Genomic DNA, 257,494 nt, shown 5'->3' with positions numbered 1-257,494 from the left:
AGCCATCAAGAAGCCATTTGGAAAACTAACTGGCCACAAAAACCTAAGGGGCAGCAGCCCTAGATTATACAGTGCATACAGACAGAGGTTTCATTCATTCATTCAGGTTTCATTCATTTCATTCATTCATTCAATTTAGTAGTAATGTGGACTCTGAAATCAGACTGCCTGGGTTTTAATCTTTGTAACTTGGTAACATTACTAGTATGTGACCTGGTTCCAATCATTCATCTTCTCTGTGCCTCAGTTTCTTTATCTGTAAAATAGTACCTATTGCTTTATAGGGTGTTTAATATTTGTCCTTTGAACAGTGCCTGACCCATAGTAAACGTAGAAGTGCTAGTTAGATTAACTTAACATTAGTTTAACAAATATGCACCAAGCAACTATGTGGTCCAGGCATTGAGCCTGATGCTTAGGCTACAGCAGTGAATAAGAGGCACAGAATCTGCCTCCTTAACTTTGAGATGATAGAGAAAGACACAAACTTGTGATAACAGAAAATCTGAGGAGTATTTTGATAGGGGATGTAGAAGGCATTATGGGAACACAGTATGGAGGGACATCCCTAACCCATATCAAAGGGAAGTCTGGCTGTTCTTGGGAGGAACTTTTCGGGCACCACAAGGGGCAGTAGAGGCTAGTGGTTAAGTGACCCTGAGAAGCCCAGCTTTCTGGGTTTACATCATGGCTCCATCACTTACTGCTCGTGTGAACTTGAGCAACTTACTTAACCTCTCTGTACCTCAAGTTCTTCATCTATAAAATGGAAATCATAATTATATCTGCCCCTTAGAGTTATAGTGAGGAATCAATGAATTTATACATCTAAAATACTTAAATGGTACCTGGAATATTGTAAGCACTTTTTAAGTATCTTAATAATAAGTATTACTTGAGCATTAATATTACTACTTAAAAATAAGTATTATTACATCATGAAAATAGAATGACATATGGTAATACTCTTGTAGTTGATCTTGTCTAGCTCTCTTCTTTGGGGCTTCCCTGGTGGCTCAGATGGTAAAGAATCTACATTGCAGAGACCCAGGTTCAATTGCTGGGTCGGGAAGACCCCCTGGAGAAGGACATGGCAACCCACTCCAATATCCTTGCCTGAAGAATTCCACGGATAGAGGTGCTAGTAGGCTAGCTCTCTTCTTTAGCTTTACGTCTCCTTTTATGAGACAAGTGAAAATTTTAGAGCATTATGTTTTCCTTGCATCTTTTGTCTAAATCATTGGTATAACTAAAAACTTCCTCCTCACTTCCTCCCCTCTGAAGTCTAGCTTCTAAACAGGTTTTACCGAGGACTTTAAAATGATAGAAGCTGGAGTCATTGCACGCCTGGGCAATACTAAAATGCCTGCTATTGTATTTTGGCTTTCCTCTACTGGAAAGAGCACTCAACTTGCACTCAGGAGACTTAGGTTTCATGCCTGGCTCTGCCACTTTCTGGGTGGTCTTGGGCAAGTCATCTAACTTGTCTGATCTTCAGTTTTCTCATCTGTAAAATTGGAGAATAATTCCTCATTTACCAAGTTGTTATGGGGACAATTGAGATTACATATGAAGGAAGGGAGGACTTTGTAACCTGTAAAGGTCTATTCAATTAGAAATACAGCTGATCTCACTTATATGTGGAATCTAAAATAGTCAAATTCAGGGATTCCCTGGTGGCTCAGTGGTAAAGAATCTACTTGCCAATACAGGAGATACAGGTTCAATCCCTAAACCAGGAAGGTCTCACATGCAGCAGAGTGATGAAACCTGTGGGCCACAACTATTGAGCTTGTGCTCTAGAACCTGGGAGCCACAACTACTCAGCCCTCATGTCACAACTATTGAAACCCTCTTGTTCTAGAGCCCATGCTCCACAACAAGCTGCTGCTGCTAAGTCTCTTCAGTCGTGCCCGACTCTGTGCCACCTCATAGATGGCAGCCCACCAGGCTCCTCCGTCCCTGGGATTCTCCAGGCAAGAACACTGGAGTGGGTTGCCATTTCCTTCCCCAGTGCAAGAAAGTGAAAAGTGAAAGTGAAGTAGCTCTGTCATGTCCGACTCTTAGCGACCCTATGGACTGCAGCCTACCAGGCTCCTCCGTCCATGGGATTTTCCAGGCAGGAGTACTGGAGTGGGGTGCATCGCCTTCTCCAGCCACAGCAAGAGAAACCACCATAATGAGAAGCCCGTGTACAGCAGCTAGACAGATACTCACACTTGCCTCAACTAGAGAAAGGCTCACGCAGCAGCAAAGACCCTGTCCAGCTGAAAATAAATATATAAAAAATTTTAAGAAAATAGTCAAACTCATAGAAGCAGAGAGTAGAAGTGATTTCCAGGGGCTGGGGGAGGGGGAATGAGGTTGAAGGGTATGAAGTTTCAGTTATGCAAGATAATTAAGTTCTGAAGATCTTCTATACAGAATAGTACCTATAGGTAACTATTGTTTACTTTTAAAATTTGCTGAGTAACTCAAGTGCTCTTGCCACACACACACACAAATAACAACACTAATGAAGGAGGTGAGAGGAAACTTTGGGATACATTTATGGCTTTGATGATGATGGTTTCACAAGTATATACTTAACCCAAACATATCAGGCTGTGTACATGTCAATCATATCTCAACAAAGTAGAAAAAAATAGAAATATAGCCATATGCATATAACATCTGATCTAGTTTTCCACATAGCTGGTCACTCCTGTGGCCCATTCATGTTGCCCAATAAATCCTCAGCCATTTTCCCCAAAGCTTTGGCTACTTATGTCAATTCTAGATCAATCTTGGAAGCCTAACTAGGGCTTAAATTGCAAGAGGGGTGGGTTTTTGAGTATGGGAAAGAAACTAACATTGTTTTCTTTTTCACCCCATCCTCTTTCTTTTCTCTCTCCTTTACTTCCTGGAAAACTTTTGAACCACCCATTCAACAAAATAAGAGGTAAGAGGAGTTTTTCTTCCTGTTCCTTACCTGTATTGCTATGGTCCTTTATTTCCATCTGTATCGCATAGAGAGTCATGGTATATTGTGGTTATGTGTTGATGTGTGTGTTCTTCCCCTGCCACCTCTTTTTTCTTTGTTTGTTTGTTTCTCCTGGTGGGTTCTCAATAAATGTTTGTTGGATTGAATTTACCTGAATAGAATGTAACATAATTGAAGCTATTCAGAGCGTATTCCACACACTCAGATCAAGTGATTTATTCAAAAAGAGTTTCAAAGGGGTTAAAAATAGAAATCTGGATTCAGGCAGTTTTGTTCAGAGACTTTCAAGTGGGTAAAACAGCTCTGGCTGCAGGCTAGGGTCTTTGTAATGAGAAAAATGCAAATATGAAGAATTGCAAAACACCACTAGGGAAATGTCTGGGTATTTTGAACCTTTGGCAGAGATGTATTTCTGTCTGGAATATACTTCCTTCTCTTCACTCACGTCTCTAATCTCAGTCATGGCTTAACCCAGTAGCACATAATAAATAAGCAAAATTTATAGAAATCTTTTTCTAAATCCTCATCCCTTGAAATTATGACCTTGCAATTTCTTCCCCCACCAATAATTCTGAATTCAACATGGAATATAAATATGGCAACTGCATATCCTGGCTTTCCCATCACGGTTTTGATATAAAATATTATCTCAGTATCAGACTTGTTTCTGTTCTGGTTCATATTTATGGGGCTCCTATAGTAAATTGGGTAACTTCCCAGAAGGCACAGTGGTAAAGAATCTGCCTGCCAATGCAGGAGATGCAAGACATGTGCGTTCGATCCCTGGGTTGGAAAGATCCCCTGGAGGAGGAAATGGCAACCCACTCCTGTCTTCTTGCCTGGGAAATCCTGTGCGCACGGGAGCCTGGTGGGCTACAGTCCGTGGGGTCACAAAGAGTCGGACATAACTGAGCATAACATACTGTCTATGGTAAATATGTTATATGAGAAAAATGACACTTTTTAAGATCTTATGCTTCATTTAATTATGTTTTTACACATAGCATACAGAGAGTTCTTGGATTCCTAAAGCAATTTCTTTGAAGAAATTCCCAAACTTGACAAGGAATAAAAAATGTGATTTTTAAAAAATTAGATATCACTTTTTAAAAAAAAACTTCCTAGTAATAAAATTTAAAAGTTATAGTATTTAGTATTGGTGAAGGTTGGAGAATCAGGTCCATTCTATGGAAGGAATGTAATGTCTTTAAAACAATTTTGTAATATTGACACAGAGCATTTAAAAATGCTTGCTTGTTAAACTAATAATATTACTTCTAGGAAACATTTGCAAAGAATGTGGACAGAGATTCATACATAAAGATGTTCATCAAAGTATTTGAAACAATGAAAAATTAGGAGAAACCTCAATATTCAGTATTAGGAGCTCAACTACGTAAATGTAGGATTGTATGCTCATGCACAGGATTAATATTTTGGCTTTTGAGTTCTTACCACATAAATGTTCTCTGAGCAGAATGACAAAGTGGAAAACAGTGATCCTGAAGAATATTTAATGATGAAGATAAGGCTCATGATGTTCATATTGAGAATATAAGAAACAAAGTAAATATATAATGTTAATAACTTATATTAATATCAATGTGTCCAACTGGAATTAAAGCAAGATCTCTAGCTAATTTCAGTTTTTTATTCTTAGAACTATTCTGTGTTTTCTAAATGCTCTTTAATGAGCATGTGCTATTGTTATAATCAGAAAAAAATAATTTAAAATTATGAAGGTTTAACAGTGAACCTCAACAAGTAGATAAACTGTTATGTTAGAAACCAGGTGGGGTGAGTGAGGCAGTCAGGAGGGGTTTGTTAAAGAAATTCTTGCTTGGAAAAAGCATCACAGGAGACCGCTCTACAGACCCAGGGGTGAGAGTTAGGCTTTGCCTATTGCCATCCAGAGAATATTTATGTGCTAAGGACTCAGAAAGCCAAGATCATGGAAGACTTTGGTTTGAACATGCTTAGAAGAAATGAAAATCCCTCTCTCTAGCAGGAGAGAATTTCAGAGAAGAGAGTACAAAGAATTTAAGGAAAGCTAATAGCTATGAAGTTACACAGCAAGGCAGAACAGTGTCTGGGAAGGTCGGCCAGTCACCCAGACAGGTCCCCCATTTCTTCCCAGGAAGGTGGAAAATAAGTCACTAATTATTCTCTATTTATTTATTTATCTAAGATATTTATTAAGCACCTTGTAAGTATCAGACACTCTGCAAAGTCAAGGGAATATGTTGGTAAATAATACACCAGGAATGCAAGTATAGTTGAACAAGTTGAGTTTATTAACTTGTTGCTGCAAACAAGAATACACACCTCAGGGATCCATGGGGCATGTCAGTAAAAGAGTATTAGAAAGGACCTATTAGTAAAAGTGTGTTAGAAAGGATTTGGGTTTGAGTTGGGTAATTTGAGGGAGGATTCAAGGAAACAGAAGCTTGGTCTAAAGATTGAGTGCTTTCAGGAAGAAGGAATAATTCTATGGTTCATCACATCAATCTGTCTTATCTCTAGGGAGGGCAAAGGGCAACTGGAGTAAGGCTAAAACTGTAGTTGTGAAAGAAGTGACAGTCCCTCATGTTAGCTGAAGGGAGGATATTTGGTTTTCTATAACTTGGACAATGTTATCATTTTTTTCTCTTTTCAAATTGATTACAGAGTAGACTTGTTTTGGTCTTGATTCATCATGGTCACAGCATGCCTTTATCTGTCCTTGATATTGTGTGACATTGTTTATGTTCAGTGGGAACACATCAAGATCTAGTTACGAGTGCTGGGCCAACTCATAGCAGCACCAAGGCCTAACTGATTAATAATATCTAGCCAGCTTCTGGATATCAGGGGGCTGCTTCTCTCTTTATCAAAAGGAAGTAAGTAAATGTAGAACTTCAGATTACACTTGTTATATTATATTATAACAAGGAGAGATAGCCTTCCTCAGTGATCGATGCAAAGAAATAGAGGAAAACAATAGACTGGGAAAGACTAGAGATCTCTTCAACAAAATTGGAGATACCAGGGGAATATTTCATGCAAAGATGGGCACAATAAAGGACAGAAATGGTATGGACCTAACAGAAGCAGAAGATATTAAGAAGATGTGACAGGAATACACAGAAGAACTATACAAGAAAGATCTTCATGACCCAGATAACCATGATGGTATGATCACACAACTAGAGCCAGACATCCTGGAATGCAAAGTCAAATGGGCCTTAGGAAGCATCATTATAAACAAAGGTAGCGGAGGTGATGGAATTTCAGTTGAGCTATTTCAAATCCTAAAAGATGATGCTGTGAAAATGCTGCACTCAGTATGCCAGCAAATTTGAAAAACTCAGCAGTGGTCACAGGACTGGAAAAAGATCAGTTTTCATCCTAATCCCAAAGAAAGGCAATGCCAAAGAATGCTCAAACTACCGCACCATTGCACTCATCTCACATGTTAGCAAAGTAATGCTCAAAATTCTCCAAGCTAGGCTTCAACAGTACATGAACCATGAACTTCCAAATGTTCAAGCTGGATTTATAAAAGGCAGAGGAACCAAAGATCAAATTGCCAACATCCATTGGATCATCAAAAAAGCAAGAAAGTTCCAGAAAAACATCTACTTCTGCTTTATTAACTATACCAAAGCCTTTGACTATGTGGATCACAACAAACTGGAAAATTCTTCAAGAGATAGGAATACCAGACCACCTGACCTGCCTCCTGAGAAATCTGTATGCAGGTCAAGAAGCAACAGTTAGAACTGGACATGAAACAACAGAATGGTTCCAAATTAGGAAAGGAGTATGTCAAGGCTGTATATTGTTACCCTGCTTATTTAACTTATATGCAGAGTGCATCATGCGAAATGCTGGGCTGGATGAAGCATAAGCGGGCATCAAGATTTCTGAGAGAAATATCAATAACCTCAGATATGCAGATGACACCACCCTTATGGCAGAAAGTGAAGAGGAACTAAAGAGGCAAGTGAAAAAGCTGGCTTAAAACTCAACGTTCAGAAAACTGAGCTCATGGCATCTGGTCCATGGGGAAGCAATGGAAACAGTGACAGACTTTATTTTTTTGAGCTCCAAAATCACTGCAGATGGTGACTGCAGCCATGAAATAAAAAGACACTTACTCCTTGGAAGAAAAGTTATGACCAACCTAGACAGCATATTAAAAAGCAGAGACATTACTTTGCCAACACAGGTCCATCTAGTCAAAGCTATGGTTTTTCCAGTAGTCATGTATAGATTTGAGAGTTGGACCATAAAGAAAACTGAGTGCCAAAGAGGTGATGCTTTTGAACTGTGGTGTTGGAGAAGACTCTTGAGAGTCCCTTGGACTACAAGATTAAAGCAGTCAATCCTAAAGGAAATCAGTCCTGAATATTCATTGGAAGGACTAGTGTTTCAGTTTCAGAACTCCAATACTGTGGCCACCTGATGTAAAGAACTGACTCATTGGAAAAGACCATGATGCTGGGAAAGATTGAAGGCAGGAGGAGAAGGGGATGACAGAGGATGAGATGATTAGAGGGCATCACTGAGTTGATGGACATGACTTTGAGCAAGCTCTGGGACTTGGTAATGGACAGGGAAACCTGGTGTGCTGCAGTCCATGGGGTCGCAAAGAGTTGAACATGACTCAGTGACTGAACTGAACTGAACTGAACTGAATGGTAGAGAATCAAGGTTAGGGTGGGATCCATTTGCAGAGGTTGGTTAAAGAAAGCTTCCCTTAGGAAGCAATGTTCCATTCAAGATCAGAAATGCATTACACTTGCTTACATACATGTGGATCCTGGATGATGCTGTAAACATGTTTCTTTAAAACAACAAAGTGTACTCATTTATGACTGTGCTAGGTCTTCACTGCTGCTCAGGCTTTTTTCAAGTTGCAGTGAGTGGGGGCTATTTTCTAGTTATGATGAGAGCTTCTCATTGCAGTAGTTTCTCTTGTTGCAGAGCACAAACTGTAGGGCAGTTGGGCTCAGTAGTTGTGGTTCCCAGGCTCTAGACAACAGGCTCAGTTGTTGTGGCTCTTGGGCATATTTGCTCTGAGGCACAATCTTCCCAGATCAGGAATCGAACCTGTGTCTCCTGCATTGGCAGGCAGATTCTTTACCACAGAGCCACCAGGGAAGCCTGTACATATATTTCTTATTGTGGGTTGTCAAAAGGAAAAAAAGCGGGGGAGGAAACCATTGCATGATGAAGATATGAACATGAGTAAAATAAGGAAATTGGATCCAGATCATATAAATCCTTATAGGCGAGGCGTTTCTGTTTTATTTTTATTAAATTGATCAACATAAAATTGTTGATTTTCAGTTTTGACCAGTGATTTTGATGCCGAAAACTCAGCCTTCGTGCACTAGTGCCAAATCGAACCTCAGAGTTTGGGTGAAGTAGAAAAGAGTAGCTTTATTGCTTTGCCAGTTAAAGGGGGTCATAGCAGGCTTGTAAAAAGATGCTATGTAAAAAAGAAGATGTGGTATATATGTATACAATGAACAATTACTTGGCTGTAAAAAGAATGAAATACCATTTGATGCAACTAGAGATTATTGTGCTGAGTAAAGTAGTCAGAAACAGAAAGACAAACACTGTATGATATCACTTGTATGTGGAATTCTAAAAAAATGATACAAACTGTATCAAAATTGTATGTCTCAACTGGAGAAAGGTTTGATAAGGAGTTTTATAGCAAGGTTCAAGAATGGGGTTGCTGATAAGGATTAGGATGTGTGCAGGGCCTCTACTCCTTTAATCTGGTCTCAGGAAGTCTTGTTGAGCTTCTCTGGTTCCTTTAATCTGGCCTCAGGTGGTCTTCTCTGGAGTGAAGAATGCTAACATCTTCCATTTGTTGGGGGTTTTAATTCTGTTTTTGTTGTTTAGTTGCTAAGTCACTAAGTCACCTCCAACTCTTTGCGACCCCATGGACTGCAACACAGTAGGCTTCCCTATCCTTCATTATCTCCTGGAGTTTATCCAAATTCATGTCCATTGAGTCAGTGTTTCCATCCAACTGTTTCATTCTCTGTCACTCCCTTCTCCTCCTGCCCTCAATCAGGGTCTTTTCCAATTGAGTCGGCTCGTTGCATCAGATGGCCAAAGTATTGGAGTATTTAGTTATGTAAAGAGCTCAAGGTCTGTGTGTTGGTCAGTTGTGTCTGACTCTTTGTGACCCCATGGACTGTAGTCAGCCAGGCTTCTCTGTCCATGCAATTTTCCAGGCAAGAATACTGGAGTGAGTTGCCATTCTCTTCTCCAGGGAATCTTCCAGATCCAGGGATCGAACCCAGGTCTCCTGCATTGCAGGCAGATTCTTTACCATCTGAGCTGCCAAGGAGCTCCATACTGTTAAATGTATCCCTTGAGGTAGAACCAGGCTGCCCTGACCTAAGACTGCACTATTGTCTTGGCTGCTCCTCCCTTGTCTCTGCATCCTCTCGCTTTTTTGATTAGCAGCTGTTCCAAGCTGCCCTTGGGAGCTCAGGGAAAGTCACGGAGGCTGAGTCTAGTCCTGGCCTTGGGTATAAATAAGAAACAGTGGATGCAGGAAGTCTTCTCTGCCCAGGAGCTCCACAGGGTCCTGCTCAGTTCGTTTCACTTGGTTCAACTTAATGCCCTTCAACACCATTAAAACAGGGGCTGCAACGACTGGATTTATATTTTTAAAAGGTCACCCTGGCTGCTGGGTGGAGGATAGATGGCAGACAGATGAGAAGGCAGGGAAAAGATCAGTAAGGTTGTGGTTGCTTTGAAATAACCCTCTTATAATACTTATAATACTTTGGTCGACTTAGAAATCTGTTTTATTAATTACCCAGTGGAATGTGTGCAGCAAGGAGTTGCCTCATGCTAAAAAAATTCACAAGAGAGTGATAATAGTAGAATTGGGATGCCAATTTATTAATTTACAATGAGAGGTAACACTGTCAGCAACTGAATTCCTGTGTTTATTGATTAATGCCATACATGGGTAGCTAAATTCAAATCAATAGATTATTGGATAGGACTGCAAAAAAATCAGAGCAAGAGGAGTTAGGGAGAGTCATTGCCAGCAAACTTAGTTGGCATAACCCCTTGTTGGAAATACATTTTACATGGACACCTCGTTTATTTATTATTTTTTTAACTTTTAATTTTATATTGGAGTATAGCTGATTAACAATGTTGTGATAATTGTAGGCAGACAGCAAAAGGATTCAGCCATACATTACACAGGTATCCATTCCATGGAGATCTATTTACACCACACAAAATAGAGCTGAAACAAAATTTTTACAAATCAGAACATGCTCTTCTTACACGAGACACTGATATTTTGTTATATTTATTTTTTTTCAGTAAAAAAAATACTGAGGCACAGGCCCACTAAATTGATTTCAGGATCTACTAGAATCACAACTTGCAATTTCAAAATCGCTGAGTCAAATCATCTTAATGCTAGTTGGCATCACACTATGATAGTCCCATACAGGATGATGTCCAAACATCAGTAGCACCTCTAGGTTTAGGCTGAGGCTGCAGGCTGCCCTCTGCAACCACTTCCTGGCTTTCACATTTCCTGGAAATGGCCCCAGGCTCTGTCTCCTATTATCCTCCCAAACCTGCTGGGGGATTTGACTTGCTACAGTTATTACCATCTCAGTTCAGGCCCTAGGTGATGGGCAGCACCTAGCTCACCTCCCTCTGTCCTCAGCCTCACCTTGCCTTTACCCTGTTGAGCAATCAGCCTTTCTCCCTCTGGGTGAGGCAGAAGGAGGGAATGAGCCACCTACATAGCTAACGGTCTGTGCCCTGAAGCTTAACTGCACTACGTAGCTCCATATTTCAGATTCAGCAAATTAAGGTTAGCTATAAGGACACAGTTCCACTCCAGTAGAGGTCCAGGACTGACTGGACGCTTGGGTGGCAGGTGAAATGAGGACTCTGAAAATTGGAGTCATGATCCAAAACACCCAGGAGCCAGAAGGCCAGCAGCAGCCCCTGCAAGTGAGGTGTCACCCTAGAGAGTTTCTGCTCGCTACTGATACAGGTTTTCTACCTGAGCAGCGAACAGGGAAATACTTCCCAGAGCTCCATCAGGTCACCTATGAGTGAGCAGGTTAGGGGTGGGGTGATCATCTGAGATGAGTTAGAGGTCAAGAAAGCAAGAGGGCCTGTTGGGGGAGTGACCCTCTGGGGAGGCTGGGATTCAGGTATTGTCACTCAAACCTCTTTCAGTTGGCCCTAAGTAGAAATGGTGTCCTGGATAACTGTAAGTAGTACTGCCACTCACATCTGTATTCAAGAGCTGGACTGGTTCTATTTGTTGAAAAAATTTTATACTTTTCCTTTTTTTCTCCCCTTATTTTCTTTTTATTTATTTTTTTATTGAAGTATAGTTAATTTACAACGTTGTGTTATTTTCAAGTGTACAGCAACGTGATTCAGTTAAACATACCTATATACTCATTTTTCAGATTCTTTTTCATTTTAGGTTATTTAAGATATTAAGAATAGTTCCCTGTGCTATACCATAGGACCTTGTTGTTTATCTATTTTATATATAATAGTGTGTATGTGGCAGGAAGTGGGAAGGAGATTCAAGAGGGAGGGGACATATGTACACCTATGGTTAATTCATGTTGATGTATGATAGAAGTCAAGCCAATATTTTAAAGCAATCATCAACTAAAAATAAATAAATATTTTTAAAAAGAATAAAAAGGAAAAAAAATAAGTGTGTATATGTCAATCCCAAGCTCCTAATTTATCTCTCAACCCTCCCACTATCCCCTTTGGTGAGTATGTATTTGTTCTCTATTTCTGTTTTGTAAATAAGCTCATTTGTATCATCTTTTTTAGAATTCCACATATAAGTGTTATCACATAGTATTTGTCTTTCTTTCTGACTTACTTCACTTAGTATGATAATCTCTAGCTGTGTTCATGTTGCTGCAAATGGTATTATTTATTCTTTTTATGACTGAGTTCAGTTCAGTTCAGTCGCTCAGTCGTTTCTGACTCTTTGCGACCCCATGAATCGCAGCACACCAGGCCTCCCTGTCCATCACCAACTCCCGGAGTTCACTCAGACTCACATCCATTGAGTCAGTGATGCCATCCAGCCATTCATTTTATTTTATTTTTTTCAGCCATTCATTTTATACATAGGCACTACATCTTCTTTAACCAATCGTCTGTTGATGGACATTTATGTTGTTTCTATGCCTTGGCTTTTGTGAACAGTGCTGCTATGAACATAGGGGTGCATGTATCTTTTTTAATTATAGTTTTGTTGGGATATATGCCCAGGAGTGTGATTGCTTGATCACATGGTAACTCTATTTTCCGTTTTGTTTTTTTTTTTTTGAGAGATCCCGATACTGTTTTCCATAGTGGCTGTACCAATTTACATTCCCACCAACAGTGTAAGCTATTACAAAATATTAAGTGAGCCATGTTTAATTTTCATTCAGTTAAAAATATTGTCTAATTTTGTTTGTGATTTTTCCCCCCTTGGGTCCTTCTCAGTAGTTTTTTCTCTCTCAATCTCACACTGCCTTGTGCAGCAGCTTTTTTCTCCTGTATTTTTATTCATCCAGCAAATATTTGTTGATCATCTTCTGTGAAGTGCTAGGTACTGTTCTAGGTACTTGAGAAGCAGAGTGAATAAAATAAATATCCCTATCCACACAGACATGTATTTTATTGTAGGGTCAGTCACTCAGTCATGTCCAACTCTTTGTGACCCCATGGACTATACCCTGCCAGGCTCCTCTGTCCATGGGATTCTCCAGGCAAGAATACCAGAGCGGGTTGCCATTTCTTACTCCAGGGGATCTTTCCAACCTAGGGATTAAACTTGGGTCTCCTGCCTTGCAGGCAGATTCTTTACCATCTGAGCCACCAGGGAAGCCTCCTACACAGAACATGTATTTTATTAGGAGTTACTGTTTTATGATTTGGTCGGTATTTACTCCTATCAAAGGGTCACCTTCCTTTTGAAGTCTTGAGATACTATTTCCTTCTTATATCTCCATGATGACTTTACAGAACTCATTTGCAACTATGAAATGATACTGGTGACTTTTTCACTTAAAAAGTATGTACTTAGGGAGACTTCCCTGGCAGTCTAGTGTTTAATACTGTGCTTTCAGCGCAAGGAGCACAGGTTCGAGCCACGGTCAGGGAACTAAGATTCCACATGCTGTGCAGCATGGCCAAACATAAATAAATAAAATACATTAAAAATAATAAATTAAGATAAACCTCACTTTAAAAAATCAATCCTTAATGCCTCATATTTATACTTAAACAGTAGATTCAAACCTCCTGTCTATATATATTTCCTAAATTTATAATCATGTTTTTGAGACAGATGGTATTTATTGGGAGATGTGTTCGTCTCTGTCATATTTATGCCTTGTTCTGTCTGAACTCAGGAAGATGGACTGAATTTTCATAAGCATCAGCTAGCTTTAGGGTTGAATCATAACCAAGGTTTCCTAATATTGTCAACCAAAAAAAAAAATTCTGAGATCATGCTGATTTAAATTTTCTCTTTTGGACTTCTCTCATGGAGTGGTGGATAAGAATCCATCTGCCAATGCAGAGGACACGGGTTCAATCCCTGGTCCAAGAAGATTCCACGTGCCGTGGAGCAACTAAGCCCATGCACCACAGCTACCAAGCCCGTGCTCTAGGGCCTGTGACCCACAAGTACTGAGCCTGTGTGCTGCAACTATTGAAGCCCAGGCACCCCAGAGCCTACAGGCCACGACTATTAAGCTCGTGTGCTACAACTACTGAAGCCTGTGTGCCTAGAGCCTGTGCTCAGCAACAGGAGATGCCCCTGCAGTGAGAAACCTATGCTCTGCAACAGGGCATGGGGCTCTCCGCAACTGGAGAAAGCCTGAGCAGCAATGAAAACCTTACGCAGCCAAAAATAAAATAAATGTTTTCTTGTATCTTTTCATTGTTTGAAAAATCAACAAATTATGGAAACTTTCTGGTGACTTTGAATGTAATTAACAACCTTTCCTGAGCACTTGTGGGATGATCATAGATAATGCAGTAAAAAAAAATGCATATAAAATGTTGTTTTTAAAAATATTTATTTATTTGTTTGGCTGCCCCAGATCTTAGTTGCAGCATGTGGGATCTAGTTCCCTGACCAGGGATCAAACCTGGGCTCCCTGCACTGGGAGCTTGTAGTCTTAGGCACTGGACCACCAGGGAAGGCCCCTAAAAATTTTTTTTAATATATTACACATGGCAGGTGGGATCTTAGTTCCCCAACCAGTTATCAAACTCATGCCCCCTACATTGGAGGCACAGAGTCTTAACCACTGGCCCAACAGGGTATTCCCAAATGCATATAAAATGAAGCAAAAAAGTGAATAGCTGATAAGGGATTCATGTCCACAATATATAAAGAACTTTACAAGTCCAACAACAAAAATTCAAATAAAGAATGGACAAAGGACTAGAATAAGCATTTTTCCAAAGAAGATATACAAATGGCCAATAAGCATGTGAAAAGATGTTCAACATCATTCATCACTATGGAAATGCAATAAAAACTAAAGGAGATACCACTTCATATCCATTAAAATGGCTATTATTGAACAAATAACAAATATTATTAAGAATGTGGAGAAATTGGAAAGCTTGTGCACTGTTTAGTGGGAATGTAAAATGGTGAAGCTCCTATGGAAATGTTATGGAGATTCCTTGAAAATTAAACACAGGCCTTCCCTGATGCTCCAGTGATTGGGAATCTGCCTGCCAATGCAGGGGACATAGGTTTCAATCCCTGGTCCAGGAAGAGTCCACATTCTGCGGAGCAACTAAGCCTGTGTGCCACAACCACTGAGCCTGAACTCTACAGCCCACGTGCCACACCTACTAAAACCCATGTGCCTAGAGCCCATGCTCTGCAGCAAGAGAAGCCAACACAACAAGAAGCCCCCGCTCACTGCAGCCAGAGAAAACCCATGCCCAGTAAAGAAGACGTGGCACAGCCAAAAATAATCATAATAAACAAATACATTTTAAAAATTAAACAGAATTACCATATGATCCAACAGTTCCACTCTGGGTATCATTCCAGAATAACTGAATGTAGGGGCTGGAAATATTTCTACACCTATGTTAATAGCAGCATTATTCACAATAGCAGAAAGGCGGAAGCAACCTGTTCAACAGATGAATGGATAAACAAAATGTGGTCTATGTATACAATACAATGGGCTATTATTTAACCTTTAAAAAGAAGGAAATTCTGATACCTGTTACAATGTAGATGAGCCTTGACATTATGCTAAGTAAAAATAAACCAGTCACAGAAGGACAAGTATTATATGATTCCTATTACATGAGATACCCCGAGTAGTCAATTCATAGAACCAGAAAGCAGAATGGTGGTCTCCAAGGGACTGGGAAGAGGGGAAAATAGGGAGTTGTTTAACGGGTACAAAGTTTAGTGGGGAAAGATGAAGAAATTCTGGAGATATGGATGGTGGTGATGCTTTGAGAACAGCATGAATGCTCTTAACAACATAGATCCATACACCCAAAAATGGTCATAATTTTAGGTTATGTTTATCTTGTGTGTGTGTGTGTGCTCAGTTGCTCAGTCAGTCATGTCTGACTCTTTGTGGCCTCATGGACTGTAGCCCGCCAGCCTCCTCTGCTCATGGAGTTTCCAGGCAAGGATGCTAGAATGCGTTGCCATTTCCTACTGCAGGGGATTTTCCTGACTGGGGGGTCAAACCCATGTCTCTTCCATCTCCTCCACTGGTAGGTGGATTCTTTACCACTGTGGCACCGTGTTTATCTTATCACAATTTAAAAAAATGAGTCCCCAGACTTGGTCTAGGTACTGTGCAGATGTAATTTTAGAAACCAAGAAGCAACAATATTTCAATGCTAGATAGTACCTTTTTAAGAAAACCACGTTTTAAAAATGATTACCTTCTTTGGCATTGTCACACTTATGACTGAAGATTAAAATCTTAAAATCACAATATACTCAACTAAGTTTTAGCGACCACACTAATTTTCTGTCTAATTTCAAATATCCCTCGTAGCTCTGACAGTAAAGAATTTGTGTGCAGCGCGGGAGACCCAGGTTCAATCCCTTCGTCGGGAGGATTCTCTGGAGTAGGGAATGGCAACCCACTCCATTATTCTTGCCTGGAGAATCCCATGGACAGAGGAGCCTGAAGGGGTCATCCATAGGGTTGAAAAGAGTCAGACATGACTGAGGGACTAACACTTTTCACTTTCACTGCTTCTATGCTCATTAAATGGACAGCTTAAAATGTATAGGGTTGTGCAACATGGCTGAGTTAACACTACCATGGGAGCCTCATTAAAAGAGCTCACTGATGCTATACTATTATTAACACAGTCATCCCTGGGTATTCACAGGGGATTAGATCCAGGACTCCCCACCAATACCAAATTCTGAGGATGCTCAAGTCCCTTATATAAAATGGTATAGAATTTGCATATAACTATATTACATGTCCTTCCCCTCCTACCATACTTTAAATCATCTCTAAATTGCTTGTAATACCCAACACATTGTAAATACTATGTATATAATTGCCAGTACAAGGCAAACAAAAGTTTTGTGTTTTGGAACTTTCTGTAATTTTTCCTTCAAATTTCTTCCACCTCTGGTTGGTTGAATCCTCAGTTGTGGAACCCACAGATACAGAGGGCTGACTATATTAGCATAGCTTCATCAGACACTCTTATTCAATGGCTCCTTTTTTCTTTGTGTAATCCCCATATTTTACCTTCACTGTTTTCCTTCTGATCATTCTATGACCACAGCAGAATATCTTCTAAGTATTTTATGTCAAGTTCATATATTAGTTTACGATTCTTCACAGCAATTCAAGGAAAGTATTACTTCTATTTTAATGGATGAGGAAACTCAGAGAGATTGAAAAACTTGCTTACAATCACACAGTGAGTCGCTGGCAAGGTAGAAATTTAGATTCAGGGCTGCTGCTGCTGCTAAATCGCTTCAGTCGAGTCCGACTCTGTGTGACCCCATAGACGGCAGCCCACCAGGCTCCCCTGCCTCTGGGATTCTCCAGGCAAGAACACTGGAGTGGGTTGCTATTTCCTTCTCCAATGCATGAAAGTAAAAAGTGAAAGTGAAGTCATTCAGTCGTGTCCAACTCTTAGCGACCCCATGGACTGCAGCCCACCAGGTTCCTCTGTCCATGGGATCTTCCAGGCAACCTGTCTCAAAAGCTCTCAACTCCACCAGCATGCTACACCTTACATTGTTGATTGGTTCCTTCCTGAAATCTAACTCTTTCATGAAGTAGCGAGACAGAAAATGCACATGGCTGAAGAAGGATCCTAAGCCAAATGGAAGCACGGAAATGATACATATAACGGCTTTGTGGTAATCTGATATCTAAAAAATCTTTCTCTAATTTATTTATTTTTGCGCTTGTTTGCACTTGGCAATGTTTCCTATTGTCCTTTGTTTTGGAGTTTACATCATGTTTGAAATACTACGGTAGTTTATTTCAGTTAATGCTTTCTTGTTCCTGGTACATAATTTCACTTTGAGTATTCTCATAGGATGAATGTCCTGCTCTTTCATCACCCTCAGACAGAATTCTGCTTTCCTCAGTGACTCCCCATTCTCCATCACACACTGGCGTCCCAGACTGCGGCCAAGTATCCATGCTATCCCAGAGTACAGTCCAGACTCTTTTTTTTTTTTTTTTTTAGTTTAAATGTGTTTTATTTTTAGACAACCTACATGACACGTTTTCTCAAAAACAATGCCTCCGCTCCAAATAAATCAATGTTCAAAACAAATGAAGAGCTCGAGATGACATCAGTCCCATCTGTCTAAGTCCTGGTGTTGTGTGGATGAAAAGCAGTGGCCAGCCAGTTTTGAGGACAGGTGATTGATCCAAAGTAACTGCCAACTTTGTTAACATTTTTCCATCTCTAAACCATCCTTAAAGAAAATCATATATGGGGTTACACCATCCTCACGGTAGTCCAGCAGAGCAACCATGCCATCTGGATTCATGTTTTCACCAATAAAGAACTGATAGTTTTTGAAATTAGCAAGGATGTGCTTGATTTGTTCTACAGCCCCTGTCATAAAAGGTTTTACTCTTTCTGGTCTCTGTTCTTCAAGTTTCCCTTTGATTGACTTCATGTAATCTTTGATGTACTTCTTGTAGGCTTCTTTTGTGAAGCTGGTTTCCTGCAAGTGATGGTTCATGACAATGTCGACACCAGTGATTACTGTGCTTTCGGTACCTTCGCCCTCGGGGCCTTCAGCGGAGGCATTTCCACCAATGAGCGAGTCATCGATGTTACCCTCTGTCCTACTGACCATCTTCCCCTCCACCTCCAGACACAGCCCGTCCGCGACCTCCCAGATCTTGGAGATGTCGGAGAACATCTCGTCATGGCTGATGAGGTCCCGGTAGATGATCATGATGGCGACTGGAGGGAGGCGACAGCGGCGCTGGCTTAGCAGGAGCCCGGAGCTCAGAGCGAGCGCAGTGCGGCCAGAGCGGCGCTCGGGGGGAGGGGGGAGCGGGCGGAAAAGCCAGACTCTTTTTTGAGCAGATAAATTGATGTTGCCGTCAGTACATTTACACTCCTTTACCCCTGCTCATTTTCATTTTCCATGCCATGCACTGCTGTGGCGTATGCCTCCTGTCAGGACCAATGTTCCCGCCTTATCTAGATAGGAAAACCTCTGAAAGGGTTGTTGTTGTCCAGTCGCTCAGTCATGTCTGACTCTTTGCGACCCCGTGAACTGCAGCACACCAGGCTTCCCTGTCCTTCACTATCTCCCTGAGTTTGTTCAGATTCATGTCCATCGCAAGGGGATTCCGCCAGCTAGTTCCTTAGCTGGTGCCCTGGTGTGTGTCATGTAGGGGAGTATGGAGAACGCTATCCCCTTCAGTTCTGTATTGGTAATCCATGCATCAGGAAAAGAGGGACCAGCCTTCTTTTCCTGGAGTTTTCAGGCACTTACAAGAGAGATGGTGGTATATGGAGCCATTTTTCAAGGAGCCCATGGTATAGTCAGGCAATGAGTGGAAGACAGCAGCCCGACCTCTCCTGACCTTTATTCATTCAACAAATGTTTGTTGGCTCCTGGGTGCCTCTCCTTTTCTGTGTGCAGCTTTCTGTCCAGAAGGACTGACAAACCTGTGGGACATTATAGTACATTACTGGAGAGCACAGGAGGGCATATCGTCCGAGCTGAGGTAGGAGTTCCATGGGGGGAAGTGACACCTGAGGAGAGTAACTAGGTGAAGAGGCTACAGGTATTCTAGAAGAAGAAGATCATGCCAACAAGGATTCAGAGGCAAAAAGTTGTGACTCTAATTGTTGTTGTTTAGTTGTTAAGTCATGTCTGACTCTTTGCAAACCCATGGACTGCAGCCCATCAGGCCTTCCTGTCACTCATTATCTCCCTGAGTCTGTCCAAGTTCATGTCCATTGAGTTGGTAATGCCATCCAACCATTTCATCCTCTGTCGTTCCCTTCTCCTCCTGCCCTCAATCTTTGCCAGCTTCAGGGTCCTTTCCAATAAGTCGGCCCTTTGCATCAGGTGGTCAAAGTGTTGTAGTTTCAGCTTCAGCATCAGTCCTTCCAATGAGTATTTGGGATTGACTTCCTTTAGAATTGGCTGGTTTGATCTTCTTGCTATCCAAGGGACTCACAAGATTCTTCTCCAGTACCACAGTTCGAAAGCATCAAAATGCCAGAGGGAATACTCCATGAAGAAGGGACTGCTGTGTAAGCTGGAGGAGCTAAGAATCTGTATCTAAGTAACCACAGTCATCACTAAAGAGCCTTAGGGGAAGAGGTGTGAGAGTAAAGTAAAGAGGCCTGAAGGGGCCAGATCGTCAACTGTCTTGTGTTCTACTGTAAGAAGAAGCAAATCTGCCATCAAGATTGCCGGGAGAAATATCAGTAACCTCAGGTATGCAGATAACACCACCCTTATGGCAGAAAGTGAAGAAGAGCTAATGACCCTCTTGATGAGAGTGAAAGAGGAGAGTGAAAAAGTTGGCTTAAAACTCAACATTCAGAAAACTAAGATCATGGTATCTGGTCCCATCACTTCATAGGAAATAGATGGGGTAACAGTGGAAACAGTGGCAGACTTTTTATGGGGGGCTCCAAAATCACTGCAGATGGTGACTGCAGTCATGAAATTAAAACACACTTACTCCTTGGAAGAAAAGTTATGACCAACCTAGACAGCATATTAAAAAGCAGAGACATTAGTTTGTCAACAAAGGTCCATCTAGGCAAGTCTATGGTTTTTCCAATAGTCATGCATGGATGTGAGAGTTGGACTATAAAGAAAGCTGAGCGCCGAAGAATTGATGCTTTTGAACTGTGGTGTTGGAGAAGACTCTTGAGAGTCCCCTGGACTGCAAGGAGGTCCAACAAGTCCATCCTAAAGGAAATCAGTCCTGAATATTCATTGGAAGGACTGATGTTGAAGCTGAAACTCCAATACTTTGGCCACCTGATGCGAAGAGCTGACTCATTTGAAAAGACCATGATGCTGGCAAAGATTGAAGGTGGGAGGAGAAGGGGACGATAAAGGATGAGATGGCTGGATGGCAGCACTGACTTGATGGACATAAGTTTGAGTAAACTCTGGACGTTGGTGATGGACAGGGAGGCCTTGCATGCTGCAGTCCCTGGGGTCGCAAATTGTGGGACACGACTGAGAGACTGAACTGAACTACTGTAAGAAGGGCGGACTAGCCCTCAGGGCACTGACAAGAACTCGGAGGGTTTTAGGGAGAGGATGAAGTGGTCCCTCTGGTTATGGTGCAGGAGATAAAGTGGGCATGAGTGAGACTGGCAGCAGGAAGACCAATTAGGAGGCAATGGGAATAATTCTGCCTTTGAAGGGAAGCTTTTACACAGAGTCATTTGCTGCATGGTGGTTGTGACTCTCTCAGGGAAGATCTTGGGAAGATTTGTTTCCTCCTCGGCCGGTGTTCCACGGCTAATAGTTCTGCCATTGCAAACTTTCCACAGCTGGCTACTGACTGGGGTCAAACATGATGGTGAATCTATCATATCTGGAATCCTCACTGGCTGGATATGGAAAATCTCAGAACTTGAAACTCACCTCAATGTCTAAGGCCTGTCCAGAGGAATTGTTACAGATCTGTAAATATGAAAACTTGGGCTTTGTTACTGTTTCACTGATCTGTTCCCTCTCCCAGCCCCATACGCTCTCGCAACCATGTAAAATTCTAACATCTGTCATTCAAGTGCCGTTTTCTTCATGTAATTTTTCCTGGACTCCAAACAAGAGTTAACTGTCCAGAAAAGCTCTATACATCCTCATGTTCACTGCGATCTTATTTACAAAAACCTTTTATTTTTATTTTTTAAATTTTTATTTATATTTTTATTTTTATGTTTACTTTATTTTGCTTTACAATACTGTATTGGTTCTGCCATACATTGACATGAATCCACCATGGGTGTACATGAGTTCCCAATCCTGAACCCCCCTCCCACCTCCCACCCCATATCATCTCTCTGGATCATCCCCGTGCACCAGCCCAAAGCATCCTGTATCCTGTATTGAACATAGACTGACGATTCGTTTCTTACATAATAGTATACATGTTTCAATGCCATTCTCCCAAATCATCCCACCCTCTCCCTCTCCCACAGAGTCCAAAAGTCCGTTCTATATATCTGTGTCTCTTTTGCTGTCTTGCATACAGGGTTATCGTTACCATCTTTCTAAATTCCATATATATGTGTTCGTATACTGTATTGGTGTTTTTCTTTCTGGCTTACTTCACTCTGTATAATAGGCTCCAGTTTCATCCACCTCATTAGAACTGATTCAAATGTATTCTTTTTAATGGCTGAGTAATACTCCATTGTGTATATGTACCACAGCTTTCTTATCCATTCATCTGCTGATGGACATCTAGGTTGCTTCCATGTCCTGGCTATTATAAACAGTGCTGCGATGAACACTGGGGTACACGTGTCTCTTTCAATTCTGGTTTCCTCGGTGTATATGCCCAGTGGTGGGATTGCTGGGTCATAGGGCAGTTCTATTTGCAATTTTTTAAGGAATCTCCACACTGTTCTCCATAGTGGCTGTACTAGTTTGCATTCCCACTAACAGTGTAAGAGGGTTCCCTTTTCTCCACACCCTCTCCAGCATTTATTGCTTGTAGACTTTTGGGTCGCTGCCATTCTGACTGGTGTGAAATGGTACCTCATTGTGGTCTTGATTTGCATTTCTTTGATAATAAGTGATGTTGAGCATCTTTTCATGTGTTTGTTAGCCATCCGTATGTCTTCTTTGGAGAAATGTCTATTTAGCTCTTTGGCCCATTTTTTGATTGGGTTGTTTATTTTTCTGGAATTGAGGTGCATAAGTTGCTTGTATATTTTTGAGATTAGTTGTTTGTCAGTTGCTTCATTTGCTATTATTTTCTCCCATTCCGAAGGCTGTCTTTTCACCTTGCTTATAGTTTCCTTTGTTGTGCAGAAGCTTTTAATTTTAATTAGATCCCATTTGTTTATTTTTGCTTTTATTTCCAGTATTCTGGGAGGTGGATCATAGAAGATCCTGCTGTGATTTATGTTGGAGAGTGTTTTGCCTATGTTCTCCTCTAGGAGTTTTATAGTTTCTGGTCTTACATTTAGATCTTTAATCCATTTTGAGTTTATTTTTGTGTATGGTGTTAGAAAGTGATCTAGTTTCATTCTTTTACAAGTGGTTGACCAGTTTTCCCAGCACCACTTGTTAAAGAGATTGTCTTTACTCCATTGTATATTCCTGCCTCCTTTGTTGAAGATAAGGTGTCCATTTGTGTGTGGATTTATCTCCGGGCTTTCTATTTTGTTCCATTGATCTATATTTCTGTCTTTGTGTCAGTACCATACTATCTTGATGACTGTGGCTTTGTAGTTGAGCCTGAAGTCAGGCAAGTTTATTCCTCCAGTTCCATTCTTCTTTCTCAAGATTGCTTTGGCTATTCGAGGTTTTTTGTATTTCCATACAAATTGGGAAATTATTTGTTCTAGCTCTGTGAAAAATACCACTGGTAGCTTGATAGGGATTGCATTGAATCTGTAGATTGCTTTGGGTAGTATACTCATTTTCACTATATTGATTCTTCCAATCCATGAACATGGTATATTTCTCCATCATATTAGTGTCCTCTTTGATTTCTTTCATCAGTGTTTTATAATTTTCTATATATAGGTCTTTAGTTTCTTTAAGTAGATATATTCCTAAGTATTTTATTCTTTTCGTTGCAATGGTGAATGGAATTCTTTCCTTAGTTTCTTTTTCTACTTTCTCATTATTAGTGTATAGGAATGCAAGGGATTTCTGTGTGTTGCTTTTATATCCTGCCACTTTACTATATTCATTGATTAGCTCTAGTAATTTTCTGGTGGAGTCTTTAGGGTTTTCTATGTAGAGGATCATGTTATCTGCAAACAGTGAGAGTTTTACTTCTTCTTTTCCAATTTGGATTCCTTTTATAAAGATATAGGCTTCCCTGGTGGCTCAGAGGTTAAAGCGTCTGCCTGGAATGAGGGAGACCTGGGTTCAATCCCTGGGTTGGGAAGATCCCCTGGAGAAGGAAATGGCAACCCACTCCAGTACTCTTGCCTGGAGAATCCCTTGGAGGGAGGAGCCTGGTAGGCTATAGTCCATGGGGTCACAAAGAGTTGGACACGACTGAGCGACTTCACTTTATAAAGATATAGAAGCAACCGAAATGTCCATTGATGGATAAATGGAAAAAGAAAATGCTATATATTATAATATATATAATGGGATATAATTTAGCTGTTAAAAAGAAGGAAATCTTGGGACTTCCCTGGTGATCCAGTAGTTAGGACTTAGTGCTTTCACTGCCTTGAAAGCCCAGATTCAGTTCCTGGTGGAGGAACTAAGATCCTACAAACTGTGTGGCATGGTCAAAAATAACCCTCCCCTGAAACAACACAAAAAACCTCAAACCATATGAAACCAAGTTCATACATAACAAAGAAAAGATTGGTGGTTGCCAGAGGCAGAAGTTGGAGGATGAGTGGAAGTGAAGACAATCAAAAGGTACACATTTCCTAGTCATAAAATAAATAAGCCATGGGGATTGAATTATAGCCTGGCTTCCCTGGTGGCTCAGAGGTTAAAGCGTCTGCCTGCAATGCAGGAGACCTGGGTTTGATCCCTGGGTTGGGAAGATCCCCTGGAGAAGGAAATGGCAACCCACTCCAGTATTCTTGCATGGAGAATCCCATGGACAGAGGAGCCTGGTGGGCAACAGTCCATGGGGTCACAAAGAGTCAGACACCACTGAGTGATTTCACTTTCACTTTCTTAACCATAGTTAATAATACTGTATTTCATATTTGAAAGTTGTTAAAGAGAATGAATCATAAAAGCTGTCATCGCAGGGAAAAAAATCTGTAACATGGTGACCATATTATCAAGATTTATTATGAACGATCATTTTGCAGTACATACACATGTTGTAGCATTATGGTGTACACCTGAAACTAATATGGTGTATGTATAAAAAAGAATTAACCTTTCTTATTTTAAGATTTCAAAGAATTTTGTGTGTACAGTTAAAACTCAATAAATTGGAGCAAGGAAGGAAATTACAAATAACAGATCAGTTAGACTAGGACACAGTCCTACCCCTCACCCTAGATAAATCACAAATTGTTCAATGGCTGGGTGCTTTCATGTTTGTGGTGTATTCCAACAACTTGGTTAAGTTCCTCCTAAGTAGATGAGATGGCTGGATGGCTTCACCGACTCAATGGACATGAGTTTGAGTAAACTCTGGGAAGTTGGTGATGGACAGGGAGGCCTGGCGTACTGCAGTCCATGAGGTTACAAAAGAGTCAGACATGACTGAGCGACTGAACTGAACTGAAGTAGTTGACTATACCTCCACTTACACTTATTTTGCCTTAGCAAAAGTTTATTTAAAAAACACTCACATAGCACTTAAGGTCAGGCACAATCTAAGCACTTTACAAATAAGCCTCTTTTTAAAAAATATTTATTTTTATTTATTTGGCTGCATAGAGTCTTAGTTGTGGCACATGGGAACTAGTTCCCTGACCAGGGATCAAACCCAGCCCCCCTGTATCTTGAGCACAGAGTTTTAGCCACTGGACCACCGGGGAATTCCCACAAATAAGCCTCTTAAGGACTCTGCAATGTAGAAGCTCATCTTATCACCCCCATCTAGAGATGAGAAAACTAAGCCACTAAGGAGGGTTTCACAGCTAATATGTAAGAATTTGAACCCAGGAAGCCTAGCTCTAGGTTCTATACTCTCAGCCACAATTGCGTGTATGTGTCCTCTCTCCCTGCCAGTAGATCTTGGAAGCACCAGGTTCTGCAGATTGTTTTTTCCTGAGTTGTGACTGTAAGCTAGGGATGTGGCAGCAGAAGGGAATGCAAATATAAAAAGACATAGTTGTGCTCTCTGGGAGGAAATCAGTTGTTTATTGAACATAACAAACCACAAAACTGTGGCTTAAAACAGCAGCCTTTTACTTACTCATGATTCCAAAATGTGGGCTGGACTCACTTACCCGTTTGCAGTCAAGTGATGGTTCAACTAGGAGTAGAGGATACGAGATGACCTTACTCAAGTCTAGACTCTTGGCTGGTTTAGCTGGAATAGCTGGAGGCTAGTTAGACTTCTCTCCTCCTGGTCTTTCATTCTCAAGGAGGGATTTCCTTTCATGATGTCTCAGAGCAGCAAAAAAAAAAAAAAAGAAAGCAAAAGTGGAAGCAGCAAGGCCTCTCAGATGCTAAACTTGGAACTCACTCAATGTTACTTACACTGTACTTTTTTGGTCCAAGCGAGTCATCAGTGTGGCAGATGATCACATAATGCCTTGAATTTAGGGTTGTGGGTGGTGATAACTTGGTGGGTGGTCCACAGAGGACGGAGAAGGAAAGATAGACATTCTAGGCAGATAACATACTAGTTGCACAAGTACATGGTAAAAGAAAGCATGTTGTACCTGGGGAATAACAAATACTTGAGAGTGATTAGAGTAAAAAGGGCACTTGAGGAAGAAAAAGGCTAGGGAGGTTGAAGGAGAGGATGGAACCAGATCAGGACATGGCATGAGTGCCATGTTAAGAAGTTCCCAATGTTACCCTTAGGGACTAGGGCATTAAGAAGTTTTGTTTGTTTCTGAGAAATTTTGTTTAGGGCAAGCACATGATTAGGGCTTCCCTTGTGGCTCAGCTGGTAAAGAATCTGCCTGCGATGTGGGAGACCCGGGTTTGATCCCTGGGTTGGGAAGATCCCCTGGAAAAGGGAAAGGCTACCCACTCCAGTATTCTGGAGAATTCCATGGACTGTATGGTCCATTGAATCACAAAGAGTCGAACACGACTGAGTGACTTTCACTTCAAGCACCTGATGTGAGTATTTGAATATCACTTTGTGAGACCATGGGAAAGGGTGAGATGGAAATCAGGAAGACCAGTGAGAAGGCTATTGTGAAATAGCAGATATAAGATGATGAGGTCTCATGCAACAACGGCACAGGGAGCAGAGAAGAGGAAAAGGGCTTCAGAAACATTTACAAGGCAAGATGAATAGGATATGGCATTTGAAGGAAGAATATGGAATGATTCTCAAGTTTGTGACTTTGGCAACTGAGTAGATACAAGTGATTGAGTTTTATGAAAGAAAGTGCTCATTTAAGCTTTGGATCAATTAATTTTGAGATGCCTGTATGGCAATCAATAAAAGTGTGGGGTAGACTAGTTGGATATACAAATTTGAATTCTAGGAGAGAGGTCTGGGTTAAAGATATAAAATTCATCAGCAAGCAGGTGGCTGTAAGAAGCCATAGATTTCCCAGAAGTATGCAGAATGGTAGAATAGAGGCTGGTGGGGGGTGGGGTACTTCCCTGATGGTCCAGAGTCTAAGACTCTGTGCACCCAGTGCAACGGGCCGAAGTTTGATTCCTGGTCAGGGAATTAGATTCCCACATGGTGCAACTAACAGTTGGCATGCTTTAACCAAAAAAAAAAAAAAAAAAAACCCTGCATTCTGCAACTAAGATCTGGCACAGCCAAATAAGTAAGTAAATAAACCTTAAAAAAAAAAAAAAAATCCAGGCTGGGAATGATCAAAAGAGAAGAACTACATTTAATAATGAGAAGAGAAAGAGAAAGCCATAAAGGAGATTTTAAAAGAACTATTAAAAACAGAACTATAAAGACAGGAGGAAAACCAGGAGGAGTGGTACCCCACGAGTCAAGGGAGAAAAGAATTTCTATGGTATTTGGAAAAGTGCTTGTGAGATTTGACAATTAAGCACTGGTGACCATACTGAGAACAGTTTTAGGAGAGTTATAATGCCAATACCCCAATTGCTATGGATTGAGGAAACCTATGAGAGCATGCTTGTACATGAGATGATGGGCGAGGGGGAGTTGCAGGAAGTTAAAGAGTTAGAGTTCCTTCATCGAAAGTGAGTGATCTACCGAAAGGGAAATGTGTGGGCTTAAAGAGTGCGAGGAGAAGGCTCATAATAGTTGTGCTGAGAAAGAAAATCTTTGAATGCTACTTCCTGCCAAGTTTCTGCTGAAAATTCTTCTCACTTTCGTGATAAACTTCAGGAAAAATCCCTTCACCTTTTCATTTGCTCTTCCCCTTCTTGCCTTAAAATCACTTTTATTGCAATCTGGCATTTGTCTCTATTTGACAATGACTTTCAAAAAATTTATCACTGAATTTTGTGTTCCACCTAATGTACACTGTGTCATTCCATATTATTCATTCTAAAGAATGAATGTTTGCTATTCTCAACAACATACTCTCTGATTTTGTCTAAATTATTTGTTTTTTTTTTCCAACAGTGAAATGGGAATATAAATTCTAATTTCTCCCAAACTCAGTGAAATGTTGGAGGAGTCGAGAAAGTGAGGTTGTAAGGTACATAAAACATCTCTGAGATAAGTAGCTATAATTATGTTTCCCTAGTAGGATTATTTCAGGGATTAAGTGAGATAATGTAACAACAACAACATTCTTAATAAATATTTCTAATAAATATCTGGCATATTTTAAGCAAATTCTTTTTTAAATTTATTTTTTATTGAAATGTAGTTGAGTTACAATGTTGTATTAATTACTAGTAAGGTGTCATCACTCAGTCGTGTCGGACTCATGTAACCCCATGTAGCCCACCAGGCTCCTCCGTCCTTGGGATTTTCCAGGCAAGAGTACTGGAGTGGGGTGCCATTGCCTTCTTCAGGGGATCTTCCTGACCCAGGGATTGAACCCAGGTCTCCTGCACTGCAAGCAGATGCAAAGTGACTCAGTTATGCACATATATACCTACCTTCTTTTTCATATTCTTTTTTAGTATGTTTTATCACAGGATATTGAATATATTTCCCTGTGCTATACAGTAGTGCCTTGTTTGATAAATTCTTAATAAATATCTGGATGCTGCTACTGCTAAGTCACTTCAGTCGTGTTCGACTCTGCGCAACCCCATAGACGGCAGCCCACCAGGCTCCCCTGTCCTTGGGATTCTCCAGGCGAGGACACTGGAGTGAGTTGCTATTTCCTTCTTCAATGCATGAAATTGATAAGTGAAAGTGAAGTCGCTCAGTCGTGTCCGACTCTGCGACCCCATGGACTGCAGCCTTCCAGGCTCCTCTGCCCGTGGGATTTTTCCAGGCAAGAGTACTAGAGTAGGTGCCATTGCCTTCTCCGCATGGGACAGGAAATGGTAAAGACTGTATTTTAGTTTGAAAATTAGAAAACTAAAATTCAGCAAGTGAAAAAGAAGGTCCGGCTATTTGGAGGTGCGTCGGTCACGGCTGAGCGACTTCACTTTCACTTTCATGCATTGGAGAAGGAAATGGCAACCCACTCCAGTGTCCTTGCCTGGAACATCCCAGGGACGGGGGAGCCTGGCGGGCTGCCGTCTATGGGGTCGCACAGAGTCGGACAAGACTGAAGCGACTTAGCAGCAGCAGCAGGCAGGAAGATATTTGGTGTTTATGAAATGATATGTTTGGAAATTGCTTCAATATAATCTCCCATGTTGGGGGTGAGGTACAGGAATTGACCAGTTATTGAAGCTGAGCATTGATTATTCTAATTTTGTACACATCTGAAATTTTCATAAGAAAAAATTATGATTAATTGCATACAACTATATTCACACAATATGCTTGGTATATAGATGAAATGTAATGAAAATTTAGTTTGTAACCGGTCAAGTTGCTTTTTGAGGATTGTCACCGTACACCGCACTCAACTCCCCAAAGTAAGGGAGTGATGCAAGGAAGATTTAAAGTAGAATTTTTGAATTTACAGCTTTCATAATATCATAAGTGGGTGTCATTTCAATAGCTAATCTTTTTCTGTTCAGTTAACTTTTTTTGGAAACATTCTCCTTTTATTTATTTTTCCTTTTGGATGAGTTTCGTGGCACGCAGGATCTTCTTTCCCCGACTAGGGATCGAACTGAGCTCCCTACGGTGGAAGCACGGAGTCTTAATCATGGGACTCAGGGAAGTCCCTAGCTAACCTACTGGAATCATTAGAAACTGAACTACAAGTCCCAAAATGCACTGCACGATGGACGTCAACTCGAGGACCCTGCGTCTCCGAACTAGTTGCCCTCGCCTTTACTTGAATGGGAATAATCCCAGCGAAAATTGACGTCTGTGACTCAGAGCAGATTTTCGAGTATCCGTACGCCTGGGTCGGTCGAGAGTGCAGTTCGAGAGGGACAGCGTGGTACCTTCCCGATCAGGCGTCGCCCCGGGCAGCCTCACTCTCTTCTGGGGCTTTCGTGCGGCAGGAGGGCTCCGTTATTGCGCCTCCAAGATGGCGACGCTGTTGGCGGTAAATTCGGGTAGGTGCGGCCGGGGCAGAATGCAAACTGTGGGCAGGGTGCTGACCCGTCCTTTAGGGAGAGACCCAGGTAGTGAGTTTTCTCGGAGTCCAGGACCCCACTTGTGCATAAGTGCCCGCTTGTCCTTAGCTCCGGGGCTGGAGTCCCGCCCCTCCCCAGTTTGAATGGCGCGTGTCGGCACTGCGGCTCTAGCCCTAGAATTGGATCTTAAGGCTCGAGACAGGGAGGCTTGGTCCACTGGAACAGGACGGGCAGTTCTCATAACCAGGGCCTAGTCTAGTGCTTTCCACTCCCTATCCAGTATGTGTCTGCGGTCCGAATTCCTGCAGGACTTGCAAGTCTCTTTCAGTGGGGCCAGGAGACCAGAGATATTTTTCAGCCACGAGCGCAGGCTTAAAATGAAAACTCCCACCTCAAAATAGTCTCTGGGGCCCCTCTAGGTTGGGTGGGTGGATGGGTAGTTCTACAGAAAGCGAGGTCCCTTGGTTATGAAGCCTGCAATCCGGAAGGTGGTCCAGAGGGCCGTGACTCCCGGCTTGGCTTTTGTGGCCCGTGCCTGGATGTTCCTGAACCCTTGGAGCAGTAGACCGTCGGGGACGGGCAGAATCTAGAAGAGAGAGAAGAAAGGTTGAAGGACTCGGTTTGGGTTGTCTTGTCAATTCTCAGTCGGGCGCGTACCCCCCGCCACCCCACCCCCGTGTCTCCACCTGGGCGTTTGAAAGAGTGGGTGCATTCTGCTTGTCACAATTCCTGGGATGCACTGCTGGCGCCTAGCGGGCGGGCCAGGGATGCCAGAAGTGCTGTGGCGCCCGGAACGTGCCTGGTAAATGAAGAATTTCCTGCTTAGAATACCTTGATTAAGCCGTGCTGAGCTTCATGGGTAGTTAAGAGCACATCTGTGTGGTAAATGCTTGTAGGGCATTTCACTCAAGAGAACTCTTTTTCTGGGCGCCTTTTCTTTCCGTCTCTGTACCGTCTTTTCTTGTTGCTTATACATTCTTTTCATGGGCTTCCCTGGTGGCTCCGCTGGTAAAGAATCCGCCTGCAAGCAGTGTGGGTTCGATCCCTGGGTTGGGAAGATGCTCTGGAGAAGGGAACAGCTACCCACTCCAGTATTCTGGCCTGGAGAATTCCATGGACCGTATATAGTTCGTGGGGTTGCAAAGAGTGGGACACTGTTGAGCCACTTTCACTTTTCACTTACTCTTTTCACATGACTGACATTTTTGAAAACTTGTCTAAATCTGACTTTCGTAAATTAAACCCTTCCAGAACCACTATGATAAATTGTTTTGTAATAATGAATTCTGTTAATTGAGCACCTCCTTTTCCCAGGCACTAGACCTAGAGTTGTGCTTTCATGTAGTCCCTCTTATACAGCTCTGGGGTTGGTATTAAATACATCATTTTACAGATTTGGAGATAGGAGTCTTAGAGTGCTTAACTACTTGAAGGTTATACAGCTAATGATTTAAAGCCAGTCTTCCCCCCGCCCCCAACTGGAAGCCAGTCTTTGATACTTAAATTTCTACGTGAACCTACTTGTGAAAATGTTAGTCACTCAGTCATGTCTGACTCTGCAACCCCTGTGGACTGCAGCCCACCAGGCTTCTCTGTCCATGGAATTCTCCAGGCAAGAATACTGGAGTGGGTTGCCATTCCCTTCTCCAAGGAATCTTTCTGACCCAGGGATTGAATCTAGGTCTGCATTACAGCAGATGTTTTCCACGGTCTGAGCCACCAGGGAAGCCCTACTTAAGCAAAACCTAATTCATTTCATTACATAGTATTTTCATGTATTTGAATGTTAGCAGTGAAGTTGCTTTCCTAATATTGCTGTCCTGTCCTCCCACCCAGATACAAACTTAAAACAAGTCTTGCATGTTATATGTGTGGTTATATACTTTTCTTTGGAGAAGGCAATGGCAACCCACTCCAGTACTCTTGCCTGGAAAATCCCATGGATGGAGGAGCCTGGTAGGCTGCAGTCCATGGGGTCGCTAAGAGTCGGACACAACTGAGCGACTTCACTTTCACTTTTCACTTTCATGCATTGGAGAAGGAAATGGCAACCCACTCCAGTGTTCTTGCCTGGAGAATCCCAGGGACAGGGGAGCCTGGTGGGCTGCTCTCTATGGGGTTGCACAGAGTTGAACACGACTGAAGTGACTTGACTGAAGTGACTTAGTAGCATACTTTTCTTTAGTATATACTCATTGTAAGTTACTATTCTTAAACATAAATCATTGAAGGAAAATGCTGTTGCCAACAGCTGCAAAGAGTATACATTGTATAATAATGTCTTGTGGCAGAAGTGTTTAATTGACCACGTAGAAAGGAAACATTTTTAAGAGCTGAGTCAGGAGAAATTATATATATATATATATATATATATATATACTTATTTATTTATTTGACTACACTGGGTCTTAGTTGTGGCATGCGAGATCTTTAGTTGTGACATGCGTGATCTAGTTCCTGACCAGACATCAAACCCGGCCCCCTGCTTTGGGAGTGTGGAGTATTAGCCACTGAACCACCAGGGAAGTCCCAGGAGAATATTAAAAAGAAAAAAAAAGATGTCCAGGAAAGTAACCCAAATGCCCATTGACAAGTTAATGGGTAAATACTGTGGTCTGTACATCTATAATTGAATGTTATTCAGCTTTGAAAAGGAAATCTGTTCTATGCTACGACATGAATAAACCTTGAAGACTTTCTGCTAAATGAAGTAAGCCAGTAACAAAGACAAATACTGTATAATTCTACTTATGTGAGGGATTGAAAGTAGTCACACTCATGTGAGGGATTGAAAGTAGTCACACTCACAGAAGCAAAAAATGTTGGTTGCCAGAGGCTGAGGGGAGGGGGAAATGGGGGCTTGTTTAACAGGTACAAAATTTCAGTTTTGCAAGATGAAATAGTTCCGGAGATCTGTTATACAACAGTATGATTGCCCTTAATGCTACTGAACTGCATACTTAAAAACATTTAAGATGGAAAATTCTATGCTATGTGCTTTTTAATCATGGTTCAAGAAAAAACTTAAACATCTTAGAATTGTAGAAAGGGAAAAAAGTAGATTGTAGAGTTCAAAGACCTATGCTTGAGTTTCAGCTGAGTGGTTTACTAGTATTGTGACCCATGTCAGCCTGGCTGAGTAGACCTATAGGCTTGTGAGTAAGCAGCCATTAACACTGACAATCCTTGGAGGGCTCTCTGGTCACCCCTGTCCTGTTCATAGCATTGTCTATTTCAGACCTTTTCCACGCTCATCAAATCTTTAACCTCCAACTGATCCCTTAGTCTCCTAGTCACACAGAAAGAAGCCAAAAGGCATGAACTCCTTTTTCACCCTTAAACCTACAAAGGTAGGTATATCTACACCCTTGAGTCAGTTTCCCTGTTTTCCTGTCTAAGGTAGATCCTACCCTTTACAGCCTTATCCCTGTTACTCCCTCCTCTTGTCGATTTGCCTCTGTGTCTTGTTCCTTTTCTTTCCACTAAGTGCCCTCTTTCTTGATTTCATGCCGCACCCCAGTTACTGTCCTCTTGCTCCTCTTCACAGTCAGATCTTTCAAACATTCATCAGTGTTCACTGACTGTTTCCGTACCTTCTCCTCCTCCACCCACTCTAGTCTCTTGTTGCTGTTTAGTCACTAAGTTGCATGAGACTCTTTGTGACCCCATGGACTGTAGCCCGCCAGGCTCCTCTGTCCACAGGGTTTTCCAGGCAAGAATACTGCAGTGGGTTGCCATTTCCTTCTCCAGGGGATCGTCCCAATGGAGGGATTGAACCTGCATCTTGTGCCTTGGCAGGCAGATTCTTTCCTGCTGAGCCACCAGGGAAGCCTCTCTAGTCTGTTCCCATCCTCCTAAACGGCTGTCAACTCTTACATACTTTTCAGTTTCAGTAAGTCCAGCAGACATGTGAGATCTTTTTCTCACTGATCTTCAAGGGTAAGACCAAAATCCTTAGCAGGAGCTAGTCAGCCCTGCATGGTGTGCCAGTTGCCCCCCTTGCAAACCCTCTTGGTACTCTGGCTCTCTTGGCGTTTTCAGCAGTTTGAGAATGCAGCATTTCCTCTTGCCTTGGGAACCCATGTGTTGTCTTTTTTTCCTGGAGTGTTATGTCTACCACCTTCCACTCCCCCTTTTATCCTTCGCATTTCAGCCTAATAACCATCTCTTGCTCGGTGCATCCTTGCCTTCCCTGATCTCCCTGGCAAGGTCACATTCCTCTGTTGTGGGGTCTTTGCCCTGGGTGCTTCACTGTCATAGCCCTTGCTCCATATTGGAGATTGCCCTGAAGTGTGACTGTGTGGGAAATGTGCTTCCCACTACACTGCGAGCTTATGCATACCTAGTCCATGATGAATGAGTGAATAGGTGGGATTTTTGATCTGTTACTGGATGCCTTCCCATAAAAGGAGGGAAGTAGAATTTTCTCTAGAATTCACTGAACTTATTTAAGCTGTATATACTGCGAAGAATCGTTCATCAGAGGTTCTATTAAGTATTATTTTTACAGACAGTCTATTTTTGTTAGCTTTTTGTCAGATTTTAAAAATACTTGTGGTAAGGTGACTTTCACATTTGCCTACAAGTCAGTTTTCTTTTTTTTAAATTATGTATTTCTTTTAATTTGGCTGCTTTGGGTCTTAGTTGCCAAATGTGAGACTCAGTTCCCTGGCCAAGGAATGAACCTGGGCCCCCTGCCTTGGGAGCACTGAGCCGTACCCACTGAACCACTAGGAAGTTCCTACAAGTCAGTTTTGATAACTTTCCTTCATACCCTGTGCCAATCAGGAGCCAGTTCTGACTCTACCAACAGCTCTCACCTTTCTGTTTTCCTGCCCTCGTCCTGCTTAAGGTTCCGTCACCTCACGAGTAACTTACCCACCGATCATCCTTGGGTCCTGACGCTTCATATTCTAGTTAGTCTGCCCATCACACCATTGTCCAGGTTTATTTTGTCTTCTGGGGCTTCCCATGTGGCTCAGTGGTAAAGAATCTGCCTGCCAGTGCGGGAGATGCAGGTTCAGTCCCTGAGTTGGCAAGGTCCCTTGGAGAAGGAAATGGCAACCACTCCAGTGTTCTTGCCTGGAGAATACCGTGGATAGAGGGACATAGTCCACCAGGTCTCGAAGAATCAGACACGAGTGAGTGACTGAGGATGCATGCATTTTGTCATCTACTACTTGAAACTTGCCCATTTACTAATGGGAAAAGTTCCATCTTGGCCAGGAAGACAAGGCTCAAACCTGCTCTGTCCTCAGCAGCTGGAAAGAGCCAAAGAAATAATCTCTAGGGAAGTCAGGTAGCCACCATCCAGCTGGCCCCTCATAGGCAGTCACCAGGATCCAGGGTCGGGTCCTCATCTTAGCAGGCCTGGAGCTGTGATATTTGTGAGTAGTATCCAGAGTCGAGTAGATGCCAGTAATTTATTATCTCTACTCACCCTAAGACAGATATGTAAACCAGTATGCCAATTAATTGATCTTTAGTGGGAAGTACATCTGCGTGGGTCCTCATTTTATTCTGGAAAGTTTATATGACATGCTGTATTTTCCATCAGAAGATTGGCAAGTTTAGAGTCAAGATGGGAAAAGCAAAGCTGGGAGTTAGGTGATTGTTCTCTATGTAAGGTTGAGACAAGTGATCCCCATTCGCTCACATCCCCATAGCAAAGACCTGACACACAACTTCCTCCCTGCCCATCACATCAAGTTAGATGCTTCCTTTTGTATCTTCTCATAGGACTCTACTTCTTCATCATACCTTTCATTAGACTGTTAGTTGTGTTTTGAATTCTCATTTAATGCCTGTCTTTCTCATCAGTGTATAAGTTCTGTAAGCCCAGGGATCCTGTCTGTTCTGCTTGCTGTATAGTCCCTGGCACATGGAAGGTCCTCAGTACAATGAATGAATGCTCTAGCTTGACTGGTTTAGTCTGTCCTTGTCTTGCACATCGGGCTTCCCTTGTGGCTTAGCTGGTAAAGAATCCACCTGCAATGCAGAAGACCTGGGTTCAATCCCTGGGTTGGGAAGATCCCCTAGAGAAGGGAATGCTACTCACTCCAGTATTCTGGCCTGGAGAATTCCATGGACTGTATAGTCCATAGGGTCACAGAGTTGGACATGACTTTGCGACTTTTACTTTCTTGCACATCCCTTTAAAAAAGTTTGCACAGTACTTTGTTGCCTTCTGACAACACTGTTCATAAGATTGTAATGCACTTAGTTAGGTTACAGTTATCTTGCATGTCTTTCTGACTGTCCTGGTGACTTTAGTGGGATTTGTGTTTTCTTAGATATCAGTTAAACATGTTTGCAGCCCACTCTTCACGATTTGAGCTATAGTTAGTGCATCAGTTGAGTGAGTGATTGGTTTTGGTTAGTTTCCCTTTCAGAGTCTTTATTAACATATAGGGGTACTATGTCTGATTGTTTGCAAACAGAAACTTTGGGCTTCTGTGTCATTTTTTTCAAACCGTACTTAGTAGCACATAGCAAGAGCTCTGTAAGTATTACTTCTTATTCTTAGTATCTTTACAAAGAAAAATGTGATCCTTTATTAAGTGAGTTTACAGAAGAATTCTGTATTTCTGTGCTGTTTTTTAACAGCTAGTGTCCCAGCCAAAGTAAAATACTTTTTTTCAGCTTCTAAGTTTTACAGACTCTGGTTCCTCCTCCTCCCATTCCTGCTTTTCCTCTGGATGATAGAGAGGGAAGGAAAGGCAGTTACATTTATTGAGTGATTGTGATATGCCAGACACTGTGTTGTGTGTTTTACTTAGTTTATTCTTAGTCGATTCAACCGTAAGAAGCAGGTGATGTCCCTATTTTGTATATAAGGAAACTGAAATTCAGAGAGGTTAGTTTCTCACTGCATGTCACATAACTAATAAAGTGACAAAACCAGGTTCCACTAATGCTTCAGTTTAAAGTCAGGATTTACTTTATATTAAGGTGGGTAAAATGATGTTTGTGTTATTGCTTGTGAATTCTAATACTCTTTTATATTAATGTTTGGGTTGTATATATAATTCCTTATATTTAAAAGTTTCTGTGAGTGTGACTAAAATGCGTAGACAATAACTTTGCCTTCTTTTCCAAATGTATGTTCTACTTAATGCTGATTTTATTTATTTTTCCTTTAAGCCGCTAGTCTGTGGGGCCCTTACAAAGACATTTGGCAGACTGTGGGGAATGCTCTTTGGAGAAGACAACCTGAAGCAGTCCATCTCCTTGACATGATTTTGAAGAAGCACAAACCTGACTTCATCTCATTGTTCAAAAACCCTGTAGGAGATTTTCTTTTTTTGCTTCTTGAATTTGCTTTTTCCTTTCAAGATTGAAGGAGCAAGTAAATTCTTAATGCATTTAAATGCAATATGTTACTTGTTCTAGTCTGTTGATTCAAGTTTTTTCTAAAGATGGAAATTTCCTAGGAGCAATTATTCTTTCTGTTTTCCATGGAAGTTAATATAGCTTTTAATTCTAGCTAGCAGGTATCTTGATAGTATTTGAATACGATTTTGGAAGGCCTACATATTCCGGAAATAGAAGCCTTTTTGGAACTTCTAACTTGCAGTTAATCCACCTAAGCTTAGTAAGCTTGATTATTTTATTTATTTCCAGGTACACTTCAACATTTTAATTCTTTATAACATTGCGTAAGTTGTGTTAACTGAATGAGTTAATTCTTACATATCGTTAATCACTGCATCTTGACATACTTTTCAATGAGGAGTAGATTACTTCAGCGTGGGGGGTTCATATTTGGAAACTCCTTTCCCTGCTGTTTGACAGTTTTCTTTATACACTAGCAAGGCCATCTAAGAGCTATTTATGGGTTTGTCTTACCAGAAAGAGCCCTGGCCTGGGAGCCAGTTGAACTGAGTTCCAGTCTTGGCTCTCCCACTGAAGAGTTGTGTGACCATAGGCAAGCCACCTGACTTCTCTGGGCATGAGTTCTTCCCTTCTGCAAATAGAAAAGGTGGATTAAATGACTATATGGCCTTTTTCAGTGTAGAAATACCTAAGATTTTATGGCCCATCAAGTAATTCTATACTATGTTATGTGTTAAATATTTGCAGGTAAATCTTTTTGCAAATAAAGACTACATTTTAAAATAACATACTAACAAACTATCATTAATCCTCCTATTTAATTCAGCAATTCATTTCCATTTGCTGTCTTCCACTTGAAGATTCATTGCTTTTATACTTCTTAAAGATATGATTGGAAAGTTCCTTAGACACTTGAAAAGTTGGATGCTGTTTTGTGTGATTTCTCAACCTTTCCGAGTTGAGCAGAAATAGTTATTGAGAAGGTACTCAGAGTGTAAAAAGTTGAAAGGGATGTAAAATGTTACCTCATAAAGTTCTAACTGTAGATCATATGATAAGAAATACTGTTTGTCTTCTTACCAGACTGCTTTGTGAATGAACTTCTCTAGGTAACAGTTTTACACCTTGTTTCCATGTGCCATTTTCATGAAATGATCCTATTTATTTATTTTTACTCTTGTAGCCAAAAAACGTTCAACAACATGAGAAGGTTCAGAAAGCCAGCACAGAGGGAGTTGCCATTCAGGGTCAACAGGGAACCCGACTTCTTCCCGAACAGCTCATTAAAGAGGCGTTTATCCTCAGTGACCTTTTTGATATTGGAGAACTGGCAGCTGTTGAACTTCTTTTGGCTGGTGAGTTGACACTTAACCTATGGTAAGGCAGTACATACGTATAAAATTATTCACTTGTGATTTCAAATATTACACCATTTAGATTCCACAATAGTTTCTAAAGATGCAGTTTATTTCATATCACAGTATTGCCTTTTGTTTATCTTTGACTAATGGGAAGGCTTTAGTTTAGTGGTCAGAGTTGTTTAAGGAAATTTAACTGTTTTAAGATAGACTTTTTCTCTGTCATTGACTCACAAAGAATAGCTGACTGCATCTCAGACGTTTTTATAGCACAGAGCATTTCTTGTCATACAACGAGTAAGAAGGTAAGGTCACTGCTTTTTTGGCGTTTCTCTTTGAGGGGGTGATTCGGACAATGAATAGGTAAAGAATATTCATGACTGAGTGAAATTGCTCAGTCGGGTCTGACTCTTTGTGACCCCATGGACTATAGCTTGCCAGGCTCCTCCATCCATGGAATTCTCCAGGCATAATACTGGAGTGGGTTGTCATTTCCTTCCCCAGGGGATCTTCCCGACCCAGGGATTGAACCCAGGTCTACCTCACTAAAGGCAGACTCTATACCATCTGAACCACAAGGGAAGTTCCTAGGTAAAGAATAAGATAATTTCAATAATACTGAGTTCTAGGAAGGAAATAAAACAAGGCAGCGGGATAGAGATGGGGGCTGGTAGAGGGAACTGTAAGGAGTGTACTAAGGGAAGGCCTCTCTGAGACTGGAGCATTCGATCTGGAACCTATATGATGACGAGATACCAGAGTTGTTGAGGAAGGGTGTTCCAGGGATTGCAGAGCATGAGGTGAGAGCAAAGGCCTGCCAAAGGACAAAAAGACCACAGTGGCCAGAACATCATGAATTAGGGCGAGAGCGAAAGAGGGCAAGGACATCAAAGGAGTCAGATCATAGTCTTGCAGGCTGTGAAAATTGTAAGGATTTTATTCCAATTGCAGTGGGAAGTTGTTGGCAGGGGCTTTAAGCATAAGAGTTATAGAATCTGGAAAAACTGAAATTATTTGTCCTGCTGCTATATAGAGAAAAGATTGAAATTTCTGTAAAATAAGTAGTTCATTTCAATCATAGCTGGGGAGCTGTGTGAAGAAGCCAGGTGAACATTTTAATTGAAAGACAGTCTAATATGTCTGAAGATAACCATGCAGCTGCCAGAATAATATCTGGCTTTTGACCTAAGGTTGCATTAAAAGAAGTAAGATATTGAGAATGACTAAGGTCATTTTCCCATTCTGTGATGGAGATGTTAACTGGGCATGCTCCAGTTGTGAGTTTAATTCAAAACTTCATTTACCAAATATTTTTCCTGTGCATATTATGGGTCAGGCACTGTGTTAAGATTCCAGAGATATAAAGATGAATAAAACCTCAACTAGCTTATAAGTCATTATAAGTGAAGTTATTCAGTTCAGTTCAGTCTCTGATAGTCTAATAACTGAGAAAGACATAGAAACCAGTAATTGTGACCCATTAAGTGCATTCATGCAAAGTTTGGGGATGGCCCAGCAGGGAGATGTTTAAATTGACCTCAGGTTGTTGTAGAGAAGTCCACAGAAATCACGAGGCTTGCAGTGGTCGTTGAAAGTAATTAGGCGTCTGTCAGGTAGAGTAGGTGCTCACTCGGAAGACAAAGGACATCCAGACAGAAGAGGTCGCCTGTAAGAACTGTGAGGCAGTGAGATGAATTTGGGGAAGAGAAGGGTGGAGAGTGTAGGAGTGACTGGGCCAAGGGCAAAAGGAAACCATAGGAAATGAAACTGTGGGCAGGGTTGTTCAGAAAAGACAAAGCAGAATTTTCGCAGAGGGGAGTAGTGCAAAAGAGTGAGTAAAAGTTGAAACATAAGAAAAGGTTACTTAATTTACTAGGGGAAGAATCTTAAAAATATTTGAAAGATTTTATCTGAAATAAAACAATGGATAGGTGTTTGAAGTAGAGCCCCTTAAACCCTGAGGTAGGGCCCCTCCAGTTCAGTTCAGCTCAGTCATGTCCGGCTCTTCACGACCCCATGAATCGTAGCACGCCAGGCCTCCCTGTCCATCACCAACTCCCGGAGTTCACTCAGACTCAAGTCCATCGAGTCGGTGATGCCATCCAGCCATCTCATCCTCTGTCGTCCCCTTCTCCTCCTGCCCCCAATTCCTCCCAGCATCAGAGTCTTTGCCAGGGAGTCAACTCTTCGCATGAGGTGGCCAAAGTATTGGAGTTTCAGCTTCAGCATCATTCCCTCCAAAGAAATCCCAGGGCTAATCTCCTTCAGAATGGACTGGTTGGATCTCCTTACAGTCCAAGGGACTCTTAAGAGTCTTCTCCAACACCGCAGTTCAAAAGCATCAATTCTTCGGCGCTCAGCCTTTTTCATAGTCCAACTCTCACATCCATACATGACCCTGAGATTTCATAATTTCTTTTAACTGAGCATTGATATCATGATTTTTGTCGCAGCCTAAACACATACATGTTTGCTTCCTAAATTATTTCTCAACTTCCTTTTCCAGGAGAGCACCAACAGCCACATTTTCCTGGCCTCACCAGAGGATTAGTAGCTGTTCTTCTATACTGGGATGGAAAGCGGTGCATTGCAAATTCCCTGAAAGCCTTGGTACAGTCCCGACGAGGAAAGACATGGACCCTTGAACTCAGGTCTGTTTGCATTCTAGGATTTCAGGGCTTAATTAGAAATTGCTTGAAGAATTATAATTTTAGAAACAAAACTTTCTCTTTGGTATGTATAATTGAAGTAAAGTGTATAACATAAGTTGAGTAATAAACCCTTCCTTGTTGTGCCAGGAATAACACAACAGTTTAAACCTGCTTTATTTCATTTACAAATGAAATATTACTCAGTTATTTATGGTTAAACGTTTACTGAAATACAGTGATCTGAAAAGAATGAAAAGAGCTAGGTTATAACTAATCCTGGTTGTTTCCAGTTATCTAACATTATTGTCAAAAGAGTATTTGCTATATCCATGTGATGAGGAAGTTTAAACGCTATCATTCATTGTAACTTGATTTTTTATCACAGTCCGGAGCTGGTTTCTATGACCACACGGTTTACTGATGAGCTGATGGAGCAAGGATTGACTTACAAAGTTCTTACTCTGGTGTCACAGATTGATGTTAACAATGAGTTTGAGAAACTGCAGCGTGAGAGAGGTTTGGGTAGTGAAAAACATCGGAAAGAGGTAAGTGTTCGATGCGTCAGTTCATAGTTGTCTGTGTCAAATCCTGAAGGCAGAAAAGTCGTGTCAACCAGAACATTCTTCTAATACATGCGTAGGAAAATTAATAACATATTGAAGTGATGTCAGTTCATGAAACTGACTTGCACTTGTTTCAACCTCTTTCTAGTCACTATGTGCCATGCTAGCACTTTTTCTAGAATGAGGCCTTTAAGAAATTGGTTATCCTGTAGAGGAAACTGGAGTTAGGATTTGTTCAGAATTGCAGAGTTGAGATTTTAGGGTCACTTATGGACTCAGATACATTTATTTAGTTCACCTTTATAATAGATGATTGACACTTTGGAATAAGATCAGGCTTCATAGTAATTCATTTATAATGATAATCATTCACCTTCACCTTTATTTCTAGGTTTCTGATCTTATCAAGGAGTGCAGGCAGTCTCTGGCAGAAAGCCTTTTCGCCTGGGCTTGCCAGTCACCTTTAGGCAAAGATGACACTCTCCTCCTTATTGGACATTTGGAAAGAGTGACGGTTGAGGCCAATGGCTCGTTGGATGCAGTGAACCTGGGTCTTCTTATGGCGCTTTTGTACTGCTTCGATAGCAGCTTTATAGAAGAAAGCACAGAGGAACGTGATGGTAGTGAACTTTGTATCCATTAATACATTTATTTTAAAAAATCAGATTTAATTGTGGAGATGACATTTAAGAAAGGTGACAGTCTAACAACTAAAATATAAATTGTATAGTTTATTCCTTTGTGTGTAATTCATCCATATTTGAATATTTAGATATACGATCACATTGTGAAAGTAATTTCAACCCTGTTTGATGTTTCTTTTATCGTTTGGGATTTTGAAATAGAAGAGTGGCTAAAGGATTTGCAGTGTGTGTGAATTATGCATGCATAACGTGCTTGTTATTTATTCACGTTTTAAACCTTTCATTCTACAGGAGGATGACTATAATTTTTAGTAACATATCATCTTTGGTGTTGTTTTCTGTGAAGTAGGTAGAATTTCTCTTGTTAACCTTGTAAACAGGCTTCTCTGGTGGCTCAGCAGTAAAGAATCCATTTGGCAATGCAGGATATACACGTTTGATCCCTGGGTTGAGAAGATCCCCTGGAGAAGGAAATGGCAACCCACTCTAGTATTCTTGCCTGGGAAATCCCATGGAGAGAGGAGCTTGGCAGGCTGCAGTCCATGGGGTCACAAAAGAGTCAGACATGACTTAGCGACTAAACAACTTAAACAACCTTATAAACAGTTATTGCTTAGAGCTGAGGATCTTAAGAATGATTCTGACAAAGGAAGATTATTGCTATTTAATGTCATGCGTGCATGGTAAGTCGCTTCAGTCACGTCTCTTTGTGACCCTTTTGACTGCCAGGCTCCTCCACCCATGGGACTCTCTAGGCAAGAATACTGGAGTGGGTTGCCACACCCTCCAGAGGATCTTCCCAAACCAGGGATTGAACCTGCTTCTCTTATGTCTTCTGCCTTGGCAGGCAGGTTCTTTACCACTAGCGCCACCTGGGAAGCCCATTTAATGTCACAAATATTTGTAATTATTCCAACAGTTATCCCCTGTCCGCTCTTTATTGTATCATCCCAGTCTGCTTTCGTTAGGTATGTGAAGAGCACAGACAGTTCCCATTCGTCTTTGGAGGTCATCCCTAGCCGTTAGGAAAGGCTTAAGTAACACAGCTATCCCGTACCTCCAGTCAGTTGTCGGCTGATACATCATGTCACATCACAAGCAGCACCTGTGCTTCATTGTTAAGTCGCTCAGTCGCATCCGACTCTTGCGACCCCACGGACTGCAGCACGCCAGGCTTCCCTGTCCTTCACCATCTCCTGGAGCTTGTTCAGACTCATGTCCATTGACCTGTGCTACTCATAGGAATGCTGCCAGTTAATTCATTGGTCAGATTTCCTGTATTGAATGAAATGAAGCACAGAATTAAGTCTAGATGTTGGCTGTGTTAATGGGAGTTTGTAAGCTGGAACTTTGAAATGCTAAATAGAATGAATGCCTGGGAAGTTTCATAGGCTTGATATTCATTTAGGGTACTTATTTTGATTATCTCATCTTAATTACTTGTTGAAATCTTTTGTTAACGGGAGTAGTGAATTACTAATTCATGTATAATAGTAGACATAAACTTTAAAAATACAGAAAATTAAAGAAAGTGTTCTTCCTGGTTTAAGGTTGGAACCACTGAACTAGTTATTCACAGAATGACATCAAAACAAAATATAAGAAAACAATGAAGTAAAATAAAATTCATAGGTGATCAGTGATGTTTCCCACTATTTTAGATTTGGGACCTTGTGCTTTTTTGAAGTCCCTTAGTATTATTGAAAATACCTTAATTATTTGGTTGTTTCATTTTTGTTATAATCAGACTAGATGCATGTTTGCAATTGGCATGCTTTGTTTTGATTAGGGTTTTCTTTTTAATATTTTAAATTCAGGCTATTATATATCTCATAAAAGTATTGTTCTTTAATCTTTAACCTTGGTTTATATTTTGGAATTTGTGCACAGAAAAAAATGAGTGGCTGTTTAACTTTTTTCAAATTTGTTAGTAGAACACTTAAACAAACAAAAAAAACCACTGAAAGTAATGAAACTAAAATTTAGGATTATTGTCATTTCTTTCATTTTTAGTTTGTGTAAAGTTTTTCCAATAGTGTACTTATTTCAAAGATTAATGTTTAGTTAGTCTTTTTTTATAGGGATTCTCTGACTTTCTTATTCTTAGATATCATTCCTATACATCAAAAGTGGAAATTTTCTCTATTTTTTGGTATAGTGTCTATTTTTGTTTTCAGATATGATTCATCAACTTCCACTGTTGACAGAGAGACAATACATTGCAACGATTCACTCTCGCCTTCAAGACTCACAGCCTTGGAAGCTGCCAGGGCTGCAAGCCACAGTGAGACTTGCCTGGGCCCTGGCCTTGAGGGGGATATCCCAGCTGCCTGATGTGACAGGTAAACCACTTGTAGGTCATTTTCTTATGAGAAACGACGTATCTGCATTTACTATTTCAGGAAAGGTGTGACATTTGACATGTCTAAACATGAGCCGAGGGAGATACTTAGAGTTGTGGTGAATGAATCTTTTGTTTTTTTCTTGTCTCTCAAAAGAAACTATTCAAAAATTTTTTTCCCTTTCTTGTAGCTAGTGATAATTCTCTTTTAGCTTATTTTTTCCTTAAAAGTTTGAAATTTGAAAATGACAGTGTAACATACATATATGTATTTTAACTTTTTCTTCTTGGGTTTGTTCACAAACATTTTTCTCACATTGTGTCAGATTAAAAACTAACATGATTTTAAAATGCAGTGTATTAGGAGGTATTTGGTTCAGTCAGTAATGGATGTGGAATTCTGTCTTCTAACAATTTTCTACTGTAGCATATCCTCTTCTGCTGTGTATGTTCATCATACACGTGGTTTATCATCATACTAGTGGTTTACTGTAACAGGATGAGAAATAAGCTTTTGTTGTTATTTGAAGCCCCTGAAATTGTCACTTCTGTAGGTTTTTATGGTAAATTTGGAAAGGTTTTATTAAAATTTACAGTCCATGGGCTTCTCAGGTGGCACAGTGGTAAAGAATCTGCTTGTCAGTGCAGGAGACACAGGAGACATGGATTCGATCCGTGGGTTGGGAAGATCCTCTGGAGGAGGCAATGGCAACCCACTCCTGTACTCTTGCCTGGAGAATCCCAGGGACAGAGGAAGCTGGTAGGAGGGCTATAGTCCCTGGAGTCGCAAAAGTGGGAAACGAGTGAGTGACTGAGCATGTACGTCAGTTTTCTAGTTGTAGAGTGTCAGCAGATTCTGGTATCTTATCAATTGTGTGACTGCAGAACATTTTGCTCACTAGTCTCATGTTGTTCCCAGGTGGGCTGTGGAAAGCTTTTTCTGTGTTACAGATTTTTCTTTGGCTGAGTGTTTTTTATATTAAAGCTGATATAAGGCTAATTAGATGTTTACATTCATGTACAAATTCTGTTTTTTAACTTTGCCTCTTCATTTATGAGTCTTATTTCAGTACTTTTGGGGCATAAAATGACCCTATGTACCTTTAAATAGCTTTGTGATAGTTAATTAAATTCATATACTGTAAATTACTGTACCATTGCCCTAATCTTGAGAGGCACATAGAATATGCTGTACTTCATTACTGAATAGTAGATAAGAATAGTCTAGGAATGTGGACCTGGTTTCAAGCCCTAGACCTTTGGCTGCTTAATCTCTTTGGTTTTGCATGCTCATATCCTTTCATAATCTTTGAAATTAGGGACATTCTAATGTGGCCACCTCATGCGAAGAGTTGACTCATTGGAAAAGACTCTGATGCTGGGAGGGATTGGGGGCAGGAGAAGAAGGGGACGACAGAGGATGAGATGGCTGGATGGCATCACCAACTCGATGGACGTGAGTCTGAGTGAACTCCGGGAGTTGGTGATGGACAGGGAGGCCTGGCATGCTGCGATTCATGGGGTCGCAAAGAGTTGGACACGACTGAGCAACTGAACTGACTGAATGAACATTTTTTTTTTTTGAATGAACATTTTAAATACAAATTTTTTTCTGTTAATTTATATTTTAAAAATTACTAGAAAAAATGAAAACTTATCTTATATTGCAGAAATGGTGATTTCTTGAAATAATCCAGACAAGTTTTACCAAGATCTGAATTTTGAAGAATTGGTTTCTACTTTTTATTATAGACATCTGTAAATTTTATCAAATGTGTTTATTACATTATTTTATAAGTATATTTTGAGTTTTATTAAACTGTAAAATTTTTGTATACTGTTTTGAAACATTAAAACTCATTTTACATTATGATATTAGTGTACTTTATTACCTAAGTAGTCTTTAAAAAGTAGTTCTTAATTCTAGTATTTCTTAATTCTAGTATTTCTGAATTCAAGTGAAGACTTGGAACTAATTATTATTGTTATTATATATTTAATTAACCATTTCAGTAATTAGTAGTAGTAGTAATAAATAATTAGGAAACTGTTTTGTTCTCAAGGAGTTTGTATAATATGGGTAGATATACAGGCTTTATTTCAAAATGCCAAACAGTCCATAAACAAAAAAAGAAAAAAACAACCAATATCATTTCCTGTGGTTGAGAATATCCTGGTTTATATCTATTCCAAGGCATTGAAAATGTACCTTAAGTAACAGATAATATGTGGTCTCTATGACAGTGAAACAGAATAAGCTATTTAACAGTTATTTTCCAAAGCCAGATTATCACAAAATTACCAGCAGTTTTAAAGTTTGAAAGAAGTGAACAGCAATGTAGTTTCCGATGAAAGGTGCAGCATCACCCTTGATATACTTTTACTGAAAAAATGGAATGTAATTAATTAAGCTGCTTAAGATCAAACTTATCAGTTTGTAACCAGAGGAAAAGGAATATAGTAACTATACCACTGGGATGCAATGCTAAACCACATGGTGGAAAATGCTACAGTATAAGACTTAGTTTTTTTCATCAGAATAAAGGGCAAGAGAAAAATGAAAAAGATGTAAGAGGAGCCTACAGATATATCAGTTAATTGCAGTGTGTAGACCTTATTTGGATACAGATTCTAACAAACAAATTGCCCTAAAGAGAAGAAGCAGAAAGACAAAACTAAAATCTTTTATAACATTTACGGGACAGTTGTGAATTTGACCACTGACTGGAGTTTTGGTATTGAATTGTGTGGCAAAATACTAATGGCATTACATATGTGGTTAATTTTTTTTCCTTTTTTTTTTAAGTGCCATTTTGAGTTGTATACTTAGAAGTGTAGTGTTAAATTGTGTGGTATTTGCTTCAGTCTTAATTAAGTGCAGAGGAAGAATGCATGGAGATCTAAATGAGTAAAGTTAACCGTAAAGGGGTAATATTGTAGCTAGGTGTTGGGGATGTGGAGGTTCGTTATACTTGTTTTCTCTTTTTTCACTTATCTGTTTAAAGTTTTCCAAGTACAAAGCTTAAAAATGTTACAAATAGACCACTTTGTTTTTAGGTTAAGATTTATTTAGGTTTTCAGTGTTTGCTGCTTGTTTACCAGATTAATAGAGTTGCTTAAGTGGCCATGTTTTTGATTTTCACTTGTCAACTGAAGACTTTTGCTGAATGATCCAGTTCATTTCATTGAGATTAAAGCCTTGGCATCATTTAAACTTGTTAACATTTTTATAATAGCTTTCTGACTACATTTATGTTACATCATACGTCTGTTAAGTGTTTATTTTTTATTTTAATCACTCTTAATGTTACTGTGAAGAGCAGATGGTTTTTCTAATGCACATTTTTGGTAGTTCTTTGGGGTTTATTAATCAATTACAGTTACACACTGTTTTGTTTCGTGTGTAACTCAAAATATACACAAACGAAAGGTTGAGAAGAGATCTGAATTTTGAATTATCAATAGAGTATTATGAGGTATTATAATCTAGTAACTTTTCCTCCATGTGCTATTTTTCTAAATACATTTCTAGCTCTGGCTGAATTCACAGAAGCAGATGAAGCAATGGCAGAGCTCGCAATTTCTGACAACGTTTTCCTCTTCCTCACCGAATCTGTAGTGGTGTCAGAAAACTTTTATCAGGAAGAATTTTACATTCGTAGAATCCACAATCTCATTACAGATTTCTTGGCACTTATGCCAATGAAGGTAAGTGTAATAATGTAGGGTAAGAGTGGTAGAAGATAATATAAGACTCATTAACTGAGGACAAACTAAAAGAAAGTAATATTTGACATTGAGAGTGGTTTATAATGAGAAAGTAGTAAGCAAGTGAAAATGCTTCTGTGGGGAGAAAATTATTAACTCCATGCTATCCTGAGGAATCAGTGTTAAGGTTGCCTTATTTAATGCTTTTTATACATGATTTGAAACATGCATAGTGGAGAATCTCCAGTTTTATAGATAATTGTTTAAACACTTAATTATAGTGTGTAACTGGACCTCCACATAGATACAGATAATGGTTTTAAGAAACTAATGCAAAGGTTAGTTTTTCTTTTTCTTTAATTTTTTTTTTTAAATAATAGGGCCCAGGGGCCCTGCCCACCTCTAGTGTGAGATTACATATAAATAAAGTGCTGGAGCTATAGCTTTGTTCCAGAAAGGGATTCTTAGAGCCATTTCAGACAGTTCCTTCATAGTATATTTCTTTGTGCCATTTTGTGCCAAGGAAGTTGTGGCAGTAAGTAAAAGAGAGAGTCCAGTTCCAGGTCAGTCTCTAGGTCGTGTCCAACTCTTTGCGACCCCGTGAATCGCAGCATGCCAGGCCTCCCTGTCCATCACCAACCCCCGGAGTTTACTCAAACTCATGTCCATAGAGTCGGTGATGCCATCCAGCCATCTCCTCTGTAGTCCCCTTCTCTTCCTGCCCCCAATCCCTCCCCAGCATCAGGGTCTTTTCCAGTGAGTCAACTCTTTGCATGAGGTGGCCAAAGTATTGGAGTTTCAGCTTTATCATCAGTCCTTCCAATGAACACCCAGGACTGATCTTTAGAGTGGACTGGTTGGATATCCTTGCAGTCCAAGGGACTCTCAACAGTCTTCTCCAACACCACAGTTCAAAAGCATCACTTCTTCGGCGCTCAGCTTTCTTCACAGTCCAACTCTCACATCCATACATGATCACTGAAAAAACCATAGCCTTGTCTAGACGGACCTTTGTTGGCAAAGTAATGTCTCTGCTTTTGAATATGCTATCTAGGTTGGTCATAACTTTCCTTCCAAGGAGTAAGCGTCTTTTAATTTCATGGCTGCAATCACCATCTGCAGTGATTTTGGAGCCCCCCAAAATAAAATCTCACTGTTTCTACTGTTTCCCCATCTATTTGCCATGAAGTGATGGGACCAGATGCCATGATCTTCGTTTTCTGAATGTTGAGCTTTAAGCCAACTTTTTCACTCTCCTCTTTCACTTCCATCAAGAGGCTCTATAGTTCCTCTTTACTTTCTGCCATAAGGGTGGTGTCATTTGCATATCTGAGGTTAGTAAAGTCCTATAAAACTGCTCTGTATGTGTGTGTGTGTGCATGCATGCATGAGAAAACACCTGAAGTGTCTACACTTGTAATACTGATGTGGAGTTCTGGTACGATACATCTTAAAAAACACAAGTGGAAAAAATACCTGGAATGGTAGCAAACAAAGAGTTAAGTGCTTGCTGCTGCTGCTAAGTCGCTTCAGTCGTGTCCAACTCTGTGCGACCCCATAGACGGCAGCCCACCAGGCTCCCCCGTCCCTGGGTTTCTCCAGGCAAGAACACTGGGGTGGGTTGCCATTTCCTTCTCCAATGCATAAAAGTGAAAAGTGAAAGTGAAGTTGCTCAGTCGTTGGACTGCAGCCTACCAGGCTCCTCCATCCATGGGATTTTCCAGGCAAGAGTACTGGAGTGGGGTGTCAGTGCCTTCTCTAGTTCAGTGCTTACTCATGCTATAATGAATCAAGTGTTCATTGAGTTTCTCCTGTGTTCCACGTAACTATGCTAGGAATTGTGAAGAAGACAAATAAGTAGGAGACTCATTGCCTGCCAGCAAAGAATGTATATATTGTCTAGTTGGAGAAAGAAGATACACACAGAAAAATATATATAGTAATAGGAAGTAAACGAAGGTGAAGACAGTAAATTGCTGTGCCTTTTTTAGGCTAAGGGTAGCTCGCTTAGACTAGAATAGTCCAGGAGAATTTAACAGATAACTTCAGACCTCATCGGCCTTGAAGGACATGATAGACTAACATGCTAGAAATTTGGAGTAGAAAGAAGTTTTTTCATTTTATGTTTGTGGAAATGAAGCTTTAGAAAAGGTTAAGGCTTTAACTTTTTCCTAATTATTAGTCTAGACTAATATTGACTGTAGTATTGGTATTGGTAGTTACTAAGTAGTACTAGGAATGCTAAATATCCTGTAATGTTCAGAATCATTCAACCCAGTGAAGAAGTGCCCTGCCCAAAATGTCAGTAATTGAGAAACACTGTAGTTAAATTATCTATAGTGGAAATTGCATTGAGTTTTAAGATCTTAGAAATCATAGATAGTAATATTGTAATAAAATTCCTGGTATATTCATTTCCACAACTAAAGTGGAGTTGATATTTAAACAATATTTTTCTTTTATGTAATAACTTAGTTGCCTGATTTTCTGTTTCATTATTGTTAACCCATATAATAAATTTACTATGAAATGCCTGTAATAAATTTCATAGGTGAAGCAGTTGAGGAATCGGGCCGATGAAGATGCTCGAATGATTCACATGAGTATGCAGATGGGGAATGATCCCCCCATTTCGCTTAGAAGGGATCTGGAACACTTAATGCTCTTGGTAAGTTTTATTTTGGATCATCATCTCCCTTTCTCCATTACTTTTCCCCTAACTTTGGAAAATTTCAGTTTTTTCCCTACCTTTGGAAAGTTTCAGGCCTAATATCTTACACATGCAGGTGAATTCAATAAAATGCAACTTTTTATTTAAAAGTAGTTTTTGAGTTACAGACATTTTCACACAGTTTTTGTTTACACTTTGCAGATCGGTGAGCTATATAAAAAGAATCCTTTCAATTTGGAACTTGCGCTAGAATACTGGTGTCCGTCAGAGCCTCTTCAGACTTCTACTATCCTGGGTTCTTATCTTGGGGTGGCTCATCAGCGACCCCCTCAACGCCAGGTGAGCTCTTGGTTTTCCTGCTTTTTACCTTGGAAATCATAGAAACATGAAGAATGGTATTTTCCTCATGTTATTGCTGTTCATGCAAAATGAACACTTGTAACCGTTAGGCGTTTATACTTATTTAAGGAAATGGAAACTCTTAAATTGATCTGATCATTTCAAAGTTTCTACAGTCAGCCTTTTATTAGATACTAGCTATGTATTGAATCATTAGATGTAGAAAACTGTCCAGTTTCATTGTAGTCACTAAATAAGTGACTAATTAAAATTAATATTTATTAGCTTATTCTGTTCTCTATAGACATAACAATGAATATCCATCTTTCTTAGCAAGTTGGGTAAGATAGGAGAGGTACGGACACTAAATGAAAAAGGCTTAGGAGTTATAATTAATGCCAAAATGCCTATGAGTCAGTAGATAATGTAGGAAAAAGTTCATTCTCTATCCTATATTAACTTTTAAAATATGTTATGCATTAGCAAATAAGAGGGATCACTATATCTGTCTTCATCTTTTTGCAGTTTTCTATTTTAAATGGTTTCATGCCATGTACTATATTTTCATTTTTGCTAAGAGTCAAAGGTCAGGATGCCTCTTTTTAAACTGTATTTCTTATATTTATTGTTTCACTTTTTTCCTCACTATATTTCAGGGAAGGATTTATTAAAATTTTTTAGAGATTAAAGTAATTTCCATTATGAAGATTTTCAGACATATGGGAGAATAATTACAGTGAACATCCAGTATCTTAATTTAATAGCTGTTAACATCTTGCTGTGTTTACTTCTGCTCTTGTTATTTCTACTGCTTTTTTTTTTTGCTGGGTTATTTTAAAGTAAATTATGACTTTAAAATATGACTTTTTCACTTCTCACTGGCTAAGTTAATATCTCTTGAAAATAAGGATATTTTTCTATATAATCATAAGATCATTGTTAAACGCAACATATTTAACAAAAATTTCCAGAGATCTATAACATTTTTGGTTCGGGTTCCAACTAATTAGTCTAAGTAATATATTTAGTTGTTGATAATAGATTTAAGGCTTAAGCAGGAGAAAAGAGAAACCTAAGAAGTGGACTTAGAGAACAGGAGTATAGAAACATATATCGGCAAGATAAAACGGTATGTTTAGGTTACTATCAAAAATTCTTCCAGGTTCCTAGATCTTCGTACTCAGTTTTACTGGGGTTAGGAACTCTGGGTTCTAAGTATATCTTTGAATTTGCTGGTTAATTTTAGATGAGTAAATTCTTCAATTGTTTTACATATTTAGAATATGAGTAGTTGCTCTTGTTTATGGCACCTAGATGTACGTTGGGTTCACAAAGATATTCTGTAGTTGCGTTAAGTTACTAATGATAAACTTGGAAATGCAGTTTTTCATAAATAGAATTCCAGATTATTCTGCCTTGGGGGAAGTTAAATGAGAGTACTTAGTTTTGGTTCATATGTAGTCTTTATTGGCTAGTCCATGTTGGCTTAAAGTTAAGCTATGCTTTATGTAAACTGTTGGCTTTTTCGTATTTCAGGTTGTCTTGTCAAAGTTTGTTAGGCAAATGGGCGACCTGTTGCCTCCAACTATTTATATTCCTTACTTGAAGATGCTGCAAGGATTGGCCAATGGGCCCCAGTGTGCCCACTACTGTTTCAGCCTGCTCAAAGTCAATGGGAGCAGTCATGGTAAGAAAAATCCAGATGTTTTCTAAGTTTGTCATGACATTCAGTATCCTTCTACCTATTAAAGCATATTGGTTATTTGTGCTGGGTTCTACTGGACGTATACATTATATTTATAACAGAGAAGCACACTGCTGGCTTTATGTATGATGATGCTTTGATCATGGTCTCAAAGAGGGGAGAGTGTTACCATTTCCTTTATAAAATACAGTACAGTTTAAGAAATGAGGGTTAATATGCATTTTCAAGAACACATCTGGTGCTCAAAGCAAGGTGTATACCCTTCCCACATAACTTTGATTTCTTTAGTTTCTCGTCAGAAGTCCTTGTTTTCTAAATTTCTGTTCTTAGATTTTCTCTCAGTTTTCCCCCAGTTTCGTCATTTAATTTTCAGATTTGAGTCTGGTTATACCAAAAAAAGTGTGCATCCCTCATAGCTCAGTCGGTAAAGAATCTGCCTGCAGTGCAGGAGACCTGGGTTCGCTTCTTGGGTTGGGGAGATCTCCTGGAGAAGGAAATGGCAACCCAGTCCAGTATTCTTGCCTGGAGAATCCCAGGGACCGAGGAGCTGGTGGTCTCTAGCCCATGGGGTTGCAAGAGTAGGACACGACTTAGTGACTAAACCACCGACCACACCAAAGATAGTGCAAAAGGGAAGAGAAAAATATTTATTAGACATCTGTCAGGTAGATTACTTTCATTTTTACATTTGAGGAAACAGGTTTAGCAAAGTGAAGGAATTTAAGGTCACAAGGCATAGGCAAGCCATAATTGAGATCTACCTGACTCCAAGACTGGGGTTTTGACCATTTTGTTAAGGCTTCTTTGTCTTGTCTGCTAGGCCTTTACTCTCAGTGCTTAGTATGTAATAGAGTACTGTAATCTGCAAATCAAGATTGTAGTTATCTCTCTCTTTGGGAATTTAATTTAAGCTCAACATTTGGGAACTGCTCATGGGAAAAGCAGCCCTGAATAGTCAGATGACAACATGGAGAAACGTCCTGGGTTAGAAGTAGGTAACTGACATCCAGGGCTTCCTAGGTGACTCAGCAGTAAAGAATCTGCCTCCCAGTGCAAGAGGTGCAGAAAATGTGGGTTCGATCCCTGGATCAGGAAGATCCCCTAGAGGAGGAAATGGAATCCACTGTAGTATTCTTGCCTGGGACATCCCATGGACAGAGGAGCCTGGTGGGCTGCAGTCCATGCGGTTGCCGAGCGTTGGCCATGGCTGAGCACACGCAGGGCAGGGCACCTGGCGTCCAGAGTAATTTACCTTTGTACTTGCATGGGCACCACCCATGTCTTAGTCCCAGGGAAAAATTAATCCAGAGTTCTAGTTTACAGAGGGTTTCTAACAGATTTTCAACACACAACATATCTAGGATAAAGGCAAACAAAATGTGTTGTTTTACGTTTATTTTCTCCCTCCATTTCCAAGCAAGTACTTAGACAGTTTTGAAAGGAAATTCTGTGCTGTTTCTTTACAGTGGAAAATATTCAGGGAGCAGGTGGCAGTCCTGTTTCCTGGGAACATTTCTTTCACTCCCTGATGCTTTACCACGAGCACCTCCGGAAAGATCTTCCGAGTGCAGATAGTGTCCAATACCGTCACCTCCCTTCGCGTGGTATCACCCAGAAGGAGCAAGATGGGTTGATTGCTTTTCTGCAGCTGACATCTACCATCATTACTTGGGTAGGTAACCCACCCGCAGCATGTGAGTACAGGGTAATTTTATTTGTATTCTAACACAGTGGCATTTTAAGGAGCCCCCAAGTTTTCTTATAATGCTTAAAGCTTATAAGCAATAAATTTAGCATTTATATTTGGCATTCTGTTCTTCTAAGTCCTTTGTTTTTTCATCTTTAAAGGCTGTGGTATTCCCTGCTTACTGCCAGAAGCGTGTATGAAAATAATAGCCAAATTGTGTTGTTTGTATTTTTTGATGTTGAATTGTACGAACTATTTATATATTTTGGGTATTAACCCCTTACTGGTCATTTCATTTACAAATATTTTCTCCCATTCTGTATATAGGTTGTCTTCATTTTGTTAGTGGTTTACTTTGCTGTGCTAAAGCTTTTAAGTTTAATTAGGTCCCATTTGTTCTTCTGGTTGTTTCTGTTATTCGCTAGTGCAAAGCTAAGTTCCTTTGTCTGACATTCTCTCAGAAGAACAGGAATAGTGTCTTCTAACTTTATTGGTTTTTCCAGTAATGCTAAACATTATTCAAAGTCAAAACATAAAGTTTGTAATTATTTACTGTTGAATTAAATTGGAGTGATACTTGGTACTCTGTGTGTGTGTGTGTGTGTGTGTGTGTGTATTTCTATTTTTCTTCTCAGAAAAGGACAAGCTATTTTTCTCATTTATATATGACATTGTTCCAGAAAGGATTTAAGATGCCTAGGTAAGATTTATGCCCTGGAAGACTGTTTATCTCTGTTTGTATATATTGTTTTCTAGTCTTAGAGCTGTAATTCAGTAAAGGCTATTTCTTTCCTCCATTCTTTATACTAACTGAACTTGTGATCTGATTTGATCTACTGGTAGAGTTCAGGCATTCGCTCTGTTTTAGTATGTGTTAATTGAGCCTGTGAATACTCAGTGTAAGTGTTAGCAATTTAGATGATTTTACTGGTCGTTTTTCTTAGCTTTTAAACATGCGAAGCCTGTCTTGTTCTTTTTGTATTCAATTCACAGAGTGAAAATGCTCGTTTGGCACTCTGTGAGCATCCTCAGTGGACGCCCGTGGTGGTGATCCTGGGACTCCTGCAGTGCAGCATCCCTCCTGTACTAAAGGCCGAACTACTGAAGACACTTGCAGCGTTTGGAAAATCTCCTGAAATTGCTGCTTCTCTCTGGCAGTCGTTAGAATACACTCAGGTAGTACTGTGTGCTCTCTTATTTACATTACTACAGTTTGGAAGTGAGTTTTGATACTATTGAACAAGCAAGTGCATCTATTTGAAACTTAAAGTATACCGTGAACTTCCTGAATAGAAAGTTATGATTTTGGTACTAAACATAACTTCAGAAACTAACAGACTTGGATCTTTCTCTTGGATCAGTTGACAACTTCACCAGGTTACTAGAGACTGCATTTTTCTTAAGACTTTGTTATTCAGTATGTGTAAGATTAATAAATGGACAGAATTCCTCAAGTCTGTCTTTGGGTACTAGCCTGCGATAAGCCTTCAGAAGTCACCTATACTCATTAAATGTGGAGTATGCCTAGTTTTCTTTTTAACTGCTTCCTTCTGTGACCCTTCCTGTCTTATAACAGTCGAGTAAAATGTCTTATCAATTCTTATTTCTTTAGATATAAGCCCTATTGGAATTTTTATGTCAAGATGGACTTATTCTATAAATGATGGAGTAACAAAGGAAAATAAGAATGTGTTCTATAGAGATATTTCTAGGAAAATGGTTAGGTGGAACATGCATTTGTCTTCAAAATAATATGAGATAAGGGAGACTGATTCTGACACATTGGTAGAAGCTACTGTTTTGGAGCAGTATTCTAGTTGATTTCTAACATATGTGTCTTGAAGATGTTAATGATACTTTATAAAAATGAAAATGAAGAAAGTTGATATGTGCTGGGAAGCTGGGCCACTTTTCTTTTAGTATTGATACTTCATTTTTTTCATTCAGAAGCATGTGAGTACTTATTATTGTCCTAAGTGCTTCAGTTCAGTTCAGTCATTCAGTTGTGTCCGACTCTTTGTGACCTCATGGACTATAGCATGCCAGGCCTCCCTGTCCATCACCAACTCCCAGAGTTTACTCAAACTCATGTCAATGAGGAATGCTCCTAACATCGCATTCTTCTTCTTCTTTGAAGATACTGCAGACCGTTCGGGTTCCAAGCCAGAGGCAAGCTATTGGTATTGAGGTAAAAGTTTCCTTTTAGTTTAAATTCTGTAGTCATGCATTCACATGATTAAAAGACTAAGAAAAATATATTCTTACTGTATTATGTTTCTGTAGTTTTCAAATTTGATGTGTTTTCATTTGAGGGTTTTCTGTGTTGAAATGCAGATGAAACTTTATGAAAGAGATCAAAACACTTTTGGTTTCAGAGCTGGAAAAGTATGTTAGTGGCAGCCATCAAGACTGAAAGTTTGGTTTGAACTGAATTTAATTTGGCTACTTGGGTCAGCTGTGAAGTACGAATTTACTGAAGTTTCCTTTTTTCTCTCTAAGCCCCCTTCCTCTTTTTTTAAAAGAAACATTTAAGATATCTGTTTTTAACTTTTGTATCTTTACCTCTAAATAAAAAAATTGTAATGTCTTTGTGGGTCTTTGAGTGTGATATTATACCAGTAATAATGAGTTAAAGTCTGAAAAGTGGTTTGCACTTTAAAGCTAGGGGTTTTATGTTACTGAATTTCCTTCATTTTTCTTTGGAAGGTGGAACTAAATGAAATAGAATCCCGGTGTGAAGAATACCCTTTGACTCGTGCCTTTTGCCAGTTAATTAGTATCCTGGTGGAGAGCTCCTTTCCTTCTAATTTGGGTGCTGGGCTGCGGCCCCCCGGTTTTGACCCTTATTTGCAGTTCCTGCGAGATTCCGTGTTTCTCCGATTTCGTACAAGGGCTTACCGGAGAGCAGCTGAAAAGGTTATGTTCAGAGAAAAACTTTTGTTTCTTTATTTATTTTATTGCTTCTTTTTCTTTTATTAGAGGTATGAGGTGCTATAAATTCATTTTAGCTTTTGAAAGTAAAATTTATAGTCTTAAACTGACATATCCATGGTCTGCTTGGTTTAAATGTATTAAAAAATACATTCAAGCATTAAAACCAAAGTAGTGATCAGTAATTTAATTGACTTATAACAGAGAAGCACACTGCTGGCTTTATGTACAATGATGCTTTGATCATGGTCTCAAAGAGGGGAGAGTGTTACTATTTGCTTTATAAAATACAGTACAGTTTAAGAAATGGGGGTCAATATGCATTTTCAAGAACACATCTGGTGCTCAAAGCAGGATGTGTACCTTTGCCACGTAAGTTTGATTTCTTTTGTTTATCCTCAGAAGTCCTTGTTTTGTAAATTTCTGTTCTTAGTTTTTCTGTCAACTTTTCCCCAGTTTCCTCATTTAATTTTCAGATTTGAGTCTGGTTATACCAAAAAAAAACGTGTGCATCCCTCATAGCTCAGCCAGTAAAGAATCTGCCTGCAGTGCAGGAGACCCAAGCTTGGTTCTTGGGTTGGGAAGATCTCCTGAGAAGGAAATGGCAACCCAGTCCAGTATTCTTGCCTGGAGAATCCCATGGACAGAGGAGCCTGGTGGGCTACAGTCCATGGGGTTGCAAGAGTAGGACATGACTTTACTGAACCACCAACTGTCACCACCAGTTTAACTGATATGAAGTCATAGTCATTAAATCCTTAATTGAACAAATTTTGACCAAAATTGAACCAAAAATGATATACCCTTGGCAGTTGGAAACACACTATCCTTTATTGGGATGTTTAGGTTAGAGATTGAAATAAGTTTTAACTTACACACCAGTTAGTATTGGTTAGTAAGTAGCACTTCTGGGTTGTGGAGTCTTGGCTTAGTGGGAAGGCATTTTGTGGTTCATGAGATATACAAGCCTTGGAGAGAGGCCGAGGGAACACTGACGTTCACGCTCATATTTGCTCTGGTTGTAGTACACTCACAACTGGGCTTTTGTATATGTCATCTTATGTAATTATAATACTGCTGCGAGGCAGGTACTATTAATATTCCCATTTTACAGATGGAGGCTTAGCAAAGTTCAGGAACTTGCCTAAGGTCCAGGACCAGGATTTGAACCTAGGACTCTGATTCCAGATCCAAGCTCATAACCACTAAGCTATGTAAGAGACCCTTTCAGGTTCTGACGTAATTCACTTTAGTCTATAATACTGTTTATTGGTTCACAGAATACCCTCGCAGACAGAATACCTTATAGGGACATTTCTAGTTTATTTTTATAGTTTGCCGTTTTTGAACCTGTTGGGTTTATTTGTTGTATTAATGATTATAAAATAATTTAGTTCATGCTACTTTGGGAAATTAGGAAAATTAGGAAAATACAGAAAAATATGTGAAGAAATTACATCACCCATAATCTTGTTACTGAAGGAAGGGGTAACTGCTTTTATTCTTTTTCCTTTGCATATCTACTTAAATTGAGGTAATTAGTGACATTAGCTTATATCCCTTTTTGACCACTAAACATAGTATTATGAGGATTTTTTTCATGCTATTAAAGATTCTTTGAGAAGAGTCTTTTTAATAACTGCATAATCATTACTTGTGTCTCACTCACACAGCTTATTTTTCATTGCCATATTTTTGGACATAGTTTGTTTCTAATATTTAGTCCCAGATAGCTGAAGTTTATTTTTTGTCAGTTGGTCTATAAGTTTTGCTTCTCATGTGGTTAAAAATCAATACCAACAGAGGTATATGTTTTACTAAAGGCCTAGTATTACCTCTTTGGATGAAAGCATTAATAGCAGTCATGCCTTATTAATAAAAGTCATTTCAGATGGATAATGGATGCTAACAGTTGCAGTCTCTTCAACAAAATGTTCTGATACTTTTTGGCATTTCTTTTAAATATCTTACTTGCTTTTTCTTTAAAAGGTCAGTATGACCTAAGGGTTTAGAGCTTTAGTCAGCTACTCTTTTTCTGTGCTTATTATTTTTCCCCCATGCATTTTTATATTTCTAGCACTGCTGCTCTTCCAGCTACCAATGATTTCCTAGCATATTACCCTAAGAAAATTTCCCTCAATTTTGTGAATATATTTCACTAGAAAGTCTTTTTTAGGTTTAATTTATATTGTATTTTAGAACACTAGCTTGTCACAAAAACAGTGCTTCGGTTTAAGATAAATAAATATAAGCAGTGTTTGAGGCAGCATATATATTTAGTAATCCTAAAGTCCAATATCATGTGGTGATAAACATTTTTTATTTAAATAAATTATTTTGAAAAATTTAGAAAATAGAGAAAAATGAGTAATTAAAATAATTTAAAATTAAGATTGTCGTAGTCCTAGTTTTAAAGATCAGCTTTGATAAAATTATATTCATTGGAAATAATGACTAAAGTAATCATTTTAAAAACCACCATCTACAGTCACTAGACTCAGCCTTATTAAAATTTTATGTAGTAGATATTTTTGAACAGTTTAATTTTACTGTCTGTACAGTTATGTCTGTACAGTGTATTTTCTCTTTGGCATAAATATTTTTCCTTGGTGTTACATAGCTTTTAAAAGCATTTTAAACAAAGAGGTAAAGATGAGGTCATTTGGAGGAAGCCTACCAGTGATTCTTAACTTTGGCTAGAGCCGTGAACACTGCTCTGGGAATTAGAAGTGTGGGGCTGGGCCTCCAGCACGTTGGTTGCCAAGCTTTATGGTCTCGGGAAATCAGTCAGTGCTCTGAGCTTCACTTGCTTCACCTGCAAAATAAGAGTTGATGAGATGTTTTCTCAGATCTTGCCCAGCTGAGATCCTTAGAGAAACTGAATGTTTGATGCTTTTGGAGAAGTGTTCAAATGTGATGGTTTTCATTATAAGTTGAACTAGATTTATGAACTAAATTTATTTATAAATTTTAATTTATAAATGGAATCCTGTATGGATAGATATTGGGTGCTTTAGATTTGTTGACAAAGCTCAAATATCTGCTGTAGAAATGTTTCTTTTTTAGAAATGTTTCTTTTACTAATTCTTTTATACCTGTTTTACCTTGAAAAACTAGCCAGTCCACTGTCCTTTAGCAAAACAAAGCAGAATGAATTGGGCTTTCTGTATTGCTTCGAATAAACAAAGTAGAAAAGGGGCTTCACACATTTTCTGGAAGAAAGTGAGAGAGATGAAAAACTTACCCAGTCTGTCACCTTGAGCTGTTATTGTTACTGAAATATTTGTGTCTTTCTGTAGTGGGAAGTTGCTGAGGTTGTTTTGGAGGTGTTTTATAAATTGCTCAGAGATTATGAACCTCAACTTGAAGATTTTGTGGATCAGTTTGTGGAACTACAAGGTAATTTAATTCTGTCACTTTCAAACAAAGTGTCAGCTGTTTATACACCTGTTTATAATTTATAAATTACTATACATAAGATGTAAATTGCTTCTGGTTATAAACTAAATTATAATTTTATATGTTTTGTTACATTGTTTTAGTCATTTTGATTGTTCTAAGCAAGAGAAAATAAAGTAAAATTTCACTGAATGTAAGAGTAAGGACATTGCCTACAGATTAATGAGTTACATATCAGTGTACCGTGTGAACCAACTACTATGTGCAGATCAGCCCTTTTGGAAATAACCATTGTATATAGTTTGTGTTACTGTCTCTAAATTGAAGCTTGCTTCATTTGTTTAGATACTATTTAATTTACAAATCTCATGTATCATAAAAAAGGGTGTGGCAAAAACACTAATTCACCATCTCTTGGACTATGTTATGTTCTATTTAGGAGAAGAAATAATAGCCTATAAGCCGCCAGGATTTAGTCTGATGTATCACCTTCTGAATGAGTCACCGATGTTGGAGCTTGCCCTTAGTTTACTGGAGGAAGGTGTTAAACAGCTTGATACCTATGCTCCTTTCCCTGGTATGTGCCTGAATGTCTTTATAGCTTGAAAACAGTTTTGCTGTTTTTGTCGTGTGTAAATTGAAGCTTTGAAGTAGATGACCTCTGAACTTCTTTTCACCATAAGATTTTTTCTGTATCTACAGTGTTGTTTTAGTGAGTCATACCATGAAAGTAAATTAAAAGTGAGAGCAGACTCTCATTATAACTGTCTTATTGCAGGGTCTTTGATAGGTAATCATAGTTCTCTTCTACAACTGTAACATCTCTAAATTAACAGTACTTTTTGTTTTGTTTTCTCCATTGTATTTGTAAAAGCACTTACTATAGGCGTGGTATATGATCAATAAATTTCATTTACTATTACTATGTTATTATTTATTTAAGTGCTTACTATGCACTTGGCAATTTTAAAAGCTCATTACATGTATTAATATATTTAACCTGTATGAAAGGCCTGTGTGGTAGATGATATTATTTCCATTTAATGAATAAGGAAATTGATGCATGAAGGGGTTTCACATCTTTCTCCAGGGTCAAGGCTATGATTTGAGCTTAGGTGATTTGACTCCAGAGCCCATGAGTTGTAAGTTGAGAGGTGGCACTATATGTAGCCCTTGTTTATATTTTTTGCCTCTTTATTGTCCAAATTTTCCACGGTGGTTATGTATTATTCTAAATCAGCTTCTCAGCCTCAGCACCACCGGCATTTTTGGCAGAATAATTCTTTGACGTGGAGGCTGTCCTGTGTGTTGTAGACCTCTACCCACTAGATGCCTATACTACATCCCTTGCTGTGATAATCAAACGTCTCCAGATATTGCCAGATGTCCTCTGGGGCCAGACTCACTCCCATCTGAGAACTCTGCTCTAAATAATTAAGGAAAGAATGCAGGAAAAATTACTGAGAAACCATTGCATTAAACTAATCTGAGTCACAAAAGTTATAGTGACTTGTCTGAGTGAGCAGTTCTATGATGTTAACTGCTAAAGGTTTGAAAACTAGAGGACTTTTTGAATCTGGAACTTACCCTTTTTCTTGTTTTCCTGAGAATTGATTCTGAGTTTCTAAGATTCATGTAGAACTCCCTAACTTTGATTTTGCTCTGTAGGGAAGAAGCACCTCGAGAAAGCAGTGCAGCATTGCCTTGCACTTCTCAATCTTACTCTGCAGAAGGAAAACCTCTTCATGGATCTGCTAAGAGAGAGTCAGCTGGCTCTGATCGTCTCTCCTTTAGAACAGCTATTGCAAGGAATCAATCCCAGAACCAAGAAGGCGGATAACGTGGTGAACATCGCCAGGTGAGTTCCGTGTGTAGGTAGAGAAATGGTGATGTGAATCAGATGGCATTCTAACTTTGATGTCCAAATCTGATCAGATCCGTAAGGCATCACGTAAGCATTTTTTTGGTCTCATTTTATTATTGTCTTCTTTTGTGTCTCTGATTTTAATGACTCTGAACCTTGTAATTTCTTTTTTCTTCTGATTTATTTTGTGCCCTAAATATTTCCAAATATAAAATGACATCTTAATATTGTCTCCTGTAGGGAAGTTGGATGTTTGGGGATTATAGGGCTGGGGAGCAAACTTTTCCTTGTGTGTGTTTGAGCCTCTGGTCGTTTGCTGGCAATGCAGTGTTCTGTAAATGGTGGGCACATCATCCCAGTCTCTGCCTTCAGCTTTACATCATGGCATTCTCCCTGTGTGTGTGGCTGTGTCTACTTGTCCCTTTTTTATAAGGCTATCAGTCGTTGAATTAGGGCTCTCCTCAATGGTCTCATCTTTACTTGGTTAATTATATCTTCAAAGATTCTGTTTCCAAATAAGATCATTTTGGGTTTGGCTATCAACATGTGAATTTTGGGGAAACATGATTCAATCCATAACAAGGTTGCTCAGTCACTTCAGTCATGTCTGACCCTTTGTGACTCTGAACTGTAGCCTGCGAGGCTCCTCTGTCCATGGGATTCTCCAGGCAAGAATATTGAAGTGGGCTGCCATGCCCTCCTCCAGGGGTTCTTCCCAACCCAGGGACTGAATCCAGGTCTCCTGTGTCTCCTGCATTGCAGGCAGATTCTTTGCCACTGAGCCACCAGTGAAGCCCCCATAACAGGTTACATCTAGTTATTGATAGAAGGGGAAACCTTTGTCTGACTTACCAAAAGTGCAGTATGGGTAGGAGAGCCCTGGTTGTGAATGTTCTGTATTGAGTATGTATATAGTAAGAAGCAAAAATTTCATCACATTGTTCCTCAAATGTTTTCTTGTTTTAAAGATACCTGTATCATGGCAATACTAATCCAGAATTGGCTTTTGAAAGTGCCAAGATCCTCTGCTGTATCTCTTGCAATTCCAATATTCAGATAAAATTGGTTGGAGATTTCACACATGACCAGGTAACTGATTTTGTTATTGCTTTTCTTATTATTTTTTTGGTACATCCAGAATACATCTTATTCTTGTATGTGGGAAGATTCTGAGAGTAAGTATATTTGTATATGATGGATGAAAGCCTACCCATGTACTGGGCTGTGATTTGTGTTTGGCGATGATACCATTCCCAGGGATACTCTTAATATGTATACTGTAGTGTGCAGTTATACTCTTTATTATAGTGTGTAACTGTATGGCCTAATGAGACCGTTTAATGAGCTTCCAGAAGCACGTTAAAGGGCTGATGGGTTTGTAAGTGCACCTTCTGTTTGTTTTTTGCATCCTTTGTTTCACTCCTCCGCAGTGGCCTCTGTGCTGAGTGAGCCTCTGCGGTTTTGATTTCACTGCTGTGAGTTGTCTGCTTCTGTGGTTTTGTTGTTGTTCTTTGCTGTTGTTGTTTAGCTGCTAACTCATGTCCAAGTCTTTGTGACCCTGTGGACTGTAGCATGCCTGACTCCTCTGTACATAGGATTTCCCAGGCAAGAATATTGGAGTGAGTTGCCATTTCTTTCTCCAGGGGATCTCCCACTACACAGGGGTGGAACCTGTGTCTCCTGCATTGGCAGTCAGATTCATTACCACTGAGCTACCAGGGAAGCCTCTGTGGCTTTTTGGTGACCCACAATCATGTCACTTCATTTGATACACTGCAGAGTGTTTTGCTGCTGCTGCTAAGTTGCTTCAGTCGCGTCCGACTGTGCGACCCCACAGCAGCAGCAGCAGCAGCACAGTGTTGTAGATGTTTTCTTCTTTTGGTCTAGTTCTCTTTCTATTCACTGAATAGCTATAATTGGAGAATCTGTTATTTTTCTTTCTCTTTATAGACATTCCTCCCCTTGTGTATTTCATGCTGAAATCACTGCGCTAGCTAGTTGAAGAATATTATTGGGTTTTGGTATTTTGAAACAGGGATTCTTCTGGCATTTTGGGTGGACATATCTTCATTTTAGTGTAACTGTCTCTCAAATTGCAGGACTTTTAGCATCCCTGGTCCCTTGCCACTGTCTTTGAGTAGCAGTCCCTGGCCTAAAGACTCAAAATGCTCTCATATAATTCTAAGGGCCTTTTAGAGTGGCAGTACCACCCAGGTTGAGAACCACTATTTATAGTAAATTTCAGATGTCTAGTCTGGTTTTTGAATGAAGTTCATGAACCCACATAATTAATTAGAAGATTTTGGATGCAGATTTTCAGTTCACTGGTGTTCGAGTTTGAATTATTACCAGTTTTAGTATCCTGCTAGAGTTCTTAAGGGCTTCCCAGGTGGCTCAGTGGGAAGGAATATGCCTGCCAAGCAGGAGACATGGGTTCAATCCCTGGGGAGAATCCCATGGACAGAGAAGCCTGGAGGGCTATAGTCTATGAGACTGCAAAGAGTTGGACATGGCTTAGCGTACACACACACACACATACGTAGAGTTCTTAAAGGAGATAGAGTAGTATCTAATCTCTCAGCCCAGAAATATAAAACTGGTATAAGTAATACATTTCTAAAGAGAAAAAATGAGAATTTATTTTATATTTTAGTTAAGATCAATAGCATAGAGTATATAATGAAGAGGTTATGAAATAGCAATTTAATGTTATTGTTTTTAAAAACTAGTTTCATTCTTTGGGAAAGAAAATTAATGAAGCAAGTTTTAAAGGCAGTAAACTTTAAGTTTTTGTTTCTTAAATCATTTGTCTTTACTTATTTTTGGCTTTGCTGGGTTTTCTCTGCTTTGTGTGGGCTTTCTCTAGTTGCGGAGAGTAGGGGCTACTCTTCATTGTGATGCACAGGCTTCTCATTGCGGTGGCTTCTCTTGGTGTGGAGCACTGGCTGTGGGTGCACAGGCTACAGTAGTCGCAGCATGTGGGCTCAGGAGTTGTGGTGTGCAGGCTCCAGTAGTTGCCACTCATGGGCCTTAGAGCGGGTTCAGTAGCTGTGGCACACAGGCTCAGTTGCTCCATGGCTTGTGGGATCTTCCCGGGCCAGGAATCGAACCTGTGTGCCCGGCATTGGCAGACAGATTCTTACCCACTGCTCTACCAGTGAAGTCCTCTTTAGTTACTTCTATAGCAAGCTAAATGACACTCAGTTAAGGAACTGAGTTTTATATTAATTAAAAATGTGGCTAAAACCTAATACTTTCCTTGGAGCAGATTTGCCTTTTGTCTTTATAGCCAAGCATTTATAATTATATATCATATTTATCATAGTTTCTCTAATACTTAGGACCTTTTAATAAATTGTCATTTTAAAATCTTTATATGATTTCAGAGTGTAAGTCAGAAGCTGATGGCTGGTTTTGTAGAGTGTTTGGATAGTGAAGATACAGAAGAATTTGTACGTCTAGAAGAGGGTATGTCTTAGATTAACGTGTATTTTTTATTTTGTGTAAATAAAAACACTGTTGAATGTCTAGTGGTGACAAGGGAATTTTGAGAATTTGCTAGCGTAACAGTAAATAAGATTTTTGGGAAACCTCTTAAATCTGAACTTAATGTAATAGCTAATCAAGTAAACTAAAGCTAAAGAAAACATCTGAGGTTTGAGATACAAGTTTTATATTTTTCAGTTTGACCCATGGTAACTTTTTATTGCTTTGTTATTTCCACATTTAGGCTCAGAACTTGAAAAGAAATTAGCTGGAATCCGTCATGAAACAAGAATCCACATCTTGAATCTTCTCATTACCTCTCTGGAACGCAATCCACCCAATCTTGCTCTCTACCTGCTGGGCTTTGAATTAAAGAAACCTGTCAGTACCACAAACCTGCAAGACCCAGGTATCGCCACAAGACACACAGCCATTTTTTTTTCATATTTGTCGCTAAATGGTTATGTATTGAATTCTAAGCTCATGGGATAATTCACTGAAAGAAATAATGTATGAAAAATTATGTGACAGGTTGATTTTTGGGGGATTTAGATGAAGTCTGGACAAATTAAGCCTTGGAAAATTAGTATGTAACAAATTTTCTGTATCAGTGTTTAAAATACTTACAGTAGAGTGTATGTGTACAAAACTTTAAGTTTTATAAATGTATTCTAAGGTTTTTAATGCCAAAATTTGAAAAGAGAAGCTAAATTTTCTTTTGGTTTCATGCAGGAGTGTTAGGTTGTCCTCGGACTTGCCTTCACGCCATCTTGAACATCCTGGAGAAGGGAACTGAAGGGAGAACCGGCCCACTGGCAGTGAAGGAATCCCCTCAACTCGCTGAGCTGTGTTACCAGGTATGCAGAGGGCTGGACTTTGTAGCACCTGTGAGCAGAAGCTTATGCGCGAATCCTTCGCAGATATGCAAGTACCACAGTAGGACTAAGTTGAAATGAGTTCATCTAGCGGTTTGACCAGTCTTTCATTTATGGGTAAAATCCAAAAAGCGCAAACTCAAGATCTTATAGATCTACAAGATCCTGTACGTTGATCTCTTGAAAAATAAGGGATGGATTTAGACGCACTGATACAGAAATTTTCCAAGGATGCTGTGTTTCAGGTTGTTTCTGTTTGGTGGAGAGAGTAGTGGATTAGGGTCAGAAGACCTCTGGTTCCTATCTCTGCCCCTTAACTAGCTAAGTCACCTTGGGTCTGCCAGGAAACTTCTCTCAGTTTTTAAATCTGTGAAATGGGCTATTGTGAGACTTTAATGAGAATGCAAGAATGTAAGTGAAAGTACTTTTTAAGAACCATGAGCATTATACATACAGCTATATGTAAGGTGGTAGATAGTCAAATTAATGTAAGTTTAACTTTAGTGAGAACTGTTGTTTCACTTGTGTTTTATTCTTTTATTTCTTGTTTTCTTTATATCATAAGTATTTTAGGAACTAGACTTTATAAGATACAACTACTTTCTCAATTTAAGTGACACCCTGATTCTCATTTTCATGGTAAGAAATGTATCATTAACTTCTAGTAACCTGGAGATTTTAGTTATTCTTCTGTTTTTCTTTTTGTTATTCTTTACTGTCTTCTTCTATCCTCTGTCTCTCCAAACTTCACTTCTCAGTACTACAGCTCGGTCTTCCTCTGACTCCCTTAATGAGGGAACAAACTTGATGTATATTTTAGCATAGTGTTACTGATTTTGATGTACTTAGGTAGAAGAAATTGATAAGGTTAATTATCTGGGTTAAAGGAGTTAGGCAGGTGTAAGAAGTGAGTAAAACCAGATTTAAGACAAATAGGTGGGGAGAGGATCTGGGGGAGAGGAGAATCCAGCAGACTGGAGACCATCTACCCTGCTACTCAGCCCCTGCTCATTTCTACCCTGTTGGATTACACACCGTGGTTTGTCAGATCCTCTGCTTTCCTAAACACTATACCAGCCAAACAAATCATGTCTAAACCAACAGATTTGTCAGTTTAATACATATGTTCTGTGACTCAAAATGTGCACCGCATTAGCAGCGTCACCTCCTGGGAGCTTGTTAATGCAGAATTTCAGGCCCCACTCCAGCCCTTCTGGGTCAGAATCTGCATTTTTAACAAGAAGCACTTCTCTGTTGTTAACGAAAGAGGCATCCTTTACCTCTAGGTTTATACTTCACTGTGTTTCAGAAAAAAATTGAACCTCTAAGAAGAGCTTATTTAAAAATAAATCTAACGATGTGAAAGGGAAACACTCTGGGCTTTACTGACGTCTTCATCATCCAGCAGCACAGGGCCGTCTGAGGGAAGAGCTGACCCCGAGCCTTGTGTCTTTGCTGTCTTCTCTTGAACAGTGCAGAGTTTTCCTACTTGGTCTTGGAAACTAGGAAGGGTGTCAGGCAAACCCCTGTAGAGTAGCTTGTCATGCTTTTGGAATTCACTTTTTTTGTCCTCCCTCGAGCAGTATTAACCTCCCCCATATCTTGGAGCATCTGTTCTTCTATCCTCTTAACTTACCATCTAATATGAATAACTTGATTTTGTTTTGAGAAGTTCAGTATTTATAGTGTCAAAAACAATATAATATCAAAGCTGTTTGAAAGACAAGCATATGTCTACAAGTATTTAAGCGTTACCTTGTGTTCCCTTCCTGTCTTTTCCTTGTATATATTAAATATATATTTACAATTTTGCGTCCTTCCCTCCCCCCGAGGGAGGGGAGAAACTTTCTATGTGCTACAATATAAATTACACTTAGGTTGTTGCCAGTTTTTTACTCTGCTTTACTCAGTGACTTTAGTTATGCTTTGTTGTTTTGTATTTTTCTTAAGACTGTGTTTCTAGATCTATATTGAATTTACATTCAGTTATTACTAATTTTATAAAGTCGCAGAGAACGCTGAATTGGTGAATACTGAACCATTGCTCTTTGGGAATACATAGGATTAAATTTGCACAGGGGATTCTTCAGTTCAGTTCAGTTCACTTGCTCAGTCGTGTCCGACTCTTTGCAATCCCATGAATCACAGCATGCCAGGCCTCCCTTTTCCATCACCAACTCCCAACTCACATCCATCAAGTCGGTGATGCCATCCAGCCATCTCATCCTCGGTCATCCCCTTCTCCTCCTGCCCCCCAATCCCTCCCAGCATCAGAGTCTTTTCCAGTGAGTCAACTCTTCTCATGAGGTCACCAAAGTACTGGAGTTTCAGCTTTAGCATCATTCCTTCCAAAGAAATCCCAGGGCTGATCTCCTTTAGAATGGACTGGTCGGATCTCCTTGCAGTCCAAGGGACTCTCAAGAGTCTTCTCCAACACCACAGTTCAAAAGCATCAATTCTTCGCCGCTCAGCTTTCTTCACAGTCCAACTCTCACATCCATACATGACCACAGGAAAAACCATAGCCTTGACTATATGGACCTTAGTCGGCAAAGTAATGTCTCTGCTTTTGAATATGCTATCTAGGTTGGTCATAACTTTCCTTCCAAGGAGTAAGTGTCTTTTAATTTCATGGCTGCAGTCACCATCTGCAGTGATTGTGGAGCCCAAAAAAAGTCTGACACTGTTTCCACTGTTTCCCATCTATTTCCCATGAAGTGATGGCACCAGATGCCATGATCATCATTTTCTGAATGTTGAGCTTTAAGCCAACTTTTTCACTCTCCTCTTTCACTTTCATCAAGAGGCTTCTTAGTTCTTCTTCACTTTCTGCCATAAAGGTGGTGTCATCTGCATATCTGAGCTTATTGATATTTCTCCCAGTAATCTTGATTCCAGCTTGTGCTTCTTCCAGCCCAGCGTTTCTCATGATGTACTCTGCATAGAAGTTAAATAAGCAGGGTGACAATATACAGCCTTGACGCACTCCTTTTCTTATTTGAAACCAGTCTGTTGTTCCATGTCCAGTTCTAACTGTTGCCTCCTGACCTGCATACAGATTCTCAAGAGGCAGGTCAGGTGGTCTGGTATTCCCATCTCTCTCAGAGTTTTCCACAGTTTATTGTGATCCACACAGTCAAAGCCTTTGGCATAGTCTTAGATCCCAATAATTATATCAACTAATTAACATATAACCTTGGTTTTTAGAAGTTACTTCTGAGTAATTTGCTGCTAATAATAGTTAAAATACTAAAACTTATTTTTAAACTACATGTATATATGTTAATATATTTAGGGTGATTTTAAAAGATTAGTCCTATAAGAATGTTGTTAGCATTCTCCAGTTGCATTTTTGTATATTTTGAGTTAGGATGCTAAGAACTGCTTGTTACTCTGCATTTTTGTTTTATATATACATTATGTTTATCCTTTTTGCTTTAGTTGTTTATGGTTCTTAGTTTCCACTTAATAGATTTAAGTTCAACCTTTTTATTTAAATCTGTAATATAAAAAGCTAATTTGGGGATTTTCTTATGTTACTGTAATTCTGTAGGTGATTTACCAGTTATGTGCATGCTCTGATACATCTGGTCCTACTATGAGGTACTTGAGAACCAGCCAGGACTTCTTATTTTCTCAATTGCAGCATTTGCCATTTTCTAACAAAGGTAGGACATTTTTCTCCCTTACTATTAAAACAAATATATAAAGTCTGTGTTGAGTGATTTTAATTTTATAACATTTTGGGGTAGCATTTGACAAGTCCAAGTCTATGCTTAAACCAGTAATGATAAAGAAGTTAATCCAAGCCTATGCCCCAACCAGTAATGCTGAAGAAGCTGAAGTTGAACAGTTCTAAGAAGACCTACAAGACCTTCTAGAACTAACACCCCAAAAAGATGTCCTTTTCATTATAGGGGACTGGAATGAAAAGTAGGAAGTCAAGAAACACCTGGAGTAACAGGCATATTTGGAGTACAGAATGAAGCACGGCAAAGGCTAATAGAATTTTGCCAAGAGAACACGCTGGTCAACACCCTCTTCCAACAACACAAGAGTAGACTCTACAAATGGACATCACCAGATGGTCAACACTGAAATCAGATTGATTATATTCTATGCAGCCAAAGGTGGAGAAGCTCTATACACTCAGCAAAAACAAGGCTGGGAGCTAACTGTTGCTCAGATCATGAACTCCTTATTGCCAAATTCAGACTTAACTTGAAGAAAGTCGGGAAAACCACTAGACCATTCAGGTATGACCTAAATCAAATCCCTTGCTATTAAACAGTGGAAGTGAGAAATAGATTTAAGGGACTAGATATGATAAACAGAGTGCCTGAAGAACTATGTATTGAGGTTCGTGACATTGTACAGGAGGAGGGGATCAAGACCATCCCCAAGAAAAAGAAATGCAAAAAGGCAAAATTGTTGTCTGAGGAGGCCTCACAAATAGCTGATAAAAGAAGATAAGCTAAAGGCAAAGGAGAAAAGGAAAGATACCCATTTGAATAAGAATAGCCTTCCACAGTGATCAGTGCAAAGAAATAGAGGAAAACAATAGAAGGGGAAAGACTAGAGATCTCTTCAAGAAAATTAGACATACCAAGGGAACATTTCATGCAAAGATGGGCTCAATAAAGGACATCTGGTATGGACCTAACAGAAGCAGAAGATATTAAGAAGAGATAACAAGAATACACAGAAGAATTATACAAAAAAGATCTTTATGACCCAGATAATAACGATGGTGTGATCACTCACCTAGAGCCAGATCCTGGAATGTGAAGTCAAGTGGGCCTTAGAAAGCATCACTACGAACAAAGCTAGTGGAGGTGATGGAATTCCCGTTGAACTATTTCAAATCCTGAAAGATGATGCTGTGAAAGTGCTGCACTCAATATGCCAGCAAATTTGGAAAACTCAGCAGTGGCCACAGGACTGGAAAAGGTCAGTTTTCATTCCAATCCCAAAGAAAGGCAATACCAAAGAATGCTCAAACTACTACACAATTATACTCATCTCACTAACATGCTAGCAAAGTAATGCTCAAAATTCTCCAAGCCAGGCTTCACCAGTGTGTGAACCGTGAACTCCCAGATGTTCAAGCTGATTTTAGAAAAGGCAGAAGAACCAGAGATTAAATTTCGATTGGATCATGGAAAAAGCAAGAGAGTCCTAGAAAAACTTCTACTTCTGCTTTATTGACTATGCCAAAGCCTTTGACAGTGTGGAGTACAAAAAACTATGGAAAATTCTGAAAGAGATGGGAATACCAGACTTTCTGACCTGCCTCTTGAGAAACCTATATGCAGGTCAGGAAGCAACAGTTAGAATTGGACATGGAACAACACACTGGTTCCAAATCAGAAAAGGAGTACATCAAGGCTGTATACTGTCACCCTGCTTATTTAACTTATATGCAGAGTGTAGCATGTGGAATGCTGGGCTGGATGAAGCACAAGCTGGAATTAAGATTGCTGGGAAGAATATTGGTAACCTCAGATATGCAGATGACACCACCTTTATCGCAGAAAGCAAAGAAGAACTAAGGAGCCTCTTGATGACAGTATCAAGAGGAGAGTGAAAAAGTTGGCTTAAGACTCAACATTCAGAAAACTAAGATAATGGCATCCGGTCCCGTCACTTCATGGCAAATAGATGGGGAAAGAGTGGAAACAGTGTCAGACTTTATTTTGGGGGGCTCCACAATCACTGCAGATGGTGACTGCAGCCATGAAATTAAAAGACTTTTACTCCTTGGAAGAAAAGTTATGACCAACCTAGACAGCATATTAAAAAGCAGAGACATTACTTTGCCAGCAAAGGTCTGTCTAGTCAAAGCTATGGTTTTTCCAGTAGTCATGTATGGATGTGAGAGTTGGACTATAAAGGAAGCTGAGTGCCAAAGAATTGATGCTTTTGAACTGTGGTGTTGGAGAAGACTCTTGATAGTCCCTTGGACTGTCAGGAGATTCCGCCAGTCCATACTAAAGGAAATTAGTCCTGAATATTCATTGGAAGGACTGATGCTGAAGCTGAAGCTCCAATACTTTGGTTACCTGATGCAAAGAACTGACTCATTGGGAAAGACCCTGATGCTGGGAAAGATTGAAAGTGGGAGGAGAAGGGGACAATAGAGGATGAGATGGTTGAATGGTATCACCAACTCAGTGGACATGAGTTTGGGTAAATTCCTGGAGTTGGTGAGGGACAGGGAGGCCTGGCATGCTGCCAGGCCATGGGGTGGCAAAGGGTTGGACTCGACTGAGCAACTGAACTGGGATAGCAGTTTTAGCATTTGTGGAATTCTGTCCTCATTTTATTACTTTGTTTCTGTGTTCCTTTGTTTTTGTAATTTGTGCTTGAGAAACTTGATGTTTTAACTGTCAGCATAAAATTATTTTCAAATAGCCTGTTAAGGATGGAATTTTTACCATCAGAATTTTAAAATTGTGTTTAAGGGATAAGAAAATATTTACGTAAGATTTCAGAGATTTTTTTTTTTTGAGTGAAATTGTTTTGTAAAAATCTGTGTTTTACTTTGTTTCTTGTTTATGATCAGGTCTTGAAATGAAAAATAGGAAGCTAATTATGATAGAAACTATACCTTTAGTTTATTGACCTGGTCACACAGTTATCCAGGCTTCCTGTGTTTTATAGGGTTCTATTTTATGTAATTTTCTTTTTGATCAATTTATAACAGTTTTCTTAGTTTATATTATATCTAGCCAGTGATCATTTTATTGAGGCTTTTTAAAAGTTTATTTTGTATCATCTTTATGTTTTAGGAAGTCTAGGCTCACAGATTTCATAGTAAGTTGCCATTACTGGTAATTGTCAACTCTGCTTTGTAAGGATTTTTTAGAAAGCTTGTATTTGTTTATTTTCGACTGTGCTGAGTCTTCATTGCTGGGAGGGCTTTTTTCTCTCTAGTTGCGGTGAGTGGGGCCTTCTCACTAGGTGGCTTCTCTTGTGGAACAAGGGCTTTAGGGTGCCAGGACTTCAGTAGTTGCAGCTCCAGGGCTCTAGAGCACAGGCTCAGTAGCCGTGGCGCACAAGCATTGTTGCTCCTCAGCATGTGGGACCTTCCCAGATCAGGGGTGGAACCCGCGTCTCCTGCATTGGCAGCAGGATTCTTTACCACCGAGTCGCTAGGGAAGCCCCTGCTTTACTTCTTTGGGTATGGTGTGAGAGATTGGGAATTACCTAATGGCAGAAGAGTTTGACTTCATTTTCATAATCAGTATATGTTATTTTTAACCCCAAGATATTGTTTATAACAAAATTTTTAAGAAACCCTTTTTTATTCCTAATAGGAAAAAAGAATTTCTATCTTGCGTATCTTGCTGTCTACTTTTTAAATATTGATGTAGCTTTGCTTGTAATTATTATTATTAGCAGTAGTAGCAGTGTTTGTATGTTTATAAAACTCATAATTTAAGACTTCAAAGCCAGGCATATTACAATAATATTGGATTCAAAAACTTTTATTGTATAAGTGATTCCCAGTCCTAACTATATGTTAGACCAAAACGGCATTGATAATCTCAAGATAGCAGAAAATTTTGCATTTTAAAGTTATGCAAATTATGTATTTATTTTAGTTTTTAAAATGTATTTTTTTCTGAAATAAAAATCAGATTTTATGATAGTCTTTTTTTGTCAAGATAAATAGTTGAAAAGTACTTGGATTATCTTTTTAAGTATTAAATTCTCTATTAATGTCAAACTATGATAGATCCAGAATTCTCTAGATCTGTGTGAAGTTATTCTAGCAACAGAAACTTGATTCTCTTTTGTTCTTCAGTTGCTTTTGCTTACCTTTCATAGACATACACTGGCTTATTTTTTCTCTTGGCATCTGGTTTTTTCTTTTTTAATCTTATAGAGTGGCAAATTATTATGGTGCATAGTTTCATAAATTATTGACTATGTTGCATGGGAAAATACTGATGAGTTACAGACTATGTCTGTTCTGATTTTGTGTCGTATACTGGGAAACTAAACATATATATTTAAATTCCAGAATATGAAATATCTATGCTGAACCAGATGTCATGGCTGATGAAGACTGCCTCAATAGAACTAAGGGTAACTTCTTTGAATCGCCAGCGCTCACACACCCAGAGGCTCCTCCACCTCCTGCTGGATGACATGCCAGTGAAACCCTACTCAGGTGAACATCTGCATGTTGGCATTTGTGTTGCCGTGCTGCTGGCTGGGCTGTGTGAATGCAAGTGCAAATCTGAGTCTTATGGTTAGTCTGTGATTGTAGGCCAAGCATGTTCTTTCTGCCTTTAGAATTTTTTCCCTTCAGAACACGAAATTAAAAGTCACCCATCATTGCCATTTTATTATTGTTAAAAGCATTCACATTTTGCTCTATTCATATACACAAATACACAGTGGAGTTTGTCACGCTGAGCCAGCATGACCCAAGATATTCTAATATGTGTTTTACATGCAAATTAAGCACAGACTTTTCTAATCATCTCACAGGCATGATTGGACCCTGCCTCTTTTAGAGTTCTGATTATGCTTTTTACATTTGTGAAGTGGATCTGATAGAAACAGAAAGAATTAGATGAATGTTGTTGATAAGTTCTCATCATCTTTGCATTTTAATTATCCATTTGCAAGGGGCTCTTTGACCTAGAAACAATGACATAGAAATATAATAACCTGATATTTGTTATTTCCAAATAAATTTTGTGAATGTGTTCTTTTTCTGATCTTTTATTACTGATGCTCCAACAGATGGGGAAGGAGGCATGGAAGATGAAAATAGGTCTGTCTCTGGGTTCCTGCACTTTGACACTTCTACAAAAGGTAAAGCTCTTTGAATCTGTAATAAATTTGTAAGTAAGTGTTAGTCACTCAGTCGTGCCTGACTCTTTGCAACCCCGTGGACTGCAGCCCACCAGGCTCCTCTGTCCATGAGATTTTCCAGGCAAGGATACTGGAGTGGGTTGCCATTTCCTTCTCCAGGGGATTTTCCCAACCCAGGGATCGAACCCAGGTCTCCTGCACTGCAGGCAAATTCTTTACCGACTGAGCTACAAGGGAAGCTAGATATGTATATATTAAATTGCTTAAAATTTTAGGAGGTAATTAATGCCTGTATCTGCAAATTCTGAACTGATGTTGAAAAGCTATGTGAAAATTATTTGTCAACAAAAAAATCTTTTTATAGCAAGATGATAGCATGGGAAAAACATTTTTGCAAATGAATGTGTTAGAAATAAAATCCAATTTAGATTTCAATACAGTCTTCAATTTCCAGACTGAGGCCCTTTCTGAACATAGATATAGTACTGTCTTTGAGAGTGAGCTGAGTACTGTGGTTTGCTTTTCTCTTCAATGTCCCAGCTAAAGTAAAATGACTTTTCATTTTTTCTAGTACGTCGCAAAATTCTCAATATTCTCGACTCCATTGACTTCAGTCAGGAGATCCCTGAGCCTTTGCAGTTGGATTTCTTTGATCGGGCCCAGATTGAACAAGTTATTGCTAACTGTGAACACAAGAATTTACGGGGACAAACAGTCTGCAATGTCAAGGTGAGCATTGCTTTAGAGTGTGTGAAGTATCAAGTGGTTCACAGTCTTTGAGTCATTAGGAAAAAATAACTTTTTTTTTTTTTTCTAATGGAGGTGTTGGTTTATTAGACTGTGGTTTACACTTTTCAAGCAGCAGTGAAAGAAAATTGAATAGCCTGCACTAATTTTATCTGTTAGGTTTCCCATCTCCTTCGTGTTAGTAGTCATGCCACCCAGCTGTCACTCAGGGTGGTTTTAATTATTTAACTCTCTACCAGGTAGGTGGTAATGACCTGACTAGTAGGAAGAAGATATCCTGTGCATTTGGACCAACTTTCCTGCCACAGAGGCTCTTTGGTACTACTCTCTGAAACTTTCCCCTCTAGGGCAGTTTAAAGTAACTGCTAGGTTATTGTTGTACCAGTGTCGGGAATGATCTTATTTTTCTCCCTTCTCTCAATAATGTAGCTTCTTCACAGAGTTCTTGTGGCCGAAGTGAACGCCCTTCAGGGTATGGCAGCCATAGGACAAAGACCTCTCCTGATGGATGTAAGCCCTGCTGACACCTTTTAACTCCTTAAGCTACTTAAATCGCCAGTTAGATGACAAAACAGCGAACTGACTTCTAATTCATTATTAGGAAACAACTTAAAAATTAAAAGTCACTCGTCATTGCCATTTTATTATTGTTAAAAGTATTCACATTTTGCTCTATTCATATACACAAATACACAGTGGAGTTTGTCACGCTGAGCCAGCATGACCCAAGATATTCTAATATGTGTTTTACATGCAAATTAAGCACAAACTTTTCTAATCATCTCACAGGCATGATTGGATCCTGCCTCTTTTAGAGTTCTGATTACGCTTTTTACAGTTGAGAAGTGGATCTGATAGAAATGGAGTCTTTCACTTTTGACTTTGTAATGTTAAAAGCTGAACTGAAGTTAATGTCTTGATGCCAGAATAAAAATCATATCCTTTCTGCTAAGCTAGTTGAGGATTTACAACCTTTTCATATTGTGTAATAGATTTTACTTGTTCCCAGTCAGTGAGGGAAGAGTCATCACAAATGGGGAGATATGGGTCAGAGATTGAGTGGGAAGGACCACATATGTGGAAACACAGCTGGCTAGGCCAAAGCCAGAGGCAAACAAATAGAAGACACATCGAGAAAATGTGCTGTCAAACTTGGGTTTTAGGGAGCTCTAGTGTAACAGAGTCGGAGAAGGCAATTGCAACCCACTCCAGTACTCTTGCCTGGAAAATCCCATGGATGGAGGAGCCTGGTGGGCTACATTTCATGGGGTTGCTACAAGTCAGACACAACTGAGCGACTTCATTTTCACTTCTCACTTTCATGCATTGGAGAAGGAAATGGCAACCCACTCCAGTGTTCTTGCCTGGAGAATCCCAGGGACGGGGGAGCCTGGTAGGCTGCCATCTATTGGGTCGCACAGAGTCGGACACGACTGAAGCAACTTAGCAGCAGCAGCAGCAGTGTTACAGAGTAAGTATAATAGACAGTTGAAAGAAGAAAGAAGATGGGGTGAAAAACTCATTTCCACCCACATCACCTCTGCCACCCATCTTAAACATACATGCACACACACAGAGCTTTATTATTTTTTTATGAAAAATAATATTCTGGCCACCAGTGTAACATAAAAAGTTAATCTGCTGTTTAGCAAGCATGTGGAAGCTTTCCAGAGGGTACTGTAAATGTTTTCAGATTAACTGACAGGGTTAAAAATAGCGGTCTATTGGTAAGACTTTATTTGTCTAAGTGTTAACCTTGCACTTCAATTTCTGCGGCTGTAGGAAATCAGCACCATACTCCAGTACGTGGTAGGAAGAAACAAATTGTTGCAGTGTCTTCATGCAAAACGGCATGCTCTGGAGTCATGGCGGCAGCTGGTAGAAATTATCCTGACAGCCTGTCCCCAGGACCTCATCCAAGCAGAGGATCGCCAACTGATTATTCGTGATCTTTTACAAGATGTGCATGATAAGGTGACATGTTTCCTAAATTACTGTATGCTGCTGAACAAGTTTTGATCCCATTTAAATATATAGTTTGCCCCACCTGTTTTTCCATTTTAGATGTGGAGTCAGTAGAGTTGAGCAATGCCAGTGTTACTGTACAATAATGGCTCTCAACCAGAGTGTGTGTCAGAATTCCCTAGGGAGCTTTTTAAAAAATTTACATTACAGATCCCTACCCTAGACCTATTAAATGGGAGGTTCTAGTGGGGAGGCCATTATGTTAATTTCCATTAAAAACCTCTAGGGAATTCTGCTAGGGCTCCCTTCTGGTTAAGAACATTTTACTCAGCATCCTATTTAAATTTCTTTCTATGTATTAGCTTTTATCTTTGAATAGGACAAATCGTTTTTAAAATCTTGGGTAGTTGAAAAGCTGTGTGTGTGAGACACGTTAATGACTGTAGCTGAAAGCAGGGCCCTCACTGTGGTTTGTCTTTCTGCTTTAAGATCCTGGATGATGAAGCAGCGCAGGAATTAATGCCCGTGGTAGCAGGTGCTGTGTTCACCCTGACCGCTCACCTAAGCCAAGCCGTTCGCACAGAGCAGAAGCAACCCTTAGTCTTGGGACCTGGAGAGGTCCATTGTGCTTTCACTCTTGATAGCTCTTTCACCTCGCCTCCGCCCACAGAGAACCCAGTGGTGGGGTTTGCTTCTATTGGAGATTCTTCACTTCACATCATATTGAAGAAACTGTTAGACTTCATTTTGAAGACAGGTTTTTTTTTGTTTGTTTGTTTAAATTTTCTACAAATTACGACTTCTGTATTTGTTTTAACTTTAATTTGAAAAAAGATTTTTACTCTGCTGTATCTTCCTAGGTGGTGGATTCCAGCGAGTAAGGACACACCTGTATGGCTCCCTGCTTTATTACTTGCAGATTGCCCAGAGGCCGGATGAGCCAGATACCTTAGAAGTGGGTAAGTGCTAATCTTTTCTGTGTTTAGAGATTGGTTACTTCAAATTTTTTTTTTGTTTTATCACCTTTTCACCTTTTGGCTAAGCAAAGCTATAATAAATGAGTCTTTAAAGAATCATTAAAGTACTTACTATAAAGTCAAAGGAAAATGTTTAGTTTTGTAAAATTGTGGCAATAGGAGCTTCCCTGTTGGCCTAGTGGCTAAGACTCTGCACTGCCAATATAGGGGGCCCAGGTTTGATCCCTGGTCAGGGAACTAGAGCCCACATGCTGCAGCTAAAGGGCCTGTGCGCTGCAGCCAAGACCTGGGGCAGCCAAGTTAAAAAAGAAGGGAAAAAAGTGACAGGAGTACAAAAGTAATGTAAGCACAAACCTTCAAATACGACTTTAGCTTACATATTTTTGTAACTCCTGCTCACTTCTGGTCCCATTAACAGTACATGTCTTTTAAAATAGCTGTCATTCCGCAGTATAGAAGTCAAGTCAGTTCAATCACTCAGTCGTGTCTGAATCTTTGTGACCCCATGGACTGCAGCACACCAGGCCTCCCTGTCCATTACCGACTCCTGGAGTTCACCCAAACTCATCTCCATTGAGTCAGTGATGCCATCCAACCATCTCATCCTCTGTCGTCCCCTTCTCCTCCCGCCTTCAATCTTTCCCAGCATCAGGGGCTTTTCCAGTGAGTCAGTTCTTCGCATCAGGTGGCCAGAGTATTGGACTTTGAGCTTCAGCATCAGTCCTTCCAATGAATATTCAGGACTGATTCCCTTTAGGATGGACTGGTTGGATCTCCTTGCAGTCCAAGGGATTCTCAAGAGTCTTCTCCAACACCACAGTTCAAAAGCATCAATTCTTCAGTGCTGAGCTTTCTTTATAGTCCAGCTCTCACATCCATACATGACCACAGGAAAAACCATATGCTGTCTAGATTGGTCATAGCTTTTTCTTCCAAGGAGCAAGTGTCTTTTAATTTCATGGCTACAGTCACCATCTGCAATGATTTCAGAGCCCCAAAAAATAAAGTCTCACGGTTTCCACTGTTTCCCTATCTATTTGCCATGACGTGGTGGGACCAGATGCCATGATCTTAGTTTTCTGAATGTTGAGTTTTAAGGCAACTTTTTCACTCTCCTCTTTCACTTTCATCAAGAGGCTCTTTAGTTTAGTATAGAAGTAACATTTATTTAATCATTTGCCTCATTCATAAGTAGTTAAATTGTTTCTAATTTTTTACTATTACAAAAATGCTGCATTGAATATTCTTTTATATGACTATATATTTCTCAAGAAGGATACTTGATAGTGGAATTTCCATATGAAAGAGGATGCACATTTTTATTTCAACAGATTCTACCGAATGGCTTTCTACCAGTTTAAACTCTCACCAATAGCATACATAAGTCTTCTTGTACTTAAGGTGAAGGTTTTCTTGAGTAAATGTCACGGAGTAGAATTTCTTGGTCAGAAGGTCTGCGTATTTGAAATAATGATAGAGGCTTTGTAAACTATAGTTTGTGTATGTGTGTGTGTGTGTTTATTTTTTTCTTTTTTGACCATGCTGCTCACTTGTGGCATCTTAGTCCCCTGACCAGGGATTGAACCTGGGCCTTTGACAGTGAGAACATGGATTCCTAACCACTAGAGCACCACAGAATTCCTATATAATTAGCATTTTAAAGTAAGAGTAATTATATATAGTCTTTGATTGCCATGTTTGGAAAATGTTTTTAACTGTTCAAAACAGTGATATTTAAGAACTTGTCATAGGCACCTTCTTATAACCTTCATAAATATTAATTTTGTATACAGATTCTTAAAAACGCTTTTATTCTTATACACTCTGTGTATAAGACTCAGATTATCTCATATTATTCTTTACTGGCTATATTTTTTGTATAATATCCTTAAAAGGTAGTAATAGCCAAATCATGCATTTATGGGAATGTCCTACTGGCATAAATAATGCACAAAAGTAGTTTTAGGTCATTAAAAATGATACTTCAGAGAAAGTTTTTGAACAAATAGGAGCTTTTTAAGAGTGATAATCTGCCAGCATACCTCCCACATTTTCCTCTTGACTTATAAAAATTTTAACATTGGATTTAGTTGAATTGGGAAAAATCATCACTGAACCACTAGGTGGAGCTTTATAACATGCTTTATAAGAAGTTATTACCAAGATGTGGTAAAAGTAGTGTGACCATAAAAGGAAATTCTCCTTTGTTTTTAATTTTCAAATGATCTATTTTTGGAGCAGTTTTATCCCTTAATTAATTTTTTCTTAGTCATAATTACTGCTTATTTTGACTTGATTTAGGTAGCAAAGTATTTTCTAGATACTATTACTTTTAATTTTCAAATTAGAAATATTAAATTTGAAAACTCTTAGCATACATTGTTGTGCAAGACACTGTACATACCTTCTGTTGTTTTAAAACTAAAAGTGAATTTTAATGTTTACATACTTAGTTTTTCATACCACTTTTACTTTATTTTTACATAACCATATATATTGAATACTGGGCAGACATTTTCCCTGTTTGGTAAAATAGGAATCTGACTTAGAGAGGTTAAGTGACTTAGTTGTATGTGACATCTGAGAATTAGAATTCAGTTTTCTCAATTTGTAACAGAATTCTCCTGACCTTGGGACATCACATCTTCATCTTTTTATTTTATCTTTTTGTAATCTGTAGTTTTTCCTTACTCTAATTTGGTAGAAAATGTCACCAATATATTTGTAACTTATATCATGCGTGACTAATTTCTAATAAGTAAAGAACATCTACAAATCAATAACCCAACAGAAAAATGAGCAGAAGATATGAGCAGACTGTTTAAGGAAAATGAAATTCAAAGGTCTCTTAAACTTACAGTTAAGTTTTTGAAAATCCTTATGGGTGGATCCTATCGCCTTGAGCTGCCAATGCTGTACGTCTGGGGAGGAACCAAAGTATATGTTTTTTGACAAAATTATTTTGAGAATGTTATGTGTTTCCCTAATTAAGAACAGTGTAGTTGAAATCTGACATTGCTTTTGCATATGTAATTCCTGGGGGTTAGCTGACAGCTATTATTGTCATAAATATCTCTCTGCATTCTTTTCACTTTTTATTTTCTCTCTTTTCTACCAGTGACCACTAGAAACAAAAAGTGGATAATCTGACCAGAGCTTAAATGTTTAATATGAACCACGATTATTATATTCTTGATTTTTTAATTGAACTGTTTCTTATATTCTAGTATTATAAAAAATTTCACATTTAAAAATAGATTGATGATGACAAAGATATATATTTTCAGCATATTTTTAATCAGATTAATGTTTTCACTAGAAGTTGATAAAGCCAACCTATAAAGTTATGTTGACAGCTCAGTGTGGAGGTGCATCCTCTTTAGTTTCATTTCTGAGATTAGCCCTGTTTGACTGTTTTGTTCTAATTTCCATAAAATGGATTTTATTGCTTTAAACCAGATTCGTTTTTAACTTTTTATTTTCTAGGAGCTTAGCATTCAACTTTAATTTATAATTGATTGATGAGCTGTATGGAAGATGTCAGTTTGAATTCTTCATTTTAAAATTGTTTTCGCAATTTTAAGTAGTTTTAATATGTTTTTCTCATTTGTTCTATTTTCTTCTAAATTGGCTTTTCTTTTTCTTTAGTTTTGACAAGTTGATAGTATTCAGTAAATAAGAATGAAAAATTATAATAAGAATGATGAATTTTCTGCTCTGCTCATAATTCTTTTGGGCTATTGTGACTTTTGATCAGATTTTTCTTGTTGTGCTTTGTTTATGAAATTGTAATATCCAGTCATCTATTTAAAGGAGACTAGAAAAGATGATCTATTGCTGTTACTAAATTTTTGAGAATCGTATCATGAGATTTTCATTTTATGGTCTAGGTGTTAATATGCTCTAGAATCATAGTACAAGTACACCTATGATTTTAGTCATGAAGTAGTGGGACTGAAAGGATTCCATAGAGCATCGTGCCTCTTGTTGACTCTGTTCTTTTGCATCCAACTCCAATAAGTGACTTAAAAATACCTACTACAGCTGTTGTGTAGTAGGTGCAAACTTTTTGCTTAATGTGAATTTAGATGTACATTTCTCACCAGTCCTTTTGTTTTACAACCGGAGTCAGATCTTAGGACCTTAGAACCTGACTAAAAATAATCAGGTATTTAAAAAATAGCATTTAGCTTTTCTTTTTTATTTAAAAATAAGTGTTGATTGAAGGAAATTTAGGACATGCTAATAAATGAAAGGAAGAGGAAAGTCACACACTCCACCCTTCCAAGATAACTGTCAGGACATTTTGGTTATAGCCAACCGTCTTTTTGTATTGGTTTGTATCTTCCTTTTTCTTTCTACTTAGTATATTATGAGCTTTCCCTCTCTCGGTTAATAACATTTTAATGCTTCTATAGATTTTGCCACTTATGGATATGTAGCAAATGCCCTACCCATTTTTAGATCCTTAGCTTATTTCTAGTTTTCACAATACAAATAAAAATTAGTAATCATTTGGTGGTTTATTATTTTAAGTTGTTCCAGAAAGCATGAATTGGGTTCTTGCTTTCATAAAATCTTATATCCTAGTAGAAATGGCAGTATACGTGCTTATGAAACAGTAAGCCTTAAATTGGATGATATAAAGTGGATGCCTGCAAACTTTTTCTGTAAAGGACCAGATAGTAACTATTTTAGGCTTTGCAAGCCATATGCTCTCTGCTGTAAATCCTTAACTCTGCCATTATAGTACAAAAGCAACCAGAGACATATGCTATGTTACATTGAAATTTTATTTACAAAAACAGGTGGGAGATCACATTTCGCCCACGGGCCTTAGTTTGCCAACCCCAATTATAAATTACAAGTTTTACAGGATTTAAGAGGAGAAAGGAAATCAAGGATTTTGCTGGACTTTTCTGGTTGGGTTGCATTTACCTAAGAATAAATGGGGGGCTTTTCAGTAAGGCCCAAACTAGGAAGGAGTAAAGAATCAGGCCATAAGCAGGGGAGAGGGTTGATAGCAGATTAAGCCAATCTGAGATGGTAGGACCATATTATTAACGACCTTGAAAATGAAACTATAGTGTTAGAGCTAGTAGAATTAAGCAATAGACATTTAACATTTTTGAGTAACTTGATAAGAAGTTCGTAGTTTAGGAAAATATGTGTGGCGGTGATTTATATGGTATGTTGGAAGAAGGGACAGATTGAGTAGAAGAAATCATTTTGGTGATTTCTAATGAATTAATTTATCCTCTTAAAAGATAAGGATTTTAAAGAAAGGCCTTTTTAAAAAAACTATGTTCCATTATGATTTATCATAGGATATTGAATATAATTCTCTTGAGTTATACAGTAGGGCTTTGTTGTTATCAGATTTTTTTTATTTCTAGGTAGTGCTGTCAATAAGTAATATTGAAACTCTGAGATCTGTTCACAGTTTGAAATCAAATATTTCTTGGATACTTAACTGGTCTTCTTCAATCCCTTGTTTTTCAGATTTCACTGTGAGGCCCCAAGGTTCTTGCAGGGGTTCCTCAGGGGTTTTGGGGAAGAATCTCTAGAGTGATATGCCAGCATCTCTTTACCCTCATTTCAGTCAGAATGTTTGAGCTAAAGAATTCATGGCTAAAAAGCATTACACCTGTAAAGCGATGGCTTTCAGACTTGCCCAAATTCTTGACTCACATAATTTTGTGGCAGTTTTGTGTGTAGAACAGGAGAAGCTGTATCTCCTCAGATTAGGTTCCTGAGAAGCCACTCACCATGGAACAACCCCCTGAGGGCATCTGATGGCCTCTCTGGAGCAGAGTTTCTAAACTTTCCTTTAAGCCGTCAATCAGTCAATGATTCATATTTGAGCTTCTCCTCATGTGCTAAGTAGACAGGACACAATCCCATTGTTAATAAGCTTACGTTCGATGTGGTCGATGTGGGGAGACAGGGAACAAGCATGGAAATCCATCTCCCCCTCAAATAACATTATTTTAGTAAATCTAGCAAATAAGTACTGTGGAGAAAATAAAATAGTACTGTGATATGTTGTGTGGGGGATGGGGGAGGAGGGAGTATTGGATGTATCTGGGGAAGTGATATTGAATAGAGGCTGGAATGGTGAAGACAGGAGGTAGCCAAGCTACGATCTGGGGAAGAATATGGAGAACAGTTAGTGCAGAGATCCTGAGACTGAAGTAAGTGCTGAGTTTGAGGGACAGAACGGCTAGTGTGGTGGTAGTGTAGAAGTGGAGAATGGAAGGAGGTGAAATAGAAAACTAGATGGGATCAGATGACCTAAGGAAGTTACATGAATGAGAAGATTTATAATCTCATACCCTCCTTTAACACTATTGGAAATGAAATATGACTAAAATAAAACTAAAGTAGTGATGAAAATATTTTAGGGAAAAGTATCATTAAAACTCTGAAGATTTGCCTGCTGCAGACTTTATAGTGAAATATAGACCACATTGTGGCATTATTTATTTTTCATGATTATGTCTGCTTTGTTTTATTCTCCATTCTGAGCACCCTGTCTTAAGAATTTTTCCTCAGTTTGAAAACTGATGCCATCATCCTAGTTGGGGAAAATCATAAGATTAGTTTCAGCTATATTGCTTTATGTAGTATATTTATGAAACTTTTTTCTAAAAGATTTTCAGAAATCTATGTAAAATTTATAATCCTATCTTTAATTATCATTGTACTTTGAATTAAATTTGAGTTGTCTTCATAATGAATATACCTTTTCCTTTTTAGTAAGTATTTCAATTAAAAAGTATAAAAGAATAAAATATCTGCTTTTTGGAAGTGGATCTTTGTCTGCTTTGTACCTGATCCTTTGTAGCCAAATTCTCATAGATCTCAGTAAAAAATAAAACCAGATCAATTAGCAGAACAAATACAGGAATTGGTTCTCCTGGAGCCTCTAATTCATTTTGATTTCTTTAAGGATAGTTTCTCCTTTTCCTAATAGCATTGTTATCTCAGTGTACGTGCATGGAGTAGTGCATTGTGTTCTTGAAATTTACCTGCCCAGACTCATTGGTTGATGGGCCTTTGTGCACAGGCATTAATGGAAATGTATAAGGTATAATTATTCAGTTAGCAAGCTATTTTTTTGCTGGAGTGTTTCATATGTCTTCTCTTGTAACCCTTTAGCCAAGAAAACCATGTGGGAAAGGCTGACTGCCCCTGAAGATGTGTTTAGTAAATTACAGCGAGAAAACATAGCCATCATCGAGAGCTATGGTGCCGCCCTCATGGAAGTGGTCTGTCGAGATGCTTGTGATGGTCATGAGATTGGAAGGGTACAATAACTCCTGCTCAGTATTGTACTTGGACAGATATTTTGACTTTGTATTAAGGCATAAATTGGATCAACTTTTCAAGTGGATGTTATATACTGGGAATTATTTTTTATAATATATTTTAGTGAATTTTCTTATTTACTCTAATTTGGAATTTATATTTTGTTTATTCATATGTTTCATTCACTTACATTCATAATCCTTATTAGTTCAGACTGGGCCCTCAGAATAATCTTTTTGCTGATTTTGAGATTTGCCTTACACTGGTAGAAACAGCAGAGGTACTGGTTAATAAAGATCCTTGAATAAGAGAATGGGGGTAAATAGCTTTTATATTGAATATATCTTTCTCTGCTTTTTTGAGAAGTATTTACATTTACTTACATTTATGTATCTTTAAAATGTTTTGTCATACTGGTGATAATATATTGAGAAGATAATTTCCTACTGATGGAAAATCACGTAGCATTTGAATCATGTAGTGTGCTCTTAATTATGTTAAAAAACAGTATTTGGGAAGAAATAGGCCAAAGTGGTCTTGTTTATCAGATAGTGTATTTTCCATATTTTTGTTTTTTGTTTTTTTGTGTTTTCTACAGTGAGCATGTAACACTTCACAGCAGGGGAAAAATGCTATTTTTAAAAATCAATTTCCTCCTTTCCTCCAACAAGTAATGTTTAGATTCTGTTAAAATATGTTTAATGCTATTATTTTAATGTTAGATTTTGTTTCAGAAATGTAGCTTTACCCTGAACATTTTCGTTTTATTAATAAATCAAGATTCTGGATACATAGCTTTCAACTTCTCAAAAAAGAAGGAGAGGGTTGTATTGCATGCAACAGTTCTCCTTGTAAGAAAACTTTTAAATGTTTCCAGGTAAAGGGAGTTACTGCTGTTGACTTGGTAGCCATCTCCACATTTTGGACTTTGATTTATTCTTCCTTCAGATGCTGGCGCTGGCTCTCCTTGATCGAATTGTCTCTGTGGATAAGCAGCAGCAGTGGCTCCTATATCTGTCTAACAGTGGCTATCTGAAGGTGCTTGTGGACAGCTTGGTAGAAGATGACCGTACTTTGCAAAGCCTACTCACTCCACAGCCTCCCCTTTTAAAAGCCCTTTATACTTATGAATCCAAAATGGTAAGGCTTTATGTTCACTTGAGGTTAGATCAGCAGGTCATTTCCTGTTGAAGTTAAAGCTATATTAAAGAAAATGAATGTGGCCTACGTTTCTAATATTTTTATCATACATGCGTAATTTCTGAGGAGTTTTAAGTTTGGGTACATGTGCTAGGAATGCATCTTCTGAGCGTGCAGAGTTGAGTTGAAACGGTCCTATGAAGGCTGGCTGGGTGCTGAGACTGCTGCTCACTCACTGTTGCTGGTGATGCCAGAGCCACGTGACACTCAGTGCTCCCTGAGGAGGCCAGTGAGCATGCATGTCCTTCCCGAAGAAAGTCAGCCTGTGCCTGTTGCCTGATGGAGTTCCACTGTACGTGTGCTGGCTCTACTTTAAGCACAGGATTTTTCAGTCTCCTATATATATTTAATTTCCTTTCCTCCAAATCTTGTTTTAGTTTCTGTTTCCTCCTGCTTAAGAATGCCACGAATGTCGCAATAGGAGAAGCACTAAAATCTTAGATTGTTCATTAACTCTGTTTTCCCTCCCTCCTTCATTTATTCAACAATTATCTGGTAAATATCTGTTATGTGCCAGGTATTGTGTGAGGTAGTAGAGATACATCTGTGAGCAAAACAGCCTTTCCTGCCCTCCATAAGCCCATGTGATGATTTTACTTGAATGCGTAACCCATGCAAGGCCTGTGTGGCACTTCAGATACGCTGTACCATTTATTCCTCATGAAGATCTTATGGTGAAAGTGAAAGTCGCTCGCTCACGTGCAACTCTTTGTAAACCCACGGACTGTACAGTCTATGGAATTCTCCAGGCCAGAATACTGGAGTGGGTAGCCTTTCCCTTTTCCAGGGGATCTTCCCAACCCAGGGATCGAACCCAGGTCTCCTGCATTGCAGGCGGGTTCTTTATCAGCTGAGCCACAAGGGAAGCCATAGGGGTATAATGTGCCCCTTCCTAGCTAGTCACCAGTAATTACAGATTAGAAATGTGCTATGATGGGGACATGTCTGGTGGTCCAGTGGTTGAGAGTTTCCCTTCTAGCGCAGGGGGTGTGGGGAACTAAGATCCCACATGTCTCAGGGTGTGGCCAAGAATTAAATAAAAACAACATTGTAAATCAACTATACTTCAGCTTAAGAAATGTGCTATGAGAAAGCCTCATTTTTATATGAGACCCGTGACTGCAATCTCTGTACTGATGAATTTTGTTCTGTAACTTCTTAGGCATTTCTCACAAGAGTGGCCAAGATTCAGCAGGGTGCTTTAGAGCTGCTGAGGTCTGGCGTGATTGTGAGGCTGGCACAGTGCCAAGTCTATGACATGCGCCCAGAAATGGACCCACAGGGGTAAGTGTCTGTATCATTTGGCTTTTTTTAAGTTACCAGTAAAGGTTTATTAAGGAAAAAGATTTTTAAGCATAATTTTGCCCTTTATAATTCTGTTTGATTAGCACTCTCATCTTAATGGTTTTGTTTGGTCATACCCCCCTGCCATTTGATGCTAATAAATGAAAGTTCCTGGTCAGGGTGAAAGTGAGTAGAGACATGTCTGCGTGCTCAGTCGTGTCTGATTCTTTGTGACCCCATAGGCTGTAGCCCCGAGGCTCTGCTGTCCACGGGATTCCCCAGGCAAGAATACTGGAGTGGGTTGCCATGCGCTCCTCCAGGGGATCTTCCTGACCCAAGGATTGAACATGTGTATCTTACATTCCCGACAAGCAGGTTCTTTACCACTAGCATCGCCTGGGAGGCGAGTGCTTTTTATTTTAGAGCAGTGATGTAAGAGGAAGATGGGAGAGCATTTTGTTAGTAGATGTTACTTTCCCAAACTTTATTGTTCTGTTTAGTGGAAGTATATATTTTCCATTTGTCTTTTAAAGTCCTGTAATGAAATTATAATTTGTGGTGGATTTTCTTTCCTTGATGACTTGAGTAATATTTTATGTTTTTCTCATTTTAACATTTTGCCAGCTGCTTGCTAATTTGAAAGCTTCAAATGAAATTATTTTAAGTTCCAAACTAGCAGATTTCTCAGTTGGGTTTGAATGTGGATGTTTTTTTCTTTTTTGTCTACGTGGCTCCGACATTGTCAAGCCTATATATAGCCTACCCACCTACTATCAAATAACATTATTTCAGTTTTAGTAATTTTTTTCAAAAGATCCATTGCCAAATTGTGTGTTTTGAGTTTTTCAGGTTTAGCTATAGACATATTTTACTTCGAGAAAAATTAACATCACTTTCTGAAGTTTTAAACATGCGAGTTTTCACTTTCACCTTAGGTGAAGGGGATTACGTTATATTCCTCCCTTCATGATGTGTCATTATTGCCCATCTTTGGAAAGCCTTTCTGTTATCTCTTTTTATTTCCATATTCTGCTTTCATTCCCTTCTCAACAGGCGATCATTTTTTTTGGGTCCAAAATTTTAAATAGAAGTATTCACAGTAAGCAAATAGTTTATTAATACAGTGGTTCTGAGACCTAAACTTAAAGGTTAAGTTATTTTACAACTTCATTTTAGGTTTTAAAATCTTGTTTTATTTTATATAATAGACAATGTAGATTCCTTTTTGGCTTTGTGTACATGAGAGGGAAATTTTGGGGAAGCAACTTTTGTGACTGTTTCTCACTCATAGTTTCTATGGCTTAAGGGAACATTTAGAGTAGAATAAGTATGTTTGGGGAATTTTGTCTTCTAAGATTTTTTTCAAGATTCACATAACTGTCTTCACTGTACATGTGGGATACAGAGTCCTCGTTAGTAGCGTCACATCTTAATCAGTCACTGTGGTTATTTGCCATGGGTCGGTCAGGGACTGTTGGGATGTGCCTTAACTCTTGGACTGTTGCTGTCTCCTTGACTGGATATGAATCAAGCGTGTTTGGCATGAGGGACCCCCCAGTGTTCATCCCTACCCCAGGAGACCGATACCGCCAGATTCTCCTTCCGGCCCTTCGCTTGTGCCAAGTCATCCTTACGTCCAGCATGGCTCAGCACTTGCAGGCAGCAGGGCAGGTAAGAGGAGCCCTTAGTGCATAAAATCATAAGGTACAAAAGCTTTATTTTACAAATGCAGAAGGTGGACCGCTCACATGAATTTCCTTAGGCCCCATGTACTTTGCTCTGAACATCATTGGTTTATTTTTGTACTCTTGTTTGAATGAAATGTTATAGCCAATTAATAGAATAATGAGATGGGAAGCAAGGGGTCTAAATCAGTTGTTTTATAGAAGGATGCAGTTACTGTGATAGAAATAAGCTGACTTCTAAAATGTAATTTAACCGCGTATTTATTAGAGAATGCTATACACTTTTTTAGGCCTTACAGAAAATACAAAAGATAGATGGTAATGCTACATTTAGTTGTGATATTATTTTTAGTGCTTTTCAGGGAAATCTTCAAAATATGTTTCTTTATTTAATAATGCAATGTACAATTTAGCGTTTCACTGGTTAGTTAGGCTTATCATTCATGAGTCTGCTATTTTTTATTGTATTGCTCTGTTCTTACGATACTCTCAGAAACTGTGTCCATTTAATAATTTATGGTGATTTTATCTGCTTTCCCTGCCATCAGTCTTTAGGCTTGCCTCACCAAGATAGAATGCTGCTGTTTCTAGTGTGGCACCTGATTTTATACTGCATTGGTCTTGGTGACATTCTGTCCCTTTCATATGTGGCCTTTGAGTTAGTTCTTTAACATGCAAAGACTCTGTCTTCTACTTTATTGACATTAATATTTTTTAGTAGATGTGAAATAAGACCAGACTTAACCCTGAGCATAGCAGAATTACCTGAATAGCTTCTTTGAAAAATACAGATTACTGAGTTACATGTCCAACAATGATGGGCTGAGGCCAGGAATCTATATTGAAGAAATAAAGGGGCACAATTCCTGAGAGATTCAGATGTTCAGCCTGTTGTGGTGTAGTCCCTGCCTTTGAGGCATCTGTAATCTAGTTGAGAAGATGTTTGGGTGTGAAAAGAGTAGAGTCCTCTGTGACGAGACACTGTTGAACGCTAAGCTGGAAGGGCAGAGTTTGGAGGTCAAGGTTTGTTTCGCCTTTATTTTCACCTTATCGGAAGGAGAGTTAGACAAAAGCTTTTATGTGATTGTCCCCGTGTCATAGCGCCAGCTTGAGTTCAGGAAGTCATTTTTATACACACTCATTTTAAATTCATGTTCTAGATCCATTTAGACAAAAAGTTAAAAATAAAATATGGGTCAGATAATAGTTTTCATGCAGTCATTCCAAGTTATTTTATACTCTTCTGCAGTAGCTCTTAAGTGTGTTAAATTTCTAAACTTTGAAATAATCCTTATTTTGAGCTTTCTTATGAATGTTGGCTTCTTGGAAAAATAAACTGTGTAAATGCAAAGGATAACTGTTCATCTAATATTCTTCATTACATTAAATTATTTGCGTCAGTGTTATTAAACTGATGGATATAAATTTATAATATACTTTTCTACTCTCCCATCTCTGTTTTTTCCTTTTCCTCTCTTTCCTTGGTAGGTGTTGCAGTTTCTCATTTCTCATTCAGATACCATACAAGCAATTCTGCGCTGTCAGGACATTAGCCCAGGGTCTTTGCAGGAATTGGCTCTGCTGACGGGAATTATAAGTAAAGCAGCACTTCCTGGTGAGTTGATTATGTTGAATTTTTAAACAATGGCTTTATAGACATACACTTAGTAGAGTGAGGTTATTACTTTGCAGCTATATATGGCTTATTTGAGATTGGAACTAACAAAGTTAACTACCTTTTGTGAAGTCATATGTTTGTAAAAATGGTTTATGGTCAGTATAAAAAATTCAGAAAGTTAAAGAAAATAATTAACACTCAAATCCCACTATCTAGAAATTGCCAGATGTTAACTTTTGGTAAGTAGCTTTTTAACCAGTGTCCTATGTGTATGTATATATTGGTGGGTGAGGGGGCATGGTGGAAAGAAACAGACATATAGAGATAATATATGAAAATGGGATGCCTTTTGTATGCAGTGTTAGAAAGCAGCTATTTAATTTTACATAAACTTTACAGATGAAAAACTAGTTGACAAGAAACTGAAGACATTAATGAATTCTAGACAGACTTTTCTTAAATACAGGTGTACAAGAGATGTTAGTTCTTACAAGAGATATTAGTTCTTAAAAGATTGCTATGATTAAGAAAAGATTATGATAAGTTAGTAAGATAATTTGGTCATTTAAAAAATTTGTTTTACTACATATGAATTTTAGACAGAATCAACTAACTCTGTGTGAAAGATTAAGTGTGAGTTATTTTACACTTCTTCTACCCTCACGTTATGTTTATTTGTATTTTTACTTTGCGAAGTAAATATAATTTTCATTCAGTTCTGGAACCATAATACCTTCAGCTATTTAATTTTACTTGTATATTTACGTGGACTCATAGAAATGCACCAGTTTTGTTTTTTTTTTTCCCTCTTACAACTTCACCATTTCTGAGTTCTTTCTTTTAATTTATCTCTTGGAATTTTTAATTTGTATTGAGGTCCTCTCCCCCAAGAAAAAATATATAATATTCCTTGAATTCTCTAATGTTTGTGAGCATCTGAAGACTGCCTTATTGAATGACAGCATGGCCTAATATTAATGACAATAACTCATATTTTTAAGCATTTATATGCTGGGTAGTATTTTAGACACTTAGCATGTCAATTGATTTAATCATCACAACAGTCTTGAGAGTTAGAACCTTTATTATCCACCTTTTATAGGTGAGGAAACTGAGGCACAAAGAGGTTTGCTTCTCCCAAGTCCCATGGATAACGCTGTAGGGCTTTCCAGGAACCGTGGCCTCTGAGCCTGTGCACTGAACTACTCAGCTGTTCTACCTCCAATTTCACGTTGCTGTGGAGAAGCCTGAGGCCAACCCCTGATTCTGCCGCAATGACCCCGCACAGATTTTTTCTTTCTGGACGTTCATCTGTGCCTGAACCCTTTGTGTTGGGAGGAGGAGAGTTTGGCAGGGCCGAGAGCAGTGTTTGTTAAGGTACTCAGAGCCTGTGCTCATTCTGAGGAGATCCTAGGGTCAGCTCTGCCTCACCTTGTCGTGTTTTAGTCCTGTGTGCTTATTATGGTCATTTCCCCAGTTCATTCCGGTGGCCTTGAATGATGCAAAGGCAGGCCACCCTTCTTGCCTTTACTGTAGTCCCATAGTGCTGTATAGTGGTTCTCTTCCTAATGGCTTTTACTTGGATTTCTCCTGATTACTTAATTTACATCATCAGTCTAATATGCTTCTTTGTAGATTGCAAGAGTTTGTTGGCTTATCCTCTTTCCCCTGTACTGCTTCTGAGGGCTGGGATGCGGGTCATGCGATGAATCATGTTACTTATTCCCCTGGAATTTTTTCAATCTTTTTTTTCCCCTTAACTACCACCATTCTTCAGTATTTGTGGTATAAGTTGGCTTCTTTCCTTTTTTTGGTGAGTTTCATTTATTCGTAGGTTGATTGTAGAAGGGACATTCTGTGATACTACTTCATTCTGCCATCTTAATCCAGAAGCCATGAGCCTTTTATCAGATACTCTGGCAAGGTGATTTTTTGGATGAATTTGCCTTTCATTACTTTTTAAAAATACTTGAAACATTCTGAATTTTGCTGATAGTGGCATTTGACCCTGTCACCATATTAAAATTACTTTCAGAAAAGCTCAGTGTATTGTAACATGCTCATGATAAATTCAAACAAATAAAATAGAGTAAAAGCACTCTGACATAACCCTGCTTCCTGAAAGGAACCAGTTATCAATTTATACTTTATTTTTGTGGCAGTTTCTCTGTATATGGTGTAAAAATTTTTTCCTCCCTACAAAATGAAATCATACTATACACACTGCTCTATAACTCGCCCCCTGTGCCCATTATGTCTTGGAGATCTTTTTTCATCAACATATACAGTTCCCACCTCACTCCTTAATTGGCAGAACAGTTTTCCGGTTCTGAGGTATTTATCCAGACCTCTATGACATGTTGACTGTTTCCAGTCTTTTTAAAATTTTCAAATAGTGTGGCATTTAATAACTTTGTATGTGTGTGTTTACATATACATTTTTGTATATTTGAGCTGGTAGACTTGGTATATACTATTTAAAATAATTTTAAAAGATAATGCCAAGTACCTCCTAATTTTTTGAAATCATTTTTGAAAAGAATTTATGCTCCTGTTAACCCTGCTCCCAGTTCAGCCCTTGGTTACATATATGGTTTTGTATTATCCTACAGTTTCATCCTATGTTTTTGTTTAAAATGCTAGTCCAGTACCAGATACGTTGTACCTTCTCAACTACTTATCAGGAGGTTAATTTTTTATCTGTGACCCATGGATATTCTGTAAAGTGTTTTAGAGTTGAGGGTGATACATACGGTCCACAGTACTGAGGTGCCCTGTAGCAGAAGTCTTAAGAATCTGAGAATTGGACTTCCGCAGTGGTCCAGTGGTTAAGACTGTGTTACCACTACAGGGACACGGGTTTGATCCCCGGTTGGGGAAGTTTTGCATACCTCGTGGTGCAGTAAAAAAAAGGAATGTAAAAATTGCTTGTCTTTAAATAGAGGCAGCAGGAGGAATGAAAGAACTGAGGAACCGCAAGGCAGGTTGAAGAGATAAGAAAAATTAAAGAGAAACAGGAAAAAGCCAAAGTTCCATGATAGTGTTAAGTGCAAACTCTGACTGTCAAGGAATTAAAATGGAAAAGGATGGCATAAGAATCAGAAGCAACAAATGTAGAAAAAATATTTCAAGAATTTGATATTAATGAGGTTTTTGCTTGATTTTGCTTTGTTTTGGCATACAGGGGAGACCTGAGCACATTTTCAAATAGTGAGGAAAAATCCTCTATGGCAGAGTAATGTTAGAAAGTAAATAAAGTGATTTGGGAGCAGACTCCAAGTGGAGGTGGAGGGTGGGAAGGGATTGGATCTAGTGGAGCAGTGGAGGGCAGCTGAGGTAGCATGACGGCACCTGCCAGGGGATGCGAGTGTCCTCTGTAGTTTGTGATGGGCTTGGAAATCTAAAAAGAGGAGAGTTTGTCATTATGAGGAACAAAGGATAAGGTTCTGGGGTACGTGCTATGGAGCGTATGCTTGGAAGTAAGAAATGGGTTAAAAGGATTGTGAAAACACATGGAAAGTTAGGGTGGCTAGGACAGGGTCACCTGGGTTCTCTGTATGGCTGCAGTAATGGAACAAAGAAATAAACCAATGGGAATAATGACCCATGGGTTTACTTGGAGGGCTCATTAGAAATAAGGGAAATCCATGGTACTATAAAGGTTGATTAGCTTAATGTAGGGATTTTGTAGTGGGCCCAAACTGAAAAATTGAATGGAAGCTTTTTTTCTGTATGTGTAAGTTATACTTTGCTTAAGGGAAGAGGAAAAAAATCAAATGATGCATAGAAGAGTTAAAAGAAAAAAGGAATGCATTTCATTCTTAGTGTTTTATATTCTGAACTGTTTTATGAGAAAGTAATTTACTGTGGAGTTTAGAAAATTTTGTTTTATATTTATAAATAAAAATAGATTTTTCTCAAAAGACTTTTTAAAATGCACTTTTGAATCTCTGATCCAATCTAGATTTATTTTGCATATGACTGAACGTGTGGTGGTACACTTAACAATCTGTAAAGTTGTAAGGTATTTCTCAAACCTCCTTCATGGCAGAGTCTGTCTATTCATGCATTAAAGAATGTGAAAGAGTAAAACTACTCTTCCTAGTTTTTTAATGTCTATATCTTGTCAGTTACAAAGCTACATTTAAAAACATTCTAAATTTTGTAGGTATACTAAGTGAACTTGATGTTGATGTAAATGAAGGATCACTAATGGAGCTACAAGGACATATTGGAAGATTCCAGGTAGCTGATTCTTTACTTTTTTATTTTTTTAATTAAAAAAAATTGATTCTTGCATCTTTAAAGAGCAGTAGTAAAACTTGTAATAAAATACAACAATCCTCTCTGATCCTCCTTATACAGCCACCTTAATTTGGGTAAACCCAGAAATGGTTTTAATTGAGTCTTTCATATCGCTAAATAATTTTGTTTATGTTGCTACTATTTGATTTTAAGAATCATCTATTGACCTTCCATCAAAGAGGATAAGAATTTAGATCTCTTTACTCCTGTTCTTCCATATGATATGTGTATCTCTCATAACATGCCCCCACCCCCAACTCAAATCATATCATAATTTTGATTAGATTAACATTTAGTGTTATACTATTATTACTGTGTAAATGTCATTTATAAATAAGCCATGGATGGACCATATGTTACTTTTCTAAACATTATGTTTTCCTTAGAGTAAATAATTGTTGCTTTTTTTGCTTGGTTTTTGTACTTCTGATTTATTGTCAAACTCTCCTCCAGTTGTTTAATCTCCTTTTAATATATTTAAACATAGTAGATAGCTTATCAATTCAGTATTTTATCACAGTCCTTCTGGGAGCCTCCTGGCCTGCTTTGATCTAGACAGCTTCACTTTTGGGGGCCGCAGAGGAATTATATTTATATAGTAGAATTTATATTCCATTGTTTTTATACAGTAATTGTCATAACCAGTCCTCTTTTCATGAACTGTTTTTCAAGTTTCCAAAAGAAAAATGCTGTCATCAGCTTTTTAGTGTATACCTTTTTATGTAATATTACTGTTATCTCTGGGACCCAGGGTATGTAAGTACTACATTTTGAGTCATTGTCAAGATAGCACTCCAGAAGGGCTTGTGTTCTCTGTAACCAGACCAAAATACTCTGGGTTTTTTCCCTCAGTCTTCTAAAATATTAATTGATGGGGATGAAAATATTTCTGATGCATCTTTCATAAGGTGGCCTCTGGAAGTGTGTTGCTGCGTCTGTTTTATCTATCAGTGTAGCAAACAGCCAGCTGTAAGTTTTAAAAATAGATACAGCTGTTTTGACAAAATGAATTTATATTACAGTCTCCTTAGTCTGTTTTGCCTTATCCAAACTTACTCTAACGTGAGTTTAAAGTAGATATTATATAATATGTAGGTATATATGTGTATATAGGTGTGTGTGTATATATAATACCAGTGTTTCAAACACATTTTTATTGTGCACTTACTACGTGCAGTGGAGAAGGAATGGCACCCACTCCAGTATTCTTGCCTGGAGAATCCCATGGACAGGGGATCCTGGTGGGCTACAGTCCATGGGGTCATAAGAGTCAGACACGACTGAGCGACTGGGCACATCCTGTGTGCAAAACACTATACTAAGCACTTTAAATATAATTCAGTGTCTCAGGTAATCCAAATAATAATTTTCAAGGTGAAAATTGCTATTATCACTCTAGAAATGTGAGCACAGAGGCTTGAAGAAGTTAAGTAACTAGTCCCAGGACAAATAGCAAAAAGTCATGTGCCTGCAATTGGAACCCACATCTCTGATTCTGGACATATTGCCAATTTTGTGAAGCTTGTCCTTTCCTGCTGAGAACTGTAGGAACAATTGTATTCTCAGGTGACAAGTACCAACATGTCAAACAAAATGACCTTTGCATTTTATCTGCTAAGGTCACCTCTGTTTTCCCACCTCCTTGATGACATCTCCAGAAGAAGCCATAGGAGTCAGAGCCTTTAAATTTGAGCCTTGGTAGACAAAATGATCATGGATCTGCTTCTGTTCACCATCTCATTTTGCTTCTCAGTGTTTCTTAATTGGTGTTTATTTAATGGGTGTCTACTAAGGAATTATTTGGTATGATACAAAAAATTTAGGGCAAACACTTAGACTTTAGTGACTGTTGACTGCTAAAAAATTAATATTCTTTTAATGAGTTGTCTGCCAAGTAAATACATTTGCAAAAAGATGAATTTTAGTATTATTAACTTATAGTTGGCCTAGTTGGAAGTCAGAAATCATAAACATTAAAGAGGATTTAACTCTCCTCTGAGCTGAGTTTTTCTTTATCTCCCTCAAGAAAGAGAGGTCACTAACTTTAAACACATCCAGCTAGATGTGAACTTTTGCTCATGTTTTGTCTTTTCCTTCCTCAGCGCCAGTGCTTAGGACTACTAAGTCGCTTTGGTGGCTCCGATAAACTGCGTCAGTTTAAATTTCAAGATGATAATGTGGAGGGAGATAGAGTGAGCAGGAAAGATGAGGTTGAACTGGCTATGCAGCAGGTAAGAGGAGTGGCAGTCATGTAGCTATTCGTTAAGGCTTTTACGTTTCTGGAAATATTTGAGAAAAACAATACCCGTGGATAATTTTAAAACTGATTTGTGACTTTGTTGTAATTTTACAAATTGCTCTTAATTTTGTTCTCCTTCACATCTGGATCTCCATGAGATGAGGCATTTGGGGAGCTCATATTTTTGTTACTGCTCTTCTTGCTTTGCAGATTTGTGCCAATGTCATGGAATACTGCCAGTCCCTCATGTTACAGAGTTCCCCTACCTTCCAGCATGCTGTGTGTCTCTTCACCCCTAGCCTTTCAGAAACCATTAACAGAGATGGGCCCCGACAAGGTGAGCTGCTGCTTTCTTTCTGTATTTGAGGAATTAAGTTGCTAGGATTGTGAGAACCTTTATTTGGCTCCAGTAGGGTGCACCTTTTTTTTTTTTTTTTTAAACCAGTAATGGGAATTTTTAAATCGACTTCTTTAAGAAGAAGTTATAAGGAGGTACTGTTGTCAGACCTGTGGATGCAACTGGAGAGCTTGAAAGAATAGAGAAATTTTAGATTTTCTGAGAATGAATCTGGAAGAGCCATGCAGGATAGTTTTATATAGTGTGTGAGACCCCATAGAGTCTGGGATTGGAGACTAAGCTAGCTAGGTGAGAAGTATGAAAATATTGCAGATAGTTTATATGTTAAATCATGTTAAACTGCATTTTTAGTATCTCAGTTGGATTTTGTGTGATACCAATGTATGGTATGTGCCATACCATCGCACAGTAAAATTTAGATACTTAATAGGCTCATGTAGCCTGTGATTTCCCTATGACCCAGTAGGGAAGATTAGGAATCTAAGGCAGGATTATGGGTTGGTTAAAGCCGTTTTCCATGGGACACTCAAAGGCCAAAAGCCCTTTTGGATCTTGGTGGTTGTTTGTGATGGACTGGTGGTAATTTCAAGAAACATTCTATTTGAGATTTCTGAGAATCATTTTAGGGTTTGTCTTACTCTGTTATAAATGTCCTAGGTAGTGGGATTAAGAGAATTTTATTAAAGTATTATTTAAATACAACAAAGTTCACCCGTCTTAGGTGGACCATTTGAGTAATTTTTGTAATTTTATGCAGCGTGGAACTACTGTCACAGCTAAACTAGAGAATAATTCCCTCATCCTTTGACGTTTCTTTTGTCCTTTGCATTTGATTGTTTCCTTTGACCCTTTGGTCAAGGTGTCTATTACTTTGCCTTTTCCAGAATTTCATATAAATAGAATCTTACAACATGTAGTCTTTTTTGTGTTTTGACATTCATTTAGCTCAGTGTTTTTGAAATCCACTCGTGTGTGCATTACTATTTTGTTCTTTTTATTTCTGGCTGGTATTCCATATGAATTTATCTATCTACTAGTTGATAGACTTTTGGGTTATTTCCAGATGTTTCACTGTTGTGAATAATGCTGCTATGAATATTTGGATATAGATCTTAATGTGGACGTGTTTTCATACCCCTTGATTAGATGCCTAGGAATGCAATTGCTGGCTTGTGTGATATGTTTAACTAAGTAAGATACTGCCATTCTGTTTTACAAAGTGAAAATCATTTTGTATTTCTACCAGCCGTGTAAAGAGTTCTAGTTGATCCACATCCAACTTTTTAAGTTTCAGCTGTTGTACTGGGTGTGTTGTGGTATCTCATTATGGTTTTAATTTGCATTTCCTTGATGACTAGTGATGAGCCTGTGTCTAGGTCTAGTACCATTTGCTGAAAATATTTATCTTTTTATTTGATTACTTTGATAGCTTTTGTCAGAAATCAATTGACCATATAAATTTGGATTTATTTTTCTTCAGACTTTTTTAAGAACTAATAAGCATATTCTTCTCTGCCAATTCTAGACATATAAATGGGTAGGTATTCAGTAGGTTCTAGAATAGTAACAGAGATACAGTTTAACCTAGTGGTTAACCTAGGGTTAAGAGCACAGCCTGCTGATGAACTGCCTGGATTTGAATCCCAGTTCTACAAGTGACTTAAGAAAAATGACTTAGCTCTTTGTGACTCAGTTTCTTTGTCTATAAAGTAGAAGTAATAACAAGGTCTCCTCTAGTGAATTATTTTAAGAATTAAATGTGTTAATGAGTATAAAGTGCTTTAGAACAGTGCCTGACAGCACAATATCAGTGTTAGCTATTGTTATTTTTATTATTGCTCTAGTATTGTTATCCTCTGGTATATTTACTGTTCCTTGTGATCGAGGGACCCTTTCCTGTAGCAGTTCTATTTCCTTGACCTCGTTCTCTTTCGTGCAGAATCTATTTCTGTAATTAAATATCTCATGAGCCATCCTCACCTGATGTCTAAGTCTGGTGCCTCTGAATATTTTCTAGACTGGAGCAAATTATTGTATAAGAATTCCTGAAGAAATCTGAAACATGCTCAGCATTAGACCGTCGCATTTGTGGATAGTTTCCTACCAAGTCGAGGTCTCACAAATGTTATCCAGGGACCAGCATTCCTAATTTCACTAGGAGAAGGCTTTTTGTGATGACCTGGGTCATAGAGATGGTCACATCCTTACTGAAGACTGGGAGAGGAGACCTGGCAAATCAGATGAGTCTAGGCAAAATCCGTTGACAAAGGACTCTTCTTTTTCCCTCCATGTGAAGAAGGTCTGTGAGATCCGACTTTGGAGCAAAGTTCAGGGAGATGGCAGTGAAGGAAGCAAGTGTAGATCTCTCCCTCAGTACTCATGTACCAATGGCAGTTGGGGCCATTAAACAAAGTTTGTCTCCAAATTAAACTTGAAATTACTAAGGTGTTTCTCAAAGAAATCCCTTCGTTGCAAGAGGAAATTGCTTTATTTGTACCACGCAAAGCATGTCTAGAATAATAACGTTGCTGCTCTCTAGTTTTTCTTCCTTCTACAGACAGTTTTTCCAGCATCACATTGTTCCTTTCCACTTTCATCAGAAAGTGGTCCCGTAAAAGGCAGATCATTTTGTTTTGCTAGCCAAATGGAACTATTGTGGTGGAAGAATTAAACTTTAAAAATTCTGTCATCTGTTTTTTAGCTGTGTGTTAGTATTCTGCTTGTCTGTTTGGAAGAATGATTTTGAGCTGGGAACTCAGCAACCAGAAAGATGCAGACTGGAAATGAATCCATATAAGTAAAGCCATAGGGTGAAGCAGGACTTACTCACCTGGGGTCAGGAAACAAAGCTGTATCTGTGCAAATGGGGTGGTGGGGTGGTAGAGAGATGGGTGTATAGGCTTATAGCTTCCATAGAGTTCTCAAAGAGGTCTTCACCCAGTAAAGGGTAAGTTTTCTCAGTGTCCATCAGCCAGACTTACTTATTGTCTCAAGGCTCTAGCCTTATGTACCTACCTCATTACAGTAGCTCCTAACCACATCTTTGAACTGTTAGTGGTGTTTAAAAGTACTCCTGGATTGTTTTTAATAATAGCTTACATGCCTTTAAATTCCTGGGCCTTCCTTTTTAAAAAAAAAAAACAAAACAAAACAGGTCATTTGAAATTCATATAAAATGGCTGTAGGTAGAACATTGGTTTTTCTTTTTCTTATCAACTCCATTAGATACCCAAGCTCCAGTGGTTCCATACTGGCACCTGCCTGGTTTGGGAATTATCGTCTACCTGCTAAGACAGAGCGCTAATGATTTCTTCAGCTATTACGACAGTCATCGACGGAGTGTCAACAAGCTACAGAACGTCGAGCAGCTTCCCCCAGATGAGATAAAAGAGGTATGAATCTTATAATGGGCAATGGAGACTTCTGAGAAACCATTGCTTTTCCTGATAAGGCAGGAGACCAGTGTCAGACTGATAGGTAAAGATGCTGCATCCGGTGAGACAAAAGGAACTCCACTGACTCTTCTCTGGTGGCTTGAAGAAGAGTCCCTCACCTAAGTTCCACACTTCATAAGGGTAGAAACTTGACTGAGTGACCAACCGAAAGTTGCACCTGTTCAAGAAAACCACCTGCTTAAAAGCAGTTGGCCTTTGAATAAAATTTGGTAATTTATACTGTAAACATCTGTGCTGAGAAACTTAGGTTTCTATTGCAGATGCTTTTTCAGTTAGAAGTGATTTCCTTAGGTAAGATGTCTCTGTCCCTCCAACAACTTCAGTATCTGTTAAGTGAATTTTTCAGACAAATGGGATGGCGTGTCAGACTTGACCACCTTCTCTCAACGACCCAGAACCATTCCCTGGCACTTACTGTAACTGAAGAGGCTGAGTTACTGGGCTTGCTCCCTAAGCAGCCCGCCTTCCTTTCCATTTGGCACAGCTGAACTGTAAAACATATGTGGCCAGTGCTGAAGCCTCCTGGCGTCCTGTGTGGCAGCCTGGTTGTTGATCCATTTTGCCATTCCTGGTTCACACCAGGTTTTCTAAATTATAGCATGTCACCCACCGGACTAGTCAGAGCCCACTCCCTCTTTGCATCCTTCTGATAACTCTAGGGAGCATCAGAGTTCATGATGTGCCCAGCCCTGAGCTCCACGTGCCACCTGAATACATGAGGCAGATACTGTTGCTGCTCCTCTTTCCGAGATGGGGAAACTGAGGCACTGAAAGAGGGTATGCTGCTGCTGCTGCTAAGTCGCTTCAGTCGTGTCCGACTCTGTGCGACCCCACAGACGGCAGCCCAGTAGGCTCCTCTGTCTCTGGGATTCTCCAGGCAAGAATACCGGAGTGGGTTGCCATTTCCTTCTCCAATGCACGAAAGTGAAAAGCGAAAGTGAAGTCGCTCAGTCGTGCCCAACTCTTAGCGACCCCATGGACTGCAGCCTACCAGGCTCCTCCGTCCATGGGATTTTCCAGGCAAGAGAACTGTAGTGGGGTGTCATTGCCTTCTCCAGAAAGAGGGTATAGTTGACTCAAAGCCACACAGCCAGCAAGTACCGATGGGAGCAGGTGTTACTGAGTGGGCTCAGGTGATCTCCGAAGGTGAGTGGTTTACCCCCAGCAGCCCTTCCCCTTCGTGTGTGGCTTACGGGTGACTCTGGCACTCGCAAGAAGGAGCTGCGGTGTCACAACAGAGCACGTGGCACTTCCCCAGCCCCTCCGCAGCACTCCTGCCGCCACACCCAGGGCCTGCAGGTTAAATTGACCTGTTGTGCTTGAAGGTATGCCAGATGGGGGAGGGACCAGGGGAGTTTCTGGTTTATGATGGTACATTTGTTACGCTGTACAAGTCTCATCTGTAGTTTCTTCAGAAGGTACCCGATGGCTGTTACAGATATTCTCCACTGCAGTGTGGCATTTGCTGCTTGAAAATGCACTGTTTCGTTTTGTTTTATTTTAATTTGACAAGAAATTCAGGGTTGGTTGGCCCATCAACAGATTGGAAACATCTATTTGAGGGACTGGACTTTTTCAAAAAGCCACAGATGAACATTCATTTATGAATTCAACTGCTTCTTTGGCTCTTGTTTTAAATTACTAGCTTCCTAACTAGATGCTAAACTCTTGTCTGCAAGGCTGTTTCAATTCACTTGAATGTTTTTCACAATACTTATCACAAATGACTGCTTATAGTAGATTTTCGTTAAATTTTTGTTACAATGTGTGTCATTCTTAATACTGTGTTTGATTTTTTTTTTTAAGTTGTGTCAGTCAGTGATGCCTGCTGGTGTTGATAAAATCTCTACTGCCCAGAAATATGTTCTAGCAAGACGGCGTTTGGTGAAGCTGATCAACAATCGAGCTAAACTGCTTTCCCTTTGTTCTTGTATCCTTAATGCAGTCATCGAGACTGCAGGTGCTTGAAGGGTGACCTCTAAGGGAATCTTCAAATGTAGGAACTCTTATTCTCACAGTATTTGGGTATCAGAACCAAATGGAAAGGGACATTATTACCATTATTTTTTTCTAGTTGAATGCCGGACATATTTCTAAATGGAAAAAATTTTCTTATTCCTTAGAGTAACTAGTAATCCTCATAATATATGCAGATACTTTGTGTCGAGACAGGAGATAAGGACACTGAAGGCTCTACTATACTGCGCCCGAGGGTCTGATCTCCTTCCTCTCAGCACAGCTTGCTGCTTTCTGGAGAGACCTTACAACCAGCTTGTTAGACTGAAGCTGTGGGTACATCACTGAATGGTGCAGTCTCAGAAACTGGTTTGAAAATCATGTGATGAGATTGTTTTCCTTGAATCTGGCCTCTCCCCTGTAGTCATCATAGAGACCTGCCTGTTTATTCTCTGGCGCCATCTGGAGTACTACTTGTTACACTGCACACCCACCGATTCTCAGGATTCCTTATTTGCCTCCAGGTCCTTATTTAAAAGCAGAAGGCTACAAGGTAAACTTTATTCTGAAAATTAGTGAACCACAGATGCCTACAGACTTCAGCAACTTGCAAAACTAGTTACACTTAACCGATGCCTTCTCTGGTTACAAAGTATGGACTAGGTAACTAAGTAACTACTTAGTTACTAAGCATAGCTAGTTTTTTTATTTCCCTCCTGTCCATGGGAGATTGTGCAGAGCACAAGAGCATCTTAGAGGCTGTCTTCAGCTGCTCCTCAGCTTCTCGCATGGCTGACGCAGGTCCAGAGTCCTCTGGTCCAGAGGAGTGGAAATGGGTCAGCCTTGGCTAAAGGGGTCTTTTGTGACTGATGAGCATGTATTGGATCCCTTAAGTGGCAGGAAGCAGAAGGAAAGCTTGAGAACCCTGGCTTGGAACATTGAAATGCTTCCTAGGGGCTTCCATTTACTGAATGCTAAAAGAGAGTCCTCAGCTTTGACCTATGCTGGTCACAGACACTGTGGTTCATTGTCATTGGGTTCTTCTGTTCTGTGGAGGAGACACACCTGCAAACCTAGTTTGACCGTGTCTTTTATCTCTAGATTCCTTCGCTTCGGAAAGCAATCTAGATTTTAGAAGTGGGCTAACTACAGTGAGCCAGCATGATATAGACCAGGTAACGTTCTGTTCTCATACTCTTGTTCTTTTTTTGCAAGTACAAAGGGAAAGCCTGGTATGTGAGTAAGATAATAGTTTTCACAGTTGCATGCAAAGAGCTGATTTGAATTCTGGGATAGCAACCTAATAGCTGTGTGACTCAGAGCAACTTAGCCTCTGAGCCTCCATTTCCTCAGCTCAGAATGGAAGTGATAATTCAACCTTGAAGTGTTTTGTCAGAATTAAATGAGGCCTTCATGTGTGAGACACCAGGGCAGTGCCTAGAAAGTAGTAAGAGTTCAGTAATTAATAGGTGTTATGATTTGGAAACTCCATATATCAACAGTTACTGCAATTTAAAGCAAATTTAAAACTGTATATACTTACACAAGAAGGAAAAATGTTACTATCATACCAATAAACTTCAAGGTGGAAAATGTGAATGTTGAGTTAATCTGGCATCTGAGAAGGGATCACATTACAAAAATTCAAAGGTATTTTAAATAGGAAAACAAAGAATAAAAGAAATATTTTAGACTTCTTAATCATGAAATGTCACCCGTGTTATCTCTAGCTTCAAGCTGACGCTATCAGCGCTTTTGGAGAATCACTGCAGAAGAAACTTCTGGACATTGAAGGATTGTATTCAAAAGTGCGATCTCGATATAGTTTCATACAAGCTCTTGTCAGACGCATCCGAGGCCTGCTGAGGATATCACGGAACTGAGAGCCTGTGCTTATACTCTCCTGAGGAAGAGACAAATTGGGGAAACCTGTCTCCTTTTTATAGTTTCCTTCTAAATTATGACCAGAAGATATTTTGCTATTTCTTTCTTTATATATGGACTTCTTTTCTGTAAACTTCTTTGCCTGGTGCCGTGCTCACTAGTTTAAAAAAACAAAAAACAAAAAACAACTTTTTAAAAAAACAAACACGTGGTCAGTCTCTTGAAATTTTATCTAGAAAATGGTCAGCATTATCAGGAATTCAACAAACAGTCCTTCCCCAGTGCTGGTTTTTTCCCAGGGGTATTATTCTGAATGCCAAATTAAAGGCATAGTCTAAAAAACCTCTATTTTTCCTTCCTTTGTAGCCATATTACACATTTTATGATAATGCTTTTTTAATAGAAAAGTATACTCAATACAATGTGTTACAGAAATGTTTCAGAGTCAAGGCATCCCTTTACTAAAGGTATTTTTTTCTTTCCTGCATGTAAATGATGAAATAATCACTTGCATTTATTCCCTAAAATAATTATGGAATTTTTCAAATTAATCATTTACCTGTATTTTACACATAGTTAATAGGGTGACTGCTGTTAGCATTCTTATTTCTTGCTTGGTAGTATTTATGTGCATGTGACTACATCATCTGAAAGTCCATGACCCACTTTCCAGTCACCAGTTATTTCAGCCCAGTATATAGAAAAGACTGCTGAGAGGGGAAAGAGTCTTGACCCTCAAGTAGTGGCAGAAAATTAATACTTAATTCTGTAATTTTTTTTCTTAATAAAATGTCCATGACATTTTAGGCATTTTAAAAAGACTTTGTCATTCTTATATTTTGAAATTAATATACTGCCTAACACTGACAAACATCAATCTTTAACTGCAAAGCATCCTGTTAATAAAGAGCATTTTTAGAGGGATGTGAATGAATAAGTAACTGGTCCAAGACATAGTAAGCCTGACTGCTGCTGCTGCTGCTGCTGCTAAGTTGCTCCAGTCATGTCCAACTCTGTGCTACCCCATAGACGACAGCCCACCAGGCTCCTCTGTCCCTGGGATTCTCCAGGCAAGAATACTGAAGTGGGTTGCCATTTCCTTTTCCAGTGCATGCATGCATGCTAAGTCGCTTCAGTTGTGTCCAACTGTGCAACCGTATGGACAGCATCCCACCAGGTTGCTTTGTCCACAGGATTTTCTAGGCAAGAATACTGGAGTGGGTTGCCATTTCCTTCTCCAGTAAGCCTGACTGTTGCTCCACTAATCAGGCATATGGTGAGCTTTATCATGTTGCACACAGGCATGAACACAGAAACATCAGGAAAGAGCCTGAGGCACAGAATCAAAGCATTTTATAAACCTCTGATATGTGAAGCATTCCATAGGACAGATTGGGATTTACTGAGCTTCATTATTTTGTTTTACCACCACTTCTTCCAAAATAAATAGCAGAATGGGGATCAGAAGTTGGGGCAGTGGAGAAGTGTGTGGAAAAGAAGCTGGAAGAACTGCAGCTGCACTGTATATTGCTTTAAAGGCTGATGAGAAATGCAGTTTGTGTAATAAATATAACAGGGAGAGGCTAACACTTGGGGCGCACGTCTGACTCAGCATTGTTCCCTGGGGCACTGGGAGAGAGGCTGGTGGATGTTGCCTGTGCTCTTCAGCAAAGCGAAGGAGATAGAAAAAGATTTTAGATGGTTGTGTTTTTGTGTTTTTTTTTGTTTGTTTTAAGCATTTGGAGCGTAGGTCACCTATTCCTCAATCCTTTTTTGGAGCACAGATTATCTATTCTTCAATTCTTTACCAGCTGAGTCACAAGGGAAGCCCAAGAATACTGGAGTGGGTAGCCTATCCCTCGGAGAAGGCAATGGCACCCCACTCCAGTACTCTTGCCTGGAAAATCCCATGGAGGGAGGCTGGTGGGCTGCAGTCCATGGGGTCGCTAAGAGTCGGACACGACTGAGCAACTTCACTTTCACTTTTCACTTTCATCCATTGGAGAAGGAAATGGCAACCCACTCCAGTATTCTTGCCTAGAGAATCCCAGGGATGGGGGAGCCTGGTTGGCTGCCGTCTGTGGGGTCACACACAGTCGGACACGACTGAAGTGACTTAGCAGCAGCAGCAGCAGCAGCCTATCCCTTCTCCAGGGGATCTTCCCTACAGCAACTGAACTGGGTTATCCTGCATTGCAGGCAGATTCTTTACCAACTGAGCTATCAGGGAAGCCCATTCCTCAACAATACTAGACAAATATAGGACCTTAATGTGTTGCTCTTACTGTGTTCGTTTGCGGGAATTAGAAAATCAAAAGGAGGTGAGTACGTTCTTCCTAGTTATTAGGGTTTTAGTTTTGATAAACTGTGGTTGTTTAGTCAGTAAATTGGTTTGACTCTTTACAGACCCCATGGACTGTAGCCTGCCAGGGTCATCTGTCCATGGGATTTCTTAGGCAAGAATACTGGGGCAGCTTGTCATTTCTTCCCCACCCAGGGATCAAGCTCGAGACTCCTGTATTGGCAGGCAGTTTCTTTATCACTAGCGCCACTTGGGAAGTCCCAGTGGAGTAAGCCGCAAAAACTCCACAGGTGATTTTTTGCTTTGCCTGTGCGGATGGGAACAAAGACCTCCTGTGGTCCTTCTAGGTCAGGGAATTCAGACTGGTCTTTGGGATGCCGGTAATCATACAGACTACTGGGCCCCGACCCAGGTCTATAGAAGCGATATTTGAGGACCGGGCTCTAGAATCTGTTCAAAGCTTCCAGCCTGGCTTGGGCCTTGGGACTTGCTCCTACCAGGCCACAGCGCGCTCTCTCCAGACAGGCAGTTCAGGAGGTGATCCCCAGGCGCTCCACTAGGGGGCGCCAGGATAGCTTCCGGGTGAAGCAAGGCGGGAGGCGCGGAGCGGGGCGTGAACCGGAAGTTGGCTGCGGGCGCCGCCCATCGCGCCGGGGGAGGCAGGTCCCGACGGCCCTCGGAACTGCAGCCGCTGTTCGCGCACTATTTGCCGACACTATGCTCCAGTTCTTGGTGAGTGGAGCTGCCGAGGAGCGACCCGGAGCTTGGCCCAGAGCTCTCGGGGGCTCCGGACGCCCCCCGCCTCGTGCCGGCCTGGGGGGTCCTGGGCGTGGGTCCCGCAAACCCCGGCGCCTGCCCGTCGCCTGTCCGGGTGGGCTGTGGGTGTTTTTGCTCTGCCTCACTCATATCCTTTCACCAACATTTTTCTGACGCCGTTCAAGTCCCTAAAACTTTTGAGGAGTCAGAGCATAGGTGTTTTTTCAAGCTGTTGTGTGATGGGCCAGGCGTGCTTTGTGTGCGTTCCTCGTGTTCAGGCTCCTTAATGACTTCGGCCCTCCCACCCCCGACTTAAACACGTACCCCGTCCGCGGCTTGCAGCCCTGCTGGTTGCCATCTTTGAGAACACAGGAAGGCCAGGAATGAACTCGAAATTCGTGAGCCGCCGGAGTTAAGAGACCGAGGGAGCCCTCCTCAGACCTTTTATAGCTTCCAGACTGAGGATGGCTGGTTGCTGACATACGTGAGTCAGGCCGTGGTGAACAAGTAATTTTTCCAGAATGCTCATTCTGGGGAAAAATGAGTGTTACCGTGAGTAAGCAAATTATTTTTCATGGCTCTCCTTAAGTCAGAAACAGGTTTTCTGGCAAAGATTGTCTTGTTGAAGGTTTCAGGAGGACTTGCCAATTTTCAGCCTGAAAGTCTTTCTTCCCAGGCTTTTGTGCCTTCAAAACTTGATTCTTAAACTCTGAATGATAAGAGTGGAGTATTTTGAAAACCTTCCAGGTGGCTCATGGAAACTGAGTACTCTAGGGATGAGGTACTTTCCCAAATGTTACATTCTTTTTTTTTTCCCCCAGCATGCTGAAACGAGATGCTGTCCTTTTGTTTTATTTCCAAGTTTGGGATAATTTTTTTTTAATTTTTTCAATTTTTGTTGGAGAATAATTACAATGTTGTGTTCGTTCCAATTGTTATATTCTTTATCAAAGGGATTAAAGAAGAAAAAGTGTCCCTCTGTCCTTTTTGAGATGGCAGTTGATTTTTCAATCTTATAGACCAAAAGAGGGTATCCCTGACAGTAAACTGCCTAACCAAGACATGGCTACACCTCTGGAAGTTTCTCCAGTGCCCTGACTAGGAGTCAGTAGAAATAATTACTGCCTTATAGTTGTAGGAAGCTCTCAGGTTAAAAACAGTATGGGCCCCAAAGTGTAAGGTGGTGCCATTGAGTCTCTTACTTCAGTGGTAGCTCACTGGTAACTGGAAGGACATGGATTCAGAAAGATGGTGCTGGAACAGGTTTGGAAAGTGATGGGATAGTCACAAGTAAATATCTTGGAGGGCGTATTGTCACCACCCATTTTGGAACCCTCCAAGATGTTTCCAGCAGTTGTCATTTCCTGGAACACCATTTGAGAACCACTGCACCTGATCGTGTTGCTTATATTAATATGTTCTCTTCATTCTTCCTTTCTCTTTGAATTACAGTATTTGCCCATTATCCATCCCTCACGTGTTGAAACTTACTCCTGTGGTCCTGGCGCCTCTTTCCGCCTTGATTTTACTGCAGTGGCCTCCTGTCTTGCAGCATGGTGTCGCCACGGTTTGGTTTAAGGAAACTTTGAAGCCTTTGGAGGGAAGCCTGGTGTGACGGGCTCTGCTGGTGGCTTGTGTGCGCTGCCTTCTGTACACTCATGGGGTGACGCGTTGGTTCTCTTCTCTCTCGCAGGAGCAGCCTCTGTTCCTCTTACTCCTCTTTAATCCGTCCTGCCCCAGCTTTTGGATCCCGCGTCTCAGCGCTTTTCAGTATTCTTACCCAGTGTACCACCCGGGGACTTGTTTTTCTGGAAGAAGCTGCATAGAGTACAGGTGGCAAGCCCCGGGTCCTGGCTGCTCCAAGGGCCCGGAGGAGCAGTATCTCGGTGCACCAGCTGGGAAATTGCCTTATCTAAGCTCTCCGGTTTGTACTGGCTGCTGTTCCCTTCTTTTGGTTTCTGGGTGTTTCTCAGGTCTCAGACCTTGACTTTCTTTTTTCCAACACCCTTAGGGACATGTTCCTTGTCACGCTGTTGTCTTCACTCCGTTGACCGCTTCCAAAACTACCTTGAGTCCTTTGCTCTGAGTTCAGTTCCCCGTCATCGGCTGCCTCCTGAACATCTCTTGTCCAACCCTCTTAGACCCAACATGTGGGGGACCCGTTACCTCTTTCCCTCCCCACCTCGCACTCCACACCTAACTTCTTTCTCCCCTAGCCCTGGCTTTCATTAACTTGAAATATTGACATAATCTCGACTTAGTTCTCTCCTTCATTCTTCATCTCATTTACTTGCTGTGTCTGGCACATTTATGTGCTGTATATTTTTTGGGCAGGTTACTTAACTGCTCTGTCCCTCAGTTTCCCCAACATAAAGTGGACAGTAATAGTACCTGCTTTAGCAGGGTTGTGAAGAACATGAATTAATTCCTGAAAAGGAGTTAAAATGCTGCCTTGCACATAGTAAGCACTCAGTAAGAGTTATTTTTGCTTTAAGCCATCACGTCTTCATTACTTACCTTAGGACAAGTTCTGTCTCTGTGTTTCCATTGCCAAGTTTGTAGAGCAGGTCTTCTTCCGTCCATCCTTGGACTGGCTGCACCAGCCTAGTAGGTATGAGTTAGAGAAGTTATTTTAGATTCTCTAGTTGAATAAGTCTTAAGACTTAAGTGCTTAAGTGTCTGCTTCTCAGGAAGCATCCAGTTCATATTCAGTCACCTCCAGTTACAGCAGGCTCTCCATTTTCTCAGGTTCTCTTTCACTTTTGGTCAGTGTCTTCTTACCTGGTTCTACTCTTTGATGTTAAAAAGCAGTTCTAGTTCACATGACCTTTTTTACCTGTGTAAGAGCATTACCTTGGTGCTGCTCTCTAACTCCCTGCTCCCACCAGTCTTGTCTTTAGGCTGTCTATTTCCTCCACTCTTTCTTCGTGGTCATCCTTCTCTGAATATTCTGGTTTTTGAATTTTTTTTTAAAACATAGCACTCCCAGTATAATCTGATCAGCTGTAGAATAGCAAGGCTGTTGCCTCTGGTTCGTTGTGTTTCCCTTGACACGCTTGGTCTTCTCCTGTCTCGCAGCTGCCAGAGTAGTCAGCCAGGATGGTCTTATTCACGTGCTCAGAACCTGTGGTTGGTCCCCATGTCCTTCACCATCAAGTCATAACCACTTTCACTTGATTTTTGAGGTTTCCTTTCCCACCGCCCTGCAGCATGCATCCTCTGACGGTTGCTGGGCTAATCTCACTGCTTCCCCCCCCCCCCCCCACCAGCCGCTTCCTGCTGTCACATCATCCCACTTCCCCTTTATCCTCCTTTTTGCCTTCACAGCTCCTCTTAGTGGCCCAACTCCTGCCTTATTCCACAAGCCATACTGATGACTTTACTCTTGAAAGCTTATGTTGTTGTGCTCCATCTTCTCATTTATTTAGGGTCTTTCATCAGGGTTTTTTTGTTTGTTTGTTTTGTTTTTAATTTCTTAGTGATAGTCTTGCTTTTCCTAGGTACTTTTTAGTTCTGCCTAGTGTTTTTTTTTTTTTTTTCACTTTTACTGTGTTTAGTCTTGCCTAGTATGCCTAGGTGCTTTTTAGTTTTATTGTTGGTTCATGTGACATCCTTTTTATCATTACATTATAACTGAGCAGAGGGCTTGTGTGCCTGCTGTACAGAAAAATAAACTCTGACAGCAGTGTTTGCTGCAAAGTAAGGATTGTATTGCGAGGTGCCAAGCAAGGGAGTGGGAGACAAGGCTCACATCTGCTCCAGCTTGGTCTTTGAGATTGAGGCTTTTAAAAGGGGAAGAACAAAGAAGCTGGGGTCATTGTCTTGTGATGTTTCTGTGACCTTTCTTAGTGGTAGTTTTGGCATCAGTGTTGTCCTGGTTTACAGTTCTGTGGCCTGTGACTCAGGAGTCTGTTAGCTCATCTTATCCTGGAGAAGGAACCTGAGTTTGTATATTAGTGATGTTATGCACAACAGCAGTTTTGGTGCATTAATGATGTTCTTGACAGTAGCACTTTTAGTACATTAATGATACTATTTTAAAAATTTTATTGAAGTACAGTTAATTTATAATGTGTTAATTTCTGCTGTACAGCAAAGTGATTCAGCCATACATATATACACATAAACATTCCTTTTCATACTCTTTTCCATTATGGTTTGTCACAAGGTACTGACTGTAGTTCCCTGTAATATACAGTAGGACCGTGTTTTATTAATGATAGCATTAGCAGCAACTTTAGTCATCTAACACTGGTTGATTAGTGTTCATTTAGCACAGGGTTGAGGTCAGAGGGGAGAAGAAAATGGGAATTTCACCATTGTTGAATTAGTTGTTGCTGATGTATAGAAATGCTAATGATTCTGGTATATTGATTTTGTATCTAGCACCCTTGTCTACCTTTTAGCTCCAGTAGTTTGTAGATTCACTTCGCAGTGACTTGGAGAAGGCAGTACTATGAAGGCGCTCACATCTCCAGGGAAGACAAATACGACAGTTCTGTGTTCTCTTCCAGTTCTTCCTTCCCGCTCTCCTGTTCTCACTCTCAAGTCAGGACTTGTAGCAGAAGTAGAGTGAATATCCTAGTTTTGTTTCTGCTTTGAGTGGAAATGCTTCTCAGGTTTTAGTAGGATGTTTGTATTTCTGATATTTTCTAACAGATTCATGGAACTCTTTTGATAGCTCAGTTGGTAAAGAATCCACCTGCAGTGCAGGAGACCCCGGTTTGATTCCTGGGTCGAGAAGATCCACTGGAGAAGGGATAGGCTACCCACTCCGGTATTCTGGCCTGGAGAATTCCATGGACTGTGTAGTCCGTGGTATCGAAAAGAGTCAGACACGACTGAGCGACTTTCACTCACTCACTCACTTCTATTTCTTAGGTGTTTTTATTGAGATAGGCAATAAAATTTTATTGTGCTTTTTCCTCATCTGGTGATCATGGCTTTTCTCCTTTAATATGTTAATATGATTAGATTTCTAACGCAAGGCATTTAATCTGTGTGGCCCATTCAGATCATTTGCTAATGTGCTGTGTTTCGTTTACTGCATCTTGATGTACACTATTTTATTTTGTCTTGTCTTTCTAGAATAGATCATAAAGTTCACAGGAAGAGGAAACATACTTTTACAGTTAGATCTCCCAAGCAGATGGCACTTAGTACTTTGGGATTGATTTCATTTATTTATAATTAGATATTCCTTTTTTGCTTGATTACTCTTGTCAGATATTCAAAAGATATTTGAATATTTGAATTAGCTTCTTTGAGAATAGGCAGACCAGTTCTACCTGATGCCCTGCTTTTCAGAGTGTTACTGGCTAATTTCCATGAACGTCCCTGTTTAATTTACTGGTTCAATTGAAGAATTAATAGCTTTTTTTTTTGGTTGTTTTTCTTTATTCATTCTTTAAGGAAAAGTATTGAATATAAAACCTAGCTTACACCTTAAAAATGTATTTCTATGTAGTGTTAGTAGAGGGGGATAGAATTTGAGTTTTATTATTACTGAAGCAGTTGTTAAACATAATTGATGATTATCTCTACACCAAGTGTTGAGTGTTTAAAAGACTAAGGCACAAAAAAGATAACTTTTTTCCCTGCTTCCTTGGAACGGAGAGATCCTCTGATAGCTTCTGTAGCTGAGACTAAGCTTGAGAAGTACAATTGTCAGTTTACTTTTTTATTAATGTAAAATAATATATACTTTTGGTTTTCTTGTCAGTGTGTAGTTTTTTTCATTTGAGACTGTGAAACATTTTTAGGTTTATGGGCTTCCCTGATGGCTCAGATGGCAAAGCATCTGCCTCCAATGTGGGAGACCCGGGTTCGATCCCTGGGTCAGGAAGATCCCCTGGAGAAGGAAATGGCAACCCACTCCAGTACTCTTGCCTGGAAAATCCCATGGACTGAGAAGCCTGGTAGGCTACAGTCCATGGGGTTGCAAAGAGTCGGACACGACTGAGCAACTTTCCCTTCCCTTTGAATGCTAGTTATATTTGCTAAACACAATCAGATTATTTTCAGATTTTGTAAATCCTTCTCGGCAAATATAAGATGGTTCAGATTCTATGTTGTAACTTGGTTTAGGTGTGTACTTTTTGAAAATGTAATTTAATAGGTCTTATTTCAGACATGTCAGGTAGTATTCATTCTGGATTATTGCCAGTAACCATTTCCAGATAAAAATTGTAGCTTTATTTATGGAGCTACACACATAGCAACTTTTTGTTGGGGGCAGGAGTTGAGCAGCATTGAGAGGAGTCAGATTGCTTCAAAGTTGTCTCTCTACTTTTTAAGACTTGGTGCTTCTTTATGTTAAGAGATACAGTGTTGTAACTAAGCCCTTCATGTGTCTATATATTAAAAAAAAATTGACAAGACAACATTTTCAATAGACCTGTCATATACAAAACAAAGCCTTAGTCTAATGGTCCTCATTTTTTCATCTGACATTTCCATTCTTTTTAAACTTTTGTCCAATCTGGAAACCTCAAAGTTGTCTTTGGTGTCCTCTGTTTTATCCCATAGAGCTGATATTCTACCCGTTCTTTCTGTTTGTTTTGGCTGGGTTGTGTTGCATGCAGGATCTTAGTCCCCCAACCAGGGATTGAACCCTTGCCCCCCTGTAAGGGAAGGGTGGAGTCCTAACCTCTGGGCCGCCGGGAAAGTCCCAAATCTTACTTTATTCATTTTGTAATAGTTTTGAAATCTAGTTCCCAAACCATACAGTTCACCCATTGAAAGTGTAGGATTTAGTGATATGTTCACAGACTTGTGCAAGAATCACCACTATCTGATTTTTATATCTAACCTTACTTATCTCCTGAGAAACCTGTATGCAGGTCAAGAAGCAACAGTTAAAACCAGACATGGATCAATGGACTGGTTCCAAATTGGGAAAGGAGTAAGTTAAGGCTGTGTATTGTCACTCTGCTTATTTAACTTTTATTCAGGATACATCATGCGAAATGCCAGGCTGGATCAATCACAAGCTGGAATCAAAATTGCTGGGAGAAATATCAACAACCTCAGACATGCAGGTGATACCACTAATTGCAGGAATAGAGGAACTAAAAAAAGCCTCTTGATAAGAGTGAAAGAGAGTGAAAAAAGCTGGCTTAAAACTCAACATTCAAAAAAAAACTATGGTCATGGCATTCGATTCTGTCACTTCATGGTAAATAGAAGGGGAGAACATGGACGTAGTGACAGATTTTATTTCCGTGGGCTCCACGTGAAGTTAAAAGACACTTGCTCCTTGGAAGGATATTTATGGCAAACCTGTGAAAGTGACAGTTGTTCATTTGTGTCCTACTGTTTGTGACCCCGTGGATTATACAGTCCATGGAATTCTCCAGGCCAGAATACTGGAGTGGGTAGCCTTTCCTTTCGCCAGGGGATCCTCCCAACCCAGGGATTGAACCCAGGTCTCCTGCCCTGCAGGCGGATGCTTTACCAGCTGAGCCACAAGGGAAGCCCTGGCAAACCTAGAGAGTGTTAAAAAGCAGAGACGTCACTTTGCTGACAAAGGTCTGTATATATCAAAGTTATGGTTTTTCCAGTAGTCATGTATGGATGTGGCAGACTAAAGACTGAGCGTCGAAAAATAAATGATGCTTTTGAGCTGTAGTGCTGGAGAAGACTCTTGAGAATCCCTTGGACAGCAAGGAGATCAGTCAGTCTTAAAGGAAATCAGCTCTGAATATTCATTAGAAGGACTGATGCTGAAGCTCCAATACCTTGGCCAGCTGATGTGAAGAGCTGACTCATTGGAAAAGACCCTGATGCTGGGAAAGACTGAAGGCAGGAGGAGAAGGGGGTGACAGAGGATGAGATGGTGGGATGGCCTCACTGACTCAATGGACGTGAGTTTGCGCAAACTCTGGGAGATAGTGAAGGACAGGGATGTCTAGCACGCTTCATTCCATGGGGTCACAAAGAGTCAGACATGACTTAGTGATTAAACAACAACTATATTTCATTGCCTCCCAAAGAAACACCATACCATTAGCATTCATTTCTCATTCCCCTCACACCCAACCCTGGACAAGCACTCATTTTGTGTCTCTCTGGATCTGCCTGTCCTGGACTTTTCTTGTAGTGAAATCATATAATATGTGGTCTTGTCTGACCGCCTCTCACTTGGCATTGTGTTTTCAAGGTTCATCCATGTTTTAGCATGGATCATACTTCATTCCTTTTCATGGCTATACTGCATCGTGCGAATACACCACATTTTGTCCATTCATTCACCAGTTGATGGACGTTTGGGTTGTTTCCACCTTTTGGCTATTACGAATACTCCTGCTGTGAACATTCATGTACAAGTTTTTGTGTAGATACATGTTTCAGTTTTATTGCTTATATACTCTAAAGTGAAATTGGTGGATCAGATGGTAACTGTGCTCAGCTTTCGGAGGATTTGCAAGACTTTTCCATAGTGGCTGTATCATGTTACATTCCCACCAGCAGCGTATGTTCCAGTTTCTCCATTTCCTTGCCAACACTTGCTCCTCTTTTTCATTCAAGTCATCCTGGTGGATGTAATGAGGCACCTTGTTGTGGGTTTGATTTGCATTTCCTTAATGACTAATGACGTTGAGCATCTTTCCATGTGTTTGTTGGCTGTTTATTTGTATTTCTTCTTTGGAGAAATGTCTCTTCGAATCCTTTGCTCATTTTAAAACTGGGTTGTCTTATTTATCATTCAGTCAAGAGCTCCTTATATATTCTGAGTACAGGTCCTTTATCAGATATATGATGTGCGCATATTTCATTCTGTGGTTGTCTTCACCGTCTTGGTATTCTTTGAAATACAAACACTTGAAATTTTGATAAAGTAAGATTTATCCATTTTTAAAAGAGATTTATAGTTTAAGCTCTTATATTTAGGTCTTTGATCCCTTTTGAGTTAAGTTTTGTTTGTGATGTGAAGTAGGTGTCAGCTTTGTTCCTTTGTATGTGGATATGCAGTTGGCCTAACATCATTCCTTGCAAAGACCATCTTTCTCCCATTGGCTGCTTAGCACCCTTGTTGAAAATCACATGACCATAAATGTAAAGGTTTATTCTTGGACCCTTTATTCTATTGATCTTGATTTTTAAGAAGGAAAACCATTCATGTTTGCTTGCCTTCTCTGCTTTCTATTTATTCAGCTGTTTTTGGGTACAGCTGTCAGGTGAATGCTGACAGAATGGTGCTTTCATCATGTTGCTGCTGGTAAAGAGCAGTCAGTCGTTTCCTACTGTTTTACATGAGAACTAAACGTGCTTGCTGGTTTTTTGAAGTCCATCAGTTAGTTCCACCCAGCTCTCTATACTGGTATTTCTCTCCATTTTTTGTTCAAATCTTCATATCTTATCGGGCCTATTTCTTTTATTCAGGTCATCGCATTGTCATTCCTGTCTTGTACCTTGATTCTCCAGAGTCACTTCCCTTGCCAGTGTAAATTTTAACACTTCCTTAGCATCTGTAGAGCCTTTAATAACAAGTTGAGGTACACTGATCTCTTTCAGGTATGGTTTCTTAAAAGAAGCACTTCTGTATCATTCATTTTGTTACTTAATGCATGACCCAGTTCTGGTCTTTCATGCATCTGTTACATTCAAGGTCCTGTGCAGCGTCCTGTCTGTTGTTATAACTATTGTACTTAGTGTGTAGCTTTTCTTTCTGTACATCATATAAATTCTTTAAGAAAAGAGACCATTTTGAAATCTTTTCACAGGGCTGGATATGAAACTGATTTTTGGTATATAAGGGACTGCAATCCTTCAGTCAAAACCTTTAGAGGCCAGATGTATTTGGGAGGATGTTTTTCAGATTTCTTCTCACCCATTTGTCCTCTGTGCAGCTTTGCTCATGGCACTCCTCAGTCCCCATACTTCTGGTGTTTTACCATTTATTGTGCCCAATATGTTTGTGAGAAGCAGCTACATATTCCTAGAGTCTCAGAATCATTGCAGAAAGGACATAATCATGATGTATTTAGTGTTGAGCTTGGGAGGAAGGCACACCTCTGCAGGGGTGCTCCGGGGGAGCGGGGAGTGGGCTGTGGTGATAGCATCCAGCCATCCGGATGGACCCCTGAGGAGGCCTCCAGGTCTTGACCTGGAGGAAGTTAAGCATTCCTGCGCAGTGGAGAGGCTTCTGGCTCATTCGTGACCTGAGCTCTGACCCTGGTCTTAACTTCTCAGTCACCGTTCCTCAGATACAGATGTTATTTTTTTTAATCCTTTATTTATTCCGATTAAAATTTCTTATGTCTCTAAACTTGCCTATCGAGTATTCCATGAACAACATACAAATGCTTTTCTACTGTCATGCATTTTCCTCCAGCTGCTCTTCATGTGCTCCATTTCTCTTACATTGTGTATGTAGTTTTACCATATCCCATTGGTAGACATAGCAGTATTTGGAAACTGGAGTTGAATGACTTGTCCAGAGACTCATGACTGGTCTAGAGACCCATGATTTTTGTTTTGTGTTTCAAATAACTGTTTTGTTTGTTAATCGCCCTGGTGCTAGTGAAATTGCCAAAATGAAATCATATTTAGATTTGCTTTATTAATTTTGAGACACACTTGGTAAGAACCAAGAACCCTAGAAATTTGAAGCTGGAAGGAAGATTGTTAGTATAATTTTTTATAAGTCAGGAGCCTCAAATCAGCATAGCACCAAGGAGGTTAAGTGTCTTGCCTGAAGGTACACAGCTAGATCAGTGGTAGAACCAAAATTTATTTTTCTTGAAATTTTTCAACCTTCTTTCTGTTTGGTGTTAGAGCTAACATACTTAGGTGATTTCCGCCCCTTTTTAAGCAAACTTAATACTGTTTCTTTCTGGATTTGGAAAACCTCTTACTACCTGGTTTCAACCCATAGGCGTGGAAAAAAATCATTTGGCTTCTTGGTGCCACGTTGGTAAAAGTATTTCACAAGCTATGTTTGAATAATCAAATGTTCAGAAAACAGTCTATGTTTAGACTTGATAGTCTCTTTTCTGCTTCCTACTAACAAACGCATTTAAATTATGGGTGTTTAAAGCTTAGTAAGCTTAAGGCTTAGTAAGGATCCAGCTATGTTCTCTCTCCCATATGCGTCTCCACCTTGAAGACAATTCCACTATGCCATATATGACCACTGGTGCTAAGTGCGATGCTTTATTTTTCTATGTTAACCTCAGCTGTGTATTTATTAGGAGCAACAGTGACTAAAGAAAATAATTAAAAATCAGTTGCAAGTTCAAATTTATAAAATTAGAAGTTAGGTGTTCAGTTGGACATTTTAAATTTTGGGGTGAAAGTGTTAGATGCTCAGTCGTGTCCAGCTCTCTGCTACCCCATGACTGTTGCCCACCAGGCCCCTCTGTTCATGGGATTCTCCAGGCAAGAATGCTGTAGTGGGTTGCTGTTCCCATCTCCAGGAGATCTTCCCGATCCAGGGATTAAACCTGGCTCTCCTGAATTGCAGGCAGATTTTTTACCATCTGAGCCACCAGGGAAGCCCAGTGCGGTGGCGCGGGGGTGGGGGTGGGGGTGTGGATCCCAGAAAATTATAGATCATCATTAAAACTCCAAGCTGAAGGAACTTTGAAGCTCTTTTGGTGTGAAGGGATTTTCATGAAGCAGTTATTGTTGAGGAAGATAGTCACCCAGTGAGATAAACACTAGAGTTCTCTAAAGGTTGTGCATGTCTCTTGCCACGGATTCAGAGCTGGTTAGGGGACCTGTGGTCTCTGCAGGTCTTAAGTGCCCTGCCCATCAGACTCCACCCATGCCAGAGAGCTAAGCCATATGCTCTCTCAGTTGTGTGACAGTCTTGCTTTCTGTCATTGTATATTTTAGTTTTTGAGTGTGAATCTGCTTTAGGTTGCCCTGTGCTCCTGTGATGAAAGACCCTGAACAAGTTACTTCATGTCTTAGACCAGGTGCCTCTTAAAATGTGAAGAGCTTGAACTGTGAACATCCCTTCATTTTCTAAAATTCTATGATTTAGCTGGATACTTTTAAAAATTGCATACTTTTTACCTGATGTAGCAAGAAATAACAAATCTCATAACCACTCCACCCCCCCCCCAATAAAAAAATACCAAACTGTGGCTCTTAACAAAAATCAGATTTTGGCTTGAGTTTCTAGAACTTACAGCCAAGTCTTTGTAAGGTCTATATAGTTCTACCATATACTATTTAACCTTGTGGGAGGCTATTTCCATGCCTATTTTATAGAAGAAAGATGTGAATTTCATGCTATGCACTCCTCTGGACTGGGCGCTGAGGTCTCTAACTGTCCTGAGTTCCTTAGGAGAATACTCTCCATGTCTTCTGGTTTGGTAAGAATACTGTCCTTGTCGTCCGGTTGGCACAGAACTCAGTCTCCAGTGTGACTCTCCTATTCTGTTCTTACAGCTTGGATTTACTCTTGGCAACGTGGTGGGAATGTATCTGGCTCAAAACTATGACGTAAGTGACCATATTCATGTCTTCCTTGATTCCACGCACCTAGTGTATAGTGACTTGTGTTTGTTGAAGTAAAGTATGCCTTCTAGCATAAACAAGATGGTCCATAGGTCTGAGAGGAAAGTCCTGAATGTTACAGAAAGATTTTCCATTGTCTGAGAAAATACTAGAACTCACAGAAGCACCTGACCTACATTTCACCCTAAGAGAACAAAATCCCATCAGTTCAGGTGGCCTCATGGTGACCGTGTGCTGTGTTTGTTAGCACAGAGTAACATTGTTGGGCTCTTACAGTTCTGTGGGAAATCACGTGGAGTGAGACTTCGCTGGACAGTCTTTCCAGTCCCTGCTACCCGGTTGTAGAGGTGACTGAGTAGTTTGGAGGTGGATCCATTTAGTGCTATACATGTAAGGACAGAATTCCGTGCAGTAGGGAGTAGCGTTAGCTTCACCTTACAGATGTGTCAGTTGAAAATCGGGTGACAGAGCTGCCCATGAATGGGAACCCTGAAATGTAATGTTTGTTTTAAGGAGACAAGGAAAGAAGACACGATTTGAACTTGATTTGTAGTAAAGTTTTTAGTGTGACAAAGGGAGTTAGCTTTGTCATCCTTAAACTTGAGTCATGTGGTTTTCTAGGCAGGTGCTTATTAAGTTACGTCACATTTATTGTTTACATGTACAACCTGTTGGACTATAAAGAAAATTTGGACCATAAAGCTAAGCACCAAAGAATTGATGCTTTTGAACTGTGGTGTTGGAGAAGACTCTTGAGAGTCCCTTGGACTTCAAGGAGATCCAGCCAGTCCATCCTAAAGGAAATCAGTCCTAAGTGTTCACTGGAAGGACTGATGTTGACGCTGAAACTCCAATATTTTGGCCACCTCATGGAAAGAGCTAACTCATTTGAAAAGACCCTGATGCTGGGAAAGATTGAAGGCAGGAGGAGAAGGAAACGACCGAGGATGAGATGGTTGGATGGCATCACCAACTGAATGGACATGAGTTTGAGTGAACTCCGGGAGTTGATGATGGACAGGGAGGCCTGGCGTGCTGCAGTCCATGGGGTTGCAAAGACTCGGACACGACTGAGTGACTGAACTGAACAACTTTGCTTGGCACTGGATTGAGGGAGTTCAGTGGGTATATAAAAGTAGAACTCAGGGTCTGACTTTTGGGGAGGGAGCCTGCTTTAACTTAGCACTTTTGGGATCTTTCTTAGGCAGTTATGAGGCTAAGAAACACCGCTGTTTTTCAGGTTTCTTTTAGAGGAAAGGTAAACCATTTCTCTTTAGAGGAAGAGAAATGAAAAAATACTGACTAGATAGACATAAAATGATGATATTCTCTTTTCTCTTTAAAGATACCAAACCTGGCTAAAAAACTTGAAGAAATTAAAAAGGACTTGGACGCCAAGAAGAAACCCCCTAGTTGCTGAAACCAATTGCAGCACTGCCTTTTGGATAAACTGAGTCTACTGTTCTCCAGGGCCTCCTTTACCGTCTGAACCAAAAGCTTTTGTTTTAATCTCTAGCCTCCGCAGTTTTCTTTTTTGCTAGACCTTGCATTGCCTCACAGCACAAAAGGGGTCAGAAGTTAAGAGCAACCCTTATTTCTCCAACATCCTCACTTCTTCCCTTCCTCCTTCCAGCCTCTTGGGAGGTCCTGAGAATGAAATCATGGTGCTCGATTAGTTATCATACCTTTAATTAGTAGTCTTTCCCTTATTCTTTGGGATTTCTACTACCTTTTTCAAAAGAAAAATGGATGAGTTTTGTGTAGTTGATGAGATCCAAATGATGCGTATTTCAGAGTCTGGTAATTATAATGGGTTTTTAAACATTTGGTACTGAATTATGTTGTTTCACAGTAGTAATTAAAATGAAAATCTGGAAGCTAGTTTCTGTGAATTATCCACTGATTTTATATCGTCAGGAAGCTCCATAGCTGCTAATTTCACCAATAAATCAATTTACTATTCATTAACCAAGAAACTGTGTTCTGAGAATCCTATCAGGAATTGGGGAATTTAAAAGTATTTAAAATAATGGTCTTTGTCTTCAGTAGAATTCATAATCTAGTGTGCCTGTTTTTTCTAGATGTATTTGATCTCTTTTCAGTCATGAGAATCATAGTTAATGGGATTACAGGTACCTTTGACATCACATGGTAGATCTATGAGAAATTGTCTATAAAGGAAAATTTCTGCATTTTTACATTAAAAAAGTGTGTACATTATAACTTTAGAGTGATTCTCATAAGACTTGGTGTTTTTCTCCTGCAGTCAGACATTATTTTTATAATTTTTCAAATGTATAATCAGTCCATAAAATTTTTTAGTTGTGAAAAAATGTTTAAATACATAACTTTCCTCTGGGTCAATACGAAAGTGATTTGTATTATCCTCCAGCTCCTAGTTCCTCTCATTGGAGTCAGACACTGTGGTTAGTTTCTTGTATCCTTTTGAGAAAGATTTTGTGCTTAAATACACACACATACATGGGGGTTTTTATACAAGTGATAAAAAGCTGTATACAGTCTTCCCCGGTGGGGATCACTACATGGCAGTCTGGAAGGGACAAAGAACTGCTTTCTTTTTTTGGCTGCATAAGGTTGTATTGAGCAAATATACTATAATGTATTTAATCCACTCCTGAGAAATGCTAAATTTTTCCCTGTCTTGCTACTACAGTGGTGACGTTAAACCTGATGTTTTTATACTTGTCAATGCGGGGGATAGCTCCATCCTGAAGTCCTAGAAGGGTAATTTGCACTAAATATAAATAAAGTCCCATCTCACTGGGCGTTTTGTTTCAGAGAGCTTTTTGGGCAGCTTCACTGATAATGCCATTTCTGAAGACATTTTAGCAGAGTCAGTAAACTGGAAGAATGGCTTAGGGACCTTTTTTTCAGACAGTGATGCCACTGTTACTGTGATGATAAAATGAAGTGATTCTCCTTCTCTTGGGAAACATGGATCTTTCATACATGGAGATGAGTTTTGTCCCTGTTGAGTTGCACTGGTGTGTGAGATAGATTAGGATCATATTATGGACTGACTTCTCCCTTGAAGTGTGATCAGGGGCAAGCAGCTTAATTTTCTGAAACTGTTGTATTCTCTGTACCTACCTCAGAGGGCTTCCATGAGAAACAGCTGAAATAATGTGTGTGATGTGTAGTGCAGTGCTTTGCAAATTATCCAATAAATAGTAGATACTGCTCCAAACATGTTGCTTTGGGTCCGAATACTTTTTTTTTTCCCCCTGCACTCACTTTTGGAGCAAAAGTCTATGAACTGTGCAAAATTTGTTACTATTCTTTGGTCACTCGCTTTGTTGGTGAAAATCTATAGTATCCACATTGATCATACCACCTGGCTTACAAGGTTTGCTCTTGAATGACTGAATTATTAGCAGGGTGAACTGCAATCTTGAAGGAGAGAGATTTACCATCCTTGAGAATATTCAAAATGCCACAAACTTAGAGAACCATTTTCAAAGACAGATTCTTTTTTTTTTTTATCACCTATGGAGCATTGTTACTTGTGGATGTGTTCTCCCAGACCAGCTTCTTTGGGGGCGAGGGTCACTTAGATGTTGTAGTATTAGGTCTCTATAATTATATGTTGTAAGTGAAACTCATTTGGACTTAGAGCGTCCCATCAGAAGTGACACGTAACCTTGATGAGGGGGATCATTTCTTCCAGTGGGAGCCATCCGGGAAATGACCTTCACCATGTAAACTGCTCCACAGTGAACACAGGCTGACTTCCTGGTCACCCTTCAGAGCCCCTCTCCTAGTTTTAGGTCCTTGCAGGAGTGAAAAGGAGCTTTGAGTTCTCAGACAGGGTTGTCTTCACTGAGATACAGTGTTGGAGGAGCCCAGAACCACCACGGATTTTAGGGGATGTTGTGGCGGTAATGACGGCACTGGCTGGTGCACTCCCTGGGTGTTTTGTCGAGAGCCTTGCCTCGCAAAGCAGTGGAGGGATGGGAAGAACCACTGAGAGACAGGCTTTGTTTTCTTATTAAAAAGTTTGAAAATCACTGTTGTGATTTAAGGAGACTTTCTGCTACTCCTGACCTTAAAAGGAGGATTACATAAAATACTACTAAAGTTACTCGTGTGAAAAGTAAGACTTCAGGGTTGATGTTGGGAACCTAAAAAATACATTGAACTAGAAACCTTATCCTTAAACTGTAACCTCCTAAACAAAATACCCAAAGAAAGAAAAAACCAGAAGAACCTTACTTGGCACTGTATTTTATGAATTGAAGTTACCAGCTGATGTCTGTAGACCTCTCTTCTGGTTTAGTGTTAATTAAGTGATAATTAAGCAGTTTTGGGTTTAAAGGGACAGTTTTATTTGCTTCTTTCTAACTCATTTACTTAATTTTCATTTCTGCGACTCGAGAAAAGTTGGGATATGTGGGTTTTCCAGTTGTCCGTACTTGGCGGGTCCATGAAGCATGTGTAACATGCATGATGTTTTCATTTCCTCCAAGTGGTTCACTCCCTAGATACTGTACTCGTGTTTGCTTTTCTGCTAAACTCTCCCACGTTTTAAATACTTTCCCTGTTACTCCTCCTGACGGAACACTCTGTACTGTGCTGAAGCAAAGGAGACTTTTCTTCAGCTCCCCGGTCTGAACTTTGCACATAGCATTTCCCAGCCTTACTCAGATGAATGAGTTCTTTTTTTCCCCACTGTCTGTTAACGCCTTGCCTCGTGGAAAGGAGCAGGACAGTGAAGGGGAAATACTTTGAGATGTTGCCTGGTCTTAAAAGGGAGTCTGTGAAACTTGGATTTTCACATGTTCTATTTATACCTTTCCTAAATCTGGATGCCACATAGTCAAGCACTGAAGACCTAGCAGATGGCATGGGAGAGAAACAGGCCAATAGTGAAGTTTTGTGGAAAGTGCCTGGGGTGTGGTGGGACATTGCAAAACCTGAGTCCTGTGCCTGCATATGGAAAGCGCATCTCTTACACGTACAGCTGTGCCAGACTGGGCCAAGCGGAAGGCGCCCTGTAAATAGAGCAGGCGGTGTGCTCAGATTTGTTCAGTGACGGCAGCCCCAGGACAGCTGCCTGAGCTCTTGGGTGCTCTCAGCTCCCTGTCTTAACAGTGGTTCAGTTATCTCTCTCGCCTGAGAGTGATCCTAGTGTTGAGATGCACTTTTCACACAGGTGTCTAAATATGAAGCCATCTGCTTTATTTGGGTTCAGCTAAATAAGAGATCTACTCTTGACAACGGAGGAAAAAATTAGTTCTTTTTCACTTACTAAAATGGCACACGAGTCTTTGTTTCATGTGAATTCTTACATAAAAGGTTGTATACTATGTACTTCATGGGTGACTTAAAGGAATTTCCGAGGCAACTTTAAGCAGAATTTGATGTATAATCAAGAATAAGATGCACCTCTACTTGGTGTTTTTGTTTCTCAGTTTCATCAGCTATAAAAGGAGCTGTATAAGATGATTGTTTATAGCTTTTCCACCCATATAGAGTTGTGATATGAGAAGAGAAGGATCAAATTTAATGTATTTGCAAAAGACAGCACTACTAAGCAGAGCTATTAGGTCCTGTCCAGCAGCAGAGCGATTTTAGAAGACAAGGAGTTGTGAGTCACAGCTGACGCTCGTGAGTCATATCTGGAATGAGCAGGCTTCTTTGGACTGAGTCTGTGGTCTGGGGACAGAACGGTGCTGTTCGGTCTACTGACCAGACCAAAATAAACACCCTTTCTGAACTGACTGCTCGAGAGTGTTAGCCGCCTGATGGACGTGGTAGCAGCTTCATGGAGCTGCTCTGCTTTCTGTTTCAGAGTGAGTCAGGGTCTCAAATAGCTGAACAGGGGCCAATCATTCTAAGTCAACTGAATTCTTTTTTTTTTTTTTTAATTTATTTTTGGGTCTTTGTTGCTATGTGCAGGCTTTCTGTCTAGTTGCTGTGTGAGAGCTTCTCATTGTAGTGGCTTCTCTTGTTACTAAGCACGGGCCTAGGACTTGTGGGCCTAGTTGCCCTGTAGGATGGGGAATCTTCCCAGACCAGGGATTGAATCTGTGTCCCCTGAATTGGCAGGTGGATTCTTAACCACTGGACCACCAAGAAAGTCTGAAGTCAACTTAATTCTCTGTCACCTTTTCTTTCTCCTTTTGCTTGTTTATACTGCCAGCATCTTATTAATTATCTGTGCATTGCCTTGTTGTCTGACTTAAAGGTTTGGCGTCTTAAATTCTGTAACAGGTCAGACACTTGACCATTTGGCTACCCTGACAATAGGAGTGACATCCTGACTCAGAAATATTTCAAAGCAGCATGACCGGTAGCGATGCTGGTTCCTCAGACCAGCCATACAGACCAGCTGGTCCCTCAGACGTACCTCACATTGGCATTTCATTTGGGCTCATTCACTTTTGTAAGTGGCCAGATAATTTGGCCTACGCTAACTGGAAGCAGCAGTAATATTCCTGGTTAAACCTGGTGCGGGTTTTTGACTGGCACAAAAGAGACTTTGTAACTTACAGATAGATGATAAACTAAGAGAGTGACTTTGTTGGTAAATCATTGTGGGAAAACTGCAGTTGCTGTCATTAGTAACTTAAAATCAATTCAAGCAGTGCTGTAACCATGGTTTCCTCCTTTTCCCATAAGGTATATTTAGCAAGTGAAGTGAGTGAAGTCACTCGGTCATGTCCGACTTTGCGACCCCATGGACTGTAGCCTACCAGGCTTCTCTATCCATGGGATTTTCCAGGCAAGAATCCCGGAGTGGGTTACCATTTCCTTCTCCAGGGAATCTTCCCGACCCAGGGATCGAACCTGGGTCTCCCGCATTGGAGGCAGATGCTTTAACCTCTGAGCCACCAGGGAAGTAGCTGATGGTAAAAATCACGCTGGAGGGGTTGGGAGCAACATCCAGTCCTGTGGCAAAGACTTCTGTCATGGGGATAGGGGTGCAGTTCGGGAAGAAGGAGGAGGCCTGGACTTCAGAGTCATTTCAAGGAAGACATTTATTGAGCAGACAGGCACACAGTTTACCGTACCATATAAGTTGCTGGAGACTTTAAGAGACATAAGACATCTCCCCTCCTCTCCAGAGGCTCATCAACTGTGCTTATCTTTTTGGGGGCGAACTACTCATTGCCTCCTGAAGAAAACCCATCGACATATCATTAATAGTGCTGTGGCCTTAGTTTCCACCTCCTCAGTAAGACAGGTACGAACTATGAAGGTTTTTCCTTCCTCCCAACGCTTAACCAGCATGGTGGTATTGATGGTTAGTGCTGAGTGGAGAGAGAGACACTGATCTCAGTGTGTCTTCTTTCTGCCTCCTTTTCCTTTGACAGAGAACAGCACCAGCCTCATTCTGCAGGGGACACTGTTTCTTTGCAGGGATTCGGTGCCACGGTATAGAGAAGCCATTGATGAGAGATACTTAAAAGAGGAGTGATAAGAGTACTGAGGGCCACAAAGAGGCTCCCTGAGAACTGCCCTTTTGTGGGGAGAGCTTGGCGAGAAACACCTAGGAGAAAGGAGCCGACGCCAGGTCTCAGGTTCTGGGTGAGACTTCCCCCGAAGAGGAGATGACACTGGTTTCACTCTCTGCACTTGGTAGCATGATTTGGGTTTTCTCCTTCTATTCCTAAACGGGGCTGAGAATTTAAGAATAACATCAAACCCAGGGGGACTGGTCAGTTTGTGAGGCTTAGCCTCTGAGGGGCAACGAAGACAGACTTGTCTCTTGCCAGCTTTCAGAAAGAGCTGGTTGGAGAGACAAGCTACAAGGGAGGGAGAAGGGTTTTAGGTTTCCTTCCACTGCAGCGCTGAGGAAGGAGGGCAGAGCGGAAGACACTGACGTCTGGGCCTGTGCATTATGCTTGGAGGCTCTCCGCATGTCACCGGAGGTGGAAGACGGAGGAATCTTCTGAGGGGGTCCTGTGCTCCTGGTGGTCCTCTCAGCCTGTTGGTCAGCCTCTGCTGGGTGCTGGTCGCTCCTGGGGTTGGGCTGTTCGCCCGCAGGGGTCAGGCCTGATCAGTGATATTACTGACCTTGGCCCAGGCAGGAAACGTGTTGAGGTCGAAGAGGCTTATTCCCCACGTATTGATGGCCACCATCACTGTCACCAGGCCAATGACATTGACCCCCAGACCAGCTTTCACCTGCAGGGCACAAGCAGCAGGGCGCACAGCCCACGGTCCCTGTGAGCAGACAGCACAAGTGCCCAGGTGCCCCCTGCCTGAGCCTCTCCTCCTGACATGACCCCAGCCCCCCTGCATGGCCCTGACTTGTTCCCGTCACTGCCCCCTGGTACTCTAGTGGTGCCTTATAGCGGGCACAGGTCTGTAGAGGACCGGCGGACAGGAAGGACTCGGGGCTGGGAGACGGCCTTTGGCATCATCTCTCCTTTTGTAGCACGCTCACTATTGCATGGAGGCCTAGGAGGTGTGTGCTTGGGACGCCAAATCTTGGAATGTTAGGTTGCACGGAAACAGCTACATGACTGGGAAATGTGTTCGCTGAGATAGGGGAGCTCCTCGAAGCTGAAGCCTATCAGAGCCGTCACTGTGCCTTCACGGCGGGGGGCCTCCCGGGAGAGCCTTCGTTCTGTGACTGTTGCCTTTTCCCCACAAGGAACAGCTAAGGAAGTAGTGTCCTTGGGTTCACCTGGGCAAAGGTCAGCCGCCTGCACCAGCCCTTCCACAGAAAGGCAACAGACAGCGCCCAGGCTGGGGGTGTGGGGCCTTTGCTGCTTTCTCCCGGGGGAACGTCACCGCCAAGGCTCTGACCGCTTCGTTTCTGTTGTGGCACTGACATGCCCAGGCGGAAGGGGGACGTGGGGGAAGAAGGATGGCAGAGCCAGGGCCGTCTGGGAAAGTGTTCGCTAAGGAGGGCTGGCATCCTAGCGGGTGACAACCCAAGTGCACAGCGAGCCACCGCAAGTCCGCTAACCAGGACTGAGCTGGGCAGGTTGCGAGGGAAAAGTGAATGTGAGGAAATGGTTGATGATGAGTCGCGCTTCAGCCTTCTGGCCCAAGCCTTGTACTTATGAATCATCCCGTCCCCCTGAACCTTGCGGCGTGGAGAACTGCCCATGTTTCCCAGCGGGTAAGAGGAAGCGGGTTCTAAAGGAGCTAAGTGAAGGTCATTTAGAGCTGAGAGGGACCACACAGAGCATCTGGGCTGAACCTGCTCACTTAGCAGATGAGGAAAGTGAAGTCTTGAGTCAGTGCCCAGGCTGGCACTGGGTTAGGGTTAGGGTTAGGGTTAGGCTCACTGCTCGTCATCTGGTGCCTCTAAAAATGACTGGCTCTGGTCCCTTGATTCCAGGGTAAAGGCTGAGGGTCAGCGGTGGGAGCACTCGGCAGAGGGAGCAGGATCGGGGGTGCAGGGGCAGGTCGAGGGGACAGGAGAGTCGTGGTGGAGCTCGGCAGGAGTGGATGGGGCTGCGCAGTAAGATCTGGGGGTGGAAGGGGACGGGTGGCTGTGACCCCCTTCCCGAGGTAATTCAGATGACTTGGATGATCATTTTGAGAGTAGAGAGGATCTGAATATCTGCTCCCAGCCTGAAGCTCGCTCTTCCTTTCCTCCGTTTCATATTTACAGAGCTGCCAAGATCTAGTTTGGATTTGAGTGAGAAACTAGCCCCCAGCAAGGAAGGACGGGCCATTTCAGTCGGCCGGGCCCAGTTACCTGTATGAGGGGTTCCTCCCTCCCCAACCTGATCAGCCCTGGGAGTCGAGAAGCACAGCAGTGAGCACAGGCTGAGGGGTGGAGGGTGGCCCCACACTAAAACCAGCCGCAAAGCGTCCCCTGCAAGCCGTGTCTCGTGAGCCTCGCTGAAAACTAAGAAATGAGCTATGGGTGCTTCATTTTACGGTTGTTGCTTTGGGGGTTTCTTGCTTGGGGAGAGGGTTGGACAGGGAGGAGAATCTTGTTCTTACAAAGTATCTTTCACCCTCAGTTCATAAAGTGTCTCACACTTAACCTTTTATGAATAAGCCAGCAACTCTGGGCCAATATCCCCACAGTTCAGTGCAGGAACTAAGCAAAAACCAGAACAAGCTCTCGGCTTCCAGAGTGAGTCACACCCTAGGTTGGTCCCAGCCTTTTCTGTCTACGTTCCCACTCTCTTCCCAGATTAGGGCTGGGGAGAGCACATGATTGCTGTTTTTGGTGCTTGTGGACCAAAGAAAAACCTTTCACCAGAACCATTCTTTCTGCCACCCTGGGGCTGAGCTATGACAGATCAGGGGTACTGCTTATAAAATAATAAACTTTAGAAAGCTATATAGGGCCAGTCATCTCTGTCTTCATGGCAGGTGGGCCTGGTGGGAAGAGGCCACCCACGACTCACCATATCTTTAATCTGGCAGTGCCCATAGCTGAAGACGATGGCGTTGGGGGGATTGCCCACTGGCAGCATCACTGCAAAGGAGATGCACATGGTGACCGGGATCAGGGTGTAGAGTGGATTTATTTGCAGTGTTTCAGACTAGAACAGAGAATTCACAGAAACATTAGCATGGAGGTTAGACTTGCATTTGCCATGCTTACCATCATGAGTGTGCCTAAATGATGGCTGAGTGTCAGCTGCCCTTGACTGAATACCATGTGCGACGGACAGGTAAACCACGCCCTCAAAAGCTGGAGTCCCGGGCTTCTTTGATGGGTCCCTGCTGCTCGCTCACTCCCCATGGAAACATGGACTCCAAGTTGCCTCCTTACTAGAAGCGATGTTTCATTTCTTGGTGCTGGTCTAAGGGAGTAGTTTTAAAATTTGACATTTCAGCTGAGAAATTCTTGCAATACAAATCTCATGAACAAGTTGCGTTGATCGAGGTAGACATTTCTCGCTCTTGGCGTGCAGAACTAAGGTGTTTTTTTTTTTTTTCCCCCGAGTTATGATAACTGCCTTATGTGGGACCTGAACCTGTGGGAACCTGTGGTCTTACTCTCAATGGTACCACGTTTTAAGTGCATTCCTGCACTCATGTAGGCAGGCTGATGAGAGGGAGAAGTTGGAGGGAGCAGTGAGCAGAGAGTGGCTGAGTGGGAGGAGTTTGGGGCTGATAGAGTAGGAAGATATTATCTTGTTGGTGATGAGGAAGAGCCTTCATCTTACAGGTTCCACCTCACAGAATGGGATGGAGGCAGCATTGTGTTTGGTGGATCACCTCTGGGGCTCCTTAGCCAGGCCGAGATCTGCCAGTGGCTCCACCCCCACCATCTGACTGTGCAAACACCTACTCTATTAATCACAAATTGTTCTGAGACCCAGGAATGAGGCTGGCATTGCTCATAATTCTCAGAGTCTCCTGGACAGAGAAGCTGGGTGGAGGCGGTGATGACCGAGCTGTGGTTTTGGTCTCTGCAGCTGAGAGTACTTCTGGGAACATTTTTGTCTCCATTTTCTGTAGCTATTTCTCCTGCCCTCCTGTTAGGTCTCATCCCTGGAGAAGGGAAAGGCTACTCACTCCAATATTCTGGCGTGGAGAATTCCATGGACTGTATAGTCCATGGGGTCACAAAGAATCGGATACGACTGAGTGACTTTCATTTCACTTCCATAGGAGAGGAAGATGGATGGCGATTGTGGGGTATTAGAATCCTAGGGTTTTACAGTTATCTTGTCCATTCTTGTTTCCATTCAGAACTGCCCCTAAACTAAGCCTAGACTTTTGGGAAAGGGTTTCTAGAGCTCTTGCTTTTATTATCTATTTACTTATCAGTTACCGGACATCTCAGAGCCCTGCTCTACTCACCAGACTGCACACGATGGGCAGGAAGATGGTGATGGTGGCTGGGTTGCTCACGAACTCTGTGACAATGGACACCAGGATGCACGCCAGCAGGGTGACAGCCCAAGGCGGGAGGCTGCTCAGAGACAGCATCTGCTGCCCGATCCACGTGGAGAGACCGGAGGTCTGCAGGGAGACAAGGCGATGCAGTGAGGAGAGAGTGGCACTCTTAGCCTCCAGAAGGTCAGGGATGGTGGGGGCTGGACAGGACCACCAGGAGCCATCTAATTTGCCTCCCTATTTTTAGGCAGGCTGGATCCACAGGCATTCCTGGTTTTTTTTTTTTTTTTTTTTTTTTTTATGATTAAGTCACTTCGTAGCCCAGCAAATTCTTTTTTTTGTTTGTTTTTAATATTTATTTATTTAGCTGTGCTGGGTCTTAGTTGCAGCATGCAGGATCTAGTTCCCTGGCCAAGGATCAAACCTGAGCCCCCTGCACTGGGAGTGTGGAGTCTTAGCCACTGGACCACAAGGGTCTCAGCATTTTTTTTTTTTTTTTCTTATTGATTGCACATTTAGTCTTAGAGCCGCCTGGTCAGTCGTTGTCACAGGGCACGGAGAGCCTCCACTTGCTGCGATCCTCCTCGGCGCTCTGGTGACTTGGCAGGGATTGGAGACCTTGGGGGTGATGGGCCGCTCAGCTTCACACCTGCTACTCTTTCTCCAGCCTCCGACAGCATCATGCTGTCCGTTCATTCAACAGTGCCCTTTGCACAGGTCGCCAAGTGTAATCCTTATTCCTGCTTTTGAAATCTATTTCTGTTATCACCCACGAAAGGGAAAAAATTATCACCATGTTTGGATAGTAACTTTTCCTCTGGTCTTTGGGGCCTGAGTAGGCAGGGCTGGGCATTAGAAATTTTACGTGAGCAATGAAGGAGAGAGGAATTCCATGTCGTGGCAAAGGTGCCACCTCACTAGCCTGGAAATGGTCATTCAGCCTCAGCCTGTGTTAGGTTCAGGTCTCATCACAGCTGACATCAGGATCTACCATCTGCCCATACTTCTTGTCAATATGAAATAAAAGCTTGAACCTTTTCCATTAGCAACACCTACACACATCAACTCAAATAAATGATTATTTCCACTTGGAGTAATTCATTTGGTTGGAAGATGTTCATCTGCCAATGATGAGGGCTCTCCCCATCCCCTAAAAATGAAGGGCACAATTGAGTTTATGTTCTTAAAAAACCCCAGGTTGCCGTATGCACTCTCCAGCTCTTCCCCCTCCCTCCTCTGCCTTCTCTAGTTGACATGCTCTGACTTTTCATGTTCACCCTCCAGACTGCAAATGCAATAAAGAAGTGAGGACTAGGGCAAGAAACAGGGTGAGACGGTTTAGGATTTCTCAAACTGCGGGCCTTCCTCATATTCTGCTATTAAGGATGGCCTCACTATGTTGTCAGCAGACCACTCTTTCTCTTCTCCACGTTCATCAAAAGCTCATTTCATCTCCACAGCACCTGGGCCGCTTCATGGCACGCTCATAGACAACTGATAATCAAAGGGCTTCAGAATTCGCTCATGTAGCCATTTTTACCTTGAGCACTTCCTCTTTTTTTTTTTTTTCCTCCACTGACTGAGAGCTATAAATGCAATATGTGAGGACTACCTCAATTAATGGAGGGTGCAGTGCCTGGAACCTCTGTAATTTCCATTGCTTGTGACACATAAAACTGTGCTCACCAGACAGACAGAGGAGGCAGAGAAGTTAGCTGAGTGGGAGCAGTAGGTTTTATGAAGAATTGGAGTATTTATTTATCATGTTATCCAATAGTACTTGTAAGTAAAGTGAAATAAGGGCAATTTTTTTTTTCCAGAAGAACTAGCTTATACTATAATTTGAAATAAACTGATAAATTAGACTGTAAAGTTAGGGGAGAAAACACAATAAAAGAAACCTTTATTTTTTAAATCCTTGGGATGAAAACATTTTTATTGAATTTTTCTCACTAATGTTAAGACTCTGAAATTATTGCAGATTCAGGAGGAATCACACATACTATATCTAAATTATATTATTAAAGTAGTAGAGTGAGTAGGTTTTATAGCCATACCATCTGTACATGTACAATTTTAGTAAAAAAAAAAAATCTTGCCAGGCTGGGCTCAGTGGCCAAAACTAACCACTGAAATTCAACAAGGATAAATACGATAATATGAACTTGGAGTCAGAAATATTGAAAGCATATATACAGAACTTACTGAAGGACCTGAAGCTTAATAATGGCTAACAATGAAAAGAATGAAGGGTATTAGTTGACTGTGGTTTCAGTGTAAGCACTGACATGAGTGCCAATGAAGCCTTGTAAAAGCTTCCGTAAAATAAAGGATGGGGCGTGAGTTATTGTTAATAACTGCTCTACTCTGCAGCAGACTGACCACCCCTGGACTGTGTTTGATCAAAGGCAAAGCGTAGTGAGTCCTAAGGAGAGAGACCAGTGTGGTCAGGGGTCACTACTCCTATGAAGAATGGTTAAAGGAACTGGGGAGTTTTAGTTGAAAGAAAGCATGATATAGGGGAACATAGTAAGTGTCTTTATTGTTTTAATAATTATTACTCAGGAGAGGGTTCCTGAGAAGAAAGCCAGACCAAGGAGTGGAAGACATCCAGAAGACCTGAGCTGAAAGTCAAGAGTGACTTCTCTGCTGGCTGTGCAGGGCTGTCCCTGTCACCCAAGGTGTCCTAGAGGGACGAAGTCTCTCTTGGGTGGGCTAGGGGACCCAGTGTCCTCTACGGTTCCTTCCAAGCGGAGGACCCAGGGACCTTATTACTGATGCAGATAGCACTGAGGCCCACACAAGGGGCAGTCAAAACTGAGCCAAGTTGAGAATGGGTTAGTGTGTTAAACACATAGAGAAGACAGAGGGAGCAAACAGTGAGAACCTTAACCTGATTGTTAATGGTTGTTTACTTCAGGAAAGGGTTAGGCAAATCAACTCTTTTCCACCAGCCCCCTTTAAAAGATCTCATCCCAAATCCTCCCACTCAGGAAATCAGGGGGCATCTACACCCGCTTTAGCATACATTCTCCAAAGGGCCTCAGGATAGGCATACAGACTAACTAAGGGATCAGTCGGGGGCATCTCTGAGCCCTTACAGCTGTCACCACTGTCAGATCCCCGGAAGGGGATGGCTACAAAGTCCAGTGCTTCTCTCGCCTGCAGCGGCGTGGGCCCATCCCCGGGGTGTGGATGCCCGTGTGCCGGGACTGTAACTCTGCTCCCAGTAGCGCCATTTAGTAGTGCCATTTGTTCCGGGTGGGACACGATGTCCATTCCTGGCTTCCCTTCCCAGTGACGGGTGAACACTCACCTCTTAGCACCTTTGAATCTTCCCTCCCAGAACCATAAGGACTGGCTTTACATAGTTTACATACTGAAAACTACTTGGCGCAACACGACGACTCGGGTTACCTTGCTGCCAGAAGCCAGGGCATAGCCTCCTCCCACCAGAATGACGATCTCCCAGGGCATCGTCTTCTGGAAGTCCTTCCACGTGATGATGGGCTCCATGCCCGGTGAGGGCCCCCGGTCGTCCCCTAGATGACAGGGAGGCAGAGCCAGATGAACCCTCCTGGTGTGACTCGTGGAGACAGGGGTCTCGTTGTTGAACGAGAGGATACTCTGCTACGCCGGGAGGAGTCAGAAGGGCTTTGGTAAGGCTCCTTCCAGAAATTCTGAACTTAGACCATTATTTGACTGGAGCCAGCCCCGACTCTTCCCTTGAACTCCTCTCACCATCTCTCTTTTTCCCGAAGCAAGGCTTCTTCGCTGGAATCAGGAAGAGGAGGAAGCCAAGGAAGACAGAGACCGTGGCATCGGTGCGATAGCCCTTCCTGCCAGAGACAAGCAGAGCTGGGGAGGAGAGTCAGGAGGCCCAGGGGTCACACCGGGCCTGGGACAGCCTGTCTGAACGTGGTGCCTTCCCAGGGCACCTAGTCTAGTGGGGACCTCAGCCTTCCTTCTGGCCAGCTGCTCCCATGCCATCCACTGGTGGATTTAATGTCTGGAGGCAGGGCCTGACTAGGGTAAATGTCTTAGTGTGAATTTATGGACCTGTTGGAAGGAGTGAGCAGGAGTTATTTTAGATAGAGGAGAAGAGAAAAGGAGGCGTTCTCTTTCCTGGGAGGGTCACAAGCTGGTGCTGAGAGCTTGTGGCCTGTGGCCCTGGCCCTCGGGAATATGGGGGGCAGGACACGCCTTGGCCACTGCGACCATAGCCTTTACAGGTGGTGTTTTACTCTACATTTTCTCCTTTAACTCTGGAAACAAGCACTTAGGTAACAAGACCAAGGTCATGTGGATGGTAAGCGGCAGCTCCTGACCCCAACCCTGGAGGCAGACTCCAAAGACTATTTTCTTCCTGAGTCTGCACTGCAACTTCCCTAAAAAAGGGGGATTTTTAAGAGGACAGTGCTTCCTCGGTTCTTGACTATCCCTAAGAGTCTAGGAGGGGACCCTGGTGGGTACTGCCTGAAGAGTTCGGGTGAGGCGGTTGTTCACAGAGATGGTATCATTTACTTTTCAAAGAAGGAATCCCAACCAGGAACAAAGCCGGGCTCCCGAGTAAACCACAGCACGGTCATCAGGACGAAGAAGAATCCAGTGACCATTTCCGGGTAGCTAGAAGAGAAAACAGGAAGACCTCCTCCAGGAACTGGGACTTTTCTCTTGGCCTCCTCCCTTTGCTTCGGGATGCTCTTGCGATCAGGGTTCCAGGACTGGAGACCTGAGACGCAGCTTCTGCTCAACCACTTGGAATACTGCAATGGGGAAGGGTGGCCCCTAGGGCCTGGGGGCCAGCTTGACTTTGGCATTAAATAGCACCTCTAGTTGTACTTGAGGAAAACTCCCCCAGCTCAGGAGGCCACCGAGAACAAGGCTGCTTCTTTGCGCACTTTACCTGCTGTGATTTTCCCCTGGGGAAAGAGAAAAAGGGTGAAGGGCTGATTCTTACGTAATGGCTCCCAGCTTTTCATATTCCTCTTGGATCCTCTTCTCTGATAACTCCTCCCTTTTGGTCTTCTTCTTCTTACTCAGAGAGCAGGTCTCTTTAAAACTGAGAAGGGAAGAATGAGCAGAGGAATGAAGGCCACTTCTGAAAGCAAGTGGAGAGCAAGTCGTAAGCAAACACAAACTACTGGCTGGCTGTGATGGTTCTCCTCTCCCCTCGTCCCGCCTATCATGTGACTTCGTCTGCAAGTTAGCACAGCCCCTCGGCAGCCTTCTCCCCAGCTTCCCGGGTGAATCTCTGGTATATAAATGTGAAGTCATGTCTCATGGACTTGTGTGAGGGTATTTATGTTTGGTTGTTTCTACACACTCATCTTTCCCCCGTTCCCAGTTGGGTTTTTAAATTACCTAATTAGGCTGCACTGTGTGGCTTGTGGGATCCTGTTCTATTCCGAACTAGAATCAAACCTGTGCCCCCTGCATTGGAAGCGCAGAGTCTTAGCCACTGGACTTCCAGGGAAGTCCCTACACACTCATCCTTTACATAAGTGAGAATCATTGTGATGCAGCATATGTATCTAGATGCTTATATATTTATTTTTTGCAAGCACACGTAAGAGTGTGTGTGTGTGTGTGTGTGTGTGTGTGTGTATCTGTCTAGAGACAGGGTTGTTTGGGGTGAATGTGGGTATTAGTTTTCAACTAGCAATAGTGGGAGCATAGAAGTACACAGTTGTCATTGATTTGACGATTGTCTCTTGAGTTATTTCTTTTTAAAAAAGCTCAGCTTAGAGAACATTCCCTGAGCAGTGGGAAAGTTGGGTCCCCTGGACTAATAGTAAAACAAGTATATCTTTCCTTTATGCGTTTGAAACTGATCAAATTTGGAGCAAGCATCAGTAATGGAAAGCTGGCTAAATAGATTAATATTAGAAATAGTATTGCAAGAGGAATGTCTAATGTTATTTTGAGTGATATGAGCATATTTTATACAACTATTAAGTATAAATCAGTCACGTCTATAAAATTAAGCCTAAGGCAACTTCTACTTGGAGTCATTTCTTTAGAAATTAGTTCAAATTACTCTCCATGAAACTACATTAACTACTCTCCCATTCAGACCTTTTATGAATCCAGCCCTTCCTCTAACCAGTCGGTTGACCTTAAGAACACTCCATCATAGAGCTCACAGAGAAGTGCGACGTCCGTGTGAGTCTGGAGTATCTAGAAAACATGATGCCTGAGTCCTCGTCTACTCCACTGCCTTCTCTTCTGGGCATCCTTGATGGTTACTTGGCAGCTCCCAGTTGAGTGTCCCCCTCAGGGCTTGGGCCATGGCCCTGGATGGATGGGAGAGCCTTGCTCTCAGGGCCCTAGGACTCACTTGCAGCCCAGGAACAGCCAGTGCATCCAGAACCAGCTGACCACCAGCATGATGAGGGAGATGGGGAAGCTGAAGAGGAACCAGGTGCCAAAGTTGACCACTTCTGCAGCTGGATACTGGCTGGAAGGGAAAGAACCAGGTTAGTGGTTAGAAAAGGGTGGATTTCCATGTAGTATTTTGGGGGCTAGTAAGCTAAATGGTCCTTAAGAAAACATACAGCAGAGTTAACAGAACAGCTAATGTTAAAAATATGGTAATATATTATTGAGAAGTCACTTGACAGCTGCAGCTGTACTGAGCCCAGCCAAGAATTATGAAATAAGCTAAAACGGCATCCAAGCAACCAAAATTGATATCATGGAAGTGTATACACGTCGCACTCCAGAGAATCACTCAGATCTGTTTCTTCTTAATTTATGTAAAGATAAATTTACCACCCAAGACATAGCCTAAAGGAATAGGAATTGTCCCAGAAACTAAATCAGAAGGGCAGAAACTCAGAGCTCGGGCAGAGTACTGTGGTGTGAAGAGCTCAGGTCTTGGGGAGTTAGGTCTTAAGCTTTGCTCGATCCTTCCTCCTCCCATCTCCTTCCTCGTTTTCCTCCATTTTCCTTCCTTCTCTCCCTGCTTGGGCGAGAACTCTCCAACTCTCCACCCCCTCTTGTTTCTTAGTGCCATCACCCTGTCAGCCATCCCCTCTCTCGAGGGTTTAACTATTCTCTCATCTGGATCATTCCTATCAGTGCTTACACGTCTTTCATCTTAACAGCCCATTCTTGACCCTGTTTCGTCAGTCAGTCGTGTCCAACTCTTTGTGACCCCACGGACTGCAGCATGCCAGTCTTGCCTGTTCTTCACCATCTCTCGAAGCTTGCCCAAACTCATCTCCACTGAGTTGGTGATGCCATCCAACCATCTCGGCCTCTGTCATCCCCTTCTCTTCCTGCCTTCAGTCTTTCCCAGCATCAGGGTCTTTTCCAGTGAATTGGCTCTTCACAGACTGTCAGGTGGCCAGAGTGCTGGAGCTTCACTTTCAGCATCAGTCCTTCCAGTGAATATTCAGGACTGATTTCCTTTAGGATTGACTGGTTTGATCCTCTTGCAGTCCAAGGGACTCTCAAAAGTCTTCTCCAACAGCGCAGTTCAAAACCATCAATTCTTTGGTGCTCAGCTTTCTTCAGTCAACTCTCACATCCATACATGACCACTGGAAAAACCATAGCCTTGACTAGACAGACCTTTGTTGGCAAAGTAATGTCTCTGTCTAGGTTTGTCATTGCCTTTCTTCCAAGGAGAAAGCGTCTCAGTTTCATGGCTGCAGTCACCATCTGCAGTGATTTTGGAGCCCAAGAAAATGAAATCTGTGACTATTTCCATTGTTTCTCCATCTATTTCCCATGCTTTGCCCTCCCTTTATTACCACCCCGTCTCTCCCCTTCCCTTCACAGCCAACTCTGCATTTCCTCATTTCCATCTTACTCCTCAAACTACTGAAATTTGGCTTCTTTTCAGGTCACTTGACCAAATTGTTCTTGCCTAGACCACCAGTAACCTCCATATCGTCAGATCTAATGGATGCATTTTTGTCCTTACTTTGCCTGGTCATTCAACAACTGTAAACCATATGGACCACTTTCTTCCTTTGGGTAGCATGACACTAGATTTTCCTCTTCTCTGTCTGATACTGTTTTATTCTCCCTTTTCTAGTCTAATTTAAATGTTCTTCTAAAAAATTATTTACTTGTTTATTATTTGGCTGTGTCAGGTCTTGGTTGCAGCACGGGGGATCTCTCATTGCAGTGCCTATACTCTTGAGCTGTGGTGTGTGGGTTCATTGCTCTGAGGCATGTGGGATATTAGTTGCCCAACCAGAGATAGAACCTGTCCCCTGCATTGCAAGGCAGAGTAATAATCACTGGACCAACAGGGAAGTCCCTAAATGTTTGTGCTTAATGTTTATGCCCCTGATCTCCTTACTCTGTGTGTTCTCCCTGAGTAGGGCTTCAGTTTCCATAAGCAAGTCACTCGGACTAGCTGTCATCTACTTTGTGGGGCCCAGTGCAAAAGGCAAATGTAAGGCCACTTGTTCACTGACAGCAGGACATTAAAACCCACGTGAGGCCCTTGTGAGCCTGGTGGCCTGGGGGTGGCACAGGTGGCCACCCCGACTCCACATCTGTGTCTTTATCCTAAAAATGGCTCTTGAAATTCAGGGACGTGTCCACCCGGACATGTCCACTTCTCTATCAGCATTTCCTCATCTTTACCCTCGTGTAGGTCAAGGACAGCTCTGCTTCCCCAGCTGCTGAAGCCCCGACTCTGAAAATGAGTCCAGGGCTTCCCCTCTCTCAGGCTTTTCCTAACCCGACCTCAGAAGCTCACTCAGATCGGGCCATTTCTCCTCCCACTGTTATCCAGGCCACCGTCAGCTCTGTCCTGGGCACTGGCAGCCGCAGCCTGGATTGTCTTCCTGCCTTTTCCTTCCCAAATTCCACTGTCCATTTTAAAAATCCAGAATGCATTTTCAAAACTGTAAATGTGATCACCTCACTCCCTGCCTATAATTCTTCAAAGGCTTCTCCCAGCTTTTTCGGATGAAGTCCAAGTTCCTTCATGGGCCTTGTGAGGCCCTGTGTGGTCTGCGCATCCATCTCCCTGGCCTCCTTTCGCCCTCTGCCGTTGTCTTTATTTTCTCTGCTCTCTTGCCTCTGAACCTCTTAAACTGTTTTGTCTGGAAGATCTCCCTTTGTCTAGTTTACTCCAGCTCAGGCTCCAGGTCTCCGCTTTCACTGCCACCTCTTTGGGGAGGCATTTCCTCCCTCTAGACTGATTCCCCCCACCCACCCCCGCCACCCTTGCAGAATCCCACCCTTCTCATCACATTTAACTGTAATGACTTGATCATTTCTCTGGCCCTTGGTACAAAAGCTGCTCTGATTCTATATTTTCTGCCGTATCCTTAGCATCCGGGTCTGTTCCTGACACATGATGCTTTGTAAATACTTGTTCACCAAGTGGATTACTTACTTATTGAAGTGCTCCAAGAAGATGAGGCTGGTGGAGGTGCCGATGATGGTGGTCAGGCCCCCGATGGTGGCGGCATAGGAGATGCTCAGAGAGAGGCACTTGCAGATGATTTGGTCGTGCTGGGACTTGTACTTTCTTTTGAGCTCCTGGTTCCTGGAGCTGGGGGTGAGGACTGGTGGCTTTTCCTACCAAAGGAAAGTCAGTGAACTTCTCTAACCCAGCTTGGGCTTCTGGCCCACAAAGCATGAAAGACCATTGTGCAGCGGAAATGTTTTGAGCTTGGGTGTCAGATGGGTCCCAGTCCTAGTTCTCTTGACCTGCTAGGGCATCCCTATCTGAACTATAGCTTCTTCTGTGAAATGGGGAAAATCCAGTTTTCTCTGCCAGGTTGTTGTAAAGAGTAAATAGAAAGTACTTGGAACCCTTCCCGGTATTTAACAAACGGTAAGCTATTAATATTGTTATTTTTGTTGTTATAAATATTAACAATTTTTTTTTTTTACTTGAATTCCAGTAAAACTCACTGTTCTCCACTTCATGTTTAAGTACCAAATGGAAGATGGTTATTCTCTGTGGAGTTACAATACAGTCCTGGTTGGGAAATGACTGAAAAATAAGCTTTGCATTATAGAAAGAGTCCAGCTTTCACTGGACAGAGAGTCAAAGTGTGTTTCTCTCCTCCCTTCTTTCTCACTTCTTCCTTCTTGCCTACTGATTTTTCCTCCCCTCTTTCTCCTCCCCCTCAGTTTGCATAGAAATCTCAGCCTTGCCCTGGTCTGCTCAGGCCCTGCATGGTCCATGTGATGGCCTTTCAGGGTCAGAGGTTTCTGACCTCTGATCTCAGCTCTGGGCTTAAGAAGCCAGTGCCCCTCTGTCCTGCCATATCCATGAGACTAGGAGTAGCCTGGTACAAATGTCACCAGGCCAGGCCATGGGGAGACCGGGGGGCAGAGGCCACCCTGCCACAATTCTCAAAGCCCATAACCTCTGCCCCATCTTCCTACAAGGGCCCAGAAAAGGCTGGAGGCTTCCACATTCTCCTGAAAGAGTCCTTGATTATAAGAGCTGGAGAAGACCTCAGAGAGTCTCTTGTCCAGTGGTTTTCCATGATCCTTTCTCCTAATGAAAACTGACATGGACCTCCAATAGAGGAAACAAATATGGCGCTTAATGGGCATATATCGATGTTTTAACTGAAAGTCTATTTGAATCAAGGTTCTCCTCTTACTAGCTCCAAAGCCTTGGGTACATCTCTCTGCATCTCTGTAAAAATGCAGTTCAAAGTTGCTACTTCATTGAGCCAAGACTAGAGGGCAAATGCACGGCACAGTGCTTGGTATTCAATAAACAGTGGTATTTATTTATGATGAGACGGATGTTACATAATTGAGATGATTTTGATGAACACTAAAACTTGAAAGCTAGGGTTATAAGTAAGAGTTGCAGTGTGACGCCAGCTTTCACATCTGTTTTACTTCTGCGTTTTTGTTTCAGTGATAAAAGTTCCAGGAAAATCAGGGAACAGAAAAGCAGTTGCCTTAAAAATCTCAGGATACGTGAACACAATATTTGCAGTGGCCCCGAAGCACCTTTGAGGAGTAGTGTGGACACCTCTGATCTAGACTGAGCCTAAGTTTTAAAGCTGATGAGACTGGGGCTCGGGCAGTGGGATAACTTGCTGAAGTCAGCAGTGAGTGGGATGCGTCGTCTCCGCGGCGCACACAGACCTCACCCACAGGCGGCTGAAGTGGTCTGGTGACAGCCCGCCCGCCTGACACCCTCACAGCTGCGGGAACCACGCCCCCTGGGAGCTCGGGTGCTTCACGAAGGAAACAGGATCAGGAGGTTCCGCTCCATTACCTGGGATGGGTGCTGCTTCCTGCCTGGGAGGTTTGCTGTTTCGGCAGAGTTGGTGACTGTGGGCACACCATTCCGGTTCTGTCGGGACAAAGACCATCACACCGTCAGGAGGAGGATGTGGGGTCTGGGGAAGCCACTGTATCACCCTGGCGGGGGGAGCACCACGCCTGTCTCCCCTCCCTGGGGACTTGGGGAGCAGAGCCAGGGTGAACAGGTGGTAGACAGCCACCCTCACTGTGCCTGCCTCCTTTTCACAGGTTCCCGTCTGACTGGAGCCAAGCTCCCCATATGAAGAGGCTTTTGAAATTTGGAAAAACATGGCTCTGTCCTTAGAGGAGAGCTTGGCTTTCTAGAACTCCATTAGCTCATGAAGAACCCTTCATTTTAACACAGAGAAAATGAAACAAAATGCACACAACCAAGTCCATAGTTTGGACCGATCAAGGCCCATCCACTGGGACTGAGGTGAGAAGTGGTGTAAAACCAGCCCTAGGGGAGGGGCAAGGCTGAGCAGTGTGTGGGCAACTTGACTTGCACCTTTAAACTGTCCCCTTTTGTAGTAGGATTTTTGGAAATGAATCCCTCCTGAAAGGAGTCCTAAGGGTGAATCCGTGGATGGCTGACTATTGGGTTTCTATGAGGTAAGGTTAGTTAGCCTGTCCCTTTGTGAAGCTAAGCCCAGAAACCAGGCCTGGGGTTCAGAATTGCCTGAAGCCTCACATGTCCAGGCTCAGGTGAACACCTCTCTGCCCTCACATCTGAGAAGGCCACTGGGCTCTCGACAAGCTGCCAGGCATCTCTGTCTCTGAGTTACCTTTATTTTGTATAATTTTTTTTTTTTTGGCTGCACCGTGCGGCTTGCAGGCTCTCCATTCCCCAAGCAGGGATCAAACCTGCACCCCTTGCAGTGAAAAGGCAGCATCTTAACCCCTGGACTGCCAGGGAAGGCCCCATGAGTTATCTTGAGGGTCTTTTAAGTATCTCAAAGCACCGAAGAAACCCAAGGCCATACCTTGTTCTGCATCAGGGAACTGAAGTCTGCGTTCGACGTGCTGGAAGAGAACAAAGAAGGTGGAAAAAATGGCAGTGGCCCAGAATGGCTGAGATGGGGATTCTCCCCACATCAGGGTTTGGTATAAAGGACCCTTCCAGACTCGGCTACAAAGAAGATGAATCTCACCTTTGAGAGATGTGGTAAGGATTTGTGGCGACAAGGGCAGGGTGATGCATTTGAAGGGAACCCGAGACTCCTAATAATAGCTAACATGGAGCTGAGCACTCAAGAATGGATTTCAATCCTCATGACCTTGTTGATCCTCACAGCAGATCTGTGGGGCAGGTACTGTTACCTACATTTACAGGGTAGGAATCTAGGCAGAGGGAGGTTACTAGCTTCCCCGGGTGGCCAGGGTACTAAGTGACGGTGCCAGAGAGGAACATGTCTGCCTTCCTGGAGAGCCTGGGGCCCTGGACTGTGGCCTCACTGGCTGACCATCTAGAAGGAGAAACGTGAAATGCTTCTCTAAGGTGAACAGGAGCAGGGAGGGCCAGGGCCACATGTGGTGAAAGGCACAGGAGAGAGGGGCGAGCTTCTCAGCAGCAGCTGCACCCCCCTAGGGTGGGAGTCGCCCCGAGTGCCAAGTCCCTCCCACCCTTGAGAGAGCTGGAAGAGAGGAAGGTGGGGATGTAACACCAGCCTTACTGACTCCACTCAGCACTAAAGGCACGTTTCTGGTCTGTCTGAGCTCTGAGGACAGTGGGTCCTGTGAGCTCAGCCACTGGGAAAGCCAGTGAGGTGCTGGACACACATGTAGGACGTGGGGCCCTGCGGTCGTCACCCACCTCCAGGCTCTATCAGGAGTTGGTGGAGCTCAGAGGGAAGCGTTCATTGGAGGGAGTTGTCAGCCTGGGGGGAGTATTGTGATATTTCCCTGTCCTCCTTCCCAAATCAGGTGAGGAGGCTGGTGAGGAGCCCCTCAGAGTGCCATCCTGCCGTCCTCACACCACCACCAACCCTGGCAACCCCCTCCCCAGACGCCGCCCCCCTTCCCCAGTGCTGCTGAAAGAGACCAGGGACATCCTGAGCTTCAGCTTTGGAGTTTGGGACGTGTGTTTTCGTCTGGAAAAGAACAAGGGCAAGGGGCCAGTGATCACTGCCCAGGAGGCCAGAGTGAGAAGGGAAAGGACCCCTGCACCAGGAGCAGCTAGTGCTTTCGGTGTCCAGTGGTTCCTGCCGGGGGCAGGCCCACAGGGAAGGTGCTCACCATGAAAAGGCCCCATCATGGAGGCAGAGGCAACCCCAGATGGAAGGGGCTGGGGAGACAGCCACCAGAACACAGAACCAAGGGGCCTAGCAGCTCTCCAAGAGCCCCTCGTGCCTTTAGGCCCTGCACAGAGGTGGCCTCCAGGGGACACTAAAGACGCTGAAGGGAAATGCCCGATCTGGGAAAGAGTAGGGACCTGAGTCCCCAGGCACTGGCCGCACTCTCCAACACCTCCAGCCAAGACCCGCTGTGCCCCTGTATCTTTCCTGCTCCCTTCAGCCTCTGTCCTGACCCTGGAGAAGTCAGAAGTAGCTGAGAGGGTTGGTGAGGGGAGGGGAAGGTAGAGGAAGACTGAGAAAAAGCCAGCTGTCTCCCCTGCTCGCGGTCACCTCTCATCCTGCAGACCTGGGCTGACGGGGGCTTGAGTGTGAGCGCGAGAGTGTGGGGAGAAGCTTCAAATGAGAGTGAAGTTTTGACACGAGCCTGGACCCGATGGCCAAATATCTGAAAATGAGATTGTCCTGGTATCTGGAAGGAGCTGTGGGATTTGCCTGAGACATCATCAAGGGTGGGGAGGGAAGGCCAGAGTATTCTGATCAGTGATGGTGGTGGGAGGAGGGGCCACCCTGCATCTGTTTCTCCACATAGTGCTGGTCTCGCTCACTGTGGGTTCCCTGTTTTTTTATGAAAAGAGCAAACTGCGCAACGGAGCTCTAGTACAAATCCAGCTTTTAAAATGTCCTATTCATCACAGTCTTCCTTGAAGGCCATATATTGATATCAGATGTCCAGAAGAAATCAGCTGTTCATGAATCTGCCTCACATGAGTGTTTGAGACCAGATTTCTCCTTTTCTAAAAAAGCTTGTTTTCATCATCACGTGGCTCTCTCACCAACTGTCCTGTTATCCCCTACGTGCCACTTAATTTTTCCTTGCCGTATGTAACAAGACCAAACCTAGTAAGGCCATATCCAATACCTATAAAATACTTTGTGGTTCTTTAAGTGTCTCCAGCAATATCTAATATGCAAGACTTTCTTCACTGATAGATTTTTAAAATATCATTCTCCCAAGAGGGACATCAGTTTAGATGAAATTCTACTTGGGAGATGTATGTACAGTCTGTATGTCCCATCAGGTTCAGCGTAGTCTTTCCGCCTCTTCCCTCAGCCCTGTAGTACCCAGTTTTGAAGGGAGTTGCCCTCGGGATCTTGGGCAGAGAGGAAATCAGGGCGGGCGGGGGGTGGTGGTGGTGGTGGTGTGCCAACCTGTGAGTGTGGCCCGCCCAGCTGAAAGGGCTGTTCCCCAGGCTCTTTCCTGACCTCTGGGATGGACCTGGCGGGGCTCCGTCTGGGAGGAGGGCAGTCATACTCACTCTTCATTGACGAAGATGAGTTCCAGGGGAGGTTGGCTGTTGTTTACATCGAGATCTACAGCCGCAAAGGAAAGCAGAAAGTGAGACATGGAGTCCGGACTTGACCCTGAAGGGCAGGGACTCCAGGCTGGGGCTGGACTAGAGGGACCCAGAGGCATGCAGGCTCCCGCTGGGCCTGGTGCCTGGCAACTCCCCTTCCCTCCGCTCTGAGGATGTGGTGAGACTCAGCGACACAGACAAAAGGCTGGGGTCCTGGGCTAATCCTTGAGCATCTAGGGGCAGGGAGCAGCAGAGGCTGCTGGAAGCAGGGCAGGAAGGAACAGCTGGGAATGGGGGTCACAGGGAGCCTCTGGATGAGCAGGGCTGGAGGTTGGGGGATAAAGGGCCGGGGAGGGGGACATCAGAAGATGAGGGGAGGGAAGCAGGTGAGGGGGGGCGGTGGGAGCAGGTGCCAAGCTGGGCGGTGTCACTGGAGGAGGGGTGGAGTAGCAAGGGGGAGATGAACTCCAGCAAACTGTACTGATGGGCTCGGCCTCTTCGGCGCTGGGGTTGCCAGCCACGAGCTGCTCCTCCTCGGCACTGACCAGCTCCTGCAGCACGGCCTCCACGATGGGCATGACCATGGCGGTGGTGGACGTGTTGGAGAGCCACATGGACAGCAGCGTGGTGCAACACATGAAGCAGAGCAGCAGCCTGGAAGGCAGGGAGGGGCGTGGGGTGGGGGGACAGCCTCACCGAAGGCCACCCCCCCGGCCCAACCTCTGACCTCACGGGCTCCCTCAGGGCCTCCTACCAGCCCACAGGCGCTGGTGTTTATCCAGAACATTGGGGTTTTATGTCATACGTGGTACTCCCAGGGCTTGGCACAAGAGTAAACATTGAAGATGTAAAGATGTGTTGAATGAATGAAGCACACTTCATGGGCTAGTGTGGCCTTGGCATTCCACCCCCCTCCACCCCCAAACACACACCACCAGAAAAAGCCCTTACTTAAGCAAAGAGTAGCTTCAGTCATAGGGTCACAGGGCATGGACTTAGCTGATTCCTCATCTCTCTGTGGAGAGAGCTTGGTGACATTAGCCTGGTGATGATGTGTGTTTCTTTGTGTGGGTATAAAGGAATTCTTTTTTGGCCCTCACAGCCAGCAAACCTCTGAATACCTTCACATTCCTTGCTTTGCAGCCACGTCACTGTAGTCATTAGCGACCGAATAGAGATGAATGGATGGAGCTGATGGTTCCACCCACTACTTGTTCCACTACTAACACGTGGAAAGCTTAGCCCTCAAAGGCCCCAGTGCTCAATTTCACTGTGTCCACTTTTTCAAGCTGGTATCTTAAAGAGTTGAGGCTTGGAGAAAGGCTAACAAAGATAACATCCAGGTTCTCCTTGGCTTTGAAAACATGCTCTGTGTGTACAGATACAGTTCTCATTTCCATAGGAGAAGTCAACGTAAAGGTGTGGACCGCCTTAGGTGGGATCACTGATGTGCAGGAGATGAGGGGAGGGAAGCATGTAGATGAGGGGGCCAGCATGTCCTGTGGATCATGACTGGGTAGGTGCCAGAGCCCCAATGGAGCCTCTGTGTAGGCTGATGGAGACAAGAATTTGTTTGACTTGGACCCTCACCAGCAAACAGAGGGCCCCACGGGGGTGGGAGGTGCGGTGAACCGAGATGAGTGGAAATACAATGGGATAAAAATTCTCGAAGATGGTATTCAGGGGTTTTAAAGAGCTGCAGAGTCCAAATATCATGTGGGGAAGTGCCAAACTGTGTCCAGCAGGTCGAGTGTGGGGTACAATATTAGATTATTATTGAGTTAGGGGTAATTACTCAGGTTATTACTCAGGGTATTGCTGAGAATTATGCTGTGAGTTAAAGCTGTGGTTAAGTGGGAGACGGGAACATCTTTTGAATTATAACCTGTATTCATCTAATGACTAATGTTGAAAACGAATACCATATTATTTATTTACGTTCTGTTGGATTCCCAAAGGAGCCAGGGAAAAAGGGTTGCAAGAAAGTTGTAAGCTAGAAGCAGGTGAGGACAGTATTCCAAAGGGAAGGGCAGGGTTATTATCCAGCAGAGTGGGAGTGAGTTCACACAACACCTTCAGTCCTGACCTCCTACACATTCCCAAGTGCCCCTCCTGACAGCAAAGAGAGGGGACAGCTGAGGGACTGCAGATCAGGTCAGACGCCATGTTTGACGGGCCTGTGGTCTGAACCAGTGACAACAAGAGCTGGGGTGGATGGCAGGAAACTGCCACACCTCCTTAAATGACCGAGGAGACACCTCTTCCTCATCCAGCCTGTTACCTGATACACCGGGAAAAAGGTTGGGAAACAGTTTACGCTGGTCTATGTTGCTTTATTGAATGAGCCCCTTAGATGCTGTAACCTGCTGTACCAGGAGTCTTGGTTACTCGGGTTACTTAGATTGTGACAATAAGTAAGTAAGTAAGTGAAGTCTCTCAGTCGTGTCCGACTCTTTGTGACCCCATGGACTGTAGCCTACCAGGCTTCTCCGTCCATGGGATTCTCCAGGCAAGAATACTGGAGTGGGTTACCATTTCCTTCTCCAGGGGATCTTCCCGACCCAGGGGTTGAACCCGGGTCTCCCGCGTTGGAGGCAGACGCCTTAACCTCTGAGCCACCAGGGAAGATTGTGACAATAAAGGACACTAAAGTCTCCATTCCATGGTCACAGTCCCTCTCCCTGGAAGGGGAGGAGGGAGCCTCGCGGCCCTGGTGTCCTCCCATCCCTTTTGGTAGAAAACCGCAAGTGGACATCCCTCTGACTGTCCAGGGGGCCCACTGGGAGCTGGGGAGATGCACTAAGTGTGACTTACATGCCCGGCTTGGCTCCAGCCATCAGGACCATGCGCAGAGCAATGCGCTTGTGCAGGTTCCACTTCTCCACGGCCGCCGCCACGCAGATGACACCCACCAGCAGCAGCGTGGTGTTCTTGAAGTACTCGCCCGCCACCTGCGGAGGCCAGGGTGGGTCACCCCTGCCCGACCCGGGGCCCAGCCCCCGTCCGACTAAACTCACTATCAACTACAGGCTGGCAAGCAAGAAGCAGGGAGATGAGGTTTATTAAAATAGCTAGCTATGGTGTATATTACATATGTGGGCTTCCCTGCTGGCTCAGTGGTAAAGAATCCACCTGCCAATGCAGGAGACTGGGGTTTGATCCCCGGAGTCGGGAAGAACCCCTGGACGAGGAAATGACAGCCCACTTCAGTATTCTTGCCTGAAGAATTCCATGGACAGAGGAGCCTGGTGGGCTACAGTCTCTGGGTCACAGAAGAGTCAGATATGACTTAGCAGCTAAACAACAACAACATTACATATATATACTCTTCCTTGGGCGGCTCTGTGCTGCTTTGCTGTTAAGTTGCCAAGTCGTGTCCAACTCTTTGTGACCCCATGGACCACACCACGCCAGGCCTCCCTGTCCTTCGCTATCTCCTGGAATTTGCTCAAGTTCATGTCCAGTGAGTCAGTGATGCTGTCTAACCAGCTTATCCTCTGCTGCCCTCTTCTTCTTTTGCCTTCAATCTCTCCCAGCATCAGAGGCTTTTCCAGTGAGTTGGCTTAGCACATTACAAAGATTATTTCATTTAATCCTGCCAATAACTCTAAAGGGTAAATAGTCTTCTCCATTTTTTAAGAGATATAAAAAACACCCATTATGAATATGATTTCAAAAAATAAACATTAACAATTCTATCCTGTGAGTGAAGTGAAAGTCAGTCAGTCGTGTCCGGCTCTTTACGACCATATGGACTATACAGTCCATGGAATTCTCCGGGCCAGAATACAGCCTATCCCTTCTCCAGGGGATCTTCCCAACCCAGGGATTGAACCCAGGTCTCCCTCATTGCAGGTTGATTCTTTGCCAGCTGATCCACAAGGGAAGCCCAAGAATACTGGAGTGGGTAGCCTATCCCTTCTCCAGCACATCTTCCTGACCCAGGAATCAAACCGGGGTCTCCTGCAATGCAGGCAGATTCTTTACCAACTGAGTTATGTCCTTAAAAATTATGAAAATAACCCTGGGTCTGTCCACTAATCTTATTTTCTTTAGCCTTTTATAAAACTATATTCATTTTCTTATTAGAAAAACACCTGTTCACTATGGAAAACTTTAAAATATAGAAAACTTAAATATAAAATTACCCTCAATCTTACTACTGTTAATACTGTGGTATATTTTCTTCAATTTTTAATGTCTATATAGATACATAATTGGATTTACATAGTATGTGCTGGCTTTTATCCTCCGTTTTTTCATTTCACATTGTACTTTGATCATTTTCTTTTGAGACTTAAATTTACTGGAAAAATCCATGCTCCTGGCAGCATGAAGTACTATAGAATTTACTTAGCCATTTTCCTTTTGTTGAATATTTAAATTAATTTCTTTTCTTTCTTTGCTACAATGGAACAAAGAATAATTTTCTGCTTAAATCATTAAGCTTATATGAATGTGATTATTTCCTTAAGATAGAGTTCTTGAAGGTGTCTTTATAACTTGCCAAATAATTACAAAGTTCCAAAGGGTCCCAAAATTATAATAGTGCAAGGGATGTCCTACACTGTATCCATTTTTGTTTGTTTCTGAACCATTTGAAGGTTACATACATTTTTGGCCCTAAGTATTTCAGTGTTTATTTCCTAAGATTAGAGGTTTTCTCTCAAACAACCATAGTACCAGTTGCAGCTTCTCCTTGCATTTTAATAATGAGAAAATTGAGACTGAGTCCTGTTCAAAGATGTTTCCTATGTTTGGGGTCCAGGATCATCTCTTCATTGATCCCCTCCCTTGGAATATTCTCTTCTTATCTCTGCTTTGATGAGACTTCAAAGCCAGTTCAGGCCTGGTGCCCCCCAGAAAACCTTCTGTGTGCCTCTAGCCTCTGGCTCCAGAACATTCCTTGTGGGTCCTATTAACTCCACACGCATCACAGAGCACACAGGGCAATGCTTAAATCGTTGCTTCATGCTTGCCCTGTTTATTTATCTTTTTATGTGTACCTTGCTTGTCTCTTCGGAGAAGGCAATGGCACCCCACTCCAGTATTCTTGCCTGGAAAATCCCATGGACGGAGGAGCCTGGTAGGCTGCAGTCCATGGGGTCGCTAAGAGTCGGACACGACTGAGCGACTTCACTTTCACTTTTCATTTTCATGCATTGGAGAAGGAAATGGCAACCCACTCCAGTGTTCTTGCCTGGAGAATCCTAGGGATGGGGGAGCCTGGTGGGCTGCTGTCTATGGGGTCACACAGAGTCGGACACGACTGAAGTGACTTAGCAGCAGCAGTCAGTTAATTCTCTTAACTGAATTCTAGGCTGCAAAAGGCCAAAGAACATGTTTCTATATCTCTTAACACCTAATAGGATAAATTGCAAAAGTAGACACTCAGTAAATACTGAGTCACATACAAGAGAGTTGTTCCCAACAATGGGACCATGATATAAACTGAAAGGAAAAGATATAGAAAAGTTGAACTCCTAACTTAGAAACCCTCTTAAAGTGAGAAAACAATAACACTTCTGACTGCAAGAAAAATCAAAACTGAACAGGGAAGGAAATGCAGATATAGTCAATTCTGTGATGTTTGAAGTAGATGGAATTTACATAACCATAGTGTTGAAATTTGATTATTGAATCATATGCCTGTACTGAGAGATGGAGGAGAATTGGGTGATGTAAGAGTACAAAATCCTCATTGACTATAATCAGAAGACAACTGATAATGTCTAAAAGTGATAACAATTAATATGTGCATGTTAAGTCGCTTCAGTCGTGTCCAACTCTTTGTGATCCTGTGGACTGTAGCCTACCAGGTTCCTCTGTCCATGGGATTCTTCAGGCAAGAATACTGGAATGGGTTGCTATGCCTTCCTCCAGGGGATCTTCCCGACCCAGGGATCGAACCCACCTCTTTTATGTCTCCTGCTTTGGCAGGCAGGTTCTTTACCATTAGCGCCACCCAGGAAGCTACAATTAAAATAGGAAAGTCATATAGGACTGTGGCACTTAATACCAGAAGCAGCGATTAGGAAAGTTAAGTTTTTGGCTCTGGGTTGGGGGAGGTCTGTGGAAGAGACAGCTATTTTTTTTATTATGATCTTTTTCAGTATTATTTGATTTTTTAACCCTGCTAGGAGCACTTTGGTAAGATAAGAGCTGCTCCAGAAGGCAGCCTGCTCCATTTCCCTCTTCTCTCTTGTTCCCCCCATGGAGATTTCCTTGTGTCTGACTGATGAGTGCTGTGCTGCAGAAGGACCGTCTTTCCTCTCTGACCATTTGCTGGAAGAAAAGCCCTGTGCTTCTGGTTAACCCAGCCCTTGTGGACACTGTCACTAATTCTCCGGGAGGACAGAGAAGCTCTGCTGAGCTTGTGACTCGGGAGGAGAGTGCCCTCTGGGAGGGGCAGGGAGTGCTTGGACCCTGACGGTGGGTGGAGGTGCTGCCCCCTCGCGGGAGGTAGGAGCACTGCTGGGAAGGCCAGGGGGTGCTGAACTGGACCTTCCTCAGGGCCCGCTCATGGTCCCAGGCAGCTGAGAGGCAGCTTGAAGGTGGAATCAGTGTTTCCCTTTCCTCTGTTGATCAAGGAGGGAGACCTGCAGAAGGTCTGAGACACCGCTAGACCTGGGCGACGGTCCCCCACCGGCCCCATGACTCATGGCCCTCTGTGAAGCTTCTAAAGACTCAGTGTTGGGAATGCATGTAAGAATTAAAGATTTTAAAATTTAAAAAAATAAAAAATAAAAATAAATAAATAAATAAATGTAACTTACACAAAAAAAAAAAAGACTCAGTGCGGCCAGGGTTACTTTCCGAGAGGACCGACAGACAGACAGCCTTTCCATTTTCTGCCTCTTTGGCACAAATCCTAATAGAACTCCAGTTTGTGATGGCCTTTCAGGAGGCTCAGAGCCTGCACAATCGGTGGGGCTACTTTCTCTGGGTTCCTCTCAAAAGGGAGGAGAAAGGAATCAACCTGTGTAGAGTGCCTTCTGCATACCAGGAATGTTGTATTTTGCGTTCGCTTTCTCATTTAAGGTGAGGAAACAGACCCAAAGAGGTTAGGGAAGACGTTCCAGGGCCCCCGATGTGAGGGGTGGAGTCGAGATATCAATCCAGGTCCCTCTGAATCTAAAGCTACCATGCGACATGCCTTTCATGGCAGCCAGCTGGAAACCACTCATCTAATTCAACCCCAGGGGAAATTCTTGGTCCCCCAGACAGCATGGGCCAGCCCAGGTTCCTTATCTTTATTCACAATCACAGTCCTGACGCTGGCCCCAAATACCTGGGCCTGGTCCAATGGCAGCCCCAGGCTCAGCTTTAGCGGGATAGTTGTTAGTTGTTTAGAAAACAACTGTGCTGTTTTCTCATGTGGTGTTCGGTGGGCTCAGGTCTGTTCAGACATTCCCCTCTCCACTGTGAGTGATGCCACGTGCTTGGTGATTTAGCCTGGGTGTGGTCTGTGATTATGAGATGGTGCGTCAAGTGGGGAAGAGCGAGGGCTCTGGAGTCAGCCAGGACTTGGATGTGTGACCCTGGGCAAGTTATTCAACCTCTCTGGGCTTCATTTCTCTCATCTAAAAAAATAAATGAGGACTCTATGACTCCCAGTCTTTGGTAAAGCTGTTGTGAAGATGAAATGACACGTGCAAACCAGCTAGCCTGGCCCGCCACCTTGACAGCTGGGGTTCCTGGTGGTTCTCCTGTTACTCGGTGGTCCCGCAGTCCAGGTCTATGGACACTGGCACACAGAGAAGGCTGAGGCACAATAAATAAAACCCTGTCTGGTGGTGGTGTCAGTTAGTTTTCTAGCCTGCTGATTTTTCTTTTACAATAAAACCTTGGTTATTCAGAACCCCTCTGGGAGTTCCAGGATTCTTAAGGATTAATCATTTTCTAAAATGTGTTGCATCCTCACATTTGCCATGAGCCTTCCTTTCCCCACTATCTAATTTCCAAGACTAATATTCTGTGAATTGGGAAACTAGATAACGGAAATCGTCAGAACTATTTGCAAAGAAAAATTAGATTCTAAGATGAGAGCTCCTCCTATGGCTAGAGTGCGTGGATTCATGACATTTATGTTGGCAGTGTTACTGCCTTACTGCTTTTCTGCTCTGTGGTTTTTCTCGGTGTGCCAAAACCCTGGGCTTGGAGAGCAGAGGTATTTCCGGACAGTGCTTAAGAAGAGATGGGCTCAAAGAGACAGCTTTGAAAAGGTGGAGCAGAGGATAGCAAGCTCAGGTTCTGGAGTTAAGATGACCTGGGTTCAAATGCCTGCACCCACAGATGGTCTGGGACCAAACATTGAACCCAGATACCCTCATCACTCTGTGTAGTAATACCCAACACTTTGAAACCATCATATGTGTGCCTTAAGTAAAATGATGCAGGAAAGGCCTGGCATATAGGAAGTCCTCAGAAAAGGCCCATTATTATTGTTAAATGAAGTAAAAAGATGAAATGCTTCAAGATGAGATTCAGGGTCAGGAATCAGGTATGCCAGCATGACCATGTAGAGGAAGAAATGAAATAAGAAGGAGCAAGGTGGATTTCAAAGAAAAAGATTCTTCCAAACTTTCTTAAGTGAAGGGTGAGGACATCTCTAGAGTTTTCTAACCCAGCCTGGACTGAGAGGTACAAAGACCTAAGTGGTGAGCAGTGCAGTCTACTAATGAACTAGTTCATTGTTAGTGAATTGCAGGTGACATCTCTTAGTGATGAGCTTTTAAAAACATCATTCTCTTTGGATTGGGATTATTTATTGCTCTCTAGATATGTCAGGTTTTAATTGTTTTTAGAAAGTTGTTGCTGTTGTTTTTTAATAGGAAGAGGGCAGTTGTGGCTTTAATCATAGCAGTCTGAGGAGAACAGACTGGATGTTGATCTTGGTTCGGTGCTTTTCTCACTAAGAACATCATCAAGGGCATCGTCAGGAAGAAAGACAGAGATGGACCAACCAATCATTCGAGAAGATGAGCTGGGCACTCTGATGCGCACTTTCTCACTCAGAAAGCTTTTAACATCCTCCAACTCCCCATGAGGCAGGTACTTCTATTGTTCTGATTTTCCAGGTGAGTAAAATGGTTACAGTTTAGAGAGGTTACAGGGAAAGAAAAGAATGTTGCCCATTCCAGTTCTATAAGGATCAAGCCCTTAGCTCCTGCAGTCATGCACCCTGAGGGGAATGCAGGATGGAGAAAAACAGGAAGCCTCTGTACTTTGGGTATTGGCCCTAAATAGTTAAGATGGGTATCTAAGGAATCATTTCAATGGCTCCAGATTCTTATATCTTCTCATAAATAGAAAAGCACTAAAATCATTAACTGGAGATGTCTGTTGTGATTAGCAGTAGTCTTCTGATGTTTGACTACATGTTTTTTTTTTTTTTCCCAGAAAAATAAATTCATATATTTCCTGGCTCCTGCCTCAGCTCTTTGGAGCAGTTTCTCAGTAACCCAGCCTGTCTCCCAGGCCATAGTCCTCAGTAAGGTACCCAAATAAAACTTAACTTGCAACTTTTATTTCAGCCAACACACAATTTGCTCAAGACTAGGTAGTGACAACACTGGATTCAAACTCAGATCTTCCTTGCTCCCATCTTGGACCCTGACCCTACCATGTTGCCACTGTCCCTGCTTATGGTGGTGACAGCCAGAGCCTGGCCAGATGTGTGGATCTGACTGTGTCCTGACACGGGCACGGGTGGCATTGCATGGGTACTGTCAGAAATGCAGCTGCTCAGCACCCTGCTGTTGGCTGCGCACACCCAGGCTCTCCTTGCAGGTCGGCTGGGGGTGAGCCTTGTCACATATCGGGAAGGTGGCAGTCCCCCAGAAGATCGGTGGTGGTCGCTGGAGATGGGCCTATATTGAGGCTCTTTTCGTTCATCTGAACAATTTGCAGTGAGTCCAGGATGGGATCCTGGGCAGGTCCCCCTCAGCACTGAGCTAAGCCCATCAGAGCTAGAGACTTCACGGCATCATCCCAACCACCTCCCTGGCAAAGAAGCTATGTCCAGTGTAGCTGCCTCTCTGCCCTTCCCTGGGGGCAGGAATGCTGATTCTACTGGTTAAGTCTGTGCAAGCTCAGACACCCTCCTAACCACCTGTCTGTATTCCCTGAGGACAGAGGTGTGCAAACTACTCGCTGCCCCTGAAACCTCAGGGGCTGCTGTGGGAATGGGGTGGCCACAAGCTGTTGCAGCGGGCCCAGGTGGCCAGGGCTCTGAGCCCTCATGACCAATCAGAGTAGGACTTCCTCTTCCATCAGTTTCATATATTGATTCTCCTAAGATTTAGTTTCAAGAAAAGGTTTCGTTACTTAAAAAAAACATGCTTTGCAAACCTCACCCTGCTGCTGCTGCTGCTAAGTCACTTCAGTCGTGTCCGACTCTGTGCGACCCTATAGACGGCAGCCTACCTGGATCCCCCATCCCTGGGATTCTCCAGACAAGAATACCGGAGTGGGTTGCCATTTCCTTCTCCAATGCATGAAAGTGAAAAGTGAAAGTGAAGTTGCTCAGTCGTGTCCGACTCTGCGCGATCCCATGGACTGCAGCCTATCAGGCTCCTTTGCCCATGGGATTTTCCAGGCAAGAGTACTGGAGTGGGTTGCCATTGCCTTCTCCGAAACCCTATCTTAGGGAAGGCTAGAGCAGAGAGACCCAGATGGATGCTGACCTGGCCAGAAGTCAGCCCAACTCCTGCAGAGCTTAGAAGTGCAGACTTACCAGGTGCCCCTAGTTTCTGCTGTTGCTGTGGAAACACTGGCTTGGCCTCAAAGGGCTGCAAGATCTGTAGGTTCCTGGGTTTTGGGCCCCCCTTGTGGCCTGGGCATGGGCTCAGCTCTGGGCTGTGTCTGAATGGCTGTGGGTGATGGGCATCTGATAAACAGATGCTCAGTTTATCCTCACAGGCTTGTATATGTTGGGGGGGAGGGAATAGGGTGGGAGGTCAAGGGGGCGGGGTGTCAGCCTCTATAGTAAGCAGAGGCCAGAAAGGCAGAGTAGAGAGTGGCATATGAAATGCCCCCAGATTTAAACAAACAGTCAGGGTCTGGGCACCGGTCAGGAATTGGTGGGTCGGAAAGATCAGAAGCCAATAGGGAAGCAGATTTCAGGATATCAGACTCTAGCATCACTTGGCTGTAGAGGCTGTTTTGTTTTTACAGCTGGAGCTGCCTTGCCTCTTCTCTGGCCCTGGCAGGAGCTAGAATCTAAATGGGAGTTGCTAGAGGCCTGCAGTGTAGGCCACTGAGACAGCAGAGGGCGTGTGTGTGTGTGTGTGTGTGTGTGTGTGTGTGTGTGTGTGTGTGTGTGTGTGTGTCTGTGTGTGTGTGTGTCTGTGTGTCTGTGTGTGTGTGTCTGTGTGTGTGTGTGTGTGTCTGTGTGTGTGTGTGTGTGTGTGTGTGTGTGCATGCACATGTGTTTGGTGGGTAGATAGAGAGCAGGTGTAATCACTACCAGAAATAGTTTCTGACCCTGGGCACTCCTGAGACTCTTTCCAAGCTTCAGTATTCAAACTATGCCATTTAGTTCCCCAGAGTACCCCTGGGCCCCCATCTCTATGCCATTCTCCTATAAACAGTGACTCTCAGCTCACTTGATTGACACAGGTACTGTTCTCGGCTACAGTAATACATTAGAAGGGCTTAGAGGACTTTCAAGGCAGATATGATGATAGTAACGAGAGTCACAATGCAAGCAAAGCAAGCAAAAACATGCCAAAAAACAAATCTGAAATACAGAACTGAGCTCTGGGCACCAGCAAAGGGGAGCAGTGGCTGGGTGCTTACAAGCTTGAGAGAATCCTAAAGTCAGAGGGCCCTTAGAGCCCAGGCCCTCCCCCAGGGAATGGCGTCTACCTCTAATGTCCCTGATTCAGTCAGCCAGCTTGTGCCTCTAGGGACAGGAACAACAGGACCACATGGGGTCCCCACTTCAGAGTCTTCCCTCTCAAAGAGGGGAATCTCCCTTATGCTGCTTTGCCTCTGGTTCTGGTTTGGCCCCTCTGAGCTTGGTGTGTTGGGCTGCACAAGCCAGGAATCATGCCCTTCTCGAGGCCTCTCTTCCTTTCTCATGTGACTCAGCTAGATTTTAGACATCTCGGGTACCCACCTCTGAATGAGCAACTTATCCAGAATTTACTGCCTTGTACAGCGAACATAACAGTCACTTATAGAGGATTAAGAGATAGGCTCCTCTGACCACAGGATTTCCCAGGCAGGAATACTGAAGTGGGTTGCCATTTCCCTCCTCCATGGTTTTTCCTGACCCAGGGATCAAACCAGGGTCTCCTGTACTGCAAGCGGATTCTTTACCGACTGTGCCACCAGGGAAGCCCATTAAGAGGCACAGTGCGTGTAAAGGACCTCTGCACTTTGGCAGCCACCTTGGATGGAAAGCTTACACCGAGGCTGTACTCAGCTGAAAGCCAGGTTCTTTTTCACGCAAGCTGCTGACACTCATCCTTATTAAACTTCATTTTGCCAGTCCCAGTCCATTGCCTCTTCCTGGCAGCGTTGATTCTGTCACTGTGCATTAGCTGGTCCATCCAGCTCTGCGTCATCTGCAATCCCAGTAATATGCCTTTCATATTTTCATTTGTGTTCTCTCTCCAGCACGATGCCAACATGTTATGAAAGATCCTTTAAGTGCAGCTATTCAACCAGTACTCAAGCTACTCAACCGTGCTATTATCCAGCCCACATGGGCTCCGCTGATTGAGAAATTTTTATCCCTGGAAATACTGAAGGCTCCAAAGAAAAAGTTAATTTATGTTCAGCAACTTCTGTTTAAAAGACCAGGGAAATTGTAAAGCTTTATGGAAAGACTTCAATCAAAGAGCAGTCAGTATACATTTTGGGCACTTGATAATCAAGGGTAAATTTCACTTATCTAGAACATTCTCTCATGGGAAATTGTGTAAATCCTCTGCAATGCCAATAATAGTGGCATACTGCATAGAGTCTTCTGTGTTACTCCATGTGGTTTATACTTTCTCTCTACTAGACTAGAATAGAAACTTCTCAAGGTCAGGAGCCATTTCTGTCTCTTTTCAGCACCTGAGTTCAGCTGAGAGAGGACAATCTAAGCTTTGCACAGTGACCTCTTAACCTGCAGACTGACAATCCATCACTGTAAAATTTAGCCACTTATATGCACACATCCAGCCCCAGTGGGAAACCCAAAGCATTAGCTATGAGATTCAAGAAGGCAAAAATATATTTCGCTTTCATTTTTTATCACCTGCAAGGTATCTGTAACATCCCACAGTGCACACAGTAAGTATAGCACTCAGAAAAAATATTTTTCTGAATGTTGACTGAATAACCCAAGAGACAGAAGCCACAGATTCAGGGTCACACTGATCCTATTCACTCGCCTTCCTTCACATGGAGAGTACACTACTGACACACACCATCAGGAACACTGCAGTGGAGAAACATTAACTGAGGCTGGCGTGAGAGTAGACCAGATGAAAAAGACATCATAAATCCTAGAAGGGCTGAAGCTGGGTGGCGAGAGGACATAGAAGGTGCGCAGCTGGGTGGAGAGACGATACGTCTATGGCAAGGTTTTAATCTGATGCTCTCCTGTACCATTTAAGGGACAGATGAACCCATTTGCACAGATGAACCCATTTGCAGGGCAGGAGTAGAGACACATGTAGAGAATGGACATTTGCACACAGTGAGGGAAGAGAGTATAGCATTAACGTATATACACTGCCATGTGTAAAGGAGATAGCCAGTGGGAAGCTACTGCAAACCACAGGGAACTCAGCGCGGTGCCCTGTGACGACCTGGAGGGGTGGGAGGGAGGTTCAAGGGGGAGGAGATATATATATACACACATGTATGTTGTTATTTGCATACATTGCTGTTGTTGTACAGCAGAAACTAACTCAACGTTGTAAGGCAATTATACTCCAACTAAAAAAATCAAAGGACAAAGATATCAGGGCGGTCCCAAAGGAAGGGACCAACGCATTTAGTGTTAGAAAGGTTTTGGAAAGGCTTCATCCAACAGGGTAACTGCCTAGGATTTTAAAAGCTTAAAGGATTGGGGAGAACTTTCTGAGGTGGAAGGGTGGCCTGAGTCCTGGCAAGGGGCTGGGAAAGCGCAGGTGGGTTTAGGGAGTGACAAATGGATGCTGTATCTGAAGAGGGGGGTTCCTGTAGACCCCCATCTCATTTTTCCCAGAAAGCTAAAGTACGTGCTGGTATAGGAGATAAGTCAACGGCTGAGGAATAGATATGTTCTCTTGTCTGCAAAGTCAACAGGCTCACACAGGGTTATCACCCATGTCCTGTACCCAATTGGCATTTCCTTTAATCTGAGTTTAAAAGGCTAGCTAAACAGATTATATTTGGTCTAAACTGCACCCTGGAGCCCAGCTGTTAAATATCATCACCAACCAAAGCCACTTTATCAGGCCAATGGGGTAGAATTTTTCACCTCAAATGATAAAATTGGCTCCCTGGCTCTTCCAGTGTTTTCCATCTCTAGCTCCAGCAATAACAACACCTAATCTCTCCCCAGACAGTCTCCTTTTTCTCCTTACAAAGTGCCATTGCCTTTGAAAACAACTGCCTCCCTAGACTTCTTATGGGTTGAGCCTTCCTACCAGTGCGGTGGGCAGACCCTAGGATGAATTGTTGCCTAGCAACATCCCTAGTGTGTGGAGGGGCTGATTGGCCCACCAGTCTGTAGGATCCTGCTGCAGGAAGCCCTTGGAGAAATAGAGACATCATCTGTTTTAAGGTTGCAGCATGCTGTTGGCTTTTGGGCTGCCTGTAGTGAAATACAAAGATATTAGTTTTTAAATGAATAGTTAGCTCACTTTTAAAATGTTACTCAAGTTCTTTCTGTAACTTTTTTCTCTGCTCTCTACTTTCACCTTCCGACACACTGGCTTTTTTTTTTTTTTGATTCATTGGCTTTTGCTGTCACAATTTTGAAGAGAAACCTGGCAGACAAGTTCATACTTTTCTCTTAAGAAAAGTAATATTGACGCTTGTTCTTTTAGGCATGCATATAGACCTGAACTACCTCCTCTCTTTCCACAAAGGAAGGGGGGCAATTGGAGAGACTGGCTAGTGCTTCAGGTCCCAGGTGAGTTTTATGTGGGTCCCAGGATACTGGCGTTAGACCCATTTCAGGAATCAAAGCACTGCTGAGCGTTTGGGGGATCGTATCCTTTTTGGAGAGTCTGAAGCTGTTACAACTACTAAATGCCAACCAACCAACAAACTAATGTACTAACCATCCCTAAACCAAAATGTTGCAAACCAAAAAGAGCCAAATAAAAACTGGCCAGTTGAGTCCATCCCGTAGAAGGACATGTTAGTTTGTAGTCAGGTACAGCAATTAGTTGCTCTGTTCTGTCTGACTCTTCATGACCCCATGTACTGTAGCCCACCAGGCTCCTCTGTCCATGGAATTTTTTAGGCAAGGATACTGGAGTGGGTTGCCATTCCCTTCTCCAGGGGATCTTCCTGACCCAGAGATTGAACCCAGGTCTCCTACAGGATGTGACTAACTGCAATTAGAGGGAGCCTAATTTTATCTTTGGACTTCACAAAAAGTTGTTATTCATGGTTAAGGCATCCTATGGACCCAGGTTCATTATTCCTTCCTCATATCACACAAGTGAAGAGTTATACAGTTCTTAGCAGTAACTCATCATGAAGCTATGTAGTACTTAATGGGGTATTTTTCTGACTGTACAGTAAGCAAGTACATAGCCTGAAATCTAATAGGTATGAGTGTGAATCCAATTCTGCTGTTTCCTACTATGTGATCTTAACTCTGAACATCTTTCCTCATTCTGTAGAATGGAAATATTAAATGTCTATCTGGTAGAGCTCTTGGGAGTATTAACTAATACAGTACTTCTGGGATTGTGCCTGAGTCTTAGCAGGCATTCAAACAATAGGTCCCTTTCCTCTTTTCTTCTGAGCCTCTGTCCTTAACTAACCTCTACATTCAATCTTCTTCAGAAACCCTAAGCAGGGACCAGGTGCTATAACGAGATAGTCCAAATGGAACCAGGTGTTAATGAATGAGGACCGTTCTTCATCTTGCTCTTGGTGTCTGGCTGTGATATTCTTCTTTCCTATTTGTGGGAGGCTTAACTGTTTGCCTTCAAATTTGGCACCACTCTGGGCTTCCTGTTGACAATTTCTGTCAGAATGCCAGAGAGAGTGAACAGAGGGCAGACTCTAGGTAGACAGCAGTCAAGGAAAGAATATGCAGTAATCCTGAGTTGGGGAAGAAGGGGGAGACATGTTTTTTAGAGGAACTGAATGAAGACATTGTCAGGCCTCAGGGAAACATGGTAAGTTTCTCTGTCGGCAAGCATTTATTGAGCCCCTGCTCCACAGAGGCTCAACTTTATCATGAGATTCCAAAGACCCGAGACCTGACTCCTCTTTTGAGTGTTTAGAGTCTAAAGGGAAAATTGAAAGACAGAGAAAGGAATAGGGAGCAATCTGGTTGAATGTGCCAATCACATGCTTCCTAAAGGTTTTCAGGTTGAAGGAGCATTTGGATCCAAAAGGCTTCCTGAAAGTGGCAGTTCAAGGGAGATGCAGGTCATGGGTTGAAGGAAAGGGATCCAGAAGAGCAGGTGCAAAGGCTTAGTGCTAATGGGTTGGTCCAGAGGGTGAAAGAAGCCCCTCCTCAATGCTCTGTGACTCTCCCTTCACCTCCAGCCCTCTCTCACTGGCCTGGCAGGGACCAGGCAGGGGCCACCAGTGGTCTAACCTCGCTGGATCGCAGGACTCCGAAGAGCGGGTAGAGGAAGGCAGGCACCAGGGCTGCAGCTCCAAGAGGCACTGCCTCGGACACCCAGTACACGGCGGTCACAGCCAGCACATAAGCACATGAGGCCTCCTGCAAGGGGGGGAGAGCGGGTGGTTAGAGACAGCGTCGCCACCGAGAGTCCAAAGGAGAGCCGGGGCAGAGGCAGCGGTCACACAGACGTCAACACGGGCGCTGGCACACAGCCCTGGGGGTGGGTGCAAAGCTGGACTTGGCAGAGGAGTGTGCTGGATTGTTGTTGTTTAGTCACTAAGTAATGTCCGATTCTTTATGACCCCATGGACTGTAGCCCGCCAGCCCCCTCTGTCCATGAGATTTCCCAGGCAAGAATACTGGAGTGGGTTGCCATTTTTCCCTCCAGAGGATCTTTCCGACTCAGGGATCGAACCTGCATCTCCTGCACTGTCAGGTGGATTCTTTACCAATGAGCCTCCAGGGAAGCAGTTTGGTGGGCAAGTGCCATCATATTATGGTGGGTGAAGGTATGGCTGCTTCTTGGGGAGATTGATGTCTGGCACGTGGTTTGCATGGGTTTGCAACAGGGAGGCCCCTGGACAGTCATGCTGTCACGGCTCTATTGGTCCCTGAAACTGAGCAGGGTAGGGACAGAAATTAACTGCAGTGTCCAGATCCAAGATCATATATCATAAAGGTATATCGTATATCATAAAGGAGTTCATACGCAATATTTTGGTGTCAAGTTGATCAGATGCTAGAAGTTCTTAGGGGTGGCTGAAGGCGGAGATCGATTTGTGTAACTGGTTCACATGTGAATTCTGAAACTGGGCCATTTGAAGCTGGATCACTCCTGGCTGGGGGGTGAGGGTGGGGCTGGGAACTGTCCTGTGCCTTGTAAACCCTTTAGCAGCACCCTTGGCCTCCGCCCACTAGATGTCAGCAGCACCTCCCCAGTTGTGACAACCAAAAATGTGTGTCCATGGGGTGTTCCAGGCAAGAATACTGGAGTGGGTTGCCATGCCCTCCCCCAGGAGATCCTCCTGACCCCGACTGAACCTGTGTCTCCTGCATTGCAGGTGGACTCTTTACTGCTGAGCCACCAGGGAAACCGAAAAATGCCTCTGGACATTCCAGATGTCCCTTGGCAGTGGGAGAAGGGGGGAATTGTCCTTGTTGAGAACCAGTGCCCTAACCAGTCTGGGACTTTATTATGCTTGACTGATACGCATGGAAACATCCTCCTGACAAAAGGGAATAAGACTGCTCTCTGCCTGGAAGGGAGGGCCTGGAAATTCACCAGGGTTTTTCCCAGCCCACCTGCTTTGTTATTTGAACAGCCTTGGGGTGCACATAATAATAATAATAATAATAATAATAATAATAATAAAGTATAATGTTCTTATAAAAAAAATTAGAGCTCCAGTGAGGCTGGTTGCCAGTAATGGTGCTGATTAATAGTGGTGGGAAAGGTTTCTGTCTAAAGGCCTTAACCATGGACTCTGGAGGGCCCTGAGTAGAAGATCCAAGCAGGCTGTGGATTCCTCTGTTTATACCTAGTTCTAAACCATCTGGGCTCAAGTCTGACCTCCCCTGAGGCTGGCTGGCGATCAAGGAACCTGATAAACCTTGTTCTGTTTATCTCTCCCTTGGGTTCAGAACAAGTGTCCTCAGACTCTTACACAAAAGTTACAAAAGGTCGCTGTGATCAGTGAGGGGCGTCAGGGGAGATTAATCCAGCCTGGCTGGATGGGACCTTGCTCCCTCCTGATATGCATGGATTAGAGGGCTGGGGTTTGAGAAATGGGAACTGGGCCCAGCAATTGTTGACTGGGGCTCCCACTGAGGTTTCCTCTGGGGCCAGAATTCAGAGAGAAGTTAAAACTTTTGGAAATGCTGATAAGACAACACAACTAATACTGGCGGGGGCGGGGGAAGAAAAGGCTCCCTTTGAAAAAGATTGCAACTTAGAGACATGCTCCCTTTATTGCAGAAATAAAAATACCTAAAGGGGTTCAAAGTTCTTCAGCCCACCTGAGCTCACTCATTCCCATTTCCTTTCTGGGAAAGAAACGGAATGGCAGGTGTTGATTCTAGTTGATGAAAAGGAGATAGAATGTCTTTCTCTCTCTGAGAAGCCCTTATTCCTCCTGAAGAAACTTCAGTTCTTATGCCTTCATCATTACAGGTCTAGGAATGAAGCAGGGGGTGGGGGGGCGGGGCGGCATGCAGAGAGAGAAAGCATGCGAAAGTGCCATTTCCTTCTACCACGCACCATTTTGGTTTGAATTAGGAGAATTTAGATAAGCCAAGGTAAACTTTTTGATTGTAACTACAGTTAGGAATTAGAACAGGTTACTGGAGGAAGTGACCAAGCCACCTTCATTCAGCAGTATTAAGAACAGGATAAACTGCCATCTTTTTTTTTTTTTTCTTTTTTAAGATCTCACGGCACGTGGGATCTTACTTCCCCAACCAGAGATCAAACATGTGCCCCCCTGCATTGGAATCAAGGAGTCTTAATCACTGGCCCATGAGGGAAGTTTCTCCTGCCATCAATTTTTAAAAATAGCTTTTTGTTTTTATTTTCTATGTATTTTTATATTCATATTCACGAGCTTTTTCTCCTTTTGCACTCAGTCACCCAGTCGTGTCCGACTCTTTGCTACCCCGTGGACTATAGCCCACCAGGCTCCTCCGTCCATGGGATTCTCCAGGCAAGAATACTGGAGTTGCCACATCCTCCTCCAGGGGATCTTCCGGACCCAGGGATTGAGCCCATGTCTCCTGCATTGGCAGGCGGGTTCTTTACCACTAGTGCTGTCCTGCCCGGCTTCAGTGTCCCAATGGGATAAAAGTTATGTCCAGCTCCCAGACTAAATTCTCAAAAGCCCTTGCAATCATTTATGACACCAAATAACCAGACCTCAAGCTCTCCTGCCATCATTTTTATCTGAACTTTCCTTAGAGTTTTCTAACTTTCATTAGAAGAATGGGTAAAGGACCACCTTCAGATAACCTTTCCATTTCACACTCAGTTCACTCATGGAATTCACATAAATTTCCTTTTGCTTCTTCTCAACCATTTCAAAATTCAGCAAGAAAGCTTATATGCTATAACCCAGAACACTCTGTGTGTCCCTGCATCTGGTCTGGGGTCCGGCAGGTTACTCAGTCCGTGTTGGGTGAACTGAACTGGGCTTCTCTGCTGGCTAGCAGGTCTCTCTTATCTGCTGAAGAAAATGTTCTGGAAGCCCCCGCCCCTTATCACTGCCCCTGGTCAGCAAGTATGTATTGGTATGTATTCACGCAGTGCCTTTAAGAGAGTGTTGTCAGTTCTTCTTGGCTCCTGTTAACAAACAAGGGAGTGAGTTCAAAAGTGGCGTCTCCCCACAGCAGACACTTCCTGACTCTGCTGCCAACTGGTGCTTGCATCTGCTCCTTTCCCCACAGTTCGACCACCTTGATGAAACCCCACTGGAAGGAGCTTGAGGTCTGGTTATTTGGTGTCATAAATGATTGCAAGGGCTTTTGAGAATTTAGTCTGGGAGTTGGGTATAACTTTTATCCCACTGGGACACTGAAGCCGGGCTTAGTTATGGATGCACCCCCCGGCCCCCGCTTCCTCTTCTGTCATACGGGGGTCTGAGTCTGGGCCTCTGGTGCTAGAGAGCTGGGCAAGAAAAGCAGGGAGGTCCTTCTAATCCTTTCCGAAATGTAGCTGTGGCTTGTCCTTTGGAAGGACCATGAGAACTGCAGGCCAGGACCTTCTGCCTAGGTCACTCCTCTCAGCTCCAGCCCAGGGAAAACAAGGCCGTTTAGGAATCTCAAGGATTAAATATCAGAATGTAAGTGTGAGGCAAGGGGGCTGAAGTGACGGGGCCAGTTTCTGTGGTGGCTTGTGCCAGCTGTGGGTGCTGTGACCACATCCTCTATGATGTGCCTCCTCCTTGCAGAGAGAGGTAGTGTCTTACCAACACTGTCACCCACGGAGGATTCGTTGCCGCGGGCCACGCAGGAGCGAGTGGCAAGCAGGCTGTATTCACCTCTGAGGGCTTGGTCCACCCGGGTTCCACCCAGCGGTCCCAAGGGTTGTAGGGGGTCCGAATCATCTACCCTCCCCAACCCCATTAACACAGACTGGGAAGCTCTGCTCTTATTTAACCCCTTAGTCGTATCTCACTCTTTGCGACCCCATGGACTGTAGCCCACCAGTCTCCTCTGTCCAGGCAACAATACTGGAGTGGGTTGCCACTCCCTTCTCCAGTGGATCTTCCTGGACCAGGGATCGAACTCGTGTCTCCTGCATTGGCAGGTGGATTCTTTACCAATGGACCACCAGGGAAGCCCACTTTCTCAAGGTACTGATTCTCAGCTGGGGGTGATTTTGGCCCCCGGGGATGTTGTAAGCATCTGGAAGCATCTCTCCATCACAATGGCGGGGGCTGCACTGGCACCTAAGCACCTACCAGGCAGCGACCAGGAATGCTGCTGAACGTTCTACAGTTCAGCATGGTCCTTCCCTTGTGACAGAGAATTTTCTCTCCCCTCCACCCTCCACCAAATGTCACCAGTGAGGCTGTCCCTTCCCTAAGGTGAAACTCAGTTGGACAGAAGGCGATAAGTCAGTGAAGGACATAAGTGCCTCTTGATCTTAGTGAGTCTATCTTTAAAAACCTATTCAAAAATTATGTATAGACCCCAACAGAGCAGAGGCTCACCTTTCCTTCCATTTCTCTTCTCTTTTCTCCCCCCACAACATCGCTTTTCTGTCAAAATTTATGGATGATTTTGCCTACTTCAATAATTTGTTTTTCTGTTCTTTTTCTTCTCATGGGTTCTTCTCACTAGGCATTGTTAACCGAGAAGCTCAAAGACAGGCTCCCAGAATGAAATGGCAATGCCTCTCTGCAGTCATGGTCCCCAGACAGAGCTGACTTAGGAAACTTGCAGGGGGTGGGGGTGCTTGATGCTGCCATGGAGAAGAGTGGGTGCCACTTGGTTGGCATTCCCTAAATCCATCTGACATTGAGTAAAACAAAACAACAACATGGACAGAAATGAAAATCACCCTATTGGGGACAAAGCCAAAAGCAGACAAGTATATCGGCCAGGAAAACTGTCAGCACCAATCACTGTCTGCTAATCCCAGCCCGGCTTTCATCAGCTTGGCACTCTGAGGTATTTGTTCTACTGAAGACTTAAACCAGTTTGTTTTTAAGAAACAGTCCTAATCCCCTCTAACTTTATAATTACTTTTGGTTACTAAGTTACTCAGGGAGCTGAATGGAAAGACAGCCCTTCCCCTCCCACAAACATGATTAACCTTTCTTGGCTTATTTTTCCTAAAGTCTCAAGGGTAGTGCCAGCTAGGGGAAGGGGTAAAGACACTGGGAGGAGAAGAAGGACAAGGAGGAAGAGAGGGAACACAAGGAGGGGAGAGGAGGAGGGAAGCAGGAGGAGGGATGGGGAGGAGAGGAGGGGGAGGAGGAGAAAAGGAGCCAGAGGAAAGAAAGAAAGGGAAGCTCTGCGTCTTCGGCTCACACCAACCTGGACAAAAAAATTGGGTCACTGTCTAGAGTTGGGGGCTCTTACTCTTTCTTTAAAACGAGTCATTTGTTGTCTCTCCTTCCACCGCTCAGAGAAGGAAACAGAGAGGATACAGATAATCAAAGGGCCATATGCATGGGGCCAGGGCAGGCAGCCAAGTTCCACCTTCAACTTAAAGTTCAGGAGGAACTTATTAACAGTTTCCAGTTGTGGTTATCAGAGCCTACTGTGGGTCACCCGCGGACCCTGGCTCGATGGACGAGAGCCCGGCTGGGGACTGCTCCCAGCACACCGCAGGCTGGGGTCCACAGTCCCCTCCCTCCCCGCCCCCTCCTCTATGGGGAGGTCTTCCTGCATGTCCAGTCTCTCTCCCATGCCATGGCCACATGTTGACTCTTGGCAAACACCACTGCCCAGAGCATCCTTATCGGTGTCCACCTGGACCAAAGACGGGTCGCTTCAGCCACTGACCCACCCCCCTTCTTATCTCACTCCCGGTTGGGGGCCGTAAGGCTGGGGTAACTGGGGATTGAAAATGGCAGTTTTGGGGCAGAAAGCATGTGAGCCTCCTCCAGGAAAGCATTTCCACTTCTTGACACCGACAGAAGAGCATGCTGAACTTTGCACTGAGCGCCCCTCTTCCCTCCAGCGACCTCCCCTCTGACCTCCCAGCTGACCCACTGGCCTCGGGAGGGGACGGCCGGTACTCACGCTGCTGGGGTAGAGCATGGGCAGGGGCAGCAGCAGGAGCGGCACGAGGATGACGAGCAGCAGCTTCCTGGCTCCGAGAAGTCCCTTCAGCAAGCCCATCCTGGACCTCCGCCCCTTGGAGCCCGCGCCAGCCAAGTGCTGTGCTGCTTGGCGACGCTCGCCTCCGTCCAGAAAGACTTCTCCAACCTTTCTCGGCTTCCAAGAGTCCTCTTTCGTTTTATGGGCAGAACAGGAGGGCAGGTAGAGCCCCTGTCTACACCAAAAGCCGGGCACCTCGCCTCCGGTTTTAGGTGGGATTGGTGAGCATAGCCTCATGCCCAGCAAAAAGAAAGTGGGAAAGCATGATCCACGGGAACATAGTGGCTCGTTCCCTTTGCTAGATCAGTAATGAAGTCACTTTATTCTACAGCTCAGCAAAAGCCCCCTTAATCGATCAAGAGTACACCTCTGCTGCAGCTGTCTGGCCTCGAAGTCATTTAAAAGCTTCAAAAAAATAAAAGATGCCAAGAGTCTGTGGCGCCCTCCATCATTCTTCTTCTCACTGATGGCCTGCTTTGTGCAGTACCATCTTCACTTTCTACCTCTGCCGGCTGTGCCCCCTTCCCTTAAAAAGTCTAGTCGTCCCCGCCCCCCTTCCCTTAAAACAAACCCCCAGGGTTGTCAGCAGAGCATGCTGGTCTCTTCTCCCAGGACCTGGCACCTTAACTCTGTTCAGACTTCTTTCCTTCTAATTGGTTTCCCATTATAAATTTGCCTTGAGCCTGGGCCTCCAGAGCAGGAAAAAAAAAAAAAAAAAAAAAAAGTCCCCAAGACATTCCTTTTTTCGTCACGGGACAAAATCCTGCTGGAGGCCCACCTTAACACTCCTTCACCTATGGGAAGCGGGACAGAGGCGGTAGCCACGCCCATTTCTCGCAGCCAATCAGCACGTTGGAAAGAATGAGTCAGTATCTCTTCCAAAGGTGGTTGGGGATTGGTCCCAGCAGGGGCCTGCTGATTCCGCAGAACCCAAGAAACTTGCAAAGCTTATTTTTGTTCCTCAAACATGCTAGGGGCTGGAGTGATGACCATCACGGTAAACATAATCCCACCTCCCCACACACTGCTTTAACGATGCAAAGCATAAGACACTGAGCTTTCTCTTTGAGGGCCACTTGCTGACCTAGTCCTCAGGAAGATATGTCTGGTAGCAGGGAGAAAATGAAACATCAACCCTGGAGACATTTGCCCCAGAGGATACAACATCAAGAGGCTTCTCTGGTGGCTCAGTGGTAAAGAATGTGCCTGAAACGGAGAAGATGCAGGAAATGCGAGTTTGATCCCTGAGTTGGGAAGATCCCCTGGAGGAGGGCATAGCAACCCACTCCAGTATTCTTGCCTGGAGAATTCCAGGAGGAACCTGGCTGGCTACAGTCCACGAGGTCGCAAAGAGTCCGACACAACTTAACAACTAAGCCACCCACCACCACCACTGTACAACATTAAGTATTTCAGATTTCCCTGGTGGCAAAGACCATTTGCTTCAGCGCCCAGGTGAATACAAAGCATCTGAGTCAGCAGAGGATGTTAGCCTCTCAGAAAGACCACAGACCTTTTAGGGAGAGTGGGAAGGGTACTGCCTCTCTGGAAAAGTCTAGACACCAATTTTATTTCAGAGGCATTTGGAGGATGTCCTTGGTCCTTCTGGCTGGAGTAGGTGTTCAAATGCTCCTCTCTGAGGCTCTTTACCAAAATAGAAGCCGAAGGCTTCCTTTGACTGGTGTGCAAGGAGGAGGTGGGAGGGCAGAAAAAAATGGATGTGTTCAAGAATAGGGCCTTTGCAGCCTTTGGACACTTTCTGCTCCTTATAGAAGAGAAGTGTTTCTCTTTTCTCAGAAAGGTCATGTGGATATGGGGCAAGGAAGAAAGAGAGAGAGAAAGCACCCACGCTTTTATCATTGGTGGTCTTTGGCAGCATTGCCCTGATCTGAGAGGTGCTGTGGGGAAGTCAAAGGTTATGAAATTCATGTTCTTGAATTCACAGAACCCAAAAATGGCATTCTAAGGTCTGCAGCTATGCCAGTTGAAAATAATCCCCAGGCTAAAGGTGAAGTGAATCTGGAAAGGTGAGTCTTGAAAACCAGTTCTTCTTGACCCCTAAAGCAGGAGCAGCTGTGGGTGACCTGGTTTGAAATTGTCTTGCCACTGGAGGATGAGTTACTATGACTCATCTCTTTAAATGCTTATTAAAGACTGGCTGTCATATTTACTACATTCAAGCCTGATTTTGGGGTGATGATTTTGAAACTCAGGAAGAACAGTAACACGTGTGTGATGTTTTGGTGGCAAACACTAAAGAGAGTGGATGCAGACAGCTGTGGAAGTCAACATTTGATGTTAAACCCATGAGCCACTTCAAATTCTTTGGTGAGATAATCTGAGATAACAAGGATTCCACTGAGCCTGGAAACTCGATCATGACATTTTTATTACAACATAAGTGAATATTTGTTAAATAAAATTATGTGACACGGTCATTCCAGTAGTTCTCCTTCAGGACTCTCCATTTTTTCAGACAAAACATTTTCTTAAGGAAATTTTACACATTGCTTCAGAAATATAAGACAAATTCCATTTATATGAGGTATCAAAAGTAGTCTAACAATTAGAAAGTTGAATGGTAGTTACCAGGGGTCATGAGGAGAGGGCAAAGTGGAATGTCGTTTCATAGGTATTGTTTTTGCAACATAAATAGGTTCTAGAGATCTTTCACACAGCAGTGTGCCTGTAGTTAACTGTTCTGTACCTGTATTCCTAGAAATGGTTTGGTTCAAATGGTAAATTTCATATGACATGTTTTATAACCACAATAAAAAGAAAAGAAAGACATTAAAATGGGTTAGGGAAGTAAGGAGCACCATTTAACAAGCATTAAATTTTAGATCAGCGCCCTGCTTCCCAGGTAAAGAGCTCGCCTGCCAATGCAGGAGACACAAGAGACACGGATTCGATCCCTGGGTCCAGAAGATCTCCTGGAGGAGGGCATGGCAACCCACTCCAGTATTCTTGCCTGGAGAATCCCATGGACAGAGGAGCCTGGTGGGCTGCAGTCCATGAGGTCTCAAAGAGTCAGACACAATTGAAGAGACTTGCATGCACGCCCTGTGGAAATATCTTCTGATTCACTACTTATGTGCTTCTCCTTTAGTTAGATTCCAGGTGAGAGGACAGAGCAATGGAAGTTTCAGCCTACAGATGTTTTTCAGTGTCCTTGAGGGACACCAGAGGTAGCCACGAGAATGCCAACTATAGAAGAAACTTCCAGGATTTTTAGATGCTACAATGACCCAGCATCTAGAAATGGCAGAAGGGTTCCACTGAGTCACAGGCAAGTTTCCGCTGATGTCACACTCTGAATTATGCTTTGAGTGAATGTGACAAAATGTGTCTGGTTGAGACTGTGGTGTGTACAGTGTGGCATTCATGAGACAAAATGGGAGGGTCCATTGCTGTCCAGGCTACTCCTTCACTGCTCTCTGGGCAAAGAGTTGCGATTTGGGGTGGTGGTGTTGAGCAGAATATTTGATTTTGTTTATGAATGAAGTCATTGCTGGAAAACTCTTTGTGGGTAAACAATTTGTATTCAGACTAAAATAGCGTTTAAATATCCAGTATAACTGGCTTCTCTGGTGGCTCGGTGGTAAAGAATCCACCTGAAATGCAGGAGCTGCAGGAGATGTGGGTTTGATCCTTGGGTTGGGAAGATCCCCTGAAGGAAGGCATGGCAACCCACTCCAGTATTCTTGCCTGGATAATCCCATGGACAGAGGAGCCTGCAGGGTTAATGTCCATAGGGTCGCAAAGAGTCAGACACGACTGAATGACTGAACACGCACACATCTAGTAACAAAAATGAAAATTTCATTTGTCTTTAAAAAGGTTGTGTCCTTCTGATTATTTTTTTTTTTCCAGTTGACTGCCACGTAAGTTTGGACTCGATTATCAGTACAAAAGTGCCTGTAATTTATTTGCGGCAGGGTGAATGAATGAACTGCCACTGCTATCACCAGTCCTGAGAACAACCCTCTCCTATCCAGGGATCTCCTGCCCTTGGGAGCAGCTGTAAGTATCCTCACATGGTGCTCAGGGACACCAAGTGTGGGCCTTTCTGCTTGGTGACTGAGGAAAGCTCTTAGATCCGTTCTGATAGCCGTGGAGCCCTAGAGCAGATGCAGGACTCTGTCAGACTATTACCCAGTGTCCAGGGACTGAGGCCTCAGCTGACCCCTCCCCAACCCTCATGCGGGCAAAGCCCCAACACTGAAGGTAGGCTGTGAGGCTAATCTGCTTTCTGGGCAATCCCAAACTTGTCTGTACCTTTGTTTTGCCTTTGTTTTATTCAGACAACAATCCCTGAAGGAGACAGTGAGCATCAGAGAGAGCCAGGCAGAGACAGTGAGAGGTTAGCCGGAAGAAATCAAGACGTGCCTTGAGCAATGGATATAGAGATATCAGAATCGGACCCAAAGACAGAGCAGCAGAGACAGCGATGACCACAAAGAGACAAGTGGAGCAATGATGTCAAAGAGAACATGTGATCTTAGGAAGAAATGGAATGGAAAGGCATATATCAGAGTCTGTATCTGAGGGGTGTACAAGAGGTATAACTGGGGAATGAGAATGAGAGACTGGCTGGTTAGTCTTCTGAGCCTGAGAGTGAGGATGCAAAGTGAGACTTTTCTTTGATGATAAATACCTATTTCTTCATCCTGATATTTCTTCAAAAGATCCTGCAGCTTGTACTGCTAGGTAAGGCTCCCTTAGTCAAAGATTTTAAAGAAGTCGAGACCAGCTTTCATCATCATTAAACGACAATTGTTAAAAACCCATTTCAGAATCAGATTTAGCTCAGTGAGTCCTTGCTTATTCAGAGATTAGACTTCTTGCAATTTAGCCTCTCGAACCCAGTCGTAAACCTTGGATTGGAGAAGCTGGAAACATCTCTGAGCTGGTGAGGAATCTTAATTAGAACTGAGGTGATTTACTTCTGTCAGGGACCTTCATGGATTAACTCTTATTTAACATAGAATGCTAAAAAGACTTGCTATCTTATCTTTCAGGCCATGGCCAGTTAGAAAGAACAAATTACAAAGGTCAAGTCATGTTGGTAGCAGAGGAAAGTGCACTCTTATAGCCTGACTCTGAGGAAGGCTGCAGAAATATACCAGATTCAGAGTTAACAAAGCCTGGGAACTTTCAGGGTTGATACAAGCAGTCCAGCAGACTGACAACACAGGTCCAGGTAACATTTCATAGTTAGTTAAATGACGGTGGAAATTTGAGAAGGAGAGGGATCTTAGATCTTATCTAACTCCTACACTAGGATGTCTCCAAGATACTAAATAAAAATGTAAGGCATTTCATATGTATAATTTAAAATATATCAAGTCAATAATTCTGAAATGAAAGATTTGGCATTTGAGGGGGTAACATTTTGTCATCTGAAAATCACTTTTATTTGGTGCACTTAATTCTCTGAGGATGCTCAATAATTTTAGCATTAGAATAGACAGACCAGGGCATGGGTGCCACCTCTCTTGTCAGGATGACCCTCTCTGCGTTAGCTTGACTTCTCTGTTCAAAAGGCAAGGCATGACAGTAGCATTTCTTTGGGCCTCCTTCATATTTCTCTGCTAAATTAGACCAGCCTTCAGGAAAGAAGCAGCTTGGTATATAAGTCATAACTGATTTTCTGGCTGATTCTTCTTGGGGACTTTTGAAAAAGTTGAGGAGTGGGCCCTTGGTTAACAATATATTTATTTGGCTATGGCTTTAGTTTCTTTAGGGCTTCCCAGGTGGCACTAGCAGTAAGGAGCCCGCCTGCCAGTTCAGGAGACACAGGAAAGGCGGGTTCAGATCCCGGGGTCGGGAAGAGCCCCTGAAGTAGGGCCCGGCAACCCACTCCAGTATTCTTGCCTGGAGACTCCTATGGACATAGAAGGCTGGAGTGTTACAGTCCATGGGATCACAGAGTCAGACATGACTAAAGCGACTTTACACACACACACACACACACACACACACACACACACACTAGTTTCTTTATATCTTATTACAGAACCTTGGAAAGACGTTCATTCAATCCAGCACCCTGATCTCTTAGGGCCAAAGAAATCTGTCCCCCACCCCCCACCTTCCTGTCATGCCCAAACTTTTATGATGTCTCTTCTGTCTCTTTCCTGACTCCTGGGTGTTTGTGTCACGGGCAGTCAGTGCTAAAGCCTATGTTAGACTGCTGCGATGCACCAGGCCAACCATGCACCCTCTGGAGGCGTCTTGAATTACCATCGCAGCCCTTTTCTCCATCTCAGGGCACATTATGGTATAAATCACAATCTTTCGCTTATCAAGAAGTCACAAGGGGCAAAGAGCAGCAGGGCTCCGTATTTGATCTCTGCAGCTCTGAGCTGGCAGTGTGTATTCTGTGCCTGGTCTCTGTAAATGGAGTCGAGAATGAGGAATTTCTGGATTGCTGTATGCTGGTCCCCGCTCCGTGGCCCTGGTGCGGGCCAGTCCCTCAGGGAGATGCTCTCGGACCTGAGGACCGCATCAAGTCATGCCTCAAGGCACGAAAGAGGCTGAGGAGGGACTGGGCCCAGACGTCCTTCTGATACCCTTGGGACAAGGCCGTGCGGTAGGCCGTGTAGGCTAGGGTCAGCGCTGTCCTTTCGAAGTCCTCTTTCTTGAGGATGCCCGGGCGGCTGGAGAGGCTGGCACTAAGCCGCCGGATGTCGGGGATGCTCTTGGGGATCACATCATTGCAGACGGCGCGGAAGTCCGAGGCCTTCCGCAGGGAGGCCAGCTCCTCGTCCTTGATGGAGATCTTCAGGTCAGGGCTGATCTCAAGTTCGGCCAGCAGGAACTGGGGAGAAACACGGGATGTGGAAAGGCATGAGGCACCCACGGTCATTGAGGACATAGCATCACCAGAGTCATGATCACATGCGTTCATGTAAGGGAGGTGGCTCACAAAGAGCTTCGGAATCAAGAGACCTGGGTCCCGGGTCTGGCTTTCCCACTGTGTAACCTTGGATGAGTTACTTTACTTCTCTCAGCTTGGTTTTATCCCTCTGTGATGTGGTTAACAACAACACTTCACTGGGATAGTGTGAGGAATAAGTAAGACAAATATGGGCGGCATCTAACACTGTGCCTGGTTCAAAACCACTGTTAAGTGACTGTTGTTTCCAGTGTCCCAAGTCACCCCCTTCTCTCGTTTCTCCCTCCCGCCAACCAAAAATCTTCTACAGCACAAACTGACTGTTTTGGATACTTTAAAAGCAGAATCTGGGAATTTGAAGGATACAGAGAATTGTCCTATGAATTAAGTGGGCCACAGAGATCTGTCCTCGTTTCTTACCTGTTCTTTAAGGGTAGGGGTAAGGTCTGTCATTTGCTCTGTGCCAGGCTCATATCAGGAATCTAGTAAGTCCTGACTCTTCCCCCTGTCTCTGGCTTTCCCCAGGTCTGACCCATTTTCCATGCTACTGTCTGTTATCTTCCTAAAGCAGATCTGTTCCTCAGACTCCCATGTTGATGACTTGGCAAAGGCTATGCATTTTCCAGTTTGTTCCCCGAGGCAGTGTTTGAAATCTGCTGCCTGGCTCAGCCACGTGGCTGCGGCAGGCTGTCTCCTTCTCAGCCAGACAGTTCTAGTCCTTGAGGACCTCAAGGCAGGAGGGGGACTTGGGTGATCACTGGAGCCCTTTGTTTAACAGCTGAGGAGACTCGGGTCCAGAGAGACACGGTGGCTTGTGTAAGGCTACGTGGCCGATGGGTGGAGGAAGCGGAACTAAAGCTCAGATTTTGAGCCTGCGTCTTCACCACTAAACCAGACTGCAGGGCCTTGGGAAATTCACTCTGGTCTGGAGGAGAAAGGGGGTCATGGTTCCAGAGGTGTGAGAGGCAGAGGAAGAGAGCCTTTGGGGTGGCCCCAGACTTGAAAATGGGGCTCTCCCTGTGTGAGGTTACGGAGACTCGGCTCCACTCAGACAACAGGTGTGGCATTGTCTGGATGCTGCTGACCCATCCTGGCTTAAAGCCCTGGCCGGGGCAGACTGCCCTGTTCTGCTGCTTAGGTGCTGGTAGGGGCACCTCTGAGCCCAGTATAAATCTCTAATTTTGCCTCCACTGAATTCCTAATGTTGTCCATCCCTGGGATGACAGGTGGGACAGGAGAGGGGTACAAAGACCACTTGCCTTTGAGGTGGGCAGGATTCTGGGACCTCCACACACAAGTCCAGTCTGGTTCCCCAGGCAGCAGAGGCCACCCACTGTCAGGGGTTCAGGTCACTCCTCCAAAAACCACAGAGAAGGAGGAATGCCTTCTCCATGACTTGAGTTGCTCACTCTGCCCTCTGCCTACCTCATAGAGCAGTTCTACTTCCTCCAGGGAGCTCTGCAGGACCGGGTTCAAGGGCAGCGTTGAGGATCTCTTTGGCCGGTAGGCGGCAGGGAAGAGCACGGCTGCAAGAAATTAAGAGTGAGCTTGAGAGCTTGTTGTGTGCACCGGCTTTTCCCCGTGGGTGAACTCCAAGGTCAGCCAGCCACTCTTGAGAGTGACTCTGAGTGGTGGTGGATGCCGAGGGGGAGAGGTGACAGACCGCCCTGGTGTGTCCCAGAGAGTCCCAGGCATATCAGAGGTTACTATTTCACACCAATAATTTCAAACCTGGCTTCTTATCAGAATCATTTCAGAAAGTTTTGAAAAATATGTATGTCTAAGGAGTATGAATCACCATGGGCCTTTATGTTAGAACAAAAACATTTATAGTATTTAAGACATGGAAGCAACCTAAGTGTTCATTGACGGATGAATGGATAAAGAAGTGGTATGTATACATAAACAATGGGATGTTACTCAGCTATCAAATAGAATGAAACAATGCCATTTGCTGCAACATGGGTGCAACTAGAGATGGTCATGCAAAGGGAAGTAAGTCAGAGGAAAACACATATGATATTGCTTATATATGGAATCTAAAATAGAATGAAACTTATTAACAAAATGGAAATAGACTCACAGACACAGAAAACAAACCTATGGTTACCAAAGGTGGAGGGGGGTGGTAAATTAGGTGTTTGGGATTAGTAGAGGCAAACTATTATATATAGAATAGATAAGCAACAAGGACCTACTGGATAGCACAGGGGACTCTACCCAATATCTTGTAATAACAAGTAATGGAAAAGTATCTAGAAAAAGACTCTCAGTATGTATAACTGAGTCACTTGGCTGTACACCTGAAACTAACACATTAGAAATCAACTATATTTCAATACAAATAAAAAAAGAGATGAGCAAACCACTGACCACCACCCCTCAATGCCCCCCCCGCAATTCAACAAACAACTCCCTAACACTACTGTTCCCTACTAACACTGCACATTTCAGCACTTTACAGAATGAAGTGTACTGGTTTGTGTTTATTGACAACCCCTTGAACCAGAGACTCAGACTTCTGGCTCATTCCCCTGCCGCCTGGAGTAGGGCTGCCAAGAATCGAAGCACAGGTGACGGCGTGTAGGAAGAGAGCTGCACAGCCCCTGACACTGGCTCTGGGGGGGTGTGGCGCCAAGGGCTTGACTCAGAAAGGCATTGGATATAAAACCAGTGACTTGACACAGGAGTTCCTCAGTGGCTGCATAGAGATGGAGTAGCTGGGAGAAGATGGGCGAAGTGCTAGAGGCAAAGAGGACCAAGAATGAGGAGCTGACAGAGGACATGAGGAACAGAAGACAGAATATTATAGGAACTGCTGTTGCTGTTTAGTCACTAAGTTGTGTCCAACTCTTTGTGACCCCATGGATTAGAGCCTGCCAGGCTCCTCTGTCCATGGGATTTCCCAGGGAAGAATACTGGAGTGTGTTGCCATTTCCTTCTCCAGGGGATCTTACTGACCCAGGGATCGAACCCACGTTTCCTGCATTGGCAGGTGAATCCTTTACCACTGAGCCACACGAGAAGCCCGCTGTAGGAATAGTCATTAGAGACTGCACTTCTCCTGGACCCATCAGGCTAGAAGCAGGTGGCCCCATCCACCCTCACAGCCCCTGCATGTCCCAAGACATGGTGCAGAAAGGATTGGCAAGCCCACTGCCAGCTGTAAGAAAAATGGGCCACTTCTTTGAGACACTTGGTTGTGATCTACCAGAAAACTGGGCAAGTAGCTATAAAAACAGGTGAGACTTCAAGGGAAGGTTCATTCCCTGAAGTTGTGCAAAGCACAATTTGCTATAATTATACATGATCGCTCTGTTTCTTGAATATGGTGACCTTGGACCACCAGGGAAGGGTCCAGTGATGTCCAGAGTACAGTGTTGAAGAAGGGAACTGCAGAAGCATTTAGAAGGATTTCTATCAGAAGTGATAACAGTGAAACATCTTTGATGTAAAGGACATTTCATGGTAAGATCCTAACCTCCTGGAAAAACTGCCTGGCTGTAGAATTGCTGTAATACTGCCATCTCTGTAATCCATTTATTATCTAGCCCACAAGTTCCTCAGGAGCTTGGATAAATATGCTTTCAGATTTCTGTCTGCCCGGCGGAGAACCTGGCAGGCTTTCAGGGTGCACACAAGATGCAGATGTTGACAGACAGGATCCTTACATTGAGGAGGACCTGGGCGGGCAGAGGGACAGCCCTACCTCCCCAGACCACCTTGGGGGACGGAGCCTATGAACTCCAGAACAGTAGTTCCTTGCCCAGAATTTTGGCAGAATTTTTCTCTTTGCCAGAAAAGTGCCCCTTTCCCACAGAAGCATAGATTTTAGGGCTTGAATGAGCCTCTGCTCACTTGCAACCTCTGCCTGTGGAGCCAAAGAGGACAAGGCATCTACTCCACGTGTTTACAGCCTTGACCCCACGTGAGAGTCACCCAGGGCACGCAGAGAAGTTCTGATTGAAGTGACTATGGTGTGATTGGGATAGTCAACTTTTTGAAAGCTTTCTAGGTGCTTCTAATGGCAGCCTGGGTTGAGAATCAGAGGGTGCTTGACCGAAGGCTGTGTAGAAGGAGCTGGCCAGGCTGAGTGGCCACTCCCAGTTTAGCCCTGGGCTTCTCAACTTTGACCATGCCTTAGAATCACCTGGGAACTTTAAAGGCCTAAATGCCCCAAATTGCCTCCCAGGCCAGTTCACAGGCATCTCTGGGGTGGATGGATGTAGGCGTCGGGACTCCTGACAGCTCCCAGGTGTTCCAACAGGCAGGCAGGGTCTGTAACCACTGTGTTATCCAGACCCACTGCCAAGCAGCGGGTGCACTGCTAAAGTTGAGAGCTGCTTCCCATCTGACGGGGCCTTATGCGGGCATCTGAAGAGGTGAAAGAGACATCCTAAAGGAAATCAGTCCTGAATATTCATTGGAAGGACTGAAGCTGAAGCTGAAACTCCAGTACTGGCTACCTGATGTAAAGAACTGATTCATTTGAAAAGACCCTGATGCTGGGAAAGATTGAAGGCAGGAGGAGAAGGGGACGACAGAGGATGAGATGGTTGGATGGCATCACTGACTCAATGGACATGAGTTTGAGTAAACTCTGGGAGTTGGTGATGGACAGGGAGGCCTGGCAGTCCATGGGGTCACAAAGAGTCGGACACAACTGAGCAACTGAACTGAACTGAAGAGACCAATTCCCTTGTGTTCTTGGATACAGAGATGGAGACACAAGGAGGGGTGCACTTTCCTTGGTGGGAGGAGGGACAGATGTGGGCTATGTCTTCTTCTGACCATGAAACCCCTTTTCAAGGTAGGATCTGAGAGCAACTTCTTTATGTCTTCTCTGCGATTGTGAAATGAAAGGTCTTGTTCTCTTAAAAAAAAAAAAAATCACTCAGCAGCAGGGGAAGGGCAGAGAAGGGAACAAGGTCCCAGCATGGGCCCTAAAGTTATTCAGACCTGCACTTTCTTCACTCAATTGTTTCCCCGGGAATAGTCACTTCCTTTAACGTGCAGACACTCTGGTGGACCACTAATTCTCAAGAGTCGGGAAGAAAAGGCTTCCTGATGAAAGCTGTGTTTAATAATGGAAACATTTTTCCAGTAGCGCTTATTCTTAAAGTTTTTAAAATAATAACAGTTCAGGGAAGATTGTTAGAAATAAGGTCAGCCTCTGGACTGGGGCTGGTTATTGCTTCAGAAAGTCTGTGTGGGGAGCACAGTAATCTCAAAGATGGACCCTCCCCTCTCCTCCCATCCCCTGCCTCTGCATGTACCCCTCAGGTTGCTGTGGCTGCTTGACGGTGCATGTGGGGCAGGGGGCTTTTTGTACCTTGTGAGGTAAGGGTTCACATTCCATTTTATAGATGAAGAAACTTGGAGGCTAAGAAACTTGCCTTCGGCCACCCAACTGGTTTGTAATAAAGAATGGGATTAAAATCCAGGTCTCATGGGCTTCAAAACCCAACACTGCTATATTTAAAATAGATAACCAACAAGGATCTATTGTATAGCACAGGAAACTCTGCTCACTACTCTGTAAGAACCTAAATAAGAAAAAAATTTGAAGAATAGATACATGTATAACTGAATCAGGTTGCTGTACACCTGAAACTAATAAAACACTGTTAATCAACTCTACTCAATACAAACTAAGAATTAATAATAACAAATCAAAACCAAAAATCAGATGAACAAAAACTCCTCCAATCTCACTGACGGGGTGTGTATGTGTGCTCATGTGTGTGTGTGTGTCTGTGTTAGTCGCTCAATCATGTCTGACTCTCTTCAACCCCATGGATTGTAGGCCGCCAGGCTCCTCCATCCATGGAATTCTCCAGGCAAGAATACTGGAGTGGGTAGCCATTCCCTTCTCCAGGGCATCTTCTGACCCAGGGATTGAACCCAGGTCTCCTACATTACAGGCAGATCCTGGTCTGAGTCACCAGGGAGGTCCTACAGGAAGGATATAGTTAATTAGAAATGAATGAATATATATGGTGTAAAACATACGCTTAAATGAATCACACATGTTTTTAAAACAAATCTCTAACTTTGATTTATAATGTGTTATGCAAAGTTATTTCCTTGGGCTCCAAAATCACTGCAAACAGTGACTGCAGTCATGGATTTAAAAGACTCTCCCTGGAAGGAAAGCTGTGACAGACCTAGGCAGCATATTCAGAAACAGAGACATCACTTTGCCAACAAAGGTATGTATAGTCAAAGCTGTGGCTTTTTCAGTAGTCATGTATGGATGTGAGTTGGACCATAAGGAAGGCTGAGTGCCAAAAAAGTGATGCTTTTGAACTGTGGTGTTGGAGAAGACTCTTGAGAGTCCCTTGGACTGCAAGGAGATCAACCTAATCAATCCTAAAGGAAATCAGTCCTGAATATTCACTGAAGGACTGATGCTGAAGCTGAAGCTCCAATACTTTGGCCACCTGATGTGAAGAGCTGACTCATTGGAAAAGATTCTTATCCTGGGAAACACTGAAGGCAGGAGGAGAAGGGGGTGGCAGAGGATGAGATGGTTAGATGGCATCACTGACTCAATGGATATGGATTTGAGCAAACCCCCGGAAATAGTGAAGGACAGGGAAGCCTGGTGTGCTACAGTCCATGCGGTCTCAAAGAGTCAGACACGACTGAGCGATTGAACAACAACATTCTCAGGAGGGGCCTGAAATGCTGCCTAAGCGTTACTCACGTTTCCTGATTCCTCTCTATTTCAGCATGAAATAGATGATTCCACACCTCCTCCTTTTTTCTGACACCAGTTACCCACCTCTTGCCCGGATCCTCTGACTTCCCTTCTGTTATTCTTTCCCTGCTCTCATCTAGAGCCTTGGACCAGGTCTCCAATAAAGACTCACTCACCTTTCCACCTTTCTCTCCCACATCATTAGTTTTCCCTTCTCTACTGATTTTTCAAACTGGCATGAAAACACATTGCTGCTTGCTGCTTCTTAAAAAAAAACAAATCCTCCCTTGCCAGCCGCTCTTGCTCCTCATCCATCTCTTTGTATTGCTGACTCCTGACCTCAGCCTGTGTCAGGGTGCATGACTCCTCTCTCCTCACCACCCTGACCTTCGTACTGATCGTCTGCTTTGTATTTCCAGGTCAGATTTCTAGATACCCACCTGCCTATGGGAATCTCCTTTTGGATTTGTAACAGTTGTCTTTCCTGATCCCGACCCAATGCCAGTCCCCACCACCCCTCGCACCTGTTCCTCTTCCCCTGCCTTGCCTGCTGTCTTTCCATCTCTCGCAGCTGCTCAAGCCAAAACCTAGGAGTCATGAGTCATCTTTGCCTTATCTCTTTCACATTTCACACCCAACAAATCAGCAAATCTCATTGGCTTTATCTTCAGAACGTACGTGGGATCTGGCTACTTCTTACCACATCCCTGCTAACCTCCAGGTGTCTAAACCTTGAACATTTCTCCTAATAGTGCTTCTGCTTCCATTCTTGGCGGCCATCATCATCCTCATTGCATTCTTTTTTTTTTTTGACCATGCCACACAGGGAGGGATCTTAGTTTGCCTACCAGGCATGGAACCCATGCTCCCTGCATAGGAAGCAATGAGTCTTAACCACTGGAAGGAAACCCACCTCATTGTATTCTTAACAAAGCAACTAGAGCAATTCTGTGAAAACACAGGTTCCATGATATCAATCTTCTGCCAGGAAGCTTCTGTGACTTCTCATCTCCCTGCGAGTAAAAGCCAAAAATCTTCAGATGTAGGAAATGGCAGCCCACTCCTGTATTCTTGCCTGGAAAATTCCATGGACAGAAGAGCCTTGTGGGCTTTTGTCCGTGGGACTGCAAAGAGTCAGACATGACTAAGCACCTGAGCGCACACATATAAACATATGGATTCTTTTTCATTATAGGTTATGTAAGATGTTGAATATGGTTCCCTGTGCTATACAGTAAGTCCTTATTTTTATCTATGTTATATATAGTAGTTTGTATCTGCTAATCCCAAGTTTTTAATTCATCCCTCTCCCACCCGTTTTCTCCTTTAGTAACTGCATGTTTGTTTTCTGTGTCTGTTTCTGTTTTGTAAACAAGTTCATTTGTATCATATTTTAGATTTCACATATAAGTGGTATCCTATGATATCTGTCTTTCTCTGTCTGACTTTACTTACTACAATAACCTCTAGATCCATCCATGTTGCTGCAAATGGCATTATTTCATTTTTACGGCTGAGTCGCACAGAGTCAGACACGACTGAAGTGACTTAGCAGCAGCAGCAGCAGCAGCAGCAGCAGCAGCAGCAGCAGCAGCAGCAGCAGTATTCCATTGTATATAGGTACCATATCTTCTTTATCCATTTTCTGTCAATGGACACCTAGGTGCTTCCATGTCTTGGCTATTGTGAATAGTGCTGCCGTGAACATTGAGGTGCATGCATTTTTTGGAACTAGAGTTTTCTTCAGATATGTACTCAGAGGTGGGATTGCTGGATCGTATGGTAGCTCTATTTTTAATTTTTTGAGGGACCTCCATACTGTTCTCCATAGTGGCTGCACTAACTTACATTCCTACCAACAGCGAAGAAGGGTTCCCTTTTCTTCACACCAGAGAAGCTACTTTTAATTATTTCAGTCAAGCCTGGCACCTGTCTTCCTCTCTATGCCCTAGCTCCTTCAGGCTTTCTTGCCCAGACATGCAAGCAGAAGCCTGTCTAAATGGGAGAGCCTATTTTTGCTTTGAGCCTGATCTTCTCGTTGACTTTTATAACTTGTGGCAGAAATCTCTTCTCCCTTCCCATCTCTCAAATAGGTTAAAAAAGCAAACAAACAGAACAGTAATAAGACTATGGCTTCTGTGTAACTGTGTACAGCATCTGTGCCAAAGAACTTGTTGGAAAGGACTCAAAAGGTAGACCATATCAAGCCGAAATAAAACCATATTTCCAATGAATCAGTTGAAGCAACTCTATGGAAACAGCCATGGATGTGGAAAGGAAAAGCCCTCATTTATAAAAGCTCTTTTGCCAAATCCTACTGATGTCATTTACTTTTTGGCTCCTGGGCCAGCCCTTCAGACAGCAGTCCCCAATCTTTTTGGTACTACGGATTGGTTTCGTGGAAGACAATTTTTTCATGGACCGGGGCGGGGGATGGCTTCAAGATGATTCAAGTGCATTACATTTATTGTGCACTTTATTTCTATTATTACATCGGCTCCATCTCAGATCATCAGGCATTAGATGGGGGGCGGGGGGTGGCTGGGAACCCTTGCCTTTAGAAACACAGTGCCATTCTGAAGAAGTCAGAATCTTAGTCCCTTGTGCTGGGCATCTTCCTGGAGTGATTTTGAAAGGGCTGCTGTGAGTCAGCTCCCCTTGGCCAGAACATGCCACCACCCAAGGGGAGCCCCACCGCCCAGGGGGAGCTCCACCACCCAAGTGGAGTCAGGGGATGCTGGGAGCACCTGGAAGGGGTGGAGAGGTGAGGATGAGGACAGCAAGGCTCTGCTGCTAGAATCTGAGCGCGGGAGTGAGGTTGAGCTCTAGGCTTTCAACGGAGGGATCTGGGGGTGTGTTAACTTCTTCCCTTCCTCCAGTTTTCCTACCTGTTAGTGTTCAGAACAACAGCTGCATAAACGCAGTGCCAAGCAGCAAAGTGGCTGCTCAGTCATGCCGGACCAGTGAGTCAGTCCCTACGTGGGGCCCTTCGCTCCACAGAACGTTCATGATTGAAAACACACAAAACACTGAGCTGGACACCTGAAAATGGCACTGGAGAGCCACCTTCCTTATGAAACTACTTTAAACAGAAATAACATGTATATGGAGTAAAAATTAAATATTTATAGGAATTCATGCATCTTTCTGTGTTTTAAGACTGGCTAGGTTCCCTGCGGTCCCTCAAGTGGTGCGCTGGCAGGACCGGGTGGGACAAGGACTTGGGCCAGGTGTGTCCACTTCCAGGAGGCCTCGCTAACCACAGGTGAGTCATTTAATCTTAATCCAGTCAGTGAGGCTGGAGTAGCCGTGCTGGCCCAGGGAGCCACCTCCCAGGGCGGAATCCTAGAGAGCGCGTCTGAGGGAGAGGCTGGGAGAATGGGAGGGGAAAAAAGATGTCCTGCCTCAGGGTGTATTCCTGTTGGGTTTATTTCCCCACTTTCACCCGAGGGGCCAGGCGGAGGGGGAGGGTGGAGGCTGGTGTGGGGCTGTGGGATTGGGGGAGGAGGATTTGTAGGGAGAAGTCGCCCTCCGACTCTTTCCATAGGGAATTCTTCTGAATTAGGCCTGGCGGTGGAGGCGGGGGTGGGGCTGGGGTAAGGATGAAAGTGAAAGGGACCATTTATGTGTTTGGAAAAATTGGTTTTCTTTGGGTGTGACTCCCATTCCATCTTAAAAAAATGACAACTGTGGATTATTTTCATGATTAGACAAAATGTTAAAAATGAATTTTAAAAAATCAACCACGTGGAAGACTTGATGCTGGTTGGAAGGGCTCCCATATCATTTGTTGGCTCTGAACGCTGACATGAACCGCTAATCCAGCACTTAGTATCAGTGGCCTCATGGAGGCCTCCATTTCAGCTGTGTTGGCTTTGTGTCTTTATATAGATTGTTATTGATACGGGGGGGAGCGGGGGGGAGACCTTCCCCCGGGAAGAGTGGGGAGAGGGCCAGAGCAACTGCTCTCTGGATGTTGCTGTAGAACCTATAGGTTTTCTGTTGAGAACCTCACATCTTCTTTAATGAAATTTTTTTAAGTGGTAGGTAATAATTGACCTTGATATAGCTCCTCATTATCTAGGAAGCATTTTATTTACATATTTGAATATGACCCTCACATGACAACGCAATGAGGGTCACTTTTTGTTATTGTTAATGTGTTATCTGTTCATGAACTAAAGCTCAGAGAGGTCAAGAGACTTGCCAGACATCACACAGCCAATTAGAGGCAGAACTTAAAATTTTTTGAGTTCCTTGCAGTTCATGATGCAGCTATATTGTATTTATAAGACTTGTTAAAAAAAAAAAATCAAACCATCTCATTCGGCTTTCTAACAGCCTGTGTGTTAGGAAGAGTGGATATTATCATCCTTTTTTAACAGGCAGATTAAGGTAGGCCCCAGTGTCACACAGGGCTAAACGACAGATCACAACGCCAAGGTCTCTTTGCTCTGTGCTTCCAAGTGTTGCCCCCCAAATTTGTGCACAGGATGAGCAGGGAAGTGTGTGTGTGTGTGTGTGTGGGGGGGGGGTGATGTTTACCAGGAAAAAAAAAAAGGAAAGTGCTTCATTAATTATCTGTCCCTGCTGTTGCTGCTAAGTTGCTTCAGTCGTGTCCGACTCTGTGCGACCCCTAGACAAGAATCATTTCACTGCCCAGTATAGAGAATTGGCAAGTCCCTAATCTCAGGTTTACAAGTAAGGGAGTAAGAACCCTAATAAGTGCCTTGACTTTTGCTTTCCCCCATATCAGATCCACCTGCTCCATGCTGCTCTGTGCCCCAGCTGGCGGCTTCTTCCTTCCCTGACTCTCTCCTTGAGAACAAGAGGGAGCTCATCCCCTTGCTGCTGTGCCGTCTTCACCTCACTTTGGATCTCTGGGAATACCAGCAAACCTGACTTCTTTTTTTAGTTCTTTACAGGGCAGAGATCTCATTGACTTTAGGCAGCAGAAAGATTTCAGTTCAGGTTGGCATGCAATGGTCAGTGCGATAGGCCCCTCGCTTCCTAAGTGATACACCTTAGTTGACTGGAGGTGCTGCCAGTGTCTGCCCACGGAAACCAGAAAAAGATGCCAGGCCAGCTCTGAGGAGCCGTGTCCCAAGGGGAAGGAAGTCGGCCATGGGGAGAAGCCTTGCTGGGCTTCTTCCTTTCCGGGGGAGGCTGGCCGGGGTGGTAGCAGCCAGGCAGACACCAGGTTGCTGAGGGGATTACTATTCCTCTTCTGTTGCTGGGCCAGCTCTCTCCAGCTGGAAAGGTGTGACCACTCCTGCTCAGGAAGCAGTGTGGAGCCCTCCACGTGGACACGCCATGTCCCCCAGGGAGCAGAACTCTGGCCAGCCAGCACCCCCAGTGCCATCATATTAGCGTCAGCCCTGGGCACCTGCTCTCCCCACACCCTGCCCAGCTGGTAGCAGCCTGCAGGGCACTTGCAGGAGTCTGTCCACATTCTACGAAGCAAAGATGACCTTCTCCCCGGCCTGCCAGGAAGGGATGCTCTCTGCACTCTCCACCTCAATCCCATTTTCTCAATCCCATTTTTTTGGGTGTCATTTCCCCCATCACCTTCTAACACCTTCTAGCCTGTTGAGAAGCATAAAGCATTTGACAGAGAGGAGATCAAAGGAGGCCACAGGGCTTCTAATTTCCTTCTGCTCCCTCCACCCCTCCAGATTCCTAATGATATTCAAGAAAGAATCATAAGCATCAAACAAATAAAGGAAAGACAACTCACCCCTGGTCCACCTGTGAGACAGAGTGGCCTGAGCATCGGAATACAGCAGCAGAAGCAGCAACGTCTTCCAACACATCTTTTCCTCCAAAAAGGTGAGACGTCGCCCTCGAACCCAAGGGGACCCCAGGAGCCACAGGTATGCCTGTGCTGGTCCTCTCAGGGCAGTGGTGAGGTTCTTACCACCCCTCCGTCTTCAGACGTGCAGAGACGCCCTCTCCTGCCTCCCAAGGGTGGAGCGGGGGTTACTCCTGGGGAGGACAGGAGTGGGCCCTCTGTTACTCCTACTCTCTCTGGGATTGGGGCACTGGGCTTCCACAGAGAGACTCTGTTTTTGAGCACATCTGGAGTGACTCACGGGGCATGTGATCTCTTTGGCAGTGGGGCAGATAAATATAATTTCTGTTCTTGAGTTCCATGTGTTGGATGCACCCACTGGAATTTTTCTTTAACAAACAGACTCGCGGAACTTGTTAGAGAGCCCAGCAAAGAGCTGGCTGCTGTCCCCATACACACACACACACACACACACACACACACACACACACACTCACACCAGCGCCAGGGACGAGAGCTACAGCGAGAGCTGGGAGACTTGCCTGGCAGACACCAGGACCGACTGAACCCAGAACAGCAGAGTCATTGTGGTGTCTGGGCTGAGCGTCCCGTTACCCTTCTGTGGAACTAGTCCTCGTGAGGAGCAGGAGAGAGCTGCTGTGGTGTGTAGGTTATTGTGTGGGCAGGTGATGATCCAGGGGCCCACAGGTGACCCCATTTGCATTCATGATACCTCGATTTCTGGACTGTCTAGACATGGTACCAAACCACTTTGATTCTCCCAAGCAAAATAGTAGTGTTTTTCCATGATCATACTTTTGGCATTTGATTAATTTTTATTGAGATATCCTTGACATATAACACTGTGTAAGGAAGTTCGAGGTGTACAGCGCATTGAATTCCCCCCTCCTTTGGTTTCACTGGGTCTTCATTGCTGTGTGGGCTCTCTCTAGTTGCGGTGAGCTGGGGCTACTCTGTTGCGGTGCCTGGTCTTCTCATTGCGGTGGCTTCTCTTGTGGAGCACGGGCTCAGCAGCTGTGACACACGGGCTTTGGTTCACCTCCGCATGTGGAATCTTCCTGGATCAGGGGTTGAGCCCATGTCCCTTGCATTGGCAAGTGGATTACCTAGTCACCGTACCACCAGGAAGTCCTCCAACATGTTGATTCGATATGCTTCTCTTTTGCAGCGTGATTGCCACCATAGCCTTAGCGAGCAACTCCATTACATCACCGAATCATCATTTCTTTTTTTGTGGTGAGAACATTTAAGATCTGTGACCATTAAAAAAATTTTTTTTTAAGTTTATTTTTGGCTGTGCTGGGTCCTGGTTGTTGCACAAAGGCTTTCTCTAGTTTTGGCTTAGTGGCCCTGCCCTATGTGGGATCTTCTCAGACCAGGGATCAAACTGGTGTCTCCTGCTTTGCAGGCTGATTCTTAACCACTGGACCACCAGGGAAACTCTCCATGACCATTTGGAAAGTTCTGCCACAGACACCTTGATTTTGTCCAGTACCACGTTCTTACCTTCTCTGAAATTACAGATGTGTGATGTGCAGGACATTCATTTATTTTTTTAAGAAACTGTTTTTATTTATTTTTAATTGATTCATGATTGTTTTACAGTTTTGGCTTGATTTCTGCCATACATCAACATGAATTAGCCACAGTTGTAGCTGATCTCACCCCTTGGATTTCTAAGCTGTGGAGGTGGTGGCCAAGGTGAATGGACAACTGGAGAGGACACCCCTTTGTTTTAATCAGAAGTGCTTCTTAAAAAAAAAAATCTGTTAGAGGAAGTTGCTTGAAAAAGGAAACGTGGCTCTATAGCTTTTGAAAAACACTGGTTTTTCTAGCATTCAGACTAGCTGTTGGGTACTTTGTTCCAGGCTCGGGGCTAGGTGCTCTTCTTGAGTATTTATTGAATTAATGCTCGCAGCAGACTGTGAGGTCAATTTAGAACTGCCCTCTCCAATGGAAATAGAATTTGAAAAACAAATGTAATTCAAGATGTTCTAGTAGTCATGCTGAGAAAGTACATAGGAAATCAATTGTCATAATACATTTTATTTAACCCAATATATCTAAAATATTACCATTTCTACGTGTAATAAACACAAGTTTAAGAAGATATTTTATATTCCTTTGTTTACACCAAGTCTTTGAAAGCCAATGTATATTTCACACTTCTGTCATATTTCAGTTCAGCTCAGTCACATTTCGAGTAACAGTTCACATGTGGCCAGCGGCTACTGCGCCAGGCAGTTCAGGGCTGGAAGGTAAGAGGCAGATGACTGTGGTCACCATGACATACATTACATCCTAGAACTGATTTGTCTTAGAGCTGAAAGTTCGTACCTTTTGACCACCTTTACCCTTTACTCCCCTCTCCCCCGGCTCTGGCAACCACCCATCTGTTTTCTGTTTCTGTGACTGGTGTTTCAGATTCCTCGTATAAGTGAGATCATACGGTATTTGTCATTCTTTGACATTTCACGTAGCATAGTATCCTCAAGGTCCACCCATGTTGTGGCAAATGGCATGGTTTCCTTCTTTTTAATGGCCGAATAGCATTCCACTGTATATATGCACACCACATTTTCTTTATCCGTCTGTTTGTTGATTGCCACTTAGGTTGTTTCTATGGTTATTGTAAATAATGCTGCAATTAACATGGGGTGCAGACATCTTTTTGAGACAGTGATTTCATTTCTTCAGAAATATCCCCAGAAATGGGATTGCTGGATCCTATGGTAGTTCTCTTTTTAACTGTTTGAGGATCCTCCAAACTGTTTTCTGTAGTGGCTGAACCACTCTTTATTTCCACCAACTCAGGCTACCTTTTCTCTACATCCTCATCAATACTTTTGATCACTGTCTCTTTGATGATGACCACTGTAACAGATATGAAGTGATATCTTGTGGTTTTGATTTCCATTTCCCTGACATTTAGTGATGTTGAGCACCTTTTCATGGATCTGTTGGTCATTTGTACTTCTTTGGGAAAAGATCTATTTATTTCCTCTGCCCATTTTTTAATCAGGTTTTTTGTTTTTTCGCTATTGAGTTGTATGTATTCTTTATATATTGTGAATATTAACCCCTTGTCAGATACACTATTTGCAAATACCTTCTCCAGTTCATTCTGTAGATTACCTTTTCCTTTTGTTGATGGTTTCCTTTGCTGTTCAGTGTACATCCTTTTTAAATCTGCAAAACTTGCGCAAAGGACCTGGCACAGACTGGGTGCTCTGAAGTTGCCCATTGAATATTTGTTGATTGATGCTGAAGCTGAAAAAGCTTCCACTCCTCCCATTGTCTTGCCAAGAGGACTTCCATAAGCGAGGAGGTTGCTGAGGAGGGAAGATGGACAGGAACTGGCCTGGCCCCCGGGAAACCAGAACAGGAATCACAATCTTGGCCTCCAGTCCTGGGCTTTCTCATCTGCAGATGGGACTCATCAAATGATCACCTACTATCACTAGGATGAGGATTTGCTTTTGGATCTGGGCTGGGAACAAATGAGTTTATAACTCTTGATTTTGTAAGATGATGAGCCAGGCCTTCCCTCCAACCATTTCGCCCAGCAGCAGGAGGTGAATGTGCACAATTTCTCCAGGAGCCTGACTGAAGTCTTGGGAAATCCTGGCCCAATGCACTGATTTTTTTTTCTCTCCATGCGGTTCTTATTCTTGCTGCCATTGTATGCACACCGGTTAAGCCTGGCAAGTGGATGTAAACACTGCCTTTTATAACAACACAGCAAACCCACAACGATGGAACTTTCCAGAGCTATCGATTATGTATAAAAGATCTTTTTTTGAGGGGGAGCGGTGTTTTACTAAAAACAACAGTGTTCAAGTGCATTTTCACCTCTGAATTCCCACTGCATCTACCTGTGCGTTTATCGTCAGCACCATTTTCCAACGTAGTGATATCTACTGTTTACTGAGTTCTGACCGTACACCTTACTTTATTTCATTCAATTTAACAGTAATTCTGTTCAGTGGATACTGTAATAGAGTTCATTTTACACATGGAAAACTGAAGCTTAAAAAGGACAAATCACACAATATCTGCAAGGCAGACGCTTCCATAATACTACCTACTAGGGGCTGAGCAAAACAAACACCATTGAAGCAGCTTCTGTATGTTGGAAACATGATCAGTAGCTGGAGTACTGACTGGGTGAATGAATGTGAACATGAAGTCGCTCAGTCGTGTCCGACTCTTTGCGACCCCATGGGCTGTAGCCTACCAGGCTTCTCTGTCCATGGGATTTTCCAGGCAATAGTACTGGAGTGGATTGCCATTTCCTTCTCCAAGGGATCTTCCCGACCCAGGGATCAAACCTGGGTCTCCCGCATCATAGACAGACGCTTTACGGTCTGAGCCACCAGGGAAGTCACTATTCCCTGGTGGGACCCACTAATAGTGATGGGTGTGTGTGTATGTGTGTGTGTGTGTGGAAATTCTCTTCATTTTGAGGGCTTCTGTCTCCAGCACAGAAGTGGCATGGTCTACCCACATATGGTTGTCATGCACTCATTCATTTATCTACTTTTAAAGCATCTCCTCTATGCCAGGCGATAGGTATAGCAAAGCAAGTTAGACATGGACCCTGCCATCAGGAATCTTCATTCTAGTGAGGGAAGTAGCTCCACAGAGACTTAGAGCATGTGATGTTAGATTTAACGATGCCAGACACTGTGATAGGAAAGGAGAGGGGAGGGGTGTCAAGGAAGGCTTCTTGGAGGGGTTGACACCTGAATTAAGATTTTAGGCATGAGTTGGATTTAATTAGATTGTGGGAGAGGGTATGGTGAAGGAGGAGACAACCTGAAAAAGGGCACAAAGAGGGAGAGATGATGGGATATGTACGAGATAAAAGTGGCTTGGCCTTGTTGGAAGATTGAGGATGAGCAGGGGGAAGCAGGTTGGTGGGAAGGAGGGCTTTGTGTGTGACACCTGGACTGTGCCCTCCTGGGAGGGAAGCGCCAGGGAGGGCCACCTTCAGGGGAGTGAGATGGTTTGCTTTCTGTGGGTGGATTTGCCAGAGTAGAGATCAGACAAGGAAGGAGCAGAGGCAAGTTCTAGGGTGAGATGGCGAGGGTCTGAAACAGGGCAGGAGCCAGCGGCGAAGGAGAGGAAGGTGCGGGTTTGAGAAAGATTGTGGTGGTCCAGTGGTTAAGACTTCATGCTTCCAATGCAGAGTTTGTGGGTTCAATCCCTGATTTGGGATCTAAAAACCCCACATGCGGCACATGAAGCCCAAAAATAGAAAATAAAAATACACTTAAAAAAAAGATTGAGGTAAAATCAGAAACACACAATGATTTCTCAGAGGAGGAGCTGAGCGAGGGAGCAGATGAGAAGTTCTGGGGTGGCCCCAGTGAAGCTGGGAACAGACAGATGCTGTAATTTTGATATTGGACCCGTTGAGGCTGAGGTGTGTGCTGGGCGTCTCTGTTCCTTGGTTTCTAGGGTGCTTGTTCCCTGCTGTGCCCTCCGTGACATGCTGCTGCTCTTTACCTGTAGCCCTGGGGGTGGGCTCTTACTCCCTGACTTGGGTGTTCTCGCTGCCCCGGGGTTCTCTGCTGAGGTCTGCAGCTGTGAGGATGGAAGAGGGTATTTATCTTTCCCGGAGAGATGTCACCTGTGTCCGGACTGGGATATAAGGGAAGGTAGATCTGCCATTGGAGGGAAACGGGGACGCTGACTCCCCTCTGCTGGGTCCTCTCCCTTGGCGCCAGTGGGGATGCTTAGGCAAGGTCCCCTCTTTATCAGGTTGACTCCGCTCATCCTCCACATTCTGGCTGCAGCAGGGTCCCTCTCCCTGGGAAGCCCTGCCTGACCTCCCTGACTACATTTTCTCTCCTGATTAAGCACGTCCAAGGCGCTGTGAACCTCTCCTTTGATTCACATCCCAGCCGCACTGTTACTCTGTGATACTTTGATTCAGCTGGTTAAACGGCAGACTGTACACCCTATGAAGGCAGGACAGGGTAGTGTTTGCCCTTCTTTGTATTTCTGGTACCTTCTGGCACCTACTAGGGGCCCTAGGGCAGCCAGGCAATAGAGGTCTCAGTCAGAGTCCTGGCAGGAAACAGATGGCACTTTCTAAAAAGGAGCTGAAAAAGATGAGAATGAAGGAATTGTTTATAAAGGAGTAAAAGGACTACTGGGACAGTCCCAGGTGGGGGCCTGGCCACGGTGGGAGGCTGTTATCCCTTGTCAGGGAGTGAAATAGGTCACCCAAGAAAGTTTGAAGTCCTAAGTCCCAGGTTCTGTGAATGTGATCTTATTTGGAAATAGGGCCTTTGCAGATGTAGTCAAGGGAAGATGAGGTCATTAGGGTGGGTTCTCATCCAGACTGACTGGTGTCCTCGTAAGAGGAGACTCACACAGACACACCCAGGGAGAAGACAGCCACGTGGTGATGGGGACAGAGATTGGAATGATGTACCTATAAGCCAGGGATGCCAAAGATTGTTGGTAACCACCAGAGGCTAGAAGACACAAGAAAGTTCCTCTACAAGTTTTGAGGAGGCATGGCCTTGCTGACAACTTGGTTTCAGACTTCTAGTTTCCAGAACTGTGAGGCATTACATTTCTACTGTTTTCAGCCACCTAGTTTGTGGGACTTTGTTATAACATCCCTAGACAATTCATATACTCCTTCTGGGCCTGAAGGGACAAAAGGAGGATTTGAACTCTTTGCAGTGACCTTAGCAGAGGGACCACCTGCCAGGAGCTGTGGCCCAGATAGAAGAATTCAACTACCGCATACCCTGGCCCAGCAGGGAGCGAACAGGGGAGTTACCGCTTTGACCTCCCACCTCTCCCACTTCCTAATTTCCCTCTCCTGCTCCCATTAGCCTAGCCTATCTGGCAGTCAGAGGACAAGGGAGCTTGGAGATGTAGTCTGTGGAAGTCAGTCTCCCAGGCACAGGGCAAAGGGGTCAGGGGAGTGATCTGGAGGGCAAGGTGAGTCGGTTCCATAGAGGAAGTGCATACAAATATCGGATGCATGAATGAGTGAATGAATGAAGCCGGAGAGAGAACTGCAGGGTAGTTCTCGTTTCCAGTTTGGGAGTGGACGGTTTCATGGCACTGTTCTGTTTCCATCACGAGGAGAGAAGAGAGGAGTCATAGGATTCTCTCCGTTAGGACTTTGGGTGTAGCTTCCAGCCCTGCCCTCTGGCTCAGCACCCAGGTTCTGAGTCTTGCGAAGCCTCCCTCTTTGTGCAACCAGCACCTTCAGGCTGGATGCTATTTTCAGGCTCTTAAGTGAGGTAATTTGGTACGACAACAGAAACACAGCTGTGATTATGAAGTGCCAGCCTCCAAAGCAAAAACATTGTTGCCCCTTGAGGGATGCCAACTGGAGTGACTCAGTCTTACATGCGGGCTCGTGCCAGGCAGGCCAGGCTGGTCCCCCACCACCCCTGGCTACGTGCACCGGCCAAGAGGAGCACTGGGCTGATTCAGCTCCCGTGTCCACGTGGGGCCTCAGCGGCCAGGTGCTGCCAGCCAGAGCAGTGAGTGACATAGGTGCGTCAAAGTAGCCCACCCGTTGATGGCCTAGTTGAACCAAAGGGGCTAGACCTCTCATCTGGTGTAAATACTGTCAAGACCAGGCTGTACTGGCAGAGCTTCTGATGCTGGTTTCTGTGTCATGAGAACACCTGCCGTGTGATGATCGGTTCAGCTCTGCGTAGACATGATGACTTGCATAATCTCCATTCTCCATCAGGTAGCTTGACCTGCTCTGTCTGGGATCTTTGTCTTTCTCAGATCAAAAGTAACTAGTCATACCCTTTGCTTCTAGGATTGTTTGTTTGTTTAGAGTTGTTGTTCAGTTGCTCAGTCGTTTCTGACCCTTTGTAACCCCATAGACTGCAGCACGCCTGGCTTCCCTGTCCCTCACTATATCCTGGAGTTTGCTCAAACTCATGTCCATTGAGTCCGTGACATCATCCAACCAACTCATCCGCTGTCACCCCCTTCTCCTCCTGCCCTCAACTTTTCCCAGCGCCAGAAGGGAGGTTGTTAAAACGGCAATGGCGTGAGTAGAGATTTGGATGGAAAAAATTCCGGTGTTCCCATCCATCACTCAAGTTTTCTAGCTATGCTAAGAATGCTGTGAATTCTTCTCAGAATTATCCCAGATGACAAGCATTCATTGGTGTCCACCGTGTACAAGCCACTCTGGGGAAAACAGAAGCGGTGGCTCTGCCCTATGAGAGATTATTTTTCCCCCCTTTTTAGCAAATTTTACCACCAAACAGTTTCTGTAGAAGTTAAAGCTGAAGGGTGCCTCAAGGCACATGTTGAGACTCCTCATTTACTAAACAGATGTAAAGCAGGCAGGAGACTTGGAGAGGAGATGCGAAATGAATTCTTGGAGAAGCCTCTTTTGGTGTGAAATGCTCTGGGGAGAAGGTGGTCTCATTTGCACAAGGATCCCTGGGTACTCAAGGAGGGAAGGACTGGATATTAGACAGAATTTGCAAGGTTATGCTGCTTTAACAAATGACCCCAAACTTTCAGTTACTCCCAACAACAATAATACAAGTTTATTTCTCATTTATGTGAGCTATGTATCCTGAGTTGGCCATGGCTTAACTTCTTGATGTCTGGGGATCCTGGCTAGTGGAGCAGCTTCTATATGAAGCACTCCTTGGCCATCGTAGCAGAGGAAGAAAGGTTCAGGTAAACCACACTCTGGTTCTTACAGTTTCTGCTCCAAAGGGACACACGTCCCACATTTCAATTCCTCCCATATTTCAGTGGCTAAAACAAGTCATGGGGAAATTCCTGAGTTCAGCAGGGCAGAGATGCATAATTCTCCCATAGGATGGAAAAGTGGAATGTTTGGTGAACATTAATACAATCTGTTGTATATATTTATACCTTCCTCCTGAAATTCAGAATTAGGGAGATAGGGGTATAGCTCAAGGGCAGAGCACTTGACTGCAGAATTAGGGCAATCCACTGTGTTTGGCACCATGAGGCTTTAATCACAGCCAGTTGGAGGGATGGGCAACTGGATTCTCAAAGTGAGAGAGAGAGAGATCTGATGGGTCCATCTGAGTGAGGCTGGAGACAAAGGGGTAATGGTTCTGGGTCCACGAGGTGGTTGCTGGATCCCATCCTGACTTAGTTCTCCAACAGCAGCTGAGAAGCAGATAAAGAGGTACTTGGGAGACAAGCTCGGAGTTTTGGTGTAGTTTTCTTTTTTACATATATATTAATTTTTATTGGAGTAGAGTCGCTTTACAGCGTTGTGTTGGTTTCTGCTGTACAGGAAAATGAATCAGTCATACATATACATATTGCTGTTGTTCATTGTTTAGCTGCTAAGTCGTGTCCGACTCTGTGACCCCCTGGACTGCAGCACACCAGGCTCCCCCGTCCTTCACTATCTCCAGGAGCTTGCTCAAATTCCTGTCCATTGATTCGGTGATGCCATCCAACTATCTCATCCTCTGCTGCCCCCTTCTCCTTTTGCCTTCAGTCTTTCCTAACTTTAGGGTCTTTTCCGATGAGCTGGGTCTTCATGTCAGGTGGCCAGAAAATTGGAGCATCAGCTTCCAGCATCAGTCCTTCCCATGAATATTCAGGGTTGATGTCCTTTAGGATTAATTTGTTAGATCTCCTTGCTGCCCAAAGGACTCTCAAGAGTCTTCTCCAGCACCACAGTATGAAAGCATCAATTCTTGGGCCCTCAGCTTTCTTTATGGTCCAACTCTTGCATCTATACATGACTACTAGAAAAATCATAGCTTTAACTAAATGGAGCTTTGTTGGCAAAGTGATGTCTCTGCTTTTTAATGTGTATATATATTCCCTCTTTTTGGATTTCCTTCCCATCTTGGTCACCACAGGACACTGAGTACAGTTTCCTGACGATATGGTTTTCTTTTTGTCATAGTTTTATTAAGAAGCCATTGACATACATCACAGTATAAGTTTAAGGTGTACAGCATAATTGACTTATATATATTGTAAACTGATTACCACAATTAGTTAACATTTATCATGTCATATCGGTTCAGTTTAGTTGGTCAGTCGTGTCCAACTCCTTGCAACCCCATGAATCACAGCACGCCAGGCCTCCCTGTCCATCACCAACTCCCAGAGTTCACTCAAACTCACGTCCATCGAGTTGGTGATGCCATCCAGCCATCTCATCCTCTGTCATCCCCTTCTCCTCCTGCCCCCAATCCCTCCCAGCATCAGAGTCTTTTCCAATGCATCAGCTCTTTGCATGAGGTGGCCAAAGTACTGGAGTTTCAGCTTCAGCATCAGTCCTTCCAATGAACACCCAGGACTGATCTCCTTTAGGATGGACTGGTTGGATCTCCTTGCAGTCCAAGGGACTCTCAAGAGTCTTCTCCGACACCACAGTTCAAAAGCATCAATTCTTAGGCGCTCAGCTTTCTTCACAGTCCAACTCTCACATCCATAAGTGACCACTGGAAAAACCATAGCCTTGACTAGATGGATCTTTGTTGGCAAAGTAATATCTCTGCTTTTGAATATGCTGTCTAGGTTGGTCATAACTTTCCTTTCAAGGAGTAAGCGTCTTTTAATTTCATGGCTGCAGTCACCATCTGCAGTAATTTTGTAGATACAATAAAAAGAAAGAAAAAATATTCTCCCTGTGATGAGAACTCTTAGAATCGACTCGCTTACCAACTTGTCCATATATCACAGAGCAGTGTTAAGTGTAGTCATCATGCTGTACATTACATCTTTAGTATTTATTTGCTTTATAACTGAAATTTTGTATCTTCTGATCACTTTTCTCCAAATCCTCTTCCCTCTGGTGTAGTTTCTTGACCGAGCCTAGTCCAGGGGTGGGTTCCAAGAGGCACTTTGCTTATTTTAACTCTACAATCATGGAAATAAAACTCTTCCTCAGCCTCTAGGCTGCCACTGATGTTAGCGGAGCTAGAGCCAACTAAATAAGATTTGCCCCGTGCCAACTTTCCCAAGGCTTCTCATTTCCTTTGCATTTTCTCTTCCTCTATCCCCTACCTACGTACTAATAAGAACTCACTGTGGTTCATATACACAATGGAGTATTACTCAGCCGTTAAAAAGAATTCATTTGAATCAGTTCTGATGAGATGGATGAAACTGGAGCCGATTATACAGAGTGAAGTAAGCCAGAAAGAAAAACACCAATACAGTATACTAACATATATTTATGGAATTTAGGAAGATGGCAATGACGACCCTGTATGCAAGACAGGAAAAAAGACACAGATGTGTATAATGGACTTTGGGACTCAGAGGGAGAGGGAGAGGGTGGGATGATTTGGGAGAATGGCATTGAAACATGTATACTATCATGTAAGAATTGAATCGCCAGTCTATGTCTGACGCAGGATACAGCATGTTTGGGGCTGGTGCATGGGGATGACCCAGAGAGATGTTATGGGGAGGGAGGTGGGAGGGGGGTTCATGTTTGGGAATGCATGTAAGAATTAAAGATTTTAAAATTTAAAAAATAAAAAACTAAAAAAAAAAAAAAAAAAGAACTCACATGTTTTTGGATATATAGAGAAAAGGAGTTGGGGCTTTGGAAAAATATAAACCGGGTTTCCAGCTACTACCACCTGAGGCGTGGTTGAGGTTTGTTGTTGGGCTGCAGACTGTAAAGACGGACATCTCAGTTACATGAAAATGTATAAGTCACAATTCTTCCAAGAATTATGACCAGAAGGCAAGACATATAGTTTAGAACAGAATTCACAATCAAGGCAATTTTTGGTAAGCAGGTGTTAAAATGTGAGAGACAGGTAACTCTTCAGTATGTTAATCCACTGAGGTGTTTGGAATGTTTGTTACAGCTAGGCGAATGTAGTGTGTGTGTGTGTGTGTGTGTGTGTGTGTGTGTGTGTGTGTGTGTGTGTTCTGGGGAGGCAGGCATGAAAGATTCAGAAGGAATTTCTCAGAATGGAAAGTTCTCTGGGGTGGGCATCTTGGCTGCTCTTCGACTAGATTCCGCAGAAGGAGGACAGTGCTGAAATTTTATGGAGGAAGTGGTTAGTTTATCTGTGAGTTAAATCCCATCTTCTCCCCTGAACTCTCGCCTGGGAGGGATCTGATGAATGGGTGTGAAGTTACACCATGAAGCTGTAATTTACAGTAAGTGGCCCAGCGGCCCAGCCTGTCGCTGTCGGAGCCAGTGGGTGGCCCGGCTGGAACCCTGGAGAGGTAGCAATGGAGGAGGCTAGTCTCTGAGCCCAGCAGGCTTCAGGAAGAGAGGTAGCTATGAGGGGAATTTCCTGCCTTCGCAATCCTTCATGCCAATAACCACAGCTTAGCAAATCCACCTCCTGGCTACTTTGGGGGAATTTGAAAAAAAGAAAAAAAAAAAAAAAACCACAACAAAAACCTCACAAGCTCTTTTGGGTTTGTCCTTAAAATCCAAACCCAGTTCAGGGCTGTTCATTTCTGAATCAGATTTTAGTAAAACAAAAACCCTGACACCTAGTTTATTTCATCCACTGTCAAAATGGAAGAAACTCATCTTTTTTTTCTTCTTTTTAAAGAAATTTTGGGGTCAGGGAGAATTTGTTCTTGAAAGATTAAGAAGTGGGTGGAGAGCTGGGAGAGGTTAGGAAAATGCTTCGGATTTTGGATGGCGCCATCGGAGCTGGTGCCGGCCAGGGGCTGGAATGGGACTGACTGGGGTGGGTTGAGGCTGTCGGTGGCTGATTATACACAGTGTCGTCATTTTAAGAGAAGGGGGGAGACCCGTCCAGGGAAAGGAACAAGGAATTTAAGTAACAGACAGGCACCACCCCTGCCTGTTGTGAGGTTGTGAGAGATGTGAGCTGTGACCCCATGGGGCACTCATTAGGACCCCAGGGAACAGTCTCCCTATCTTCAACTTATTTGACTTAGTTCAGTCGCTCAGTCGTGTCCAACTGTTTGTGACCCCATGGACTGCAGCATGCCAGGCTTCCCTGTCCATCACCAACTCCCAGAGCTTGATCAAATTCATGTCCATCGAATTGATGGTGCCAGCCAACCATCTCCCTTCTCCAGGGGATCTTCCCAACCCAGGGATTGAACCCAGGTTTCCTGCATTGCAGATGGATTCTTTACCAACTGAGCCACAAGGGAAACCCAAGAATACTGAAGTGGGTAGCCTCTCCCTTTCCCAGGGGATCTTGTCGACCCAGGAATTGAACCGGGGTTGCCTGCATTGCAGGCAGATTCTTTACCAACTGAGCTATCTGTGAAGACTTCCTCCCTATCTTAGAAAAGCCAAGTGGGAGGTGTGTGTCTCGATTTGAAGGAGCTGGGAAAACAGTAATGGATTAGGTCAGCTGGTGCAGACAAAGTGTTCCTGGGGTACACATGGGGGTACTTGGAGGGACAGACTGCTTAAAGGGGAGATGGGAGATCTGAAAGGCTCGAGTAAAGGCTGTTTAGCAACGAAATCTACACCTGATTGTCCTCTTCCCTTTTCTTAGTAGAGAAAGTGGAATTCATTAGGAAAAGGAAGAGGAGGTGTGGTGCGGAAGAAAGGTGAGATCAAGGGCTGAGAGAGAAGAGCAAGAGGGAATGAGGTGGAATTTGTGTCCCCAGCCCCCATGCTTCCCTGTGGTCTGTTCTATCCCAGGAAATGTGTGAGGACAGGAGGACTTCACTGGTGGGTGCTCAGGCTAAATGTTAGACAGCACAGTAGTAATCATTCAGGCCATTAGGAGTTCACGTCTTTGTGGGTTCAAGCAGTATTTGTTGACTGAATCTTAAGGCAGAGTGATTATTTTTTATATGTATCACCCAAATGATTGTTCCCAAGCTTTTATCTTCTTTCTTTCTTTTTGTGTTTTGGCCGCTCCACTTGGCTTGCAGGATCTTAGATCCTGACCAGTGATTAAACCCTGGGCCCATGACAGGGAGAGTGCTGTGTCCTAACCACTACACTGCCAGGGAACTTCCCTCCAGTCTTCTCTTTGCATGGCCCAGAAAGACCTTTTCTGTGGTTCAACAGATGCCTGACTGTGTGCTGGAGTTTCAGCGTGCACTGCACTTAGGCTCACAAGGTGTGGTGTGGACATGGTTAGAGCCAGTGTTAGACAAACAGCAGAAGGAAGAAGAATGAGTGATGGGAACTCATGGAAGGAACGGGCAGCTCCATTTGCTGGAAGTGTTTCAGAGACCTGGTCCACAGTCCCTCTGTGAGCCTGGTTCTTTCCCACACACCTCAAAGGAGAAACTACTGTAGTTTTCCATGGAGGACAGGAGAGCTGGATGGAGTAGACACATTTATGTACATCTTACCATGGTGGCTGGCCTCGCTCAAGTTGCTTCCAGTGGGTAGAAGCACAGCATGTTTCCTTCATGAATATACATCATTTGCTGACAAGAAATGGAATGCGTGTGTTTCTTGTGCTTGAATAAGACTTGTTGTCTTTGTTGGTGCAGGAGTTACAACTCTGTGCGGAAGCAACCACCATCTGCTCTGCAGTTCAGAGAAAACATTGTCATAATATAAGAGCTTGGTGGCAGCTCTTAATCGGAGAATAGGTTGAACTGGAGGACTCCAGGGATGAAAGGAGCCTCAGGGTCAGCTCTTTTCTCTCACATGCTGTGACCTGTGGAGGGTGACTTTAGCTAAAGTTCATCTGAGTGGAGAATTGAAATAGGCACATAACACTAATTTTTTAAAAATCACGTCAACATAAACTGAAAAAAGGCAAATATCCATCAACAGGAGAACGGATAAACAAAATGTGGTATGTTCGTAGAATAGAATGCCATCCCCAAATAAAAAGAACGAATTACTGATCCATCATGGATAAACCTAAAAAATTTTATTAAACTGAGCAGAAGAATATGAGGTTGAAGAATAGGCAAAACTATACTAGAGTGATAGAAGTAAAAAAAAAAAGTGGTCACCTGTTGTGGTGAGGGTGGCTATTGACTGGAACAAGGCATGCAAGAGCTTTCTGAAATGATGGAAATGTTTTCTACTTTTATCCAGCTGCAGGCTGCAAGGGTGTGTGTCTGTCACTGAGCTGTATACTTAAGAGCTGTACATTTTACGGCATGTAAATTATACCAGAAACGAAAAAAAAAAAAATCAAAATCCAAACAGTGAGCAATACAGAATGGAAAATATGTGGTTAACTGACCAAGGAACATCGATTGTTGATAAGCTCGATGAAGAAAACGGAATAGTAAACAAAACTGATAGAAGTCCACTTGCCCAGCAGTTTGAGCGACTTGGACCTGTTACTTAATGTCTCTGAATTTTCGTTTTTCTTCCATTAAAAAAAGAGAGGGCTCATTTGTTTGTTGCGCACAGTCTGCCACGTCAGATGGCACTGGGTTCGCGGGAGGAGGACACAGGCCCCGATTGCAGACCTGAGGCTATGCTGCCAGAGGAGGGAGTGCAGCCACACAGAAACCAGCGTGGCTGCCAAAGCCGGCCCTGCCCTGCCTCCCTCTCCTGCTTTTCTGGTTACAGCCAGCACCGCAGGAGCTGTGAAAAGACCTGTGTTTAGGGCCAGACGGGAGCCTCTCTCCTTCCTCCCAGAGCATTGCTTCTCCTGTGATCCAAAGCCACTCTTGTCCTCCAGCCCAACAGCCTTGAAAGGCTCTTTCTGTTTGGGGAATGCATCTGAAGCCAGGGAGGGAGGGACAGAGACAGAAAGAGAGAGAATGAATCTGAGGGCACTTGCCTCACACCCAGTCCCAGTGCCTAAAATAGGTGGCCAAGAATCCCAGTCTTTCTTCCCTGCAGGGAGACAGATGACAAAGTTCCTCCTTCAGGTAGTTCCAAAGACCATACAGAGGGACTGACGCCTCCCCTCCCCAGTCCAGCGCACCCAGGCCACTGAGCTGGCTTTGAGTGGGGTCCCTCCTATCCCTTCACTGCCTCAGAGCCCCCCAGAAGGGGGGACAAGGTGGGGGGGGGTGTATAATTTGGACCTGGATACCAGAGTAGCATCTGGGTAATTTTCCATCTTGCTTCGTTTACTCAAGCCTTTCCTCCTGATGCAGGGAGGCAGACAGGTTGTGTCTCTTGTTTGCTGATGGGAAAACTAAGCTCCTAGATAAAGACCTCCTAGTGGAGGTCCTGGGCAGAGGTCATACTTGCCCTCCCCAATTTACACTCAGGATCCACACAGGAAGCCAGCTTGTCATCTCGACTGGGAGCAGAATCAACAGACCTTGGTCTAGACATTCTTCTCACAGGAGCAGAGTTCAGTGAAAGCACAAATATTGACCCTGTGAAAACCATAGATTCTTAGGCAGGAAGAAAAATGGAGATCAGAGACTCCAGGGCTAGTTTATAGATGAGGAAACATAAGCTGGGAAGTAACTTGCTCAGAGGCAAAGGCCAATCAGTGATAGAACCAGGAAAAGAACAGAAGTGGCCATGTGGACTCAAAATTCCTGAGCCAACTGGATAGAATTGATCATAGCATATTTGCCCCTGTAGACCAGGCTTCTCAACCTTGGTACTACTCACATTTTGGCCTGGATACTTCCTTGTTTTGGGGCGCTGTTCTGTGCATTGTAGGATGTTTAGCAGTATTCCTGACTTCTACCAACTAAATGCTAGTGAAGTGAAGTGAAGTGAAGTCACTCAGTTGTGTCCGACTCTTTGTGACTCCATGGACTGTAGCCTACCAGGCTCCTCCATCCATGGAATCTTCCAGGCAAGAATACTAGAGTGGGTTGTCATCTCCTTCTCCAGGGGATCTTCCTGACGCAGGGATCGAACCCAGGTCACCCACATTGCGGGCAGACACTTTACCATCTGAACTACCTGGGACCCAGTTGTGATAACCAAAAATGCCCCAGACACTGCTAGATGTCTTCTGGGGGATGGAATTGTCCATGGTTGAGAAGCTAAAAGATGCTTGCTCCTTGGAAGAAAAGCTATGACAAACCTAGATAGTGTATTAAAAAGCAGAGACATCACTTTGCTGACAAAGGTCCATAGAGTCAAAGCTATGGTTTTTCTGGTAGTCATGTACAGATGAGATGGTTGGATCATAAAGAAAGCTGAGCATCGAAGAACTGATGCTTTTGAACTGTGGTGTTGGAGAAGAACCTTGAGAGTCCCTTGGACACCAAGGAGATCCAACCAGTCAATCCTAAAGGAAATCAACCTCGAATAATCATTGGAAGGACGGATGCTGAACCTGAAGCTCCAATACTTTGGCCACCTGATGTGAAGAACCAACTCATTGGAAAGACCCTGATGCTGGGAAAGACTGAAGGCAGGAGGAGAAGGGGACGACCAAGGATGAGATGGTTGGATAATATCACTGACTCTGTGTACATGAGATTGAGCAAACTCTGGGAGATAGTGAAGGACAGGGAAGCCTGGTGTGCTGCAGTCTGTGGGGTCACAAAGAATTGGACACAGCTTAGCAACTGAACAATGAGAAGCAGTGCAACGGAAAGCCCGTGCTGTCAATTCAACGTGCAAAGATGCACTGTGGTCCACTTACTTTTTTGTAAAGCTGTTTGGGTATTAGTCTGTAAGTTCTTCGAGGGCACAGACAGGGTCTGATTTACCTTGATGTTTCCTGTGTCTTGAGACAGTACCTGGCAGGTGAGAGACAGGCAATCAAGGGTTTTGAATGAGTGAATGAACCAACTCCCTGGGAGACCCTGAAATGTAAACTTCCACTCCCTGGATATCTTGTATTATGTTAAGCATCAGCCAGGCTGAAGGATGAGGAGGAGCAGGAGAGTGACCTGCATGACCTTCCATCAGCAGGAAGGGGGGGCCTCCTGTTCGTAATTTGCTTGGTCATCCATGGTCCTGGCCCCACAGAAGTATCTTCTCCTTGAGCTCCTTTCCTTGTGCTCCAGGCTTAATTATGTGGCTTCTTTTCATTCTTGCAAAACAATAGAAATGGATACTGTATCACAGAGACTTTTCTCACTGAGGGTTAAGCCAGAATTCTGGAATGTTAAGCCCGAGATTCTCACATTTGGAAGCCAGAGGTCCCTAAATACTAAGGAGTCATAAAATTCTGACATTGGGAAAATTCATATGTAAAGTTTAAGAGGAAACATTCCTACCACAAAAACCTCTGCTACCGTTTCTCTTAAAATCCCAGAAATTTTCACCAGTGTTGTGTTTGTGCAAGTGACTGGACTCTTGTGTGTCTGTTTTCCAAACAATTAAGTGCTTGAGAGGGTAGAGTTCTTTTTTGTAAGATGGGGAAAAAAAAGCTTTCAGAGGAGCTTATATTCAAAGTTATAAAGTATAAATTCCAGTCATTTTTAAGAGTCACCGGATTCTTGTGACTGGAACTTTATGTTTTATGGTTTACTTTGGGCAGAATAAAAGTGGAAGTAATAGAAAAAACAAGCTGTGGGTTACATGGATCTTATAGGGGAATTAATTAAAAAAGACTGACATTTCCAAAGATTTTACTGGGAAATTAATTCAAATGGACAAGTTGACTTGAATGTAAATGGTGAAAGAGGATATAAACAGAAATAAGAACAAAAAGGGAAATAAAGAAGTGGCAGTGAGAGGGAAGAATGATTTTGTTAGAATGATTGGGTGCTATTGGCCTAAGATGATTTTAAAGGTGGATTTTACCAAGCTGCTGAAGTGCATCCAGGACCATAGAACCATCATGTCTGGCCACATGCTGTTAGCATTTATATGATAGCTCTTCAGCCTAAATTTTATCATGGATAATGACTTAATTAAAAAAAATTTATTGACATATAGTTGATTTACAATGCTGTGTTTAATTTCTGCTGTACAGGAAAGTGACTCAGTTTTATATATATATATATATATATATATATATATATATGTAGGCTTCCCTGATAGCTCAGTTGGCAAAGAATCTGCCTGCAATGCAGGAGACCTGGGTTCGATCCCTCAGTTGGGAAGATTCCCTGGAGGAAGATATGGCAACCCATTCCAGTATTCTTGCTCAGAGGAGTTTGGTGGGCTACAGTCCATGGGGCTACAAAGAGTCAGACATGACTGAGCGACTAAACACAGCACAGCACATGACCTTAGCAAACAAGTCTGAAGCAATCAGACACGAAATATTCCCAGTGAGATTTATCTCTGATGCTTCTCAGTGCTGAACTTAGACCCATATCATTTTATATGCTTCTGGTGTGTATGCACACAGATGCTCCTTTCCAGTTGACCAGTCCAAACCAGTCAGTCCTAAAAGAAACCAACTCTGAATATTCACTGAAAGGACTAAACCTGAAGCTGCAATACTTTGGTCATGTGATACAAAGAGCCGACTCATTGGAAAAGACCCTGATGCTGGGAAAGATTGAAGGCAAAAGGAGAAGGGGTCAGCAGAGGATGAGATGGTTAGACAGCATCACCAACTCAATGGACACGAGTTAGAGCAAATTCTGAAAGATAGTGAAGGACAGGGAAGCCTGGTATGCTGTAGTCCATGGGATTGCGAAGAGTTGGACACAACTTAGTGACTGAACAACAACTGTCTAAAACTGTGTGGTAGCCAGAGCCAGCTGCTGGGGAGGGTACAGTAGATGAGTGCGGGGAGGGATGATGGGATCAGGTTCAGACTTAACACATAAAAACACAGGACCCAGTTAAACTTGAATTTCAGATAAAAAAAAGCTTTTTTTAAAAAAAGTATAAGTATATCCCCTGTGAAAGTGAAAGTTAAGTCACTCAGTCATGTCTGACTCTTTGTGACACCATGGGCTGTAGACTTACCAGGCTCCTCCATCCATGGGATTTTCCAGGCAAGAGTACTGGAGTGGGTTGCCATTTCCTTCTCCAGGGGATCTTCCCAACCCAGGGATTGAACCTGGATTGCCTGCTTTGCAGGCAAACGTTTTGCCATCTAGGCCACCAGGGAAGTCATATCCCCTGTAGCGCACGGATATACTTATATACTTAAAACATTATTCACTGTTCATCTGAAATTCAAATCTAACCAGGCTTCCTGTGTTTTATCTGGCATCCTTTCTTAGGACTCTCAGCAGCCAAGAAGCCGGGATCCTTGATTATGGTAGTGATGTGGAGGGCATTGTGATGCCTCTGTATCAGATGGAAGGTGGCTGCTCAGGTCCCCTCTCTCACACCTCCCATCACCTGGGGTCTCTAGATGAGCCAGGAAGTCCTCTTGCCTTGTAGATGTCCAGGCAGTAAAGGAAGGACAGAATAGCATTTGTAGGTCATTGCTACCGTAAAGTTCTTTCTCCAGTTCCCTTTTGTCTTGCTCCAGCAAGAGGAACAACTCAGTCCTTTAAGGATTTGTGGACAGAGGAAATGTGACTGGATAAAGCTACCGCACTCTGGAGCGTGTGTCCTGGGGAGATGATGGCTCTCACCCTGCTAAAATAAATGGTCTGCTTTGTTCCTGAATAATAATCAGTTGGCAGTTTTGTTCTCTTTTCCCGGCAGCTGGATGAGGACATTCTGATTTCTGAGGAAAACGGGTGACCTGGGGCTGGCCATGTTGGACAGAGGGGGCAGGGAGAGCCACCACACCTGGGAGCCCCCTGTGGTGAAAAAGACCCTGCTGCAAAGCCTGCTGCAAAATCTTTCCCCACTGGCTGTCTTAATGCCCAAAGGTCTGCCATAAGTCTTAAGGTTAATGAACTTCACCGTAAAAAATGCATATTTCTCTGTGAATCAAAACATCCTCTTGGAATGAATTGACCCCATTTTTTTTTAAAGCTTATAAACAAGGGAAACTTATTTCTCATTGAATTAGTTCCCTAGAGTCTTCCTAACCCCACATTTGGCTGAGAGCAGGGTCTTAAGTGTCGTTGGATTCTAGGCCAGGCAATTCTTTGGGGGCCTGAGAGATAAGAGAGGTTGACCCACAGAGGCAGAATATGACAAAAACCTAGAAATTAAGGGACTGGGCAGTTCACGAGGACTGGGGAAGGTGGGGAGGGGAGGAACAAGAGACAGGAGAGCCCGAGGAGAGGATGGGGTGAAACTACCCCCTTCACTTGCTGCCGTATTGGCTGGGGCTCCATGGATAGGAGCATCTCAGACAAGTTTGGGTTGGGCATGGCTGAGGTCAGGACACTGAGTTCCTGTCTTGCTCCTCTGAGACAGTCAGAGTCAGTCAGTTCTATTTGATTTTCTCACCTGTTCCTCCCAAATGTCAGGAGACAAATGAAACCACAGAGAGGGAAGTTTCTGTCCAGCTAAAGCCTGGAGGGGTGCATTAGGCTGCAGGGAAGGGAAAGCTTATATCCAGGGGATTGAACCTTAATGGGGTCTCTTTTTCTCATGTGACAGCAAGTCCGAGTAGTCGGTATGGGCTGGCCTGAAGCTTGAGCATGTCACCGGGGATATGGACTACATCTGTCAGCCTGCGGTTGAAGAAGGCATGGGGCTTGGTGTTCAGTGAGCTGCAGTGGCCCAGAAGAAAATCCCTGGCAGATATTCAAGTAGCCCTGGCATTCTGGGCCTTTCTGTTTGCCACCTGGAGACAAGCTCACCATCCCGAGATTGTGCTTCCCAGCACCACTCATCTTTATTTTTAAAACTTTTTTGGCTGTGCTGGGTCTTTGATGCTGAGTAGGGCTTCCTCTAGTTGCAGCAAGTGGGCCTACTCTCTGGTTCCGGTGCACAGGCTTCTCACTGTGCTGTCTTCTCTTGTTGTGGAGCATGGGCTCTGGGCTTGAGGGCTTCAGTAGTTGTGGCTCACAGGCTTATTTGCCCTGGGGTATGTGGGATCTTCCTGGACCAGGGATTGAACCCATGACCCCTGCATTGGCAGGTGGATTCTTAACCAGTGGACCACCAGGGAAGTTCCATCCAGTACCATTCATCTCAATGAGTGGTTGAATGTTTCATTTCCCCCACAGATATTTGACCCCATCTAGGCACCCCCTGGGTCTCCCCCTCTATTTGGGAGGGTGCCAAGAACACTAGACTTCTAGGCTTCCCTGATAGCTCAGTTGGTAAAGAATCCGCCTGCAATGCAAGAGACCCCGGTTTGATTCCTGGGCTGGGAAGATCCACTGGAGAAGGGATAGGCTACCCACTCCAGTATTTGGGGCTTCCTTTGTGGCTCAGCTGGTAAAGAATCCACCTGCAATGCAGGAGACCTGGGATAGTCCCTGGGTTGGGAAAATCTCTTGGAGAAGAGAAAGGCTACCCACTCCAGTACTCTGGCCTGGAGAATTCCATGGACTGGAGAAGTCCATGGGGTCGCAAAGAGTCAGACATGACTGAGCAACTTTCATCTCGCTTTAAGAACACTGCAGGGGCCAGTTTGGTGCAGGGATCTCCATAGACTGTCTGGACACAGGATGATTTTTTCCCCCCTGAGCTTTCCATCCAAAACCTACTTTCCAGAAGAGCAATGGTTACAACTTTGCCTCCTCTATCCAAAGAAGTCTTTTGCCACCATTCCAGTTCATTCCTGAAGACTAGAGCCTGAGAAAAGATACAGTGTATGTCTTGAAGGTCAGAGAGCTTGGGCTAGCTGGAGCAACGCATGCACTTTTCCACTGGGAATGAACATTCCTCCTCTCCCCAGCAGGTCTGTAAATCCCCAAGGTTGCCCTCTCCTCAGTCTTGGCCAGCTGAATGAATAAAATTTCTCATTCTGATAACTGCAGAATTTGGACTGTGATAAAGACAGTTGCAAAATTCTCTCTGTGGATGGCTAGCTGCTGCTGCTGCTGCTGCTGCTAAGCCGCTTCAGTTGTGTCCGACTCTGTGCGACCCCATAGACGGCAGCCCACCAGGCTCCCCCATCCCTGGGATTCTCCAGGCAAGAACACTGGAGTGGGTTGCCATGTCCTTCTCCAATGCATGAAAATGAAGAGTGAAAGCGAAGTCGCTCAGTCGTGTCTGACTCCCAGTGACCCCATGGACTGCAGCCCAGGCTCCTCTACCCATGGGATTTTCCAGGCAAGAGTACTGGAGTGGGTCGCCATTGCCTTCTCCGGTGGATGGCTAGAGTATGACATAAATGGGAATGAATGGCCCCAGTGTCATAGCCTACATTCTGACCAGAGCCAGCTGTCCTAGAAATGTGTCCTTTAGGTTCCAAAGGATAAAGAATGTGTAGCATGTCCCTTCTATGTGGCAAAAGCTGCCTGACTTAGTGACAGTAAGTTTTGGGATCAGGCCAGGATGTAAAGCCCTGGTTTCTTCCCCTCTCTAGGTGGACAGAGCCAGACAGTACTTAAGCGCTCAGACTGTTTCCTCCTCTGTAAGAGATAGGGATAAAAATCCTGGGTTGTTGCTCTCATAGAAGGGTCATGGATATGAATGGGAATTTCAAGGGCTGACCTATTACACAGCCTTAAATAAGTATAGGTTGCTGACTGTGATCACACCTGTGGATGTAGAGGGTTAATTTCATAATCAAAGGACAGTCCATTTGACAGCTTGACCCCTGATTGTCCCTGACCAAGACAGTGGTTTCTAAAGCAATGCCTTGAACAAAGCAGGTGCTAATCAAAGTAAAAGTGGTATGAATTAATTCAGATGAACAAATGGCAAATGTCATTTTTGCCCTGTTTCATCTCACCCCAGGACTAGGATTGCTGTGGTACAGCCAGACTCTTCAAAGGGATTATCTGTTCTAAGACATTACACATCACTAAATGTGCCAGTCCATTCTGAAGGAGATCAACCCTGGGATTTCTTTGGAACGAATGATGCTAAAGCTGAAGCTCCAGTACTTTGGCCACCTCATGAGAAGAGTTGACTCATTGGAAAAAACTCTGATGCTGGGAGGGATTGGGGGCAGGAGGAGAAGGGGACGACCAAGGATGAGATGGCTGGATGGCATCATGGACTCGATGGATGTGAGTCTGAGTGAACTCCGGGAGATGGTGATGAACAGGGAGGCCTGGCGTGCTGCAGTTCATGGGGTCACAAAGAGTCGGACACGACTGAACGACTGAACTGAACTGAAATGTGACTGTGAGCCAGGGCTGGCCACCAGTAAGGCACAGTCCAGTTGAAGGAGTCCTTTCTGCCTCAAAGGACATGAGAACCACTTCCTGGTTGGACACCCTTGTTCTAGCTCTGATCTTCCCCAGGAACTCTGCTTGTTGTTGTTCAGTCACTCAGTCATGTACAACTCTTTGCAACCCCATGGACTTCAGCGTGCCAGGCTTCCCTGTTCTTCCCCATCTCCTGGAGCTTGCTCAGACTCATGTCCATTGAGTCTGTGATGCCATCCAACTTCTTTGCTACTAGAAAGTAATTTTTAATTTCTTGATGACAAAAAATAGGTTAGTGTGAAATTTCATTGGCTGTCTCCAAATTCATCAAAAGAAGGCAATCATCCCATGATTCTGGTAAAAAACTTAGTGAACTCAGGCATCCTCTGTGTGGTCCTGGGGAATGCAAATGGATAGAAGCAGCAATGGTTAGTATTTACTGAGTAGCTACTACGTTCCAGACACTGCATGAAGTGTTTACATGTGTTACTGCATTAGCTACTATGTTCCAGGCACAGCATGAAGTGTTTACATGTGTTACTGCATTTAAGTCTCACATCAACCCACTTGGGTAACTACTATTTCACCACTTTGCAGATAAGGAAACAGAGGTGCAGAGAGATGGGGGGGGGTGTACCCCTACAGCTAGGAAGTAGTAGTTTTTTGTTTTAGTTGCTGAGTTGTGTCCAACTCTTTTGTGACCCCACGGACTGTAGCCTGCCAGGCTCCTCCGACCATGGGATTTCCAAAGTTAGAATAGTGGAATGGGTTGCCATTCCCTTCTTCAGGGCATCTTCCTGATGCAGGGATTGAATCTGTGTCTCCTGCATTGCAGATGGGTTCTTTATTGCTGAGCCACCAGGGAAGACCAGGAAGTAGCAGGGCTGGGGCTTAGATTCAGAGCTGTCTGATTACAAAACCCATACTCTTAACCACCACGGAATTATTAACCTCTTTGCCTTTTTTCCCCAACTTGCAATTTCCAATCAATATAAGAGACCACTTGTCCCTTTTGCCCTCTAACTATCCATGTCTCTTTTCTTCTGCCGTGCAGCCCTGGGCTGAGTCCCACAGTGAGCCTATGCTGCCCTGAAAGGAGACTGGGCTTTGGTGTTGTGCTCTGGCCCAAGCAGGTTTTTTTTTTTTTTAAATGTCCTTAAAAATAAAAAAGTTTATTTATTTGGGGGTGCTGGGTCTTAGTTGCAGCATGTGGGATCTAGTTCTCTGACCAGGGGTTGAACCCAAGCCCCTTGCATTGAGAGTGTGGAGTCTTAGCCACTAGACCACCAGAGAAGTCCCCCAGGCAGGCTTTGAGGTATTAAGCTGTCTGGCCCTCTCTTTGGCAATGACCATACCCCTGGCACTAAGGGTGTGGCAGATGCCCCTGGCAGTGCTTGGGGGTGGGGGCAGAACTTAAAGTTTCAGGGACCAGCCATTCTGCCACCACGGGTGCTCCTGAGGCTGGTGGGGGTCCGACCAGCACTGTGCCTCTAACTCCATCCCCATAGGCAATCCAAGGACAGAGCTGAAGTCTCTCTTTCTACTTCCTCCTTCTGTGAAATGGGCATAATGATGGGATGCGTGCATGTGTGCTTGCTAAGTCACCTCAGTCGTGTCTGACTGCAACCCCATGGACTGTAGCCCACCAGGCTCCGCAGTCCGTGGGATTCTCCAGGCAGGAATACTGGAGTGGGTTGCCATGCCCTCCTCCAGGGGATCTTCCTGACCCAGAGATCGCAGCTGAGTCTCTTACGTCTCTTGCATTGACAAGTGGGGTTTTTTTTTTTAACCCATTAAGCTATCTGGGAAGCCTCATAATGATAGGATACCAAGGCATAAAAGGTTGAGAACGTATGTTTTGCCAGTTGTTTCAGAAGGCTCAGAATCAACCCCATGCCTCCCTCCTATGTGAGTCTTGCAGAAGTGCTCCTGACGGCTACTTCCCTTCTTACATCAGTGTCGGAGTCACATGTCCAGGAAGCCTTCCCTGAAGAAGCAGGCTGGGTCAGGGCGCCCTCCCTCTGTGTGTTCTGCTCTCAGAGTACATCACCACTAGTACATTTATTGCCGGTTTCCCGTCAGTCTCCTCGTAGGCTCCTTGGGAGCCTGGCATGTAGCAGGTACATTTCCCGGCATGTAGCACAAACTCCGGCACGTTTGTTGATCTGAACTTGAGCTTTGAGTTGAAGAAAAGATCAATAACCATTTCAAAAGTTTTGTTGTTCTTTTACATTTGTTGTTAATACTCAGTGATTCTGCCCTTTAGGCAGAGCTATTCTTCAAAATTTTAGGCATTTTTGGGAGTTTCTATGCCTTATTCAGATCTCTGGGTCATGACTTAGTGTTCCGGGGAATTCAGAGGGCAAGAAAAATCATTCACTTCTGCAAACCCTCATGTCCACCATTCTGATAAAGGATCCCAGCTGTGACAAGGAGATTATTTACTTGAAACTAATGAGCAAAGCTAATTACTGCAGTTGATTTGGGCAGGGACAGAGTGTTCCGGAGCAGGCTGCTGGCAAATGTCCCCAAGTCTCCAACTCGGCAACTGCGCCAACGAGCCCACTCGACGTGCCAGTGCTTTCGGTCCTTGAATCTCCTGTTCAATAGCAAACAGACTTTAGGGTTGTGGTTTGGGGCTCAGTTGCCTGAGAGGAGCCAAGAGTGCGTTTCTGTGGCTTGTTCTCATTCTCTCTGGTTCCAGTTTTTGTAAAAGATATAATAAAATAATTAAAGTCTGACCTTCGTGAGGGCGTGGGATTGGAGGTCCACCCCTCACTTCCACAACTTCCTCCTTCCCAACTCCTCCACAGGACGGCTCCTCTCCTCCAGAACAGGAAACAGACTTCTCGGGGCTCACAAATGCCTGGTTCCCATGGCTCAGGCGTTTTTGTTTCCCTCTCCATTCCTCCTAATGCAACTGCAGCTCACATGTCAGGAAACCACTGCCACTGACCCATTTGACGATGTTCATGTCTTTATCTGACGTGCTGAGCCTCACGAACTTGTCCCAGATGCCAAATCCCATTCTAATGAACTGTGTGGGCATCCAAATTCTTTCCTTCTGGTGGAATTTTGTTAAAATTAGACCTGAGAGGAAGAATTAATGAGTGGGATAGATGAGAATTAAATGTGTGAATTGAATAACATGTCTGGCCCAATTTATAAAACACTTTTTAGACATTTAATTTCGATATGCATCTTTAGAGCATGTATTGTGAAGCCCAATCCTATTCTCTGTACTGAATACTAATAATAATGATAATAAAAACTACAACCACACACACACAAACCGTGGTCTCTGCTCTCAGAGTGTTTGGATTTTGGAGGGAAATGACAAGACACGTGTGACAAGTCAGAAACAGACTTCATGGGATACACAGGCCATAGGGAGGGAGGTGGCGTGGAGCACAGGCAGGAGTGTTGGGGTTTAAAGTGAGGCAAGGGCAGTCATGAGGCCAGTTGGAAAAGGCTTAATGGGGAAGGATAGTCTGAAAGTGGAGGTACAATTTTGTCCAAGACTATTGGAGAAGGCACTCTAGGCATGGGGAAAGGGTGAGGAAGCCCAGAGATGGTTACCAGGGCAACAGAGGATAAGAGGATTCTGAGGCATGCAGGGTGTGATGGGCCATTGATGGGTCCATAGGAGCTGAGGCTGGGATGGCCTCTGGGCTGAGATCATTAGCCAGACTGTCAGGGGCCCGACCAGTAAGGGCTTCAGGAGAGGGGTTGGTATGCAGGCGTGCTCAGTCGCTTCAGCCTTGTCTGACTCTTTGTGACACTATGGATTGTAGCCCGCCAGTCTCCTCTGCCCCTGGGATTCTGCAGGCAAGAATGCTGGCGTGGGTTACCCTGCTCTCCTCCAGGGGATTTTCCTGACCCAAGGAGGGATGGAACCTGCATCTCCTGCATTGCAGGTGGATTTTTTTTTTTACCACTTGCTACCGGGAAAGCCCAGAGGGGTTGGTTCAGTTCAGTTCAGTCGCTCAGTCGAGTCTGACTCTTTACGACCCCATGGGCTGCAGCACGCCAGGCCTCCCTGTCCATCACCAACTCCTGGAGTTCACTCAAACTCATATCCATTGAGTCAGTGATGCCATCCAATCATCTCATCCTCTGCTGTCCCCTTCTCCTCCCGCCTTCGATCATTCACAGCATCAGGGTCTTTTCAGATGAGTCAGCTCTTCGCATTAGGTGGCCAAACTATTGGTGTTTCAGCTTCAGCATCATTCCTTCCAATGAATATTCAGGATTGATTTCCTTTAGGGTGGACTGGTTGGATCTCCTTGCTATCCAAGGGACTCTCAAGTGTCTTTTCCAACACCGCAGTTCAAAAGCATCAATTCTTTGGCACTCGACTTTCTTTATGGTCCAACTCTCACATCCATACATGACTACTGGAAAAACCAAAGCTTTGACTAGATGGACCTTTGTTGGCAAACTAATGTCTCTGCTTTTTAATATGCTGTCTAGGTTGGCCATAACTTTTCTTCCAAGGAGCAAGTGTCTTTTAATTTCATGGAGGGGTTGGTAGATGGTGGCTGTTTCAAAATCTCAGGAAAATGTTGGCTTTCCTTGGAATTCTGGAGTGAGGCACGTTACCCAGCTGAAGTTAGAAGCAGTCAGAGAAAGAGAGTCTCTGTGTTTGAGAGGAATGGGGCTGAAGAGTGCTCTGGAAAATGGCAGGTTCTGCCAGGATAAGGTGGAGAGATGACAAGCAGATGGCCGACAACAAAGGCGACTTAGCTCTAGGGACTGGTGCCCCACAATATTAACCGTGGAGGCTGTAGCAGGAAGCTCCAGGGCAAAAATAATGGGTGCCTGGTTTTTTTTTTTTTGTTTGCTTGTTTTTGCACTAAATTAGCAAGCACACCCTGTGCTTTGTGCTTTTAATCCTGAGGACAAATAAGAAATTGTCATGGAGCTAAGTTCTTGAATTTCTAGAAACTTATGGTAGAGATTCTTATTCCATACAATTGGTCAAAATAAAAATGTTGACAAATCAATGTAAAAATAGGACCTAAGCATTGTATCTTAAGCACTGTAATTTAAAAGATAAAATGTACATTCCCTAACATTTTGGGCTTCCAAGGTGGCTCAGTGATAAAGAATCTGTCTGCCAATGCAGGAGACTCAAGAGACGCGGGTTCAATCCCTGAGTTGGGAAGAACCCTGGGAGGAGGAAATGGCAACCCAATCCAGTATTCTTGCCTGGAAAATCCCATGGACATAGAAGCCTGCCAGGGTACAGTCCATGGGGTAGCAAAGAGTCGGACACCACTGAGCACAGCTCAGCACTAATATTTCATTGTTGAACTTAGACTTTTCTCTCTGACCTGGGGGATACTGATTGGAGTTTCCTATTTTCTTTCTTGTATGGTCAGCATCCACAATGGATCGATAATGGCCACAGATGCTTTGCTACTCCTTTGTTGAGGAGTGGAGCCCAATTCTCCTCTACTTGGATCTGAGCTTACCTTGGTGATTTTCTTGACTTACAGAACACAGCGGAAGTGACATTCTGGGAATTCCATGGTTAGACTTGAAACTCCCTTCTGGGCACCTTGGAATGCTCTTCTGGGAGCCCTGAGCTCTGGAAGCTCATGGGAACTGCCATCTAAAAATTCACTACCATGAGTTCCCCAGGCTTGAAAGGCCACATATGGGTGCTCCAGAGGACAGTCCCAGTTGGGCTCGGCTTTCTAGCCATCCCCATGAAGACATGTGAGTGTAGCCACCTTGGGTCCTTCATTGATACCATGTGGAACAGAAAACTTGAATGGTTGAGCCCTCTCTGAATTTCTAGCCCATAGAATTGTGAGATAGTAACAGAGTGGTTGTTTTAAGTCACCAAGGTTTAGGGTAGTTTGTTATCTCTGTGAGATACTTGGAACCTTGTTATAAAGAGGGCTGGGCACATATTCATAGGACTGGGAGAGACTGGAGATCAGGTACTTCAGCTCTCTGATGTGCACATTCTGAGTACTGGAAGAGGAGTCCAGAAACTGATGTCAAAAATGCCCCGTGATCCTACAGAAAGTGCCTGGGCCTCCTAGTTTCAGTTTTGCTTTCCTGCCCTTGAAAGCGAGGGATTTCCTGTGTTTACCTTTCCTGGATAACCTTGCTGGAAAAATGCCAGCAAGCAGAGTCAGATATATAGATGGTCAGCCGCATTGTGTTGGCCGTGGGAAGTTGTTCCAGGAGTCTATTCTTTAGCAGTTGGTGTCTGCCTTCCCAGGGTCCCGGAAAGTCTCAGAGGTCACAGGGACTGTGCTTCCTGTTTGTCTGACTCACTCCCCTTCCCATTCCTTCCACAGGAGAGGCTCCTTCCAGCCCAGTGGGGGGCAGTAGGGAAAGCTTGGAGCTTGTTACCTGCATACTGAGGCTCCCACGATTCACGACCAGGTCTGGTACACAGAGGAACCTCAAGCTTGGTTTAACACTCTGCTGGCGTCATCTTGAAATTCTTAATACTTTTGAAAAAGAGGATCTGCATTTTCATTTTACACTGGGCCTGAAAATTACATAGGCAGCTATGCCATGACTCACTCATACTCCTGCCTCATCGTCGAGACGAGGGGTCGAGGCTGTTTCCTTAGTACAACCCTGTGCTGTCTCACTGAAGACTGATGCAAAGTGGTGAGTTGGGGGAGGTAGAAAGCGAGGAAGGGAAGCCATGTGGGAAAATGAACGCTGTATTTCTGTTTCCGATGTTCAAAGATAAACTGAGGCACGTTAAGGCTCTTAAGAGTTTATTTGAATAAAAATCGACTGGAATCAAGCAGCACCAAACTGGAAGTGGTTAGGAGCCCTCTGACCTGCAGGAGCTGAAGAGAGACAGAGAGAGAAAGTGAGGAAGAAAAGCGAGGAAACTATTTGATTGGCTGTATTGTGAAGCATGGTTGGTCAACTGGCTGTAACGTGAAGCCTGGTTGGGCGATTGGCTGTAACTTGAAGCCTGGTTGGTGATTGGCTATAGCGTGAAGCCTTGGCTGATTGGCCGTAACGTGAAGCCTGGTTGGCCGATTGGCTGTAGCGTGAAGCCTGGTTGGCCGACTGGCTGTAGCGTGAAGCCTGGTTAGCTGTTTGTGAATGGTGGTCCTTAGCGTCTTGACTTTCAGGCATTTACAGGTTAGACTTTGGTTTGCTTAAGTAGGCTACCCCCTTCATTAAGGCCTCCTCTAACAAGATTTAACAGTCTCCTTGTTTAATTCATTTAGCATCCCCTGTAAGACAGCACCCCTTCCTCACCCTCCTGCTATTGACGAAAGGACCACCTCGGGCCGGACTGACTGTGAGGGACGTTTGGCAGGGCATGAGTTCGGAGGCAGACGATGCCCTGGGGCTCAGGCCAAAACAGCAAAACCCAGGTGCTTTCTCAGCCGTCCATCACTAGGAGCCAAACTGAGGGGGATCCTTTCTCACCAGCCCAGTTTTCCTACAAGGATCAAGAGTGGTGGCAATAACGGGGAAGTGAGGGGTGGGCCTGGGGAGCCTAGGCACCCACACTCTCTAAGAGAAGAAAGAAGAGCTAGACCCCGCCTGATAGAAGCCTAGGAAGCTGGGGCAGGGGTTAAGGAGACCCCCGCCCTCTCCTGCAACAAACGTGTATCCCGCTGTCTGGCTCAGTATCCTCTTGTCAGGACGAGCTGTTCCACACTTGGTGATCATTTCAAAACCCTCTTCTGCCTGCTGTCAGCCTGCCCTTTCACATACGGGCTCAGATCCAAACACAGCTGTCTCCTCTTTGTCTACCACCTGTGTCTCGAAAAACCAATCAGTCCGGGTCTGCACTGCCATAGCGGATGATTCTTCACTTTTTCGCTTTCTCTCTGCCCTACTAGAACAGTGATTCTCAAGGTGGGGTTCCTGAACTGGCAACATCAGCCTTACCTTGGAAATTGATAGAAATACTAATTTGTGGATGCCACCCCAGACCTATGGAATAAAAAACTCTCAGGGCAACAGACTCACAGACTTAGAGAATGAATTTAAGATTACTGGGGGCGGAGTGGGGGGAGAAAGAGGGGGCAAGAGATAGGAAGTTTGGGATGGACATGTACATGCTGCTGTATTTAAAATAGATAACCAACAAGGGCCTACTGTATAGGACAGGAAACTCTGCTCAGTGTTATGTGGCAGCCTGGATGGGAGGCGAGTTTGAGGGAGAATGGATACATGTATATGTATGGCTGAGCTGCTCTGCTGTCCACCTGAAACTTTCACAACATGGTTAATCAGCTATATTCCAAAATAAAATGAAAAGTTAAAAAAAAAAAGAGCAACTCTGAGGGTAAGGCTGCTGACCTGTGGTTGAATAAGCTCTTCTGGTGGTTTAAATGATCACTGAAGTTTGAGAACCCCTCTCCTCGAGACTGGTGACTGAAATAAGTCCTTCCACCAGCACCCAGGATTTCAGTGTTGACACCTCTATGACAGATGGCATATCAATTTTGCAAAGGAAGGCAATAGTAATTCTTTCATGTATAAAACCCCTCCCCTCCACACACAGACACACAAAAATACACAGAAAAAGGAAAAATGCTTTGCTTCTCATTCCTCCTCTATCTAACATCTGTTACCCGGGCTTTGAGTTGTTTTAACAAGAACATCAGCGTTAGAATAAGCTTGCTTGCAGGGTGTCTGGAAGGCAGGTGCAGCTTGCCACTTTTAATGCAAGCTGAGAACAAACACAGCCTTCTGCTGCTAGAGACAGAGGTGGAATTTCTGTTTTGCTGGGAAGATACCCCCTAAAGCGCCGCCTTACCTTGAGGCCTTAATTAGAAGCAGCAGTGGCCCTCGGGCCTGCTGAGTTTCTATTTGATGTGATTGCACAAAAGAGCTGAGGTGGAGAACTGGACCTTTTGTTATTTCACGTATTCAGAAAAGCTTTTTCATAAAAGCCCCTCTCTAGGTTCTTATTTGCTGTCACACGCCCCAGGGTAAACTTATAAAGATTTACACAGAGCAAGCAATTAGTAATGTCTGGTTTTCCCATGTTTGTCATAGATTAACAGATTTAATTTATGCCATTTCAGCCACACTTTCCCTCTCTCACAGGGGCCTATCCCACTGCAGCTACCTTCCTGTACATTCGTCACTGCCCTGCCTTTTCTGGTCCCTGTGACTCTCTCTCCTTTTTCTTTGCATCTTTCTAGACAGGACTTAGTATCTCGTATTAGCTTGAATGCTCAAACATATAAAAATAAAATAAAATAAAATCCAATATAAAAGTGAAAATTCCTACTGGAGATATTGGTATTTTAATTTCATAATTGCACCCCCTGAGTTAACCTGATAAACCAAAGAACTATGGAGATTTTCTTGTGCTTTTCTTCATATGAATGTAGACAAGAGAGGACTGTGAGATTTCAGCTGTAAGCTATCTGGCTGATTACACGCTGGGCAGTGTAGAGACGTGACAGTCCTCCTTGATCTGCCACATACGTCATGTAAAAATGTCCACGGGCTTAGCCTAGTGCAGCTCTTGGCTCATGATAAGTCCTAACTAATTGTCTACTGTGTGGTACTTGGCTGCACAGCAGAGAACCCTTACACTGGGCTAACAAGAAACACGTAAGAACTGATATCTTCTGACATAAGAAGGGGGTCTTGTACCAGGATCTGCGGATCTGCACTGCTTGGACAAAGTCTCATTGCTCTGTCTTGATTCTCTGGGTTTTCAAATTATGGGTTACTCTTTTGATTTTCCTTGTATTTTTAAGCTCCCTAAACTCACTCTAAGCACAAAAGGGAATTTATTGGATGAGTATTGGAATCTCTCAAGAATCCAAGGCCAAGACTATAGCTTGAGCTTCATGAAGGCCTGGAACTAGGAAGTGGGTGCAAAGCCATCAAGAGCCAGTAGGTATTTCATTCTCACTTTTCTCTCTCACACTCGTGGCCAGCTGGACTCTTTGTTTCTTTCTGAAGATTGATTCATGCTTCTTTGTGTCTGTAGACCAGCTTATACTGCTTTGGCATAAGAATGACAGATATGGCTGCCATAAAATGGCTATATTTTAACTATAGTGCTATATAGTAGGTCCTTGCTGATTATCCATTTCAAATATAGTGGTGTGTACACGCCCATCCCAAACTCTCTAACTAAGGTGGGGATTTATTCTGTTAAGAATAATTATCTCAAATTTGGAAATAAAAGCAAAAGAAAGACAACTTGTCCTTTTAATGTCATATTGGAGTCTTGCTTAACCACCTTAGGGTTCTTTAATTATCGTGAGGAATGTATCTTTATATGACTCACTTTCTACTATTGATGAAAGACCCAGATTCTGCAGTTACATGGTAATTTTTAGCCAAATGTTTATCTAGTAGATACTCAGTTAATTTTATCTCATAGAGATTATAACCACAGATTATGACTTTATTGCTCATAGTCATGTTAACTAGTTTTGTACCTAACCTTATTCCGATATTTTCTTTCTTTAATGACTGTGTATTCCCTTAGTCTATACTTTTCCTTTGAACTAGCTTCACTATCCTGTTCATTTCCTGAGAAACAAATTGGGCACATCTTGACATATGTTTATTTTTTTGTATTTGTATGAGAGGCATGTTGTTAACTTTTTGAACTTTATATTTTTCTCAGTTTTCAGAATAAAGGGGAGGAGGATTGAGTTGTTACTTCAAAGTTATCTACAATAGCTTCTATTTTGGTTCCTTTGAATTTCCTGTTTTTTAATGACTTCCACAACAATTTACCAGTCTTTTGCTTTAGTGAGAGTTTGCTGTTACTATACTTTTTCAGTCTTTTTTGGTCTGAAATACATTTATTTCATTTTTGTTCCTGAAAGGAACTACCGCTGGATATACATTCTAAGTTGACATTCTAAGACTCTCTCTTAGATATTCTACTGTCTTCTGGCTATTCTAGTGTCTTCTGGCTTCACTTGTTTCTATTAAGAAGTTAAAGAAATCTAATAGTTATTCTGTCATAGGTAATTTTTATTTTCTCTCTGGTTGCTTTTAAGATCTTCTTTTTTTTCTTCAGTATTCTTCAACTAAAAAAAAAATCTCAGCATGGATTTTTAAAATTTACATCTCTTGAAATTCATAGGGCTTCCTAATTCTCAGGATTCGTGGTTTTCATCAATTCTTTGAAAAATTCTATTAATATCACTTAAATATTATCTCTTCCCATTTTTATATTATTATAGGCCAGTTGTTACACTACTGGTGGAAGTGTAATTGGGTATGACACTTTTAGGAAACAATTGTCATTATTTACTCTTGTTGAGGTCTTCACCCTCTTTGAGTTTGTAATTCTACTGATAAGTGTATATTAACAGAAATACAATCAGCTCCTGATCTTGTTTTTGTTGACTGTATAGAGCTTCTCCATCTTTGGCTGCAAAGAATATAATCAATCTGATTTCGGTGTTGCCCATCGGGTGATGTCCATGTGTAGAGTCTTCCATTGTGTTGTCGGAAGAGGGTGTTTGTTATGACCAGTGCATTTTCTTGGCAAAACTCTATTAGTCTTTGCCCTGCTTCATTCTGTATTCCAAGGCCAAATTTACCTGTTACTCCAGGTGTTTCTTGACTTCCTACTTTTGCATTCCAGTCCCCTATAATGAAAAGGACATCTTTTTTGGGTGTTAGTTCTAAAAGATCTTGTAGGTCTTCATAGAACTGTTGAACTTCAGCTTCTTCAGTGTTACTGGTTGGGGCATAGACTTGGATTACTGTGATACTGAATGGGTTGCCTTGGAAACAAACAGAGATCATTCTGTCATTTTTGAGATTGCATCCAAGTACTGCATTACGGACTCTTTTGTTGACCGTGATAGCTACTCCATTTCTTCTAAGGGATTCCTGCCCGCAGTAGTAGATATAATGGTCATCTGAGTTAAATTCACCCATTCCAGTCCATTTTAGTTCGCTGATTCCTAGAATGTCGATGTTCACTCTTGCCATCTCTTGTTTGACCACTTCCAAGAGATTTAAGGTACTAGATCTGATAGATAGAGTGCCTGATGAACTATGGATTGAGGTTTATGACATTGTACAGGACACAGGAATCAAGACTATCCCCATGGAAAAGAAATGCAAAAAAGCAAAATGGCTGTCTGGGGAGGCCTTACAAATAGCTGTGAAAAGAAGAGAAGTGAAAAGCCAAGGAGAAAAGGAAAGATATAAGCATCTGAATGCAGAGTTCCAAAGAATAGCAAGAAGAGATAAGAAAGCCTTCCTCAGTGATCAATGCAAAGAAATAGGGGAAAACAACAGAATGGGAAAGACTAGAGATCTCTTCAAGAAAATTAGAGATACCAAGGAAACATTTCATGCAAAGATGGGCTCAATAAGGGACAGAAATGGTATGGACCTAACAGAAGCAGAAGATATTAAGAAGAGGTGGCAAGAATACACAGAAGAACTGTACAAAAAAGATCTTCAAGACCAAGATAATCACGATGGTGAGCCAGACATCCTGGAATGTGAAGTCAAGTGGGCCCTAGAAAGCATCACTATGAACAGAGCTAGTGGAGGTGATGGAATTCCAGTTGAGCTATTTCAAATCCTGAAAGATGATGCTGTGAAAGTGCTGTACTCAATATGCCAGCAAATTTGGAAAACTCAGCAGTGGCCACAAGACTGGAAAAGGTCAGTTTTCATTCCAATCCCAAAGAAAGGCAATGCCAAAGAATGCTCAAACTACCACACAATTGCACTCATCTCACACGCTGGTAAAGTAATGCTCAAAATTCTCCAAGCCAGGCTTCAGCAATATGTGAACTGTGAACTTCCGAATGTTCAAGCTGGTTTTAGAAAAGGCAGAGGAACCAGAGACCAAATTGCCAACATCTGCTGGATCATCGAAAAAGCAAGAGAGTCCCAGAAAAACATCTATTTCTGCTTTATTGACTATGCCAAAGCCTTTGACTGTGTGGATCACAATAAACTGTGGAAAATTCTGAGAGAGATGGGAATACCAGACCACCTGACCTGCCTCTTGAGAAATCTGTATGCAGGTCAGGAAGCAACAGTTAGAACTGGACATGGAACAACAGACTAGTTCCAAATAGGAAAAGGAGAACGTCAATGCTGTATATTGTCACCCTGCTTATTTAACTTCTATGCAGAGTACATCATGAGAAACGCTGGGCTGGAAGAAGCACAAGCTGGAATCAAGATTGCCGGGAGAAATATCAATAACCTCAGATATGCAGATGACACCACCCTTATGGCAGAAAGTGAAGAGGAACTAAAAAGCCTCTTGATGAAAGTGAAAGTGGAGAGTGAAAAAGCTGGTTTAAAGCTCAACATTCAGAAAACAAAGATCATGGTATCTGGTCCCATCACTTCATGGGAAATAGATGGGGAAACAGTGGAAACAGTGTTAGAGTTTATTTTTTTGGGCTCCAAAATCACTGCAGATGGTGACTGCAGCCATGAAATTAAAAGACGCTTACTCCTTGGAAGAAAAGTTATGACCAACCTAGGCAGCATATTCAAAAGCAGAGACATTGCTTTGCCAACAAAGGTCCATCTAGTTAAGGCTATGGTTTTTCCAGTGGTCATGTATGGATGTGAGAGTTGGACTGTGAAGAAAGCTGAGCGCCAAAGAATTGATGCTTTTGAACTGTGGTGTTGGAGAAGACTCTTGAGAGTCCCTTGGACTGCAAGGAGATCCAACCAGTCCATTCTGAAGGAGATCAGCTCTGGGATTTCTTTGGAAGGAATGAAGCTAAAGCTGAAACTCCAGTGTTTTGGCCACCTCATGCAAGGAGTTGACTCACTGGAAAAGACTCTGATGCTGGGCGGGATTGGGGGCAGGAGGAGAAGGGGACAGCAGAGGATGAGATGGCTGGATGGCATCACTGACTCGATGGACGTGAGTCTGAGTGAACTCTGGGAGTTGGTGATGGACAGGGAGGCCTGGTGTTTTGCGATTCATGGGGTCACAAAGAGTCGGACATGACTGAGCGACTGAACTGAACTGACTGAACAGAAATACAGACATGTATTCATTCAGGGACTTTCAAAGCTATTCATAGCAACATGATTCATAGTGGCCCCAAACTGGCAATAACTCAGATGTTCATTAACAGTAGAATGATAATTAGTCATGAAATATTTATACAATGGAGACATAGAGCAATTATAACAAACTCCAGTTATAAGCAATAAGTGGGTGCATCTCACAAGCCTAATGTTGACTGAAAGAAACCAAATTCAAAAGAATGTGGTCTCTATGAAGCCATTTTAAACATACCAAAACAAACAAAAACCAAACAGTTTGACAAAACAAAACTTGTGTTTAGGGGCAAACACCTTGGAGTTAAAACTAGAAAAAAAGATAACCATAAAAGTCACGATAATGATTAGCCTAGGTCGGGTGGGATAGTCCTGTGACTGGGAACCAACGCTTGGGTTTTCTGGGAGTACAAGTAATATTCTATGTTTTGACCTAGTTGATGGTTACTTGAGTGTGTGTTTGGTAGAAAAACCATTGAACTATATGCTGCTTTGTGAAAAATGAAATGCACACTTTGACTTGTAACTAATGAGAGTTTACATATCTTAATTTGTTAATGCAGGTAAGGAGGTATTTGGAGGGAAATTTATAGCTTTAAATACTTATGTTACAAAGTAAGAATGGCTAAAAATCAAGAAATTGAGCATTCAATTTAAGAAATTACGAAAAGAACATTAAGTAGTTCAAAGAAAGTTGAATAAAGAAAGCAACAAAGATATGAAAAGAAATTAATGAAGTAGTAAACAAATATAGAGTAAAATAGAGAATAAATTGATGATCAATACAAAGAGTTTGTTCTCTGATATGACTAAATTAACAAACTTCCAGAAATGCTGATGAGACAAAGCAAAAAGATGGAAACAGATATGAAGGATAGAAAAGGCAATGTGTAGCAGATACAGCAGAGATTAAAGATAGTAAGAGACTGTTATGAACAAATTTATACCAAAAGTAGTGGGAATATAGAGCATATTGAAATGGACTTTAAAGTAATATAAAAATGAAATAGCTCTATACTCACTGGTAATAGGGAATTGTCCCATTAGGAAATGCCAGCCCTACTTTTATAGGTAGGTTTCTCTAGACTTAAAGAAATAGATTATTAAAATATTACACAAACTCTTAGAATAGAAAAAGAAAGAACACTTCCCAGCTCAATTTATGAAGCTAATAAGAAAATCTTCAAAAGCAGATGAGGACAATACAAGAAAGGAAAACTGTAGGCTGATTTTACTCAGTGAACACAGATAAAAATATCCTAAACAAAATATTAGCAAACTGAATGAATAATATATAAGGCAACAATTCATAACTAAATTGGAATAAAGGCTTAACCCAGAAATCTGAGACTGGTTCAACATTTGAAATAGACTGATATAACTTACCTTGTTCACAGATCCAGTGAAAAAATTCACATGAATTTTCACAAAAATTCTCTCAGTAGAAGCAGAAACCTGTTTGATATAATCCAACATCAACTTAGGATAAAGAGTCAACATATCAGGAATAGAATGGAATTTTTTGAACTGGATAAAGAACATCAATGTACAAAGAAAAAAAAAAAAACAACCTTACAGCAAATATCATACTTAATGATGAAATTGAAAAAGCAGATCCTTTAGCAAGCAGGAACAAGACAAGAATCTCTGCTTTTACCACTTCCTAGCCAGTACAGTAAGGGAAAAAGAAAGATTTATAAGGTAAAGGATTAGAAAGGGAAAAACCACACTGTCATTATTCACAGGTGATGTGATCGTTTGCATAGATTCATAGACAGTGTGTTAGAATAATAAAAGTGTGGCAAGGTTGCCAACTATAAACACAATGTAAACAAGGCAATTGCATTTTTATACACCAGTTAACATTTGGAAATTTTAATTTGATAAAGCTATCATTTATAATAGCAATAGAAGTGTAAGGAAAGTATGTGCATTTTTCCAAATTTGGACTCGAGATTTAAAGCATTTCCAATAAAAATACCAACATAGTTTTTCATGGAAGTTGGCAAGCTGGTTCTGATTTTTATGTGGCAGGGCTAAAGTCTGAAGCCTAGCCAACACTGTCTAGAAGGGAAAAGAACAGAGTGGAGGGATTTGTCTTCTTAGGTGTCAAACTTCATTTTAAAATAATAATGAAGAAAGTGAGGTGTTAGTTCAGGGAGAGACAGAAAGACCACTGGAACAAAACAGCCCAGACACAGACCTAAGCAATTTTGGAAATTTGATAATTGGCAAAAGGGGCATTATAGAAAAGCGGGGAAATGTTAACACCATTCAATAATTTCATTGCTGTTGTTTAGTTGCTAAGTCATGTCTGACTCTTGTGGCCCCATGAACTGTAGCCCGCCAGCCTCCTCTGTTCATGGGATTTCCTAGGCAAGAATCCTGGAGTGGGTTGCCATTTCCTTCAGTAATTATCCATATGGAAAGTAAATGATATTGGAACTCTATATCATTCCATGTACAAAAATCATTTTAGAATGATCAAGGGCTCAAAGGTATAAGGCAAAATTTTAAGTTCTTTTAGAAGAAGCATAGAACATCTTTAATCTCTAAAACATAGAACATCAGGGTAGGGGGGAGGAGTTTTTAAATGTTACACAAAAGTGCAAAGCAGCAAGGAAAAGATTGGAAATTCTACCACCTTAAGAACTGCTATGTTGCTGCTGCTGACAAGTGCTCAGCTGTGTCTGACTCTTTGTGACCCCATGGACTGTAGCCAGCCAGGCTCCTCTGTCCATGGGACTTTTCTAGGCAAGAATACTGCAGTGGGTTGCCGTGCCCTCCTCCAGGGGATCTTCCAGACCCCCGGACTGAACTCAGGTCTCTTGTGTCTGCTGCCTTGGCAGGCAGGTTCTTTACCACTGGTGCCACCTGGAAGCCTAAGAACTGCTATAAGACTATATAAAGAGTGAAAACAAAAGCTCCAGACAGGGAGAAAGTATTTGTCACATATAAACAAAAGAGATTATTATCCAGAATATATAATATAAAAAACCTACAAAAATCACTAAGAAACAGGTAAACCACACTATACAAATACAGAAGGTACGAGAGCAGGAACATTACAGGAAAGGAAACACAGACAACAGCACATTTTTAAAAATTGCTTAATTTCATGATTAAACATGGACTGAAAATTAAAACAAGGAGGAGATGATGATTTTATGCCACCAGACTGGCAGAAATGAATAATTCAGACTATACTATGGATGAGAGCAACGCCCTACTGGTGGATGTGTAAATCAGTACTTTGGGGAAAAAGTTCTGTATCTAGAAAAGCTGAAGATGCTGCATGGTGCAGAAATTCCACTGCGTACCCCTTAGAGAAATTCCTCCATTTGAACTCTAGGAGAGGAGCACAAGAATCTTTGTAGCAGAACTGTTGCTAAAAACAAAAGAAAAAACTAGAAACAACATCAATATCCACCCAGGAGAAAATGAATGCATAAACTGTGCTATATATACCAAAAAACGAACGCACGACAGCTCATGCATTAACTTGGGGGAAAAAACCCTCAGCAACAATATTCAGTGAAAGGAACCATTCACGAATGAACACATGACTCCATAATGTTTGCAGACTTGCAAAAACCAAACCAGGTCTCATTCAGGCAAACATATATGTGCTGAGATATTTTGCAGACGAGCCTTCTATAGGCTAGGCTAGGCCCCCGGCTGCCTACCATTTTTGACAAGAGGACCCTTACCTGCTTTTCTGAGTGATGAGGGGCCCTAAGTCAGGAGCGCAGGCGTCCTCAGGACTGCCTGCATCACAAAGAACTCCCGACCATCCAAACTCTGCCCTCCCGATGGGGAGGCCAGCTGATGGTCTCCATCTCCATTCTCAGCTCACTGCTGGGCTCTGGGGTTAGGCGAGGCCCTATTTGAGGCAAGGAAGGGTGGACTAGGAAAACTCAAATTCGATAGCTTGACATGAATTCAGTCCTGTTCAAATCAATTCCCCTGATTCCAGGGTGTTTTTTTTTTTTTTAAACCTTGTATCTACATCATACCAACATACCTTTTATTTCAAAAACTAGGACATGATCTGAGAGGTCCACCAGGACACGCTGGGTTCAAGCAGGGTGAAAGGCAGTAAACCCAGTCCTTCCTGTCCTGAAAGACCCAGTTTCTGGCCACATGTCTGGGCAGGAATCCTGAAAACTGTGGGCCCAGCTGCTCCCGCCTCCTGGTGAGGGGCTAATGCATTCTCCCACCGCACCCCCTCCCCCTCCCCTTCCCTCCTTGCCAAGGCAGCTGTCTGGTGGCATGAGGAAGGAAGGAGGACAAGTGACAAGAGAAGGCAAAGGAGGCCCGGGAAGGTGGGAGGATGGGGGAGTGTGACGGGAGGAGACCCAAGCTGGCCTGGAAGTGAAGCTCTTCAGTCCCCGAGCCAGGACTGCTTTTGAAACACACCAACACCTTCCAGCAAGTCCTCAGACAGACCCACTATTCATCTGCACAGTACGTTTTTCCTTGCAGAAAAGAACCTTCGTCAGCCAGCAGCTCCTGGGATGTGGGCTGCAGGACGTGGTCCAATGGGCTGGCCCTCCTTCGCCCACTGACGCTAATGCCCGTCAGGAGGCGACATCAGCGCCTAAAAATAGCCTCCGCCTCACCCACTCCCACCCTGGGCCCTGCGCTTTCCAGGGACTCCCTCTGCAAGTCGGCTTCATTCGGGGAGGGGAGCGTATTTCTGGACGAAGACGATTTGCGGTGTTTCTATTCTGAGCGGCCTTTTCCTTCCAAGGAAGGCAACTCGAAAACACTTACCTTCAGTGAGACATTCAGTAAGGAAAGATTCGTGAGTTCTACCAAGTCTGAGCACCTTATTCAAAACCAATTCAGTCAAAGGCCGGGGTCCTGTCAGCGGTGTGAAATGAGACAGGCAAACACACACGTTACTATGGGAGAGCTACCAGGGAATATGGACCCCTCGGCAGATTGGCGAGGAGAGCCACCTGCAAGCAGCTCATTCAGGTCTAAGTCTCAAGTTCACTGAACTCGATGACCCTGATTTCAAGAAGAGGGACTTCCCAAATGACAGCCTTTATGCCTTTCCCAAGCGTAAGCGTAAGACAATGGGCTTATCATAGAATATAGAAGTTGTCATTGAGTCGAAATATGAGAACATGTACTGATGTGGGGAAGTCCAGTACCATGGGACCACAGAGACAGGATGGGCAGCCCCCTCCAGCTGAAGATCCGCCTGAGAGTATTTAGTAAGATGATTCTGCCATCTCCTCAGTGGGCTCCTCCCCACAATCCTACTCATCTCGTTAGTTAACCTCACTGATCCTCTTCCCACCCTGAACCCTAGCTTCTTTTTCCAGTTACCCAGTTCCTGCCAGGGGAACTCATTGTCTGTCCTTCAGATGTCTCAGAATCTTCTATGATAATCTCCCTGCACGTCACACCTGATCCTCCAGGCAGCAGCTATCTTCTTCCTTAGAAATGAAACATTTGCCTTGACTCTCACTCTGGCTCTCAGCATTCTACCAACCATTCATGGATCCTGCTCGATCAGTCTGGCAGTCCCCCAGTAAATCTCGCATGTCTGGTCAACCTGATTTTATCAAACCATCACTTTTGTCATCTCCTTGCTCAAGAACTCAGAATAGCTCCCTATTGCCACCTCCACCCGATTTTCCTTGGATGGCTCTTGCTCTACCTGTTCATCTTAATTCTTTTGTGGTTACCTGTTGTATGGACTTTATTTCTCAACATTAGGATCCCCCTCTAGCTCACAGCCCAGCTTTTCAAGGGAGGAGCAGGGGAAAGAGAAGGAAGGTGGTAGGGAAATAGAGGCACATGTCCACCGCTTGTCCTATCCCCTCTGCCATTTGTCTCTGTCCTTTCTTCCCCTCCTCCCCCCAGTCTCCAATAATTCTGGCTTTGAACTCCCTTTCTTTGAGACTCAGCTTCCCATTGGGATCTTTGCTATTTGTAACACCTTCCTTCCCAGTCTTCTGAGCTCTTTCACCCACGCTGGGTACATCTTCTCTGACTCTGTGGGGGAACGTGCTGGCCTACTGTCTACTGTCCACAGAAAGTTAGTGATCCACCTAAAGATGTGCCAACAGAGACTGAAATGCATGGAGTGCCCGTGCCCCTGGAGAATTCTCAGGCTTCCTAAATACCCCTCCTGTATTTGCTAACTGATAGTAGAAGAAAGGCTTGGACTCTGCTTTATCCTAACCATTGGTAGCTCAGTTTCCTTTCTCTGACCCCATCATTCATTTACCAAACCTTTGCTGAGCCCCTCCTGTGTGCCAGTTGATACATCTTAGTCTTTGAGCATTCAGATAAATATGGCACAGCTTCCACTCTGGCTGAGAATATAGGCAGTATTCAGGAGCTTAGCCATCCAGAAAAAGAGCAAAGTCTCCTTTCCAAACACATTATTGCTTTGCGCACAAGTCAGAGGAATAGATACGTCAACAGTGGGCAGGCAGGAAGGGCCCCCACTTCTTCGCTTTAACTCAGAGTGATAGCGTTGCTTAAATAGCCACAGTTCTAATGGAAAGAAAGTAATTTAAAAATCTGTCTATGCCTGTGGTATCTCTGAGATAAGAACTGAGCTTAACACATCATGTAGTAGAGCCTGACAGGTTGCTTCTGAGAGAACTGTCGACCACCTCATATGCGGCTTTCCAGGAGGTGCATGTAGAAAAGACCCTGCCTGCCAGTGCAGGACAGTCAGAGACATGGGGCAATCCCTGGGTAGGTAAGATCCCCTGCAGGAGGAAATGGCAACCCACTCTCGTATCTTTGCCTGGAGAATCCCATGGACCGAGGAGCCTGGAAAGGCCGCAGCCCATAGCATTACAGAGTCGGACATGACTGAAGTGACTTAGCACACACCATCATGAAGAAAAGAACAGCTATGGTGAAACAGTGGGCTGGTGGCTCAGACGGTTAAGTGTCTGTCTACAATGTGAGAGACCTGGGTTCGATCCCTGGATTGGGAAGATTCCCTGGAGAAGGAAATGGCAACCCACTCCAGTACTCTTGCCTTGAAAATCCCATGGATGGAGGAGCTACTCCGTCCACGGGGGCTACTATCCATGAGGTCACCAAGAGTCGGGCACGACTGAGTGACTTCACTTTATCACTTTAGTGGGCGGTGTCAGATGCATTTAGGCTGTATATTCTCTTGTATTTTGCCTCTAAAAGCAACTTTTATCTTAAAACATAATCACAGATTATTTTGTTGTATCTCCATAATGAATATTGAGTTTGCATTAACTCATTAAACATTTACTGGGTCAGGAAGGTCCCCTGGAGAAGGAAATGGCAACCCACTCCAGTATTCTGGCCTGGAGAATCCCCATAACAGAGGAGCCTGGCGGGCTACAGTCCATGGAGTCGCAGACAGTCAGACGTGACTGAGCGTCCAGCAGCAGCAGCAGCAGCAGCAGCAGCAGCAGCAGCAGCAGCAGCAGCAGCAGCAGCAGCAGCAGCAGCATTAAGCATTTACTGTATGATTTGGGAAATAAGCTTGAACAAAGAAAGACTTTCTTGGGCCAAGTTATCTACTTTTGCTTTTTTTTTTTTTTCACCAATTCAGGGACAGTTGGGGTTTGGCTGACCATTCAATGTCCCCACCTTGGGGACTGAAACCCGTGGGTTGGGAGTGGAATTGCACAGTGGCCCCCTAGGCAATATGCAGAAAGTAGTCTAATTGATGTTTGTGGCAGGAAGCTTCATGAGAGTGGCTTTAATGACCTGTGTTAATCAAGGGAAATACCATTTAATCCCCCTTGTTCAGCATGTTCTTTAAAAAATTAGTTTTTCAAAAACAGGTGATACATTTGCATAGTTCAAAAATGAAAACTATAAATAGATGGGGTAAAATGGCTCCTTCCCCATTCTCTCCCTTGTCCTGCCAGTTTCTCTTCCTCCAGCAGCTGTCCCATAGTATTTTTAAGAGGTATTATTAAAGTAGGGACAAACATTCTCTAAGATGTATTATTAAAGCAGGTGCAAACAAATATGAATATACAGGCTTTCCTCTCCCAACTTCTTGGTAACAACTAACAGTGCTCCCTACACTTGTACCTTAATTTTCCCTCTTAATGTCTTCTCTAGGAGACTTTTCCATAATAGTCCCTGAAGAGTTTCCCATTCCATTTTGGAGTTGTATAATGTTCCATTTAGTGGCTGTCTTACTGACTTGGGTCCTTAGACTCTTTCATCAGTAGAAATTGATAAAAGGCAAGATGAAAGATTCAGGCAAGGCTTTACTGGGACTCGGGTTGTAGCACAAGGGAGTGAAAACAAGTAATAAGCACTCTTGCTCGCCCTCCAAGGAGGGCAGGTTAATGGGGTGAAGGTAGAGGCAGATGGGCGGGTCAGGCGAGAGGGGAGGCTTAGGTGGTCTGTTCGCCCTCATGGTGGTGCTGTGTGCCGAGATCACGTGCAGTTGCCTGCTTTTGCTCCCAGCACCCCTGAAGTGGCAATTGGTTTGTGGCCTTCTTGTATCTTATTGTTCATAATTGCTTTAATTGTGAATGTATGTATTTTTAGTTCCTATAAATGTGCTCAGTTGCTCAGTCATGTCCAACTCTTTGTGGCCCCGTGGACAGTAGCCCACCAGGCCCCTCTGTCCATGGGATTTCCCAGGCAAAAATACTGGAGTGGGTTGCCATCTCCTCCTCCAGGGGATTCCCAACTGAGGGATCGAACCTGCATTGCCTGCATTTAGCTTATGTACTCAACTCAGATGTTAATTAAAGTTGATTCTAATCTAAGTTGGTTTTAATCTTTTGCTGTTGCATACAACGTTTCAGTCAATAACTTTGTACAGAGGTTCATTTTGCATGTGTTAAAGAATGCCGGTGGGATAAATCCCTGAAAGTAGAATTGTTGGGTCAAAGGGAACATACCTTTGTGCTTTAAGGAATATGGCCAAATTACTTCCAAACAGATTGTATTAATTTACACCTCTACCAGCCATAAGTGAGAGGATCTGTTTCCTCTACAATCTTCTGCCTTATTAAACTTTAGGATTCTTGTCCATTTGTTAATTAAGAAAATGGTATTTCAGTGCCTTTCATTTACATCTTTTATTATGAGTGAGGTAGAGCATTTGTATTTCCTTTTTATGGGCTATTCTTCACCCATGTAACTTTGGGCCATTAATCATTTTACCTATCATTTTGTAAGAGCCTTTTTTATCTATGGAATGTGAACTGAAAATATTTTTCTATTTGTCACTGGTCCTTGTTTTTATAATGGTTCATTCGGCTGTTTGTGTTTATCCATGCAGAAGTTTCAATTTTTATGAAGCAAACAATTTTAACCTTTTTTTTCTCATCTGGATTTTGAATCATTTTAGAAATGCTTTAACCATTCTAAGGTTATGAAAGATTTCTCTCATGTTTTCTGATTTTTTTTTTTTTTGTCATCACATTTAAATCTTGACCCACTTGAAAATTTTCTTGGCTTTTGGCAGAAGGTATGGTTTACAAATTGTTTCCAGATGGCCTACCAGGTTGTAATAACACCTTTTATCAAAAAGTCTATGTTTTCCCCACAGATTTTCCAGTGTTCTTATATACCAAATTCCTTCATTGAAAGGAAGACTATTTCTGGGTATTCTCCAGACTATTTCTAGATTTTCTACCATTTCATTAGTCTGCTTATTTATTCACTAGTACTACTAAATTAAAATTTTGAAGTTTAATAATACTACTGTGATAATTAATAATACTAATATAAATCCTACTCATTACTTTTTCCAGAATTTTCTCTGAGAACATTAGAATCATCTTGTCTTACTCCAGAAAAAAAAAAAAGTTTGTGGGTATTTATGTTGATATATTAAGCTTATGAATTCTTTTACAGAATATTGGCATATCACAGCATAGTATTCCTTTCTCTTTGTTCAGATTCTCTTTTGTTTCCTTTTAGAACTGTTTTCAAGGTTTTTTTTCCTCTAGGTCTTGAGATTTTTGGTTAATTTTATCTTTTTTCTTTCTAGTTCCTATTGTAAATGCTGCCTGTTTTTCCCATTGTATCTTCAGAGGTTTATTGTTTATTAGTTCTGGAGCCTACTATATTACTAAATATTCTTATTGTTTTGAGATAGTTTCTCTGTCAGTGTTTTGGGGGTTGTCTGGTATATCATCACAGAATTTGTAAATGGTGATGTTTACCTCTTCCTTTCCAATTGTTTTTATATCTCTTTAAAGTCTCAAAAGACTTTCTTTTGTCTTGTGATAGGAAAGTTAATGGAATGGTTCTTCAGCAATACCTGTGCAGAGTAAGGTTATTGGGATGGGGAGAGTTTGGGTGTGTGGGTGTGTGTATATATCTATCTCTATATATATACTTAAATTTTATTTATTTATTTTTGGCTGCTTTGGGTCTTTCTTGCTGCACAGGCTTTTCCTCTGGTTTTGGTGAGCAGGGGCTACTCTCAGTTGCCGTGTGAGGGCTTCTCATCACAGTGGCTTCAGGACTCTAGAAAACAGGCTCAGTAATTGTGGTGCACAGGCCTCGCTGCTCCAGACCATGTGGGATCTTCCCGGATCGGAGATCGAACCCGCGTCTCCTGCATTGCCAGGCAGATTCTTAACCACTGAGCCACCAGTGAACCCCTGGGCATATTTACATATGGAGCACAGGTGTCTACTAGAGAGGGACTGGTTTGAGGCCCTAATCCCCTCTTTAGGAAGTTCAATGTTGTTATAAGTTATAAACTGAGTTGCCCAGCAGGTTAGATGGCAAGAAAGAATAACAGACATCTCTGAGAGGAAGCTCACATAGGGTTAGGGAGTCTAGCCTAGGGCTCAGAGAGCCTACAGTGTTTGGCCTTTTTAGGAACTCCTCTAGGTTTAACTCTTACGGAGCCGTGAATGTGACTTTGGGGAAAGAAACAACTGTGTGTGCATGTGTGTGTATCTTCCTACATGCATAGATGGGAAGAGTGGGTTATTGGACCTGTAACATTTGAAGTCCAAGTTCCTACGCTCCTTCCGTGGGATGCTGGGTGTGGGGCTGAGGGTTGGGGGACCCCTCCGTAGTACTCAGCTGCAGGGAGCGCTGTGCTTAGGGCTGCCTTTCATCCTCTGGATTGCAGCCTTCACAGCATCGTCCTGGTGACTCCTGGGGTGAACGGGCCTGTTCTGGGCGCCGGGCCCATTGTATTGGAGGTGATGTCATGTTTTAGGAGCAGAGGCAGCAAGGATGGAGAATGAGGATATTGGGGGACTGGGAAGAGCATAGATGCTTCTCCACCTCCAAACAAACCTCTAACCTTCTGAAGCGCACCAGCTCTGCCTGCCCCCAACAGGTAGCAGGAGAGGTGATCAGACGAGGTCCTTGCATAGCAGCCATACTCTTTTGTGTATGTGTATGTATGTGTGTTTTGTGTATGTATAGTGAATTATTTCTAGACATAGCGATGGTTAGAAGGACAAAGTGTAGACCAAGCAACACGTGAGGTATTTGCCAAGTCAAAGGCGAGCAAGGAGAGTGACTGATGGAATCAAAGACATTCACTGCTGTGATGAAAGGAGTACCGTTGTCAGAAGTCTTGGCTTAATGTCGATTCAGATGAGAGCTAGGAGTCTGTTCAGGACCTTAAAGCCAATAGGTGGTAAAAACGCTGCTGCTGAACCATCACAAGCCACACGTAGGTTTAAGGCCTGCTCAAATCTGCTCCACATCACAGAGTGAATTTGAGGGGCTGACTGCAGATACACTGGCCTGAAGACCACAGATGCTGAGGATTTTCTTAGGATACTTGCACAGATCATTGTGGGGGGGCGGGGAGTAGTTTACCTGTCTCAACAGGTGTTTGGTGTGGGTAATATTGGCCTATGTATTTATTTTCCAGCTTTATTAAGATGTAATTGACATATAACATCGTGTAAGTTTAATGTGCACAATGACGCCTTCTCTCTACGTGCAACCTTGCTGTGTGGCCTCCAGGTGTCCTGTGTAATTTCCAGGACCTGTAAATAATAAATCTTGTTCCTTTCAAAGTTAAAAAAAAAAGGTAAAGTGCACAATGTATTCTTTTGATACACTTAAATGTTGCAAAATCATTACCATGTTAGTATTACCTAATACTTCCATCCCCCCAAATTAGTATTCTTTTTAGTGATGAGAACATTTAAATCTACTCTCTCAGCAATATCCGATGTATGCTATAGTATCATTAACTATAATCACTATGCTAGGTATTAGATCCCCAGAATTTGTTATTTTTATAACAGGAAGTCTGTGATTTTTGACCAGTACCTCCCTATTTTCCCCACGCCCAGCCCCTGGTAACCACCATTCCACTCTCTGTTTCTCTGAGTTAGGCATTTTTATATCCCACATGTAAAGGAGGTCATATAGCATTTGTCTTTCTCTGCCGGACTTATTTCATTTAGCATAATGCCTTCAAGCTTCATCCAAGTTTTAGCGAGCAGCAGGATTTCTTTGTTTCCATGGCTGAATACTATTCCATTGTGTATGTGTACACCACATCTTCTTTACCTGTTCATCTGCTGATGGACATTCGGGCTGTGTCCATGTATTGATTATTGTACATGATGCTGCAGTGAACAGGGGAGTACAGATACCTCTTCGAGATCCCGTGTTAGCGTCCTTTGGATCTATACCCAGAAATGAGACTGCTGGATTGCATGGTAGTGCTGTGTTTAATTTTCCTGAGGAAAGTCCATACTGCTTTCCATGGTGGCTGCACCATTTACTTTCCCACCAGAGATGCACAAGGGTTCTCTTTTCTTCACAGGCTCCCAACACTCATTATCTCTTATCTTTTTGATGACTGCCCCAAATGACACATGTCATCTACAAGTGGTGTTAAAGCTCCGCGTGGTTGAGTCACAGTCCTATTGGTGGCAGTGAATGCAGAGGTGGCTTCTTCACTTTAGACTCACGGCCCTTTAGAACTGGACCTGCTTGAAGCAGGAAGGCTGTCTTGTCACTCTGTGCTGAGTATAGGCAGGGCTACCCTTTGGTTTGCATAAGCTAGCCTGGGGTTTTTTGGAGTGGTTTTTGGAAGGAAGTTCTGGAAGTGGGTCTTGATTTCTTACTAGAGCACTTGGGAGCTTGGAGACTTTATAAAAAATGTGACTTTCTTTTGCATCCCTGACTAGCAAAGTGGAGCAGTGTGGTTACACTTTGCCCTTTCTTCAACGTGTTTTTTCCAGGGGGCTGAGTTCTCCTTTGCACTGAGAAGACAGAGTCAATGTACTAGACCCTGAAACACAAAACATGCAACAGAGAAACTTCTGTTGCTAAACCACCGAGTTTGGCTGGAAGTTCTGCCGGTAGCAGGCCTCTCAAACAGCAGACACGTGGTCCCCACTTTCCAGCCAACGTCTGGTGTCCAGCCTGTGAGAGTGAAAAAGAACCAGAAGACTGGGTCAGGCATCTTCAATTCTGGCCTCACGTCAAAATTTTAAGAACTCATGGAGCGTTTACAAATTCTGGTTGCTCAGGCCGCTTCCCCCAGAAATCCTCATTCAGTTGGTCTGGGTTGGGGCCCGGTGAGTGACTCAGATGTCCAGCCAGGGTTAGGAAGCACCAGTCTAGGCTTGTCCTAAGGCATCACCAGGGAGCAGAGTGACCTTTGGCAGATCACTTTACTTCTCCGGATTTCAGTTTCCTCATCTCTAAAATAAGAACTTGGATTGGAGGTATCCAAACTGGCCACAAGTCAGCAACTCCCAGGAAGCCTTAGAAACAGATTCCAGAGTCCTTCTCCAGATGGCCGAGTCTGGATCTTTGGGCCCAGGGCCCAGGAACCTGTGTGTTTAAAGATTGGGGTAAAATGCATGACACACATTTTACCATCTGGACTATTTTTACTAATTCAGTGCAGTCATGGTAAGTATATTCATATTGTTGTGCAACCAATCACCAGAAATTTTTCATCTTGGAAAACTGAAACCCCGTATCTATTAAACAACAGCTCCTCATTCTGTCCTCCCCCAGTGCCTGGCAACCACCTGTGTCTGTGACTCTCAGTACTCTCCTAATAGCTGGAATCATACAGCATTTGTCTGTCTATGCTGGGCCTATTTCACTTAGCATAAGCTCTTCAAGGTTTATTGTAAAGCAGGTGTCAGAATTTCCTTCCTCTTTCAGGATGACTATCATTCTGCTCTATGTATAGACCACATTTTGTTTATTCCTTCATCTGTTGGTGGGAACTGGGGTTGCTTCTACCTTTTATTTGGTTTTGGCTGCGCTGGGTTTTCATTGCACTGGGTTTGCATGCGCTTTCTCGAGCTGTGGCGAGCAGGAGCTACTCTCTAATTGTGGTGTTCAGACTTCTTACTGTGGCGTCTTCTTGTTACAGAGCTTGGGTTCTCAGCACGCAGGCAGTGGTTCGGGCACATGGGCTCAGTAGTTGCAGCTTGAGGGCTCTGGAGCTTGGGCTCTAGGTGTCCAAGGTAAGCTTTGGACTGGCTTAGTTGGAGAAGGCAATGGCACCCCACTCCAGTACTCTTGCCTGGAAATCCCATGGGCAGAGGAGCCTGGTAGGCTGTAGTCCATGGGGTCGCTGAGGGTCGGACACGACTGAGCGACTTCACTTTCACTTTTCACTTTCATGCATTGGAGAAGGAAATGGCAACCCACTCCAGTGTTCTTGCCTGGAGAATCCCAGGGATGGGGGAGCCTGGTGGGCTGCCGTCTATGGGGTTGCACAGAGTCGGACACAACTGAAGCAACTTAGCAGCAGCAACAGCAGTTGCCCCTCATTGCGTGGAATCTTCCCAGACAAGGGATCAAACCCGTGTCCCCTGCTTTGGCAGGCAGATTCCATCCACTCTGCTACCAGGGAAGTCTTCTACCTTTTGACTATTGTAAATAGTGCTGCTATGAACTTGGGTGTACATACATCTCTCTGAGACCCTACTTTCAGTTTTTTTGGACATACACAGAAGTGAAATTGCTGGACCACATGGTAATTTTAATTTTTTGAGGAACCATCAAAGTGTTTTCTCCTGCAGCTGCACTGTTTTACGTTCCCACCAATAGTGTCTTAGAAGCCCAGCTTCTCCACATCCTTGCAGCCCTGGTGGGCATGAGGAATCTGTACGTTTAATAAGCTGTCCAAGAGATCCTGGAATTGTCAGTCCCTGGGTAGGGTACCATGCCATTGGACCCAGTGGTGACTTGGACTCTTTCTAGCTTGAAAGTAGATGCATATATAAGGACAAACTTGAATATATAAGGATGCACATATATATAAGGATAAACTTGAATATATAAGGAAAAACTTGAATGGCTAAACTTACAGTGAGTGTCAGTAGTTGTCATGATTTGCCTCCATGCTATGTCTGTCTGGGGGCTTCCCTAGTGGCTCAGGTGGGTTGGACACGACTGAGTGACTTCACTTTTCACTTTGCTGCATTGGAGAAGGAAACGGCAGCCCACTCCAGTGTTCTTGCCTGGAGAATCCCAGGGACGAGGGAGCTTGGTGGGCTGCCGTCTATGTGGTCGCACAGAGTCGGACACGACTGAAGTGACTTAGCAGCAGCAGCAGCTAGTGGCTCAGGCAGTAAAGAATCTGCCTGCAATGCAGGCGACCTGCATTCAGCCCCTGGGTTGGGCAGATCCCCTGGAGAAAGGAATGGCTACCCACTCCAGTATCCTTGCCTGGAGAATTTCATGGACAGAGGAGGCTGTCTGTCCAGGGGGTTGAAAAGAGTTGGACACAACTGAGCGACTAACATTCTCACTTTCTCTGTCTGTCTGGGATTATTCTCTAGCTGTTTTAGGTGTGAGCAGTTTTCCTCTCCATTGACTTTGAAGGTGGAATCAGTGCCTGGCACTTGATAGATGGCTCAAAAATGGAGTGAATCAAGGAGTGAACAAATGAAAGTCCGTAAGGCAGAGCACTGGCCTTCTGTTTATTATGAACCTCTCGCTGCACTAAGCAGAAGTGTGCTAACACAGTTCATACTGGTAAGTGTTCGATTGTGAAGTAGACACACACGGATCATTTTTGCCAGCATAAGAGTTGGCATACTGAGGAGACTGAATGCAGCGTGAACCCCAGGTGACTGTGCTTGGGTTTCTGCCTCATAGGAGAGTTCTTTGGTCAAGGCAAAGCCTGTGTAGGCAGCATCAGAAGGTACAGGTCTAGGGCAGGGGTCCCCAACCTCTGGGATCTAGTGTCTGTTGATCTGACATGGAGCTGATGTAATAATAATAAAGAGCACGATAAGTTGAATCATCTGGAAATCTCTCCCCCCCGCCCCCCTCCCCACATACCATGGTCCATGGAAAAACTGTCTTCCATGAAACCCGTTCCTGGTGCTAAAATGTTGGGGACCACTTGTCCAGGGGATCACACCTAGATGAATGAGTCTGTGCATTTCTCTTCCCTGTGCACGGAGCTCCCAGGGCTAGCCAGCTGTTGGCAGCCAAGAGCGGGTAACACCCTGGAGCAGGTCCGTCTTTCCAGGGGAGCCTCCCATCAAACCGTGGCCTGCCCTGCCCTGCCGGCTTGCTGGTGCCAGCGCTGCTCAGGGAAGTTGGGGCCCTCCCTTAATGGGTGGCCCAGCAGAGGGGAGACTGGTGCTTTGCTCTCTGGAAGGTGGAGCAGGGTGTCACACCACAGCATGGGATGTCCTGCCGATCACAGCCCCGTAGGTGTGTCTGAAGTTGTGTCCTGCAGGGCCTCCAGTGCCTGTAGCCCTTCCCATCTGGGCTGCGGTCACAGAGCAGACAGCCCTGCAGCCTCCTTGGCACCTTGGGTGTACCCAGCAGGGGTGGGGCACCAGCTTCATCATGGCCAGTCTGCTCAGTCGTGGGCTCCCCTGGCTACAAATCAGATCTTCCCTTGGAGTAGATGGCCTCAGGATTACTTACAGGGTCATAGTGAATCACACATAGTGGGGAGTTTTAACTTTGCAGGGCGGTGAAGTGAAAGTGTATATTTCTTTAACAGCCTTGGCCAGAAGCATTGATGTCATCTGCTCCCTGTACTCACTAATTGCAAGCCCTGCTCTGCCTTTCACATCCCCCTGTTCAACATAGAATTTTTTTTTTAAATCAGCACAGCAGGTTCTTCTGGCTTCTCTGAGTTTTCTCTTGGAAGTTGGTGAAGCTTGAATGAGTGAACTGATTTAAAAGCCAGGATGGGACTTCCCCCATGGTCCAGTGGTTAAGAATCCACCTGCCAATGCAGGGGACATGTGTTTGATCCCTGGTTCGGGACTATCCCACCTGCTGTGGGGCAATGAAGCTCATGAGCCACAGCTATTGAAGCCCTAGAGAGTAGTGGGGCAGGGGTGGGGCTGCAACTAGAGAAAGTCTGCATCCAGCAGTGATGACCCAGCACGGCCAGAAACAAACAAAATTTAAAAATGATTAGAAGGGTATATTTTTAAAAAGCAACAACAGAATGCATCTAGAAGAAGGTCCTTAGAGAAGAATGTGTAGATCCATGAAATTAACAAGAGTATTTGCAACCGTAACTGACATGGACAGCGTGTCCTCAGAACTGGCTGTGCCGAGCCTCTCCCTTCCCACAGAGGAGAGAAGGGAGGCCCTGAGCGGGTGGGTGACTTGCCCACCATCACACAGCTTGTAGCAGAGTTGCTGCCGTCTGTATCTTGGTCCCTGGCTTCTCCCGCCGTGGTGCTGTTTTCTCACATGCCTTCCATCCGTTCGTTCATTCTCTGCTCCCTACTCCATGCTCCCAGCACTTAGAAGAAAAAGTGAGGCAAGACATACATAGCACAGAAGTAACTTTTTTAATATGCACAGTTTAGTGCCTTTCAGTATATTCACAGTGTTGGGCAGCCATCACCTGTCTTTAGTCCTGGAACATTTTCCCCAACCCCAAAGGATACCCTGTGCTCATTAGGCAGTCACTCCCCATTCTCCTGCTCCCAGTCCCTGGTAACCACTGACTGGCTTTCTGTCTCTATAGATTTGCCTATTTTGGATATTTCATACAAACCGAACCCTAGAATATATGGTCTTCTGTGTCTGGCTTCTGTCACTTAGCATGTGTTGAAACCCCACCTATGTTGTAGCATATATCAGCACGTCACTCCTTCTTAAGGCCAAATAATTATCCATTGTGTGGAGACACCGTATTTTCTTTATCCACTCCTTTGCTGGTGAGCATTGGACTGTGAACAGTTCTGCTATGAACAATTGGGTACAAGTATTTGTTTGGATTCCAGTGTTCAGTTCTTTGGGGGTGTATACCTAGCTGTGGAATTGCTGGTTTAAATGGAAATTCTATGTTTACCTTTTCGAGGAACTTTCTAGCACTTTTGGGAGGAGCAGGTCTTTGCTCACACCTCCAGTCTTAAGAAGACCGGGATGCGCTTAACGTCTTTGCGTGCGCATGCTAAATTGCTTCGGTCACGTCCAACTCTTTGTGACCCTATGGATGATAGCCCGCCAGGCTCCTCTGTCCACGGCAAGCATACTGGAGTGGGTTGCCGTTTCCTCCTCCAGGGGATCTTCCTGACCCAGAGATCAAACCCAAGGTTTCCACATCTCCCAGTTCTTTACCACTAGCGCCACCTGGGAAGCAGTCTCTACACATTATCAAATATCTGAGTGAAAAACCAACTGCGTGTGTGTCCTCGATGGTTTATGACCCAAATGTTTGACTCTACGGGAACCCTAACACCTGTGTTCATTAAACATACAGAGACCCAAATATGTAGATGACGGTGACCAACTCAGCAAGTGCAGAGACCACAGGCATTGGGAGAGAGAAGGTTGAATGGCTGACTGTCGTTCAAGCTACAGAGAGTCTGCATTTCTGTATTAACACAGATGCTGACTAAAGACCAATTTAAGTCAAATAAAATGAGAACAGGGTTGGGGTGGGGAGGTAGAGGGGGGGAGGTAGAGGGTAGGAGGGTGGGGGTGGGGGGATGGGCAGAATCTAATACCCGCCTCTCGGGCACCTGTCTGCCTCAAGCTTCTGGACTCAGAGGCATGTATCAACTTGCATGGCCCCAGTAACCAGCTTTCTTGGGCAAAAACATCTCCCTTAGCCTGACATACCACAGCTACTTTGTTGTGGAAATTTAACCTTCTTAAAAACAAAATCCCATGACTCACCCTGTCCATCGCTAAACTGGAAAAGTATAGCCTGGTAGACCAGTAGAAGTAGCTAGCTGAAAATATCTCATCTATACTGCATCTTCTGAAGATCTGAGACCTCTATTAAGCTGGGGATTTTCAGGAGTAAGCATCTTTGGCCTCTGGTCAATAGACAGGGGACTTCCAGTGCTCTTTGTGATTTTCAGAGTGCTTGTTGCTTTGGGAGTCAGTGGAAAGAGAAGGGACTCTGGCATTAGACTGAACTAGACCCTCGAGTCTTGATCCTAATGCTTCCCAGTGGTGTGAAGCCTGTTTTCTTCGTGAGCCTGTTTTGGTATGTTTTGCTTTTATTTGCTTATATACCATTACCTTTGGGCTGGTGTGAGGATTAAATGAGATAGGGTGTGCATCCGTTCTTTTCTGTGTCAAGCACATTAGGCCTTTTTGTCTCACCCTTCATCCAGATCCCATGTAACGTTTATTCTTCACACCAGTTGTTTGCTGTCCATGGTTTAGGGGGTGAAAGCACAGCAGCAGGACCTGTCCATGTGCACAGAGCAGTATATTAACAGACTCACAGGCTTTCACTCTACTGAGATACTCCATGAGCCTTGCTTCTTTCTGCCCCTTCATTTCCTTTTCATTCTACTGCAGGATGAATTAGGTCGCCCAGAAGGCACATTCTTTCTCCAGAACATCAACACACCCTATTTCCTTTGAAGGGCAGAATCAAAGGAAAGCAAACAAGAGACCCAGAGAAGACCATTGTGCTGGCCGGGAAGGTTTGGGCGCCTGTGGATGCTTGGATCTGAGCCCCTCACTCCAGCTTCCGCAGTCTCAGCAAGCAGAGGAATTCTCTGTTCAAGTGCTATCTTCTGTCTCCTGCGGGACAGCGCCCTCTGCCTTCAAAGCCCTTGACTTTTCTTTCACGATTCCAAGTTCATAATCACTGTCAACCTCAGTTCATGGGGACTCCCTCCCTCCACAAGTGTGTGGAGTGTGCCAACCATGGGCTAACCTTGCCATCAGCCAGCTGGTTGGAGTTGCATTTCCGAGTTAATGGACCCAGTGCTAGTTATACCGCAGTGAATGTATTAGTCTCAGGCGGACAAGTGTCTTACAGTGCTTATATGTAGACACTGCCAAAACAGTCAAATTATTCCAACAGCATGGGAGTAAATTCTCAGTCCCCGAGTCTTTAAAGTTTAAATACTTCCCCAATCATTTGTAAGCGGTAAGATAAACAGCCCTCTAGCTCATCATTTGATTAAAGGCAAACGTACGCAACCAGGCTTCCTTTGAGTGTGAGAATAATCTCTCTACTGTTCACCCCTGTTTCTCCCTGAGCACGTTCATACTTTCTGAAGAACCAGGGAGAAAGCAGCCTTCCTCTCCCTTTCTCTGCCGATCTCCACAGGAAAGAGGTGGGTGACACCCAGTTGGTGAGGTGGGGAGAGGGCCTCTGAGAGTGTGTCCTGAAGTGTGTGCGTGTGTGTTAGCCGCTCAGTCGTGTCTAATGCTTTGTGACCCCATGGACCGTAGCCCGCCAGGCTCCTCTGTCCATGGGATTCTTGCAGGCATACTGGAGTGGGCAGCCATTTCCTATTTGGCTAAGGAAGCTCACATGCTAAGTCAACGCTTGCTCCAGGACGTGCTCTCGGAAACTCCCATGTGGAAGTTACATTTCTCCCCTCGTCATGGAATCCTCTGTGAAGCGAGTGCCCGCTGGGGCCTCCTGGGGTCACGCCACAGCCCTTGGCTGGAATCTCCCAATTCTTCAAATTCCAGGAGGGAGGGGGGCTGATGTAGTTGGTCGGGGTCACTGCAGCCTCCAGGCCCCCAAGTCTTTGGATGTGTCCCTGCCCTCAGCTCAGCTGCCCACATATGACCACAGCCGCGGCTCCAGTGACCGGAAAGCCCCACTGAGCCCGGTTGAATGGTTCCTAGAGTTGGGCACTTGCAGAGAGGGGGCATCTCACCTCTTCGCACAGCCTCCCACCATCTTCTGACTTCTCACCATCTCCCCTCCTCCCCTCCATCCCCCCACACCCCATCCACCGCCCCCCAGCAGACAGCCCCGGCTCCCCGCCTTGGAAGCTCTTGTACCCCCCATATCTCCCACCCTCATGGGCTCACCATGCACCCCGAGTCCTCACCAGCTTCCTCTCCCAGTCGAGGAGTTTCTTCCTGAAGAGGGGTGGTGGCAGCTGTTTAAGAGGATAGTTTTATCCCTAGTATCAGTTATACCATCCATACGGTGAGTCTCCTGCCCACATGGTGGGGTTTGCAGTTCATGTAAGGTCGTTGGGGGCTCCATGCTGCCCTTGCTCACGGGGACACCCCGCCTCTGATTCTGCTCAGGCACCCCTTGGTCAGGGACGCAGTTGTCCCTTTCTGTCCCACGGAAGGGCTCCCTCAGCCCAGCTCTCCACCTGCAGATCAGAGGGACTTACCTATGTCAGGATGTCCTTCCAGGTGAACTTGGAGGAGCCTTTCCACTTGGGGCAGCTCATCCTCCCCTCTGGACCTCTCTCATAGTAGGGTCTTTCTTCTGCTTGGAGTGCTCCTCATCCCTCCTGGCTGCCCCCCACTCCTATTTTCAGTGGCCACCATCTATTCTCTCCCCTTCCTCAGGCCTCTGAGGAGGAAATATTTATCTCTCATTTAGGTGGAAGTCGGTGATTTCTTTGGCTTTTCATTTCCACTTTGGTGTAACCTGGGGAAGAGAAGATGGCCCCATGGTACAAGTGAAAAAGAGGGAAGAGAAATACATATACGGCTATGGTAGTGTGCACAGGCTGTGCACTGCACAAATCCAGGGTCTCGTTCACATGGACTGTGATGTGATATGAAAAATGGGGTTTGCTGGATGAAAATGCTTTCTTTGAGCTCTGCCTTCTCTTATTTGGGGGCAATACGGAGGCATGGAGAGGGTAATGTGCTTTGAGCCCCGAAGATCACAATTTGAATCCCTTCGTTTCTGTCACCATCCCATTAAATGGTCCTGGACAACTCTCATAACATCTCAGACTCCAGTTTCCTTATTTATGAAAGGAAAATGATAGCACCCCCTTTACAGAATTGCTGTGAGAAAGAAGTGAGACCTGATATTGATCAGATGGCATATATAAGGCGCTCCATAGATGCTATTTCCCAGGAGAGTTGTCTGATTGAAGGAGTGTTTGCCAATCTCATTTTTGGCCCTTTTCAAGTGAAAATAAACAGGGCCTTCAAGAAATGCCAAGGGTATATCTGTTGGAGGAAGAAAAAGATATAATTATTTCCCTTGAAGCTCAATTGAGGGAAATAAGAAATTAAGATATGTGGCCTATTGGGACATTCCAGAAAGTTGCCATCTTTAAAAAATATTTATATATTTATGCTTATTTGGTTGTGCCATTTCTTAGTTGAAGCGTGTGGAATCCATTATATATATATATATATATGTGTGTGTGTGTGTGCGTGTGTGTGTGTGTATGTATATATGTATATCGGAGAAGGCAGTGGCACCCCACTCCAGTACTCCTGCCTGGGAATCCCATGGATGGAGGAGCCTGGTAGGCTGCAGTCCATGCTAAGGGTCAGACAGGACTGAGCGACTTCCCTTTCACTTTTCACTTTCCTGCATTGGAGAAGGAAATGGCAACCCACTCCAGTGCTCTTGCCTGGAAGAATCCCAAGGACGGGGGAGCCTGGTGGGCTGCCATCTATGGGGTCACACAGAGTTGGACACGAGTGAAGCGACTTAGCAGCAGCATACACACACACACACACACACACACACACACACACACACACACACACACACACTTTAGTCACAGCCCATGGAGTTTAGCTCCCCGACCAGGGATTGAACCCAGGCCCCCTGCACTGGGAACACAGCATTAACCACTGGATCACCAGGGAAGTTCCACAAGTTGCAATCTGAACATCAGAAAGGACAACTTATTGAGCCCTTCCTGAATGTTAGGCACTGTTTGAAGCATCTCCACGGGTTATTGCTCTGGTGAAAATCAACTCTTCTGGGACACAGCTTCCCAGACCCTGTCCCCAGAATTCTGTGTCTTTGTCAAATGATGAAAAAAATATATATTCTTTGCTTTCCAACTCGCTTCTGGCATTGCCTGGCACTTTTGCAGATCTTTGGGTCCCCGAATCTGGTCTTTTTGCCTCAGCCCGCTGTCCCTTTTGATAATTACCTTGGAGATGTGAGCGGGACTCCAGAGATGAGCACTAAGACGCGAGTCTAGGAGCTGGTGGTGTGCTCGGGCCGGCTTGCGCCCCCTGCTGGAGCTCACGGTTTGCATCTCCTCTGTTGGTCTGGCGCTTGAGATCAGCCATCACAGAAGTATTTGCAGCATGGAAGAGAGCAGATTCTACAGATTAGGACCAGCCCCTCTCTCCCTGCGAACTGGTTGGCTGCCTCCCGACCCCCACTGGCCTCTCACAGCAACTCAGGGGCTGGAGAAAACTCAACAGGCTTTTCCAGACTTGAGTGGAGGTGCTTGCAGGAGACCTTTAATTCACAGACATGCACTAAGTGGAGAATTTCAGATAGGCAGATTTTCCGCTTCTGTTGTTGTTCAGCCACAGAGTCGTGTCTGACTCTTTGCGACCCCATGGACTGCAGCACGCCAGGCTTCCCTGTCCTTCACCATCTCCCAGAGATTGCTCAAACTCCTGTCCATTGAGTCGGTAATACTATCCAACCCTCTCGTCCTCTGCTGCCCCTTCTCCTTTCGGCTTCAATCCACTTCTGTGTGTGTGCTAAGTTGCTCCAGTCGTGTCTGACTCTGTGCAACCCTATGGATTGTCACCCGCCAGGCTCCTCTGTCTATGGGATTCTCAGTTCCAAACTGAGGAAGACAAGTGACGGGTCTTAAAAACTACACTTGAAAGGCACCCTCCGGGGACCAGGTACATCTTTCGTGTTACCTTTTGAACCTGGAAATAGCTTAATATACTGTTTCTTATAACCCAACATCTCAGTGCACTCTGGAAATGAAGCGGGAAGGTACAGACCTAGCAGAAAGTAGGTGAAGTCGAGTTTTCATAGAAGAAAAGAATGGGCCGGCACATGCTGAACTTCAGTGTTTCCCCACAAGGTGGCGCTCTCTTCTCAACTATCAGACAAATGCTCACCGCCGACGAGCTGCGGAGAATTGGGCTCATATGCACGAGTGAAGCGACTTAGCCCCAGCACCAGCAGCACCTTGTAATCTACCGCCTTAGGCGCGATTGGTTCGAGCTGAGCAATGCTAAGGTTAAAGTCACTGGCCCGCTGCCTTGCAAATCCGTCTCTGTGATCCTGTGAGTCCGCGTTCATTATTTCTGCTCCTGGAGGAAGAGGAGCAGAAAACTCCCAGCCATGGAGGTGGGGTGGGGGGTGTGCCCCTAGCTGGTGAGTCTTATGTTCACCGATGAAGGAGAGGAAGTTCTTTTTTTAAAAAAATTAATTTATTTTAATTGGAGGTGAATTACTTTACAATATTGTAGTGGTTTTTGCCATACATTGACATGAATCAGCCATGGGTGTACATTACATGTGTCCTCCATCCTGAAAACCCCTTCCACCTCCTTCCCATCCCCTCCCTCAGGGCTGTCCCAGAGCACTGGCTTTGAGTGCCCTGTTTCATGCATCCAACTTGGACTGGTGATCTATTTCACATATAGTCATATACGTGTTTCATTGCTGTTCTCTCCAATCATCTTACCAGCAGAGGAAATACTGAGCCTTTAGTTTTCATAAGGAACCAGAGGGTTCCTCTGTCTCCAAATGGAAGGTAAACAAGATGTCAGAGATCTCTGGAGAGTGTGCTTCTGAATCCAGGATCCCCTCCTGCTCCTCTCATCTCTGGGGTCCCTCCTTCCGCCCTCTGCACATCACCAGTTCACAGCCTTGATGAAACCCTGCTGTGAGCTGCAGGGCTCAGAAGGAAGCAGTGCTGCTCAGAGGAGGTACATCACAGAGAGAGGGGGCTCAGCCCAGCCGCGGGCCCTGACTCGTCTGCTTGAGCTCTCTGGTTAGTCATCTCCTCACTGACCCTCCCTGGCAGGCCCTGGAGTGCCCACTCTCCCAGGCAGCCCACTGGATCTGAACCCCCCAGCCTGAGGCCAAGCTTTGCCCTTTGGCCCGTTGCATTCACAGACGCCAGCTCTCGCTCCTGACCACCTCTGCTGGAGGTCACTTGTCCTGCTGGCCTGGCTAGTGTTCCCTCCAGCCGTCATCTCCAGCATTGTCTTCTGACCACGGCCCCTCGGTCCCCTCCTCGCTTCTCTGAGCTGAGCCTGCTCCCACCGTCCTCCTCAGAGGCTCTGCCCGTCTCTTGGCTCCCAGTTTCCTCACCTGCCCATTGGGCACTTCTGGTCCTGTTCCCCAAGCCCTGTGCTTACCCCAACTCCTCTCAAGTTGTTCATCTGCCTCACAGCAAACAAAGCACCTTCCAAAAGGTCTCAGCATCGCCCGCTCAGCAGGAATCACCCTGGGGAAGCAGAGTCTTGGGAATCTCACGAAATGAATCTCTCATCGCTCTGTTAAATGTTGAGGAGGCTGCCGACATCCTGTGCATGTCAGATTATGCCAGACATCAGAGTCAAGTGTGCAAAGTGTCTGCAGCCTTTGCCAATGGCATAGATAGACCAAGACCCCACCTTGCCTCTCTCGGCCTGGTCCTGACCAAGTCCTTCTGCTTCCAAGTTTTCTTGCTAGGCTGATCTGAAGGGAACTGCCATGTCAGGTTGCCAGGATTCCTTGCTTCCCATCTAGTTCTTCTATTTCAAGACAGCCAGTTGCTGGAGAGGCACCTGAAATCAAGGGAGGGTTTATTCAAGGTGAACAGATCGGATCTGAATGCTGAAGGGGAGGATCCAGTTGGTAGGGAAAGCAAAAGCATTTGTGATTGCCTGTAGTGAGGACAAAATAGCCATCCTTCACCCAAGATCTTACAGCTCACAGGTGTAGAGAAAGCAAGAATGGGCCATGGGGTCAGTTTGAGACTCCTCAGCCTTCCTGACATGTGGGGCTCACGTGTCCTGAGGACCAGTCCTATCATTTCCTTCCTAACATTACTGTGGACGTTCCCTTCCTCAGTCCAGATCTCCACCTGCCCTTGATTCCAATCTCTTCCAGCCTTTTTTCTTTCAGGCGCTGTGACACTGATGGCATGACTGGCCCCCTGAGCACTCCGTCTGTATCTCTGCCCTTTGCTGGGAAGCTGTGCAGCCTCCGCACAGTCTGATTCTGGGACCCAGAGCTTGCTGTGGCCAACAGGACAGGAACAAACCAGATGAGAGTGCAGATGTGCGAAACACTTGCCCGCTTTCTCCTCCATCTCCAGCTCCTGCTTCTTTATGTGAATACACCTGGACTAGCCTCCTGGAGGATGAGAGGCTATGGAGCTGAAGCATCAGCCAAGACCCTCGTAAACCAACCAGTCCTCAGCTGACCTGCAGGATGGCCCAGCAATGCATCTGCTCAGGAGCAGAAAGAAAGGTCTGTTTACGCACTCCGCTGAGGTTTTGTGGTTGCTTTTATGCAACAACACTGTGGCCATAGAGAGTTGTCCTGGCATAGAATGTGAGCGCCATCAGAAGTGTTCTCACTTGGAGATTCTAGGAGTGATGGAACCTCTTCCCTCACCTTTCTGTCATTCTAGGCTACTGGGAGTAGATTGGGAAAGTGTTGAGAGATTCTGGTGACATATTTTCATAAGAAAGAACACAGAGGATCATGGTTCTTTGAGCCAGATGTATGTAGGAGTGCTATCTATCTGAATATAGGGAGGGACCTTTATCATCCTTCCCTGGGCTCCATTATTGACACCTCCTGGTAACCAGACATTATTCAGCCTGTTTAGGTGATGAAGGGAGCAACTCCTGCATGGGTAGATTTTGGGTTTATCACAAGTGATACGGCGCTTTCCATATGGAACTAAAGCGCAGCAATCACACTTCATCACCTGGATTATTACAGTGACTCTTAAATTCGTATCCAGATCCTGCTCACCACTGCCAGATTTATCTGTCCCCAACACACTTCACTTCTGAGTTCCCTTCTTTCTACTCAAGGAAATCCAGTGGTTCTCCAAGAACTTCTGGACTAAGCCCAGCTTAGTCTGGTCCTTTAGTAGCCCTATAACCTGCACCAGCCTAGCGACAGAGGATGAGATGGTTGGATGGTATCGCCGACTTGAAGGACTTGAGTTTGAGCATGGGAGATCTCGCTGGGAGATAGTGAAGGACAGGGAAGCCTGGCATGCTGCAGTCCACAGGGTTGCAAAGAGTCGGGCATGACAGTGGCTGGACAATAACAACAATACCGTTTCCCACACTCTGGCATGGCCAGGCTCTGGGCCTTTCCCAATCCGTGCCCCTCACTGCCACTTCCCTGCCCACCTGCCCTT

General features: G+C 43.3%; 5 protein-coding genes and 1 long non-coding RNA gene across 6 annotated transcripts; 3 read left to right on the top strand and 3 right to left on the bottom strand.

The window, feature by feature from the left end:
• On the bottom strand, window positions 17,727-18,590 carry TPT1 (tumor protein, translationally-controlled 1). The gene has a single exon (XM_005679501.3). The coding sequence runs from the start codon at window positions 18,471-18,473 to the stop codon at window positions 17,955-17,957; it is 519 nt and encodes a 172-aa protein (XP_005679558.3). The 5' UTR covers window positions 18,474-18,590; the 3' UTR covers window positions 17,727-17,954.
• On the top strand, window positions 29,893-107,544 carry NUP205 (nucleoporin 205). Its single transcript, XM_005679502.3, has 43 exons — window positions 29,893-29,945; window positions 37,110-37,252; window positions 38,485-38,656; window positions 41,166-41,310; window positions 41,696-41,855; window positions 42,265-42,493; window positions 44,695-44,859; window positions 48,391-48,566; window positions 51,118-51,234; window positions 51,439-51,576; window positions 53,113-53,263; window positions 54,748-54,953; window positions 55,962-56,144; window positions 57,106-57,156; window positions 57,675-57,884; window positions 61,199-61,298; window positions 61,738-61,875; window positions 62,967-63,156; window positions 64,131-64,251; window positions 66,549-66,630; window positions 66,893-67,057; window positions 67,381-67,505; window positions 71,077-71,191; window positions 75,553-75,702; window positions 76,284-76,355; window positions 76,927-77,084; window positions 77,532-77,612; window positions 78,885-79,076; window positions 79,557-79,824; window positions 79,928-80,026; window positions 87,206-87,354; window positions 88,304-88,495; window positions 89,718-89,839; window positions 91,372-91,510; window positions 93,013-93,139; window positions 97,311-97,387; window positions 99,550-99,678; window positions 99,897-100,023; window positions 103,270-103,436; window positions 105,306-105,429; window positions 105,880-106,008; window positions 106,557-106,630; window positions 107,186-107,544. The coding sequence occupies exons 1-43, from the start codon at window positions 29,918-29,920 to the stop codon at window positions 107,336-107,338; spliced, it is 6,039 nt and encodes a 2,012-aa protein (XP_005679559.1). The 5' UTR covers window positions 29,893-29,917; the 3' UTR covers window positions 107,339-107,544.
• Window positions 110,243-126,078, top strand: C4H7orf73 (chromosome 4 C7orf73 homolog). Its single transcript, XM_018046895.1, has 3 exons — window positions 110,243-110,373; window positions 122,800-122,853; window positions 124,214-126,078. Exons 1-3 carry the CDS (start codon window positions 110,359-110,361, stop codon window positions 124,286-124,288), a joined length of 144 nt encoding a protein of 47 aa, XP_017902384.1. The 5' UTR covers window positions 110,243-110,358; the 3' UTR covers window positions 124,289-126,078.
• Window positions 129,694-173,348, bottom strand: SLC13A4 (solute carrier family 13 member 4). Its single transcript, XM_005679505.3, has 16 exons — window positions 172,614-173,348; window positions 166,341-166,469; window positions 152,378-152,514; window positions 150,045-150,217; window positions 149,525-149,579; window positions 146,898-146,937; window positions 145,886-145,963; window positions 144,026-144,210; window positions 140,999-141,118; window positions 139,619-139,720; window positions 139,183-139,284; window positions 138,400-138,497; window positions 138,076-138,200; window positions 134,623-134,784; window positions 133,215-133,352; window positions 129,694-131,019 (listed from the first exon to the last, which is right to left on the bottom strand). Exons 1-16 carry the CDS (start codon window positions 172,926-172,928, stop codon window positions 130,882-130,884), a joined length of 2,097 nt encoding a protein of 698 aa, XP_005679562.3. The 5' UTR covers window positions 172,929-173,348; the 3' UTR covers window positions 129,694-130,881.
• LOC102168973 lies at window positions 176,449-192,034 on the top strand. The gene is made up of 3 exons (XR_309967.2): window positions 176,449-176,714; window positions 189,455-189,560; window positions 191,971-192,034. It is a non-coding gene; the product is annotated as an uncharacterized LOC102168973 (long non-coding RNA).
• On the bottom strand, window positions 178,604-192,368 carry FAM180A (family with sequence similarity 180 member A). Its single transcript, XM_005679506.3, has 3 exons — window positions 192,033-192,368; window positions 181,018-181,118; window positions 178,604-179,514 (listed from the first exon to the last, which is right to left on the bottom strand). The coding sequence occupies exons 1-3, from the start codon at window positions 192,106-192,108 to the stop codon at window positions 179,170-179,172; spliced, it is 522 nt and encodes a 173-aa protein (XP_005679563.1). The 5' UTR covers window positions 192,109-192,368; the 3' UTR covers window positions 178,604-179,169.

The sequence above is a fragment of the Capra hircus genome, chromosome 4 (assembly GCF_001704415.2).
Source record: "Capra hircus breed San Clemente chromosome 4, ASM170441v1, whole genome shotgun sequence".
Taxonomy (NCBI): Eukaryota; Metazoa; Chordata; class Mammalia; order Artiodactyla; family Bovidae; genus Capra; species Capra hircus.
The sequence above is the reverse complement of the archived record's forward strand: the minus strand, read 5'-3'. Positions and strand labels throughout refer to the sequence as shown.

Coding starts and splice junctions, on each gene's coding strand:
- C4H7orf73 (XM_018046895.1), top strand. Junction 122,854..124,213: donor ATCTGGCTCAAAACTATGAC/GTAAGTGACCAT, acceptor TTCTCTTTAAAG/ATACCAAACCTGGCTAAAAA.
- SLC13A4 (XM_005679505.3), bottom strand. CDS start 172,928: ATGAGGCTATGCTCACCAATCCCACCTAAAACCGGAGGCGAGGTGCCC. Junction 141,119..144,025: donor TTCTTGGAGCACTTCAATAA/GTAAGTAATCCA, acceptor TTTCCCTTCCAG/CCAGTATCCAGCTGCAGAAG. Junction 139,721..140,998: donor TGGCTGTTCCTGGGCTGCAA/GTGAGTCCTAGG, acceptor TTCCCTTCTCAG/TTTTAAAGAGACCTGCTCTC.
- FAM180A (XM_005679506.3), bottom strand. CDS start 192,108: ATGTGTTGGAAGACGTTGCTGCTTCTGCTGCTGTATTCCGATGCTCAG. Junction 181,119..192,032: donor GTCTCACAGGTGGACCAGGG/GTGAGTTGTCTT, acceptor AATTTCTTGCAG/CCGTGCTCTTCCCTGCCGCC. Junction 179,515..181,017: donor AAGTAGAACTGCTCTATGAG/GTAGGCAGAGGG, acceptor GTTTCTCCCCAG/TTCCTGCTGGCCGAACTTGA.
- TPT1 (XM_005679501.3), bottom strand. CDS start 18,473: ATGATCATCTACCGGGACCTCATCAGCCATGACGAGATGTTCTCCGAC.
- NUP205 (XM_005679502.3), top strand. CDS start 29,918: ATGGCGACGCTGTTGGCGGTAAATTCGG. Junction 57,885..61,198: donor ACCGGAGAGCAGCTGAAAAG/GTTATGTTCAGA, acceptor GTCTTTCTGTAG/TGGGAAGTTGCTGAGGTTGT. Junction 105,430..105,879: donor ACTGCTTTCCCTTTGTTCTT/GTATCCTTAATG, acceptor TCTCCCCTGTAG/TCATCATAGAGACCTGCCTG.